This window comes from Dryobates pubescens, chromosome 3, assembly GCF_014839835.1.
Source record: "Dryobates pubescens isolate bDryPub1 chromosome 3, bDryPub1.pri, whole genome shotgun sequence".
Taxonomy (NCBI): domain Eukaryota; kingdom Metazoa; phylum Chordata; class Aves; order Piciformes; family Picidae; genus Dryobates; species Dryobates pubescens.
The window spans coordinates 49,265,300-49,543,526 of NC_071614.1; the positions used below are offsets into that span (position 1 = coordinate 49,265,300).

Consider the following 278,227-nt stretch of genomic DNA (forward strand, 5'->3'; position numbering starts at 1 on the left):
TCGCAGACTGCTCCGCGGGTACCGCTCGGGCCCGCAGCCCCCCCTAATGTTCATTCCACTAAGGACACCTGCATCGATGTGTGGCTTAAGCTGCACAGGAGAGTGCCTCAGGTATTCGTAAATCAATAAATCCCTCCAAGCTCCTTCAGGTCTCCCCGGTCCAGCCCTCCCTGTCCCCTCTCGCACCTGGGCTCTTTTCCCTCGCGGATCCGCCAAAGCCTCTCTGAGGCGCCTGCCAGGTCTCCATCAGCCGGAGCGCTGCCACAGATGCTCTCCAAGAGCGACTTTCGAAGCCCGCCAAGCTCAGCGGCGCCTCAGGCCGGGGTTGGTCCCGCCCGGGTCGGGCGCCTCCGGCCGCTCGAATTCCCGCGCCGCTTCCCTGGGAGGAGCCCGGGGCGCGTGCCGGCCCCGCGAGGCGCGGAGGAGGTGAGGCGGCCCCGCCCCGAGCCCGCCCAGAGCCTCAGGGCTCTCGGACTTCGCCGCCCGCGGTGAGACTCTCACCGAGCCTTCGGCCACCCCTGCTGCTCCCTGTATTAAATGTATCTACATCTGCAGATGTTCTGAGCTGCACAGGAGAGACCTCACGCCTAAATAAGTGAATTTAAAACGTCCCTCTCGGCCGCTCCAGGCCCCGCCTGCGCGAGCGCCCCCTGCTCCCCCTCCCGCGCCTGGCCAGGCTCCGCCTCCCGCGGCCGCGGGGCGCTCCGCGGCGCCCGCCAGAGCTCGCCGCCGGAGCTCTGCCCCGGGGCGGCCTGCAGGCTTTCCGCGGCCGCAGGCTGGGGTTCAGCTCTCGCGGCAGACCGAGCGCCTCTGCCCCCTCCGGATCTCGCGCCGAGCCCGGGCCGAGCGCTGCGGTGCGGCAGAGCTCTGGGGCGGCGCGCGGGGAGCCCCGCGGCACGCAGGGCCTGGTGCCGGCCGCGGCCCCGCTGCGGCGCTCACAGCAGCCCCGGCTCCAAGCCGCCCCCCCGCAGCCCTCTTCCCTGTCCCTCAGGACTCTCGCAGCCGCTCGGCACACCGCAGGCCGCCCCTGCCTCCCCCGCCCGGCTCTGTCCGGCACCTGCCCCCCCGCTCCGCGGCAGCCTGCCCTGCCCCCGGCTCCCTGCCGCGCCTGGGGCCGTCCTGCCTTGCAGGTCTCTTGTCCCAGCAAGCCCCTGGCCCCCTGCTGCGAAACGAGGAGGCGGGGAGGTGATAAAATATAAATTCTTCATGGATCCAAACGCCGCCGGGAAGGAGACACGAAGTGAGGGCAGCGACAGAGCCGGGGGCTCGGCGCCCGCGGCTGCCTCGGCCGGGCTCGGCCGCCTGCTCGGGCGGGGCACAGCAATTGGCCTCTGCGGTCCCGCAGCCACGGAAGCTGCATGCCGCAGCTCCGGGGCGCCGCCGCCTTCCAGCCTCTTTAGAAGAGGGCAGATAAAGGCTTTTTGCTTTCAAATCATTTTTTAGCCAATTGAAATGTTTCGTATCCATATCAGAACAAGAGAAAGCTCCTGTTCAGCTCCTCACACCAACACCTGCAAGTCTAAGTAATTTGTAAGCTGCCCCTCTCTCCTCCCCCACCCACCCCAAAGACTTCTCAGCTAGTTCAAGCATTCAGGGCACTTGGAGAGGAGGCAGCAGCACCGAGGACCGCCGTGGGACACAGGCCGCTGCACACCTGCAGTGCCGACACTGAGACACTGGGTGGCAGCACTCAGCCCTGCTGCGGCATCTGCTACTGTGCGCGGGGCGCCGCTCCCCCAGGCTCTGCGCAGGTTTTTGTCCATCTGCATTTTAGACTAAGACACACAAAGGAAAATCCACTGGCTTTTATTTGTATATGCACAACTTGTATTTCTATTTCAAACCCCCTGTGGCTCTGCTCAGGATGTGCTTTTCTGGAAGCCTTTCCAGATAACAGAGGAGATGCAGGGGGAGTCGCGTCAAAGCCTTTCTGCGTACAAATCGCTGTCCTTCTGCAATCTCTCGATAAACAGCACAGCTTCTCCTCTGCTGGAACACCTCACACTCACACTTACACTGCCCCAGGGCTTTCCCTCCCCTCCAAGAACGTTCAGGCATCTCAAGCATTCAGGTCTGCAAGCAGCCTTTGTGGGAGGCTGCCCCCACCCCTCCCTCACTGCTCCTCTGCTGCATCCTTGCCCACCCCCACATGGCATCACGGAAGGAAAGACAGAGACAGCTGAGGGGCTACCCTCCTGTTCTTTTTATCACCCCAAGCTGGGGACAGCCTTCAGGGTAAGGCTGAGCTTCGCTGCCTTTCTCTTCTCTCTTAAGAGCTGTTGCACAGCTCTGCATCGCCGAGAATGTCTCCCAGGACTGACAACCCCGAGATTACTTTGCAGTCAGTGCATTTATCACTGGCAATCACCAATTTCTTCTGTCTGTTGCTCTCATCAATTAAACCCTTTGATGGTCTCAGTGTGTTCTCCCCCTTCATCTGGTGTCTTCAGTGGAATTGCAGGATCTTAGATTTTGGGGTCTCGCAGCATTGGGGGGGGTCTCACTCTGGTGTTCATTGTCCCCCCTCTGCGTGAGGAAATGGCCTCAAGTTGTATCAGAGGATGTTCAGGTTGGCTATTAAAGAAACTTCTTCACTGAAAGCTTCTCAAACACTGGAATAGTTTCCCCAGGGAAAATAGTTTCCCCACTCCCGCAGATGCTTAGAAGAGTTGTAGTGCTGAAGGACAGGGTTTGGCATGAGACTTGGTAGAGTTTGTGAGCTGTTGGACTCCAGAATCTGAAAGGCCTTTTCCAACCCAAACGATTCTATCATTCTATAAAGCACTGACCTGCAGACAAGCTGATGAGCAACTTCCCTCTGATGAAAAGCTGCTGAACGAGTGCTCCTGCAGCCTCACCGACATTGGCACAAAACGCTATTTATAGTGTCCGGGTACACGTGAGCAAAACCACACCAGCACGACAAAGAAATAAGAACTTCTTTCCCATTCACAGCTTCCATCAGCAGGGAAGGTGCATTCCCAGGTCCCCATTAAATGCAATCAGCCTGACCAATCTTGTTAATCACGGCAGAAATGAATTATGCTGTGGTCTGGCTTCAGCTCTGAACTACTTCAGTGTTGAACAAGGACAGCTTATACTCACCGAAGTCACTTGGTGGGTTGTGTGCAAGGCACCTGTAGAGCTTAGGTCTCTGAGGTTCTTTACAGCCAAAATCAGACAGTTTCACATGACCCTAAACCAAATAAAAGAATTCAGAAGGATTGTGCTTGAAGAAAAGAAAAGGTTTAACAGCTGCACAGCCTTCTGAGCCCACAGCAGACTTGCACAGAGCTACTGTGAGCACCACTCTGCACGGCCTCAGCTGCAGACTGATTCACAGAATCAGCTAGGCTGGAAAAGACCTTCAGGATCATTGCATTCAACCTATGACCCAACACCATCTAATCAACTAACCCATGGCACTGAGTGCCTCATCCAGTCTGTTTTTAAACACTTCCAGTGACGGTGACTCCACCACCTCCCTGGGCAGCACATTCCAATGGCCAATCTTCTTTCTATGACAAACGTATTAATAGCAAGAGGAAGGGCAGGGACAACCTCCACTCCCTGGTGGACACAGAGGGGAATGTTGTAACAAAGGATGAGGAGAAGGCAGAGTTACTTAACAACTTCTTTGCCTCAATTTTTTCTAGCAGGACAGAATGTCTTCCAGACAGCTGGCCTGCAGAGCTGGCAGAAGGAGTCAGGGAGCAGCATAGTTTCCCTCTGTTCCAGAATGGGGTAGTTGGTGATCTGCTTAGCCACTTGGATCCCCACAAGTCCATGGGACCAGATGGGATCCATCCCAGGGTGCTGAGAGAGCTGGCAGATGAGCTGGCCAAGCCGCTCTCCATCATTTTTCATCAGTCCTGGCTCACTGGAGACATCTCAGAGGACTGGAAGCTGCCAACGTGGTGCCCATCCACAAGCAGGGCCGGTTGGATGAGCCAGGGAATTCCAGGCCTGTCAGCCTGACCTCAGTGCCAGGCAAGATTATGGAACAGGTCATCCTGAGTGCAGTCACACAGCACTTAGAGGATGGCCAAGGGATCAGGCCCAGCCAGCATGGGTTTAGGAAGGGCAGGTCCTGCCTGACCATCCTGATCTCCTTCTATGCCCAGGTGACTGCCTGGTGGATGTGGGGCAGGCTGTGGATGTAGTCTGCCTGGAGTTCAGCAAGGCCTTTGACACCATCCCCCACAGCAACCTCCTGGCCAAGCTGTCAGCCCCTGGCTTGGACAGCAGCTCTCTGAGCTGGGTTAGGAACTGGCTGGAGGCTGAGCCCAGAGAGTGGTGGTGAATGTAGCCACATCCAGCTGGCAGCCAGGCACCAGTGGTGTGCCCCAGGGATCAGTGCTGGGCCCCATGCTCTTTAACATCTTTATTGATGATCTGGATGAGGGCATCGAGTCCATCATCAGTAAGTTTGCAGATGACACCAAGCTGGGGGCAGGAGTTGATCTGCTGGAGGGTAGAGAGGCTCTGCAGAGGGACCTCGACAGGCTGGGCAGATGGGCAGAGGCCAAGGGCAGGAGATTGAACACATCCAAGTGCCAGGTGCTGCACATTGGCCACAACAACCCCATGCAGTGCTACAGGCTGGGGTCAGAGTGGCTGGAGAGCAGCCAGGCAGAGAGGGACCTGGGGGTACTGGTTGATGGTAGGCTGAACATGAGCCTGCAGTGTGCCCAGGCAGCCAGGAGGGCCAATGGCATCCTGGCCTGCATCAGGAACAGTGTGGCCAGCAGGAGCAGGGAGGTCATTGTGCCCCTGCACACTGCACTGGTTAGGCCGCACCTCGAGCGCTGTGTCCAGTTCTGGGCTCCTCAGTTTAGGAAGGAGGTTGACTTGCTGGAAGGTGTCCAGAGAAGGGCAACAAAGTTGGTGAGGGGTTTGGAACCCTGTGAGGAGAGGCTGAGGGAGCTGGGGTTGCTTAGCCTGGAGGAGACTCAGGGGTGACCTTATTGCTCTCTACAACTACCTTAAGGGGGGTTGTAGACAGATGGATGTTGGTCTCTACTCCCAGACAACTAGTACCAGAACAAGAGGACACAGTCTCAGGCTGCAATAGGGGAGGTTTAGGCTGGAGGTTAGGAGGAAGTTCTATACAGAGAGAGTGATTGCCCACTGGAATGGGCTGCCTGGGGAGGTGGTAGAGTCGCCATCACTGTAGGTGTTCAGGAGGAGACTTGATAGGGTGCTTGGTTGCATGGTTTAGTTGATTAGGTGGTGTTGGATGACAGGTTGGACTCGATCTTGATGGTCTCTTCCAACCTGGTTTATTCTATTCTTTTCTATGACAAATTTCTTCCTAACATCAAGCCTGAACTGCAAAATTGTTTTAGAATCATAGAATTGTTGGTGTTGGAGGGGACCTTAAGGATCATCCAGTTCCAAGCCCCCTGCCATGGGCAGGGACACCTCATACTAGATCAGGTTCCTCACAGCCAAATCCAGCCTGGCCTAAAAATCTCCCAGGGATGAGGCTTCCGCCACCTCCCTGGGCAACCTGTGCCAGAGTCTCACCACCCTCACGGGGAAGAGCTTCCTCCTGACATCCAATCTGAACCTCCCCCCTTCTGGTTTTTGTTCCATCCCCCCCAGTCCTGTCACTCCCTGACACCCTTGAAGTCCCTCACCTGCCCCATTTCCCCTCTTCTTCCCCTCAAACCCAGAGCACCTGGGCTGTGTTGGAGTCTCTTCCCACCCCAGGTGTGGCCACTTGGCCCTACCTACCCACTCCCCTTTTTAATCCCCTCCAGGAAAGGAAGAATCCCAAGCTGAGCCCATCTGGGCTAAGGATCCTCCTCTCATCCCTGGTGAGTGCCCCTGGTGCACACTGGGTGATGGTGGTGGTGACAACAAAGGCCGGGGGGCCTGGTGGCCCCAGCTGTTAGGAACAGGATTTGTGACTATTCCAACATCATCCATGGGTGCTGGCTGTGGCTCCTTGCTGGGAGCCACCACCTCTGGGTGGTGTCTTGGCTGGTTGAAGGTCTTGACTCCAGCTCCGGGCTGGGTGCCGGAATGGTGGTGGTGGAGAATAGAACAGAATAAACCAGGCTGGAAGAGACCTTCAAGATCATAGTGTCCAACCTATCATCCAGCAGGAGCTGTTTAGCCAGAGGATATTATGTTCATTACACTACTTTGACCTGGTGGCCCCTTGAGTCTGCTCTCATCATTCAAAAAACCTCTGCTTTTGTGCCCCATTTACAGACCACTTCTTCCCCCTCGCTGCTGCTTTTCAGAAATATGGAAAGAAAGGAGGGGAAAAGCAGTAAAGCAGATCTGGAAAATGCATTCACTTATCAATCAGCTCTGAACAGGAAACCCTCAGGAAGAGGGGCAGGTTCGAAAGTGAGAATTCACTTCTTATGAATCACAAGACAAATGTCAAAGAACAGACAGGACAAAACTGCATCTCCTCCCTTGTGGTTATGTTTCATGGTGGTAAATGCAAAGGGGACAAAAAAGTTCAAGCTGGCTTGTCAATCTCAGTCATGCTTCTCTACAGGAAGAATCACTGAGATGGGGACATTGTGACAAGTGAATACCCATCCTTCATACACAAATACAGAACTAACCAGGTTGGAAAAGACCTTGGAAATCATCCAGTCCAACCTATCACCCAACACCATCTCATCAACTAAACCATGGCTCCGACCACTGGTGCCCTCCTGCAATGTGCTCTTAAGGGAGGGAGAACCAACCAGCTTCTCATATTAGTTGTTTCTAGAGCTTCTGAGCTGGGGTGATAATTTTTTCATACAAAACAGGTACATACACACCCCCAAATCCCAAGGCTCTGTTGGATGCCAGCAATGTACCCAGGTTTTAAACGTGCTCGTTATCAGCATGTGCTAGTCCTCCCTTCCCTCCTACTTGTGTTTCTTCGGCCTGCAGCAGGCAGCAGCTAGGTCAATTCCTCCTCTTTAAACGCCGAGCTTGAGCCTCACAACTGTTCTTCAAATCTGGATGCCTGCATTGATTTTTCTCAGTGGCACCGCCAGCCCGCCAGCCTGTTGAGACATGTTTGCGCTCAAAAGGCAGTATAAATCTCAGGCGCCAGACAGCACAAAACGCTGGCCTGCCCTCTCCCAGGAGCCCAGAGGCCTCCAACACCCCCTAGCGCCGCGCTGCACGGAGCAGCTGAGGGTGCTCTGGCTGCGGCAGCACCCTGGGACGCTGCTAGAAGCGGGTGGAAAGTGTTTTCTGTGAGGCAGCCTACAAACAGCGATCACCAGGCGCCCCCCTGCCACCCTCCGGCCACATCCCCCCCAACCGCCCCCGGAACTTCACTCCGGTTCCGGTTCCGGCCCCGCCAAGCCTCCTCCCCGGCCCCCCCAGCACCTCCCCAGCCGCCCGAGCCCCGCAGCGCCTCACGCGGCCGGCTCCCATTGGCTACCTCAGAACGCCAGCGCCGGCGCCACCAATGGGCGGCGGCCACGGCGTGGAACACGCTGCGCGTGGGCGGGACGAGCAGCGTCCTAGCGGTGGCGGCGAAGGAGGAGGCGGCAGTCATGGGCGCGCATGCCGTGAGCCGTCTCTGGTGGGGTAGGAGCTGCGTGCCGCGGGGAGGTCCCGGGAGGGGGTCCCGGGAGGGGGTCCCTGAGCTGCCGGGTTTGCAGGGCTGGGTTTGCAGATGCCCGCTTGGGGAGGGCTAGGTCTAGCGCTCGGGAGTGTGCAGGCCGCTCTCCGGGGATGCTGGCGGCGTGGACTGGGGGGCAGTGCCTGCAGCCGCGTTTCGGCCCGTACGGTCCGAGCCGTTTCCCGTTTCCGCCTTCTCGGTGTTTACTGGAGCGCGGGTGAACGGCCTGAAGACGCCAGCAGCCACAGCAAAAGCTAACCCCGCGGTGTGTGTTCTTCCTTCTAATAAAATCCCGTCGTGCTTTCGTGAGGCGGCGACGTTTCGCTTGCCTGGCTGCCCTGGCCTGCGATCCAGTGCCGTAGGGGCATCGAGAGTAGTGACTGGAGACAAAGGAGAACCCAGGGGGAATTGTGCTCTCCCTCCCCTGCCGCCGGGGCTCGGTGCTGAATCAACCGGTGACGCCGCTGGGCAGTTGCTTCCCGACTGCTTTAGAGGAGCGCCGGCGCTGCGCGGAGCTCCGCGCATGGCCGGGACGGGAGAGCTGTGCTGCAGGAGTGGGTATTCCGAGGAGGAATTTCACAGAGCAGTCGTCATCCCGTAGACAATTTCCACCCCCCTCCCCCCCCGATTTTCCAAGTTATAACCGATTGTAACTACTGGTAGCAGCATGGGGTTGTCTTGATTGGTTTGACAGCACACCTATGTCGTTTGCTTACATTAAGAACAACTTTAGAGATTATAGGAGATTAAATTTTTTTTTTTTTTCGTTTAGCCTTTGTATCAGGACAGATTTGCATTTTCCTGGCTTAGATGCTTGTAGGAAATTAATTTGCTTAAGTTGAATTATGATCTCTAGAAGAGACTGTGATATGGTATCTAGAATAAACCAGGTTGGAAGAGATCTTCAAGATCATCAAGATCAATTAAACCCTGAATATTTCACAGTCAAAAGGATCAGGGCTGATGGAGTGCTGCTTGTGTGTAAGCATCCTGAAGGGAGAGAGCCAATGTAATAACATCAGTCTGGTACTGGGAACTAACTAGGATCACCCCCAAACCAAAGAGATTGTGTCCTAGGGCTAGAAGCAGCTATGAAGAGGGGCATGTTGGGCTGCAATCTCTGGCCTGAGAGGCGTTACTTCTGTCAGTTTCTCTTGCCTTCAGAACAGATGCAATGCAACTGGCTTTTCTTGAGTGGGACCGGTAAGGCACAGATGATTCTGTGCAGGCTGTGTGCTGTGGAGTTTCCACATCACTGATCTGTACCTTTCTCTCGTGTTCAATCTTGAGACAGAATGGGCAGCTTCCTATGCAGGTAACCACCTAGGGCAAAGCTGCCTTTTTTTTTTTTTTGCCTGTGTGTCCAAGCTCTTACTTCCCCCCCCAGTCTTTGGTGGATTAAAACAAGTCTTTTGCTGTGTGGATTTTGCTGAGAGAGATGCTTGTCAATTTTTATCAAGTAATCTCTCGATCTCTCTGTCTAGGTAGAAGCAAGGATGACAAGGTTTTGAATGCAAACTCTCAAGCAATAATTAGATCCAGAAGTGGCCACAGTCTTTCTTAAGAGAAAGCAATCTCCTTGTGTATTTTCATGATTCATTTTTGGATAAGCATTCTAAGAGTGCTTGAGCTGGTCACCAGAGAGGTTTAAGTGTTCTCCAGTCTGTTGCTAGAGAGATGAATCAATGGTGGGCTAATATCTTCTTGAGCAAGAATGAAGTTGCTCCTTATTTACACTACCAGTGCATCAAGTGCTGGTCCTAAAAGCAGTGTAACTGTACTAAAACTAGTTGTGATGGTCCTGCATGATGTGATCCAGAGAAAGATGGGTCTGAGTACCTGCTGTGCAGGTGTGGACAATAGGTTTAGGAGTTTCTATAAGAAAGAACTGAAAGGAAATGTAGCTGGTCATGGAGATCTGTGGCAGTACTGCTGCTCTGCTACTCCAGTAGTAGTTCACAGTAGCAGTGCTGATGGGATCCTCTCTGGAGAACCACAGTGGGAGTGGTATAACTCCATCTGTCTTTAGGCCCTGAGAAGGTATTACCTGATTCCGTGGAATTGTAACTTGAGTGAGGAGGGGAAGCATATATCTTGCCTCAGCTGCTTTGTTTTCCTGGTCAAAAGGAAATATCTTTCCTGTTTGGTTTCATTTTATTTTACTTTCCTTGATGATTTGCAGGGGGTTGGGAGAGGGTCTAGCCATGGCAACAGGAGAATCATGTGTTCTGCAGGGATGCTGATTGGTTTGCTGTTTGTTCTAGGTGCCGTGACCTGCACGTTGTTCCTGGCAGTTAAGGCTTTGTATTCGGCCAGCGATGATGTGATCGAGCTGACACCAACTAACTTCAACAGGGAGGTCATCCAGAGTGAGAGCCTGTGGCTGGTGGAGTTCTACGCTCCGTGGTAAGGGTTACAGCTGTGCACTTGCTTGCTCTTGTCCTGAAGGAGCTGCTGATCAGTCCAGGGTTTCATTCAGTTGTTGGCATTAGAGTTGTTGATTTGAAAGCCTCATGACAAACTGTAGTTAGGATTCCTGTTCTAAACATCCTCTTGAGGGAAAAATGAAGGAATTGGTTTCAAGTTGGCCAGTCCTTGAGTTGGCAACCACAAAACCTTCTGCGACGTTTCGCTGCTTACATTTTTCTGCTGAAGCCGCTATGAAAAATGACTGATCAAAGTGCCATAGGTAGGTGAGCAGGTCCCTGCCTTCTGTCTGTGGGTACCTGATTCTGATGTGAGAGCACAGATCTTCACAGAGTTCACAGTGGGAATTTCCAGTTTCCGTTGAAAGATACTGGCTTCGTACAGCTTAATTTAGCACGTCTGTCTCCCGTGCTGCTCATGTCCAAAGCGTGGAGTCTGTTGCATGTACATTCTGGTGATGTATATTCCATCTTTGCACAGATTCTCTGCCTTACTGCCTTCCAAAGGTCCATGTTCTGGAGAAAGGGGCCTTTCATTTCAAAAGCCTTACTCTGCCTGGATTAGGCGAAAGTTTACTGTGCCTCTCCTAGTGTTGCTGCAGCTTTCTGGGCAACAGGAAGCTTTACAGAACAATGGCAATCAAGTGTAGAACAGGGACAGTAAATTGGCAGCTCCTCTTTCCCTGCAGGCTTGTGATGCTGTCATTATACAGTAGTTGCCAGTCAGCTGTTGGTCTTTTCCCCCAGACATCTCCAGGCAATGCTGTGCTAGCAATTCTTGGTAGTCAAGAAGTTACCTCTGGAATAATTTTTTCAGACCTCATCACTGGTCTGATCTAGCTTGCCATGAGCAGACTAGTTTGCAGACGGGGATTTTGGTGCTCATTTGCCTCTTTGTGAGGAAAGACAGATAGCTGTTGAGATGTGTGCAGTGTGTGTCTGTGTGCACTTACATAATGCATGTGGACATTTCTTCACAAGCCCGAGTGGGGATGTGAAATCGTGGCACAGCCTTTTCCCCTCTTCACGAGTCGATCTGAAGTCTCCTGCGGTTTGCCATAAGTGGCTGTTCTGTATTTGCAAACCCAGAGACTGCTCTGTGTTGTGAGGTAGTTGTCAGGTCTGAGTGACGATTACTGGTTTGTTGTGTTTGCTTTTTTCCCTTCTAAAAGGTGTGGTCATTGTCAAAGGCTAACTCCTGAGTGGAAGAAGGCAGCAACAGCATTAAAAGTAAGTTTAATCTTTCAAATGTGTTTGTGGCAGTGGTTTGTCGTCTGGCATAGGAAGTTGGAGGTAGGGTTTGGTCCCCAAAGTCATACCACCTTAATGGCACTCTGCACAGCCAGAGAAGTGGTCAGCCAGAAGTGCTTAAGGCCAGGATTTTTGTGGGGTTTTCAATTGTATTTTATTTTGTTTTGTTTTTTTAAAGAAGCCATTGAATTTTAGAGGAAGGAGTTGAGTGTTGTCCATGTGAATTCCCATTGCTGTTTTCCAGGGCTGCTTTTAGTGGTACCAGAAGACATTACAATCCAGGCATCCTCCAAAATAGTGTGTTTCTCCTTTCTTCCTCACCAAACAAAAAAGAAAGCCCAGCTGAAAACCACAACAAACAAACAGCCCCCCATAAAGAAATAAACAAGGCCCAACACTACTCCCACCACCCCCAAAAAACTACAAACCCAAACTACTGGAGGTTCAGTTTGTCACAATATGAAAAGAAATGGACATTTGCTGTTGCCTTTGGGAGAATAGCATTGTTCTTGTGGTGACAGTTCTCTCAGCCTCCCAATAACTCTTTCTCCACCACACACAGAGTATGAAATGCACTAATTCGCTGTAGAAAACTTACATTTTGTTTTCTCTTCCACAGGGTGTAGTGAAAGTGGGTGCAGTTGATGCAGATAAACATCAGTCCTTGGGTGGACAGTATGGAGTCAGAGGGTTTCCGACTATCAAGATATTTGGAGCCAACAAAAACAAAGCAGAGGATTATCAAGGTGAATGTGATGCTCTTTCATGTGTTGCACAGCTAAAAGACTCTGCTCAGTAATGATGGTCGCTGTCAGTGCGGTCTTGTGTGGTAATCCCTTCCTGTCTGGTGGTTGTGGTAACTGAGACTTGTTCCACCAAATTAGTGTGGAATGGCAGGCCCACTTCCAGTCTGTAGTTGTTGGTGGCAGGCAGGCAGCTCCGAAGAATTATTCCTTCCTTCCTGTCAGACTGGGCACTCGCCAGTCTCTGGCCATCAAATAAGGTGGGTGCTTTACAAGTGGAATAGAGCAATCTGCTCATCACATTTAAGCCAGTGATGTCCCACCACTAGTATCGATCATATCTGTCATAGCCCAGTCCTGCTTTTCCTGACAAATCCTTAAGAGTGAGGGGGTGTTTCTAATGGAGTCACTAATAGCTCCTTTTGCTGCATTGCAGGTGGCAGGACCAGCGATGCCATTGTTGATGCTGCTCTGAGTGCTCTCCGGTCCCTGGTGAAAGATCGTCTTAGTGGCAGGAGTGGAGGATACAGCTCTGGGAAGCAGGTATTTGAGGAACTGTGTGCTTGTTTTCAGCTGGAGACTCTCCTTGACAAGAGATGGGAGCTTGTGCTCCTCTCTTGGTTCACAGAATAGTTGAAGTTAGAAGGCATCTCTGCAGGTTGTCTAGTTCAGCCCCCCTGCCCAGTGCAGGGCCATCTAGAGCAGACTGCTTGAGGCTGTCCCCCATCAAGTTATGAATATCTCCAAGAACTGAGACTCCAGATGAACTGTACTCTTTGGGCAAACTGTTGGAGTGTTTGATCAGCCTCACAGCAGAAAAGTGTTCTCTTTTGTTTAAATTCAATTCCTGTATTTCAGCTTATGCCCTTTTTGTCCTGACACTGGCCCTTGTAAAGAGTCTGTGTGTTCTTTATTCCCCTCCACTTGAGTATACATGGGTAAGATCCACACTGAGCCTTCTCTCTTTCCAACAGCGCAATCCCAGGTTTTCAGTTTCTCATCATATGTCAGATATTCAGAGTCCTTCATCAGCTTTGATCCCTGGCTGGACTTGCTCCATGGTGTGCCTGCTTCTTGTACTGGGGAGGCCTGAGCAAGACACAGCACCCCAGGTGTTTCTTACAGGGCTGAGCAGATGAAAGATAGCCTCTCCAGACTGTCTGGCAGCTCTCTCTAGTGCAGTTCAGGAGGCTGTTTGCTTTGACACATGGATGCAGTGCTGTCTCACATTCAATTTGTCCACCAGGACCCCCAGGTTCCTTTCTCAAAAGCTCCTTTCCATCAAGTCAAGTCCTCAGCATGTACTGGTCCATGGAGTTGTTCTTCCTCACATGCATCAGGGACCCTTTGAGGACCCCTTTAGCCCCATTCTCCATCTGGTTGAGGTACCATTGCCGGTCTAAGCTAGATGGAGGAGGTTGTTTTAATTTGGTAGTGTTCTGAAACTGGCTTGTGGGGTTTCTCCCTGAAGGTAAACTGAAAAGCTTCTGTCTTGTACTGCTGCTTCTGTGTGGGTGTGGTAGGTTGAGAGAGGGCTTAGCTCTCCCTCCTCCACAGAGTAAGAAACCACAACTAGCCCAGTCGAAGAGCAAAGCTATATATTTACAAGCATATATGGAAAGCAGGTTATATATAACACAATATGTACAGGTATTTACAATATATACACAGAAATATACAGCAAAGAGAAATAACACAACAAAAATCCCTCCCCGAGGGAGGGATCCCCTCCCTGTAACCCCCTCTCCCCCCCCCCACCTCCCTTTTTCCCCAAAAAGGGGTTAGAGAGAAAGAAAGGCAAGTTACTAAGGAAAAGAGTTGTTAGTAAGCTTCAAAAGCCCATGCAGGATTAGGTTTTGCTTATCTGAAGGCCAACTCCAGCAGCTCGCAGAGAGAGCAGGCAGGGAGAACAGGCTGAAACACCAAACTCCCCCAACTCCCAAACCAAACTAAACTGAGGAAAAAAAAAATTCCAACTGCTCCACAATCTAAAGCTGCATTTTGTCTATCCACCAATGAAATTCGTTTAGAATATCAGAATGTTTTGGTTCTAGTACCGAAAACATTTAGCCAGTGTGTTCCAGCAGTGTTTGTTCTTAAAGGCACAGTGTCAAACAATCACAGTGGGGCAAGTACACATCAGCATCTTCAGGAATGCTGAGTGGGCTGTACCCTGCAGTGTGTGCTGCACTCATGTGTTTGTTTTGCCTGTAAGTCTGGGCACACTGGAGTGAGGGGGCCTGGAGAAGGTTTTTGTTCTTGGACAGGTGAGAACATGAAGAACTGGGGAAGTTTCCCAGAGCCTCTTAGTCAGTTTAACCTTCCTGGCTGCTGCTTCAGAGTGCTGTGGTGGCAGTGTTGTGGCAGTCCTAACGTGGGAGAGTTGTATGACCTAACGCTGCCCGCTTTGCGGCTCGCTCAAACAACGGCCATTTGGCACAATGTGACGTGCTGGAGGTACCTTGTATGGGAAACCAGTTCCTGTTCCTGCTGTTAGGGTGGGTTTATGTCTTGCAGAGCCGAGAGAGCGGAGGCGGAGGTAAGAGGGATGTGATCGAGCTGACCGATGACAGCTTCGACAAGAACGTCATCAACAGCGACGATGTCTGGATGGTGGAGTTCTATGCCCCGTGGTGTGGGCACTGCAAAAAGTAAATGAGGCTTTTCTGTGACAGTTGGATTCCCATTAGTGCTCACTTGTGTGTGATACCCTTAGTCCCCTAGAAGAGATCTTGTATCTCTGGTGCAGCAGAAGTGTTCTAACAAAAGTGCCTGTGCTTCTGCTCACAGCACCCTGCTGCTGCTCTGGCTGCACTCCTCCTTAGCAGTAGAGCACCCAGTTACCAGTGGAAAAAAGATCCAGAAGTTGTATTAACCTGATTCCTTCACTTTCCTTTGGGATGACCCTCCCAGCTGGCACGCTCTGCAGAGACTTTGTGTTTTGTCCAGAGTGCTTTTTCGCCTGGAACGTGCTCTGTAATGCTGAGATGTGGTATGCTTTTGCTAGCTCTCAGAATGCTCAGAGCACTGGTGCTGTCTTTCAGCCTGGAGCCAGAATGGGCAGCTGCTGCCACTGAGGTGAAGGAACAAACAAAGGGAAAAGTGAAGCTGGCTGCAGTAGATGCAACAGTCAACCAGATGCTGACAGGCCGATACGGGGTGAGTGTGCTCTGCAGTGCTTACAGCTTGCCTTCCATCCCCGGTACGTCGGGTTTTCTTTCAGCGCTCGCTGATCCTGTTCCTTAATCTGGTGCCACTTAAATGTTTTGTGCTAAAAGTAATGTTAAGTGATGTTGCTGTTTTCCACAACTAGTTTGTTCCTGAATGTCAGTAGTAATACGGACAAGTGGAGTGAGAGGAAAGGAGCAAAATGCAGATGTTGCTGATGAAAAAGGATATTTATGTCTCTAAGATCTTTCACAGCTGCATCTGATATGTGGGGGCACTCCTTGTTTGGCTGTGCATCTCCAGAACCCCAGCAGGTACCCACATGTCCTGAAGCTGGTTACCGGCGATCACTGGCAGTGTTCGCTGTCTCGACTGGCTGTGTTCTGCACATGGAGGGAACTGATTATTCATTTTTAATGCAGTGCAGGGAACTTGCTGAGTGCTGCTTAGCTCCCCTGTGAGGTGGCAGTTGGCAGGATCCCTGAACGAGTTTTACTGGCAGCATAGCAGAGGGAGCTTAAGGGCCCCTTGCTGCTGTGTAGGGGGTACAGTGCTGTCCCTCCACAGACAAAGGGGACAACAATCTGATAGTATGGAGTCCTCATGATACTTCAGCCTGCAGTGCTTGGTGTGCCTAGACATGACACCTGAACGGTGTTTCTGTGTGCATTAAACTTGGTTTGTGTTTCTGATTGTGCGGGAAGCTACAAAATCGTTCCAGTGCAGTTAGAGCATGCTGTGAGACCTCATCCATGCAGATGCTAAATCCCCTCCCTTTCTTTCAGTCTAGAGCACATTAGAGTAGCAGGTAACCTCCACCATAAATACTTGGATTTATTTGAGCTGATGGCTTAAATCTGTCTTGCAGATCCGTGGATTTCCTACCATTAAAATCTTCCAGAAAGGAGAAGACCCTGTTGATTATGACGGTGGCAGAACTCGGTCTGATATCATTGCTCGTGCTCTGGACCTGTTCTCTGATAATGCACCACCCCCCGAGCTCCTGGAGGTACCTCTGCATCACTCTCTCAAATTGCTTTTCCATCATGCCCTTTGCAGGAGTTCTTACACACCTGTAACTGTAGATAAGACAGGCTGGGTGTGTTGCTTGTGCACTGGTGTGCCACAGAAAGTCAAGCACGGACACTTGCATCATCAGCTTTCTGTTGCTTCATTTTGTTGTGTAAACCAGTTGTTGGCTGAAAGCACGTCAGGGGTGATACAGTGAAGGCACTGACAGGATTGGACCAGGGAGTCTGAATCCTCTTTTGTAAAAGTGCAAAGCTTGGGTTCTGTGCCCCATCATTTTTTTTTGAAGGGGGCAGGGTTTTGTTGTTTGTGAGCTGTCTGTTAGGAGATGTGTGATGACCTCTCTTGTGTGCTGTCCAAAAAAGTTCACCCTCTGTATGGCAACTTCTAGTTTCAGATTGAAGCTGATAGATTCAAAATGGTCATCATTTGTCTCCAGTGGGGTACATGCAAGACAACCCATTGGTACAGAGGAAGGAAAAACAAAAAAACAAACAACCAAGCCCAACCCCCTAAAAAGCCAAACTATGCCACCCTGGTACTGTTGATCAACTTACAGAGATGTTTTTCAATGGTGTTCACTTAATCCTTGTCACCCTCTTGCCAGGTCTACTGTCAGTGTGCTTTATGATGTACATAATGGCAGCAAATGTATATCACTCATGTGCATATATTGGAGCTGTGTGCTTAGAAGTGTTTTTTTACTAGTAGGGGTGCACAGTCGAAGCCTGGAGGCAACTGCTGTAGATAAAGGGGTTGATTCCTTGGTTTTTAAGGTAGATCACACAAAACTGGTATTGCTGTTAAAAGCAGATGAAGCATCCTGCCCATCAGTAGGTGTGGCAGCCTGCTGGCTCTCCTTACCCTTGCAGTGCCGTGAGTGAAGCCTGCAGGCATGTCTGTAAGTCTGGGGGTGCCATTTCCAGCCCTGGCCCAAGGACAGTGATTTGGCGCTGACTGACCTCTTGCAGTGCTCTCTGTGAGCCCTGTTCCTTACTTTCCTGCTTCTGCAAACCTCCACAGATGGCTTTGTGGACTTTCTGTGATTAGCTTTGTGTTGGGGGACCAGTGGAATAGGAGAGGCTTGTAAGCTTTTGCGTCAAGTTGTTTCAGTGCTTCCTACCTTGTAGCGTGGAATTAAGGGGCTGCTGGAGGGAAGTGCCATCACTACTGGGTAGCCAAGCCTTGCTCTCACTGGCTTTCTGCTGTATTCTCCTAGATAATTAGTGAAGATGTTCTGAAGAGCACTTGTGATGCTCACCAGCTCTGCATCATTTCTGTCCTGCCTCATATTCTTGACACAGGTGAGCATACAAGCAAGCAGGCTTCTGTAAAGCGTGTAGCTGTGGTTCTGAACTTGTTGAAATTCTGTCTATCAAACAGGAGCTTCAGGGAGGAATTCTTACCTGGATGTCATGTTAAAAATGGCTGAAAAATACAAAAAGAAAATGTGGGGGTAAGTGTCCCTGTAGACTGGTTGTTGTGGAAAAGATGTGAGCATGTGTAGAGAGATGGGGAGGTGATTTGTGTGGCAGCAGTTTGCCTGCAGACATGAGGGATTGCCTATCTGGGTGTTTCACTGACTGCAGTGGGAGAGGGGGGTGCTGGGGCTTCAGAATAAACTGAGGGGTGTTTCTTTTAATCCACCTGTCAAATCCTGCATTTGCAAGTGACATTCAAGCACTAATGAGAGCAGCTTACGTATCTGCTGTCTTTTGCTGGTGGCTGAGTCTGCCAGTATCACTGTTGAATTCTTTTGAAAAAATAACTAAAAATTGCACTTTATTGACAAAGTTCCATGCTCTCAAAGGGGCAGGCCAGCATGCTTTGCCTTTCTCCTCCTCTCAAGTGGAGGTTAGGATCTCTGGAACTTCTCTAGGAAGTGAGACAGCTGACTGCTGTGGAAAGGGGACCCAAAGGCTTGAAAGCCTGAGGGAAAATGCTGAAGTTGGATGGTTCTGGAGGTTCCTCAAAGGGATTTGCAAAGCATTAGAGGAACTGACACCTGACCAGTGAGGAACTAATACTGAGTGAAATCCTGGTCTTGCAGTCTTCAGCCAGAAATCCTCTTCAGTGGGATTTGGGCAGGGCTTTGGCATGCTTAGATAGCTGACTTGAGCCAGTTTAAACTTTGCCTAATACAGGCTACAGTGTAGAGAATTGTTCATTTGTAACATAGTTCTGTGCCTGGACCCCTTCATGGCCATCCTGCTGCAGCTTCCTGTGGCTGTGGGCTTGAGGCTAGTCTGGAGGTGTTGTTGAGGAACTTCTCTTCTGTGACATGGTTGAAAATTGGAACCCTTTCCCTGCTGACTTCAGTAAGAGTTGACACTGTCAAGGGCAGTTCAGAGCCCATCCTGAACTCTGCAGATCTGCAAGATACAGAATGACTGTAGTGCCTATCCTAATTACTAATTTTCTGTTTTATCTTCTCCTCAAGGTGGTTGTGGACAGAGGCAGGTGCTCAGTCAGATCTTGAGAGCTCTTTGGGGATTGGAGGCTTTGGGTATCCAGCAATGGCAGCTGTTAATGCTCGGAAGATGAAATTTGCCCTTCTGAAAGGATCATTCAGTGAGCAAGGGATTAATGAATTTCTCAGGTATGAAATCTTTTAAGTGACTCACATTTTTGTGGAACTGGGGCTGTGACTCTTCAGACCAAAATCTCTTCTGGATCAGATGAGATTTACACAGTTCAAAGAATTAAGACAATAGGCATTCATTGGAATAAGGGAATGATTTCAGTGGGGATTGCAACTAATAAATAAAGCAGTCTGTTGGTTTGTGGTAGACAGAAGTAAGAAGCTGGCCTTGTAGGCTTAAATGGTTATTTTAGCACAACTTCTGAAAACAATTTGAAAACAGAAGTGAGCTTTGGTGTTGAAAAGTATTTTGGTTCTCTTAACCCAAACAAGCTGTGTGGGCACACACTGTGTGGGCACAGTGTGGGAGGTTCAGGCTGGATGTTAGGAAGAAGTTCTACACAGAGAGTGATTGCTCATTGGAATGGGCTGCCTGGGGAGGTGGTGGAGTCACCATCACTGGAGGTGTTCAGGAGGAGACTTGATAGGGTGCTTGGTTGCATGGTTTAGTTGATTAGGTGGTGGTGGATGATAGGTTGGACATGATGACCTTGAAGGTCTCTTCCAACCTGGTCTGGTCTATTCTATTCACAGCTGCTGCAGCTGGCTGTGAAATCGGTGCCCTGCGTGAGGCTTTTGTAACCTAGCAGGCAGCCTCAGCACTCCTGGCCAAAAGGAAAGGAACTGGCACCGAGAAGAGCATAAAAATTGTAGCCTCCACCTAGGGAGGAGTCTGTTTGTTCATTTTATTTGCCTCTGATACAGTGCAAGGGATTATCTTCTCAGGCTTAGTGTTGAGCTTTGTGAGCAAAGCTAGCTGACAGTGGAGTGTCACAAAGCAGAAGCTATTACCTCCTACCTCTTGTAACCCCTGGAGGCTTCCTCTCCACAGTAGTTCACTGGTGACTGGAAGTAACAGTTGCAGGGGGCCTCTGAAATTGCATTATAAACCCCCCTTGGAGTTGCTTTAACTGATAAACAGCAGTGTTAAAGGGGCTGTGTTCATCCACGACTGCTGCAGTGCTGAAGTGTCAAGTGGGGTGACTTGCACAGTTGGTCTGTTTGGATCCAGTTATGACTTTGCAGTGTTGCTTGAAGAGCCCTATCACTTTCTGCTTATCACTTGGAAAAGCTTTTGCTTCCAGAGAGTTCAGATTGCCTCAAGAAATGAGATCTCAGAGGTAGCTTCCTTTTGGCTGAAGCAGGCACTGTCCCAGGTGAATGGAGACTGGAGAAATGTCTTACATTGAACTTTTTTGTTTTGATTGGTTGGTTTGTTTCTTTTCTCAGGGAACTATCTGTTGGTCGTGGCTCTACAGCACCAGTGGCAGGTGGAGCTTTCCCTAAAATTCATTCAGTTGAACCTTGGGATGGCAAAGATGGTGAGGTAAGAGGTGCTCCATCTCTAGAAGTGCTGATGATCTGCTAGGTTCAGAAGTGACAGGACAGAATAGCTAAGAACTGTCCAGGTGAAAAGTCGTGTGGCAAGTTCCGGGCACGCTTTACCACCATCTAAATCCTGCCACTGGACCAAACACTGCTCACCTGACGTTGTAGCCAGGTACTGCCTGGCTGTTAGGATGTGATCTGAAAGCTGAATTTCTTGAGGCTGGACCTTTGCTGAGTGAGGGTGGTGGTAGTGCATGTATTCAAGAGCTGAAAGGAGGCTTTACTTCTGCAATATGCTGACCTTGCCATCTTCATGTCAGAAAGTGTGTAAGGTAAAGCCTGTGTAATAAATAACAGGGGGATTCAGACTGTTCTGAGGGTTCAGCACTGCTCTAAAAACCCAGTTACTACAATCCTTTGATCTGTTTCAGAAGGAATGAAAACATAGAATATTGGAAGTAGTTTTGTTACGTACTTGATCTGCATTTGCCTCTATATCTGCAATGTAGAAAACAACCTTCCAGTCTAAATTCTGGTCTGTTGCACTTCATACACTTTGAGTTTTTGCCAAAGAGCTGACAGGAGAGAGCTTTATTTCCAGGATCGAGTCGTCTTCTTTCCTAGTCGGTGGTGACCCCGGTGTTCAGTTGTTCCAAGCGTGTGCTTAACACCTTCCCTCTCCACAGCTTCCTGTCGAAGATGACATTGATCTCAGTGATGTGGATTTGGATGACTGGGATAAAGATGAGCTGTGATGTCTTCAGGAAACTTCTTTTCTTGGGAGAGTTTGTGCAGCAGTTTGCAGCCTGGTTCACTATCAGATGGGTATTCCAGTGGCCTTTTCCTGGAGAAATAGCAGCTGGCACACCGTGCTGTTTGATGCACTGCAGCAGTGAGAACTGTACACATCTCAAGAAAACATTGCAGAAATTCTATGAATTGTCATAACCAGTAAACTTGATTGTACTCTGTGTAACAAATACTTTGGGGACAACATGGGTATTTCTTTGGAACATCTGGGGGTTTGCTTTGTTGGTGGTGTGCCGAGTGTTACTGGGAGCTGTTAGTGTAACCAATTCTGAATACAATTTTTTTTTAATGGAGGTGGAACTTTGTCAGCATCTGTTTGAATTAAAGAATAAAACAATATTTTTGACACACACTCTTAGTCTCGTACAGAGAAACAAAGGTGAAGGTGGTAAAAGCTATCCCGGTTCGGATGACTCTTCAACTAGACTAGAGAGACTGGTGCAGAGGGAAGTCCTAACCCACTCCCTTCTGTGAGTGACCTTGGTCTGGCTTAAAGCCTGGTCAGACAATCTGAGCTGTAGTCTTCCTGTAACTGTTCCTTCTCAGGGCCTTGCTCTGCGCCAGATCGTTAATTCAATGGAAGTGGAGCTGCTGCTGCATCGGGAGGCGCTGGTGGTCTTTTCCCCAGGATTAGTTGATGAAGCTGATGCCCATTTTAGGGTGTGAGGATGTCCAGGTGCTAGCAGAAAAACACCACGGTGCTGTTTCCAGCAAATGGGGTAACATTTCTTTGCTTCCCATCTGGCATTGTCTCGACTGGAGATTGCTATTTCCTTGGAAGGGGAATCAGGATGGGGAAGGGGGATGGTTACTGCTGCTTTTTTAATAAAAGCACTCCCACGTGTTGTTCTCCGTGCCTCGTGTACCGGTGTCCAGTGACCCTCACGTGAGTGGCTTATTCGTCAGCAAGAGGTGGAAGAGCTGCAAGTTCCCCCTCCTTTCAAGGAAACGAAAACTTCATGTGGGTGTTGGTCACCTGGTGTCTGTAAGAGATGTCCCCTAGCTCACCCCTGTGAAAGGCAGCCCCAGAGCCACAGGCAGCCAGCAGTGACTTGTGGATTCGGTGCAGGAAGTGTGCTCCGACTCTGTCATCCCAGCAGATGAGACGGAACAGAGCTGTTCTGAGTGAGGTGTCGCTTACCGGCACTTGGGACTGTGCGTCAGACTGCAGCAAGTTCCACAGCAACTTTCAGGATCTTTGAGTTTTTCTTTTCTTTTAGTTGAAACTGGGTTTTGCTCTGATGCTTTCTGCTTTTGTTGTTTGCTTTTTTTAGTTACTATTTAAGTTTGCTTTGTTAGAAAGACAGGACTGTGTAGACCTAGTGGATCCATTAGCCACCACCCTTTGACAATTGTTTTATTTCAAGTCCAACAGCTATTCCATCTTTGTAACTTGCAACACACAAAAATAAACACTACCATAGTACCTCCTGCCTCTGAAAGATGTTTCTGTAAAACTATGAGCAACAGATCTTTATGTGGAAGTCGCTAAGCATTACTGCAAGTGGTAGGAAGATCTTAATGCAATTATCCTGCAACAGCATGGGCATGTTGGCTTTCAGCAGCTAAAGATTGCTTACTGTAATATTGAGGGTCTTGATAATTAGTAGTTGAAGCTTGAGCAATTTGAGGCTAGTCAAGAAGACTGAGGTCAATCTTGAAATAGACATAAGGATAGTATTCTTGATTGCCCAGTTGTAAACCAGGGATGTCCATGCCAGGCTGCAAAAGGAAACAATATGACATTAGTACCAGGCAACAAACCTGGGACAGTTCCAAGCTCCACTGAGTTGTTTTTGCATTCTTCTTCCCCTCCTCCTCCTCAGGGGCAGTGGAGTTTTGTATTTGCTGTGCTTAAGATGGGGAATTCACCACTGAGAATCTGTGTTTGCTTGGTGTTTGCAGGCTGCCTAGAGCAGTTGGCATTGAGAATTCAGGCTTGGGTGCAACTTATCAACGTGTAGCATTTTTATGTGGTTGAGCCCCAGAGCAGCTAATTTCTTTCTCCCCCCCCGACCCCCTTCATGCACTGAGAATCTTAGGCTTTCTGGCTTTGGGCTGTTTCAGTGCCTGCTGGTTTATCCTAAACTGGTTGTGCACTCGGGGTGTGGGGAGGGAGCGAGACAGCACTTTAGCCTTTCAGAGGGGATGGAAGTATGGCAGTCCTAGCATTGAGCTCTGAATTCATCGTTCTTGCTTGTGTTGATCTGAATATTTACAGAAGACCCAAAGCTTTTTACCTAGAGGAACTGCCATAACTGAGCAGATGCTTTGGTCTGGTAGCTGTGAGCATCAGATGCATCTCCAGATCAGGTAAGCAATGTCTGTGCCTCTCCATCATCACCTGAGCCTACCTGTGACCTTAACCCAATCTGTAAGCACCAAGGATAACAACAGCTGTGTCCAGGGCTCCTAGCGCTGCAAGCTGTGAGGTGTGCTTCAGCCACATGGTGTGGTGAAAGCATTCCTTTGGCTAAGCTGTGGCTAGCTGCAGCACTTGCAGTCCAAGTACTTACATCCATTATGCTTGCTGCTGCAACTTCATCCAGGTGTTTGAAGACCACGTTCAGGACATCTCTCAGGCGTTTCACAGACTTCCTATTTGGCTGCAGCAGCATTGCTTGGAAATTCACAGGGAGGCCATACCTTGAAACACATCAGCACGTGGGGTCAGCTGCTGGCAGTGCTCCTGCCCTTCTCAGTCTCCTGGCATGCTAGCTGACAGGGCACTGCAGAGACCATCTCTGGTGGGGTGCTGCCTCTTGATCTGAGACTATTTTCTTTTTGAAACCAGAAGTCAACTAAACAGCATCTGGTTTCCACTTCCCTGTCAGTGCTCCCAAAGGACTGGTTTTCATCAACTCTTGTCACCTTTTTGTGGCCCTCTGTTACCTCCCGTGATCTCACGGATGGAGGTGTCTAAGGGATGTTCCCTCCCACAAAGGAACTGCCCCAGGAAGCAAGCTGTGTGTCTACCCACTTACCTCAGCACAGATTCAACAAAGACTCTCAAGGCTTTCACGTGAATCCAAGCCACAAATGCTTCACTGAAGTTCACTTTCAGCCAGCGCAGCAGTGGGCCCTATCAGAACAAATAGCAGTGCTGTGATCCCTTGGCTGTGTGAACCAGCTCCACAGCTGACACCTCTGAAGCTGTCATGGACTGTTCAGATCGTTCTCAGGCAGCCTTGCCATGGCTCCCACTTTATCAGAAACTGAAGGGACCTTGGGCAAATTGTATCATCTGTACTGTGCCTCAGTTTTCTGGGCTGAATGGCGCTCACAGGAGTCTGCTGGAGCCATGAAGCCATTTGAGTGAGATATGCTTAGGCATGTCAGGAGCAGAGGCTGTCGTGGGCTGTCAACTGGATGTTCTACTTACATACTGTTGTTTCTTATCAGAAGCTAATTTCATCAGCTCTTCCTTTTCACATTTCAGTTCCTTCTCATCAAAATAAAATTCTCGAACGGTGAACCTGCAATGGAATGAGAGTTGCTCTCACAATATGTACCTTCGTTTCTTCTGCCTCTAGAGAAGCAGGTGGGGGATCTTTCACAGTTGCTAGCCACCCTCAGAAAGCGAGCTGCCTGCTGGCAGTAGCATGAGAGCAGGAAAGACACTTCCAGGGTCTTTACTTTGGTGCTTAAGGAACAAAATCACCATTCCTTCTCACCCTGCCTTCTCAGTGGCCTTAGGGCCAGCCAGCAGCCCCAGCAGTACAGAAGTCCTGAAAGCCAGCGATGGCTTCAGCTGTACTGCACACAGAACAAGCCTCACCTTGCCCCCATCATCTGCTTGTGAGCCTGCCCTGCCTAGCAGTCAGTGTTCTTACCTGTTCTCCCTGGCTTTGGCCTTGAAGTCATCCATCACTTTCCTAAACAGGGTCACGGTGAAGAGTCCTCCCTCTGCATCCTCAGCAATCATTCTGTGGGAGGAAAGTCCACTGCTGTGATTTGACATGGCAAATCCCTTGTGCCTCCACCTTCTCCTGCACTTCTGTTCTTCATTAATGGTACTGAGCAACACCTGGCTTTTAAGAACTGCTGTGACTGAAACAGGGAACAAAGGCTTGACTAGCACCAGCCACGCCATCTCCAGTGTAAAACTCCCAGGAGTTAACTTCCTGAGCTTATAGCAGTACACAGGTGTTCTACTCATCTGATTTGTCTGTTAACTTCTCATGCACTTGTGGTTTTGAGAGGGACAGCAGCAAACACCTTTCTTTTCTCTTCATGCTTTCTGCTTCATAGAACGGTTTGGGTTGGAAGAGACCTTAAAGAGCATCCAGTTCCAACCCCCTGCCATGGGCAGGGACACTTCTCACCAGCCCAGGTTGCTCAAGGCCTCATCCAACCTCCATTGAACACCTCCAGGAAGGAGGCAGCCACAGCCTCCCTGGGCAACCTGTGCTAGTGTCTACCCAGCCTCACTGGCAAGAATTTCTTCCTCATCTCCAGTCTCAATCTTCCCTCTTCTAGCTCAAAGCCGTTGCTCCTCCAGTTGCTCCCAGCCCTTGTCCAAAGTTCCTCCCCACCTCCCCTGGAGCCCCTTCAGGTACAGAAGGCTGCTCTAAGGTCTCCCTGGAGCCTTCTGTTCTCCAGGTTGAACAACTTCAACTCTCCCACCCTGTCCCTATAGGGAGGTTCTCCAGTCCTGTGATCATCTTCATGGCCTCCTCTGAACCCTCTCCAGCAGGTCCATGCCCTTTTTGTGCTGAGGGCTCCAGAGCTGGACATAGTGCTCCAGGTGTGATCTCATCAGAGCAGCATCACCTCCCTTGTCCTGCTGGTCAGACTTTTGATGCAGGCCAGCCCAGGGCTGGCCTGTGCCTTCTTCCATTTGGCCTTGGACCTCCTTTAATTTCAGAGAATATTCATGTCACCTCTAGCTCCCTGGGCTGGACCTCCCGGTGTACACGAGGTAAGCAGTGAAATACTGAATTCCTAGGAAGGATTTGTCACTCCAGGTGAAAGGATAAATTCTTCTGGTGTTTGCTAATGCAAATGCCTGTACAGTGAACGATCCCAATCGAAAATGCCAAGACAGTGTCTGGTCCCTGTACAAACTCCTGTCCACAAAACCGAGTGGCTGAGCTCTGGCTGCATGACGGCAGCAAACTGCTTCTCTGTTGCACACAAGAAGCAAGGGCCTTGTTTGAAAGTAGGAAGAACTAAATGACTGGCAGAGGGAATGGCAAGGGAGTTAGGAGAAAAGGAAAATGTGATGGGTGCTTTTTTCCTTTCTCCTGCACTTCCCTTCAACAGAGGAACTTCTGATTTCAGTTTAGAATGAGATTGGACAGATCTGCGTGTGAACACGGAGCCCACGCGTTAGACAAGTGACTCCCTCCAGGATCCAGCAGTCTGAGGGGCTGAAATACGGCAGAGAGCTCTAAAACAAACAGGGACTTCAACTTACTTGGTGGAGCGAGGCACTACCATGTCGGAGAGGGACTCGTACGTCTTCTGCCACTGCGCGTAGCTTGACCTTGGAGCCACACAAGAGCAAGCAGTAAATGAACACTGCACACTGGGCAGCAAGTGCTTTTGAGACATGCAGGTTGTTAAGGTAATGGCTTAGGGTAGAAGGGTGGGAGCACTGCCTGCTGGCTTATGTGAGTCAGATACATTAAAGCTGCCCCGGTCAGCAGCCTGGGAGGCGTTTCACTCACAGTATCGCAGTATCACAGAATCACCAAGGCTGGAAGAGACCTCAAGGATCATTGAGTCCAACCTGGCACCACAGACCTCACGACTAGACCATGGCACCAAGTGCCACATCCAATCTCCTCTTGAACACCTCCAGGGACGGTGACTCCACCACCTCCTTGGGCAGCACATTCCAATGATGAACAACTCGCTCGGTGAAGAACTTTCTCCTCACCTCGAGTCTAAACCTCCCCTGGTGCAGCTTGAGACTGTGTCCCCTTGTTCTGGTGCTGGTTGCCTGGGAGAAGAGACCAACCCCTTCCTGGCTACAACCACCTTTCAGGTAGTTGTAGAGGGCAATGAGGTCCCCCTCAATCCTTAACGCTGGGGCTTGGCATGAGAAAGGACCCAGAGCGGGAAGCTGATGGTGGGAAGAATGTGGTTTGCCACACAGTGTCCCATAGAATCGTTTTGGTTGGAAAAGCCCTTTCAAATCATCCAGGACAACCATTTTCTTGGTCTACCAAGGCTGGGGCTAACCCATGGCCCTCAACACCTGATCTCTGCCTCTCAGAAACACCTCCAGGGACCAGGATTCAGCCACCTCCCTGGACAGCCTGTGCCAGGCTTTGAAAACCCTTCCAGTCAAGAAGTTTCTAGTAATGTCCAACTTACCCACCCCACCACACATACCCATCCCTGCCCCCTTGCAGCTAGAGGCCATTCCCTCTGTCTTAACCAGGGACAGGGAGAAGAGGCCAAGCCCCACCTGTCTCCAACCTCCTTTCAGTGAGTTGTAGAGAACCAGAAGGTCTCCCCTCTGCCTCGTTTTCTTCAGGCTAAACACCCCCAGGTCCCTCAGCTGCTTCTCCCCAGCCCTGTTCTCCAGACCCTTCCCCAGCTTCATTGCCCTTCTCTGAACCTGCTCCATCACTTCAATGTCATTCTTAAAGTGAGGTGCCCCAAAACTGAACACAGTACTCAAGATGTGGCCTTACCAGTGCTGAGTACAAGAGGAATGTTTCAGGACCCCGGAATATTTCACTTGAACTTTAAGGAGAAACTTCTTTGTTGTGAGGCTGCTGGAGGCCTGGAGCAGGCTGCCCAGAGAGGTTGTGGAGTCTCCTGCTCTGGAGGCTTTCAAAACCTGCCTGTACACATTCCGGTGTGACCTGATCTAGGTGTAGCTGTGTTAGCAGGGAGGTTGGACAAGATGATCTCCAAGGCTCCCTTCCAGCCCCTACTGTTCTGTGATTCTGTGACCCCTGCCCAAGCTCCCCTTCCTCCACAATCAGGTGTGGTGCATCTGCCATGTGCAATTCCAGAGCTGCTCCGGTGCTGCACTGCGGATGTGACAAGTGTTGCCGCTGGGAGAAAGGGGTCAGCAGGCCAAGTATGTGAAGTCTGTCTACAGAGGGAACCTGACAGAACCTGCAGATAATCCACTCAACAAACCTACCTTGGCGAGAGAGCTTTTTGTGACATGGTTTTCACAGGCAGAACAGTGATGGTACTGTGTCTGTGTTGAGATGGAGCTATAGAGAGAAGTTTTCTGCAGACTGCTGAAAAGGACCTGGCCAGCTTCACAGCTGGTGGGACAGATGGCAGCCATCCTGGTGCAGGCACCTACAAATGCATGGCCAGCAGAGGCCTCGTGAGCCTGACAGGTTTAGCTTGGTTTATAAACTGGCTCAGCTCCAGCAAGAATCTGGTTTCCCAATATTTTAACTCACACTATTCCTACTAGGGAGCTGTGTGAGAACCCACTCTGTAACCATTAAAAACCTCCATCCTGATTCTATTCTGATCTGAGTTTGGAGCAGTCTCTGTCTCTTTATTTTGTGCCAGCACCACCCTTGGCAGGAACTGTTCTTTCCTCTCTGCTAATAGCTCCACCATGGAACTGCTGGGCTGTCCCAGTCTGACCAGCAGGGCTGGGATCTGCTCTGCGGCCTGAAGCTCAGCACCACACAGAGCGCCCACACCAGCACCTTACTTTGGCACCACCACAAGCAGCGTGATGAGATACTCAGAGTTCAGAACAAAGTCCTCTTTCTGCACAATGTCTGCCAGGGTCCGGGTCAGCAGGTTCCCCCTGCAGTGAAGACAAAGGGGAAATACCATCAGCAGGAACCCAGCACCAGCAAGCTGGAGGTGTTGTGCTGTGGGTGTACACTGGGTTAGAAAAAAGCCAGGAAGGAGAGGGCTGAAGGACATGTCTACAGTTCCAAAATGGCCATTTAGTTGTTTTTACTGCAAAAGAATTAAAAAGCAGCTCAGACCAATGGCAGAACATTGGTGGCCAGCACTATTCTATGCCCTTTGTGTGGAATCACAGAGTCTGCTGCTGTCGTTTCTACAGCAAGGATGAAGGCACTCGAGAAGTGCACATCTGAAGCTCCCACCCCACTCCCGGTCCTGGCTGCAACGCATGGGAGACGCCTGCTTTCTCAGGATGCCTGCTGAGATGCCTGTGCCCATGCTTCAGTCAGAGTAAGCAATATTAGCATGGACCTAAGCCATCAAAGCAATCCTGTGGACAAGTACACAGACAGATCTCCAGCTGAAGGACAGTGGGAGCAGCAAGCTCATGCACAGGTGGAACCTGCAGGAGCAGATCTCTTCACAGACCAAGCCTACTTGCTCACAGTAAGTCCCACGAGTGCTGCACACCTGGGAAGCACAGGTGGCTGGGGCTGGCCAGACATGGCTGGTAAGCGCTTGGTGAATATGGGCAGAGGGCACTGGGTAGGAGTGAAGAAGGACCTAAATCAGCAGGTTTTGGCTTGAGGTTTGCTGTGCCAGTCTAAACATTCATTAACTGGCCAGTAACATCTTATTAGATGTTTGTGGAACTCAAGGTAGCTGGCACTGGCAGACACCAGAGATGCCATGTTTAAAAGTGGATGGGCCTGGACCACAGGGGCAGGGACCCAGGAACGCAGCAGCTGGGGAGGGACTCTTTGTTTCCCAGAAGGTACCTTGGGAAGCAGCCCTTAAAACCCAAGGGGTCCAGGAGGGCTGCACCTGCTTCAAGAATGAGCTCTTGAAGGCTCAGAGCAGGCTGTGCCACTGTGCCACAAGATGAGCCCTGGGGCAGACAGCCTGCATGGGCAATGAGCTTCTGAGTGAATTGAGGGGAAAAAAGAGGAGGTATCTTCTTTGGAAGGAAGGAGAGGTGACCCATGGAATGTTTAAGGATGTTGCTAGATCATGCAGGAAAAAAAATTAGAGAGGCAAAAGCCTGTTTGGAGCTTAGCCTGGCACTGCTGTGAAGGACAACAGAAAATCCTTCTACAAATACATTAATGGCAAGAGGAGGGCAAGGACAACCTCCACTGCTTGGTGGATATGGAGGGGAACATAGTTACTAAAGATGAGGAAAAGGCAGAGGTACTCAACACCTTCTTTGCCTCCATTTTCAATAGCAGGATAGGTTGTCTACAGGAGAAGTGGCCTCCTGAGCTGGCAGATGGAGCCAGGGAGCAGTGTAGCTCCCCTGTGATCCAGGAGGAAGTTGTTAGAGATTTCCTTAGCTGCTGGGATCCCCACAAGTCCATGGGACCGGATGGGACCCATCCTAGGGTGCTGAGAGAGCTGGCAGATGTGCTGGCCAAGCCACTCTCCATCATTTTTCAGCAGTCCTGGCTCACTGGAGAGGTCCCAGAGGACTGGAAGCTGCCAACGTGGTGCCCATCCACAAGAAGAGACAGTTGGATGAGCCAGGGAATTCCAGGCCTGTCAGCCTGACCTCAGTGCCAGGCAAGATTATGGAACAGGTCATCCTGAGTGCAGTCACACAGCACTTAGAGGATGGCCAAGGGATCAGGCCCAGCCAGCATGGGTTTAGGAAGGGCAGGCCCTGCCTGACCAACCTGATCTCCTTCTATGATCAGGTGACTGCCTGGTGGATGCAGGGCAGGCTGTGGATGTAGTCTGCCTGGACCTCAGCAAGGCCTTTGACATCGTTCCCCACAGCAAACTCCTGGCCAAGCTGTCAGCCCCTGGCTTGGATGGGAGCACTCTGAGCTGGGTTAGGAACTGGCTGGAGGGCCAAGCCCAGAGAGTGGTGGTGAATGGTGCCACAGCCAGCTGGCAGCCAGGCACCAGTGGTGTGCCCCAGGGATCAGTGCTGGGCCCCATGCTCTTTAACATCTTTATTGATGATCTGGACGAGGGCATTGAGTCCATCATCAGTAAGTTTGCTGATGACACCAAGCTGGGGGCAGGAGTTGATCTGCTGGAGGGCAGAGAGGCTCTGCAGAGGGACCTGGACAGGCTGGGCAGATGGGCAGAGTCCAAGGGCAGGAGATTGAACACATCCAAGTGCCGGGTTCTGCACATTGGCCACAACAACCCCATGCAGAGCTACAGGCTGGGGTCAGAGTGGCTGAGAGCAGCCAGGCAGAGAGAGACCGGGGGGTGCTGGTTGATGGTAGACTGAACATGAGCCTGCAGTGTGCCCAGGCAGCTAAGAGGGCCACTGGCATCCTGGCCTACATCAGGAACAGTGTGGCCAGCAGGAGCAGGGAGGTCATTGTGCCCCTGGACACTGCACTGGTTAGGCCGCACCTCGAGTCCTGTGTCCAGTTCTGGGCCCCTCAGTTTAGGAAGGAGGTTGACTTGCTGGAACGAGTCCAGAGAAGGGCAACAAAGTTGGTGAGGGGTTTGGAACACAGCCCTGTGAGGAGAGGCTGAGGGAGCTGGGGTTGCTTAGCCTGCAGAAGAGGAGACTCAGGGGTGACCTTATTACTCTCTACAACTACCTGAAGGGAGGTTGTAGACAGACGGATGATGGTCTCTTCTCCCAGGCAGCCAGCACCAGAACAAGAGGACACAGTCTCAGGCTGTGCCAGGGGAGGTTTAGGCTGGATGTTAGGAAGCAGTTCTTCCCAGAAAGAGAGACTGGCCAATGGGATGTGCTGCCCAGGGGGGTGGTGGAGTCGCCATCCCTGGAGGTGTTTAAGAAGATCCTGGATGGGGTGCTTGGTGCCAAGGTTTAGTTGATCAGATGGTGCTGGGTGATAGGTTGGACTGGATGATCTCTGAGGTCTTTTCCAGCCTGGTTAATCCTGTTCTTTTGGGGTTTTTTTACAAAGTCATGTAGCACTAGGACAAGGGAAGAGTAGATTTAAGATGGACATTAGCAGTAAGTTCTTTACTATGAGGGTGGTGGAACATTGGAACAGGTCCCTGGAGCCATTCAAGGTCAGGCTTGATGGGTGTCTGAGCACCCTGATCTAGTTGGGGTTGTCCCTGCTGACTGCAGGAAGGGTGGGCAAGATGACCCCTGCAGGGATGCCAGGACCTGTGTCAGGGGCCTGAGTGGGGAAGAGTGGCACATGTGGGCATGTGTTGGATGAAGACTTGCACAGTGTCATCTAAATTGCTTTACTTTTACTATTTACTGGAATTTAATCTTCTCTCCAGAAATCAGCACTGACATCGAAAATCTAAGTGGGATGCTGGTAAGATGTGGGAACCAGCAAGACAGAGCTGCTTCCCATTAGGAGCTGTGGAAATGCAGTTAGAACAGAGGGAGCAGCAGAGGTTTGCCAAGGAATCCACCAGGTGACCCCAGTTCATCTAATTTCTGAATCTGAAATCTCATCAGAGCAGCACAGAGCTTGATTCTTTCAAGTCTGCTCACACTGCCAGTAATCCTCTCAGGAACTGCAGTGTCCCTGAGCCATGCTGATCACCCTGGCTCCCTTGTCCCACTCAGCCCTCCCTGGGTCGGTAAAAGCTCAGCAAGTCCCAAAGCCAGAAAGGTCTGCTCCCAGCGGCACGGAAGTCGCCCGGTGCACAGCAGCAGGTGTGAGCATGCCCTGTCCTCCACGCAGCCACGCTCCACAGCTGAGCACCAGCTGCTGTACTTACACAGTTTTTTTCTCCAGGCTTTGCAGATTTCCTTTAATGTTGTTGTATGCAGCCGATCTGGTCTTTAGGTCTGCTTCTATCTGAGTCACTTGCTGAAACAGAGCAGAACAAGTGAATCACCTCAGTGCTTGTGGCAGGGTCCTCACCCCTCCCACCAGCTCTGCACCTGAGGGCACAGACAGGCTGCCGGCCCCTCACCAAACCAGCTGCCTGAGGGGCCAGAGCTCCCTGCAGGGCTGGTCTGAGGCTCAGTGGGTTACAGCTGTGTCTCAGGAGCGAGGGTACCCTGTCATTTGGGGTCTGCATTGAACAACACCCCATGCCTCTCTGGAGGGACTGGCAGTGTCAACAACTCATCCAGCTGCAAGGCCTTTAATTGAATCTCAGGCCAACGATTCCACTCCAAAATGGAGAATAGTATGGCAGTGGAGATATGTCTATGTGTGTATAGATATGAACAAACATTAAAATGGAGGGGGCTGAAGTGTGGGAACCACAGCAGCATCCTCTAGTACCTCTCATAGAGTGCCATCACTCCCAGCCCGGATGGGTTCCAGTGCAGGCACCACTGCTGGTACAGCAGAAGTGACAGTGACAGTAGGCACTGTGTGCCCCAGAGCCCGTTCCTGTGCATACCAAGGGCAAAGCTCTCACTGACTGCCGTAAGAGGAGGGATCGAAACCTACCACAAGATATGGTTCCTCATGCTGACATCTTAAAGTCTGGAGCACAGCTTACCTTTGTGAGCGCTTCTGATATGTTCTTCAGCGGCTGCTTTATGGGATACTTGGCCATGTCCCACTCAAACCGTGTCAGGTAGCTAATTAGGTCGACTGCAAATGCAAAGAGGTGCAGGACAGTAGTTAGCTGAGCAGAGGGCAGGTCAAAGTTTGACTAGCAGTCCCAACCTATAGCCCAGATGTAACTTTGATTAACATTCAAGATGTGAGTGAATCAGAAGCCCACTTCTGAACCCTCACAGGAATCTGATCCAGAACAAGTGTCACTGCAACAGCTGTGTCAGCAGGACACAGCAATGTGCAGCCATTCTTCTTCACAGCAGAAACAGCTTCAAGCAACTCAGCCTTGGTTATTGCAGCATGCCTGGGTTTAACCCCAGCAAGGGCTATCAGAACAATACTTTGTACTCAGGACCAGCACTGGCACTCAGCACTGCTGAGTTGTAGTTGTGCAGCTGATGTCCCTTCTCTGTGATTCAGTCACTCACTAGCAAACAAACCCAGGTGTGAGGACTTTGCACACAGAGCTATGTGGTGTTTCTCCAAATGGATAGATCCAGTCACCAGATCCAACCACAGATGTGCACACTGAGGTCCTGAGCATGCAGTGCCCCCCCAGGACCAGGCACCTTAAGACCACAGGGAGCCATAGCTTCTTCCCAGAATCAAGGGGAGATGACACATATGGCACCCAGCTCCTGGGACAGGATCATGCTGCTTTTGCTTTGAAGATCAAGGCTCCTTAACATTAGAAATATTAAGGCTTGGTATGTTATGGTACCAAAGGACAAACTCTCCTCTAGCAGCTCATGACCTCAGACAGCTCTTTGCCTGAGTCCTGAGAACCCTCAGGATGCCAAACACTCCCAGGTAGTGTTCTTGGGCAACTTTAGAAATTGGGATAAAGTCACACATCCTGCCACAACCAGCAAAGGGGCTGGCACTGTCCCACAGCAGCTTGGGAAGGCCGTAGGAAGGCAGCAAGCAGGGTCTTGAGGCACTGTCACCTGCAGGGTAGTGGACTTTTTTCCAGACCAGGAGGCAAACATGGAGAATATCTGGGAAGTTGCTCTGGGCAGATGTGGTGCAAAACGAGCTCCAGGTGCCAAGTCAAAGGAGGGGCATGCTCTTTACTGCCTTGTCCAGAGAGTCCATTCAGTTCCACAGCAAGCTCCAAGCATAACCCCACCTGGACCGGACTCCCAGTGTGTGGGAAATGTTTTGAACTGAGATGCATGAGAAGGAAGGTGAAAAGCTGTGTAATTGCCATACTGCCAGGCTGAGGGTACCATCCTGTCTGCCGTGATACTGAACACCCTGGGAAGGAAAATGCTATCCTTTCCATGGGCTTCTCTCACCCCACCAGAGTCAGTTTACCATATTGGATTTCCAAAGCATGGAAAGTCTCATGCTAGGAGGAAATTTGCTCCTTGGCAAGGAATAATCTGCCTGGGAGGCAGAGGGCATCACACGACCGTGTTCTCTCCCTCTTTCTAAAACCACAGCTGTGTAAATCTCCCCCACAAGCAGGGGACAGGGGTCACAAGGCAAAGATCTAATCCTTCCTGCTGAGCTCTGCTTGGGAATCATCCAATTCTGCTCCACAGGGAGGGTGTAGAAAAGGAGTAAAACTGCAGAAGGTAGGGAGAGCTATCACAGCACCTGTGGGCACAGCTCTCTGGAAGTGCTTGCTCGTGGTCTCTGGGGAGAAGGCGGAGGTGCCAAAAATGCTTGAGCAACAAAGTTCATGGAGCCCACTTTCAGCACAGGATATGAGACACAAGGATTTCATCCTGCAGCCTCTCTTCCAACCCTTCTTGCTTAGGCTTTGCTGAATTCGAGGGGAATGAAACTTGCAGAGTGTGGCATTACTGTGCTGCGTGGAGGAAGTGTATGCACAGGTTCTTTAAAGACAAGACACTGACCTGTTTATAACTGAGAGATATGAATGCTCCCTGAAGACCCAGATGTGTGCTTTCTATCCTTGCATGCCCTGAATTTCAGCAGAACTCAAACACTAGGCAGTAAAACACAGCATGAGTTCTCAGCCTGGTTTATGGATTCATTGCTGAGCAGTGGTCTGGCACTGGTGCGGTTCAGCGGGGCAGCCTGATCTTAGGGGTGACACAAACTGCTGTGAGCACACCAGCAGAACTGAGCTTAAAACAGCAGACAGTCCAGCAGCCTGATGCTGGAGTGGCACCCCTCTCATTTATGGAACCGGTCCATTCACTTCACAAAGCTGCCCATCAAGGACAGAGGCTTCCTACCTACCCCAATGCACTCAGCCTGACTCTCTGGTCATGCTCACTTTACTCACCCAGCTCTAAGAGGGAAGGCCAAATATTTTCCCTTCAAAATGCAAAAAATTGTTATGCTTCCCATTTTACTTTGTTTGGGACTCAGTATAAAGAATGAAGCTATTCCACCACTCACCAGAGTTTGAAATTCATTTGGGTTTACTATCAGTGAAAAGGAATTTGGTCTGAATTGAAGAAAAGCTGTACTTACATTTCACATCTTTTGTTCTGTCGTAAGTCATTGCTGCTGCAATATTCTACAGTTCCCTTTGGTACACAAAGACACAATTCCCTCTTTAAGAGAGACATCTTCACGTGGCTGCTTCCAGTTGTTGCCCCCTGGAAAGCAGTGTGTGTCCTCTTGACCAAAAGTGCTGCTTTTTTCTAGCACTTTGCTTTTTTCTCCACATAAATCTAACCACACAACTGCCAGGCAGCCACCAAACTTGCCACAAGAAGCAAACTCTTACTGCATCACTCCAACCAAACTCTGAGGAGGGCTGGTCTAATGGTCTGGAACTGGACCATGCAGCAAGGACTTGGATCTTATCTTTCTGTTTCTGACCTCATGACCTCAAAGAAGTCTTCAGCTACAGAGTTTGTACTGGTTCCACTGGGGCAGAATCCCAGGCCAGCCACGGGCTGCAGGCCACAGGCGGTTCGCAGTCAGCGAGGGCAGCTGACTCAAGTTGGTTGTCCCCCAGAGCATGAGCATCACTCTCATCATAAAGGGGGGTGTTTGCTGAGTACAGGGGCTTCTCCTGCTTGGGGTCTTTCTGATCCTGCTCTTCTGCTTTCCCATTTACTGTGACTGCCCTATGCTCACTGGGCTGACTGTAATTTGTCTACCTTGTATTGGCATTGGCATTAGTTTTACTGTTTCATTAAATCCATTTCAACCTGCAGCTGTCCTCTACTTTCCTGGTTGCCCTTCCTTGTTGGAGAGGGGCCTCTGGATGATTGAGCTCCAGATATGGGCTAAACATACACTGGGTCCTTTTGCCAAGCAGAAAGGGGAGGAGGAGGAATTTGTCCAGCAAAGTTGCTGCTGCTTGTGAAGAATGACACTGGAACATACTAAAGGAATCCTAGTATGCTGAAACTGACTCAGTTTCTTAAGATGCAGTCCATAACCTCGGAAAGCTAATATCTTAGTTTAATATGACATGTTTGCATGACCAAATCTAGACAGAGGACAGAAGATAGTAGCACAAAAAGAGTAATTTCCACATCCTTCTATTACAACACATGCAGAGCTGATAGGAAAGGAGAAAGGTGTAGGAAGAGGAAAGAAAGGAAGTAAGTGAAACCTGTTGTTTCTCAAGTCATAGGGATATGGTGAGCAAGCTACGAGGTAGTTACTTGAGAAATCCATCGTAACCTGATCACTGTATCTCTGCAACCAGACCAAGACTTGTCTCTAGCTCTAACACACACAAATGCATGCTTGTAACACTGCAACCATCAATCCTCAACGTACTTTTGAGACATTTCATTTTATCCTTTAGCCCTGAAACACAACAAGTGGGATTATTGCACTTGCTAAGCACCTGTGCTCTTCAAATGTCGGTGTTATGTCATGCAAGGACACTTCTAAAAGAGATTCCTGAGACAAACACTGAAGTCAGAGGGTGATGGAGCATGCACTCAGCTCATTTAAAAGCTCACTATGCAAACCAGCCATTGCAACACAGCCCCTTTTGTTCTGCTCTTCCAGGGTGGCTGGGGAGGAATTTGCTCTGAAACACACTCAGGGTCTACCAAACACATGGAGATCACAGGATGTTAGGGGTTGGAAGGGACCCCAAAAGATCACCGAGTCCAATCCCTCTGCCAGAGCAGGACCACAGAATCTAGAGCAGGACCATTTGAAAACTGCACATAAAACCTTTCAGCTGCTCTGAAATCTGAATCGTGTGCCAAGTATCCAAATTTGGTTATATATATATATTTGGTTATACATATATGTTTGGTTATAATCCTGTTGAAGTTTCAAAGCATCACTGGAGGCAGCTGTAGCAACATCAACAGGCTGTCTACTTAGAGGCAGCCAAGGGACCTTGCAGTAAGGCAGTGGGCTCCCACTGCCCTTCCAGCACGTCGGAAGCACCCTTGCTGCCACTGCTCTGCTGCACGACTGCTGCCAGCCAGGGAAGGACACCATGGGAGGACATTTCCTTCTGACATCAGCAGCACATGCACGTCCTGTGGCCCCCAGAGTGACCCTGTGAGTGCAGTCCTGGCTCCACATTTTGGAGCTGCTGCCTCACACTTCCACCTGTGGTGTCAGAAATCCACAAGGTGACCTACCCCAGCACTTCAGGAGGGAAGGCAAAGCACTGCAGACCCCTGACAGCTGCCATGCAGCCATGCAGAGCGAGACTTAGCTGCCTGTGAGAGATCAAGCCCACAGAGGGGACAGCAAAGTGCTAGGTCATTTTTGGAGTGAAGAATGTCTCCTCACTCCTCAGCTCTAGTGTTAGAAACTAGATCATTACCAGATGCCCAACACTGTGCTGGAAGCAAAGCTGGTGCTGGACAAAGCTTTGAGAAAAATGGAAGCAGGCTAGATGTGCTCTTTAAAACTGCTGCAGGTGGCTGTCCTTTGTGATGTGTGTTTCAGTCCCAAGTGTCCACATTCTGAAGCAAACAAAAGCAGCATCAATGCATTACAAAACACATCCACTGCACCTACCTCCATTGGCCAGAAGATTTTCCTGGACTTTATCTTTTGAGTCCTCCATAACTTCTCCAATGTACTGGGCTATTTTCTTTATTACACTTGGGTGTAATGAGAGAAGTTTTGTTAGTGATGGAACACAAGGACTGCAAAACAGCTGCTGCAATGATCTGATAAATGCAGAGATGCCCAAACAAAACATTTCTGGAGCAGACCAGGTTAATTTGCAGTTCAAATAACCAGAGAATGTTTGGGGTGAGAAAAGACCTTAAAGATCATCCAGTTCTAATCCCCTGCCATAGGCAGAGACACCTTCCACCACCCCAGGCTGCTCAAGGCCTCATCCAGCCTGGCTTTGAACACTTCCAGTGTTGGAGCCCCAACAGCTTCTCTGGGCAATCTGTTGCAGTGCCTCACCACCATCACAGCGACAAATTTCTTCCTACTGTCTAACGTAAATCCAGCTCCTTCCAGTTTCAGGCCATCACCCCTCATCCTGTCACTACATGCTTTTGTCAAAAGGCCCTCCCCAGCTCTCCTCTGGCTCCCTTCTAATACTGGAAGGCTGCTCTAACGTCTTCCCAGAGCCTTCTCTTCTCCAGGGTGAACAACCCCAACTCCCTCAGCCTGTCCTCATGGCAGAGGTGCTCCAGCCCTCTTCTCTGGGCCCACTCTAACAGTTCCATGTCCTTCCAGTGTTGGGGACCCCAGAACTGGGGTCTCACCAGCGCAGAGTGGGAGAGTCTCCTCCCTTGCCCTGCTGGCCATGCTTCCTTGAATGCAGCCCAGGGCATGGCTGGCTTTCTGGGCTACAAATGCATGTTGCTGGGTCATGCTGAGCTTCTCATCAACCAGCACTCCTCAGGCCTTCTCCTCAGGACAGCTCTCTACCTATTCTCCACCAAGCTTGGATTTGTGCTTGGGATTGCCCTCACCCCAGGATCTTGTGCTTAGCTTTGTTGAACTTCATGAGTTTGGCACTGGCCCACTTCTCAAGCCTGTCAAGGTCCCTCTGACAATGGCAAACACTCTATGGCATATTGCAGAAGTAAAAACCTAATTCCCAAATACAGTGATCTCTGCAAACCCACAGGGGAGGGGAGGGGCTTTCAATGACTCTGTGTATTACAAGTGCTACCAGCCAGGCTTCCAAAATACTGCAGGGAGGAGAACCTCTGCAGTCTGAGGCCACTGAACAATGTTCCACCAAACAAGAAACCTGGAGAGCTCTCAGGTAAGAGTGACTGAGGGACTGTCAGCTTGAGCAAGCTCCATGCTGGCACAGTGATACGGAAAACCCTTCTGCTTCCCTGTGTAAATAAGTAATAAAAGTATGTGGAAACAAGAGATCCTGCAAATGCTTGCCCCTTCTCTGCTGTCCTGGCAGCAGGCAACGCTGACAGGTTTGTACTGCCTGGCTTTGCTGGCGGCTGTGTTTATCCAGCAACACTTCAGCAGGCAGCTGTGTCAGAGGAGCAAGAACATAAAGGCTCAGGTCATTTAAACAGGCTTGTAACCCTCTGGATGCCATTTACTTCAACCAAGTGCAAGTGCGTGGCATTTTAACCCTGGAATCACAATTTAGATACCAAACCTTTGGCATTTATTTAACATCCAATTATAGAATCACAGAATGGTTTGGGTTGGTAGGGACCTTAAAGATCATCTAGTTCCAACTCCCCTGCCACAGGCACACCTCCCCCCAGCCCAGGTTGCTCAAGGCCTCATCTAACCTGGCCTTGAACGTTTCAGGGAGGGGGCATCCACAGCTTCTCTGAGCAACCTGTTCCAGAGTCTCACCACCCTCTCAGGAATCCTACAGAAGAATGTCTTCCAGCAGGCTTACTTCTACCCAAACTGCCTAGCACAGCACAGCTAGCACACAAACATTTCCTATGGGTGTTTCTGTACATGTTTGCAGCTGCCAGACAGAATCTATGAACTATCAAGAACATTTAGACAAGCAAATCCTCACCAGTCCTGGCTGGGTGACAAAAGGCAAAAAAGTTCCAGAGCTAACACATGCCTCAGTAACCAAGATTCTATGGGAGGCATGTCTCTGAAGCTGATACTACCACTGCCTCAGCAACAAAAGTCTACCTTGTGCCATGGAGAGTCTTACACTCCTTACAACCTGGCATTTTCTCTTGCTGTACTGTAAGATTCTTTGTGCACCCAGGTCAGCCTGGCCCAAAAGGCAAACTGGGCAATGATCAGCGAGGAAATCGTGTGAGTGGTTGCCCAAGTAGGTTTGATACAATGCCAGTCAATATTCTGGTTTCCAAGGAGTTTAGAAGCCTGAGAACTCCAGATTTCCTTCTAAAGGACTCATTCTTTAGAACTCCTGGATCTGCTGCAAAGGAGCAGAAGGCTCCACAGAAATATTCTGGGAATATAAGATCAGGGAGGGCTTCATATCCTCTACATGTTGTTTTGTGAATAGAGGTCTCTGACTGGGGTGGGAGGATGCTCTTTAAAAAAAAAGACTCAAATCATATCTTTTAAATCAGTTTCCTTTCAGGAGAAACAGCTTTCCTAGCACTGCCACTAAAACGGATTGCTGTGCAGACAAAAGTACCATGGACTCAATTCAGTTGACTCCGTGACAATCAACACAAGGCTTAAAGGCAGCCTATCCACTTTAGGCCAGTCTGGGCTGAACCAGGTCAGAGCAAGGTAAGCACCAGGACATACAGTCCCATAAAAACAATGTCTGTTTCTCATTTGTAGGTAGTAAATAAAACCTATTTTACCTTTCAGCAAAGCTATCAAGTTTTCCCAACTCATCTGACAGGCCAACAAGAGCATCCAGTGTCCCCACCTGTGCAAAAGATGAGAAGTAGGTGAAAGATGCCCAAGTCTAAAGCTTCTGCTGGCAGAGCCTTATGGACACTGGCCTGTGTTTAGCACTTGTGAGATCAACAGTCTGGCAGAACTTTATTTACTTGGTGGAAAATAGTAGCAATTCCTTGACCCAAGACCTAGGGTATGAAAAGCCTTTTCCAACAAGGGGAAGAAGTATGCATAGTCTGAAGATTACAAATGAGTGTCTTCCTTCCTGTTTTCATTCCCCTGTCATCAAGCTGCAGACTGGTCGTCAGCCCAATCAACAATGACCAGAAATGCACACAGCACACACACAAACACACAATGCACTCCAGGCACACGCACACAAGCCGGCCCCTCAGCAAGCCAGGGCAAGCAGCGCTTGTTCCACTGGCGGTCTCTGCTCTTTGCTAGTACCAAAGACTAAGCCTCCCACAAAGCCACTTCCTCCAGGACCAACATCTGCTTTTTGTATCACTGTCACAGTCACCATCACATCTTTATGGTGTTGCAAGGGATTTCTGAACCTTTTCTCATAATATTGCCAGCTCACGACTACGAAGGGCCAAGCTCAAGAAGAAAAAATAAATGTCACATAGAACAATCAGCAGAACATTAATGGGCTGGTTGCATCCTCAGATATTGTGAATGGTTTATTTCCTCTAGCACTGGCAGACTCACAGCAAAACCACTTGGGTAAGGCCCATGGGTGATATAAATCACATCAATCTCAGGTGCACATGTGAAAAGCATCATTTCCATTCTGAAATACTTGTGTGACAATTCAGGAAGTGATTATCTGAGCACAGGCCACAGTTCCTTTTTACCTGCAGCCTTCTGTCATTGGAATAGCTCATGTTGTAACTGTTAAGAACTCTTTTTGACTAAAGCCAGATCCTGGATGCACTAAGTGTAGCTTTGTTAAGTGATGGTAGCTCCTCAAGGAACCAAGTTCTGCACCTCTGACAGCTCCATTGACTTTGATGCAACACATACAAATTAAGTGTAGATTTCATAAAATAAGCATTAAATGATACAAATATATATTTCTAAATCATGGATTAATACTGTTCCCATTTACATGATGACATGAAGCTGAGCAATGTAGCTGAAGACACACACCTTCATTTCCCAAGGAGTCATGCTGTGTTTTCTCTGCCATCAGTCTTACTGACATGGTTCTAGATCCTCAGCTACTCTCTGCCTTGCTGCTCCAAGATGTACAACACTGTGTGTCTTTCATGACTGGGAGCAACTGCATTGAATGCAATAGATTGGTTGACCCATTTGTGCACCTTCACTCACCTGTATCATCTACATCATCCACGTCATCTATACCTATCTCCTTCCAGCATGAAGGTCAGCTTCAAGCACAATAACTTCTTCTTGGTCTGAACAAATTTCAGTTGACTGAACATGACTCATCCCACAACCACAGTGTTCTCCTACTCTCCACATATGATCCAAAAAGATATACCCCATGTTTATCCCAAAAGTCTTTAGCCCTGGCTAATGCTGCTATATCACCCAAACACAAATGCTTCCTCATTTACCTTCAAGTCTGGAATATGGAATTTGCTGTTGCTGGACAGGTTGGATTTAGATGTCACTGTGTTCATTCTCTCCCATGCCTGCAGATTTGTTTTATCTCCTGGGGCAGAAATCAGCCAGAACTCTGACATGGTTTAATTTCCCTTCAGTCCTGGTCACTGTAGAAACAAAGCAGGTAAGCTGGTAAAAGAGCACCACACAAAACGTGTTCTTCCCTAAGAACAAAAAGAATTAGATGGAGCACTGATGCTTTGTTTCCGAGAAACGCTGGAGAGTGAGTCAGTCCTGTGTCTCTGGCTGAAATGGAACATGACCTTCTCCAGAATGTCACAGAGTGTGCCTGCTCCTCCCTCCTCAGGGTTGTTCCATCCAGTTTCTGAATGAGGAACTGAAGCTTCCTCTCATTTTACCTCCCAACCTGTTCCATATTCCTTGCACTTTAAATCCACTCTCCACTACAGAGCGTGGAGACTTCACTATGCCATGCAAACATCTCTAAGGACTTCTTTGATAAACACCATCTCACATTTTTGGACACCTGTAGGCAGAAGTGAAAGTGAGATGTAAAACCAGCTCTGCTGAACATAGAGGCTGCCAAAGATGCCATTGGCGAGGTGGAATATAGCTTTCACTGAATTGCCTAGATTGGAAAAGACCTCTAAGATCATAGACTCCAATAATTAACCTAACACTGGCAAGTCCTTGACTAAACCATGTGCCTAAGCACTATACCTTAAATACTTCCAGGGACCAGAACACCACCACTGCCCTGAGCAGCCTGTTCCAATGCCTGAGAACCCTTTCAGCAAGAAATTGCTCCTAATATCCAACCTAAACCTCCCTTGGTGCAACCTGAGACCATTTCCTCTATAGAACAGATCGACCCCCACCTCTACAACCCTGTGCTTTTCTTCCCAGGCTGGACAGGAAGGGACTGAGCAAGCCGCGTCAGGGGACGATATCAGCAGGACCACCAGGTAAACAGTGCCGAGAACCCACGAGGACACCCACACGGGTGTGAGCTGTACAGAGCGGGGCGGTACGGCCAGGAGCAGGAACCGCAGAGTTCCTGGAGATCCCTCCAGAGGCTGTCCGCGGCGCCTCGGGGACATGGCACAGGGCAGATGTGACCCCCTGCCTCTCACGCACCCCACCACCGCTGCTCCGTGCCCGCTGCCTTAGCCGCGCTTCTCCATGCCCTCTGCCTTACCCGTGCCCGCTGACCCGTGCCCCTTTCCTTACCCGCTCCCCTCTGCCTTAGCCGAACCCGCACCCGCTGCTCCGTGCCCGGTGCCTTAGCCGCGGCCGCTGCGCGCTGCTCCGACCCAGCGGCTCCCCGCGGGGCGGGCACGGACACGCTGGCTGAGGTGGCCGGGGCGGGGCAGACTTTCCCAACGCTTGTTTGGGGACCCCTCCGGGTGCTTCTTTTGACAAACGCCCGTGTGAGTCTTCGAGGCAGCAGCGCTTCCTCCCCTGGCAGAACACAGACTCAGAAACGCTCAGATTGGAAAAGACCCCCAGGACCACCAAGTCCAACCATTAACCCTACTCGACAAGGTTCACCCCTAAACCATAGCCTCAGGCACTACATCCAAACCACCTTTAAACACATCCAGGATTGGTGACTCCACCACCTCCCTGGGCAGCACATTCCAATGCCTGACCACTCTTGCCCTGAAAATGTTTTTCCTAATGTACAGTCTAAACCTGAGAGTCACAGCACACTTCATGACCTGGAGGAGACAGCTCTGTCCCAGCTCAAACCAAGCAGTTCTCACTGGATCCTTGCTGCAGTCTCAAGTAATGGAAATACTTCACACGATGGTTTTGGAAATGTTATGGTCTTGTAAGCTTCTTAAATTTAGAATTGTGTCAGCTGGCAAGGAATGCTGCTTGCTGCAGCAGCACTGGCTGATAGGGATGCTCCTGTGTGCGTGGATCTTGTGGAAAGCAAGGTAAAAGCCAGGCTGAAGGGCTGTCCCTGTACGACAGTGTACACCGTTTCCTTCCTAAACGTTTGCACTGCAGCAAGGTGACTTTCATTATTTCTTACAGGCACTTGCTACCTTATGCATTGTTTAATAGAACTGTATCGAGGAAACGGAATGTTAATGCCTAAGCAGTGTCTTATTGGATGTTCCCTAGCATCACATTTTCTGGTTTTACTGTGAATTCTAAATATTTTTAACCCCCATTATACTTCTTTTCAGGCTGTATGAAGCAGCAGTGAAGGGGGAGGAGGGGAGGAGGGAAGGAGGGATGCAGCTCCTAATGCAAAGGGACGTGAACAACATGCTGCATGCTGGTGGCAACACAGCTGTGACAGTCTGCCCCGCCAGTTCCACAGCTCTCTGCGTGGGTGCCATGTGATCCTAAAGCAAACTCCCTCATGACCATCATGTGTTCTGCTCCCTTTGATCCACAAGGCAGTGAGCTTCTCTGTGACTTTGCCTCCCGCTAGGAGTACTTCTTCAGATGCCACACTAAGCAGCAAAACCCTGCCTCGGGTCATTAGGTGCTGAAATAGCCTTCTTGGAGTATCTCTCAAGGAAAATTTCCCTAACAGATCATCAAAATGAACTACCTAGGCAATTATTACAGTGACACTAATGGGCAATCCTATGTTTTAAGGTTGCAAAACAGCAACCACAGAGCTGTAGTTCTCTGTAAAACAATGCATACATCTGTTATGTGCATTACCTGTTTAGTATTTGGAGGGGGTGGGAGGGAGGAGACATGACTCTGCTTAGAACAGATCTTTCAAATCTGATTTCATAGTCTTGTGTGTTTTACTCTGAAGAACCTCCTAAACAACCTGATAATGGATAACAAAATACTACTTAAACAGAAATAGTTTTCTGTGTATTTTCAAGATTACTGCACAACTTCTCTATCATAATTCCTTAGCTGTATATCCATTTCTTTGGTTTAAAAATATGAGGGTATTTACTCTCTCTGTACCGTGAAGTGCAGCAGAACCTTCCTGAGGAGTTGCTTTTATCCACTGAATGCCAGGTTCTGTTTCAATGTGAATGTAGCTGACAGCTGGTACTCAACACAATCACAGGTAAGTACCTGCTGAGGGGAGCACTGTCCAGTCGGCATTAACATCAGAGAAGGCAACACTCTGCACCACCATGTCTGCCACCAGGTAATACACACAGCAAATTCTGACACTAGAAAAGAAAGAAAAAGCAAGCAAAATGGTTTGCTGTTGCCCTAAAGAATCCCACAGCACAGCTGCTGGCAGCACACCTGCCTGCTCCTCACAGCTCCAGTAGTGTGTCACTGCTCAGCACTGCACACAACATTTATTGCTTTGTGCTCAGTATACACAGCAAGCAAAATGCTTTGTCAGGGCTTCTCCTGCATCATTCAGATCCTGACATTTTTATCTCTGTAGTAGCTGGAACAAGCAGGTGTGGCTGTTCTGAAGCTATCTGGATTGAAATTTTAATAGTCCACATTCCAGCAAATCTTTACCCTTCTGTTTTATAACAAGTCTTAAATGTGTGGCTGGCCAGGCTCAGATTTATCAGCTTTGCCTGGAAACTAAATTTGATGAAGAAAATGAAAACTTTATTTCAAGCAACTTGAAATAAAACAATGTTTTCTGCTGTGCAGCCAGGACCTCTGGGTTCTCCCCCTCTTTATTTGCACTGTGGTCAGTTATCATAGAATCATAAAATGGGTTTGAAGGGACCTCTGAAGATCGGGTCCAACCCCCCTGCTTACACAGGCTCACCCAGATTGGGTTGCACAGGAGTGTGTCCAGATAGGTTTTGAAAGTCTCCAGAGAAGAAGACTCCACAACCTCTCTGGGCAGCCTCTAGGAATTCTTTGTAGGTTCAGCCTTCCTGATCCTGTCTAATGCTTTTTGAGGAGCAACCTGCTGGGCCTTCATATGCCATTCCAGGGTGACAGTGGTGTTCTGCACAGCTTGTGTAACGCCAACCAATTGCTTGCAGATGTCTGGGATTTCTTAGGGCGTCTCGAACAGCACAAGACCTCTGTGTGCTGACAAGTGAAATCAGGGGGGTTTTGGTGTTGTTTGATAGTTGTAAATATTTGTATGCTATTGTAAACACTGCATATTTTGCACATATTCATTGCATTCCGTTGTACAGAGTACTTTTTGCTTGTAAATACAGCTTCATTTGTTTCTAACTGAGTTGGTCTGGCTAAAAGTTAATTCTGGGGGGAACTTCAACCCACCACAGACTTGAAACACCTATTAAGGGCCAGTGGCTAAATAATTAAGAGAGTGGGACCTAGAAATGGCTGCACTCACCGTGAAGACACCTGGCGGCTACTGTGTACATTGCTCCCAGGCTTCATTAACTGCTTTTACTAGGGATGAGATTCAGCTGTCTGAACTTCTAGCGCCACTTGAGATGCCCTTGAACATCTTGCTCATGCTGCAGAGGCCATGGGTTTTCCACAGGTCTTCTGTCAGCCCCATTCTAGGTGTCCTGGATACCATATGGCATCTCAAATGGCACCAGGCAACCTACATTCAAGCAGCTGAAGCCTTACCTCTGTGAAACAGGAGCTCAGACATCTAGCACCCATGCAGGCACCTATATTCAGGTTTATTATCACCATGAATCTCAGCCGTAATGCCCTCTTGTACTGAGTAGAGGAGAGTCCTGTCTCATTGTGACACTGGTGTCACCATTGGGGAGACACATCATCCATGGAATGTCCTACATGACACTTACTTGAAACAGCTTCACTTTGAATCTCATACCAATTATGGTTTGTGATAAGAATTCAGTGGTGACTTTTGCTGAGTCTTGAAGGTGTCTGTAGGTTGGACATACATTATGTTAACGCCTTGTCTGTACTCTTGTACATTAGCAAAGGAATGGTCACAATTTTGCATGTCCTTTCTTTTCTAAATGTTGCTGCTACAAAGAAACGAAAAGGGTTTTGCTGCTAAGGTTCTGCTCAACCCAGTCCTGGGTTCATTGTTTTCCAGGGACAACAGATGTGGTCTGCCATGACACAATAGAATTACAGCCCCCCACCTAGCCTGCAAAAGCGACTTCTGCCTTCATGATTTATCCTTCAGGCCCCACAGAACGGCACTGCAGCCTTCCTCATGGGCAGACAGCAGACATTATGCTTGAATGCTACACGGTACAGCGTTGCCTAGCAAGAAGGAGAGCCACAGGCTGTTCAGCACACTCCAGCTGCCCCTGTTGCCTGTCGTCCCCCAGCAGTGACTTGTGCGAGGGCTTTTTCAATGTTAGACAAGAACGCCTGGGGAAACAGGCAGCAGCTCAGTTGTTTTGCTGTGAACAGTGGTGCTAGCAAAGCTTGCTGGACACAGAACCATGGAATGCTTTGGGTTGGAAGGCACCTCTAAAAGTCATGCGGTCCAACCCTCCTGCAGTCAGCAGGGACATCTGCAACTAGAGCAGGTTGTCTGTCCAGCCTGACCTTGAATGTTTCCAGGGTTGGAGCTTCCACCACCTGTTGAGGAAACTTGTGCCAGTGTTTCACCACCCTCATTGTAAAATAAGACTTCCTTTTATCTAGTCTAAATCTATCCGTCTTCAGTTTAGAACCATCAGCCCTTATCCTGTTGCAACAGACCTTGTCAGAAATGTTGTCTCCATCTTTCTGCAAGGCCCCTGTAAGTTTTTAAAGGCTGCTCTATGGTCTCCCTGCAGCCTTCTCTTCTCCAGGCTGAACAAGCCCAACTCTCTCAGCTTGGCCTCACAGTGGAGGGCTTCCAGCCCTCCTACTATTGCTGTGGCCTCGTCTGGCTCCTCTCTAACAGGTCCACATCTGCGCTGAGGACTCCAGAACTGGACCTAGCACTGCAGGTGGGGTCTCAGCAGAGTAGAGGGACAGAATCACCTCTTTTGACTTGCTGGACATGCTTCTTTTGATGCAGCCCAGGACACTGCCAGTTCATGTCCCACTCCTCACCCACCAGCACCTCCAGGTCCTTCTCCATAGGGCTGCTTTCCTGACCCCACTGCAGGACCTTGCACTTGGCCTTCTTGAACCCCAAGCCTTTGGCACCATCTCCCACAACATTCTCATCAAGGACGTTGCAGCCCATAGCCAGGTGGACTCTTGGCTAGATTAAAAACTGTCTTGGTGGCCAGGCCCAATGAGTTGTGACAAATGGAGATAAACCCATCTGGCGACAAGCAGTGTCCCCCAGGGCTTAGTACTGGGGCCAGTTCTGTTTAGTATCATCATTAATGATTTGGATGAGGGGATTAAGGGCAAGGAAGGCCATCAGCATCCTGGCCTGGATCACGAGCCTGCAGTGTGCCCAGGCAGCCAAGAGGGACAATGGCATCCTGGCCTGCATCAAGAACAGTGTGGCCAGCAGGAGCAGGGAGGTCATTGTGCCCTGTGCTCAGCACTGGTTAGGCCACACCTTGAGTCCTGTGTCCAGTTCTGGGCCCCTCAGTTTAGGAAGGATGTTGACTTGCTGGAACGAGTCCAGAGAAGGGCAACAAAGTTGGTGAGGGGCTTGGAACACAGCCCTGTGAGGAGAGGCTGAGGGAGCTGGGGTTGTTTAGCCTGGAGAAGAGGAGGCTCAGGGGAGACCTTCTTGCTCTCTCCAACTCCCTGAAGGGAGGCTGTAGACAGGCGGATGTTGGTCTCTCCTCCAGGCCAGCCAGCACCAGAACAAGAGGACACAGTCTCAGGCTGTGCCAGGGGAGAGTTAGGCTGAATGTGAGGAAGAAGTTCTATACAGAGAGAGTGATTGCCCATTGGAATGGGCTGCCTGGGGAGGTGGTGGAGTCACCATCACTGGAGGTGTTCAGGAGGAGACTTGATGGGGTGCTTGGTGCCATGGTTTAATTGATTAGGTGGTGTTGGATTGGTTGATGGGTTGGATGCAATGATCTTGAAGGTCTCTTCCAACCTGGTCTATTCTATTCTATCCTATTCTATTCTAAAACTAGTGTGTCCAGCAGGAGTAGGGAAGAGATGCCTCTGTATTTGACCCCGGTGAGGCCGCAGCCTGAGTACTGTGTTCAGTTCTGGGTGCCACAGCATAGGAAAGACATCGAAGCCCTGAAGCGTGTCCAGAGAAGAGCAATAAGGCTGGTGTGGGATTTGGAGGAGATGAGGGAGCTGGGGTTGTTCAGCCTGGAGGAGGCTAAGGGGAGACCTCATTGCTCTCCAGAGTTCCCTGAAAGGAGGTTGGAGCTAGGTGGGGGTTGGTCTCTTCTCCCTGTATCAGATGATAGAAGGAGAGGAAATGGCCTGAAAATGTGCCAGGGGAGGGCTAGGTTGGAGAGGAGGAAAAACGTCTTTGGCGCAAGAGTGGTCAGGCACTGGCACAGGCTGCCCAGGGAGGTGGTGGAGTCCCCATGCCTGGAGGTGTTCCAGATGCTGTAGATGGTTTAGTGGCCGTGGTAGTCTGGTTACGGTTGGACTGAGTAATCCTAAAGGCCATTCTGTGATTCCATGACAAGATTTGCTTCCTCCGGAACGGAAAGGTCCCAAAGCAGCTGCCGCCACCGGACTCAAAAGGCAGAGGACCGGGAGCGAGTCGCTTTCCGCTTCCCTCTGCCCCGGAAGCAGTGGTGCGGCCGTGGCCATGCAGGTCTCCAGCCTCAACGAGGTGAAGATCTACAGCCTGAGTGCCGGCAGGAGCCTCCCGGAGGTGAGGGAGTGGAGCGAGAGGGCGGCCGGTGGGGCCTCGGGCCGCCGCCGGTCCCTGCGATCGAAACCGCTCCAAGCATGCTGCGTGCTCGGGGCCGGGGCCGGGGCCGCCGCCGGTCCCTGCGATCGAAACCGCTCCAGGCATGCTGGGGGCCGGGGGGCTGCCGCTGGTCGCTGCCGGAGCCGTTCGCAGCGTGCTGGGGGCCGGGGCGCTGCCGCTGGTCGCTGCCGGAGCCGTTCGCAGCGTGCTGGGGGCCGGGGCGCTGCCGCTGGTCGCTGCCGCTGGTCGCTGCCGGAGCCGTTCGCAGCGTGCTGGGGGCCGGGGCGCTGCCGCTGGTCGCTGCCGGAGCCGTTCGCAGCGTGCTGGGGGCCGGGGGGCTGCCGCTGGTCGCTGCCGGAGCCGTTCGCAGCGTGCTGGGGGCCGGGGGGCTGCCGCTGGTCGCTGCCGGGGCCGCCGCAGCGTGCTGGGGGCCGGGGGGCTGCCGCTGGTCGCTGCCGGGGCCGCCGCAGCGTGCTGAGCTGCCTCTTCCCCGTGTGCGCCGGTGCCGAGGCTGGGGCCATGGGCTCAAACGGGCTCTGGGTACTTGTTAAACTTGAATGCGTGCGGCTGTATACCTCTAGGTGTGTTATTCTACAGACCCGTAAAGCACACGACTTGGTAAGTTTTCCTGGTGTGAGTTGTTAAAATAATCAATAAAAAAGAAAACGTTAACGCCCTTGGTGTGATGTACTTCCAACCTTTAAGTGATTCTCTGGTTCCTTTGTGGATGAAAAACTCGACTCTGGTTTGTATCTTTCCTTACAGTGGCTCTCGGATAGGAAGAAAAGGGCTTTGCAGAAGAAAGATGTGGGTGAGTGTTCCCCTCAGAGGGCCCTCAGTAATGCTCAGCTGCACACTCACCACATGCAGGTTCAGAGGGAGATGCTTCATTGTCTGATGCAGGGAAGAACATTAGAGTGTTGGTTTGCATTTCAAATATTAAATATTGGGGTTGCAGATACAATGGATTAATTCCATGTGTAACTTTTGAGGAAGTCCAGTTGTAATCTTCTCCTTATGCAAGTCTGAAGAGCACAGGAACTTCATCAATTTCACTTAAGCTTGTTACACAAAATAAAAATGGCTGATCATACCAAAAATGGCCACAAAAATGCTGGGTAAGAAATTCAACCAAACAAAAAATGCACAGAATTAACAGGAGGGTGGAGTCCATTCTACAAAGGCTTAGTTGTGTAAAAGGGGTGAGGGTGTTTGTTACTGTGCTATGTAATAACTTGTTACACCGTCGGCTCAACACGGACAGTGGTTTTGCGGGGAGGTGGCCTGCTTCTTGGGGTTAACAGACCACGTTAGTCCGCTCGTGATGTGTTAATCATACTTAGAAGATCTTTGTACCTTGAGAGATCTGGAAAGGTATTCCTTATGTTCAGTTAACTTGACATGCTTCTGTAAGAAACTGACACAGTTTTTGGGGCTGATGCAACTGTGCTACCTTTACAAAAATACTTGGTGGTGTGTGTTTTTGTTTTTGTTTCTCATAGATATCCGTAGGAGAATTGAACTCATTCAAGACTTTGAAATGCCAACAGTTAGCACAAAGATTAAGGTGTCAAGAGATGGACAGTATATTATGGCAGTCGGTGAGTTAACAAAGTGTCTCTCTCTAGAAGAGGCCAAAAGTGTGAGAAAATCTTGGTTGCAGCATGACTTAGTGTTTCAAGCACAATTGGTAACATAGCACTGAACAGAGTTTTGGAAGTGTAGCCTTCAGGTGTGATAGAGCAGCAGTATTGCTGGTGGCATTGTGGAACACATGCAGATGTTCTTTGAATCTAGAATCGCAGGAAGGTTTGGAAGGGACCTTTGAAGGCCATGTAGTTTGACACCCCCCCCCCCCACCCCCGCCACCATGATTTCATAGCACAAAACCTAAACTGTTTATCATACAGTTAGAAAATAAGTTCTTAATTGTTATATATGTTGTTATATACAGTATTGTTATATATGTTAATTTGCTCTGAAGAACTTTCAGGCGTGGTTTGGGGGGTGTTTTGGAGGAGGGTCATGCTGCCTGCTGTGACGGTCTGTATTGGTGAGCTCTTGGATGCGGGGTGAAATAGCTAGGTACAGCACAGGTGCCAGCAGGCACGTCTTCATTCATCACGAAGGCGGGCGAGGCTGTGGCGGAGCGCTGCGAGCCACAACCCTGCAGGCTGCTCAGGAAACACAGAAGAAGAGCTCGGTCCCACGTAAAGCACAACTCACCCTGAACACTCCATGAGCAGCACGGTGGTACCCAAGAGGCCAGATGGTGGAGCTGACCGTCTGCCATCCGGTCAGGCGACCCCCAGACCAAGTCTTGTTTTGCTTGGAGCAGAGAGGCAGCAGGACCTTGCCAGTGGCGATCTTCAGGTCTTTTTTAAGGGTCCTGTGCCGTGGGGCCAGGACATCACAGGAGGCTGGTCTGGGTCTTGGGGCCAAAGCCCCTCCCATATTTTGCAATCGTGTTGAGTAACTTCTCACCCTACTGCTCATGTGTGCAGCCTACTCAGGGGGTCACACACACCCTGCCCAGCAATAGCCTTCCTCATCTTTATCTTCCTCAGGTCCATTAGCAGTCAAACAAGGGCTTGAAGGTCTTTTGTGGTTAGCTCAGGATGCGAACACGTTCAGTACATTCCCACCATCCCTTCTTAGTTTTGCAAACAGAGGAACCCACAGATACGTCTTACCCGTTACTGTTATGCACGTGGGATCAAACACCAAGCATTCCCAGGCATCTGGGTACAAACACCAATTATTCCCAGGCAGCCCTCAACAGCTTCTAGTCAAGCTCCAGTTAACTCTTTCCTACTACATGGTCACAGCAGGATCCAAATGTGAATGCTTTCATAGCTTAAGGAGCCTTGGATCTACTGGAAGGTGTTGGATTCTGCAGGATGTGTCTGGTAATCAGAAGAACCTGCAAACATGCAGGGTCCTTTCAGGCACTGAAGACAAAAATCAGGCCACAGGTCATGCCAACGAGAGGCATGTTCTTCCAGTCACAGAGACTTTGAGGTCAGGACACTTAGAGCTGAAATGCAGTAAGGCCTGTATGTGTAAGATGTTATGTTTAAACAATGCTTCAGTGTACTTCTGGCTTACATTTTTACTAAAGATCAAATTTTTCTTTCAGGAACTTACAAGCCAAGGATCCGCTGTTTTGATACCTATCAGTTATCCCAGAAGTTTGAAAGATGCTTAGATTCTGAAGGTTAGTACGAGCTGTGACTGATAGTTCATGATGTTGCTCATGGATAGTTCCAGTTGGACTCGAGGAGGGATTTCCCAACCTGTGCTGAGGAGACAAAATGTGCTTTGCAGGAGCACAAGAATCGCCTAGCTTTTATCCTTGTCCTCCTCCTAATGTATTTCTTCTCTTGGAGTGGTGTGAGGAATGCGAGGTTCACCTTGTGCCAGTAAGTGCAGGGTTTGGTGAGTGGATTTGGCTGAGGTCTGTGCTCTGTATGGGGAATGCAGAGAGGATACCATGGCTGAGGGGTGGCCAGATGTCCCCTCTTTCCCCTTGGGTGAAGCAGGAGAAGGCACTCTGCATGCACTGTGCTTTCACTATCCCACTGGAGCCCAAGGTAAGTCACAGGACAGAGAAAATTCCCTGATGTGGGTTGGTTTAATGTTGTGTTTATTTACTAGGAAACAAGGTAGTGGATGATAGATGGTAGCATGGCTAAGCCTTAATGTACACCACTGCTACTAATTTGGAGGGACAGCAGCTGTGGTAAGGAAAGTAGGGGTACATCTGTACAGTGGAAAGGGAGACTTTTCTGGCAGCTAGACTAGGGGAGGAAGTCAGATCTGCTGTGGCTCTTGAGTTTTAGGGTGCATAGATTAGGCAAATGGTGCTTGCATGAGTTTGGATTGGCTAAAAACTGGGGTACAGAGGTGAGCAAAGCAATGAGGAGATGAGCATAGCGTGGTAGAAGTCCTAAATTGTTAGGGAAGAACGAAGCTGTTCTAGCAGTGATGTATGAAAGTGATATGAGTAGCAGAAATGGAGACCTACTGAATTAGGTGAAGAGGAGGGGAGTAGAGCATGATGGTGTTTCTTCACATGGAGTAAAGAGTGCACAACATAGTAAGAAGGGAAGTGGTAGGGGCAGGGGTTCAGAAAGGAAGGTATGGCAAGAGTGGCACTCCCTGTAGTGGAGCAGGAGTCATTGTAGTAGTATATGCTTACTGGTGATTAGAGCTCAAAGTAAAACTCTTGGAACTAGCATCTTCCTAGACTGCAGAAGTATGTTTAATTTGAAGTGTGAAGAGTCACTTCAGGTAACCGTGAAGTGAACTGCCTCACTGAAATGGAACCAGCTTAGCTGAAGCAGCTACTCCTTAGTGTTCCCAACCCAGCTGATTTAAAACTAGGCGAAGTTCAGAAGGTTGCAGTGCTCACCACGGAAGCTGTCAGTTTGTGGTGTGCTTGGGCTTTGTTTGGTGGGGTTTTTTGAACCTTAAAACCTTTTCTGTGGAAGCAGTGCCCCCTTAGAAGGGTTTCATCTGCAGGTTTGTGTGTAGTGTGTCTGAACTATTTTTTTTACTCGCGTCTGATGGCTCGCCAAAGGTCCATGGACCACACACTTACTGAAAACCATTTGGTTGGAGGCTCTCTGTGCCAGTAAAGACCTTGCTGAGCGTTGTGTTGAGGAACATGTGTCGAGTACACCAGAACGATAAAAAGATTACAAGGTGCTTCAAATGTGCCTAAAGTTTTAGAACACTGCTTGCTATTTTGCAAATAAAAGTTTATAATTAAAGATGTTATCACAATGCCTGCATTCTGCATTGACAGCTGTGGGGAATGCTAGCATGACTAAAGGTTAGTGTGAGTGTTTGCAGGATCTATGCCAATGCTTGCAAATCAGCTTGCTTAAGTTGACTTAAAATTCTCTTGCTCTCTCTTCTAGTGGTTACATTTGAGATTTTATCAGATGATTACTCAAAGGTATGTTTACTGTTTTCAGTGTATACATGAAAAGTTGTTTAATATGTGTATTAAAATGCATTTTCATATATAGTAAGAGCAGTCAATCAACACAACTTCTGGAACAGAAAAGCATGTTTTAAAAGCATCAGGGCAAACATTTCTTGTACCTTCAGAATGTTGTTTGTTTCTGTTGTCTCCTCCTATTGTACTTTGCCTTACCACTTCCAAAGTTTTTTGTCTGTAGTAGATAAACACTTTAAATACTGGTCTAGCCTACAAACAAAATAACGAGGGAAATGGGATTAGTCAATTCTTTCATGACAACATTCAGTTGCCATCCCTTGTGACGAGTGTTACACAGATACTCCTTTTCAGAGAGGTGGGCTGGGTGATTTGTTAGCATTGCCTTTGAAGGAGGTGAAGATTGTGGCGAGAAGTACTGTCTGAAGGAAACAGTTCTTCATCAGACCCTCAGCCCTTTTTCAGGCCCAGTAGAACTGCTGCTTCTAACTCTGTATCGCACTTGGCTGAAAGCAGCCAAGTTCAGCTTCAGCAGTTGATGCAATAAAATGTTACCTCTTTCTGTAAACCTTGCTTTACTGATCCACCAGGGTGTGGTGTTCCTAGTTAAGCGTGCAACTGAAGCGTCTCATTTTGCAGTGTTCGCTCGGAGCAGCCTCCTTTTCTTAAGCGTAAATCTTAATAGTGAGATCTTGGCATTTCCGGTACAGGCTTGTTCGCTACGTGTTGTCCTCTAGCCTTCTAGCTGTAGTCTTTGCAAAATCTTTTCCCTATGAGAGATCTGAGAATGTGTGAAGTAGCAAAAGAAGTCGGCTGAGACTGTTCAGGAGCCTCCCACTTGTCTGTGGGAGAATGTTTCTGGCTGCGCAGCCCAAACAGGTAAAGGAGACTGAGACAAACACATTGCATTGACTGCTGAGGAACAGCAGGATTTGTGTGTGCCTCCAGCTGAAACTGCTGCTGTATCCCATACCGAAGCTCTACTTTCACAGCTTAATACAGACTAAATTTTCAATTTAATTTTCTTACAACTTACTAAATCATCACAAAGAAAACTATTTCAGGTAGCTGCCAGTGTTTGGAACATGTTAGAGGCAAGAGTATTTGAGAAATTAGTCTTGAAATGCTTAGAATCCTCTAAATATTGGTGGGAAGAGACCTTTCAGATGTCAAAAATGGCAGGCATGCACTGATTCACTGAATCTGCTGAAATGCTGCGTTACCTCACTGTAGGAAATGTTTACTTCCTGTCTAACCTGCCCAGGAGAGTCTGAAATTGTCGCTGTTGCTAGTGCAAAGGGTTTGGTTCTTTTCTTTTTCTAGCTGCACATCAGTTGCTGCCTGCTATTAGGTTGCCCTGGGGGGTGTTACTTGCCTGGCTGAGATTCTTCCAACCTTTCTTTGTATGTTTTGTGTTCTGCCTCTTGTCTGCCTTGGTAGCCCTCTGGATGCTCTCAACATCCCTTTTGTCTTGAGGGGACCCCGTTAGGGAGGACTTGCTGGTCAATAAGCATGAAGTGCTAGCCTGGATCAGTGCCTTCTCCACATTTTGTAAGGGAGGAATGTACAGAGATGAATAAGGAGTACAGATGAAAATGAAATTCTATACTTGGCCTTTCCCAAGCTTCTCATCCTTATTGGTGTTGCCAGCAATGCAGGCCAGCGACAGGAAGTGTAAAATCTCTCTGCTGCTTCAGAAGATGCATGTCTGTACATACCCTCAGCCAAACTGTCACTTTTCTAGTCAAAGCTAAATAGGGGTGAGGCTCAGAGTCAAGAGCTGGCGTGTGGTTATCCAGCTCACTTCACTGTTTGCATTCCAAATGGAGGAGTTTGGGCCAGAGCAGCTGTCTCTCCCTCACACTGTGCTGGGGACACGGTGTGAGGTACAGCATGAATGTAACATGGTGTGGGTGATGCTGTTTGTGTTTGGAGTGGGAAGAATTCCATGGTGTGGGTATGAGTTGTGCCGTGTGAAATTGCCATCAGGACTGCAGGGGCAGGTTCCTGCTTTATTTACTAGTATAGATAAAGACATCTAGTAATGCCTCCCTCTGGGCTCTCCCAGGGCTGAGAGGTTTAAATATCAGAGAGAAGCAATGTGCTTATGTGGTGGGCAAACAATGAGGGAATGCACAAAGGTCCTTGCTGTCATTGACTGGGACCCTGCTGTGTATTGGGGTGTACTCATCTGCATGCTGCTGTCTGCCTGGCATTGTTCCTGGAGGAAATGAACCACTCCAGTGGCTGAGAGAAGTGCAGGTGTGGATTTGTGTGTGGCATAACACTGAGACGCCTGAAGTGCTTCTGGCTGCACCGTCACTTCCAAAGTGTCACATGCACTCCTGATTATTCATTTACTGTTTGTTCATAAAGATCTTTGCTGTGGCTAGTGAGAATGTTGAGTGCTAGTTGATTCTGTCATTTTGCTATGAATTATTTAAATGAGCTATGATGAAGCTGTGTGAACTTGAGAAGAAATCTCTGGAGTTTGTGATGTAAGACAAGGAGATTGTATTCTGCTTCTGTATGTTTCAGGGCTCTCTGTTTTCGTTTCAGATTGTCTTCTTGCAGTGTGGCAGGTTTGTGGAGTTCCATTCACAGCATGGCCATTACTACAGGACAAGAATACCAAAATTTGGTAGAGATTTCTCTTACCACTACCCATCGTGTGACCTGTTTTTTGTAGGAGCAAGGTATTGATGAAGTGCAGTGTTTTGTTTCTCTTTGGTTAGCAATGTTTTCCAAGAATAAAATGAACATTAAAATACCAGGAAGGTTAAAAATTTGGCCTAGTAATTCCTTACAAGTTAGTGATGGAGAACTGCTTGGGAAGAGGACGAAGAGGAGTTCAGTTTCCTGCACTGAGACTTGTGGTTTTTTAACCAGGTACATCATAATTGCAAGCTTGTTACAAAACTTGTGATCCAGGGTACTGTTTTAAAAAGCCACTAGCATCTCAGCAAGGAAAATTAAATGATCAGTGCTGGGCCCCCATGCTCTTTAATATCTTTATCGATGACCTGGACGAGAGGATTGAGTCCATCATCAGTAAGTTTGCAGATGACACCAAGCTGGGGGCAGGTGTTGATCAGTTAGAGGGTAGGAGAGCTCTGCAGAGGGACCTTGCCAGGCTGGGCAGGTGGGCAGAGTCCAAGGGCATGAGATTGAACATATCTGAATGCCAGGTTCTGCACATTGTAGCACTGCATGGGGTTATTGTGGCCAGGATGGGGTCAGAGTGGCTAGGAGCAGCCAGGCAGAAAGGGGCCTGGGGGTACTGGTTGACAGCAGCTGAAGATGAGCCAGCAGTGTGCCCAGGTAGCCAAGAAGGCAAATGGCATCCTGGCCTGCATCAGGAACAGTGTGGTGAGCAGGGAAGTCATTGTGCCCAGTGCTCAGCACTGGTTAGGCCACCCCTTGAGTCCTGTGTTTAGGAAAGTTTCCTCAGTTGAGGAAAGATGTTGAGATGCTGGAAGGTGTCCAGAGAAGGGCAACAAAGCTGGGGAGGGGTCTGGAGGAGAGGCTGAGGGAGCTGGGGTTGCTTAGCCTGGAGAAGAGGAGGCTCAGGGGAGACCTTCTTGCTCTCTCCAACTCCCTGCAGGGAGGTTGCAGCCAGGTAGGGGTTGGTCTCTTCTCCCAGGCAAACAGCACCAGAACAAGAGGACACAGTCTCCAGCTGGGCCAGGGGAGGTTTAGGCTGGATGTTAGGAAGAAGTTGTTCATAGAAAGAGAGATTGGCCTTTGGAATGTGCTGCCCAGGGAGGTGGTGGAGTCACCATCTCTGGAGGTGTTTAAGAGGAGACTGGATGAGGCACTCAGTGCCAAGGTTTAGTTGATCAGGTGGTGTTGGGTGATAGGTTGGACTCGATCTCAAAGGTCTCTTCCAACCTGGTTAATTTTATTCTATTCTATCCTGGTTGGTGTTTTGTTGTTGAAGTGTGGGTCAAGTCACGAAAATAGAGTTTGAGAAGACATAGTAAAACCAAAGTGAAGTCTTGAGGGTGTTGAACAGATTAATCAGCAATTCAAAGTACGATGTAAATCATGGGAAATCAGAAGGTTTTAAGAAATGCAGTAATATATCTTTTCCCTGGAAAAAGAAGAGTTGGCAGAACATGGCATTGCAGTAAATACCTTTGAAGGCAGACATTTCCCTGCGGTTTTAACACTGAAGGATATTTGTGCCTGAGGTTTAGCGATGGGAGCTCTGAAGATGGTGTGTTGGGCAAATCAAGGCTGTCAGCAAGACTGCATAACCTCTGACGTACATCAGTGCTTCTCAGGACTGGTCAGGATAAGAAGTAATTTGGAATTTTCCCTTTCTAGCTCCGAAGTGTACAGGCTAAACCTGGAGCAAGGACGCTTCCTCAACTCCCTGCAGACGGAGGCTGCGTAAGTGATCTGTGCTGCAGGACATCTGCCTCACTTCCACCAGGTGGAAGCACACCACCACAGCTGGATGCTGCCCTCACCACCAGCGTGCTCAGCACTGCTGCCACAGCTGGATGCTGCCCACACCCCGTGGAGTTGAAAGGGAACATATGCAGAGTCTTTATGTTCTGTAACTCTTAGTTCTAGTTCTTAGGGTTTGAGGGTTCTTGTGGGGATGTTTTAAAGGTCTGTAGTATAGACTGGCTGTGGGCACTGTATAACTGCAGGGCACTACATCAATACTTGGCCATTATTGCTCAATTTGGCCATCATACAGAGCTCTACCCACGGGGTATGTGCTTTCCCAGACATGTCTTTGTCCTTCTGTTATTGGAGTAGCCCAGAGAGACTTTTTGTATCTCTGGCATTTGCCTGAGTGTTTGAAAACCCCACTGGAGAAGGAGCTGGGTTTCTTTTATGTGGGGTAAGCAGATGAGGAAAGACTGAAGTGGCTACTGGGTAGGCAGCAGCTTGGTGGGTAAGATGGTTTCATGGGCAAAGAAATGTTTAGGATGTCTCAGTACCGAAACTGAGCAGCAGAAGCAAAAAGGAGGAAAATCTTGCAATGGAAGAGGTAGGGGTGTAGTGTCAAATCTGAGTTAGGTGAGCTTGACCTTGTGAGGTGAAGGGGATATGTGAGTTACAGAATTGGAGGTGAAGGGCTTTGAACACAGCTTGGGAAGTTCTGGGATGAGTGGTGTAGAGAGAAACACTTGCTTGAGTGCCCTGTTAAGAAACAGGATACTTGCTGGGGGAATGGAAGGCAGGCCACCCATCAGAACTTGCTGGAGATGTAGGGTTCAGAACTGAACTAATAGGGAAGCCCTCCTGACACAATTGAGCTGTTTAACAATGTAATGATGTACTAATGTGGCAAGGACAGGTGCTAGACAGTGGTACAGGCAGAGAAAGGCAGAATTCCTGAGTTCAGAGAGAGCCTCAGAGCCTAGGCTCCTACTCAAGATCACACTGAATTCAGGTGCATTTTCCCAGGGGAAAATGAGGAGAGGCTGAGGGAGCTGGGGTTGTTTAGCATGGAGAAGAGGGGGCTCAGGGGAGACCTCATTGCTCCCTACAACTACCTGAAAGGTGGCTGTAGCCAAGAGGGAGTTGGTCTCTTCTCTCAAGCAACCAGCACCAGAACAAGAGGACACAGTCTCAAGCTGCACCAGGGGAAGTTTAGGCTGGAGGTGAGGAGAAAGTTCTTCCCAGAGAGAGTCGTTAGCCATTGGAATGTGCTGCCCAGGGAGGTGGTGGAGTCACCATCCCTGGAGGTGTTCCAGATGGGACTGGCCATGGCACTTGGTGCCATGGTTTAGTCATGAGGTCTGTGGTGACAGGTTGGACTTAATGATCTTTGAGGTCTCTTCCAACCTTGGTGATTCTGTGGGATCTTAAACTCAGATGACAAACTCCACATCATCCAGGGGCAACCCATTCCAGTACTTAATATTTTTACTCTGTGGATAATTGTCTTATCAGTTGGAGGATCACCTCTGTCAAGTCATCAGCACTGTCTGATGGCTCCAAATCCATGATAAGCTCCTCTTAAGCCTAGGAAGCTGCTCTTGGGTGGCCACCCATCCCTTTCCTCCAGCTGTTGCTTTTCCAGGATGAGCAGAAATCTTTCTAGCTGTTCATGTGTGTAATTATTCTGAGGTCGTTATACTTGACCCTTTTCTGTTTCAGAGAGAGCAATGTCTGTGACATAAACCCTGTACACTTCCTGTTTGCTCTGGGGACGGCTGAGGTAAATGTTTGCATTTCTTTGACGAAGGGGCAGTGAAGTTTATTTCTTCCTTACAGTAGTTTGCATGAGGATAAGAAGTGATCATGCAAGTGTGATTACTCGATTTGATCTCATGGGCTGTCTTAGGCATGTAACAGTTAAACAGGATGATTTTGCAGAGCACAGTGCAGGTAGGATTTCTCAGCTACCTTTTTTCCTGAGATGCTTGAGATTTTGCAGATAGGGCAGAAAATGATGTGGTTTTACTTCAGAGTAAATCTGCTGGGATTAGCTGGCATGAGCGCCCTGCTCGTTTTTGGAAATGCAGTGCTAAGGATTTTGACTTTTGGATCGGGTTAAAGGGAAGTTAGATGTGTAGAGCTGGTGTGTCGCCATTGAAATATCTGCTGTCAGCCTGAGAAATCCGATGAATTGCTCACAGATAACTCACCACTGTATGTGAGCACTGTCAGAACACCAGGCGCCTGCTGCATCAGCTTGAAACGTTTTCTGAACTCTTCAGGGTAAAGTGGAATGCTGGGATCCCAGAACAAGGACTCGAGTTGGGCTGCTGGACTGTGCGTTGAGCAGTGTGACAGCAGACACCGAGTGAGTAAAGGCTGCCTCCTGGAAGCAGCTGCTTCTGTTTCCTCTGAAGTGTTGCTTTAGTAACAAGCCCTACTTTGTGTGCAGATGACCTGCCCCTGGTCCTCTCTGCTTAGTGCTAGTGTGAATAAAGGGCTTTCTTAGGCACAAAGGAGTCTCTTAATTATTGATCTGAGGAGCAGTGCTTAATCTTTTACACAACTACCTTTTGAACTAGTGTTTGAGTGCTGTGAATTAATTGACCTTCCTTATCTGCACTGTGTTTAATATGTAAATGATTCTTCCAGTAAAGGAGAATGTCTAATTATAAGCATTGTGCTTTGCAGGATAGAAGGTTTGCCGTCCATTTCAGCACTGAAATTTGATGGAGCTTTGAATATGGCTGTTGGAACATCCACTGGGCAGGTAGGCTTAACAACGCCTACAGCAGGTCTTAGAAGATCCTGTTCCTGCAGTTTCCAATCCAAGTTGCTGTGTGCTGAGTGCATTTACTGTAAATATATAGGTGTATGTTAACACAAGCGTTTAGAAGAGCATAAATTACATGAGTAGAGTAGTATAGAAGCACACAATCGATAAGGTTGGTTCTTCAAAGTGCCCTTTGCTGCAAGGACCGCTTACAGTCATCACATCCTCCGTGGCTTCAAATTCTTCAGTTTGCTTGTGACTGAAGGTGAAGAAGTCAGGTTCTTCACCTGGTGGGGAGTCAGGTGGGGAGGCTGCTGCCTTTTGAGGCCGTCAAGATCATCTCAGTACTTGTGTAAAGCTCTCCCTTGCCTTGGTAGTGGCTCAGAAAACAGAAGTGAGTGATGTCATCTTGGCTTTGCAGGGGCTGTGACAAATTATGAGACTCTTTAAAAAATCAAGCCCCTTCCCAGTGCAAGCAAGAGTGATGAGTAAGTTGGAAAGGAGGAGTTTCAAATCCAGCATGCTGGCTTTTACCAAAGATTCTTTTGTAACTGCAGTCTGCTGTGCAATGGGCAGGGCTTGGCACAGGATCTCAGTGGGGTGTAGATGCGGTGCTTGGGGATATGATTTAGTGGTGGATGGGGTAGTGTTGGGTTCAAGGTCTTTGCCAAGCTAAGTGATTTTGTGATTCTTTCAATAATTGTTCTTACTGTCTAATCTTTCTGTGAGGGGTGATTTAATTTACAGATATGATGGCAGCAGTTAATAAAGTGGAGGAGGGATTTTTTTTCTGCCTTCAGCAGTCTCTTAGTGCATTTAGAAAGCCCTGGCTTGTTCAATAGTAGGTACAGATGTGTACAGCTCTTAAGCTGTACTTGCCATGATGCTAGTGTATGTCAGGCAAGGTTTATTGCACACTAGTATCACTTTGATGAAAATATATTGATAAAAATATAATTGGAGTTAGTATTCACACATTACATGTGAAAGAGTTCAGGTCTTTCTCGAGTTCCACAGGAGACTTTGCAGATGAAAATGCATGTTGGACACGATGATCCTTGAGGTCTCTTCCAACCTTAGTGATACTGTGATACTGTGGAAGGCAAGGCCTGTAGTCTCTACTTGAAATGTACATTGTGGTGTTGTGCTGAGTGAAAGTGGCACTCACTGAATGCCAAAGGGAGTCGAAAACTAAATCCTGTTAGAAAAGCAGAAGAAACTTAAAGGGAAATATGGATAATTGAGAAATCCTGAAAGCCTTGAAAACAGTTCATTTTTCCAATAGAAATTGAAAAGGAAGATAGTGAGCTCTTAAATTTGCTCTTGAATTTTTTCTAGACTGAAGCATGCTGTGGTCAAACCCCACTGCCAGCATAGCTGGGCTCCCATCATAAGCCCTTTTCAGAGAGCAGAATTACATCTTCTATGCAAATCCTATCCATGTATTCAAGTAAAGCCTCAAGTTTAGCTAAATCTTTAGTGAAGATCTGGTGTGTGTTTTCCTCTTGACCTTGCAGTGTTGCAGGTTTCATCTGTCTCTTGCTCTTGAAGGTTTTGCTGTACGATCTCCGGTCTAGCAACCCACTGATAGTCAAAGATCACCGCTATGGGCTGCCCATCAGGTCGGTTCAGTTTCAGCCTCAGCTGGATTTGATTCTCTCTGCAGACTCTCGAATCATAAAGATGTGGAACAAAGACACAGTAAGTTCGTCTTGCTGCTTGCAGATTTCTGAATTTTCATTTCTTTTCATGCAGCTTAAATAATTAAGCTGAAATTCAGAGCAGGAAGTTGGATTTTTCACCTGTTCCAGTTTGCACAGCTTTTTGGTCTGTCAGACTAAATAAACCAGCATCTGGGAGGTTAATCAGCAGCCTGTCAGGTATCAAGATATGTAGTCCTGGGAATTTTTTAACTGTTCATATATGTCTGCCTAAGGTGCTTCTATCAGCAGGAAGGTTTGAACATAAAAAGCGCTATCCTAGCCACTGCCTTGGTTTGTGTATTGACCATCCCTGGTTAGGATGTTACGTGAGAGAGAACCTGATCATTGCAGCTCTCTGCTAGAGAGGGGCTGGCGTCACCTCATCACCTGTTAAAGCCAGATGCTGCTTATTTGCACTGTACCTGGGTGCAGAGCAATGTGTGCTGTGCTGTGGGATCCTAATCCCTGCCTTTTGTACCGCTAAGTGGAATGGAAACATCTCTTCCATTGCATCATGCTGTTCTTTAATCTTCCTGCCAGTGACACTTGCCCCAGAGATTTCCAGGAGCACTGCAGTGCCTTGCTCAGTTTGAGGGACTGTTCAGTGCTCTGCTCTTCTGGCTTTGCAGTGAAGTGTATCGGGAGCAGTTGCAGTTCAGAGGCACTTTTTTGCTGACTGTTCCAGGCAGTTGTTTCAGTGCTTCTACATAAACTTTCAACATCCTCTTATTTTTCTATGTGCTTGCAAGCAGGTTTTTGTAAGCTCCTCTGCAGTTATTTTTAATTGTTTAAAAGTGGGAATAAATTATTGTTTAAAGGAGCAAATTATTATTTGAAACATCTGCAGTGGCCTCTTCCCATTTTTCCCAGGTAGATGCATTTCCCTCATTGAGAACGAAACACTGTGAGGCTTGTCAGATGGCCTCTGTAGTGGGAAGGCAAAGATAGCTTTGGACTCCTTCCTAGAGTGTGTTCCAGCTGGCTCCACCTCTCCCAGATGTTGGTTCCTGACTATCTCTGGCTGGGAACCAACTGCAGAGGCAGTCTGCGGGGTGGAGAGCATCTGGCTTTGATACCAGAATAGCCCCATGCTGAGACGTGCCTTGGGGTGGGGAGGAGGCTTTTGTCTGCTAAGACCAGGGTGATTAATCACCGGGGAGAGACCGGGGTGGGTGGGGTAACAGCATGTAACTGGGAGGGAAAGGAAGGGCCCAGAAAGGTAGGTGGGATTGCTGCAGGGAAAGAAAAAAGGAGAAATGGGATCAAAATTTGCTCTGTTCCTGTCCCTCATTTAGAACTGGGTAGGCATGTACTCTCATGCTTCAGATTCTGTGGCCCCGCTCTTGGAGACTCTTCCTCTGCTGTCTGTCTTGTGTGTTGGCTTCTAAAAGCACCTGTATTTTGTCTGGCTTTTCCAGACTCTTCCAATTATTTTTGGTTTTGTTTTGTTGTTTGTTTTTTTTTGGGGGGTGGGGGGGTGGGTAATATTGTTGCCTGCTTTTACTTTTCTCAAGTATCTTCAATTCTAATCTAAGCTACATAGACAAAAGTAGTAAAAGCAGTGGTATATGTTGACCTCTTTAATACTGAGTCTATAAATAAAGTGCTGAGCTGTATTTCCTTTTATGTTGACATGAGCAGGGTGGAAGAACCAAGCTCCAGAATCCAATTCTTTCAGTCCGTGGTTTCATGCAAGGAAACTTGCCAAAACAAAATCTAAACCTACCACGTTCACAGCTAACAAAATGAGGGTTACAGTGACCAGAAGTTTATGGTCCTCACCGTCCCTTTAGAATAAAAGATGAAAATAAACGTGTCAGATGAGCACAGAAGTGTGAGCTGTACCTGGCTGTGCCCTCAGCAGCCAGTGGGCCACACTTCCTGAAGAGAGGAGAGCAGGGACAAAACACAGCATTGAGTTCCCTGTGTTACGTTCAGACACTTGGACAATATTTTATTGTTCTGCAAAATCTGTTCCATCTTTGTTCCATCATTTTTTCTTGGCTTCCATAATGGCTGTTCCTAATGTGTAGATGTACTGAATCTAATGATATTATTTGCAGTTCTTGAATGTCTTTTCTTCCTGCAACTCCAGGGGAAGATCTTTACTTCGATGGAGCCAGAGCATGATATCAATGATGTCTGCCTGTACCCAAACTCAGGTATGTTAGACACGTTACTGTCTTTGGTTTGAAAGGGAAAGCTTGTGTTAGCTTGGTCTTTTTTTCTGTTTAGGTGATGGGAATTAGATCTGCTTTGTTCTTTAACAGAGCTGGGAAAAAAGTGTCAGTAGTGTTGTTCCCTCTGCATCTGTGTTAAATCAGAGCCCCTGCAGTTAACTGGTGGCACGGTAGCTTCCGAGTGATTGACCTCTCTTGCTCTTTCAAATAGCTGAAGTATTTCACTTCATAAAAGTATGAATTTTGGCCTTTTGTTGCTGCCAAGTCCCAGATGAGTGAGGGTTTGCTTTCTAGAGCTGGGAAAAATCTCTTCACAGCAAGTGACAAATGTTTGCAAGTGTTTCCCTCTATCTGATCTTTCTGGTTTCAAATACAGCACTTGCTGTGCCCTCCCTTAGGTTTGCTATTTTGGGCTGAAGTGTAGATTCCCAAGTGCACACACTGGGATAGTTTCACACAGTATCACAGTAACTAAGGTTGGAAGAGACCCCAAGGATCATCAAGTCCAACCTGTCCCAACAGACCTCACAACTAGACCATGGCACCAAGTGCCACGTCCAATCTCCCCTTGAACACCTCCAGGGACGGCGACTCCACCACCTCCCTGGGCAGCACATCCCAATGACGAATGACTCGCTCAGTGAAGAACTTTCTCCTCACCTCGAGTCTAAACCTCCCCTGGCACAGCTTGAGACTGTGTCCCCTTGTTCTGGTGCTGGTTGCCTGGGAGAAGAGACCAACCCCCTCCTGTCTACAGCCACCTTTCAGGTAGTTGTAGAGGGCAATGAGGTCACCCCTGAGCCTTCTCTTCTCCAGGCTAAACAACCCCAGCTCCCTCAGCCTCTCCTCACAGGGCTGTGCTCAAGGCCTCTCCCCAGCCTTGTTGCCCTTCTCTGGACACGCTCAAGTGTCTCGATGTCCTTCCTAAACTGAGGGGCCCAGAACTGGACACAGGACTCAAGGTGTGGCCTAACCAATGCAGAGTCCAGGGGCACAATGACCTCCCTGCTCCTGCTGGCCACACTATTCCTAATACAGGCCAGGATGCCATTGGCCCTCTTGGCCACCTGGGCACACTGCTGGCTCATGTTTAGGCGGCTGTCAATCAGCACCCCCAGGTCCCTCTTTGTTTGGCAGCTCTCCAGGAGTGCTTTTGAATTTGCTGCATCTCAGTGCTGTTTTTAGAGGTCAGACCTGAGGGTTACTCTTAACTAAGGTTTCCACTTCCCACCTTTAGGAGTAAAAATGTTTAACAGTGGTGGTTGTCTATGCACACATGCTTTTGCTGTACCTCAGAATTCCCTGCTTGAGCTGAGTTGCTTAGTTCTTTCCTACGTGATGCTTACTTCCTTTTTAGAAAGCACTACTGAAAAAATGAAGTAATAAAATTTAGGGCCACTGGGATGGCACAGGGCCAAACTTGATTCAGGGAATACCTGTGCTGCAAACTCAGCTATGATCTTAATTTTAGAGAAGGGTAGCAATGAAGACAGAGTGACTTGGCCTTTAATTTGTACTAGGAGCTCAGATTCAAGATTGTGTAGATAAGTGAGTTTGAGATTTCTAATGAGTTAAAACTTAAATGTGTGTGTTTTGCCAACTTCAATTAAGAATGGATAGGGTTGTTTGTTTTCTTTTGGTTTGTTTGGGTTTGGTGAGATGAGCACTTCCATGCTGGTCCCTGCTGAGATGGTGAGCATTTCTGACCCTGTGCAGCAGCAAAACTGTAATGGTCTGCAGGACCTCTCTTATGAAAATCACAGAATCACCAAGGTTGGAAGAGACCTCAAAGATCATCAAGTCCATCCTGTCACCACAGACCTCATGACTAGACCATGGCACCAAGTGCCACGGCCAGTCTCCTCTTCAACTCCTCCAGGGATGGGGACTCCACCACCTCCCTGGGCAGCACATTCCAATGACGAACGACTCGCTCGGTGAAGAACTTTCTCCTCACCTCCAGCCTAAACTTCCCCTGGCACAGCTTGAGACTGTGTCCTCTTGTTTCTGGTGCTGGTTGCTAGAGAGAAGAGACCAACCCCTTCCTGGCTACAACCACCTTTCAGGTAGTTGTAGGGAGCAATGAGGTCTCACTCCCAGGATGCTCAGATCTGGCCCCCTCTGGAGCAGAATGTTTTTTCACATTGAGCTAAGATTTCCTTGGTGACCTGGACAAGGGCACAGAGAGCACTGTCAGCAAGTTTGCTGATGATGCCAAGCTGGGTGGAGTGTCTGACACACCAGAAGGCTGTGCTGCCATTCAGCCAGACTTGGACAGGCTGAGAGCTGGGCAGGGGGAAATTTGAAGTTCAACAAGGGCAAGTGTAGAGTCTTACACCTGGGGAGGAACAACTCCAGGCACCAGTGTAGGCTGGGGACTGGCCTGTTGGAGAGCAGTGAAGCTGAAAGGGTCCTGGGGGCAGAAGGATGACCATGAGCCAGCAGTGTGCTCTTGTGGCCAGGAAGGCCAATGCCATTTTGGGGTGGGTTAGAAGGGGTGTGACCAGTAGGTTGAGTGAGGTTCTCCTCCCGCTCTGCTCTGCACTGGTGAGGCCACATCTGAAATACTGTGTCCAGTTCTGGGCCCCTTAGTTCAAGAGAGACAGTATGCTGCTACTTGAGAGTCCGGTGCAGAGCCACAAGGGTGATGAAGGGAATGGAACATCTTCCATATGAGGAGAGACTGAGTGATCTTAGAGAAGAGGAGACTGAGAGGTGACCTCATCAGTGTTTACAAATATAGAATAGAATAAACCAGGTTGGAAGAGACCTTCGAGATCGAGTCCAACCTATCATCTGACACTATCCAATCAACTAAGCCATGCAACCAAGCACCCTATCAAGTCTCCTCCTGAACACCTCCAGTGATGGCGACTCCACCACCTCCCCAGGCAGCACATTCCAATGGGCAATCACTCTCTCTGTGTAGAATTTCTTCCTAACCTCCAGCCTAAACCTCCCCTGTCGCAGCTAGAGACTGTGTCCTCTTGTTCTGGTTCTGGTTGCCTGGGAGAAGAGATCAGCCCCTGCCTGTCTACACCCTCCCTTCAGGGAGTTGTAGAGAGCAATAAGGTCTCCCCTGAGCCTCCTCTTCTCCAGGCTAAGCAACCTCACCTCCCTCAGCCTTTCCTCACAGGGCTTGCATTCCAAACCCATCACCAACTTTGTTGCCCTTCTCTGGACACCTTCCAGCATCTCAACATCCTTCCTAAACTGAGGGGCCCAGAAATGGACACAGGACTCAAGGTGCAGCCTAACCAGTGCTGAGCACAGGGCAGAATGACCTCCCTGCTCCTGCTGGCCACACTGTTCCTGACACAGGCCAGGATGCCATTGGCCCTCTTGGCTGCCTGGGCACACTACAGGCTCATCTTCAGCCTACCATCGACCAGTACCCCCAGGTCCCTCTGCCTGGCTGCTCTCCAGCCACTCTGTAAAGGGTGAGTGCCCAGAGGCTGGAGCCAGGCTCTGCTGGGTGGTGCTCAATGCCAGCACAAGGGGCAGTGGTGGAAGCTGAGGCAGAGGAAGTTTCATGTAACTATGAGGAAAAAATTTTTCCCTGTGACGGTGACAGAGCCCTGGAGCAGGCTGCCCAGGGGGGTTGTGGAGTCTCCCTCTCTGGAGATATTCAAGACCTGCCTGGATGTGTTCCTGTGTGATCTGGTGTAGGTGATCCTGCTCTGGCAGGGGGGTTGGACTGGATGAGCTTTTGAGGTCCCTTCTGGCCCTTGAAATTGAGAGTCTGAAGGTTTTTTTCCTGAGACCACTCAGACATTGACACCATTTTTGTTTCTGGCACTTTGACACAGAAAAAAATGTTACAGGAACACAAATAATGTAAGCAAACAACAGAAGCCTGCCAAAACAAGGACTGCATGGTGTGATGCCGAGGGTCCGTCTTGGGTGTTTGAGACTATTGGTGTGCTAAGTGCGGACTGTGCCGCGTGGAGCTAGCCAAACCTCATGTCTCACTTGCAGTGGCTAGGGAGAGGTGGAGTGACTTATCTCCAGCATTTCATCTAGGTTCCACTTTTGAGCTTAGTGCTTTGATCCAAAAGAGAGCCCAGGAGTGAAGAAACACCCATGCAGCACTGATAAGGAAGGGCTCATGACAGGGAGTGAACCAAAAGTAAGTTATGTAAGAGTGTAGAATCTTAGCATAACTGAGGTTGGAAGGGACCTCTGGAAGTTCTGTATTTCCTGCTCAAAGCTGGGCCAAATTTGGGGTTAGATCTGGCTTCAAAGTCTGGTCAGATTGCTCAGGTCATAATCACTCAACTTTGGAGGCTCTCTAACCCCTGTGGGGTGTGGACATGCTGCCTCAAGTGTTTTGGCAGACATTATTTTCATGAGGCTCCCCAGGAAGAGCCTTGCAGTGCACAGAATGATGATCTAGGTTGTGCCCTGCAGTTCTGCCCCTGTGTCCTCCTTCAGTTCTGCATTGCTTCTCATTCTTTTTTCAGCTGTCTGTAGGGGGGCAGGTTGATGTCTTCTGCTAAAAATTGTTGTGGGATGAAAACTAGGATGTATTTTATAATCCAAAAATAGAGTGAAGGGATTTGAGATAGGAGGTGGTGCACTGCATGTTTGTCATAAACAGTTACTCCAAAATTTAAGATGCCTGGCACCACCTCATGCCTATTCAGGTGTTATATTGTTATTATTCTTAACATTCTGAAAATAAGGAAATAGAATAGAATAAACCAGGTTCAAGATCATCCACTCCAACCCATCATCCAACACCATCTAATCAACTATCACAGTATCACAGTAACCAAGGTTGGAAGAGACCCCAAGGATCATCAAGTCCAACCTGTCCCAACAGACCTCACGACTAGACCATGGCACCAAGTGCCACGTCCAATCTCCCCTTGAACACCTCCAGGGACGGTGACTCCACCACCTCCCTGGGCAGCACATTCCAATGACGAACGACTCGCTCAGTGAAGAACTTTCTCCTCACCTCGAGTCTAAACCTCCCCTGGCACAGCTTGAGACTGTGTCCCCTTGTTCTGGTGCTGGTTGCCTGGGAGAAGAGACCAACCCCTTCCTGTCTACAGCCACCTTTCAGGTAGTTGTAGAGGGCAATGAGGTCACCCCTGAGCCTCCTCTTCTCCAGGCTAAACAACCCCAGCTCCCTCAGCCTCTCCTCACAGGGCTGTGCTCAAGGCCTCTCCCCAGCCTTGTTGCCCTTCTCTGGACACGTTCAAGTGTCTCGATGTCCTTCTTAAACTGAGGGGCCCAGAACTGGACACAGTACTCAAGGTGTGGCCTAACCAATGCAGAGTCCAGGGGCACAATGACCTCCCTGCTCCTGCTGGCCACACTATTCCTAATACAGGCCAGGATGCCATTGGCCCTCTTGGCCACCTGGGCACACTGCTGGCTCATGTTTAAGCGGCTGTCAATCATCACCCCCAGGTCCCTCTCTGTTTGGCAGCTCTAAACCATGGCACCAAGCACCCCATCCAGTCTCTTCCTAAGCACCTCCAGTGATGGTGACTCCACCACCTCCCTGGGCAGCACATTCCAGAGGCCAATCTCTCTTTCAACCTGGTCTATTCTATGAAGAACTTCTTCCTAACAGCCAACCAAAACCTCCCCTGGCACAGCTTGAGACTGTGTCCTCTTGTGCTGGTTGCCCTGGAGAAGAGACCAGCCCCCACCTGACTACAACCTCCCTTCAGGGAGTTGTAGAGAGCAAGAAGGTCTCCCTTGAGCCTCCTCTTCTCCAGGCTAAGCAACCCCAGCTCCCTCAGCCTTTCCTCCCAGGGCTGTGCTCCAGACCCCTCCCCAGCTTTGTTGCCCTTCTCTGGACACTTTCCAGCAGCTCAACATCCTTGGCACATTTTCAGTAACTGGAGCCTGAAGTTGTGGAAAGCTGTAAATACAATATCATTGGAGTCCCACTATGGCTGTGGCTCAGCCCTCTCACTGAGACCCCAGCATTCTCAGTCTTCCCTTGGATGCTTGCCAGGCCAGCATGGCACAGGAAATGTGAGAGACCTCTGCCTGGCTTGGTGTGAAACTGCTGTTCAGCCCATGCCCTCTCCTCACCCTTAGGAAATTATTTTAACACTGCATCGTCACATGAGACAACGGAGTGCTCAATTTGCACTCGAGCTAAGAGGGGCAGCAACAAAACCTCCACTCTGGACTGCTGGAGGGCAGACTTGAGGTTACTCAAGGAACTAAGTCAGAAGGTACCTTGGGAAGCAGCCCTTAAAACCCAAGGGGTCCAGGAGGGCTGCACCTGCTTCAAGAATGAGCTCTTGAAGGCTCAGAGCAGGCTGTGCCACTGTGCTGCAAGATGAGCCCCGGGGCAGACAGCCTGCATGGGCAATGAGCTTCTGAGTGAATTGAGGGGAAAAAAGAGGAGGTATCTTCTTTGGAAGGAAGGAGAGGTGACCCATGGAATGTTTAAGGATGTTGCTAGATCATGCAGGGAAAAAAATTAGAGAGGCAAAAGCCTATTTGGAGCTTAGCCTGGCATTGCTGTGAAGGACAACAGAAAATCCTTCTACAAATACATTAATGGCAAGAGGAGGGCAAGGACAACCTCCACTGCTTGGTGGATATGGAGGGGAACATAGTTACTAAAGATGAGGAAAAGGCAGAGGTACTCAACACCTTCTTTGCCTCCATTTTCAATAGTAGGATAGGTTGTCTACAGGAGAAGTGGCCTCCTGAGCTGGCAGATGGAGCCAGGGAGCAGTGTAGCTCCCCTGTGATCCAGGAGGAAGTAGTTAGAGACTTCCTTAGCTGCTGGGATCCCCACAAGTCCATGGGACCGGATGAGACCCATCCTAGGGTGCTGAGAGCTGGCAGATGAGCTGGCCAAGCTGCTCTCCATCATTTTTCAGCAGTCCTGGCTCACTGGAGAGGTCCCAGAGGACTGGAAGCTGCCAACGTGGTGCCCATCCACAAGCAGGGCCAGTTGGATGAGCCAGGGAATTCCAGGCCTGTCAGCCTGACCTCAGTGCCAGGCAAGATTATGGAACAGGTCATCTTGAGTGCAGTCACACAGCACTTAGAGGATGGCCAAGGGATCAGGCCCAGCCAGCATGGATTCAGGAAGGGCAGGTCCTGCCTGACCAACCTGATCTCCTTCTATGCCCAGAAGACTGCCTGGTGGATGTCATCTGCTGGGACTTCTGTAAGGCCTTTGGCCTGCTTCCTCATAACACTCTTCTTTCTAAATCAGAGATGGAGATTTGATTGGTGCAGTGTGGTGCATGAGCAATCGGTGTGATGGCTGTATCCAGAGGGTAGCTTGGTGCAGACACCACCAAGCCCAGTGGTGCAACTGAGGGACAAGATGCCAGCCTGGGCACGCTCTAGAAGTAGGCTTGTGTGAACCTCAGGAGGTCCAAGAAGGCGAGGTGCGAGGGTCCTGCACCAGCATCAGGGCAATCCCTCGTATCAATACGGGCTGGGGGATGAGGGTATTGAAAGTAGCCCTGCAGAGAAGAACTTGGAGGGTGTACTGGTGGATGAAAAGCTGGATGTGAGCTGGCAGCGTGCAGCAGCTGGTGTCCTGGTCTGCATCAAAACAAGTGTATCCAGCAGGCTGAGAGAGGTGAGACCTTGCCTAGAGTCCTGTGTCTAGCTCTGGAGTCCTTGGCAAAAGAAGGACATGGACCTGTTAGACCTCTTCTGTGAAAAAGAGGCCTTTCCATTTTAAGTTCTCAAACTAGACTGCTGTGTAGCTTCTGCAAGTGTGGTCTCTCCTCCCATAAAAATTGGTTAAAAGTAACAAGCTGAAGCTATGAAAATGCCTCGAATAGGCTTCTCCTTCCAAAGCCCTTCCTGCTTCACACCCTCAGATCTCCCCCGCAGTGCAAGCCTGCCCAGGTACTCTTTTGATGTCTAGTTTCCCTCCTGCAGTTATTGGTGGAAGACTCTCAAAGAGGAGGTTTTTTCTTTACTGCTGTCTCAGAAGCACCTGCAGAACTGATTGCTGTCCTCTGTAGTGATTCAGTCAGTGAGCAGTGCTTTGTCTCCTGCAGTAACAGTGGCGTGCTGATGTCCTAAGGGAGCCTGAAAAGTGTCTGCTGCGGTGTGGTGTCCCTTACAGTGCCAGCAAACTGTTCCAGGGATGGTTTTTAGCCTCAGTTTGCTGACTAAGCTTTCACAAGTTTCTTGCCTTGCCAGGAAAGCAAGCCCCCTGTTCTCTGACATTCAAAGTCCAACTGCATTTTGTATTTTTAATAAAAGGATTAGGGAGGAAGGATTACTCCACCCATGTTAATTGCGTTCCTCTAGTTGGGTGTAAATTATATTTCTGCCCTCCAGGTATGTAGTAATTGACCCAATTATTCATAGTCTCAGTGGCATAAGTTACAGTGCTTTTAGATCAGAATGTTATCTAACCTGATTGCTCTTCTCTTTGTACACCACCTCTGCTGTGATCTGGTGATCAGTTATGCTGGAAAGACAAAGCTGAGCTCAACACCTGCCTGATGTCCTTGCTACTCTCCTCTAGAAGGGAATAGAGCTTACATGAAGTCTTGTGGCAGCTGGAAATTTTCCACAGGCTTAAATATTTCTCCACTAGTTTCTTTGTATTCAGATTATTTAAAGTGTTCATGGGGTTTCCTAGGTATACTCAGAGATGTTTCAAATCTGACACCTGGCTCAGTTGGCTGTATGTCCCTTTTCCTGCCTTTGAAGCCATCATATCCTGACTCTGAGAAGCTGCTGCTGTGCTGATTTCCTGAGATGAAACACAAAAAAGGTGTAAACTATGCTAGGGTTTGTGACTTTTGTTTAGACTGCACTTCTGTGATTAGAAGCAAAACAAAAAGCTGAACTCTCTTGTGTTAATGACACAAGTTTATGTCCAAGGTAGGTGTTGGGTGCCATACTAACTGGATTTGTTCTAACAGTACTATGGGGTGAGCTCTTTAAATCTGCTATGAAAAGGGGCAGGCTGCAGTTGTCTTGATTGTTGGTTGAAGTGGTGCTGAATAGTTAGGTTGGAGAACAAAACAGGATCGTAGAATCCTTTGGGTTGGGAGAGACCTCTCGAGGTCACCTAGTCCAACTCCCTTGCAGTCAGCAGGACATCTGCAGCTGGAGTGGGCTGCTAAAAACCACCGACAACCTGACCTGGAATGGTTCCAGGGATGGGACATCTCCCACCTCTCTGGGAAACCTGTGCCAATAATTTCACCACACACAGTGTAAAAAAAAAAAAGCCAGAGTGTTTCCCTTACCTAGTTTAAATCTACCCACTTTTAGTTTGAAACCATCACTCCTTGTCCTGTTGCAACAGGCCCTGATAAAAGGGCTGTCCCCATCTGCCTTACAAGGCCCCTTAAGTATTGAAAGGCTGCTCCTTGAAGCCTTCTCTTCTCCAAGCTGAGCAATCCCAAGTCCCTCTGCTTTTCCTCATAGGAGAGGTGTTCCAGCACTGATCCATTTTGTGGTCCACCTCTGGACCTGCTCCAACAGGTCTGTTCTTTGGCTGAGGGTGCCAGAGCTGGCCACAAGACCCCAGGTGAGGTCTGAACAGAGGGAGTCTCCTCTCTCAGCCTGCTAGACTCACTCCTTTTGATGCAGCCCAGTATACAGCTGGCCTTGCGGGCTGCAAGGGCACATTGCCTGTTCATGTCCAGCTTTACATCCACCAGCACCCCATCCCAGGCTGTCCTGCACAGGGCTGCTCCCAATCCCTTCATCCCCTAGCCTGTATTGATACAAGGGATTGCCCTGATGCTGGTGCAGGACCTTGCCTGTGGCCTTCTTGAACCTTCCAGGGTTCACGCAGGCCTGTTTCTTGAACTTGTCCAGGTCCCCCTGGCTGGCATTGTGTCCCTCAGGATGCTCTTGATCCTACTATGTCATTGATAAAGGTATTAAAGTGTACTGGTCCCAGTACAGGCTCCTGAGGGGCACCACTTGTCACCAGCCTCCATCTGGATATCAGGCCATTGACCACTACCCTCTGGATATGACCATCTTAGTAATTGCTCATCCACCAAATAGTCCAACATCCCAACAGGGATGATTGTGCAGGGAAGGAAGCTCTGTGAGGTGTGCTGCTGCCAGACTTGTCTCTGCTTAGTGTTTGATGCAACCCTTTGTTGTGGGTCCCACTGCAGGCCAAGAACATGGAATATGAGCTCCAGGCACTGGGATTTCACTCCTCCTCACCTAGCCCCTAGAGGTTTCTTTCTCTACAGATACTCAGGCTGACATTCCTTTATGTGTTTGTTTTCCTTTGGTGCCAGCAAATTTTCTACTTTCTCCACTTTTCCTGGAAGGTATTTGAAGTCCTATGAACAGATTGACTTCTATGAATGAAGTGCCTCAGGTAGATGCATTTGTCTCAAAAAAGCAGTGTTACCCCCTTGAGACCAGTGTTTCTAAATGTGTGCCTCTCTTTTTAGGAATGCTGATGACTGCCAATGAAGCCCCTAAAATGAATATCTATTATATACCAGTAAGTAAGACTCTTTCAAACCTTGCTTATTTGTGCTGTTAAGGTGTTCACACTGGAAAATTGCTTCTGCAAATTCATGGCTCCATTCCCTGACTCTTCTTGATAAAGCCAAGTTAAGCCAGCCATCATTTAGTAATTCAATAAGATACATCAGTGACAGAAACAACCTGCCTGGAATTGGCCTTTTTCTACCAGTTCCAAACCAGCAGCAGTAGGAAATAAAAGTGGGCTTTTGATAGCTGTGTTCTCCCCCAGCCCTCCCCAAATGATCTTGACAGCACTGAAGATGGAGATTTGTCAGTGTATGGTTTCCTTTGTGGGATTCAGCAAGGCTTACCTTTTACATAGAATATACATAGAATATACATAGAATAAACCAGGTTGGAAGAGACCTTCAAGATCATCGCGTCCAACCCATCAACCAATCCAACACCACCCAAACAACTAACCCATGGCACCAAGCACCCCATCAAGTCTCCTCCTGAACACCTCCAATGATGGCGACTCCACCACCTCCCCAGGCAGCCCATTCCAATGGGCAATCACTCTTTCTGTATAGAACTTTTTCGTAACATTTAGCCTGAACCTCCCCTGGCGCAGCCTGAGACTGTGTCCTCTTGTTCTGGTGCTGGCTGCCTGGGAGAAGAGACCAACATCCATCTGTCTACAACCTCCCTTCAGGTAGTTGTAGAGAGTAATAAGTTCACCCCTGAGCCTCCTCCAGGCTAAGCAACCCCAGCTCCCTCAGCCTCTCCTCACAGGGCTGTGTTCCAAACCCCTCACCAACTTTGTTGCCCTTCTCTGGACTCGTTCCAGCAAGTCAACCTCCTTCCTAAACTGAGGGGCCCAGAACTGGACACAGGACTCGAGGTGCAGCCTAACCAGTGCAGTGTACAGGGGCAGAATGACCTCCCTGCTCCTGCTGGCCACACTGTTCCTGATGTAGGCCAGGATGCCATTGGCCCTCTTAGCTGCCTGGGCACACTGCAGGCTCATGTTCAGTCTACCATCAACCAGCACCCCCCGGTCCCTCTCTGCCTGGCTGCTCTCAGCCACTCTGACCCCAGCCTGTAGCTCTGCATGGGGTTGTTGTGGCCAATGTGCAGAACCCGGCACTTGGATGTGTTCAATCTCCTGCCCTTGGCCTCTGCCCATCTGTCCAGCCTGTCCAGGTCCCTCTGCAGAGCCTCTCTACCCTCCAGCAGATCAACTCCTGCCCCCAGCTTGGTGTCATCTGCAAACTTACTGATGATGGACTTGATGCCCTTGTCCAGATCATCAATGAAGATGTTAAAGAGCATGGGGCCCAGCACTGATCCCTGGGGCACACCACTAGTGCCTGGCTGCCAGCTGGATGTGGCACCATTCACCACCACTCTCTGGGCTCAGCCCTCCAGCCAGTTCCTAACCCATTGCAGTGTGCTCCCATCCAAGCCAGGGGCTGACAGCTTGGCCAGGAGTTTGCTGTGGGGAACGATGTCAAAGGCCTTGCTGAGGTCCAGGCAGACTACATCCACAGCCTGCCCCACATCCACCAGGCAGTCACCTGATCATAGAAGGAGATCAGGATGGTCAGGCAGGGCCTGCCCTTCCTTTTCATTCAGCTAGGCTTTTGATACCATCTCTCGTAACTTCCTCGTGGGTAACTCAAGAGCAGTGGGTTAGATCATGTGAGGTGGGTTGGTAACTGGCTCAGCAGCAGAGTTGAGAGGGTTGTGGTCAGTGCCACAGAGTCCAGTTGGAGGCCTGTGGCCAGTGATGTTCCCCAGGGGATCAGTGCTGGGTCCAATTCTGTTCAATGATCTTCACTGGTGGGTGAGGAGATTGAGTGGACCCTCAGCAAGTTTGCTGATGATACTGAGCTGGAGGATTGGCTGACACCCCACAGACTGTGCTGCCATCCATCCAGATCTGCTCAGGCTGCACAGCTGGGGGAGGAGCCTCATCGAGTTCAAAAAGGACAAGTGCAGAGTCCCGCATCTGGGTGGGAATGGTACCAGTACAGACTAGGGGTTGTCCTGCTGGGAGGCAGCTCCATGGAGAAAGGTCTTGGAGCGTCCTGGGGTACATCAAGAAGAGTGTGGCCAGCAGGTCTAGGGAGGTTTCCTTGCCCCTCTACTCTGCCCTTGTGACACCACACCTGGAATGCTGTGTCCAGTTTTGGGCTCTCCATTTCAAGGGAAAAGGATCTGCTGGAGAGGGTCCCATGGAGAGCTACAGGGATGATTGGGGGACCTCCACATCTCTGCTATCAAGAATGACTAGAAGACCTGGAGCTGTTTAGTCTGGAGAGGAGAAGGCTGAGAGGGAATCTGATAAATGTCTATCAATATCTGAGGGGTGGGGGTCAAGATGAAGGTGCCAGGCTGGTGGTGCCGAGTCACAGGACAAGGAACAGTGGGTACAAGCTGGAGCATAGGAGGGTCCACCTCAACATGAGCAGACACTTTGTTGCTGTGAGGCTGCCCAGAGAGGTTGTGGAGTCTCCTTCAGTGGAGACTTCCAAAATTCTCTTGGATGGATTCCTGTGTGCCCTGCCCTAAATGGTGCTGCTTTGGCAGAGGGTGCACTCAGTGGTCTGGAGAGGTCCCTTCCAACCCCACCATTCTGTATGTACCTGTCGAAACACAGCAGTGCATCCCTCTGCACAGTTCTGCAGTCTGTTTGCTGCTGTTACTAGGTGTCTGCAGGAAAGAAAGGTAAATGTTTATAGGTGAGTTCTGTGTGTGCCCTGTAGGTTCCTCTAACTCAAATCTATCTTAGATTTTGTTGACTGGAGCTGTTCTGTCCTTTGGATAACAAAGACGGGGGAGAGCAAAGGTATTGTGTACTTAAGACACAGTACTAGCTGAAGCACTTTGTTCCTGTTTGCCATGTCCTTTGTAAGGTTTAGAGAGTAGATCTCCCAGCATTTTTTAAAGACTACTGCCTAATTGTTGGATTGGAGAAGACAAACTCCATATTTTCAAAACCTGAGTTTTAAAAACTGACTAGTTAGTCAATTTGGGGCAGAAACAACCCTTCACTCTGTCACTGTTCAGAGAAAATGTTCAGCTTCCCCTGGCAAACTCTGCATTCAGACTTTTTTTGTATGCAGGTGTGCAGGATCTGACCTTTACAGCTTAGCACATTGGAGGTGCACCGAGCCGAGAGTTATTTCTTTTGATTGTCACCAGCAATGAATCTTTGTTAGAACTTGTTCTAGTCAGTGTTCTTCTGACTATTCCTGCACATACTGTAAACCAAAATGAAAAAGACTTGCTCTGTACTCTTTCAAAAATCTCACTCTTGTAGAATCCTCTGAATGCTGAATTCAGCTTTCTGAAGTCAGGGACGTAATGCTGTGCTAAGAACTACAAGCGCCCTGTGTTAGATCTCAGACCGCACTTGACAGACCAAGTATTGCCTGGTGCTCCCTGTGCAGTGTGGAGGCTGTTCCCATAAAACCCAGCAGAAAATTCTGTGTAAACAATCTTCCTTTGTCACCCTCCTGATTATTGCTACCTGAGTCTGCCTGAGTTGTTGGATCACACCTTGTTGAGTTCCACAGTGACAAATGAGTCTACAAATGAACCCAAATGTGAGAGCATACATTCAAATGTTAATTTTATTTTGAAATACTGTTGTGTGTAGGAAAAGCTAAAATTTGATTCAGAGGATTAAATCAGCTTTGAGAATAAGCTATACTTGTGCACTTTGTGTCCGTGGCTGTGGCTTTGAAGGCTGCTGAAGGTAACTTAAATACTGGCCTGACTTTTGTTTTGATCATTAGTCTGTTGTTAATTTCAAATCATGGAAGGCTTCAGACAAGAGGTAGTGAGAAGTTAATTGTGAAGCAGACAGAAGTCTCACACTCTAGAAACTGGATTAGGCTTTTTGACCCTGTTTGCCTTTACTGGGGCAAGACTGAGGGGGCTGGCGCTGGAAGTTGTGTGTAACTGAAGGGTTTCTCACTGCATTTCCTAAAAACCCACTTAGAGCTCACTAAATCTGGTTTGGTTTTTTAATCTCCTTTTTAAATGAAGGAAATATAAAATGGAGAAGTTGTGTCAGCCTTAAGCTGCTCCAGGGCATCTGTTAAGGAAAACTCAGTGTTAGGAACAGTTCATGTTAAGAGTTCTGTTCCTTGATCTTCTGGGGCAGTTACTTGAGCTCAGAGGTGCACACCTGTCCTTTGAGTCCTGTGTCAGGAGGTTAAGACCTGGCTTTTCTTGCATCCTGCATGGAGTTACTGCATGGAGTAACTTCCTTGCACATGCAAAGTTGAGTTTGGTTGCCTGTGTCTGTGGAGCACAACTGCAAAGAAGCAGTGATCTGCTGCATTCCCTGGCCACTCTTCATAGTCTCATTTCCTGCCTTTTTTCTCCCAAGAGCTCGGATTCACTGCTCTTCCAGTGGATAGCTGAATTTTCTGTTTGTTTACTTTGAGATAACCTGTCCTGTGTTTTTGAGGTGTTGATAAGAAGGGAGTTAGAATTCCTCAGTTCCACCACAGAATAAATGCCTGAGGGAAGTGCTGTGCCTCTAAAGGACAGTTGTAAATAGCCCCTCTTGCTCTGTAGTGCCAGCAGTTGTTCTCTAAGTCTTCATCAAACAGCTATAAGGAATTTCCATGGCTGTGGTCAGGGAGGATACCTGGAATCCCAAATGTGGCTACTAGTTTACAACATAAGAAAGAGACTCCTCAGAGGAAGAGCTGCAGAGGAGTTGGAGTCTCCCAGAGCAGGAGCGTGGATGTTCACAGCTGGGTGCAGCCAGCCCCAGCATCCTCTGTGGTTGATTGAAGTTGGCCAGACAGTGTAGGACAGTGCCCAGCCTAATACACCCTGCCTCTCAGCAGGCTTTGAGTATGGGCACAGTGCTGTGTTAACACAGCTACAGGATTTTGCTAGAAAGGACAGAACAGTTTGCTTTTAGGTGGCAGGAAGGTGCCTTATGCAGGTGCAGAGAGGGAGTAAAAGCTGTTCAAATGAGATGCTTGTTTTGTGAGTAGCTTTGCTCAGAGACTTTGTTTTTGTTTTATTTTGTTGGGTTTTAATGGGGGCAAGTGCCTCTGACTGCAGCTGGGCTGTTTGCCAGGAGTTCGTAGTTAACTTGCAGTTTATGCATACACTTGGAACCTGCTTCCTGCCAGCTGGCTTCCCAGTGTATCACTTTGATGTGTGCCCGGGGAAGGTTGAAATGAAAGTTGTGTGTGCCTTGGGATACTTCTCAGTCTCCTGACTCTGAAACGTCAGTTGAGTCCATAGTGCAACCAGGTCCTTGCCAAAGAAGCGGAGAGACAAAGAAGCTTTGCCAGCACATGATTGTCCGCTGAGCCAGATTCTCTTCGTTTGATTGAGTCTGTCAGCTTCCATAACCTTCTGTTTTCAGGTGGCACAGCCCCCGACGTGTTAGCTCCTGGATGCTCTAGGTGGAAAGCAAGGGACAGGGGCGTTAGTGATTGTGAGGGTTTGCTGCTGGTCCCACAAACGTGTCTGGTCTTGGCACAGGCGTTTCAAATGAGTCCTGTCTCCTGTCTTGGACTTGAAACTTTAGGCTACAGCTACTGAAACTGAAAGCTGCTCTATTCATTAGGCTGTTAGAGAAGAGAGCAATTAAGCATGTAATTAATTGTGTGTAATATTCTGTGTTCTGAATTTTTTTACCTTCCTGCAGTCTTGGCAGAAAGCTGCCTGTTGAGGCTAGAAGCAATGTACTTTTGGTGTGCAGAAGATATTAAGCTCTTTAAGCAAAAATGAATCCTGGAGCATCTCTGGCTTCTTTTCAGGTGGTTTTGGAAAGTTATTTGATATCTTAGTACCCTCTTAGTTCAGGGTTGTTTGAGCTATAAACTAGAAATGTTTCATGGGCAGTGTTTCTTGCCTACCCTGTGATTCAGTTTCTCCAAGAGTATCTGGATAATAGGTCTGGTTTCTCACATAATACCTGCTCTGGGTATGTGAATCTCTTCATGGCTAGAAACACTTGACTCGTTGTCCTCTTCAAACTGGGTGGCTTGTCAGCTAGGGCAGCCTTTCTTGGTACTTTCCTTTCATGCATGTTGCTTTTGATTATTTGATTTGCTTTTTCTAGGTCCTGCACTTGCCTAGTTTAATGCCTCCACCACCATCTTTTTTATGTACCTCAGAAATGCCTCCTTTGTAAAATGGCTTTTTCCTTGGGTTTGGGGGGAAAAAAAGTTTTTTCTAAAACTGTAGAGGAAAAAAAAGAAAAAGTAGTTTCTCCTCAGTAGTTAAGCCTGAGTTCAGCCTCCTGTTTCCACTTAATGCACTGGGTATTGTATGAAACCGTGGTCATAGACTTCCAGAAACATTTGGTCACACGAAGACTTTTGCCAACTCGTCCCTTCCTTATTTTGGGACCTACCAGTTGTCTCTCTCCTTCAGCTTTTCATTTGATGGGGATACAGTTAGAGGAAAGGAGCCATCCACAGCCTGTACTTCCTGCCCTTGAGACCAATGTCCTTTACAGCCAGCTGTTGCTCAGATGGGTTGTGATGCTGTTAGCAAGATCTTCTGCGCTTACTTTTGGCTTCTGCAAAGATAGGAAGCAAATGATGCAATTCTTGTTATATTTGTAGCTGGCATTTTGACCCTAATAGAGCAGATTAGGACTCAAATGTGTCTTCTAGTTGGCAGTATCCAGTCTTTCTGGATTAATGCTGCCCCAGCTGTCTTCCTGATGAGGCTGTGTTTTTCAGAAGGCAGTTGTTCATCCCCTTCAATACAGCCCTTGCCCAAGAAGCTTTGGACTGAATTGCACTGAGGTTTGTTTGTTTGTTTATTAACTTATTTATCATGTTGGTCTTAACCTTAGTTTGCTCATTTTGAGAACTGTGGCAACTAGGAAGCAGAGTGGTTGTGGAGCAGCAGATGACAGTTGTGCTTTGGAGTGGCCAAGTGCTAAAAGGAAAAAAAAATCCATTCATGAAAAGGTACTTGAGTGCATCTTTGGCCTTAAGTCAGTTCTGAGTTTTGGTGTCTGTCTGCTTGAACTCGGCTTTCCATCGAGAACAGTCTCATCCTTTACACAGGAAGTGGTGCCAACAGCATAAAGAGTGTGTGTGGAATGATACACTACCTGTCTCGCAGTATTTACAAGCATAGGAGAAAAGTTGTTTATCTTCACAAGCAGAAATGTGAGCTTCCTATTTTTAACCTAAACACTTTCAAACTGAAAAGTAACAGAGGGGGCTTATTCCCAACAAAGGATTTCCTCTGTTTCCCATGCACTGGCTGAGCGACACTGTGCCACTTACCACACGTGGATGGAAGGCAACAGCCACTTGTGATAACCAGGAAACCATTTCTGATCTTCCTGTGAAACTTGGTGGGGGTGGGAGGAGTTGGTGCTGCTGATGGAGTAGTTCAACATGATGTGTAGATCAGAAGGGTGTGTGACTCCTGCTTGCTGCTGCTCTGGATGACAGTATGGTAGGCAGGACTTCAGCTGGGTTTTAACAGGTGCATTGCATGCTGACAGAAGTCCGTATTTCCTTGTGGTTTACATCACACCCTTTACAGAGCAAAGGGGCAAACCCTTAGGCATGAGATGTGATGGCTCTGCATTTAGACTCTTGTTTGTTTGGTGTTGTGGCTGCTTTTGATGTGCTTGGTAGTATGGGAGACTCTGCTCTTGAATTTCCATTTTAAGGGTCCAGAGATGGTGGCCTCACCAGGAAGACACAGTACAAGCAGACCTGTGAGTTAAGTGACCGTAAGGCCTGTCAGGTCAGAGAAGAGATGAGAAAAACTTCAAACAGTGACAACCAAAAAGCACTCTAAATCCAAACCTGTTAGGGTTAGAGAAAGTACTTGCTCTCTGATGGCTACCACTGCAGACAGGTTTGGTTTTTCCTTCCTAGATGATGTGTGCAGGTTCCTGCAGCAGTTATTTAATGCTGGGCAGATCTTAAAGGCAGCGTTTCCTTTAACATGCTCTCTAAGGAGTGAAACCTGCAAACTGTTGATTTGGCAGCTTCCATGGCATAGTGAAAGGTAGAAAAACCAACCTCTGGTTAATGAATCTGCCAAAAATGTCTGGATGTGCTGGAGTTAGGATGAGGAAGAGCCAATTCATTGTATGGTTCAGTGAAATTTATGAGCCTGTGGGCTCAAAACCAAAGGTAAAGCTGTTGTCAGAGCATGCTGCAAACTGACAGCCTGCTGCTCGGTCTCTTGGTCACAGCTGTGCTGCAGTGAGCTGCTCCATGGCTGTAAAAGCATCAAATCCACATCATGCAGTGTGGGGTGAATGGCAGCATGCAGTTATGGAAAGGAAATGTATGGGAGATTTGTTTGGGGTTGATTCCTAGTCAGAGACTTGAAGTATTTTATTCAGTACACGAAACAGCATTGCCTGTGACATGAACAGTGCACAGCTGGAGGAGTTGTAGAGCATTCACAGGGAGAGAGTAGATTAGGAAGGAATGGTGAAATAAAATTCCACACCAAAACTACTGGGAGCACATTGGTTGCTCAAGGAATCACTCTGTGGAAGTGTAGTAGACAGAAACAGAGCAAGGTGCCGTAATCTTTAGGCTTCTTTCTAGTGCAAGCTGATCTGCAGAAGCTCTTGGGCTGAGTGTGATGGAAGCCCAAATGCATAGCGACAACAGCAGAGAGCCACAGCTCTTCATGCCTGCAAACCAGAAAGGATCCATCTGATTTCTGAGAGCCTTGGCTCTTCACGGGCACAGCAGGGTGCTCCTTCTCTTGCCTGTTCAATGCCTGTCGAAAGTTATTACAAACTGAGATCCAAGTCTGAAAATTAGGGAATGAAACACTGAAAACAGTAGTCTTAAAATGAATAGTAATTAATTACTCATGTAATTGCATTAATTAATCTTGGCTATGCAATTAGGGAGCTAATTATGTTTAAACTCAGTTGCGCATTTCAATCACTGCCCACACCCTGGGGATCACCCTTTTGGGGTTTCGTTTGCTTTTTGGTTTTGTGTGCTTTTTGTGTTGGTTTTTTTTTCCCCCCCTCCTCCTTCCTCATTAGACCTTCTGTAATCTCCTTCTCTTAAATGGTGTGACTGAGATGGAGAACGTGTGCATGGATGTGGCTTTGCTTTCTCCTGCAAGCGTCTTAAAAGTTTAAAATGCTTTTTGGTGTGCCGTGTTGTGCCAAAAAACCAACAACAAAAGGAAGATTTTGTCCTTTGTCTCGTGCAGGTGTGTATGTACATGAGGTCACTGGGTTATGTATAAAATACATATAAAGAAATTGTAATGTAGGAAAGAACCTTTCTTCAAGTATTTTAGGTTTGGGATGTTTTTTTGTTGGTGGTTTGGTTTTGTTTTAAATGGGAACAGGGGAATGGAGGAGCTTCCTCAGATCATGGGGTCCAGTCCTGTCTTGCCACAGGCAAGCAGACTTGAATGAATATGGCAGCTTTCCTCTGAAAATTAGTTGTTTCTTCCTCATGACCTCTGTTTAAAAGCTGTTCAGGAGTCATATCCCTCTGATGCTTGGCTAAGCTCTCTAATTGCCACTGGCACTGTGATCACTTTGCATGTATTTGCTCTTGGGCAAGCACGGCTGCTTCAGGAACCATCCTGGCAGCCTTCCGCTGGCCATGCTGCAATTTGCATCCACATCTCTCAGACACTGCTGCCTGGAGTTCTGCAAGGTACCTGCTCCCAGCCACTGTTTCTATCCTGTACTGATACAGTGTCCCTGTGCCTTTTTTTTCTTCTCAATTGTTTCCTGATCAATTGGCACCTAATTTCTGGCAGCTTAGTTCCCAAGGTGGCTTTTGCCCCTTCTTGTGTGGCAGTTTGTCATCAGCAGAAGTTCTTGACCTGGCCATCATTGCTGAAAATATTTAACAGGACAGAGCTGTTATCTTAGTAATGCTGCACACTGCATGGTACCCAGAGCTCTCTTGAAGCCCTTAAACATCAGCTGCTTGTGTCGCCATCAACAACCATTCAGTGTGACAGTAAATGGTCTGACTAGCCCTTTTTGCTACCTACTGAAGGTCCAACTTGAAATCCATCAAAGATACCACAACAAACAATTCAAATCTTTTGAGAGAAGGTTTTATTTCCAGAATGCATGATGGAGGAACAGTGACAGGATGTATTTTTGTGTTTCTTTGTTGCTAACTAACTGTTGTTGTGCTGGGCCCCGGTCTGCCGCTGCCGCCTTGCCTCTCTGGATCTGTGTGGTGCTGCCCTGTGCCACCAGCCAGTCCTGCTGCTTCCCCGAGCCTCTGGAAGCATTTTGTTGAATGCCCACGTGGGTTGAGTTATACTTATGGAGGGAATTCAGACAGTGTAAACTTGCAGATCCTAGTTAATTATCTGAAAGGCTGATTTATGCTGTCTCTGAATGTTTTGCATGTTTTAGACTGCTCAGATACAGCAGTGAAGGCTGAGAGGAGGTTCTGCTGGTTGAATCTTACTACATTTTCACACCACCTTTACAGCTGAAGAGTTTATCACTGCCTTGGATGAAATCTTCATAGGACTTGGTATTTAACCTCCAGGAAAATAGATTTTGGAACCTGTTTTGAGTCCTTGAAAAGAGGAACTGTTCAGTTAATTTATCTGGCCCCTGAAACCTACAAAGAGAAAACTAACAACACTTGTGTGCAGTCAAAGTTGTTTAAATCTTGTGACACCAGGCTCTGGAGGCTTCTGCACATCCTGGGCTGTTTTTCAGGTGTTAGTTTAACACTAATTCGGATTAGACTCGGTTGTTCTGTGGCACTAAGGCTTGTGCAGGGCTGGCTGCCAAGTTGCTGAGTGGCAACAAGTGCTATCTGATGTTCTAGATAGGGAACATCTGTTGTGGGTTGGAAGAGCAGGGAGCAGCCTGCCCTGCTTTCTGACAGCAGGGCCCAGCCTGCAGAGGAGGCTGTCAGCAGCAGTTGGCAGAAATTGTCTCAAGAAGGTTATCTTACTGAGAAGAGAATAATCATAGAATCAACAAGGTTGGAAAAGACCTCAAAGATCATCAAGTCCAACCTGTCACTAACACTCCTGCTCCCAAATTGGTATCACAGGGTTAGGGTTAGTACGTTAGGGTTAGTACCATCAAGATAGATATAGTAAACAAGAGAGAACCTAGGCTGAATGTGAGGAAGAAATTCTTCCCAGAAAGAGAGACCAGCCACTGGAATGTGCTGCCCAGGGAGGTGAAGGAGTCATGATGAGGGCAGCAGGAGCACTGCTTCAGTCAGTGCTGGGGATGTGCCTGGCCTCCAGTCCTAAGGAACGCTGGCCTGAAAGCCGCGTGCTCATCCCCTTTTAGCTGTGTGCAGCCTGAAAGCTTGCAGAGCAACCTGCTTGGTCTGTCATAAATACTGTAAAAAGGAGATGCTGGTTTAGCTGCACAGTTACCAACCTCTAACCTTTTGTTTCTCTTGTGGTGAATTCCAGTGCATCTTTCCTCCCTTAGGTATGGGGAATTGTGCGTGCCCAGTCCGAGCTGGCGAGCACGGTGTTAGCCACTCCCGTCCGCAGCCGCTGGGTTGGGTTTGTCCGGTAGCCGATTCACAGAGCGGAAGAACGGCCCCAGAGCCGCTGAGCGTGGCTGCGTGCGTCAGGAGAGAGAGGAATTTCAGTCAGAGCAGCCGGAGGGAGAAGCGAAGGGAGCTAATTGTTATCTTCAAAAGAGTCCTCAATTTCTGCTCATGCACTCTGGGTTTGTCATTGAGTAAAAAGAGAGGAAATATCCCTGTGGTGTTTTACTTAAAACAAATAGAGCAGGCTGTAGCGTGGTTGCGTAGTGAGCCTGATGAGCTCAAGGTCCGGCAGATTAGCTAGTGCCATTACTAAAGAACTGTCTGTAATGCTTGGCTCTGAGCTTTTCATATATTAATCAGACTGGGGCCACTTGGAGCAGTTAAACTTGAAATCTCTAGATTGCTGTCTCAAACAAATGACCCAAGTTGCAGTGCTCCTTACTGGTAATGCAATCAATAGGCTTAATTGTGTTCTCTGGCTGCTGCTGCTCTGAAGGGCTGTTTGATTTCAGAGGGATTCCTTAGTTAGTTCCTTGCAGCTCAGCAGCCAAGAGCCTAGCTGTTGGGTTGGTTTTTTTCCTGTAAGAATATACAGTGTTGTAACTTTCTGTAATATCCACAGGTTTTAGGACCTGCCCCAAAGTGGTGTTCATTCTTGGACAACTTGACTGAAGAACTGGAAGAGAATCCGGAGAGCACAGTTTATGATGATTACAAATTTGTTACCAGAAAAGACCTCGAAAATCTAGGTAAAGCAGTTGAACATCCTCTTCAGCTGACTTCTTTGAGTGTTTGGTTGTTTGCAGCTGCAGTGTTGTAATTCTGATGTGATGTATGAGGGCTGCTGGAAATTCACTGGCAGTAGATTCTTGGCTACTAATATACCACTCTGATGGCTTTATGCTCTTTGGTCCCCAACCAGTGCAGCACCAGGTGTTTGTGTTTCTCAGATGCAAACATCTTGGGAGCATTTTGTTATTCCAAGAAGATGATTGATATTTACTGATGTAATGTGTCTGGGAATCTGAGGTGCCCAAGGTAGTTAGACATGTTTCATTAGCGATGTTTTGCACCAGTTTGCTTTACCTCTGAACATGGAGGCTATGCAGGAGGAGCAGCACCCCCATCTTCAGCTTAGAGTTCTAGAACCTGGGTGCATCCTGCAGACCCCTGTCCCACCTGTACGGCAGGAAGACAGTGTAGTGCTGTCTGCACAGAGACTGGCCTGGGAATGCTGATGCTGCTTTAAATTCACTGTGCCTGAGGCAAATTCAGGTCCCTGTAAATGCAAGCTTTCAAGTGAGGAGCCAGCCTATGCCTAGCTTGCACTTCATGGTTTTGTGTCATTACTGGCCATTAGCTGGAGTGCTTGAACTGTGCAACAGGCAGGAAGATTGTGTTCTGGAAATAGCTAAAAGTTTCTAGATACCACATTGCTTCCTGAGATGCACAGAGCTTTCTCACCTGGTGGTGTTTTGTTTATTTTGGGTTTTTCCTGTGGGTTTTTTGTGTGAGTTTGTTTGTTTGGGGTTTTTGGTCATTTCATTACAGAACTTTAATTCTTAGTTTCTAAAGATTTGGGGTCTGTAGAGGATACTTTGTCAGAGAGAATGTTTTCTCAGTCTTGGAATGTTGTGAGGAAGGAAAATCAGAACTCCTAAGTATTTTCATTCTTACTAAGGTTGGAGACTAGACTGACAGTTCTGTGATGTGATATAGTGGTTTTCTTCAACACCTTGACTCTTTGAGGATAGTGACCTATGGAAAGACCCTGATTTAAACCATCTGTATACCACACTAAAACGTGGCTGTCAAACAGCTATGGACTCTAAACCAAAATCCCTGGCTGGCTTTTCTGTGTACGCTTCTGTGGAGCACAGTGCTTGCAGGCACTTTCAAAAGTGCACAGTGATGTGTTACAGCAAGAAGAATCTATTTGTTGCTCTGAAGAAGCTCAAATTTCCTGCTGGACAAACCAATACTGGTTTCTGGGCGGTTTTAGTCTTGATGTAGTGGATGTGACTGCTAGATTGCTGCATTGCACTGGCAGTTCTTGTTTGTCTGGATTGAGGTAAGTGGAGTGGCTTGCTTGGAACAAGTGTTCTTGGTCTATGACAGCTCCTTGAAACCCTCTCCAACTTTTTCCCCAGGCCTGGCTCATCTCATCGGTTCCTCTTTGCTCAGAGCATACATGCATGGCTTTTTCATGGACATAAGGCTTTATCATAAGGTAAATAAGGCAACTGCCAGTTCTCACTCTTAACAATAAATTGTGTGTTGGCTTTTGTCAAGGTGTGTTTTTGTGAGTTGTTTTTGTGGTGGTGGTCTTTTTTTCCCGAACAGCTGACAGTGTCCTGCATCAATGCTGTTTTCTTTTTGCTTCCTTCTGTTTCTTAAAGGCAAAAATGATGGCCAACCCCTTTGCCTATGAAGAATACAGAAGAGAGAAAATCAGGCAGAAGATTGAAGAAACACGTGCACAGAGAGTTCAGCTAAAGGTAAACCTTTTGAGCAAGGAACATGCTTCTGGGAGAGCTGTTACTGGAGTAACATTCTGAAGTGTATCTCAGATATAACACTTGGGATTTGACACTGTTTATTGTCAGAGTTGCAAAGCAATTGATAGACCTCTTTGAATGGAACTGCAAGAGACCCATGTGTGTGATTCCCACATCTGAGAGGCACTGATGCCAAGCTGTGGAAGAGCAGCTTTAGTCACGTCTGCCCCTTCAGTAGATGACCTACTGGTAACACTTGCAGTTTCTGCTTCTGTCATTCAAGTTAATAATTTCAGCTGTTAATCCTTTGGGAAGAGATATATAAACATAGTATTGTGTTTACTACTGGGAGCTTTCTAGGTGGAATTTACTCTACATACATGGAGAACCAATTGCTTTTGAAGTGCTGAAGTTGATGTGTTACGAGGGATAAAAAAAAAACCTATACAGCAATTCTGCTTGCATTTTTTAAAGTGCTTTACCAGCACCTAGGAATGCTTGCAACCAGTGAGGGAACTTTTCAGCACTACTTTCAGGAATGAATAAAACCCTCTTCCCCACACTCACAGATGTGAAGCCTGTATGGTTTTGCATGTGTAAGAATAACTTACCAATCAATTGTTCTCCTGTCCCTAGAAACTTCCAAAAGTCAATAAAGAGCTTGCACTCAAACTGATTGAAGAAGAGACTGAAGAGCAGCAGGCTACTAGAAAAAGGAAGCAGAAGGTGAGTCTTACAGTAGTACTAATGCTTACAGTATTGATTTTGGTTTTATAGCATTTTTGTGATCTGGCTGAATGTTCAGAATTCCTTTGTTTCTGCTTCTCATAAATAACTTGTTCTAGTAAGTGGCTTTAAGGTGGACTTTGCTGTAGCTGCAGCACCAAAAAGGCCTTGTAGCAACCGAAAGCTTTAAGTGAGTAGTTACTCACTGTAGAGAAGTATGATGCAGACTTTTTAGGGGGCTAAATGCAGCATCCACACCAAAGTTGTTCAAAGAAGACCTGGAGCTTGCTGTAGTTTGTTTTGGTGCAGTTGTGAGAGGATGGACTTACCTGTCAAACTGAAGTAATTTGCTTTCCTTGTGAATACAATTAACTGCATTTTATAAAACAGTCAAAATGGCTTGCTCTTATGCCACAGCAATATCTTCCTGACAGTGAAAATAATCCAGTTTTATCCTAAATGAAGTTTAAAGGGGAAAAAGAAAAACAAGCTAATGTTTGATATCTAGTGGGAGGGGAGGGCGCTCCACAGGGGCTCGTTCTCAAAGAAATGGAGCATTCATGAAAGGCTTTCACAGGATGGGTTTGAGTTTGGTTTAATCAGAAAGATGTTACTTCACCAATGCCTGCTTTGGAATTTCATAATTAACTCATGCTTTGCTTCTTTTTCAGAACCTGCCCAGTCTTCTCAAGGATGATCGTTTTAAGGTCATGTTTGAGAACCCAGATTTCCAGGTGGATGAGCAGAGCGAAGAATTTAGGCTACTTAACCCCCTGGTTTCTAAAATCAGTGAGAAAAGAAAGAGGAAACTAAAGATCCTAGAGGAACTGGAAGCACAAGAACAGGTAAAAATTTCACATTGGGATTAGGAAAAATCCATCCAGGAAAGCTGGAGGCAGTGGAAGGATGGCTGATCACCCACAGTAATTGAGTGTTTCCGTGTCTCTTGCTGCTTTTGTTCAGGTGTTGGTTCTCTTCAGCTGGACGTGTGTAAAAGTTGTCACGTACTCTAATTGCAGGAATGGTGTGAAAAGAAAATCAGTTCATGATTTCTTGCTTCATATACTATTTTTGTCTGCAGGAAGAGGAGGAAGAAGCAGAAGGAAAAGCAAGTGATGCAGAAAGTTCTGAGAGTTCAGATGATGAAAAAGGCTGGGTTGAAGAGGTCAGGAAACAGCGCAAGCTTCTGCGCCAAGAAGAAAAAGTAAAGCGGAAGGAAAAGTTCAAGGAGGATCAGCAAACAGTACTGAAACCTCAGTTTTTTGAGATTAAAGAAGGAGAAGAATTTAGAAGCTTCAAAGACTCTGCCAAAAAACAGAAGTTAATGAAGTAAGACTAGTGCTCCTGCTTTAATATCTTGGGGGGGGACAATTCTGAAATGCTGCTCTGCAGTGCAGGCCAGTGGCACTTTGCTTTGGATCACTTCCTAGTAAAGCCACATCTGGCAACTCAGGGATATTGTGTAAAGTGACAGCTGTCGACAGCTTCCTTTTGCAGGTAAACAAATAGGATATTTGAAGTATGGCAGAGAGCATAAAGGAGATGAGTGAGAGATTAATGTTCGGGGAAGGATTTTGGAGATCCATTACTGGTGAAATGCTGCTCTCCACTGACAATGGTCTCTGTGAGACTGATTATTTTTCTCCACCACTGTCAGTCTGAGGCTGACAGCCTGCATGTTGTTCTTCTGACCCCCTAGGAAGGTGCAGGATTTGCCACTGTTTTGGGGGTAGAATCAAGGTGGTTTTTATTGGCAGAAGCTGTTGTGACACTGCGCTGCCCTTGTATTGCCACGGCTGATGGTTCCGTGTTTTGTTTTTTGGTTCTTTTGTTTGTTTGGCCTTTTTCCAAGACAAAAAAAAAAAATCTTTCAAAGTTTGAATGTCCTTAAATTGATGATCAACTGAAATAATTTGGTACTGTACAAAGAGCACCAAAGGACTTGGCTACTTGGCTTTGAGGTGGTTAGCACCTGCCCATCTCGCTGATTTTTGTTTTGTTTTTTTTAAGGTCAGATTGAATAGCCTTTTATTATTCACAGTCATACACAAACACCTTGGAATAAGTAGTTTCAGAGTTCTTGCAGCGTGCTGGATGCAGAGCAGAATTGTGACTAATGTTGGAAACGAGTTGATGTCTAAATGGGTCTTGTAATAGTCATGGTAGTTTTGATATAGACTGAACTGACAGAGTCACAGAAAATGAGCTGAATGATACAGGTGATGGGACTGCTGCTCTATAGCAGTAGTGACTGACTGCATCCTAGTTTGTTGGGTTTTTGCCCCTTGGAGATATGCAAAGAAACATCTGATAGAAATTCAGCCTCCCCTTAAATGTGTGAATCTTTAACCAAAATGGTCATGTCAAGTGTTCTTCAGGTATCACTAGGACAGTTTCTACAGTATTGTCGAGTAGCCTGTGATTTCCATCTTGTGCCTGTAAGACCTCTTCAAGCAGAAGCAATAGTTTGTATAAGTTGGGGTTTATAGCAGTTTCGCAGAACTGGTTCCTGTGTTTCCCTGAGCTGTTTTTCATCAGTGTTTTCCACACAGGGATTTTTCTTTGTTCTTTATATTGACTATTCCCACTCTTCCTGGACTCAAAACTGTCTCAGATTTCTCATCAACTTTCTCCTGATTGTTTTTCTTCCTTCCAAAAGGTGAAGCAACTTGTAACTTCTGTTAGCTTTTCTCCTTTGCCAGGAGAAAATCCACTCTAGACACTGACACAGTATTGGAGGCTAAGGATGGTTTTTTTCCATTGTACTTTAAATTTTAGTCATGCTAGCAAGTGACTTGAAAGGAGTCCGAGACACTGGTCAAATGGCACCCTATGGTCACTTCCCTGCAAGCCAGCATGCCTGCAGCCTGCTCACATACTGTTCTTCAGCACAAATGCAGGTGCTAGCCTCGAACTGAGTGTCCTTGAGAAGTTCCTTCAGAAGTACTGAGATTTCATTTTGTTCCAAACGTGGAAGGCTTACATTCTAGCAAGGATACTGAAAATTAAGCAAGTAAGCCAAGACAGTACGGGGTGACATGGGACAAAGCAGATTCTTTCTTCTGTTGTATAGAGGAAGAAAAGCTGCTTCCTCAGCTCAGAAAAATCACAAGCTGTGGTAGGTTGAGAGAGGGCTTAGCTCTCCCTCCTCCACAGAGTAAGAAACCACAACTAGCCCAGTCGAAAGAGCAAAGCTATGTATTTACAAGCATATATGGAAAGCAGGTTATATATAACACAATATGTGCAGGTATTTACAATATATACACAGAAATACACAGCAAAGAGAAATAACACAACAAAAATCCCTCCCCGAGGGAGGGATCCCCTCCTTGGAACCCCCTCTCTCCCCCCCCTACCTCCCTTTTTCCCCAAAAAGGGGTTAGAGAGAGAGAAAGGCAAGTTACTAGGGAAGAGTTGTTAGTAAGCTTCAAAAGCCCATGCAGGATTAGTGTTTGCTTATCTGAAGGCCAACTCCAGCAGTTCGCAGAGAAGCAGGCAGGGAGAACAGGCTGAAACTCCAACTCCCCCAACTCCCAAACCGAACTGAACTGAGGAAAAAAAAATTCCAACTGCTTCCCAATTTTGTCTATCCACCAATGTGAAATTCGTTTAGAGTATCAGAATGTTTTGGTTCTAGTACCGAAAACATTTAGCCAGTGCCTCAGCACTGTTTGTCCTTAAAGGCACAGTGTCAAACGGTCACACAAGCAAATCCCTTGGATCTGTCCAGTGGGTGGAAGAATATAAACCGTGGAAACCCTTGTAAAACAGGGGGTTTATGGAAGAGAGAATGTCTTGAAATTTACTGCTCATTCCCTGCAGGATATTGTGCAAGGTGGTGCACAGTTAGAGTGGCTGATCTGCCCTCTGTGGCATCAGTGCACAGGTGGGATCCAAAGGAGAGAAAATTTAGTGTAGCATAAGATGACAAAGTGGCTGTGACAGCATCACATCCTTTGTTGTTCTGAGTTGTTGTCATTGAATTGTCTTTCTATGATTTTTTTCCACTTTGGTCTAATCAATTGACTCCGTCATCAGTGACCCATTCGTGCTCAGCCAAGCACTGCTCTTCCTGTGGAGCTGCTGCGTTTTCAGAAGTTGTTTAATAGCTGTTATCTGTTCCCTATAATGCATGGCTAATAGAATCTTCTGTGTCACGGTTTAGTCAGTGCCATGAGTTGACTTGTGTGGTTAGTAAGCATTTGTCCATAGTAGAATTTCATGAAGCACATACGTACGTTTTCTGCTGGCCTTATTCAGTGATTAGTAGTCAGCATAAAAATAATTAATTCAATTAATGTACTGAAAATTTGAGAGACTGTAGTGGCATGTACAATCTGGTGAGGCTGGCATATTTGTCTCTGATTTGATTTATCCAAGCTATGGAATGATGGTCTGTGACCAATGTAATTAAGTGCCTTAATACCTTCACTATGCATTTAATGGTTAGGTGTTCTTTTTTTCTCTAATCATATAATGTTCTACCTGAGGAAATAGTTTATGACTTATATAAAACTGGGTGTTTCTTTTGACATGTTCCTGACTCAGCACAGCTCCCAGCCCAGCTTCTAAAGCAGTGATACATACTATAAACTTCTTCACAGACAGCAGTCTACGCAGTTCTTTGCACAGGAAAGCTGCAGAATTTATTCGTGGTTGTAAAAAAAGCCTTGACTCAAGTCTGCCTGCGTTTCATTTCCCCTGTTTGCACTCAGGCTTAAACACAAAACATGCAAAACGTTGCTTTGTTTACTCACTACATTAGTTCCTTGCTTAGTAATTTGAAAGGCATCCATAAAAGAAAAGAGGCTTTTTGGCATGCTGAAAGCTCTTCTGGGTTTCATGTTGTCAAAGTTAGCGTGTGTCGAAGTGAAAAACTGCAGCAGCATGACAGGCAAGGGCTAGGTCTTCAGAGGTAGCCCACGAAAGTCAGTGACAGCGTAGCTGACATTCCTAGGTATTGCTAAAGCAAAACATCAGGAAAAGTCCTGAAAAACTCTTCTTTATAATGAGAGCAGGAATGCCTGGGCTGCTTTTGGGGAGTTGTGTTTTTCACTCTAGGGCAGGGGAGGTTGCTTTTAATAATGCTGTTTATGTATCCTTTGAATCAATTTGTTGAGGATTAAAAAGCAAGCCAGCCCCAAAGCACTCAGCTATTGTTTGTGTATCAGTGTGTGGAATTCACTCTCACACTTTCAGATAAACAGAGCCATACCTGCAGCTGCTCAGTCAAGTTGCCACCACGCAGCATTTTCCTAACCTCTCCTCACTGGAATTTTTCTCCTGACTGAAGCAGTACCTAGGCAGTCATGCTAAATAATCGCTGGGTAGCAGCCATATTTCTCCAGTTCACTTTCAAAGGGGAAAGAAGTGGGACCTCACTTGATGGTAGCAATCCCACTACCATGTCAGTGACTGATCTGCTGCCATAGTTGGCTCTGAGGCTTAGCTTTGTCTTCTTGATGCGCGCGGATGGAGCAAGTTCTTACATGCGCATGAGAAATATACTACAGGGAGAAATACAATCAAAGTACCTAGTCATGAGAAATAAAGTAATTCTTCACAGTGATTTTTCATTGTTACATAAAACGGCTCACTAGCCAAAATCCAGTGGGCTCCAGAGCCTTTGTGCCTGGGCCGCAGTCTGTGAGCCCTTCATACGTATTAAATGCCATCCATGTTTGCAGCTAATCTACATTTTCGTGGTGCCTCATTCATCACTTCAGAACTTGTGTAAAAAGTATTCTTAGCCCTCCCCAGAGGGATCCCATAAGGCACTAACAGCATCACCTCAAAGCTGCAGGAACTAACTGGACACAGAGGACACAGTCTCAGGCTGCGCCAGGGGAGGTTTAGGTTGGATGTGAGGAAGAAGTTCTATACAGAGAGAGTGATTGCCCATTGGAATGGGCTGCCGGGGAAGGTGGTGGAGTCACCATCACTGGAGGTTTTCAGGAGGAGACTTGCTGGGGTGCTTGGTGCCATGGGTTAGTTGTTTGGGTGGTGTTGGACTGGTTGATGGGTTGGACGCGGTGATCTTGAAGGTCTCTTCCAACCTGGTTTATTCTATGTATTGTAACTGTGTTTGCAGGCAGGCAGATGTTTTCCCTGTGCGTGTACCGGGCGTGCTGTGGTCTCGGGTGGCACTGCCTGCTTGTAGGACCTGTGCTGTGGAAGGAGCACAGGCCCCGCTGGGACTCGCAGGTGGCTGGGGGAAGCTGGCTGGAGCCAGCCACATCCCTGCCTGCCTCACCCCTATGCTGCAGGCTGTCTTGGAACAAGGTGCATTTCCACTCCTCAGCTATTCCAGTTTACTGCCCAGCTTAACTGCAGTCAGCAAGGGGGACATGAGCCCAGGCTGTGCCCATGCCCTGCCTGTAGTGGAGGGGAGCTGGGAGCAGGGTCAGCTTGGGCCACAGCTGCTGCCTGCTCTCCATAGACATGCTACAGCTCAGTGCCCGAGGCAGAGGCTTTACCCCTGCTTACTTACACAAACTAGCTGATGAGTACCTGGTGCCTGAGGTCCTTTCTGGGGTCAGGCTCTGTCTCTGTGATCACTTTGCACTGCTCTTTTGTTTAGAACACTGTGTCGGACTATTGCGAGCGCAGTGTCCGAGCAGCCATTCTGTGTTTGGACAAAGTAGTTTGTCACTATCAGAGAGGTGATTCATCTGAATTCCCTCTGCTGGATAACAGAGATCATTTCCTTCCCTCAAAATGCTTCCCATTCAGAACTGGTAAGATCTCAAGGACGTGGTACACATCTAGCATTCGTGTGTGCTGGGATTTTTGTTGTCTAGGTATCTGTTAACTGCAGCTGAATATTCCTGCCTTGTGGTGACATTTCATAGGGAACTGCAGCAATGGAGGGTGTAGCTTTTCTCAGCTAGAGTCCTGCTTTGTTAGCAGAAAAAAAGTGAACATTACAGAGATGTGGAGTGTTCCTACTGAGAGCCCTATCTGCAGGGAATGATTTTAACATCTTTTTTTGTTTAGTGGATGCTTGCTTTTTCTTAGACTTAGAGCATTTCAGGGTTTCAGAGAAAGGGAGATTGGTTTTGACTGCATTACCAGCCTTTATTATAGTAAAAAGGTGGCAAGAGTATGGACTAATCTTAATTATTCTCTGCAGGAAAACTCTTGGAGATCGTTTAAAGCTTGAAGAAAAGCTTGGCACACTCAACGTGTCTGATACCACAGTAGGCAGCAAACAAGCAACATTCAAATTAAAGAAGGTGAGCTATATATATAATTTTTTAAGATAATGCACAGGTAACTTTAGGTTTTGCATGAAAGAACAGGAACTTTAAAACCGTCAAACAAATGTCCCTCTGTGTTTCTTTATAAGCTGCCAGCTCCTCTGCTGCTTGCCAAGAGAAGAGAGCCTCCGGTAGTGCTTTGTGTTTACAGCCTTCACTCAGGCAGTGCTCGTAAAGTCTTGTGTGCTGCTGGAGAATGCTGGTTTCCAGCTTTTAATAGTTTATTTGCAGACCTAGCATCAGAAGCTTGTGATCTTCCCTAACTTGTGTGCGAGGACTGATCAGATCTTGGTCTGCAGGTCCAAATGCGGTCAGAATGCTGTAGGGGAGAGGGTCTCTCATTAATGTGGCTAGATCTCTCTCAGTACGATAAAAACAGAGCTTCTGCCCACCTCTGTCACTGAACTCCTGTAACACAGTGCATGAGAAAGAGCTCTGGGCCTGTTCCACTTCCCAAGTTCCATTTGAAGTGTGTAGCTGGCTGCTGCCTTTCGATGTATCCCAAAGGGTTTTGGTTTCCCATGCTCAGGGATTCTGTAGGTTGCAGACAGGTGGCTCGTTTGTGGCGTGGGTATGGTTAAATGCTTGGGAGCATCTGCTGCTGCAGTAGAAAACTTAGGGACTTTCTGGTAGAAAGTTGCTTTAAAACTGAGGAAAGGACACACTATATAAGCTGAAAACTGGTACTAAAGTGATTCTTGAGCTTGTAAGATGTGCTTCTGCTCAGACTGGCTTTCCTCAGGTAAGCCACACATCTCTTCTGACCAGTGGTCAAATGTTCTCACCAGCAGGACTGCTGATGCAGGAATGGCCAAGTGGTCCTTTGACTGTCACATTGGGTATGCTCAAAAAATTAGAAAGAGCTGCATTTAATAGATGATGCCTCCCTTACTTTTTTGACCTGATTGTCTGCTTGCAGATGTCCTTTTTCATCTGTTGTTGATTCCTGTACTGCTGGACTTTAAAAAGTGACTGTGGAATAAACCACAGACTGCTCTGTAGGTGCTGTGTAGGATTACCAATGTGGGGACGGGGCAGACTGCTACAACTGAGCTGGAAGCACCTTGCAGCTTGTCAAATGGGCTTTGTGAGACTTCAAAACCACAGTCTGGTTTACAGCAGCTTTACATTTAGCTCAAAGCTACAAGGCTGCTTGTGATTGGTGGTGAGCAATCCACGTTAGCACCTTTTGCTAACGGGTTTGTGAAAGCTCGAGAACAGGGTGGAAGAAGACAGGTATGGCAGGGGTTCAGGATGCCATTGTTGGCTCCATCAGATATGCTGTATGGAGTTCTGACTTTATCTAGACATTGAGCAATGAGGTGATATGTAAGTTTACAAGAACCTGAGGCTATTTTTTTGTTCTAATATTCCAGTCGGAGCAGCAGCGGAAACAACAGGAGGCTGAGAAGCAGCATCGGCAGGAGAGGAAGAGTCTGCGGCGCTCCGCCAGCCATCTCAGGAGCAAGCGTGGAAGGGGACGCCTCTTCCATTGATGGGTTCTTTTTGGTGGCTGGCTTTTGCCAGGAACTCTTCATGTGGAAGCGAATCTTCTTCAAATTGGGACACAGTGCCAATGTATTTGTCTTTTCTGATTCACTGATGAACACAAACCAGACCCTACTGAGCTCGGTTCAATAATGAGAAGTTCATGCCAGTAAAAGTATTGACCAAAGGACACCGGGAATGTGCTGTGTCAGAGTCCAGTGTGAGCTGCATTTGTGCAGGAGTCACCAGCACCTGGTTATTGTGTAAACCTCTGAATTTTTATGTAAGAATTTAGCTTTTCCACAAACTGCCTGTCATTTTTATTGAACTTCAGAGCGGCGGAGTTTTCCTTTCTGAAGTCTTTATTCGTGCGTGCTTAGCTCAGGGGTAAGTTACTTCCTCTAACACTTTATCTGGACAAGAGCCCCATGGATTTTTCTCTTATGGTTCTTGAAGGATGACACACAATAGTGCTTTATAAAAACTGACTCTTTTTATTTTCTTGGTTTGCCTTGGAAGCCAGGAGACGTTGGGAATGCCTGATTTAGATTCCTCTAAGTCCCTCTATAAGGCAGCTCTCTTGCCATGGTGATGTGCAAAGGGGAATCTCAGGAGGAGAGTCTTGCCAAGTTAAATTTTGAGCCTTGCCTTCGTTTGGAATCCTTAGGAACGGGTTTAATGTTTTGGTGAGGCAGCTATGGTTTAACATGTCTGTGTTCACAGAACAAGCACATGAAGGCCGTGCCCGAGGCTGCCTCTTGTTGGTTTAGTTAGATAATGCAGGTTCTAGTTGAAGCTACTTCAGTGCAAACCTTGGTTTCTCATAGGCTGCTGTTGTTGTTTGTCATGTGCTCATATTTATTTTCTTCTCCCTGATTTAATTTTACCTGCTTTAATTCCTTCCTTCTGTTTTCAATGATATTCTGCACTTGGATTTTTCCTCTTTAAAATGTAGTTTGTAGTCATCACCTCTCTGTCCTTGCATTCTGCTAAAGGATGTCTCTCAACAGCTGTGTTTTACCTCTAGCTGCCTAATTTCTGCGTTGTCCATAAGCTTCTTAGGCTTGCAGTGTGACACAGAACTATCCATTGTTCCAGTGTCAATCCCCCTTCTAGCCACTGAGAAAATGTCATGCATTTGTGGTTGCTTCAGGGTACGTCCCTCTCTTTTGAGTTGTCTTTTGCTTACATTCAAGCCTTTGAAATCCAAGTGCAGTGAGAAGTAAAAGTTTGTACTAGACTAACATCCTAGCCCTGGAACGCTGTGTTATCTCTTAGTGGTCCTCTCCAAGCACTCCAGGTGTGTTCTCTTTATGTACGTGGCCAAGCTGAACATGGAAGGATTTATGGTGGAAGCTTGCCACTGTTCTGGCTGATACAGGGAGAACTGAGAATTAGGTGGACAGAACTGGCACCCTGAGAGCAGACATTCAGAGGCGTTTGCTCCTTCTCATGGTAGATGTTTGATCAAGAGCTGAGGTGCATTTATGGCTGGAGGCATCCTTCTTTCAGCAGAGAGTTTTGTAGAATGTCAAGAGCAGTAAGAAGAATGTGATTTATCTGCAGCATAGCCATGAACTGGTGTCTTGGTCCGGAGAGGGACAGAGACTCAGTTCTTTTGAACATTCCCCTGTTGTGAAATGAGAGGCACAAACGAGGCCAAAATATCAACAGCTCGACTATTTATTGCATAAATAAAGTGGATGGATCAGAAGGGGAGAGAGAGAAAATAGAGAGGGAGAGAGAGAAGAGGAAAGGAATTATATTACCACACCCCTCACCCCCCCAAGACAGTTTGAGTCTGTGGAGGAAAGGTGCTGCAGGAGATACTGGGTCTGTAGAGAAAGGGTGCTGAGGCTTTGGCTGGAGAAGAGAGGTGGTCCTCTGGGCAGCCTCTTCAGCTCCATGAGTTGCAGCAGGCAGAACTTAGGACATGGAGAGAAGGTTCACTCTGCTTCTTCCAGGCTCCATGGCCTCTTTTCTTCACAGCAGCATTGTCCAGGCTCTTCCTTCTCTCATGCTTTCCTTCGCAGCGGCGTGGTCCTTCTCCTGTGTCTTTCTTCATCTGTGTTTTTTGGTTCTGCGTTTTTCTTCTTCTGAGCCAGTAGTTGCTCAAGTCTTTTACACAGTTTTTTTTTAGTCCTTAGCTATGTGTCCCAAGTATTGTCCCTCAGGAAATTGGGCCAGGCGGTGAATCCATTGTCTCACCATCCTCCCTTTCCTGGGTACTTGATGGGTGGAGATTATCTTGTCTTATGCATGGCATGGCATTTAACAAGTCACAGTCTCACAGTAGGTTGGAAGAGACCCCAAGGATCATCAAGTCCAACCTGTCCCAACAGACCTCACGACTAGACCATGGCACCAAGTGCCACATCCAATCTCCCCTTGAACACCTCCAGGGACGGGGACTCCACCACCTCCCTGGGCAGCACATCCCAATGACGAACGACTCGCTCAGTGAAGAACTTTCTCCTCACCTCGAGTCTAAACCTCCCCTGGCACAGCTTGAGACTGTGTCCCCTTGTTCTGGTGCTGGTTGCCAGGGAGAAGAGACCAACCCCTTCCTGTCTACAACCACCTTTCAGGTAGTTGTAGAGGGCAATGAGGTCACCCCTGAGCCTTCTCTTCTCCAGGCTAAACAACCTCAGCTCCCTCAGCCTCTCCTCACAGGGCTGTGCTCAAGGCCTCTCCCCAGCCTTGTTGCCCTTCTCTGGACACGTTCAAGTGTCTCGATGTCCTTCTTAAACTGAGGGGCCCAGAACTGGACACAGGACTCAAGGTGTGGCCTAACCAATGCAGAGTCCAGGGGCACAATGACCTCCCTGCTCCTGCTGGCCACACTATTCCTAATGCAGGCCAGGATGCCACTGGCCCTCTTGGCCACCTGGGCACACTGCTGGCTCATGTTTAGGTGGGTGTCAATCAGCACCCCCAGGTCCCTCTCTGTTTGGCAGCTCTCCAGCCACTCTGACCCCAGCCTGTAGCTCTGCATGGGGTTGCCGTGGCCAAAGTGCAGCCCCTGGCACTTGGACTTGTTAAATGCCATCCTGTTGGCCTCTGCCCATCTGTCCAGTCGGTCGAGGTCCCTCTGCAGAGCCTTTCCACCCTCTAACTGACCAACATCTGTTCCCAACTTGGTGTCATCTGCAAACTTGCTGATGACTGACTCAACCCCCTCATCCAGATCATCAATGAAGATGTTAAAGAGGATGGGGCCCAGCACTGATCCCTGGGGGACGCCACTGGTGCCTGGCCGCCAGCTGGATGTGGCACCATTCACCACCACTCTCTGGGCTCAGCCTCCAGCCAGTTCCTAACCCAGCTCAGAGTGTTGCTGTCCAAGCCATGAGCTGACAGCTTAGCCAGCAGTTTACTGTGGGGGACGGTGTCAAAGGCCTTGCTGAAGTCCAGGTAGACCACATCCACAGCCTGCCCCACAGCCACCAGACGGGTCACCTGATCATAGAAGGAGATCAGGTTGGAGAGGCAGGACCTGCCCTTCCTAAACCCATGCTGGCTGGACCTGAGCCCTTGGCCATCCTTCAGGTGCGCAGTTATTGCTGCCAGGATAATCTGCTCCATCACTTTCCCTGGCACTGAGGTCAGGCTGCCAGGCCTGGAGTTTCCAGGTTCCTCCATCCGTCCCTTCTTGTGGATGGTGACCACACTGGCCAGTTTCCAGTCATCTGGGACCTCTCCAGTGAGCCAGAACTGGAGGAAAATGATGGAGAGCGGCTTGGCAGCTCACCTGCCAGCTCTCTCAGCAGTCCAAGTGCCGGGTGCTGCACTTTGGCCACGGCAACCCCATGCAGGGCTACAGGCTGGGGTCAGAGTGGCTGAGAGCTGCCAAACAGAGAGGGACCTGGGGGTGCTGATTGACACCCACCTAAACATGAGCCAGCAGTGTGCCCAGGTGGCCAAGAGGGCCAGTGGCATCCTGGCCTGTATTAGGAACAATGTGGCCAGCAGGAGCAGGGAGGTCATTGTGCCCCTGGACTCTGCATTGGTTAGGCCACACCTTGAGTCCTGTGTCCAGTTCTGGGCCCCTCAGTTTAAGAAGGACATCGAGACACTTGAGTGTGTCCAGAGAAGGGCAACAAGGCTGGGGAGAGGCCTTGAGCACAGCCCTGTGAGGAGAGGCTGAGGGAGCTGAGGTTGTTTAGCCTGGAGAAGAGGAGGCTCAGGGGTGACCTCATTGCCCTCTACAGCTACCTGAAAGGTAATTGAAGACAGGAGGGGGTTGGTCTCTTCTCCCAAGCACCCAGCACCAGAACAAGGGGACACAGTCTCAAGCTGTGCCAGGGGAGGTTTAGACTCGAGGTGAGGAAAAAGTTCTTCACTGAGTGAGTCGTTCGTCATTGGGATGTGCTGCCCAGGGAGGTGGTGGAGTCACCGTCCCTGGAGGTGTTCAAGGGGAGATTGGACGTGGCACTTGGTGCCATGGTCTAGTCGTGAGGTCTGTTGGGACAGGTTGGACTTGATGATCCTTGGGGTCTCTTCCAACCTTAGTGATACTGTGAGACTGTGATATTCTCGAAGGTGGCCTCGGTCGTTGGTTTTATCTTTGTTGAGTCACATCAGGAGAGACAAGCTTTAGTCTCTCACAGCTGGGTTTGAAATGGTGAACTTTCAGAAGAAATACCCATTTTAGGCTGTTTTGGACTCTTGTGACTGACACTGATTTGGGTCAGTGTATGCTTTGATCTTCGTGCACTTCCATGTACCTTGTTGTGATAATACTGACCGTGTATTTAGGCTGGAGCCTGCGTGGTTAGAGGAATCAGTATTGAACCACCACTGCCCCGCTCAGAAGCTGAGCTGCTGCTGGATCCTTTTTGATAGTTAAGGTTCATGCTGCGAGGTAAGAGTGGTCAGATGTTGTGGCCTCGTGGCAACTGCTTGTTTCACGTGTGTGAGAATTCAGTGATGAGGATCAGTTTAAAAATCCCTGTAATTAAACTTACAGATAAGGCTTAAATGTGAGTAAAACGCTAGCAAGATACAGAAAAGGCCAAGATCTGAGGCACAGCCTATACTTAATGCTTTCTTACTCCACATTAGTTTCCTTCAGACAGCCTACTAGTCACTGAGCAAACAGCCTGTGCCACTTGCTTTCTAAAGTGCTGTTCCCAAGCCAAGCAGCATGCTGTGCTCCTGTGGCTAGTGTAATTGTCTGAAATGGAGAACATCCACCAGTTTGTACAAAGCAAGGGAAAGGTTTTCTGTACCACACTGCTGGGATTTACTAGCCGAACAAAACAGTGCAATGTGATGGCAAATACTGCCCTGAGTAGCAGGGGAAGTGTGTCCACATTTTTATACTGCAGTTTGTCTGTGTGTGGAGCTTAAAGCAGATGTGGCCTGAGACTGCCAGCTTCAGGAGTTGTTGAAGGAGGCATAGCAGTTATTTTTCAAATGAGTTCAAATGACCTCAGTGCCAGGGAAAGTGATGGAGCAGATTATCCTGGCGGCAATAACTGCACACCTGAAGGATGGCCAAGGGCTCAGGTCCAGCCAGCATGGATTTAGGAAGGGCAGGTCCTGCCTCTCCAACCTCATGGTCTAATCGTGAGGTCTGTTGGAACAGGTTGGACTTGATGATCCTTGGGGTCTCTTCCAACCTTAGTTACTGTGATACTGTGAGTTGTTGGTGTCTTGCACTGGCCTTTTGTGTTCCACATGCTTCTGTGGGGGGAGTGAGTGATGCACTTGAACTCTAGGGAGGAAGGGCCAGCTTGCAGATGCAGGACAGTGAAGCAGTACAAATCTTACCAGGGAAGGCTGTGCAATGTCTGATTAACGTCTGCGGAAACCCCACAGGTGTAGTGGAGTCTGCCTTGAGGAGAAATGGATTAGTGCACTTTAGAGGACCTCTCCAGTCTGATGAGTCTTGGTTGTGGGTGTAAGGAAGAGGCGTGCAGCATTAATTGGCTGAAGGCACTTTCCTGCTCTGTGCCATCCTTCAGCTGAGTCACTCACTAGTTGGCTTTTTTTAATCTCTTTCATAAAGATTAAATACTTTTTTTGCTTGCTCCCATAGCTAATATATTTTGTCTGATCTTGGGAAGTATGGGGTTTTTAAGCTGAGTGGAAGCACATAAATCTATTCATAAACTTCAGTTCTTGATCGTTATCTCTGTTTCAAAGCCTGTTTTACTCAACAAGTAACTTTGAACATAAAGATGTAGGCTTATTCTAGCACCAAAGTGAACAATTTATAGTACAGCCTGCAGAAAATAGTAGGTTGTAACAGAGGTTGTAGTTCACACAGAGGAAAAAAAACCTCCTGCCTTTTAAAGACTCTGTAGATGGATAACTAACCTTGAGACACAGCTCATAAGCCATTCTGTCCTTAAAACTGCTTATTGACTGCTTTCCACACTCATAGATTTGAGGAGTGGCTTGGGTTGGAAGGGACCTTAAAGCTCAGCCAGCTCCAACCCCCCCACCATGGGCAGGGACACCTCCCACCAGCCCAGGCTGCTCAGGGCCTCATCCAGCCTGGTCTTGAACCCCTCCAGGGAGGGGACATCCACAGCCTCCCTGGGCAGCCTGTGCCAGTCTCCCCACCCTCACTGTCAGCAATTTCTTCCTCATCTCCAGTCTCAATCTGCTCTCCAAGCTTCAATCCATTCCCTCTCATCCTGTCACTACAAGCCCTTGTCAAAAGTCCCTTCTTGGCTTTCTTGTAGGCCCCTTTCAGGTGCTCCTTGCCCTACCTGTAATTTAAGCATTCTCTGCTCCATTCCTCTCTCTGATGACTCTGTTTTTAACTGCATTTTAGTATCCCTTCCTCCTTTGTTTCTTAATTTGGCCCAGATCCTAGATCCCCCTGAGGCATAGTGGCACATTCCGAGTTGCAATGCTACGTTGTCCTGCAGCATTGCTGTGTGAAACGCTGCTGAGCATCCCATGGCACAGACTGGTTTGCACACATGCAGCAGAAGCGGAGTAAGCTGATTTCTGCCCAAGTGAATGAAAGCTGCAGTGGCTGTAAATCATCCATGCTGCTGTCAATTCAGAAATGCATCTGTCTGCAGACCATGCTGCCAGAATCTCATCTGCTGGTGTTTGTCTGCATAGTGTTTCAGAGCAGTGTATGTGCAAGGAGCGAAGATCAATCCTGAGCATGTTTCAGTCATTTTTCTCTTACTGTTTGAAAGAGATAACTGCAGAAGTAAGTGCTGCATTCCTTTGTCAGCCACATTCAGTTAGAGTACAAGTGTGGTAATGTTACAGCAGGATCATGACTGAGTTTAAAACCCTGTGGTTCCCAGTGTGGTCATGCTTCACATGGGGGTCAGCTTACCTATGGAGGCACCTCCTTGTTCCCATTGGATTCTTCACTGAATGGGGCAAAAGTGAAAGTCCCATTTCCTCATTAAAGAGACAACTAGGCAGTTGAAGTGGGAAATACCAGCCCAGCCCTAATCAGAATTTATACTCCCAATTCCTGAAACCACCCTTCCCTTCCCTACAGCAGTTTCTGCCAAAGCTGCTCTGTCTCTCCTACTCATTATCTCTTGTTTTAACATCTGACTGTTTCTTGTGGGGTGCCTCACTGCACTCCATTTACTCTGTTAAATGCAGAAGCTTTAGCACAAATTAGTGCAGATAAGGCACAGATCTGAAAATAAGTACTAAAGTGGTAGTGGCAGAGGGGCTGTGTATAGGCACATCTCGACCAGAATGGATTTCTGCCCAGTGGGAGTGCGCATCAAAGTGCGCAGTGGGGCTTCAGAGAGCTGGCACGCTCCTTTTTCGTCACTGGTCACAGGCAGGGAGGAATACTGCTTTAACTCCCCAAAATTCCCCTCTTCCTGCTCTGTGTGTATCTGTGCTGCTGTGCCAGCTCTACTGTGGTCAGAGCCTGGGTGTTTGGTGTGGGGTTGTGGTTTACAATTTTCTCAAGAGCCTTCCTGCTGCGTTAGCGAAATTGCGATGTCCAAAGACGCTTATGCACAGTTCCATTATGTGCAATTGCACAAGAGTCAGCATTCACAAGCACTCCAGCTGTACACCAGGAGTCTTACAGACATCCCATTTGTCACTGTTTCTTCTGCAAATATATTTTCTTATGTATTTTAACCTTTGCAATGCTGCAACTTCGTATCACGAGTGGAGTGCATAAAGTAGTGGGCTCCAAAGGCCACATGCTTCCTGGTAAAATGCTTAATCATCTTATGCAGATGAGAATGCCATGAAAAAGTGGTTATCTTGTCTTTTAGGATTTTACTGATATTCCCATAGAGTGCATCCAAAGGGAAGTTTGCAGCCCTCCCACCACAGCTGCTGTGTGTTTCTCCTAACAGAGGTAACTGGGAGATTGCCCAACAGGACGATGACACCGCTGCACTGAAAGTGTGAGGCAATGTTTTACACAGATCTCCACAGCAAATAAATATTCTCCATCTGAGATACCTCAAACAGGTTACAACAAATCACTTTTGCACAATGCCATGGTAACTGCACTGCTGCCATTTAAATACTTCTATGAGCAGAGATGATCACGCTCCGGTGCTTGGGACGGGGCCTGCCGCTGCTCAGTTTGCAAGCAGAGGCATGGGGAGGGCAGCACGGGTGTTGTCTGGCCTCTGCACGTGGCTGGGGACTGGTGTCACTGCAGTAACCTCTGTGTGAGGGAAGACAGAAGTGTTGATAAACTCAGGGAAAGTTATTTGAGGAGAATGTGAAGGAGATAATCCTTTATTTCTGTGCTTGGTCTCTCAAACTGCCAGAGCTTACAGTCAAAACTGGCAGAAGATGGAAACTTCTCCAGAGCAGAGATGAGGCATGAGGCTATTTCAGGTGTTCAAGAAGTGCTTGACTTCCCTGGAGTGGTGGAATGAAAGCTGACTTCAGTGGTGGCACTTTGGGTAGATGTGTGGAGGGCAGGGCTGCCAGGTTATGGAGAATGTTGAATGTGAGCGGTGCAAGGGAGACTTCACACCCAGGTGAAGAGAGTGCTGAAGGAGGACATAACCAAGAAAGCAAGGCAGCACTTTCCCAGATGATCTCTTTCTATTTTAACTTCTTATGTACATTGCATCTCCTGGAGCAATGCCTAGAGAGTTAATGACCAGTGGTGGGATTCTGTCTTGGCCTTTAGTGATACTTACAGGGTTCCTCTTAATCACAGAATAGCAAGGGACCTCTCATGTCGGTTAAGAGGTTGCCCCTGAAGACTGGGGGAAGCAAAGCCCCTTCCTTCAAAGAGGGCCCAGTACCTGACATTAGAGGAATTGTTCATAGGTACTCTTTTTGCAAAGTATCTCTGTCTAGTAAGGCAGTCAGCAAAACAGTTGGGAAGGAGGGGGGATAGGAGAGAAGGAAAACCATTTGACATCTGGCCAAATGCTTCTCTTGGAACACTTTCCACAAGAGCCTATTAATACAGATGTGGTGCTTTCAAGAGCTGAAATGAAGCTGTCGTGGTTCAGGGTTTTCAGTGAAGGCTGCTGAGCTTTTTGTGTTGCCACCATTATCTCCTGGAGGGTGAGGTCCTGTCCTGATCTGCTTTGGTTTCTTACACCTCAGTGTCTTTTTAAAAACTGGATTCCTCCAGCCAGCATCACAAAGTTACTAGAGCTGCCCAAGTAGAAGTAGTAATGCAAACTATTTCATACTTTTTTTTTGCTTCCCCACCTCCTCCAGCATCTGGAGTTCCTGGGGGTTGGATAATTGGGCACTATAGTCACGAGGCCTGAGTCAGTCAGTGCCAGTGTGGAGCCCCAGTCTGAGCTGGCTGAATTGTTAGCTAATAAGTCCTAACAGCAAAGCACTTTCTGCACTGAGTAGAAACAGTGAGGAGGAAAACTACTATTGGTGCTGATGATTTTTTAAGTAGTGTAGTTGGGATTTGGGGACAACTAACTGAGAGGAGCTAAGTGAAATTAGCTTTGGAGCTCCTGACTGAGCTCCACTACTGGCTTCCTTCATGCATCTGTTCTCTATCACCTCACCGAGTAGCACATCTTGGGGGTGTCTAAAACATGCATCAGCATATAGAGCGAACTGAAAGCTGGCTGGGCTGAAGAGTCTGTCACTAAGTAAGGTGCTCGTACAGCCAGCAAACCTCTGCCACGCTAGGTTGTGTCATTCCATAGGGAGAATTTCTGCCCCTTGGCTAGGGCAGGAATTTGGACTGGCCTTGAGTCCTGCTCAGAGTTCAGAGGGGCCTGAGTCTAAGGCAGCTCAGAAATTGTCAGTGCAAGGCTGTCCTGAGAGCTTAGTAACAGCTGTGCTGCTGTTCTCTCTACCATGAGTTCTCTGAGCAGCCTTCCTGGTCTTCCTTGAAAGCCTGGAGTTTGTCCGTGCATTTTGAGGCCAGTGTGTCCAGGAATATCTTCGGTGCTTCAGGAGGGTGTCTGGGGGTCCTCACCACCAAGTTAATTATAAATAAGACAACAGATTATGTTTTTTTTTCTTTTTCTGTTTTACTTCTGATGGGTTAAGAAATCAGCAGTGTTTCCTTTTGTGTGGTTTGTGCCTTGAAACCCTGGATCCTGCTCACAGAGATGTCTGTAGCCAGTCAGGATCAGTTCATGTCTTAAATGCCATTTTTGGTTGGATTGTATATGTAGAAGGCTTTGAAGTTTACTCTGAAGAACAGGTTGAGTATCTGTAGGTGACTGCACAAGTTACAGGATTAGAATACATAGAATACATAGAATAAACCAGGTTGGAAGAGACCTTCAAGATCATCGCGTCCAACCCATCAACCAATCCAACACCACCCAAACAACTAACCCACGGCACCAAGCACCCCATCAAGTCTCCTCCTGAAAACCTCCAGTGATGGCGACTCCACCACCTCCCCAGGCAGCCCATTCCAATGGGCAATCACTCTCTCTGTGTAGAATTTCTTCCTAACCTCCAGTGGTACCCTGGAGCGCTGCACTGTGATGGTGTAGCCCACGTCCACGTGGTGCTGTGGCACTTGTTTCTACCGAACAGTCACACAGCTATCAGCACTATTTGGTGACAGCCTTAGCTGGATATGGCCTCTGTGTCCTTTGTACCTCAGCTGTGTGTGCTCCTCCAGCTTCTTGAAGCCTGCAGATTCCAGCACCCACATCTGCTGCTGCTCAAGGAGACGCTTCTCAGTGCTAGTGCTGTGCCTGGCTTTGTGGCTTTGCCTGAGCTTTGCTCCAGTCCCTGACTTTGAGGAGACAGCGAGACAGCTGCTCCCTTTTTGTCATCTTTGTAACAACTCTTTGTGCTGAAGACTTCTTTCAAGGCCCTTTTAAGACGTCTCTTTTCCAGACTGAAGCCCTGAACTACTCAGTTGTGCCTTGTACAGAAGCTGCCCCATGGTTGGGATATCTGCTAACATACAAGCAACTCAGTGCTCTTCAGTTTCTGAGTTCCTGATATGAATTTGCCTTTTGCTTGGGAACTTGGTTTCTGTCAGCCACGGTGGGGTAAGAGGGGTGGTCCTGTGCGTTGAGTTGTCATACACAGGAAGGAAAAGGTGACAGTAAATGGACAGCTTCCCTAACAGAAGAGTAGTGGTGGAGCCCTGTGCTCTTCCCTGTAGTTTTAAGCAATTTGAAAAGACAAATCATCACCCAGGGGAAAAAGAAGAATAGGCTGAAAAGAGCTGTAGAAAAATTCGGTAAACCTGGGTAGAAAGCAAAGTGACAGCTGTCACTGTGGCATGCTCGAGAGTGGCACATCAGCTGTGCAGAGTCAGACAGGCAGGGAGACCCAGTCAGCTGCAGGGGCAGGCCGGGGAGCGCTCAGCTCGTGGCTGGCATTCAGGCAAGATCTTATCACTGGAGAAGGTTCTCTGAAAACACTGATTCAGTGTCAAATGTTACTGGAGATGAGAGGGGAGGAAGAGAAGAATAACTTAGCAGATATCTGTGCTGGTGTGCTGTGGGTGTTCAGCTCTGCTCCCCTCACTGTAAGGAAGGGTGTGGTGTAACCATTAACTGAAAAACATGACATGAAGACATGAAGAGCTTCCTTGTACAGAATGATTAAACACTGTGGCACTTTGGAGCTTAGAGACAAAGGCAGCTGAGCAGCTGTATGGTAGAAGCCTATAAAACAGCTGGAAGGAGGGAAGCAGGTTACAAACCCACTGTAGAATGTTCTTCATAGTGGAAGGTCCAGGTGCCACCAAATGAAACCATCAGGCAGCAGGGCTGGGACACACACCTGGAGTATTTCTGTGTGCCATGTGCAGATACATTGGAAAGCTCCTATGAAAGCCAGGCACAGGTACCAGTTCGAGAAGGCGTGAGATGTGCTCGCAAGCAGCAGCTCTACTGAGAACCTGAATGCCATTCCCAGCTCAAGAAATCCTTAAATCAGTGATTGCCTGAACCTGGCAGCAGGTTTTGAGACAAAGGTCACTTTGTACCTGTCCTGTTCCTTACACCCTCCCTTCCATACCCACAATGGAGCAGGGAACTTTGGTCAGCCTGTTTGTGTTGCTGTGGGCGTGCTTGAGGCTTTGCAGCTGCCATCGCAGGAGCTTAAGAGTGGCTTAGCTGAACATCTCTGTGCTGTGGAAGTAGGTAGAGCTCATCCTGCTTCAGAAGGGAAGCCAAATTTAGGGACCTCCAAATGTCACTGATCCTCTTCACTGCAGTTCTGTGGAAATGGTGAGTGGAAGTGCCTGCCCCAGCCTCACCTCTGGGCTGTGGCTGGGATGTGACAGAGAGGGGTCCTGGCTGCTGAAGGGCAAGAAAGGCTGCAGCTAGGGCACAGCCTGCAGCTGGGATGTCATCTTTTCACCATTGCAATCACCATGGAGGCTGAGGGTGAGTTTCCTCTGGAGTGCACTAGAGCAAGCATGCCAGGATGTGACTCAAGGGTCAGCCTAAGCCTTAGGTCAGGTCTGTGGGAGCCAGAGCCAACATCATGTGGGTTTACCTTGCCACTGACAGTCTGCCTGTGGAGGAGGGCAAGTGGCACAATGAGGTTGCCTCAAGCCCTGAGTCCGTAGGGATGATCATATTGCTCTCCAAGGGCTGCAGGGACTCAGCCCAATCTCACCCTGAACTGAAGGGAAATGGCTGCTCCACCATGCCTCCCTCCATCCTTCCTCATTGACATCTGTTGCCATGGTTATCTCTACCACATCCCACTCCTCTCCAGCACAAAACAATTTGTCCAACAGGTTTTGTTCTCTTAATTACATTATCAAAGGAGTGCAGATTGGCTCGGGCTTGGCCAGAGGTGGGTCTGACTTGGAGCTGGAGGAACTTCTCGAAGCTTACAGGATCCATGCCAGTAGTTGCCTCCCCTGATACCAAGGTGCCCTAAGCACAAATCCTACACAGAAAGCTACAGCCTTTTTTCCCAGAGACTGACTTCAAGGTCTTCTGTTATTAACAGACAGAAGGTAACTGAACCTCTCACTTTCAGTCGAGCCCATCAGCCCTTAGTCCTGAGGACTAGAGCAGAGTCTAACCACAAATACCCAAGCCTGGAAATCCTTCCTCAGAGGCAAAACAGCTTCTGGTTCTGACCAGCTCTTGTGAAGAAGCTGAAGGTTCCTTCCATGGCCCTATCAGGCTTGTTACGAGGCCAAGCTCTCAACGTGTTTGATGGCTCCTGCCCAACTCAGCCTCATAGTGTACCACACAAAATAGGAGTAACACCCAGTCAGAACCACAAGCAAACCACTTCAGTGTGACTCTCATGTTCTACAAGCAGTAACTGCTAACGGCTCCCTCCAGTCCAGAAGGTGTTCCACCTCAAGCCCAAATCCTTACCTGTGGGGTGAGACCTTTCCCTGAGGCTGCTGAAATAAGAATTGAAGTAAGTCAAAATGTTGTCAGCTTGTTTTCAGCTGCTCCTGACAAGCTCTGCAGTGATCAGAGCATGCTTGTTTGTTTTTGTTGCATTCATTAAGTGCCCAAAACGTTAAAGCAGAAAAGGATGTGTTTGTGGAATAAAAGCTGGCTGGAAGAGAGCCAACGTGACGGCTGGTAGTCTTGAAGATAGAGTCTGACAGGACATAAGCTCTGCTGTTCTGAAAGTACTTCTGTGTTCAACACAAAGCAAAGGAATTGCAGCTCCTTGAGCCAGGCACACTGCAGCCCTCGCATGAGAGCTGCAGGAGGGAGCTGCTGTGGTATCAGCCCATCCTTGTCTGTGCGTCCTCATTAGCTCCCAGCATTAGGGAAATCAAAGATTGCATTGCAACATCCTAGCCAGGAGCCTAATGAGTGTTTGCAGGGAGCAACTTTTTGTGCAGTTCTGGCTGTTTAACCTCTGATGGGAATTCCTCTGATGTTTTAAGCAGCATTCTTGAAGGATTTGGGCACCACTGACAACAGGGGCAAGAAGACTGGGGTCTGTTACAGGAGCTGCCTTCATCTCTTTACATCTCAGAAGCAAGGCAATTTGGGGTAGGGCTCCCCTTGCACAGCAAGCTAGACAGCTGTCCTGTACACACAATGTTAGCTTGGACTCAGAAACAAGCATTTGATAGCCTGTGGTTCCAAGGTTGCTCTAGGAAGCATCACTCATTGCACCCAAACCAACAGTCACATCTTCACAGGTTGGACTTGATGATCCTTGGGGTCTCTTCCAACCTTAGTGATACTGTGATCTTTTGCAGATTCTGGGACAGCTTCCTCAGGTGAGGTTGGGATAACCCCACTCAGAGTGGTGTAGAAGTAACTGACCCTGCTCACAGGGAGGTTTCTGTCCACATGCCTCCCACTCTCTGTACTAACCGTGACAAAATTTTGGGGTAAGTTTGTTGTCTGCAGCTGTGAACTCAGCCACTGGCTTCCCACTGAGTTTTCCACTTCCTTGAAAGTAATTAAACCCAAGCAGTCTCCGTTTCTAGCTCACCTAAAATAATTTGTATTCATTTTTCTGTGCAGCAATGCAAGCACTCCCTCTGTTCCCTTCCACAGCAAAAGCTGCACGTCCCTAATCCTGGGATTTACTCAAGCAACTACAGAGGATCCTGAAATGGCTTCTCCTCAAACTGCTTTGTCTCCAGATGGAGACAATGACCAATTTGTCCAATTCTCACCACATATATTAAGATCAAAGGCAGACCTCAAAACATTAGCAACTAATTTCAGTATTATAGTTCTAGTAAAATAAAAGCATGCCACTATTAGGCAACATCTCTTTTGTATATGGTAACTTCATTGAATTCTGAGGGCTTGCTTTCTTCTCAGATAGAATTAATCATAGCTCCAAATTTGCAGCAGGGTGGCAGATGGCAGCAGTTTGGGTATGGCCCCAGCAGGAGCAGGGAGAGAGGCAGAACAGTGTTAATAATAATTTATTTTTTCTCCTTATTCTAATAAAATTCTTCAGTGTTAGAAACGCACTGTGCGGGGTCTCATTTTCACCAGGCTTGGTAGCAGATGTTGGTTTGGTCTGTGTCTGTGCAAGCAAAAGTGGAACAGGGCAGTCTTCTGGGCAGCCTATTTGGATAAGCCCAGGGAGGAGCTGCCAGCCTTGAGATCTGAGGAGTGCTGATCATGAACAGGGAAAGAATTCAGGTGCTAAGGAATAACATCTCGGTAGTCTGGGAGGCAAAGGCAAGCATCAGTCGCTTGCCCTCGCTGAACCAGAGGATAGCCCCTTCCATTGGAAGCGCTGCTGTGGGCAGGCCTCTGCCCTCTCAGCTCCCAGCACAGCTGATGGCCTTTGGATCTGCACCAGCAGCCCTTTGGAAGGCACAATGCTGTCACCCAGCTCTGAGGCTCTACCTCAACCCTCTAACTCAGCAGCTCTGATGAAGACAAAGGTCTGAAGCAGAGCCTGCCAACTCAGTCTTACATCAGCTTACGCCAGGAGCTCAGGAGAACAGGGAGCTACCAGCACGTGGCCCATGGATCCCTTGTCCTACCAGCCTGCCTTGGGATACTCACGTCCTGTTTATATCCCTTCCAAATGGAAGCAAGTGTGAAAGGAGGCAGAAGCTGGATTTAATGTGGGGCTCTCCTGTGGGGACACAGAAGTCCAAAGTATGAGCTGCAGAAAGGGTCTGGAGAGGAAAAGGTGCAGGTCACCTAAGCTTGGTATTTGCCACCAGTTAGTGTGAGCAGGCAAATCAAAGATGATGAGAGGACTGTGTCTGAAACCACCACCTCTGAGTCATATCCTGGTGCTCACCTGATGGCTGAAATAGGGCTGCTCTTGCCAGCAAGATTCATGGCCTAGGTGGAGCCTGTCCCTGCAGCTGCTGGACAGGACTGCCCAGAGGTGAGAGGTGTTCAAGATAAGACACAAGTGCGGGAGTAAACTTGGAGGCTGTGACAACCTGAGGTCCATCTTCCCATCTCTTCTGAGGCATGAACTAGTCTCTGGACTGCTGCACTGAGAATGCTCTTTGCAATTTCCTTTGGATACATCTCTCCTGTAATGAATGTGGCAGCTGCTGCTTGGACTGTCAGTGACCCCCACTGTAGGTGACCTCTCCCCAGTGGGACTTCAAGGAGCCATGGGTGCTACAAATGCTGTGCGAAGTTTGCTGACATGGTGAGAGGGGGACGCCAGAGCTCTTGGCTAAGGTGATATTTGTTTTCAATGAATCCCTTTAGGGTGCTGTCCTTCCTGTCACCATCCCCTGAGTTGCCATGCTGGCACAGGCAATGGGTAAGGTGGGATGGTGGCAGTGGTGTGGATGCCTTTATCTAATTCCCCATGCCGTCAGCTGAGGAACCAGGGTTCAGTTTTGAGCCCTGCCTGCCTGAAGCACTGCAAGATAAAGGGGATGCCTGAAACCACTGCAGCAAAACTTGTTAGAGCTGCTATGCCAGAGCCTGGAGTTAAAAAGAGTTTTTTTCCCATGTGGTCATGCCAGAAGAGATGACCACAACTCACTCCTTGCTCTGGAGTCCTGGCTTTTGCAATACCCTGATTTAAACACTTCCACACCTCAGTGGCTCCAAGGTTACCAATGGGGCCAAGTGTCCTGCTTCCAGGGAAAGCTTTGCAAGAGGGACTTGGGTCTCAGAGCTACAGCTGCTCTGTCAGGGCAGCTCAGAACAATGCAGTCACTGCTGAAGCCTCTGCTCTGGCTCCCTGCACCCTCATTGCCTGGCGTGGCCCTTCTGTCCCTGTGCGATCAGCAGCGATGCGAGTCCATCTCTTGTTTCATTTGGAGATGACCTGTGACATCACCCTCACACAGCCCTTAATTCTCAAACATTTATATGTATTTCGAGCTGAAACAATGCATGGACTGATGATCTTGTGGGCATTTTGTGTCTGCTCCTGCTCCAGCCAGCAGCCCTGCTGTGACCTGCCGCAGGCACCTTGTGTGCGCTGCCTAATCCTCACCGCAGCTCCACAGAGCCTCTTAAAGGCTCAGCTGCAAGCTCATTTATGGCAACCCAGAGCAGCCATCAGCTCACTTCTGACTTTCCAAGGCTTCCTGACCCTCTGCCCAGCTCATTCCAGCAGCAGGAGGGCAAGAGGGGAGTTTTGTTGGGTGCAGGTCAGCTCTTCAGCCAATCACTGCAGCTCTGACAGTTCTTGCCAGGTGGGAACTGGACACTGGCTTCATCAGATGAAATGATTTCCTAGCCAAGATTTAGTGGCATCTGGATAGATGTCCTTTGCTTTCTTAAGAGATTTTTCTATTATTCATCCCAGATTCTGTGGCCCTGGGTCTTGTATTATCTGACTGTAGCTTTTCATCCAGCTACTTGCAGTGGGGCATTTCTGTGCACACAATCACAGCAGATAAATCTCTTCTGAAAAGATAATCCTCATCTCTGTAATCAGCATGCTCTAGTAATCCCCACAAACAAATGGGCTGTGGAAAGCCTTTTACTAGGTCAGTGTCACCACAGATGTGCTTGTTTTGGTCTCTGTTTTTGGTCTGGTGTCATCTGTGTAGCAGGAGGTGTTTCGGGGAGATCAAGAAGTTAGGTGACGGTGTGCACACGCAGGAGCTGCTAATGTGCATCGTGCATGCATCTGCTGCTTGGTGGTCAAGGGATCAGGCCCAGCCAGCATGGCTTTAGGAAGGGCAGGCCCTGCCTCACCAACCTCATCTCCTTCTATGCCCAGGTGACTGCCTGGTGGATATGGGGCAGGCTGTGGATGTAGTCTACCTGGACTTCAGCAAGGCCTTTGACACCGTCCCCCACAGCAAACTCCTGGCCAAGCTGTCAGCCCATGGCTTGGACAGCAGCTCTCTGAGCGGGCTGAGGAGCTGGCTGGAAGCTGAACCCAGTGAGTGGTGGTGAATGGTGCCACAGCCAGCTGGCAGCCAGGCACCAGTGGTGTGCCCCAAGGATCAGTACTGGGCCCCATGCTCTTTAACATCTTTATTGATGATCTGGATGAGGGCATTGAGTCCATCATCAGTAAAGTTGCAGATGACACCAAGCTGGGGGCAGGAGTTGATCTGCTGGAGGGCAGAGAGGCTCTGCAGAGGGACCTCGACAGGCTGGGCAGATGGGCAGAGGCCAAGGGCAGGAGATTGAACACATCCAAGTGCCAGGTGCTGCACATTGGCCACAACAACCCCATGCAGAGCTACAGGCTGGGGTCAGAGTGGCTGAAGAGCAGCCAGGTGGAAAGGGACCTGGGGGCACTGGTCGATGGTAGGCTGAACATGAGCCTGCAGGGTGCCCAGGCAGCCAAGAGGGCCAATGGCATCCTGGCCTGCATCAGGAACAGTGTGGCCAGCAGGAGCAGGGAGGTCTTCTGCCCCTGTACACTGCACTGGTTAGGCCACACCTTGAGTCCTGTGTCCAGTTCTGGGCCCCTCAGGTTAGGAAAGATATTGAGCTGCTGGAAGGTGTCCAGAGAAGGGCAACAAAGCTGGGGAGGGGTCTGGAGCACAGCCCTGGGAGGAGAGGCTGAGGGAGCTGGGGTTGCTTAGCCTGGAGAAGAGGAGACTCAGGGGAGATCTTCTTGCTCTCTCCAACTCCCTGAAGGGAGGTTGCAGCCAGGTGGGGATTGGTCTCTACTCCCAGACAACCAGCACCAGAACAAGAGGACACAGTCTCAAGCTGTGCCAGGGGAGGTTTAGGCTGGAGGTTAGGAAGAAATTCTACACAGAGAGAGTGATTGGCCAATGGGATGTGCTGCCCAGGGAGGTGGTGGAGTCACCATCATTGGAGGTGTTCAGGGCAAGGCTTGACAGGATGCTTGGTTGCATGGTTTAGTTGATTAGGTGGTGTTGGATGATAGGTTGGACACTATGATCTCAAAGGTCTCTTCCAACCAGGTCTGGTCTGGTCTATTCTATTCTATTTCAGCTGAGGAAGGTGATAATGGAGGCAGTGTTCCTGTTCTGGTGATGTGTTGCAAAAAGCGTTCCTCTGTGTCTCTCTTTTTCTCCACACAAGCTCCAATGTTGCCACTCTCAACTGCAGAGCAGCCAGAGCCAGGCAAGGGGGCACCAGGCAGCTGAAGACTGTAGAAATCTGCTCTGGAATCGGTCCAGGTGCAGAGCCCCCCCAGCCCTGGTGTCACAAACATCCTGGACATCTGTTCCAATGTGGCATCTTCATTAGCAGTGTCCTTGGCTGTGGCTGCTGATAGTGGCTGTGTTTGTGCTGCAGAGATGGATGTGTGGGGATTGCTTGGCTCAGAATAACAATGGTGCTTCCTGCCCTGCAGAGCAGCCAGGCTGGGGCACAGCAGCCGTGGAAACCTCTTTTGGCTTCCTCATGAAGCTGAGTGTCTGGAAGGGAGGATGGTCCTCCAGCTGGGACACTGGGCTGGTAGGGCTGCACTGCAGTTGTAGCTTTTATCTGTGCTTTCCCGTGTGATTTCGAGAGTCACTTGGACTCTGCGTTGTGCTGCGAGGAGGAGCGGTGAGTGCCTGTTGCAGTCATGGAATTTCTGTCTTCGTCGTAGGACGTGGTCACGAGAGCCTCACAAGTGAAGAGTATGAGAGAAGAAGAAAAGCCAGCAGGCTGCAGCACTCTGGGATCCTGCCTGGTGACGGTGAAGCTGTCAGTGACAGGAATCCTTGGAGTTTGGTAGGGTTTCTTGGTGTCCCTACAGACATCTGGATTTCATCTCTTTGTAGTTAGGGAGGTCTCTGAAGTGTGCAGCCTGAACCCGTGGAGAAACTTTACCCTGCTCTGTGTAACTTTCAGATTTGCCCACGAGGGAAAGTTGGTGTGAGGTTGCCATGGCTGTGTTCCTGCAGCACTGCCATCACTGACAGATGGGCCCAGCCCTTGCTAATCTGTTTTAAAATATCTGTTTCGGGTGGAACTGCTCTCAGGAGCAGGCCCTCGGATCTGCAGCATGATCAAGCTGGAGACCACTATGTTTGTTTGTCTCTGCTGTATTCACTGAGAATCTGGTGAGAAGCCCACACACCTTGGAGAGCTGTCTGGCAGCCCTGGATAGCATCTGGATTTCATGGCTAGTGACTCTTCCCTGGCCTTTTCTCACGTGCTTGTCACTCAGCAGAAGGTGTCTTTACGAGGGGACCTGACCAGAGTGAGATGGGGAAGGGCTTTGCTGTAGAGACAGGGCTGGACCTCAGAGCAAGGAACCAGGAGGGGAGGGTGTAAGTCACTGGCTGGGGGTTCACAAGACCCTTGGGACTAGCAGTAGGCTGCTACAAAGCCATGTTCTTGGCTGGTCAAAGCTGTTGGTGCTCTTTTCGAGTTGGATGTCCCACAGACTGTGAATGTCTCCCTTCAAAGAGAAGGATCCAACAGCAACAGCTTAGAAACTTTATTTATTTATTTGTGTGAAGCTTGCTAAGAATTGATAAGCTGAATTGTTTCTCACTCTTCCCCCCCCCCCCCCCCCCCCCCCAAGATGGCTCCTTGAGTGCAAGTACTAATAACAAAGAAGTTAGGCTTGAGGCCACTACAGTGCAATTTATGACTGAGTCGGTGGCCATATTCCAGTGAATCTTGACTGAGAAATTCAAGACCCTTTTGCTTCCCATGTAGCTACATCCTTAGCTGCTCCAGCAGACAGTTTAATGCCCCAGCTGGAGCTCCCTCTGCAAGCAGCCCCCTCTGTGCTCTGAGCAACAGGAAGGTGCTCCTTTTGCCAGCATGGCTGGTGCCAGAGCAGGGACCTCTTGCAGAGGGCTGGCCAGCCACTTCTGACGCTGCTGCTCCTGTTTCCGAGGGGAGCACAGGTTTTTGCAGCTACAGTTAAATCAGGTAGCTGCTGTTTCAGTTGTTGACAGCTAGCTTTGGCGTACTTAAACCCACGGCTTCAGGGCACTCTGCCAGCGTGAGCCGCAGCAGCCTGCTGGTGCACCAGGGGGAACCTGCAGTGGAAGCTCTGAGGCTGGAGCAGTTTAGCAGGGATTGAACAGCTACAGTCTGAAGCCTGTTGTTTAATATTGCCATTAGTCAGGCTGCTGAGAGCAGTTTGAACATGGCTTTGCTTAAGCCATTTCCTAAACCAGTCTTTAAAGCGTGTCCCTACCCTGGTGCAGAACTCTGAGCACAGAGTTTTTTGTTCCCCTGCAGTGCCCTGGACCAGCTCTTACTTGTGCAACTTACTCAAATCAGAACACAAAATACTACTTTGATACTTGGAAAGAGAGTCTGGTAAAGTCTCAGATCTTATCCTTTCTGTTTAAGAATGTGCCAATTAAAACTGCTGAAGACAAGCTTTAAAAAAGACAGGAAGTCAAACCAAAAAATATCCACCCTTCATGTGCTACAAAGCTGCAGAAAAGCTTAAGGAGTTAAAAATACTCCCGCAGAACCACTGGAGCTCAAAATACTTTCACAGCACCATTCAATCTTTTTATCTTTCCAAGGTCCAATGTGTCTTTCTTGTCAGTGTGCTTTGGTTATGCTCCTTTATGATATCTCTCCCTCTCCACTTCCAGCCCACAAGGCTAAATATGCTTTATTTTCCTCATGGTACATTTACCCCTTCCTGTCCTTGCCTCCTCAAACTCTTCCCGGAGGTCTGGGATTGTCTGAAAACATCACAGAGCTAATGCTGTGTCTAAAGATGTGTTCTGTGCTCGGTGGGTGATGCCAGGCACAGCCTTTCACTGTCTGGGCTGCTAATGTGGCTGAACTGGGTTGGTCATGACTGAAACCAGCCCTTCTCCAGCAGCTTTCTAGTGGTCTGTTTGATGTGATTTATTTCCCTTCACACCAATCCAGTCCCATCTGTCACAAATCACCACCACAACTGAGCTAAACCTTCTTTCAACCTGCTCTCCAGCACGATGGTGTGAGCCTTTGGATGCATTTGTCTTGGCTAGATTTTCTCCTCCTGTATCTGAAATGGTTCTTTTTATGGAAAAATTGACCCAGTGCTCTTCAGCAACTGGAAAAGATGAGCCAGGGCCCCCGCACTAAGGGCACAAACAAATCCTCCCTTTGCTGCCAGCTCTGCCATTTGAAGGTGTTATTGCCTCTTCAGGCTGCTGCTGACTGTCCTCTTGCTGGAGGTGACCATTCCCAGAACTGAACAACCTCTGATCATCTTCAGGCAGCCACCTGGGTCTGAACAGTCAGCACTGCTGTGGAAAATCATCTGGCTGACTTTGCCGGCTGCTGGCTGAGCGTCCTGCTGTAGAGGATCTGTCCTGCACAAGCATGATCCCAGGGGCAGCCACTCTGAGCAAGAAGGTACTGTTGTGCTCCTGGACGTACAGATGCCCTTTTCTGGCATCTGTCTGCTCACAGCCTGTGTGTGCACTGTGCTGCACTGGGCACCCTTTCCAAAGACAGAGGAAGTTTGCTGCTGCAGCTCTTGCGGTGTCTGTAGAGTCCCATTGGCCTGGCATGGTTTGGACCTGAACAGCTTGGACTGCCAGGCAATGGCTTGAGGCTCAGCTTGGACCTAGTTTCACTAAGCTGTTTGGATGTGGCTCCTCTGCTACAGAAAGCTAAGATGGACAGATGTGATCTGGTGACCTCAGGATAAGAGATGGTGCTCCTGTGCTCAGCACTGGTTAGGCCACACCTTGAGTCCTGTGTCCAGCTTTGGGCTCCTCAGGTTAGGTAAGATGTTGAGATGCTGGAAGGTGTCCAGAGAAAGGCAACAAAGCTGGGGAGGGGTCTGGAGCACAGCCCTGGGAGGAGAGGCTGAGGGAGCTGGGGTTGCTTAGCCTGGAGAAGAGGAGACTCAGGGGAGACCTTCTTGCTCTCTCCAACTCCCTGAAGGGAGGTTGTAGCCAGGTGGGGGTTGGTCTCTTCCCCGAGGCAAGCAGCACCACAACAAGAGGACACAGTCTCAAGCTGTCCCAGGAGAGGTTTAGGCTGGATGTTAGGACAAAGTTCTTCATAAAAAGAGAGATTGGCCATTGGGATGTGCTGCCCAGGGAGGTGGTGGAGTCACCATCACTAGAGGTGTTCAAGAGGGGATTGTATGTGGTACTTGGTGCTATGGTTTAGTTAGTCATGAAGTCTTGGGTGACAGGTTGGACTTGATGATCTTTGAGGTCTTTTCCAACCTTATTGATTCTATGATTGCTGGAATTGCTGTCCTCTGTGTGTGCTCTTCCTAAATCCTAGAGCTGTATTGTGATAGCAAGGCACCACCTGAAACGAGTGGGCATTTCATGTCCCCAGGGATTTCATCACTGAATTCAGTGCTCATAGTTTTTAATGCTTCTTGGGGTTTCTGTACCCTGGAGTTCACCCTGCCATTCCAGTGCTCCCCAGGGAGATGGACTGGATGAGACAGGCAGGACTGGAGCCATATTTACAAGTGTCATCACTGGAGTCCCTGCTCTCAGTGCACCAAGAGGCAGTAAGGGCAGGGATGCAGCGCTGACGGGAGCTGAAAGTCTGGGGCTCTTTTCTGGTGTGATGGATTTGCTGCCTGGTTTTTGCCACATTTCTCTAAGCCTCAGTCTTTTGGCACTGAAATGAAGAAAACACTTCGCTGCCACAGTGGCTGTAAAACTCATTGAGGAGCCATCAGCAGAGTTCTTCAGCTCAGCAGGGGGGAGGACCTGTGTGGTATTCATTATCTGCACCACAGGCCTCCCTTTTTGTCGTATCAGGAGGCGCTTTGCCTGCGTGTCTTGTTGGAGCTGCCACCGGCATCCTAGTTGTGGGCACGCGCTGCGCGTTTCAGCTGCTCTCTGAACGCTGATCAAAGCTGCTGGGAGGAGAAGCCAGCAACATACTCAATACATGTTCAGTTGTCTTCACACGCAGAGCTTTGCTTAGCCTGCTGGAGCTCATTGTCTCCAAGCCAACTCGCTGAAGGATCTAAGGCCCTGTTTAACCTTTTGGGAAGAGCTGATGCTTTGACATCCACAAAGAAGTTCTTTGTTAGAGGAGCTATAGGATCTTTGCAAGGTTGGGCTCAGGTATTGCAGCCCAGCACATGGCCAGTAGCTATAATGAGTAAAGGAGGTAGCTGGGGCTCAGATGTGGGAGGCTTTGGGCTTAGCTGATTTCTCTGCCCAAGAGAATCTGAAACTGCACCTCCCAACTGTGAGGACATTGCTCCAGCCACCATGTGTGAAGGAGCCCACTCTTGGGGGAGCTGGAACAGGGTATCACAAGCACCCTCAGCCCCTTATGCTTTCTGCCAGGTAACTTCAATAATGGCTAATCTGCAGGAGAAAACATCTTCTAGTCCTTGAACAACTACTTTCAGGCACTGCTTCCTGTTCCTATGAACAGAAGGGACTGTAGGTTATCCACACTAAGGCACCTCAGAGCTTGCTCTGTGTTGGCAGACCCTCAGTTTGAAGCCTTGTACTGAATGAGACAAAGAGCAGATTTGAACCAGGAATGCCCTAAGCCCTGGTTTAAACAGCAGCAGTGGTCTTCCTCAGTTTTTGAACCTGGGCTGCCTGTTGGATGTGGTGACAAACTGAGGGTACAGCAAACCAACTATTCCCAGGAAAGGTTCTGCCCAAGACCCAAGCCAGCATCCCATGGAGTCTGCTGCGCCAGGCGAGCTCCTTCCCAGATTTCAAGGCAAAGTGAATTCCAGCCCGTGGCTGTCCAGCACTCAGCTCTTGACTCAGAGGTGCTGCACTCTGCCACAAGAACATCATACCCCTGGGAGGCCTGGCTTTGTCATGCAGACTGCATTCATGCAGCAGGCATATCATCTCAATTGTCACAGGTCCCCTTCTCTGTGCTTCTGCTTGCCTTGCAGGTGACTTTGGACAAGCACAGAACTGTGGTTCCTTTTCTAGTACCAGACAGAGTCTGCTGCTCAAAGTGGTGTAGCCAGTGGAAGGACAATTTAGTTTCATAATCTTTATTTATTTATTTTCTTTCCCCCCATTGTGATTATTACCTTGGCATATGAGGTAGCAGACTTGTCTTCTTTTGGCTGAACCTCTAATTGGTCACCATCAGCCTGCACTCTGGAAACCCAGGGGCCTGCCTTGCTGCCAGCTGGAGCTGGCACCACGTGAGGCGTTTGTCTGGTGTCATGCCTGGTATTAGCAAGCTGCTTTGGCATCTTCACCCCTGAACATTCATCCAGTGTAATGAGGCTTGTGGGTTATTTGAGGTGCAGGGCTCTCGGCTGGAGTGCTGAAGACCTGTCTGCCATCCACCTCTGTCTGTAAGCAGTTCCACCTTTGCTGTCCATATGGACATGGCAAGAGCAAAGACATCTTGCAAAAGCTCTTACCTTACACCATGGTCAGAAATCCATTTGTAAGTTTGCCATAATCGTGTTTTGTAGTTGATTTGAAATGAACAGCAGCCAGGTCCCAGTGTGACAAGTACATCAGCGGTAGTTAATTAATCACATCTCCTTTTTGTTCCAGAGCATGGCCAGAAAGCCAAGTGCATCATTAGCATCTCCTGAGGAGTGATGAGGAGTTAGTTGGGTGTGCTGGTGGTGCCCACACGTGTTTGAGTTTTCCTGTCCCCAGCCAAGCCTGATCTTAACTACAAGTCAGGTCCCTGCAGTTAACAGTGTGCTTGAACTTTCTGAAGCTGCATAACCCTGGCTGCACCTGGCTTGCTTTGGCCCTGCTCAGTGGGAACAGAGGTCACTGGTGTCTGTGGTGAGCCCCACATGTTTTCTGCCTTCAAACTGAGCCAACAGCACTGATAAGAGGAGAGTCCAGAAATGCACTCATGTCCTGAAAGGCCCAGGTGACAGAACCTGTGAAGGATGGGAGCAACCTTTTCCAGACCACTGAACAAACCACTTTGCAGGGAGTGGTACACCTGCAAAGAACAAGCTTTTAGCTCTTGTGCAGCATTATCCCACATCTGATCCTTCCTCAGCAAGCTGCAGTCTTTCACACAATGCCATCTGGCTGTGACCTGGCAGGGGAGGCAAGACCATTGTGGCTCCAGACAGCACTAAACCTGCAAACTATCAGTAAGTTCAACTTTGAGTGTCCTCCTTCACTATGCCTGGCAGCTTGCCTCTGGTGCAGATGATGTAGCCTGCAAAACATGCCCTGCCACATCATGCCTGGGTGAGCAGTGCAACCTGTGGCAACAAGGTGATAATGCCTTATGAAGGAGCAAAAGCAGAGAGGAAATGCTCATTTCCAGCAAATGGCTTTCAAAGCAAACAGCCAGGACAGTACAGCTTGAGAAGCCTTTCACTTAATCAGTTTTACTTCTGCTCTTCAGTGCCTCCTGACTGCTAAGCTTTTTATTGTTTTGCATTTCTGTGCCAGCTGGGTTGGTAGCCCAGCAGCCTACATCAGGCTCCAGGAGCAGCAGAATCTGTTGTGCCAGAAGCAACTGACAGCTTCTGAAAGTCACCTTAGGTTTTGCAAAGCAAACATGCAGTAACGTCTGACAAAGGATGGCCAGGAACAATGCCATTTCTTGTCTTGTGCTTCACTTCCACCTGACACTGAGAGAGGTAAGCTCCTCTTGAGAAAACAGCTCTAGAGCAACTCTGCTGAAGTTCTGCTACTGCAGGCAGCTGGCAGAAATGAAATGGATTAGGAAGACTTTTGCCTTGGGTGTGGGTGGTGTTGGGGTAAGAGGGAGGCAAATACTTTGAGAGTGGAATGCAGTGCCCTGGAGACCACATCAGGCAAAAGAGAGTTCCCTGAGAGCAGGCACAGCAGTGAGGGAACGGTTGATGATGACTTACCTGAAATGGCTCTGCTGAGCTGATCCTGTGTTGCTCATGGGAATGACCTCACACAGGCTCACAGGATGTTAGGGGTTGGAAGGGACCTCCAGAGATCATTGAGTCCAACCCCCCTGCCAGAGCAGGACCATAGCATCTAGCACCTTGTTCTGTTCTGCTGTGCAAGCTAAGGAGAGGCCACTTCACATGCTGTCTTTTGACTCCTAGGGCTCCTGTTCTGGTGCTGCCATGGCCAAGAGCCTACCTTGGCTCTGCACAGTGCCCTGAGCTGGCACAGGCTGCTCATGGCCTGCCTCAGCTGAGCAGTTTGGGGTTGGATTATTTCCTCCTGCTGTCAGAAAACTGGAGCAAGTCCAGAAGAGAGCGGGGATGAATCAGATATGTGGACCATGTTCCTCTGCTGCCACAGCCTTGCAGAGGCAGCCTGGTGCAGGTACCCAGCCCCACACATGGGCCAGAGCACAGGGTGAGTACTGCTCAGAGCTGCAGAAAGACACTGGTCCCTGCTGGAGGCTTTCCAGAGCCAGCCAGAGTGGCAGACTGGGCATGGGGCTGGCTGAGCTGCTGTCTCTCTCCAGAGCGTGGGAATTTACCCAAGGGTGCTACTTGGGACTGGGTGCCAGCATTTATCACCTTGTGTTGGTGGAATATGGGCCTGGAAAAGCTCTTCTGTGTAGATGGTTTTGGAGCCCTTAGATTTGCTGTGCCTGCCTTCTCTGCTGTTCCCCTTGCTCTGATGAGGCTGTGAGAAAATATTTTTCTTCAGCCCCTTTAGCACTGGGAATGAACACTGGATTTCCTTCTCTCTACAACCCTGTCCTAGAAAAGCGCCCAGCTGCCTTAGGCCAGTGAAAGCTCCAGCCCTGGGCTTGGACTGTCCATGTTCTGGAATGCATGAAAGCATCACAGCAGGCATTGTAAAGTCTGTGGCAGCCATCACTGTGTGCTGGGCTGCCATGGAACACGCAGGATCATGCAGCACACAGACACGGGGGGGTGCATGGCCATGGCTGGTTCCATCTTTAGCTGCCCCCTGGGTGTTCACTGAGCTAAGGACAGTGGCCCCTGACTTGTGAAATCTTTTTTTCTGAGAGAGACTGCAGTGCTGTGGCTGGTCCCCTGGTATGGTATTGTACCCTTCCCCTGCTGGCACGTGTGGCTGCTTCTGAGCTCTCCCAGAGCTGCTGGAGAGCTCTGGTTTGCAAGAAGCTGAACTGATCCTGTTGCTTTGTTCTTCTGTGTGGGGATTACTTGCAAGCCCCACTCTTCTGTAGCACCACTGGGAAAAGAGAACAGCTGAACTACTGTGTAGAATCATTTGAGACCGAAGGGGAGGCTTTAACTTTCAAAGATCACCTTTGGCGCAGGGGCCACGGGCGACACCGGCTGGGCAGTGCCCTGGATTTTGGGGCGCTGCAATCCAATCAGCTGCGCATGGGGAGGTTGCCTGGGTCACCGGAGGGGATCTTTCCATCAGGCCAAAGCTTGCCATGTTGGACCTGTTCAGAGGTGTGCTCTCAGACACCTGTGTGCTGCTCTTCTGTCCAAAGCCTACATTCAGTTCAGTGACCTCTCATAAAAATGTTTACAGAAGCCAAAATATTCTGCACAGAAATCTGCTGAGCAGGAGGAATCTTCAGCTGGAAAGTACCCTTCCTGCAGTCTCACCCAACCCAAAACACTGGCTTACAAGTTTGAAATTGTATCACTTTTTAATTAAGTCCTGACTGCTGTTCCCTTCAGAATCAGGGCTGGAGACACAAGATGCTTAATGATTAAATATCTTGATCTCTATCCCATAGTCCTAATGTTCTGCCAGTTGGCTATCAAAGTATGTCCGGAGCAGAGCAAGCACTTGGCAGCTTGGCAGCCTTCAGCGATTGAAGAAAAACCCCAAATGACTCTTCAGTTTATGTCCTATTTTAGTCTATAAGCAGTAGCTCCAGCTGCTGAAGAGAGAGGTGGTTCAGCAGCTCTGGGGCCTCGCAAGCTTGGAGGAGCAGTCACACTCAGCTCTTGATGCTGACTACAAAGCTCTTGCTGGTTCAGTAACAGCCTTTGGGCAGCAAGACCAAACACTGCTGCAGGCAGCGACAGCAGGACCCGATGCAATCAGAAAGCCTTGGTCATGGCTGTGTCTACACGGCTGCAAAGCACTGCTGTGGAGGGAGCTCGTGTGGTGGACGCAGCTGGGACCTCCTTTACCCTGCTCTGTCTCCTGCAGTGATACACTGCTTACAGTTTTGTCCTGAACTGTGTCAAGTGTTCTCAGCATGTTTGTGTGCATGGTGTTTGAACCCCCTTCAGAAGCCATTCCAGAGTATCTGGGTTAAAAACTGAGCTGTGTTGCCCACAGATGCTGACCTGGTGCTGACCCAGTGCCCAGCAGATGACCTGAGGACAGCCCCTTCTCTGGATCATGTTCAGCAAAACGGGCAGGAGCAGGGACTCCTTCCCAGCTGGAGCTCACCCATCTGTGGCCCGGCATGCTGGGAGCTGGGGTGGACTGGAGATGGAGATCTGTCTGCAGGAGTGGCTTTGGCTGCTGTGCTGAACCCCTCTTCTGTAGCTTTTGCAGAGATGGGAAACTCCTCCGTTTGCTCCGATGGTGTTCCCACCCCTCTCTTCCTTTTGGCTTGGTGTGCTGCAGCTAGTCTCATTCTCTGTTTTGGTTTAACCACAGATCACTTGCTGTAAGCATTGTTCCCACCACCCAGGGGCTGCTGGACATGACAGGCTTGGACATCCTGCACATCCTATCCTTCATTAATTGCCCAGATGTAGCTCACTTTTCCAGATGGCAATCCAAAGGGAGCCTCTTGAGGTGCCACAAATGGTATACAAGAAACAGAGGCTGCTCCAGGTCTGGGAGGCTTGCCCTAGGTCCCTGTGCCACGTGTTCATTTCATTCCTGCCTGCACCCCTGATTTCCCTGGGGCTGTTTCACAGTATCACAGTCTCACAGTATAACTAAGGTTGGAAGAGACCCCAAGGATCATCAAGTCCAACCTGTCCCAACAGACCTCACGACTAGACCATGGCACCAAGTGCCACGTCCAATCTCCCCTTGAACACCTCCAGGGACGGTGACTCCACCACCTCCCTGGGCAGCACATCCCAATGACGAACGACTCGCTCAGTGAAGAACTTTTTCCTCACCTCGAGTCTAAACCTCCCCTGGCACAGCTTGAGACTGTGTCCTCTTGTTCTGGTGCTGGTTGCCTGGGAGAAGAGACCAACCCCCTCCTGTCTACAACCACCTTTCAGGTAGTTGTAGAGGGCAATGAGGTCACCCCTGAGCCTTCTCTTCTCCAGGCTAAGCAACCCCAGCTCCCTCAGCCTCTCCTCACAGGGCTGTGCTCAAGGCCTCTCCCCAGCCTTGTTGCCCTTCTCTGGACACCTTCAAGTGTCTCGATGTCCTTCTTAAACTGAGGGGCCCAGAACTGGACACAGTACTCAAGGTGTGGCCTAACCAATGCAGAGTCCAGGGGCACAATGACCTCCCTGCTCCTGCTGGCCACACTATTCCTAATGCAGGCCAGGATGCCATTGGCCCTCTTGGCCACCTGGGCACACTGCTGGCTCATGTTTAGGTGGGTGTTCCTCCTGGACACTTCTGAGCTGAGGGCAAAGTCCAAGTGTGAGACATCTCTGCTGGGGCAGTTTCCATCTGGTGCTTAAAGGGAATCTCTGGCAGTGTCACCATGTTCTTGCCTCCTCTTCCTTGCTCTGGTTTTCACAGCCCTTTGGGGTCTCCTCAATCTCTTGGGAGGGTGGAGAAAGCTGAATGATGCTGAGGAGTGCAGCTCAGTGATTGCCACCAAGCCAAAAAACAGATTGATTATTTTTTTCCCCCCACACAAATTATTTCAACCATTTTCCAAAACAGGAGGAGAAAACATCCTTTTCACCTTGGAGCTCCACATGTCTTGCTGCTGTTAGCACTCTGAGGCTGCTGCTGGGATTCATATCCCAGCTGTTGACGAAATACTGAAGGGCCCTTCGCCTGCATTTCACTACTGAGCTGATCGCTGCTGTGGCTGCGCTGCCGTTCCTCGTTGGCCGGGAGTTTGATCACCACAGGGTTACTCTTGTGTGGGTAGTTAACAGGGTAGATCAGGAGTCTCTGCTGCATTCAGTTTTTAACTTCAGGGCTTATCTAAGACCACTCCAACAAGGTCCTGTAGCAGTGATTTCGTGTGCCAGCGCTGGGGGTGGCTGAGGTGGTGATGGTCGCGGTCTGGGAGGTGCTTTGAGAGGCCAACCTTTCCGGAACAAGTATTGATACAAGTTTGAATTTAAGGTGCCTGTCTGCAGACATCTGCAAGGAAACAGCACAAGGCAGCAGCTGCAGGGACCAGCAAGAGCAAGGCTCTTTGCACTTCATCACTGGCCTGTGTAGGCACAAGGGGTTTCCTGCTCTCCTTCCTTCGCTCATTTCTCCTTCACAGAAGTCACTACTTCGGGAGGATGGTCCCAGTGGTGCTTCCTCTGTGGCCTGGCAGCTAGGAGGGCCTGGGGAAACAGAAGCACAGAATGTTGGGGTGGGAAGGGGTTTGTCCTGGCAGGGAGGTGCCAGACCTTTTCCCAACATGGCACTGGGCCACAGCCATGCCTCAGGAGCAGGAGGAAACTGAGAGCTTTCAGAGGAGTTTTCCAAGCCTAATTCCCCAAGTGCATGGGATAGAAAGTGAGATGGGGAGGGTGAGCTTGGCTGCCCTGCTCACACAGCAGGGATGCATCGTGGAGCTGTGGTCCATGCAGCCCATGCCAGGCTGTGTCACTCCTCTGCTGAAGACTTCCCTGTGCAGGCTGTGGCTGGCTGATGTTTCTCTCCTGAAAAGGCTGAAGCTGAAGCATGGATTGTGTTTGCATTCCCAGCAGACATGCAGTGTGGATGAAATAGGAAACAGTGTCCTGGCTGAATGAGCAAAAGGTATGAGATTAAAAAGTCTCTCTCCTAGTTTCCAAGTGAGTTGCCAAATGCTTCCTTTCTGCACTTGATTTGCACATCCTGCAGATGTGTCTGCCCAAAGGCCCCTTCTGCTGTTATGCTTGCAGGGTGTGTCAGGCACAGCTGCACATGCACCTGGCTGAAGAGTGACCCAGCTGACGAGCAGTGAAGTGCCAGCTGCCCGGGGGAGCAGGAGGAAGGGGCTGTGCATGGGCGCTGGTGCCTGTGGATGGCTGGGCAGCAGAGGAGCAGGCTGTGGGTCTCACCAGGTTCTGCCAGTGAAACCCAGCACGTGCCCTCTCCCGAGTGCTGCTGGGTGTCCCCGGGGGTAAGGGCCACTTCTGTTAGTGCACAGAGGTACATTTGTGCCATACCTCACAGCATGGCCTGCAGGAAATTTTGGAGCTGCTTTGCTGGTCTGATTTCAATGGAAGCCTCCCTGCCTCCCTGTCTCTCAGAGAGTATCAGCTGCACCTTTAGTTGTAGGTACTGCTGGGAAGTGTTGCAAGAGAGCTGAGACAGGCTGGCTAGGCAACGAGTTTGCATGAATCTAGACTGGGTTTGATATTATGGTTCTGATTAATACATTTTTCTCCCCTTTTTTTTTTCTAATCTAGGCCCAGAAGACCTGCTTGTGAGGTTCCATGTCATCAGATTCTATAAACCACTTCTACCTCCCACCAGGCCAGGCTCTGATCCTCTCGTTAATCTAGGTTGAGGTCAGAGCAGGGGAGAGCTCTTGTCACCTAGAGTGGCAGCTCTCACAAGACTCTGACCTCTTTTTGATACAGAGTCATCTGCTCAAGCAAAAGTGATCTGTCAATAATGTTGAGAGCACAGGACCTTGACCCGGGGCAACCAGATGTCATATGCCCCTTGCAAGCAAAATATCCCTTAATCAGGCAGAGGACACCAGATGATCAGAGCTCCCAGAACCCTGCTTCTTGCAGGGTCTTGTTTTTTACCTCCCTGCACTGTGTTTTATATGGAGGAGCAACAATGCTGTGAGGAGCTGCAAAGGTACCAGCTGAAGGCTGGGCTGGAGTGGGGAGATCCCTGGTTGCAGGAGAGGGTGAGGAGCTGGCTGACATGAGCAGATTTAAGGGAAAAGGGAAACTAACACCATCCTTGCCTGGCACAGCACCATACCACGTGAACTGGATTGTCATGAAGGATGGAGCTGCCCAACATGGCAGATCTGAGCCATGCAGACATCACCAGCAGCAAGCGGGCGGTGCTGGGCTGGCACTGCAGCAGCTGTGACTGTAACAGACCTGGTGACAGGATGGGGTTCCCTTCTGCACAAGTGGTTGCAAGGCCTGTCGGGGTGGGCGATGCATCCTGACAGCCCTGTGGTGTGCTGTGGTATTCTGGACCCCATCATGCCTGCTGCAGCAGAAGCAGGGGGAGCAAAGCTCTGTGGTTACCATGATGAAGACGTTGGCAGGAGGCAGGGGGAAGGGTGCACCAAGTGAAGTGGCCAAAGTGAGGAGGTGCACTCTGAGTGCTACATTGGAGTCTCATGGGCTGGAAATGTCAGAACCAATATTGCCTCGGGGAGCTGGAGCACAAGGCCAACATCAGCCACAAGTGGAAATGAATTCCTGGGGTAGCTGTGCCTGTCCCAGGGAAGCTGCACACATCACTGGGATTAGTGCTCTGGGCTGTGGAGCGGCCCAGGCCAGGAGGAGCAGCAAGGAGAGATGAAGTGGAGAGATTACAGTCTTGTCTCTACAGGAAAAGTTGTATCAGTTCATCTAGGTGGATCTGATGTACTTAAACTGAAGAAAACCCCAAATGCAGGGGCACCGAAGCTCTGGCTGCAGCCAGTTTAACTCACTGCAGCACAGCGTTCATTGCCCTGGCACCTCTGAAGCCCTGGAGCCAGGTGCCCACGTAGAGGTTGGGGTACTCCTCAAAATGCCCTGCCCTCAGTGCTGTGAAATGGGACAATGGCCCTCAGAGGTGGGGTGAGGACAGATGTACTGGAGACTGAGACACAGAGGTGCTGAGGTAGCTAAGCCAGGGCTCAGCACCACTGTCCTCTGCATGCTGCAGCTGCTGGGGATGAGGACCTGTGAGGTGCTGCAGGGCATGTCCTGCCCTCCCATGCAGGCAGCAGGACTGTGGGGCAGGTGGTGAAGCACAGCATGGGCTGCTGTAATGGTGCAAGGGGAATTTCCAGGGCAAGTGCTTTCATGCCATCTGGCTCAGCTGCTAGAGGGCTTTTTCCCTTCTGTGTCCACAGAGGAAGAAGCTGTCAGAGCAGCAGAGGATCAGGCCTGCTGTGGGATGTTGTCTGAGCTGCCATTGCCCTCTTTGGTGCAGTTCCTTACACTGGCGCAGGCCTCCTAGCTATCCACTGAAGGGGATTAGGACTTTGCTTTGCTTGTCAGGCTACCTAATGAATGAGTTATCCTCTGGAATCCTGCCAAAAAAGGGCACTGCTTTTCCCTTCAACAATCATGGCCCAGCCATCAGTTCCCAGCAGCTGTGCCCTGAGTGTTGTTCCCTTCTCTAAAGGCAGTGTACGATGCGCAGCAGGCAGAGGGGACAGTCCGACTTGCCCAGCCCTTGCCGGCGCTGCCTCACGCTGAGGAGACAGACTGCTGTTGCTGGGAAAGAAAGAAAGACAGGCTACTTCTGATGGGCTTGATCCTCTCCATGCTGAGCACACGTTTGTGAGCACAGTGGTGAGTTCCTGCACCTCTGCTGACAGCGACATGAAACTCTTACCGAGGAGGACGTTGGCTTGCTGGTGAATCATGGAGCGGTGCTCGGCTCTGCGTGAGCCCAGCACCCTCTCCTCTTGCACACATTCTGAGCTTGCATAACTTCTTCCCAGTGCAAGCAAGTGCTATTATTAGTTTATAAAGCAGTTCTGTTGGCCTTGGCAGATGCTCTGCATGTGTAAATTCCCCTAAATTAATTAAAACGTTTAGAGCGATGGAGGAGATAGCAGCACTGCTCATCTAAAAGGTAGTTTTAACAGGTTCACAAATGCTTTCATGTAATTAATTACTGCTTGGCTACCTCAGGTGAAATGATCTGGGCATGCATGTTCCCTTCAAGCAGAGCAAAGGCAGAGGGGCGAACTCACACTGTGTTTAAGCAGCTTCCACTGCAGTTGGGCTGAAGCCCATTGTGGGCTCTGATTTATCTCTGAAAGACAAAACGTGATCTGAACTCATTTGTATGAGTAGAAGAGAAGAAAACCTGCCTAAAATAATAAACAAAGCCTTGTGCTTGCCAGGACTATGTGCCAGAATTCTCTTCTTACCTGGTTTAGCTCCTCTCCTCTTGTAGTCACAGGACTCAGACCTGGCAAGTGGCCTCGTGCCGACCCTGTTGCCGGCGCAGTGGCCCTGCAGGGATGCTCTGCACAGTGAGACACAGCTGCTCAGCGTCAGTGGCTTCCTGCAGGGGAGAGCCTGGGATGCTTTGGTGCGTGAGCAATCCATTTGCTGAGCAAACCACCTACATTTAAGAGAAGATACCAAAAGTGCTGCAGCCAGACAAGGACAGTTAATCATGTTCATGTGAAGTGCACAGAGAGGATGAGTAGCTGTAGGTGCTGTGGCTCAAACGTAGCCTGCTACCCAGACTCCTGAGGTCAGGACTTTAGATCTGGGCTCTGTCCTTCCTCTGCTTTGTGCACGGGGACAGAGGCACACACAAAGCTGGGAATGCTGCAAGGAGCCAGCAAAGACTCCTCAGAGGAGAAACCTCACAGCTTAGTTTGCAGAAGGTTTTCTGGAATGACTGTAGAGCTCTGGTGTGCCCACGAACGCAGCTGAGGAGATTAACCTCTTTTTCTTCACCAGCTCTCCTAAACGTTGAGAGTGCTCTCTGCTGATCACCCTCCTGCCCTAACAGGGACAAAGCTGTACTTCAGTTCTTTACTGCATCATCAGAACAACGCTTGGGTAAATGGCTGGCTGGCTTCTCTGGGCAAAATCAGGCAGAATTTGTGACCAGAGTATAAACCAACTAGCCTGGCTTCCAGGTGAAGGTGAGTGGAGGCCCTTCCCCTCCTTTTCCTCTTCAGGTAGGGCATATCTGCTCTGAATCACTGAGGGGCCTGCCATCCATTTGTCACCTCTTGCTTTCCAGAACAGCATCACACTTCAAAAATCTTCCTTACCTAAAGCCCATCCAAGGACCTAAAATACAAAGCTCTGCTGCTTCCAGACAAGAGGTGGGTGAAGCAGGGTTAGATGTGCTCTGAACTGAGTTAATGCTCTCGTTATGGGCAGGCTTCTCTTGAGCACCCCTCCCAAATCAGAGCCATTACAATTTTTAGGGGCTTCCAGTGCCTAAACCTGAGGCCATATCCAAACTTTTCTGCATCTCTGTCCAGATCAGGACCTTTTCAAGCATGGGAATTTCAGTATGATGGAGGAATAAAGGTCCCTCAGGCCCCATGGCTGCAAGAAGCCATAATACCCCTGCTAGACCTGCAGAGCAGGCCAATTGAGTTGTGGTGGTTGGGTACCACTTGCACCACAGTTACCAGCTGAAGCTTGATGGCCAGGCCTGGGACGTTTGCCAGGCAGAGCCCACCTGAATAGCACGTGTGGAGGGGTACAAACTGCACCTTCTCTCTGCAGAGATGTTGGCACTAAGGAGGCTGTTTTAAAAAATGCATCCTCCTCAACCATAATCTTCAAGTCTGACATAGAAGTCACTCTCAGAATGGCTGTGCTGTCTTAATGGGTTAAGAGCAGAGTCTGTGCTATTTTTGGCTTCTCTTCTCTGTGGCAGCAATAGAATTGTCCCAAAATTATGGTAGTCTGCAATTAGTGGAGGAAGCAGATCTTCAGGTTTCTTTTTCTTGGCTTTATAAATGGGCCTGAACAGTGCCATTAGATAGCAACACCATCCATGGGCAGGGCAGGCTCTGCACCAAAGGCTGTGGTTTAGCCTTATGGGCACTTCCTTTCTTCCCCACCCTCCCTCCCCCCCAGCATCACTGCCAAAGAACTTTGTACATGAGCTGGTTTTCTGCAACCTCCCCCCAAAACTGAGCCCAGCTTTGCTTTTTCTTAGGACAGAAAGATTTCCTGTCCAGAGGTGTTTGCCCCTCTGCCTTACATGTAGAGGGAATGTTTGCAACTAGCTGAGACAGAACCGATGGTTTTGGAAGGCTGCAATGAGCTGTCCCTGCCTGTCTCTCTTTGTTGTCTGTCACTGAGTGCTGCTGCCTCATAAGTGGCATCAGGAAGCCACAGTCACCATTTCTGCTGGAATGAAGTACCTCTGATGGGGACACACTCTGCAGGCAGATTTCCCACACCTCTGATTTTCCACAGGCTAGTAGGTCTCCTCCTTTTTAGCCTGAAACCTTTGTGCAAGGAGCCTAGAAACCTGTCAGACAAGGCTGAGGGCTGGCTCTGAGCTGTGTCCTGGCAGCTCTGGGTCGAAGCATCCCCAGATGCCGCTTTATCAGCTGTGTCAGGGCTGTTGTTTTGTATCTAACCTTGTTATGCTTTGGGACAAAGATACAGTGGCGCCTCCTGGACCATTAGTTTGGTGCTATTAAAAACAGAACTCCTTTTTTCTTCCCTAAAATCCAGCTTCAGTTGAAGTCTCTTTAAAAGTAGATGACTTGCTCTCTACTTCTGCTTAATGCTTGATTTACACTGTTGTTACTGGGCCTTGTCAAAAAGGGCTGCTCCTATCACAACATTTCTAGACACATAAGCAGTCAAGAGCAGTCATTTGAAAGTCCTCTGCTTGTAACCCAATATTATTTAGCTTTTGCTTTGATCTGGTGCCTGGAAAAAAAATCTTTTCCTTGAAACCCTGAAAGTTTTCACAATTCTAATACTGCATCAAAGCCAAGGGAGGCTGCAGTGTGGCCAACCTCCAGCACCAGCTCCCTTGATGAGCCCAGAGAAATCTCTTTGCCCCTCTCCTTTCAGCTCTGGCTCGGTGTTTTCTTTGTGGTGACTCTGGGGAGCAGTGCTGCTGCTGCTCGGGGCGCAGGGTACCGCCAGGCACCGTGCAGGCAGAGGCCTCCTCCCGGGGCACTGCCAATGCCCTGGGCACCTCTAGACGTCTCATGAGCACAGACTGCTGCTGCTGCCAGGCTGCCAGGTGGTTTTAGGGATGGAGACGAATATCCATGGAGTGTTTACCTGATGCTATCAAACTCATTTGTCTCGTAACCAAAGTCAGAGTCCCTAGAGGTGAAATTCAGTGCATCAATCCCCTGCTCCATCTCCCTGACTTTGAAAGGAACATCATTAACGTGCCTTGCACATGAACAAATGTGGCCTTGTTCCATCTGACTTCATTAGTGCATTATTTAGGCTGATAGATTTGAAAGCCAGAAGGCAACTGTATGATCACCTAGTCTGATCTCATGAGTACCACAATCTAAGCAGTAACCTGTGGTTGATCTCTATCATGTATTTTAGAAAAATAGCCAGTTTCCCATGGCAGTTTGGACTGAGCTCCCTGGATGTGCTGACTTCCAGCAAGTCCTTTGCCAAAGGCAGAGCAGAGAACACAAGGGCAAAGCTGCTCTTTGCTGTACAGATCTGGAAGAAGAGTTTCACCCTAGGAAGCCAGACAGGCCCAAATACAAACAAAGATGGAAACAGCACTGTTCTGTAGATCTGAATTTAGATCTAGCCTTTGGCTGAGTGCCTATTTCCCCCTTCAAGACAAAGTCTACTAAAGGAAGAGAATTTGCTGTGTGGGTATCCTGGCTGAGCTTTGAAAAAGTACAACCTTATCACCTGGGTATGGGGAGAAAGCTCTGCTGCTCTGGAGTGGAAGAAAGGCCACCAGACACATTTGTCATTTTGGGTTCCTTTTCAGCTGAGAAGTCTCTGTGGGTCTGGTGCTTAGGCACAGGGGTTAGTGGTGACTTTGCAGTGCTGGATTGAAGGTTGGACTGGATGATCTTGAAGGTGTCTTCCAACCAAAGATGTTCTGAGATTCCTGGTGTCAAGTGTGTGGTCAGAAAGGACTGAGCTATGGCAACAACTTTGTTTCAGTGGGGGGGGCCAATGAAAGTCCATCAGCCTGCATAAGTTGTTTTTGCCTGCTCACCTTGTGGGCTTCTGGGAGTACAGAAATGTTTGAAAAGCACTTGGGAAAACTGAAGGTGCTAGTGAGCATCCCTGGAAACTGCCCTGTCCCTGCTGTCTGGTTCTGCAAACAGCTCACTTGGACGCAGGCCTGCCCGTGTCGGTGCAGCCTCCCCCTGCCCGTGTCGGTGCAGCCATCCCCCTGCCCTGTCGGTGCAGCCTCCCCCTGCCCTGTCGGTGCAGCCTCCCCCTGCCCGTGTCGGTGCAGCCATCCCCCTGCCCTGTCGGTGCAGCCATCCCCCTGCCCGTGTCGGTGCAGCCATCCCCCTGCCCGTGTCGGTGCAGCCTCCCCCTGCCCTGTCGGTGCAGCCTCCCCCTGCCCGTGTCGGTGCAGCCTCCCCCTGCCCGTGTCGGTGCAGCCTCCCCCTGCCCGTGTCGGTGCAGCCTCCCCCTGCCCGTGTCGGTGCAGCCATCCCCCTGCCCTGTCGGTGCAGCCTCCCCCTGCCCGTGTCGGTGCAGCCTCCCCCTGCCCGTGTCGGTGCAGCCATCCCCCTCCCCGTGTCAGTGCAGCCATCCCTCTGCCTGTGTGCACTGGTGAAGGCACCACAGCAGCCAGAGCTGGCACAGGCAGCTCCTGCTGGCTCCAGAGCAAAGCTGTGTGCTTTAATTTTGTTTTCCACTGTGCAAAGTTGCCCCAGTGAGGCTGAGCTGAGCATGGAGCAGTCTTCCCACAGGTCCCTGGTGAAAGACAAGGAGGAGGGGAGCTCTTGGGAAAGCTTTCCTTGTAGTGCTTTTTACCAGCACTAGTGAAGCCTGTGTTAAAATTCTGCTGTGTTGAGAGTAAAGTGCCTGATAGGGCTGTAAGGACTGCATTTGGCTGCCAGAGCGCCAAAGGGCAGTGCTGAGGTGAAGCTTTAGGGCCCACAGCACCTGCCAAGGGACATCTCAGTCGTGAGCAGTTGGTGATCTGGGGACTGGCTGCTGGGGAGCTTGAGACAGCTGACCCGAAAGGATGAGTGGATCCACCTTTGTGGGTTTGTTTCTCAGACACTTAGGACTGCAAACTTTAACCCCCCCATGCTGAACCCCACCTTGGCTTTGCAGAAGCCTACGGTAATGAATTCCACCACACAATTAGGCAGTGAGTAATAATGAACTTTCGTTTGGTCTGAACCTGCTGTGCTGCCATTTCTCCAGGTTAGTTCTTCCCCTATGGCTCAGTCCTTGCCCTGGACCCACCTCCTCTGCAGGATCATTCTTTCAGAAATCCCACTCCTTTCCAAGACCATTGACACTTTCCTGCTGGGGAAGCTGTTCTGTGTTTGTGTCTGCTCTCCTCCTGGGAAAGCTGCCCAGTCCCACGCAGTCCTTTCACCATGGGTGACTGTGCCTGCATGCATCAGACCCGTTCCTGTTTCCAGAGAGCCTGCAGCAGTGACTCCAGGTTATGTTTTCTTGTGGTAATGGGGAGCCTCTTGCTGCACATCTGCAGTCAGAGCTGATGTTTCTGTGTGTGCCACTTGCCATCAGCTGGAACTGAATTGTGCTAGCCAAGCTGTTGTCCATTCTCTTGACACTGGGGAGTTCTTTGGCTTTTCTTCAACAGCACCTTTATGTTGACCAGACTTGGTTCTTCCCTCTGAAGGCTTTATCCTGGTGCTGTCCAAAACACCTCACTCAAGTTATCTTGAGTTTCAGGATTTTTCACTAAATCTCAGGCCAGTCCTTGAGGAGAAACTGCCTGAGACCTCCTGGGGCTGGTCCAGGGCTGGGGCAGGTGGGAGCACCAGGATCCTTAGTGGGAGTCTATTCATCACCTGGAGCTGCTGCAGCTGCCCCAGAGAAGTTGTCCTTGTACTTGCCAGTGAGGACAGAGTGAGCTGCACAGCTTGGAGGTGCTGTTTGGAGAATGAGGTAGGGCTCTCCCCTGTGTCTGTGGTGCTGAGCATCAGCCTCTGGTCTCCCTGCAGTGACAGCACAGCTGATGTGGCTGCCCAGCTTGACAATGTGCCTCTCATGGTGGGGGGACACAGGGTGACAGAGGTCGTGACACTGCTTTGCTGAGGAGCGAATCAGGAGCCTGGACAAGCAGGGCAGAGGCTTGGGAGCCAAGCATGTGTTTGTCCCTCAGTGTGAGGAGTGTGCACAATCTGCTCCTCTAGCTCTGAGTAGTTGTCAGTAGCTGGAGTTGCTTTTTCGTCTGTAAGGTTTTCCCAATGTTTCTGTGTGGATAGCAGTACTGGGAAAGTACAGAAAGGACCACAGGGCTGATCAAAGGTAAGGAGTGGCTCCTGTCCAGGGGTGGAACAGACTGGGGAGGGACATGACTGAAGGAGGATATGGTACAAGACCACAAAATTAATGAGTAGCAGGAAAAAAGCACCTAGGGGATCACTGAGCCTTCCAGTAAGAGAAGTGGGGGATGCCAAATGGAACTCCCAGGTGGCAAGGTCAGTGCAACGGAGAGGAGATGGCTGTGCTCCCAGGGAGGAGGTGAAGGTGTGAAACCCAGTGCTGCCAGGGCTGGTAGGTGCTCAGTGTTTACACCAGCTCAGAGTCGTGGAAGAAATATCCATTGATAATTATTCAACACAAAACAGCAGCCTCTGCTCCAGGATATCCATGGAGGCTGGAAGGACATCCTGGAGCAGCAGCATTATGAGCCTGTCCTTTTGTACTCTTCCTCGGCAGCTCGTTTTTGCTAGGAAGGAAAAAGATCCTAAGATAGATGGGTGCTTGGCCTGGCACAGATGGGCATTCTTGGGAATGCAGGTGTGTTCGTCACGGGAAGGGAGAGGTCTCTTTTGGCCCTTTGGGCAGTCTGATCCTGCTGATCTCATGAACTTGGTGAGACAGCTGCTCAGGACGCCCGGGCACGAGCGGCAGGTCCCCTCTGCGCAGCTGGGCTCAGCATGGCTGGTGACCTGCCCAGGCAGCGCTCAGAGCCCGCAGAGAGGAGCGACAGTTCTGTCTAAAGGCAGGTAAATGGGTAGGGTTTGTCTGAGACAGCCTGATGGTGCTGGAGGTTGGTGTCCCTTGCTCAAGGCTCAGGCTGCTGGAGCTGTGTGAGCTCATGGAGCTCAGCAAACGCTGTGTGCTGCGTGGTGCCCGCAGTGAAACCGCAGCCTTGCACTCAGAATCTTTCCAAACCTGAGCACGTGAGAGGTGCAGCGGTGAGCTGTGTGCTGAGCCATGCTGCATGTGGCAGTGCTCTCTTCAGCATGGGGGTTATCTGGAAAGCAGCACTGCAGATGACGTCGTTGGGACTGCTGAGAGGCTCCAGGAGGTGCAACAGGCACAGCAATCAAGGTCACCCAGAGATGTAGGCCACCCAGCCTGAGCTTGGCGGAGCCATGCAGGAGTCATTTCCTCAGCCTGCCAAAGCGTGAAGCAGAGGTTAGCAGCTGCTCGTGTATGCCATCGTGTTCATCTGATAACACTGCCTGATGATTAATCTCCTAATTAATTGCACGTTCACGTAGTTCACTGCAGCATATTGAAACAGCAGTGGAGATGTCCTCCTCAGCAAAGCAAGGGAGTCTGTGGCTCAGAGCAGGCAAGGAAAGGAACCTTGCTTTAAACTCATGTGATGCAACCCAGCAAGCCCTGGTGTCACCTGCACTCTGACAGCTGTCTCTCCTCTGCCTTCCCTTTTGCCACCTCATGTGCAGGGCTTGCACATCACCACTCTGGCAACCACAGCCTCTTCTGCCACCCCGGGCAGGAACACCACATTTCTGCTGGCAGAGCCCTATCACGGAGCTGCCCGGGGCTGGGTCCTGCCCTGGCTCCCTGCAGATAAGGGAGCAGCTGAGCTCTCTGAGGGAGCTGGGAGGCTGCTCTGAGGGGTGTCTCTCTCCCCTCCTATGGCTCTCTGAGGTTCTGTGGGAGAGTGAAGCCACAATTTAGTCATTTCTTCCTCTTGAGCTTTCAAGGTGCCAGTCAGATCTTCACTCTGGGGTGTGATAGGACTGCCTCTGGTCCGGGGGAAGGCAAAAACCTTCCCAGGCTGCACCTATTTAATACACAAATGAAACTCTGAAGGTCAGGCCAGGAGTAAGTGGAGTCCTGTTCCGCAGGTGCCCAGCCTGCACTATGGATGTACTATGTCCAGCACTCCTGGACCAACGTGTCCTTGATCAAAGGAGCTGGAAATGCAGGAAAGAGGAAATCTAAAGCACATCTCCAGAAGTAGAAAAAAGCTAACCCCTACTTGTTTGCACATAGCCAAGCCATGGGTGCCAGAGGAGAGCAGGGAAAGACCCAGTCACATTTCTGCCAATGACTGCTGCAGCAGCACTGGCTTTGGGCTTGAAGGACATCATCAATGATTCTCATCTGACAGAACTAGTGTGAGAAAATAGGGCAAAAAGAGGAGACCTGAGAACTTAGGGTGGGCCTGAGGTGATGGCTTCTTGCCTGGCTGTCAGAATCACTGCCATGCTGTGCTCATCCCCAGGGAACTGGCTGACACCTGGGACTGGTGCTGCACCCGTGCCTTGCTCCTGGCTCAGGTGGAACTGGCCCTGGCTGCCAGGTCTGCTCTGACAGACTCCCATGGGCAGTCCCCATGGTGTCAGCCCTGTGGAGCCACTGGGCACACTGTACCCTGATGCTGGAGTGGGACAGAGGCACTGAATCTCCCTAAAGCTAATGTGAAAGAAGTAGGAGGCACAAGATCTCCTTCTGGGACTCCTCAAACAAACCTCTAATGAAACAGACAGATTTTGCTAAGCAGAAGTCACCACCACTGCAGGTGAGAGTGTGAACAGGCTGCTGACACACAGGACCCCAGGTGCTGCAAGGGAATGCAGTTGCAGCTGGTAGCTCTGCAGCTCTGTTGTGAATTCAATGGGAGGGTCTCAAGGCTGGGTGACATCCTACTGAAAGGCACCAAGATGGAGAGCCCTTAAGCCATTGTGAAAGATGCAAAAAACAAGTATGAACACCAGGTGAGGACAGGAAAGGCCTCAGATGTTTTACCTTAACTCCAAAAGAAAAGCAAATGGAAGTGTTGAGGAGCTCCCACTGCCAAAGGCACAGAAGAGCTGAATCATAGAATCATAGAATGAACAAGGTGGGAAAAGACCTCAAAGATCATCAAGTCCAACCTGTCACCCAACACCTCATGATTACTAAACCATGGCACCAAGTACCACATCCAATCCCCTCTTGAACACCTCCAGGGATGGGGACTCCACCACCTCCCTGGGCAGCACATCCCAATGGCCAATGACTCTGGGAAGAACTTTCTCCTCACCTCCAGCCTAAACTTCCCTTGGCACAGCTTGAGACTGTGTCCTCTTGTTCTGGTGCTGCTTGCCTGGGAGAAGAGACCAACCCCCAGCTGGCTGCAACCTCCGTTCAGGGAGTTGGAGAGAGCAAGAAGGTCTCCCCTGAGCCTCCTCTTCTGCAGGCTAAGCAACCCCAGCTCCCTCAGCCTCTCCTCACAGGGCTGTGCTCAAGGCCTCTCCCCAGCCTTGTTGCCCTTCTCTGGACACCTTCAAGTGTCTCAATGTCCTTCTTAAACTGAGGGGCCCAGAACTGGACACAGGACTCAAGGTGTGGCCTAACCAATGCAGAGACCAGGGGCACAATGACCTCCCTGCTCCTGCTGGCCACATTATTCTTGATGAAGGGGCCCTTGTTAGAGATGCAAGAAGCTGGAGTCCCTGAAACAAAGCAGTGCTAGAAACCTTTGTCCTTTAATTAAAGAAGTTCTGCCTTAACCAGGCTCTCCTGAATGTCAAAGCTGGGTTTGGTAGGTGCCATCTGCTGTTGAAGCATGTTGCTGTGAATTGAAATACAGGCTTTGACATGAAGCCACCCAGGAAAGTTATCCCAGTCCAACAAGCTGGTGGAAAACCTATCAGACTCCCAGGAAACAGCTGTAGCAAGACAAGGAGAGGTGATGTGAAGACACTCAAGTGAAGGATAAACACGGGGATGCTCAGGAGGGAATGGAAGTTGTCATTTTGGAAGGAAACAGGAGTGTGCCATGAGCTAAACTGTCTGAAAGAGCCTTCACCCCAAGGTGAAAGGGATGGAGAGCTGACAGGAACAGAGAGATTCATTTGTGTGGAAACAGGGTTTGTGTTTTAGATGTGTATTGAGTGTAGGTCTGGGAATTTGAGTCAGTGACACCTTCATCTTGCAGGGACAAGTGCAGGAAGCTGCTCTCTGAACATCTCTTTCTGGTTTGTGATGAGTAGCAGGGTGTGATTTATCTTCACTGTTTCTCCTAGGGAAGGACCTTCCTTCTGCTCCCATCTCCTGATGTTGTGCACAACTACATCTGGGAACAAGGGTGCCTGGCTTGCCAGAAGCCAAGAGCAAGGTCACTGCACAGAGAGCCAAGGCCAAAGAAGCTCCAGGAGAGCTGGGGGCTGTGGGACTGCTGCTGCTCTGTGGGAAAGATGCTGCCTGCTCGGGTGGCACAAAACAATTGCCACAAGCAGCAGTGGGGGTCCTTGGCTGGGTGAGGTTATCCCAGAGGAGACATGGGAAATAGGCAGCATCTCCTCCAAAGCCAGAACAGAGAGCTGAGCTGGCTGCTTTGCACAAGAAAGCATCAGAGGAGAGCCAGCCACAGTGGGCTGAGACAGCAGAGCCCCAGGGCATGGCACGGCCAGAAGGAGAGGCACAGAGGGTGTTTCGTGACGGCGGCACTGGTGCCTGGCTGCAGACTGGCAGCCTGGCTGCACTGGCAGCTGGGTGCATGTACAGAGGACACAGGCAAGCAGTCCCTGGAGGCCCTGGTGTGGGCACAGCAGCCTCTGACACGAGCTGCTGCCAGCCCTGCTCCAGCAAATGCTGCAGAAGATGGCACTTTGCAAAGCAGGGCTGCTGCAGGCAGGGGCCTCTCAGAGCTCAGTCGCCAGACGAAAGGAAGAGGCTCAGAGCTCTTCTGGTTTACATGTTGAGTCTCTCTAGAACAGGCCATAATTCATGGAGCCCTTCTGCCCCTGCTCTCCTGCTGTTGAATACAGACAGGGAGTTCTCCATGCCAGGAGAGCTCCAGAAGAGTGTGGATTGTTTATTGCTGCCACAAATGCCCTGGCAGTGCTACCCATGGCTGTGCGATGGCTTCCTCCCAGTGTGAGCACCAGCCCTGACTGATGTCTCTGAGATTTCCCCAAGCCCCTGAGTTCAGGTGGGACCAGGGTAACAGGAATGGTAACTCTAGAACCATCAGCAGCTTGGCTGGGCAGAGCACTGACCTCCTCTTCTTCAGTTTCTCCATTTGGGAGCTGGGATGTCTCTTTCTTTTACAGTCGTAGTGAGGATTGATTTATTGTTTAATGTGTGTAAAGAATTAAATAAGTGCTAGGTAGTATTATTATCAAGCCAGAAGGGTGAGTCAATGACCCATTTCCTATCTGAGCTTGCCTTGGAGGTGTTGATGTTTCTGGCAGCTTACAGGAATTGAATATCTGCCACAGGCTGTGTTCATGTAGCGGTGCACAGAAAGCACTTTTTGTGGGCATTGTGCTGCTTCAGGCCTTATGATTAGAGAAGAAAGATCCACAGATAAAAACATCTTTTAGACGCACAGCATCTCCACAGGCTATGCCAATTAGCCTCTCTGGTAATCACAGCAGGAGGTTCCTAGATCCACATGACAAGATGGGTCCATGGGGCACACAGGTTTGATTCATCTCTCTGCTGCAGATTTCCTGTAAGTCTTCTGCAGGCCAGCTGGGAAAATCCTCACAGACACACCTTAGAGAAGCTCAGATGTCATCCATCTGCTGTGGCTGCAAGACCAGGGACGGAGCTTACCCACATGAAAGCCAGGCAGTACAGAGCTGCTGACTTACTCCTTGACCATGGCATCCAGCAGGGAGCTCAGCTGCCTTTGCCATTTAGTCTCTGGGGACAGTGGTGGTGCCAGGGCTGTGCCTGTGAATTATTCCTTCTTCCCTGAGGAGCATCCCTGTTCTGATGTCTGTCACTACATCGGCTGGAGCTGATGGGATGTTGTGTTGAAGCAGACCGACTCACCTGCCCTTCTGCCTGCAGCCCAAAGAGCTCGCCAGTCAAAGCTGGCATCGCTCAGCTGCTCCCTGGCCTGTTGCCCCTTGTCCCCTGTGGGCATGTCTGTCCTGGTGGAAGTGCTGCTGAGGGTCCAGTCTTGGCCTGGCTAAAATCAACGGGACCTTTGCTACCAACTCAGAAGTGAGTGTCCTCAAGGTCATACTGCAGAGGGAGTTGTTCTAGATGAAGGCAGATTGTGACATTCACAGCAAAGCAGTCTCTTTCCAGAAGGAAGGCTCCTGCCTGGATACTTTTCTTCCAGGGGCAGCTGGGAAAGTGTTTAATTTAGTTCTACTGTTCAGCCCTGCAGAAGCTTCTCAGCAGACATTGAGCAGACACCCAGAACCTCCTCATTTGTCAGTGAAATAAATCTTAAGGATTTCTGCCTTATCCCCCCCCCCCCCCAATTTGTTTGTGTCCAATATGAAGTCCTGAAGCCATTTTCTAGTTACTTAGGTAGCTAAAGAAATAGATTGCTAAATACTGTCCTTTCCCAACAGCCTGCTGAAGATTAGATGCTGCTGTGGAAACTCTCCTTAACTGCAGCTCTTGGCAGTACCTGTGCACAGCTGGCCCACAGTTGCCAGCAGCTTTGGTAAGACCTCTCCAGGCACCCTTGGTGCCATGAGCTCCTTGTCAGCACAACAAGGTTCTAGTGACAAGAATATGAATCCAAGTGCTTCAGGACTGACTTCTCTTCTGTTTCTTTGCAAGGCTGTCACTCCCATGCCAAAATGTGAGGCAGCTGTCAGCCCTTGTCACTGGCAGTCTCACTTGACCCTGTTTCCTCACACCCACCTGATGCCTGGGTTGCTTCTAATCACTCCCTTGGCTTTGTCTTGCTGCTCTCCTGGCACCATCGCTGACACCTTTTTTCCCTAGAGCAGCCTCCCCAGCTGTACTGCCAAGTGCCACCATCCTTCATCAAGCCACCCTTGTCCCAGTGAAGCTGCTGCTTTACACTCTCCCCTCAGCCTCCTGAGGTGGTGTCCGAGCTGTGCTTTCCAGCTGGCAGGAGCTGCTCTTTGCTCACGTCAGTCACAAGTGGGTCTGCACTCACCTTGCACCCCTAGGCCTGCTGCTGGCAGTCTGTAATTCAAAGCAACTCTTTGCCATAATGCTCTGGGATTCCTTCCATGTCTTTGTTCTGCTGCTGGGCAAGAACTGCTGCATTCTGGTGTCCTCTCTTTCCTGCTAGGAAGCTCTCCACAGCTTTCCTGCTAGGAAGCAGAATGCTTCCACCATTATGCAGAAAACACATTTATAGCCCACAAGTGCTTTTTGTATAGCATAATGGAGCTTTAATACCCTTTTATTTGTGTTGAACATGTCAAAATCATTACCATTAGTATGGTAGCCACAAAAAAAATAAGAGGGAGAGCCATGCCATGTGGGAGAAATTGATGGCAGCCACTGAGGCAGGCTTAGAAATGTTCCTAGAGAGACAGAGACCGGCAGGAACTGTTCAGATACTAATGCTGCCTGACAAAGCCAGTGGAAGAAAAGACCTAAGGATCTTTTGGGTCAGTGGAGACTTGGAAACAAGGGCAGAACTGGGATGAGAATCTTAGGATGTGATTTTCAACATCATCTTACTTCCTTGGCTGATTTCTAAATCTTCAGCAGTTGTTCATTCTAACCAGATCTCTGACATAGGACAGATCTTTCCATGTGGTGCTGGAGCTGCACCTATCCTTCCTGACCAGGTCCATCTGTTTGGCCTGTGCCTGTAAATAACAAAGGCAAGGAAGAGAAAGACACCAAGCAGTGAAAGAGGAAAAGCATTAACAGCAGCAAAACTGACTGAAGGAGAGGATGGCCACAGTGGGTGAGCTGCAGGTAGAAGAAGGGGAAGAAGGTCTCAGAACCCTAGGAGAGCCAAGAAGAAGGTGTGTGCAGGTGGCACTGCTGGCCAGGAAGAGTTGCCATTCTGGCTGTCCTCATGTCCTCAGAGAGCAGCAGAGCCTGCTGGCTTGCACAGAAATCGTCCTGGGACTCATTCTTGTCGTGAGCCAGCAGTGTGCCCAGGTGGCCAAGAGGGCCAAGGGCATCCTGGCCTGCGTCAGGAACAGTGTGGCCAGCAGGAGCAGGGAGGTCATTCTGCCCTGTGCTCTGCATTGGTTAGGCCACACCTTGAGTCCCATGTCCAGTTCTGGGCTCCTCAGTTTAAGAAGGACATCGAGACACTTGAACATGTCCAGAGAAGGGCAACGAGGCTGGGGAGAGGTCTGGAGCACAGCCCTGTGAGGAGAGACTGAGGGAGCTGGGGTTGCTTAGCCTGGAGGAGGCTCAGGGGAGACCTTCTTGCTCTCTTCAACTCCCTGAAGGAGGTTGTAGCCAGGTAGGGGTTGGTCGCTTCTCCCAGGCAAGCAGCACCAGAACAAGAGGACACAGTCTCAAGGTGTGCCAGGAGAGGTTTAGGCTGGAGGTGAGGAAGCAATTCTTCCCAGAAAGAGAGATTGGCCATTGGAATGTGCTGCCCAGGGAGGTGGTGGAGTCACCATCCCTGGAGGTGTTTAAGAGGAGCCTGGATGAGGCACTTGGTGCCATGGTTTAGTTAGTCAGAAGGTGTTGGGTGATAGTTTGGACTTGATGATCTCTGAGGTCTTTTCCCACCTTGTTGATTCTATGAGTCTATGATTGACAGCCAAGTGGCTGGAGTAAGCCACAGACCTTCTAAGCATAATGCCAGACCAGACAAGAGCCACAGTGTCAGGAGTTAGCAGTAAGCCCATGGAAGAAGGCAAGGATCAGCCAGGAAAGTGGGAACTGATTGAAACAAATGCCAGGCTGCTTTGCACTGTAACTAAGGGGAGGAGGAAGACTAAGTGGTTCTGCTTTGCAGTGAAAAGCAGTAGAGATGAAAGATAACAGAGATTTGGCTCCAAATCCAAATGAGTGTCTTGCTTGGGTTTCTTATTAGGACAACAACATAAAACCTGTGGGCCAAGGCAACTTACCCAACAAGAGTCTCTATGTCAACAGAAAATACAGCAGTCCTGGTGACAGCAAAATCCAAAGGGATTGCTGAGCACAAATGAAAAGAAGCTGACAGCATTTTTCTGGCAGTCCTAAAGAACTGGTGGCCTTAGGGACCTGCAGCAGATCTAAGCCTGTTTGCACCTCAGTAAGGTCTCTGTTCTTGTACCAAACTGGGTAACATTAACTATAGAAGGGAAGAAAAGAACTGGGCACAAAGAGGATGGCAGCCAGGTAAGTCAAATGTGAAGCTGAAGGGCTGGAGGGAGAAGTCCCTCCGTGGAGGATGAGAATTAGAATGGGAAACATTTAACATCCCAATGAATGACTACAGCAGAAATGGCCAAGATCCAGAGCACATCAGTGGGATGCAGTGGTGGCCACGGGCAGTGCAGGCAGGGACTCCCCAGCACCAAGCTAATGTTGTAGGATTGCCAGCACAGAAAAAAAAGCATTTTCCTTGAGCCATTCCTGCAAACTGGGCAGAGCACTCCCCAGTTTCTGAAGGGTCTCCCTGTCTCTGGTGACCAGGAAATAAGTGATTATGCATGAGGCATACACCAGGAGGTAATTCAGATCACCCTGGGTTGCTGCTTTGCCACGTTACCCAAAGGGAAAGGGAGGCAAATGTTTATTTTGGCCTATGCATGGCACTTGTAGAGCAGATGGGAGGAACAGGATGATGTCACCTTTTGGTTTCTGATCTCATTCTGCTTGTAAAGGTAAGAGCTAAGCAGCTCTTGGGCAGGTCTGGCGCTCTCTGCAGCCAGATGATGAAAACAAAGGGAAGCAGAAAGAAATGGAGAAGCAGCCTGCAGTGTGACCACCACAGAGACTTGCTCCACCATGGGAACCACCACTGCGGGGTGGCTGAAAGTGGAGTCTAAGAACAGGCTGCCCCTGGGAAGGCAGCAAGGGCTACAGCAGACTTCAGGGAAGACTTCAGGTCCTTGGAAACTGAGCCAGCAGGGTGAGCCCTGTGGCTTTCTTTGGCCTGGACCATCACTGTGCCTTCCTGTGCCATGACCAGAGCAGCCAGATCTGGAGATTTCATCCACAGGGACACAGAGGTCAGTTTTGCCTTGACTAATGGAGAGCCTCAGATGAGCTCCAGCACAGAAAAATCTGCACTGAAGGTGCTGCTGCATCCATCAATGTCACAGTGAGGGCTGCTTGCAGGCTCAGACCTGCCCAACACCACGGCCACTGCTAAGCAGACTGCTTTAAGGACAGGGCCAAGGAGCTGCTGAAGCACAGCACAGAACATACTGAATCGATAGAAGGCACTACCCCCAGCACCAGCCCACATGGCAGTGCCCAGGCAGAGCCCAGCCAGCAAGGTTGGCAAGAGCCATAGCTGGGAGAAGGCAGCAGCCACAGGTGCTACAGGATGCCCAGAGGTGGACAGCAAGGGCTTGCAGAGACAGAAGCAGAGCCTCTTGCACCACAGGGCTTGGTGGGTGCAGCACTCATTGTCTTTCTCTCTGCTGTGCTCTATGAAGCTGGTGAGAATTGCACGAGGCACCCCTTGGAGCTGCTGGGATCCCTACCATGTGAGCACTGCAGCAATTGCTGCTGCCTCTTGAAGCCACCTTGCAGCACCCAGAGGTAACATTTCCTAACCTCTCCTGGCACTGTGCACAGGGAAACTGAGCAGTAGCAGAGGCTGGCAGGCAGGGTGCTGAGCAGCTCCCTAAAGGCAAGTCCAGGAATGAGTCATTGTCAGGCCCGGAGAGACAAAAAGATTGATTACAGAGGAGCTGGGAAATAGGTTGTGCTGGTGACTCACCACATCCCACCCTTTCTGCACCCACAGCCCTGCCAGCTGATTCATAGCTTGTGTTCTGCCCTGCTCCCCCCTCTGCCAAAGGATCAATCAAACAAGAGCCCATCAATGAAACTTTCACCTCAGAAGAGGGGGGTTGTGTGGAGCACCCATCCATTTCTGCATCCACACCTGCTGAGCCCCTTCCACCCTTTGTCCTGATGCAGAGCTCTCCATCTGGGGGGAAGCAGGTGGAGTGGAGCCAGCACAGAGGAAATCATGAAAACCAAGGGCTGGAGGAAGGGATGAGGTCTCCTTGCTGAGTGCCTCTTGTTTTATCAAGGGAGATTTATCACATTCCAGCTGTGTTTCCAGCACATCTGGCTTAGCTTTCTGAGACTCAGCTGGGTTCTCACTGCCAGGCAGATCATCACCAGTGGCACCAAGTCTAAGGGGCAGGTTCTGACACCCAGTACCCTGACTTGGTCCTGGCACATTGGGTTTTTTCACCATTTAATTGAACAAGAGAAGGAAGGGAAAGCCAAGAGAGAATGTGAGTCGGGCCACAAACAAGGGGAAGTGTTCAGGTGCTGCTTTTCTGCAGTGCCAGGCTCCCTGGGAAATGCAGCAGACAGGAGCTGGCTGCAGAGGCTGCTGCTGGTGTGGAACAGGCTGGCTGGGAGAGGGCTGCTTTTCTGGTCGCTGCACAGCACCGTTCCTGCACCATGGCCCCCTGAAGGGGCTCCATTTGTGTGACTGCTCCAGAGGCCCAGAGCCCCTTCATTCCCCAGAGCTGTAAGCTCCATCTGTTCATGAATGCCAGGAGCTCTGCTGCTGGTCCTTTCAGAGCACTAAGGCTGGAGGAGAGCAGAGCACTGTAAGCTCACTGCTTCTGCCCAGGACAATGATTTGCTGGGACTGACAAAGCGAACTCACAGAAGCCTCTTTCCTTATGCACTTCAGTGAACAAGAAGCTGAATGAAATCCTTTCAGCACCGAATTTGCTGTTGCATTCCCCTCAAAGGCCTGGGCACAGAGAGAAGCAAGGCAGCAGCCATCTGCCAGGGCTGATTCCTACCTCTGCAGACAGGAGAGCCCTTGGAACTGCTGACTCCTGCACAACAGCAGCGCAGCAGCATGAGCTCACCCCGAGACTTCCCCTTGGTGAGCGCTCAGCTCCAACAGTAGGTGCAGCTGGAGCTGGGCACAGGCCCCCGAGCGATACCACACAGAGCCAGTCCTAATCTACCCTGTGCTTGAAGGGCCCTGACCCTGCAGATGTTGGAGCAGGAAAAAACAGAATTCCACAGCAGCGAGGTTCCTGCAGCAGAGCACTGCTGCGTGCAGCCCCAGCTCTGCACCTGGCTGCATGCCTGGGTATGGCACGCTCCCAGAGATCCCCTGCATGGGTGAAGAGGCTTGCACAGAGGCAGCACCTCCCCTGCATGGGTGAAGAGGCTTGCACAGAGGCAGCACCTCCCCTGCATGGGTGAAGAGGCTTGCACAGAGGCAGCATGTCCCCTCCACTGCTGGCTGCAAGGCTGTGAGGAATTTGAGCTCTCCTGTGCAGCCAAGGGAAGAGGTGGAAGGAAGGCAGTGTTGGTGTTCATCCAGAGATCCACCTCAGGCAGCCCCATGGCATGTGCTGACTCCAGCTCCTCTGAATTATCCTCTCTGAGCAGTTTGATTCCTCCTTCCAGGAGAGCAGGCATGAAGGTTTTCCAAGCTCAGTGCAGTCATTGTGGAGGTGACTGTCTCTGCCAGCCTTAAGGCTAGAGCCAGAGGCCCCAGTTCAAACCAATGCTCAGAAGTGTGCTGCACCGCTGTGTCTCACAGGACTGGAACTCAAGGCTGGGCACACACCTGCTGAGGAGCTCCTCTGCAGCATGGCTGCAGCTCCACAGATGAGTGTCCAAACACTTAGGCAGAACAAAAGGCTTCCCCTGTGTGTCTCTGAGCTCACCTACCCCTAACCCTGTGTGTCTCTGAGCTCACCTAACCCTGTGTGTCTCTGTGCTCACCTACCCCTAACCCTGTGTATCTCTGAGCTCACCTAACCCTAACCCTGTGTGTCTCTGAGCTCACCTAACCCTGTGTGTCTCTGAGCTCACCTACCCCTAACCCTGTGTGTCTCTGAGCTCACCTAACCCTTACCCTGTGTGTCTCTGAGCTCACCTACCCTAACCCTGTGTGTCTCTGAGCTCACCTAACCCTGTCTCTGTGCTCACCTACCCCTAACCCTGTGTGTCTCTGAGCTCACCTACCCCTAACCCTGTGTGTCTCTGAGCTCACCTAACCCTGTGTGTCTCTGTGCTCACCTACCCCTAACCCTGTGTATCTCTGAGCTCACCTAACCCTAACCCTGTGTGTCTCTGAGCTCACCTAACCCTGTGTGTCTCTGAGCTCACCTACCCCTAACCCTGTGTGTCTCTGAGCTCACCTACCCCTAACCCTGTGTGTCTCTGAGCTCACCTACCCCTAACCCTGTGTGTCTCTGAGCTCACCTACCCCTAACCCTGTGTGTCTCTGAGCTCACCTAACCCTTACCCTGTGTGTCTCTGAGCTCACCTACCCTAACCCTGTGTGTCTCTGAGCTCACCTAACCCTGTCTCTGTGCTCACCTACCCCTAACCCTGTGTGTCTCTGAGCTCACCTACCCCTAACCCTGTGTGTCTCTGAGCTCACCTAACCCTGTCTCTGTGCTCACCTACCCCTAACCCTGTGTGTCTCTGAGCTCACCTACCCCTAACCCTGTGTGTCTCTGTGCTCACCTACCCCTAACCCTGTGTATCTCTGAGCTCACCTAACCCTAACCCTGTGTGTCTCTGAGCTCACCTAACCCTGTGTGTCTCTGAGCTCACCTACCCCTAACCCTGTGTGTCTCTGAGCTCACCTAACCCTTACCCTGTGTGTCTCTGAGCTCACCTACCCCTAACCCTGTGTGTCTCTGAGCTCACCTAACCCTTACCCTGTGTGTCTCTGAGCTCACCTACCCTAACCCTGTGTGTCTCTGAGCTCACCTAACCCTGTCTCTGTGCTCACCTACCCCTAACCCTGTGTGTCTCTGAGCTCACCTAACCCTGTGTGTCTCTGAGCTCACCTACCCCTAACCCTGTGTGTCTCTGAGCTCACACCAGGTAGGGCAGTACATGGGGGCACTGCCAGTGGCTGCTCAGGCTCTTGGAGGGAAACTTTCAGATGTAGGTGAGACCTGAGGTCTGGGGCTCAGAGGACATTAAAGACATCTCTCTGCCTCCTGCACTGCTCAGACATCGACCTGCTTCTCCTGCCACCCAGGCTGGAGGTGCAGCTCCTCACTTCTCCCTGCCGCTGGTACTCCTGTGCCCTGCTGGTTTGCCTGCACTAATCCCTGTCCTCTCCTCACAACACATCTGGTCAGGCAAGGGAAGAGAGAGAGGAAGAGATAATGAAGCAGATCTGGTCAGAATGACTGGAGCCCAGCAGGAACATACCTTTGGTAACGCTTGCTCTGCGGGCACATTGCCCAGGGACAGGTGAGACTGAAGCAGATGGGAGAATGAGTTCAGTTCCACACCATTCTGCAGGGGTTTGTGTCTTTATCTTGCTGCTTCCTCAGGGATGCTTGGCCTGAATCACCCTGGGTCACACTTTCCTTTCTCACAGCCACCACCAGCTCCCTACTTGCCTGGCTCTGACATGTTAGGAGCTTCCAGGGCAGTGCCTGGCGCAGATGCTGACCTGTGGCACAGGTGCTGTCCTGTGGTCAGCATGGTTGTCCCCAAGACACAAGGCTGACAAGGACACCCAGGTTTGGTGGGGAACTGGGAGAATGAGCAAACTCATGCACAAAGGGTCCCAGTGACTTGAAGACAGTCCCTGATGACCTATTTTCAGCCTCATACTTGTCTCTTCCCCTTACCAGCTTCCATGTGGTGAGGTCCCTGCCCACCTTGCAGCTCAGGTGCTAATCTAACAGCAGCTCTTCAGCTTCTCTCAGAGAGTGTGGTAGCTCCAAACCTGACAGTCATGGGGGGATTCAGGAGGCTGCCTGCCTTTACAGCCAGACCTGAGCAGTGCTGACATGAACTGCCCTCGGATGAGCTACCAGCCACTGGCACCACACCAGGGGCACTCTGTGGGGACACAATAAAACTGAAAGATTAAATGATTTATTAGATCATCTCTAGGAACAGAAGATTAGTTTGTTTACAGGGGGCTACGCACTGTGATCTGCAGACAGGCAGAGAAAATGAAGGGTTGTTCTGCCCTGCTCCCTCTTGCTCTCCAAAGGAAGGTTGCTTTCTTTCTTTCGATCCATATGGATCACCTCTGGGTGTTTCAGGTGGCTCAGCTGAGAAGGCAGCACGCAGCAGTGCTGGGGAGCAGTGGAGCCCCAGGTCCTGGAGCAGAAGGATGTTTCCCAGAGCAGCTCTGAGGTCAGGAATGCTGTGCCTTGGAGCAGCTCCTACAGACCCCAGCCACCTGCAGCAGCTGCTGCCCTGTGTGGACCTGCATTGGTGCCCTTCATTCCTGTGGCACTGAGCATCTGCAGGCAGGTTTCTGTCAGCTGAGGTTCCAGCCCAGCAGGCAGAGTTGAAGAAGAAACCCAAGTGCCAAGTGTTCCTCCTTTTCCCACGAGCAGCCAGACACTGAGAGGTGAGGGTCAAACATCTCTCTTGAGTCACAGCTGTGAGCCACAGCTGTCCCATTCCAGCCATCCCTCATGGCAGGGAAGAAATGGTTCCATGAGGTGGGACCCCAGGAGAGTGAGCAAGAGCAGGAAACAGGCCTGGGCTTCTGCACTAGTGCCCATGCAGTTGGCACCGTCCCCAGACTGGTACCAGTGGAGTCTCAGGTATTGTCCTGGCAGTGTCCATGGCCAGCACAAGGGTCAGGATGGGCCAGGAACTGCTAACAGCGCAGTGCTTAGTGCAGGCTCCCTGCTCCAGAGGCTTGAGTTGCTCTGTCCTCAGCTGGCCAAATGTATTCTTCAGTGCAGATGCTGCTGCTGCCTCTGCAGAGGAAATGTTCATTCCTGCTCTCTCCTCATTCTAGCTTTTGCTCCTCTCCAGCTCCCTGGGCAGAGGGGGTGATGGCAGCCTTTGTAGCCTTGTTTTCAGACAGCCTGGTAGTGAAATTCTTGCCTGCAGGTCCTTGGGAAGTTTCATTCCAGAGAGCAGCAGGCTTCTGCTTTCAGAGTATTGCTGTGATGGGAGTGGGTCATGTATGTTAGCCTAAGGCTGGGTCTAGGCTAGGACTCAGTGATTAGGCCAGAGGATAAGTCAAAGGTTTGATCTTAGATTTGAAGGCTGCTGCTTTCAGGAGAGCTTTCCTTGCAAGAGGTAACCTCAAAATCCCTTCAGATACCTTCTGGCAATGATATATTAAAGATCACTGAACATTAATGAGCTTGTTAGAGGCACATTAAACCTCACACTTAGCTCCTCTGTCTCCTAAAATGTTTCTGCCAAACAGCCTTGGAGAAGGAGAGATGTTTTCATCCCATCCACGTGCTGGAGTGCTTCTCTCCAGCACAAGATCAGTGGCCAGGGGCAACATCTAGCCCCGTTAGTGGAGTCAGCTGCCCTGTAAGTGTCTCAAGAGTCTCAAGATCTGGTTACATGATGGTTCACTTCATGATCTAGTCCAGCTTAGCTAAACCTATGCTGCAGAGGGAGGGAGTGAAGCAGGGAGGGAAGTTATAGATTGCCATGGAGCAGTAATGGACATGGGTTCACTTCTACAGGGGCTGGAGAGGAAGGCAGTGCCCATGGGGTCAGAGAGGGTTTGATGAACTCCTGAGAGTTAGCCTGGAGAAGAGAAGGATCAGAGGCGACCTCATTGCCCTCTACAACTACCTGAAAGGTGGTTGTAGACAGGAGGGGGTTGGTCTCTTCTCCCAGGCAACCAGCACCAGAACAAGGGGACACAATCTCAAGTTGTGCCAGGGGAGGTTTAGACTCGAGGTGAGGAAAAAGTTCTTCACTGAGCGAGTCGTTCGTCATTGGGATGTGCTGCCCAGGGAGGTGGTGGAGTCGCCGTCCCTGGAGGTGTTCAAGGGGAGATTGGACGTGGCACTTGGTGCCATGGTCTAGTTGTGAGGTCTGTTGGAACAGGTTGGACTTGGTGTTCCTTGGGGTCTCTTCCAACCTTAGTTACTGTGATACTGTGATACTGTGATACTGAGGACAGCTCCAGATGGATGGGGTTGCAGGCCTGGCTGTGGCAGTGGAACACAGAGGGCAGCACTCTCATGCTCCCCCAAATAGCATCTCCTGCTGCAGTCCTCAGGCCTGGGTGCACAACTGCTGTGAGGTTTCATGTCCTCCGCTACTTCCTTGTGCAGCTTCTCTCGGTGTGTGCTTGGTGTAAGGTCCCTGTGTGCACGGAAAGGTGACACAGCACAAAGCCGAGCCAGCCCCAGGCCACTGAAAGGCAGCTGGTGGAACATGGAGGTGGAGTCAACGAGAGCACCCTGCCCTGCTGGGCTGCTGCTGCCCCGCTCCTGCTGCAGGGCAGCTCCCTCACCACTGCAGTCACGGTGCCCTCCATTTGCAGGCACCTCACCCAGCCGAAGCTGGGCCTGGCAAAGTCCTGCATCCACTTGGTCCAGCAGAGTTTAGATGGCAGCAGGATGTGCAGGAGGTGGCTGCTGGTCTTTGTTCTTTTCTTTTGCATTTTTTCATTTCTGTAGGAAACAGAGGGAGAAGCACTCAGCCAACTCACCACTGCCAAATCCCACAGCTAAGCAGGCTCTGCTGATCATCCATGTCATTATCTTCATTATGGCAGCATTTCATGTGGATTAGAGAGTGTCAGAGAAACGTCATCGCTGCCTCTCTCCAAAGATATATAACAATAATAATAGCCTCTTACAAGTTGATTTTTTTCATCTGTGGATGTCAGAAGCTCTTTTAAAAGGTCAGCATCATTATCCTCCCTTTACAGCAGGGAAACAAGACAAAGGCCAAGCTGTTCCTTCTAGCTTTAGGCGCCTAGGATCCTTCTACCATCAGCAAAGGCAGAGTGAGAAAGGTGGGTGTGAGGGGATCTGCATCACTGTCTGGAAGGGACATGTCCTTGCTGGGGCTGACCCAGAGGCCTTGTGCCCGGCAGACGTCAGCTGCCTCGCTGGGGCCGCGGTCAGGTGCAAGCGGTCTGGAGGTGGTCCCCGGTGCCAGGCTTCTCCCTTCCGGTGACAGACACGGCGCAGAGCCCAGCTGCTGAGTCTCACCTCGTTCTCTCCAAGGTGGTGGTGCTGGCGTGCTCCCCACACTGCCCTCGCTGCAGGACCGCATTTAACGCCTGCTTTGCGGCAGAGCCACTGGTGCTTGCCTGTGCAGCAGATGAATCAGTGACACAAACTGAATGTGGTCTGCACTCCTGCTTCCCTAAACACCCAAACACTGCACTCTGCACGAGGGACCCCAGCTTCCCCCTGCTGTGCTCTGGCTGGCCACAGTTCTGCTCTGGCATGTGCCAGGGGAAGGTAAAGTGGGGCATAGCCCCCAGCTGTGACATGGAGTTCAGCCATACAGTCACCAACCCTGCTCCACCAAGGACACTGCAAACCAGCTGCTGATCATGAATGGTACAGAGCATGATCATTTCAAACCATGAAAACAGCCTTGGAGCCATCTCCTCCCTTGTGAGACTAATCCTGACATCAGCAGTGTTTCCCTGATTGCTTTTCTCTGCCAGGGTTGGGGGTGGCAGCTCTGTTGCAGGCTCTGGCACAGGTCAGCCTGGCACAGTGACTTTCCCCAGGTGCATTTTCCTTCTTGCACTTTCATCACACTTGAGTTCTCCTGGGAAAAAGCTCTCACAAGTATGTTTTAAACTCTGTGGCCTCCACGAGGGGAATGTTTAAGAAGTTTGATACTCATGTAACAGGGAAACCAAAGGGTCCCTCTAATTCTACAGTGAAACAGGAGTGCTGGTGTGGGCTGGTGCAAAACTCACCCAGACAGCTGCCAGGAGCTCCTGCCTGCACACTGAGCACCCCCCCCTACCAGGAGATGCCCTCAAACCTGGGGCTGGTGCTATGGAACCCACTTGTCTGGCAGACAGAGATCCTGCCTTCTGGAATGGCTCAGTCTCTGTACAGCTGAATCCATGCCCTTCCAGACCATGCCTGGCCTGACAGCTCCCTGGATGCCCATGCTCAGTCTGGAGGTCTGTCCCTTACCAGCTCTGTAAAAGTCCTGATGGGTGTTCTTGTTAGAATGATGGTGCAGCATCCTCCTCCTGTGCTGGTGGATGCCCCTTGCTTCCACTGTTGGCACCCACAGACCAGAGCTCCTTGTCCCTCCCTGTGCCACCCTGCTGTATTCAGAGCACTCTTGGCCCCTGCCAGCAGTGAAGGTGCTGCCCAGGGTGGTCCCTGCAGGTTCCTTCCAGGCACATGCAGCTTTGCAGAGCATTGCAGTGCTGGCCAGAAGGACTACCAGAGAGTGAGGCCCTCTCTCACCTTCCTTGTGGTCGTGTCTGCTTTTGTACCAAGGAGTGCATGCACGGGAGGAGGGAAGCAGCTGTTGAAGGATGTGTTTGAAGCTCATGAAGACCCAGCAGCAGTGTCTTACTCAGACTGTTGTCGCTGCTCCAAGGGTAGGCTACGGTATGCCCTGGGTAAGAGCAGAAGAATTAAGGGTTCCATTCCTCAGAAGCCTGCAAAATACTTTGGTCTTGCAGCACACTTCTGCTCCCTCCTGATAACAGCAGAGTGACGAGGCTGACAGCAAAGGGCCGCATCCTGTACCTGTGCCTAGCCGTGAGTGCAGTGAAAACAAAAGCCAAGCGTTGCTTACCCAGGGAAGGACGAGGGCTCTGATCTCAATTAGCAGGGGAAAGCAGAGCTAACTGCATGGCATGATTAGAGCCATGCCCTGGCACTGGGCTTAGTACTGCTGCAGAGCCAGCACCATCCACCCACTGTGCTTGGTCACAATTCTTAACCAAGCACCTCCGGAGCTCTTTTCAACATCAATCACCTGCTCTGTCCAACCTTCCCGTGGCCAAAGCAGGGCAGTGCTGATTCAGGGTGCCCTGGGCTGACCCTAGCTTGGTGCCCAGGCTATGCTCTGGCAGTGGGCACTGCTGCTGGACTGGCTGCAGGTTGCCTGCATGGCCAGAGGCTGGCCTGAGCCACTGGGACCCAGCTGCCTGCAAAAGGCAGGCCAGGCTTTGATTTCCACCTCTCTCTCTGCTTCTAGAGTGCTTCTGAAGGGGTTTCTTCCTTTTGTTTATATATGGACTCTGCTGGGAGCAGTCTCCCTGGCCCTGCATTTTGGGTAAAATCTCCCTTTTTTAACAGCCCCTTCCCACTGGATCTCCCCATTGGCTCTGCACTCAATGTTTTCCATGCTGCAGACATGTTCTGCTGCATGTACTGCCCACGTGGGCTTGAAACATGCTCCAGCAACCAGCTTAGAACACAGCTCACAAAACCTTTCCCAGCCAGCTTTGGACTTGGCTTTGTGTTTGTGAAGCACAGTTTAAGAGGCACCAAGAGGCTGAGCCAGGCACCAAGAGGCTGAGCCAGGCACCAAAAGGCTGAGCCAGGCACCGTGCTGCACCAGTTGCCTCCATGGGGTCTAGGCGCTGAGCGGGACCCTGGGGCGGCATGGGGCATGGGCTGCCCTGGCTGAGACAGCATCCCTGGTACAGCCTGTACCACCCTAAAAACACCTGAGTCATAATCCTCTGTCCTCCTCCTTCCTTCCTCCTGGGAGTGGCAGCAATTTACTCTCCGTGTGAGCCTGCTGGAGCAAACTGCTAACCCCAGCCCACGGCCAGGGGACAAGCCTCCACCCCGCTGTCCACCTACACCTTGCCCTCCTGCTTCGGGAGAAAGGGAACAGGAAAGCCTCCTGCTTTCTCCTCCACGCCCAGGCCCCAGGTCTGAGCGGCTCTGAGGAGTCAGAGGTGGTTTTTCCCAAGCTGTTTTTCCTCCTCCTGTTTCCCTGACGGTGTGCAGAGGAGGGTTCTGCTCTTGCTCTCCGTCCCCGGTGTGGGTGCACTGCCCGGTGCTGGCCCTTGGGCTGTCTCTGGCAGCTTCTCCTCACAGGTGGTCTCCACCCTCAGCAGCAGACCATCACGAGGCTGCTCAGCCAGCCCTCTCCCGAAGGCTGTGGAGAGTCACGCTCCAGAGCAGGCCACATGTGGCTTTCAGCCACTACCTCTTCACAGCCAGGGCCAAGTGCTGCTCCTGGAGCAGGACCCTTCCATTCAGGCTCTCGTCTGGCTCCCTGATTTCATAACTAACCACTTACCACCTTGGAATCTCCTTGCTGGCAGGTTATGCAGGAGCAAGTGTCTATCCCAAATGCTGCATTTCCCTGCCCTCTGGACTAATGGAGTGTGTGCATTAGTTCATTCAGGGATATATTCCTGGTCTCCCCATTTAACCTGCTTATCTCAGACCATCTTATCCTATTTGCCCCACGATTTCTAAAGAGATCCTCCCCAAGGACAAGATCGTGCCTGTGAAATTTTTGTGTGTATTGGTTTAGTTTTGGCAAAGTGAGGAGGTAGTTAAAATGAGACTTCTAATGGAAAGCTAGCTGCTAGCATCTCTCCATAATACATGCCTACCTTGCAGGAGAGTTGTGAGGATTAATTAATTTGTGTTTGTTAAGCACTTTGAGATCCTAAGATCAAAGGTTCTATAGAAATGCAAATTGTTATTCTAATGATAAATTCTTTACATGAGCTCATGTGTTTTGCCTCAGAGGCACAGTCTCACCCTGCCTTGCGTCGTTACACGTAAATCTTCAAGCCTTGTGATGAAAAGGTACCTCCGAGGGCCTGATCCTTCCCCCTGCTCTGCTGCTTCACTTCAGGGAGATCCTGTCCAGGGGACAGCCGAGGGATTGTGTGTGTGGGAAATGAAAAGGCTGTTTCATGCCCTTACACTGAGACACAGAAGTCCCATAACACCAGCAGTGCTGCCAGTGTCATGCCCATCCTTGTCACAGGAGGACGGAGCAGATGGCAACATCTGGGTCTGAATTTTGACCCTCCCAAAGCTCAGGCGTTCAGAGGTTTGTTTAACCTGCTAGGGAAGGAGGGAGGCAAAAGCTCAGCTCAGCTGTGCCTGGCTGCTGTCTCTGATGGACACAGGATCTCATGGCCCAGACGAATGCCACTCTGGCACGCAGGAGGTGCCAGCTTGGCTCTGCCCCTGTCTGCTTTGGCAAGCAAGTGAGGAATGCAGCTCCCCAGGCACTCACTGCACAGGCTGCCACAAGCAGTCACCTGTCTTCCACCATGGCATCCCCCCTTGCTTTTCCTGTCCCTCTGGCCACACCTTCACCGAATGGGGTCAGCAAGCTGTCCTGAGCCATGTGCTTACCTAATGCAGAACACAGAGCCAGGAGCACCAGCTGGAAGGGAGGCCTTCTGCCCAGCCCACATTCAAAGCAGAATGATCCCCATGCTTATTCCTGCCCGAAGCTTGATAATCCCCGGGGGTGGCCACCTCACCTCTGTCTCGGGCTGCACTGCTTTCCTGGAGAAGAATTTTCTCCTGCTGTCCAACCTGAACCCCCAGCACCACAGCTTGTGGCCATTGCTCCTTGCCATAGTATCTGGCAATACCAACAAGACTCTTGCTCCGTCTTGGTAGCTACCCTTCAGTTACTCACCTGTTAAACTTCTCTTAACCAAATCAAACTAATCCTGAAGTGAACTGCAACCATAACCCACAGTGTGAGGCTTTCAGCTGTGAGGTGCTGCTCTGTGGCTGTTTGCAGTGGGTATGGTGCAGATGAGACTGCAGCTGAATCCCTGAAGGGGATTTGAAAGTATAGAACCAAGACTCTGCCTCTTCAAAGCCTTCTACCATTTGTTGTGTAGTCCCAAAAGATTTCTGCTGCATGAAAGCCTCTGCAGAAGGAAGTTCTTCCCCATGAGGGTCGTGAGACACTGGCACAGGTTGCCCAGGGAGGTGGTGGAAGCCTCATCTCTGGAGGTTTTCAAGGCCAGGCTGGATGTGGCTCTGAGCAACCTGCTGTAGTGTGAGGTGTCCCTGCCCGTGGCAGAGGGGGTGGGACTGGGTGGTACTTGAGGTCCCTTCCAACCCTGACAATTCTGTGATTCTAAGGTATGATCCAGGCAAGGTATTGTTACCTTCCTCCAACATGGAAACTTTCAGTTCTCAGTTAGTCTGAGCAGTCACCTGCTGCATGATCCACACCTAGAATTATCACAGGAGAGAATGAGCAGGTGTCATGTTCAGCATGACCTGAATGCACCATCTTCTACACATGGTACTTGTGTCTTTTTTCCCTCCAGATGTCCTGGGTCCTGGCACAGATTATGTCCTATCCCATATCTGCATTTCTATCCTTCACACCATCACTTCCTCCTACTGAGGATAACTGAAGCCCACAAGCTCCAGGAAACTGTTGACTTCCAATGAGTTTCTTAAATTAGTGTAAGAGAGAAATATGTCCCAGAGGTTCTTGTTACCTGTCTGAGGACAGCAGAAGTCAGAGGAAGGCCATGGTGGAAACCAAGCCCACAGCCTTCCAGCTGACCTCACTCTGGCGTGTCAGTGTGTGCCCTGAGCTCTGCGTGGGTCATGCCCGAAGGAGAAGGCAAACCTCTGCAAGCCAGCATTGGGGTGTGCCATGTGCACACACCAAGCACTGCAGGCCTGGGCCCTGCCTACCTCCATGTGCCATAGGCTGCTGTGCTCCCCTGCCTCTCAGCTCCCCACCGGGAGCTGCGAGTCTGCCGCCGCCATCTGTGACCTCCCTGTGTTTGCACAGTACCTGGAGGTCTGATGCATGGCAGAGATCTTAGGATGTCAGTCTCTGAAGCCTTCAGTTCTGCAGACTGTGGCATAGTTCAGGTCCTGCTGCCACTCTTCTGGCTCAGTGTTCTCCTCCCTCATGTGCTGGGCAAGGTGCACCCAGGGGTCAGAGCCAGCTCTGACATCATCAGTGGCCATCATCTGCTGTGAGAATCACACACAAGCACTGAGTCCTGCCTCACAACCTGAAACCTGCTCAAACTCTCAGGCTGCTTCCAGAGTAAACCCAGGACCTCCCCATGGCAGGCTCAGGCAGTGGCTGTGCATTGTGTGTGCCAGCAGTGGCCCTTGGCACCAGTGATGACTTGACCATGGCAGGAGACAGTCCTGCACCAGCCAGAGGTGCAGCCTGTAGGCTGAGGACGTAGTGCTAGGCTATGGGGCAGCCAGGCAGCCCTCCCTGTGTCCCAGGGCAGCAAGGGCCCTGCCTGGAGGCAAATCGAGGAGGGGAAACAGCAGGAAGATGTGGCCACAGTCTTCTGCCAACAAATGCTTTTCCAGTGCCCTCTTCTGGAAAACATTCTCGGCCCATGCAGCTGCGTTTGATGAGGGAACTTGAGACTGGTGGCGACTTGCAAGGAGCTGCAGGAGCATCTCCCAGCTCTTCAGACTCAGGATCTACTCTGCCCCTGTCACCCATGGGCCTGTGCAGCTCCTCATGCCCTTGAACGCAGCTGGGGCAGACCCTCAGGGCACTGGCCAGAAAGCAGGCAGTGAAGGATGTGCTTCCTTGCTCCCCTGATCTGCCTGAAGGCTGTACCTGGTTGATCCCTGGCACCGAGACTCAAATCCAGATACCTTCCCTCCCTGTTCTGGGTCACATCCTGAAACCTCATGCTCCTCACACCCAGCCCTTGCCACCAAAAGCTCTCAAAGAGCCTCCAGAGACAAAAACTGGCAGCAGGGTAAAACGTTTTGGTTGATGGCTGATGGCACATTGCTGTTAATCACCACAGGCAGCTAAGGAATACAGCAGCTGCTTGGAGAATTGTGCCCCACGGCTGCTCCTGCTGCCCCTTTCCCCTGGAGCAGCCCAGCCTTTGTTCCCAGGCTCAGGTACCAGTCCCTGTTGTCTCACATCTGTACCCAAGAGGTGCTCCCATCCTGCCCCAGGTGAGGTCGGCCAGCCCAGACTCTAGTGGAGCCGGAGCTGCAGGCTCTCCTCCAGCCTCAGCCTGGGGGTGAAAAGGGAAGGGGGAACAACAGCTGGCAGCAGGGACGTGGTGAGCACTGGGGCTGGGGGATGTCATCATCCCTAACCTTTTCTGCCAGCTGGCGGGCAGCTGGCTCCTGTCATGGTGGCACAGCCCTTCACTTCCCTTCTCTGCTCACTGTTCCAGCACCTAACTTGCCTCTGTTGCCAACAGACCCAAATCCAGAGGCTTGCAAGCCCCACAATTTGCCCTGTTAACAGGCAGGGGAGGAGGTGTGGAAATCCTGCCTGATGTTGGTGAGTTAGCTCAGCACAGGCACCGCTCACACAGTGCCAGGGACAGCTGTGGAGGGGAGTGCCCTGGCAGCCTGCTGCTGTGGGTGCCACCGGCTGGCACAGGTCCCATTGCCTGCCTGCTGTTATTTAGAAAACCTTCCCTGGTCGGTGCCTGCCTGTGGCTACCTACACAGGTGCCAAATGTCTATTTCTTAACCTTTCAGGAGCTTCTGCTCCTTTTTTGATGATTCTAACCGAAGGCAGCTTGTCCCCAGCCATTTCTCCTGGCCATGGCCCAACCTCCCTTTTGTTTCGTATCTGCTTGATCTTGCTGCTTCCCTTCATTCAAACCCTTCATGCCTCAGCCATGCTCCCTCCCCGTAACCAGCTGAGGCAGCCAGGGCCTGGGCATGGGACACAGACATGCCCTTGATGGTTCTCCAGCTGGAGACCCGAGAGCTCAGTGGGCACAGAGCTCACCAGAGGATCCCGCAGCAGCTGGCACTGCTCAGCAGCTCTCCATCATATGCAGGCATTCCCTGCAGCACCATGCCCACCTGCCAGCTCTGAGGAGGGGCAGGAGCCAGCCACCTGTCTCTGCCTTCAGGAAGCCACCAGGGACTCAGAGGTGAGGAGCAGGAGCCCTCTGAGCTCCATCCTGCAGCTTGGGCTGCAGGAAGGTTTCCTGCCCGTCTTATCAATGCCCCAGAGCCACAGGGTGTGAAAACCAGCCCAATCCTTCAGAGCGCCACATGCAGTGCCAGGACAGGGGCCCAATTCCCAGGGCATCTCTGCTGTGGGAGAGGAGTTCTAAAGAGAGGGGCAGAAGGTGCCTGTCTCAGAGTGGTCAGCAAGTGCAGGCCTGGCAGGGCTGGAGCAAGAGGCAGGCTAAAGGAAGCAGGGCACGCATCCCTGTTTGTGCCCACATTGGTGCCTGCTTGTGCCCACATTGGTGCCCGCTCACCACCTCACCCAGAGCTCATTTTGTAAGTGCACGGGGACAGAGTGACCTGAACAGGTGTCCGTGTTGGAACAAATCCAAGGGACAAAACTGGTGCCATGGGAAGTGTCCGGATAGCAGGGGGTATGGATGGTACAGGAGCAGCAGCCAGTGCCAACAAGGGACATGCAGCAGCTGCAGGAATGGCTTTGGGGGGACCAGCGTGTCCAGAGCATCACCGTACTGACCCTGTGGGCATGACACTTCGGGTCCCTGGCACCGTGTGGCACTTCGGGTCCCTGGCACTGCGCTTCCTCTCCCCGCACCTGCCGGGGTGCCGCTCACAGCCGGAGCCCCGCGGCCGGGCAGGAGGTGCCGGGGCGCCGGAGCGGCTGCTGCGCTGGCGGCGCCAGGGCCGAGCACCTGCCCGCGGCCGGCGGCGCCGGGGGCGCGCACAGCGCTGCGCGGGGCCGCGCTCGCAGTCTGGGGCGGGCCGTGCGCGTGTCGCCGCCGACGTCACAATAGCGGCCGGGCCGAGTCCCCACCCGGTCGCAGCCGATCGGGGCTGGTTTGAGCTGGTGGTTGCCATAGCGACCGGCTGCCCTATATATGGCAGCGCCGCGCCGGTGGCGGAGCTTTGTCAGCCGCCGCGCTCCCGTCCCTGCCGGCCCCGCTCCTCCGCAGCGGCCAGGGCGCCTCCCGCCCGGCTCCGCGCACCGCGCCCGGCTCGCAGGAGGAGGAGGCGGCTCGGAGCGACGGGACCGGCTGCCGAGGCCTGGCAGCCGCTTGCACCGAGGCGAGGTGAGGCGGGCGGCGGCGCCGTTCCGGAGCGGGGCCGAGCCACGTGTACGCGGGGGCGCTGCCAAGCTCCGCGGCGCGGCCCGGCCGCTGCCACCGGGCAAGGGGTCTCCATCTTCGCCCGGGAAATGTGCGGCCCCGCGGGCTCCGGGGCGGCTGCGGGCGGCTCGGGCCGGCTTGCCGGGGCAGGTGCTGGCGGCGCGGCCCGGGACCGGGGGAGGCGGCGGCCCCGCTGGGGCCATCTCCCGGGCGGGGAGCGGCAGGTGCTTGGCCTGCGGGCCCGGGGCCGAGCGGCAGGGCCGTGCGGGCTCTGTCGGGGCCGTGCCGGCGCCGGGAGCTCCTGGGGAGCCGCCGTGCCCCCGGTCAGCTCGGGGCTGCGCGGGTTTGGAGAGAGGAGGCCGCCAGCCGCGGCGGGCGGGCGGGCAGCCCCGGGGCCGGCAGCGGCGTTGGGGCAGCGCCGCGGGCGTGACTCAGCGGCTCCGGACACCGCTGCGGAGACAGGGAATGTTCTGGAGGGCGGCTTCCAGAGGAGCAGGGATTGTCTCTCTGGGGAGCCGCAGGCGCTTTGCCCGCGGCCCAAGCAGAAGTACACACCGGAGGCTGCCGGTTGCCTCGCCGGGAGCGTTCTGTCTCTGTTCTGTGTAGAGTTGTGCCGCGGGGTGGAGATGGAAGGGCTTGCTGGAACTTTTTGGCAGAGTCTGCCGTGCCCGGCACCAGCGCTTCCCCGTAGCGGGCTCAGAGGAGCTCTCGCTGTGCAGGGGAGGACAAGCCAAGCCCTCCCTGGTGCTGCTCACGCAGCCACAGCTAGAAGCCCCTCAGCTGTCTGCGGAGCTGCAGCGTCCTGCTGAAGTCGTCCCGCCATAGGATGCAGCTTCTCCTTAATCATAATTTCCCGAAAAGTACTTAATTTGCTTTTTCTTAAGGTCCTTTCAAAGCAGCTTTTAACAGAGGACTTTAATCTAGCTTGTGTGGAATTAAGGCTGCATGTGAGTGAGAGCAGGGGGAGGATGAGGCTGTGTGGATTGCTGGGGTTTACTTCATTAGAGCTAAAGCTTAGTCCGGTTTGAATCTCAAATCTGGTTTGGTAAGTGATCAGCTCAAGATGTGAAGTAGTTCTAGACAGTGACAGTTCAGGTGCCATATGCTTCTGAGGGCTGCAGTGGTACTGAGGTGTCCCTGACTTAAGTCCTCCAGTAGTAAAGTTTTGTGACTTTTACTCCCCACAGTGTGTGGGACGGAGTCTGCTGGTCTTGGAGCCTCCTGAACCTCCAGCAGCAGTAGCATGCCTGAGTTTACATATGCTTGTGCAAACAGACTTGATGAGGATGGAGCAGTGGTCTGACCAGCAGTGAATAGTTTTGAGTTTACACGATCTGCAGGCGCATCTGTGCCCAGATGGGTGCAAAAACGCTGAGAGAAGCAGGGGGCTGGACCTGGTTGATGAAACCAGATCCTCCAATGAGTCACTTGCAGTGCTGAGGTCTTTAAAAGGTAGCACGCTTCAGCTGGAGCTCACAGCTCCATGGAGACTGTCCTCTGGCCTGCCCAAGGAAAGGGTCACCCACGTGCTGTGCCATGGGCTTCCCGGGCCTGGGTGGCACAAGAATGTGCTTTTGCCCTTTAGTTCTGGTCCTCAAGGAGCTTTGTGAAGGCTTTATGAAGTGTTAGCTGGGATCACTGCTGTCTGCATACCACAGGTAAGAGCCTGTGGCACTGCCTGTACGCTCTGGCAGAGTGTCTCTGACACTCCTGACAGCTGAGGCTCTCCTCCCATGTATCCTGGAGGTCTTGGGTAGTGCAGGGAAGCTCTGGCTACCAGCAGAGCAACCTCAAGGAAAGCCCTGATCCCATGGCTGGCATTGTCTGACCTGTGGTGGGAATGCTCAGCTGGCTGTGAGCTGGGGAGAGTTAGCTGTAGTGTCTCTGTGCTGATCCATGCAGGAGTGCCCAGGAGCCGTGGTGAGCGTGCTGGCATTGGCACTGGCTGTGGCAGTAGTGCCCAGGAGCCGTGGTGAGTGTGCTGGCATTGGCACTGGCTGTGGCACTGCCTGGTGAAGGTGGTGACAGTGGCACCTGCCAGGGACTTAGCCCAGTAAGCTTGGGCACCACTGCTGTGGTTTGGGTTAGTGCATCATGCAGTTGGTGGGCAGAGGAGAACGTGGCCTCGGGCTGGCAGGGTTCTGTGGCTCCCTGGTCCTGATGAGCTCTGACCTGCCCTTGTGTACACTCCTGGTGTGTGATGCTGCTGGTGGTCCCTGTAGGGGCTGTGCAGTTGTGGAAGAGAGAAGCCCCATGGAGCAGTGAGCCGTGAGTGGGAGCTGTGGGTTTCGGTGACACGTGTTTGCTGGTGTTTGTGTCCACAGGTTGTGCTTGAGCCATTCCACCTGAAACTGATCCTTGGGAATCATGAGCAGCTGCAGCAATGAGGAGTTTGAATTCACCTTCCTTGATGAAGGCTTCACTGCCAAGGACATCCTTGACCAGAAAATCAATGAAGTGTCATCTTCGGTAAGTGTGGCAGGAGGCTCCCTGCCTGCTGTGGCGCTGCCAGGGTCGGAAAGGGTGGAACCAGCTGTCTGCAGACCTCCTGCCAGGCAGCCTCCTCAGCACTGGCCTCTAGGCTCATCCTGTTGGCCACTGCTGGGAGCTGCAAGCTGTGCATTTGCTCTAGGATGACAAAGATGCCTTCTACGTGGCTGACCTCGGGGACATAGTGAAGAAGCACCTGCGGTGGCACAAGGCCCTGCCTCGGGTGACTCCCTTCTACGCCGTGAAGTGCAACGACAGCAGAGCTGTGGTGAAGACCCTGGCTACCCTTGGGGCAGGCTTTGACTGTGCCAGCAAGGTGAGGTGGTCTGTGCTCTGCAGCAGCTGTTGGCATGCAGTGAAGGAAGTGCTGTCGGCTCTGCTGGGCTAGGAGTTTGCCCACCTGTCATCAGTCCCTCACCAGTGGGCTCTGCTCTGTCTGCAGACAGAGATCCAGCTGGTGCAGAGCCTTGGGGTGCCTCCAGAGCGAATCATCTATGCAAATCCCTGCAAGCAAGTCTCCCAGATCAAACATGCTGCCAGCAGTGGTGTGCAGATGATGACCTTTGATAGTGAAGTAGAGCTAATGAAAGTTGCAAGGGCCCACCCAAAAGCCAAGTAAGTTCTTCCAGTTGTTCTGTAATTCCCCCTTGGGTTTGCCAGGGATGGGAGCATCTCCTGCTACCTGACACTTGGCCTTCACTGGCTGAGATGGGCTGCAGAGCTACAAGGACATAAACCTGCTGTCAGCCAGTGTAAACCTTGTAGTATGAAGAAATTCTGTAGAGTGAGGGTAGTGAGACAGGTGGGATGAGGCCTTGAGCAGCCTGGGCTGGTGGGAGGTGTCCCTGCCCATGGCAGGGGGTTGGGACTGGAGGATCTCTGAGGCCCCATCCAACCCAACCCATTCTGTGAACATGAGTTGTCTGCCCTACTGGCACGTTAGGGAAAGGCAGGGAGCTCAGTCTCATTCTAAGGTCATAGCTGCCTGCTAGTGATGTCTTCTGTGGTAGAGCTGAGGCCCTTCTGTTTCCCACCTCAGGCTGGTCCTGCGCATCACCACCGATGACTCCAAGGCAGTTTGCCGCCTGAGCGTCAAGTTCGGAGCCACGCTCAAGGCCAGCAGGCTGCTGCTGGAGCGTGCCAGGGAGCTGCACCTGGCCATCGTGGGAGTCAGGTGAGTTGGTGCCCAGGGATGAGGGATTGCAGTCATCTGCCTGAAGAAGCCTTTTGTGGTGGCTTGAGTTTTCTGTCAGCACCTTGACTAACACAGTGTGGGACGGGGGGCAGGGGCGGGGGGCAGGAGCAGGGGGCGCACGCAGGAGCAGGCAGCTCTGATTTTGTCTCTCTTTGCAGTTTCCATGTTGGCAGTGGATGCACAGACCCAGAGACCTTTGTCCAAGCAATCTCTGATGCCCGCTGTGTGTTTGATATGGGGGTAAGTCTGGTCCTGCTTTCTCTGGAGCTGCTGCTCAGGGCTGGTGGCAAGACTGAGTCACTCGCAGAGCCCTGCGGGGCGGCCGGAGGGGGCTGCTTCCCCCTGGCTGGTGTGCTTGGGGTCACGGAGGGTTGGCTTGGCTGGTGCTGCAGAACTGGCTTACGGGTGTGCTGAAACTGGCAGCTGAGACTCAAGTGCTGCTGCTGGAAGAGGAGTTTGCTCTGCTCTGGGCATTAATTCCATGGTGGGTGGTGGCCTTTGAAGCTAAAATAACTGAGCGTTGCTTTCTTAACAGTATTGCTCTTAATTTCACTTCAGGCTGAGCTGGGCTTCAGTATGCACCTGCTGGATATCGGCGGCGGCTTCCCTGGTTCTGAGGACGTCAAGCTGAAATTTGAAGAGGTACAGCTTTGCTGAATTCTCCTCAGCTTGCAGAGTCCTGCTGAGTGTTAGCTGGGGGAAGCACAGTCTTGCTTCTGTACTGGTGTGCAGACAGGCTTGCAGGAACCTGCCTGCTTTGAGAAGTGGAACCCAGGGAAAAAGCGGGGAATGGGTCTCAAGCCTGACAATGAGCTGCTGGGTGTTCTTGCCACAGCTCCTGCCAGGCTGGAGCTGCATTACGGGATGCCATGTTTGCACAGGGAGACAGCAAATCAGTTACAGTGACTTTGCTGCTACTAATGATGGGGGCAGGCATGGCCCGGCCCGGGGCGCCGCCCGGCTCGGGGCAGTCTTTGCTCCATGGCATGCCACCAGCAAATACGGTGGGCTGTGGTGTGATGGAGTCCTGCTGCAGTTGGAGGCAGCTTCAGAGCTTGGGACATCAGTGTTGGTGGAGGCAGCTGGATGTGAGAGCTAATGGCAGAACACTGCTGTTGAAGCCTTGGGGAACAGTGAGCTGGGGGTACTGCCATGGTCAGCAGAAGAGCTGAAGTGTGGGGCCTTGGGGGGCATCAGTGCTGGTTTAATGAGGCTAGGACAGGCATTTCTCTGAACTCCAACTGAGCTGTTTGACATCACTTGAACTTAAGTGACCATTGTTGCTGTGTGCAGGCTTAATCCCAGACAGAACTTGGGTTAGGAAAATAAAGATGTGAAGAGGGGTTACAATAGCACAGACTGGTTCAGGGTGGGAGGGACTTCAGAGCTCCTCTGCTCCAACCTCCCCACCATGCCCAGGGACACCTCTCAGCTAGATTCAGCTGTTCAAGGCCTCATCCAGCCTGGCCTGCAGCACCCCTGGGCAGCCTGTGCCAGAGGCTCACCACCCTCCTGCTGAACTTCTTCCTCAGCTCCCTGCTCTGTCTCAGCTCCAAACCATTCCCCCTTGGCCTGTCTCTAGACACCCTCAGAAGTTGTCTCTCTGCAGCCTTCCTGCAGGCTTCAGGTATTGGAAGGGTTAGGGCAGGCAGCTCTAAGGTCCCCTGGAGCCTTTCCCAAGCTGAACACGTGCACAGTCACTGCAGCCTGGCCAGTTTGTCACCGTGGGTTGCAGTTCCAGGTGCTGCTGTAGAACATCAGTACCGTGGCAGTGTGAGAGAGCACACTGAAGCAGTGGTGCTGCCACCTGCTTCCTCCCTAGATCACGAGTGTCATCAACCCAGCCCTGGATAAGTACTTCCCCGTGGATTCCGGCGTGAGGATCATCGCGGAGCCGGGCCGGTACTACGTCGCCTCAGCCTTCACGCTGGCAGTCAACATCATTGCCAAAAAGATGGTGCTGAAGGAGCAAGCAGGTTCTGATGGTGTGTGAGCCCAGCCCTAGCCCTGCTGCTAGCCCCCTCTCCTGTTTCCTCCCAGCATTCTCTTACTGCTGTCTTGCCTGCCTGCAGATGAGGAGGAGGCAGCTGACAAAACCCTGATGTACTACGTGAACGATGGAGTCTATGGCTCCTTCAACTGCATCTTGTACGACCACGCCCACGTGAAGCCAGTGCTGCAGAAGGTGCGTCCCTGCAGAGGGGCACGGGCTTGCCATGTGTCATGGGGTAGAAGAGTCCCTGTCTCAGCAGTCCCCTCTCAGTTCACTGCTCCCTTCATGCTGCCAGAGTGTGGCATTTGCCCCACAAAGCCTGTAGTGGAAGGAGGTTAATGCCAGGGTGCAGCAGGACCTGGGAGCAGCTCTTCCTCCTGGCTGGGAGGGGCAGTGTTGCACTGATGAGGATGCTCCTTCTGGAGCCCTGCCCTGCTGGTCTCACTGCCCTCCCCTCTCCCCCACAGCGGCCCAAGCCAGAGGAGAGCTGCTACTGCTGCAGCATCTGGGGCCCGACGTGCGACGGGCTGGACCGCATCGTGGAGCGCTGTGCCCTGCCCGAGCTGCAGGTGGGCGACTGGGTGCTGTTTGAGAACATGGGAGCCTACACTGTGGCAGCAGCCTCCACCTTCAACGGCTTCCAGAGGCCAGCAATACACTATGTCATCTCCAGGCCAGCCTGGTGAGTAGCAGTGCTCGTGCCACAGCTTCCTGCCCCTCGGACAGGGCCAGAGTCTTGGTGGTGTTGCCCTTGGAAAACCTCCTGTGGTGTGGAGAAGGCAGTGCCTGAAGGCTTCTGCTATGTGCCTAGGACAGCCCTAGCCCTACCAATTGCCTTCTCCTTTCTCTCATGGACTCTGCAGGAGAGCTGCTTTTAAAGGGGTAATGTTAGGAGTCTTGCTCTTTAACCTGGGCTGCTTCAGTCTTGCACAGCGTACAGAATCCTTACAGGCTCTTCACATTTAGCTTCTGCAACCAGTGACTAGCCCAGTCAGTCCCAGTTCTACCAGCATACTGCCCTCTGGATTGATAGCTTGCTGAATCCTGACTGCAGGAGCCAGGAGCACTCAGCAGTACTGCTTCATGATGGGATCTGTTTATCTGGGAGCTCTTCTGTGGTTTAGATTCAGCTCTGGCTCACTGCTCAGTGCAGGGTGCTAGAGCTCCAAGGGAGTTACTTAAACAGCAAACAAAGAGAGCAGAACTGCCTCTGGAATTGGAGGGTGCTGTGAAACTGCACCTTAAGCAGTAGCTTAAAGTAACCTGGCTGCTGTTCTGTGCAAGGCTAACACTGCATCTGCGCCAGGATCGGGGGTGCAAGAGTCCATCTGCCTGCTGAAGTGGCAGAGCACCTTGGGGCAGCAGGGTTATCCTAAAGCAGGATTCACTTTGCTCTTGGGCTCTTCTCAGTGCCACTGAACTGGCAATTCCTGCTGTAAAAGTAAGAGGAAGCTTCCTCCATTCCTTTGCCAGCCTTGCATTTGTAAGGCTCGGCTTATCTCTAGTGAAACCTCTGACTGAAGCATTCCTCAGACCAAAGGAAGCTTTTGGATTTCCCACAAGGCTCCAGACTGGTGTCTAATTGAACTGGAAGTGTCTCTGCAGGAGAAGAATTAGCTTTGCACTGCAGTACTTGGTGTGTGGTGAGCTTTAGGCAGAGCCATCAGCTAGCTGCAGCCCTCTGCCAGCCCTGCAGGGCTGCCTGCTTGTCATGCAGCTGGGGAGGAAGCAGCAAAGTGGTGGTGCAGAGCTTTGTAGAACAAGCAAAGGCTTTTTGAAATGCAGTCAGAGAGAGGTGTACAAATAAACCTGTGGGCAGATAGCTGTGAAGGGACAAGGTGACTGCAGCTCTCGGTGGTCCCTGGGGAGCTTCCTGCCTTGGATGTCTTGTAGGCTGCTGTAGTGTGAGGTAAGAGTCCCAAATACTCAGCTGAAGTTCTGAGCTTGTCTCTCAGCACAGTTCCTGCCTGAGCATGGGAGGGCTTGGGTGCTCCTCACTGGTCATCTCCTTTGCATTCCCAGTCTGTCACCTGTGCTTTGACTTGAGTCAGGAGCCCCAGGAACATGATGGTGTGGGGTAAGGGACAGCCAGTGGCGTGGCTCTGAAGTTCTGAACTAATGCCTGAGCCATTAACTCTGTGGCACATGGCACACAGGTGTGGCTCCAGGTGTGTGGGTGCAGCTTTGCAGGTCTAGATCCTACCCAGCAACCAGCTTGGTGTTGGCTGCCTCAGCAGCCAGAGTGGGCTGCCCTGGTTCCTTGGGTTTGGGTTTGTTCCCTGAACTGCAGGTGATGAGCAAAGAGCTGATCTGAAGCTTCCTGGCACTTAGATGCCTTGCCCAGCTGTTGGGGCACCTGGAGGTTGCTCCTTTAACAGTTGCTCTTGTTCTTTCTAGGCAACTAATGCAGCAGCTGAAGGAGCAAGGGTTCCTGGCTGAAGTGGAGGAGCAGGATGTTGCCAGTCTGCCACTCTCCTGCGCCTGGGAAAGTGGAATTGAATACCCAGCGCCCTGTGCTTCAGCTAGTATTAATGTATAGGTAATCAGCTAGTACTAAGGTATAGGTAACCACCAGTAACTCACTGCAAGGTCAGTCGTGGGATTTAGGGCATTTGGGGGACCATTAACTTAATTCTTGCTAAAATTCTCAAGTGGGGTTGTTTGGGTTTTTTAAAGCTTAGGTTTGGCACAAATGAAACAAAGGACTAGGAGCTGGGTCACAATTATCTGTTCCTATGGAAACTATTTGAATATTGTTTTATATGGATTTTTATTCACTTTTCATCTATGCTACTAAAGACTGATCCTCAACTGTCAGCCAAGTATTTGTAGCTTGGGTATGACAGACTGGGCTGAGCTTAGTGTTTTGTGACCTCCCTGTTTTAAAATAAAGTATATTGAAGTAACTGGTCCTGTGTTTGCCTCCTCTGTAGGGAATGAGCCTGTCCTGGCTGGCTCTTGCAGCACTTCTAGAGGCAGCCCCAGGTGCTGTGAGCTCGCTAACCAGCGAATTACAGAGTTGCCATCTCCTCCCCTCCCCTTGCTGGAGTGAAGGAGCCCCTTGGTGGGCAGGGAAGCTCCTCTGTGTCTCTTGCTGGGCTCTGCAGCAGCCTGGGTGCTGTGGGGGACGTGCTCAGCTGTGACACAGGGCAAGTGCAGTGCTGGCCTGGCTCCTGCCTGTCCCTGCTGCTGGCTGTTCAGACAGCCCCCTGGCTGCCACTGACAAGCTGCTTGTTCTGTGTCTGAGGGTTCAGTTACGTCCTGGGGAGAGTTAAGAAGCTGAAGGTGTAGGTGATGGCTGCTCTAAGCCTTATTGCTTTAGTATAAACTGGGTAAGAGCTGGGACTCAGCATCCTTTGTGTATGCAGTGGGGTTAGAAGCTCTTGCTGAGGGTCATGACACTGCTTGCTGGCTGTGGTAGGTGACAGTAAACTGCAGGAGCAGGGGGAGCTGCTGGCAAACCCAGTGGGTTCTGCCTGGAGCAGAGCTTTCTGGCTCCTTCACACCATGCTGGGTTACTGCCAGCTGCTGCACTAAAACTGCAAAGTTTCTGCCAGACTAACTGGTGCCAGGCCTGGATCCCTCCAGTTGTCAGAAGGTCCTGGGCTGCAGGCATCCCTGAGCAAATGCCTGGTGTGTAGAGAGGAAAACCTTCAGGTGTTCAAGTGTATAAAGCCTAAGGTAGTGTGGTGCTTACAGGCTCACCCCTCAGGCTGAGAGGTTCTCATCAGTGCTTACAAGTACCTAGGGGCTGGGTGTCAGGAGGATGGGGCCAGACTCGGTGCTGCCCAGTGACAGGACAAGGGGTAATGGGCATAAGCTTTGAAGGTCAGAAGTTCCATCTAGACATGAGGAACTTCTTCAAGGGTGCCAGAGCCCTGGAGCAGGCTGTCTGGAGAGGTGGTGGAGTCTCCATCTCTGGAGACATTCCAAACCCACCTGGATGTGTTCCTGTGTGACCAGGTTCCCCTGCCTTGGCAGGGGCTTGGACTGGATGATCTCCAGAGGTCCCTTCCAACCCTGCCATTGGGTGTGATCCAAAAGGCAGCACTGTTGGTGGGAGCAGTGGCTCCAGCAGGGTGAGAAATGAAGCTGAAGGAATCAGCCTCCCTTCTGTGCTTTCAGCTGAGGCCACTCCTCACTAGGGAGTAGTGCAGGGCAAGGAGGTGCTGGTGCCTCCTGCCTGAGCCTCCTGAAGCATCCCAAGGGATTTATTTTCTTTCTCTGCTCTATTCCTAGCTTCAGGCTTGGCCCTGGGCTGGCACTTGCCTTTGTTCTCATGCATGAAGGAGTTGGGGTTTTGCCCTGGGTGGGAGGAGGGCTGGCAAGGAGCTGTCTGCTGGAGGCCAGGGCTGGCAGTGTGCTAATAATTAGCATTTTGATTAACTTCTGCTCCCTGAAAGAGCTGTAGCTGACCTTCATTCTTTGCCTTCCTCTTCCAGGGCAGGTGTGTCATAACCTGAACTGGTGCTCTGTAAGCTGTGTCCATGGAGAGTACCCAGGGCTGCAGGAGCTGTTAACTCCTCTTGGACATCATCTGTGTGCAAGCAAATAAAGAGCACCCCAAACACCAAACCCAGTGGCCTTTGCTAGCTGACTTAGTGCTTGGAGGAGCAAATCCTGGGCAGGGGGTGGTGATTCTCACTATGCTGAGCAGATGTTCTGGGCTTTGGACACTGAGTGGCCTGCTCTTGACTTCCAGGGATCTGTAGTGGTCCAGTTCCACTCTCAAAACACCCAAGTGGCAGGAGCTGGTTGGATGTCTGCAGGGGTTTGCTCCCACCCAAACTAGGGAAAGTGGTTTCCTAGTGCAAGCTGGAGCACTGTGTAGGCCAGCAAAGGTGGAGCAAGGCATGCACTGAACCCAGGGTTTAGTTTGACCTCTTCTCCCTGAGGCTTGGACCACTAAAACTTTTGCCCAGTTCTGCCATGGTCATTGGCTGAATCCAGTTGTTCTAACTGCAACTCTTCATTATTCCTCCCTGGAGCAAGCCTGCCTGGGGGAGGGAGGAGCTGCCTGTCTCCTGGTTAGCTCAGCAAACAGCAGTGAGAGCCAGGAGCAGCTCAGCTCACTTCTTGCAGCACCATGCTTGATGCATGGTTAGGCTCTGCCTTGCTGTGGCCATCTCTGTGCAGAGACTCTGGCATTCCTGCTCCTCACTTCAGCCCTGCTCACTCCTCTCTGGCACCTGTTCTCTTGGGCTCACTTCTGGAAAAAGGGAGGGACAGCTAAGGCCAATAGTGGGCTAAGGGCACGGCTTCTCTTCACCCCACTCTGAGGCCTCAGGAGTGCTCCTGTGGCTGTACCTGGCCTGCCCTGGGCTCCAGCTGCTGTTCTTTGGGGCAGATGTAGTTTCACACACCAAAGGTGGTGAAGCAGGGGTCCTCTGAGACTGCCTCAGGGGGAAAGGCAAAGGGGGATGTGTGAAGTAGAGGGAGAATACTCAGCTGTGAGCAGACAGGGACAGGGTGGGGAGCTGCTGTGGCAGTGTGTAGGGGGCAGCCTGCTCCTAGCTTGCTGCAGGAGTATTTAATGGAACTTGCAGGCTGCAGCATGGGGCTGGCAGGCAAACAGTGCCTGAAGCCCCCCTGCAAGAGCCAAGTCTGTGGCCCCCTTTGCACCGCCAAACCAGAGGAAGAGCAACAGGAGCAGGGACCCCACAGCTCCACCTGCAGGAATGAGGCTTCCTCTGGGACCAGGCCTGGAGCTGGAGAGGGCTCCCCTCACAAGCAGGGGACATGGTTTGGACTCAGAGGGAATTAGACTGGAGAGAAGGAAGATGAATGTTTGCAGAGTGATGGTGGTTGAAAGCCTGGCCCAGGGTGCCCAGAGAGCTGGGAGCTGCCCCACCCCAGGAGCTGGTCTGGGTCAGGTTGCTTGGGGCTCTGAGCAGCCTCCTCTGGTTGGGGATGTCCCTGCTGGCTGCAGGGGCTTGGAATGGATGAGCTTGGAAGATCCTTTCCAATACAAACCCTTCTCTGACACTTGCTGTTCCTGCTGTCTCCTGGCCAAAGGCAGCCCCAGGCTGCAGTAACACTGACCTGGGAGTTTGCTCTCCAGCATCAGGCCAAACCTCTTTGGTTGCTGGCCACAGCTACTGCAGGAAGAGCTGAGAACAGCTGGGGCTTGACTGTCAGAAGGTGAAATACCATCAATGGCTGCAGCAGTAATAATTGTTGTCTGTTTTCACTTGCAGTAAGCTCTGGGCAGTGCCAGGGGAAGTGAGAGTAACCTGATGCAGGGCAGTGTCCCTGGGTTGGGCATGCAGCACCTGCCAGTCCCTATGGCTCTGAGGACAGTTGAGACCTCTTGCTGTGGTCTGCTTTCAGTGGCCACCTTCTGAAGGTCTCCAGTTCATCTCTAGGTACTTAGAACACTGCTCTGGACTGCCCTGAGAATGCACAGACAGGTATGGGCCTGGCACTTGTGTTTGGGCAAGATGAGCTTGTGGTCCTCTGTGTGTGGGAGTGTTCAGAGCAGCTAAAGCACAGCAGTGCTGCTTTTGGGGAGCTGATGCTGAGCACTCAGAGCACTGCAGCCACCAAGACATTGCCCTTTGCAGGGTGAGAAGGTGGAATCTTGGGCATGAGCAACAGTGCCCTTTGCATCCCTGTTTTGGTAAGGAGAGGCTGCCCAAGTTGCAGGCAAGTGCTGGAGCCCTGGCAGAGGAAGGGAGGTCCCTCGGGAGCACACTGCAGGCCTGTGTGCCCTTACCTTGCAAGCCTCACTGCAGGCCAGCTCATGCTAGACCCTTACTCACCTGTGTTTCTTGACACATCCACTACAGCAGCAGTGTGCCTTGGCACACTGAAACCTGCCCTCATTCCAGGGAGCTGGCTCCAGCCTTGTCCACGCTCGTCCCCAGAACAGAAGTGGCTTCATGCTCCTGAATTCCTGCTCTGGTCTCAGCCTGCCCTTGCGCTACTGCCCTGCTGCAGGCCAGCAAGTGGTCAAGCAGCAGCAAAGCTGAGCAGGGAAGGAAGCCAGGGCAGAAATGTTCCAGAGCAGTGCTGCCAGCTGATGCTCCACCATCCTGCTCCTCCAGCCACTTGCTGCCTGCTACACCCAGCAGCAGCATTTCACCACTGGGCTGCTTCTCTGCAGCCAAGCCAGCACAGCAGCTGACCAAAGGGAAAAGCAAACCCCCAATCCGGCTTGCCACGGGGGGGCAGTCCTCCTCCACTCGCCAGACTGGGTGGCCAGGCTCCTTGGATGGGTGCTGCAGGGCTCCTCTGCTTGTGCCCTGAGGATGTCATCCCCCGATGGGTGCCTTTGCCTGCAACCCGGCATGAGCCAGGGCGCTCCTCTGGGCGCGGCCAGCGCAGGTCCCCAGATGAGCCACAAGGCGGCGCTCGGCTCAAAGGAAAGCATCGAGAACGCCTCTGCCAGCCAGGGACAGCTTCCCGGCCGACCCCACACCGAGTGCTCCGGGCTGCAAAGGACCCCCCAAGAGCATCTCCTCCAAGCCCCCTGCAGTCAGCAGGGACAGCTGCAGCTGGAGCAGGCTGCCCAGGGCCACGTCCAGGCTGAGCTGATGTCAGCCTGCGGCATGAGCCAGCTGTGGTCAGAGAAAGTGCAGAGAAGGCAGGCCAAGGAAAAAAAATGAGACCAAAGCCATAAAGGATTGCACAGCTCAAACCCCACAGCTCCTGCCCCAGCTGTCCACTGGAACGGGAAACAGAGGGTTTGAGGGGTTTCATACACAGAAAACATCAACATCAGTGACTTCCACTAGGGCATTACCTCAAGTGTCTCATCAGCTTCCAGCCTGCTGCCTAAAGCCCAGCCTAAGGCTTGGCTCTTCAGTCACTGAGTGCCACTTTTTATTCTGCCCCTTGACTGCTGTGGGTGAGTGCAGGTCAGCCTTGTCAGGGGCGTGGGGAAGTCCAAGCAGCTGATTCTGTGCTGTCTTTCATGGAGCTGCTTGGCAGGGGGCCCTGATGTTATGTGACAGTGGACACAAGCTGGAGCCAAGGGGTCAGGCTGGGTGCAAGGAGAAACCAGGAGAAGACCAGGCTCCAGCTCTGGAAGCTTTTGAGACCTGATGGGCTGAAGTCTTGGGCAACCACTATATTGCAGCTCATCCTGCTTGGAGTAGGAGCTTTTGATAGAGACCTCCTGAAGTCCCTTCCAGTGGCAGCATAATTGTCCCCACCCTGCTCCTCAATGGGGCTGGCAGTGCCATGGGGCTGAGCCTCTCAGTGGCTTTGCCAATGCCACCTCCTTGGCTGCCTTCCCACTGGTGGGACTCTGCTTGGTGAGGTTTCTGTTGCCCCAGTGCTGAAATGGCTCTAAGCTGGACAAGTGCCTTAGAGGAGCTCTGAGGAAGGGGGACCCACTGCTGCCTCAAAGAAGTCAAGTTGGGTAGGGCAGAACTGGCAGTGGCTGCTGAACCAAAGCCCAGTGTGGCTGTTGGGGAAAAGGAAGGGACCACAGCCTGGGCCATGGCCTGAAGCAGGCTCCTCACTGGAGAGCCCTGACCCTTGTAAGGTGGCATCTTGCCTCACTGAAGCAGTTTCCCCGTGCCCCCAGCTGCATGTGCTGCCCACCAGGCCGGGGCTGCTCCTCCTGGCTCAGCCAACAGCTCCAAAGGGCTCCCAGAGAGAGCTGCTGCCAGCCCCAGGACAGATCTGCTGGGACCAATGTGCACACCAGCACCAGGGCATGGCAGGTGTCTGCCCCCAGGGGAGGAGACTCTCACTGTGGGGCAGGATGCAACCCAGCAAGCACTGGAGCAGGGGAGAGCAGCCACCGTGTGCCATCCTGGTGTGGCCTCCCAGCTGCTGCCTGGCCTGGCCCTGCCTAACACAGCAGCTCTGCCAGCAGCCTCAGGAGGGGTGGGCTCAGCAAGGAGGCCTTGGGAGATCTCTTCTCTTTGATGGCTCAGAAGGGGAAGGAGACAGTACCCCAGTGACTGCACAGACAGCACCCTGAGCAGGGCATGTGGGCGAGGGCTGTGCCCAGTGCCAGGCATGGCTAGATGGCAGCAGCAGCCTGTGCTGCAGCCTCACTGCTCCCTGCTGCATCCCGAAGCTGGCAGCTGAGGTTTGAGCCCTTCCACTCTGGGCCCTTCCCGGGGCTCTGGGTACTGCCTGTGCAACTCACTTCGGGGCAGAGAGGAGAGCTCGTCACTACCAGCAGACAAAGTGACCTGCCCCGAGGGAAGCAGGGGGGAACAGAACTTGCAGGACAAACTCATTTGGCCTTTGAGTTGAGGGAGAGCAGGGGGGAGAAGGTCAGAGCAGGCAGCACCAGTGTGCCCTGCCCAGGATGCAGCCCCCCAGAAGGGTTCCCAGCAGCTTCAGGCATCCTTCTGCCCAGGGCCACCAAGTCCAGAGGCTTGTGGGGCACAGGGAGGGCAGGCTGTGGAGCAAGGGCTCCCATGCAGCCCTTGCTGGCAGCCTGCACTCCGTGGGCAGTGCAGCTGCTTGGGCATGAGCCTGGCTGACAGCAGACAGCAGCACATTTGGGGGCAGGGAGCTTCAGACCCCTGGCTCCCCACCATGGAGTGCCACCCACAGCCAGCAGGGCAGGGCTTCCAGGAGCCATGGATGTTCATGCCACTGGAAATGCCAATTGCTGGCAACTGGGTATGTCTGAGAGCGCCACGGGCCATCAGAGAGCAAGCAAGCAGCAGATCCTCACCCTGGCAGGAGGCACAGCTGTCCCATGGCCACCTGCCACGGGCAGGCTCAGCTGCAGAGACTTGTGGCACACCCAGGCCAAGCAGGTGTGGGCTGGGGGGGGAACCACTCTCAATTGGTGCTGGCTGAGGCGTGAAGAGGAAGGTGACAAACCACCCAGATGAAGGCACCAAAGCTTGTGGCTGGCACAGAAGCAACTACAGAAATGTTGGTAGCACTGCAAAGGGCAGCAGGAACCTCCCCAGCTGCTGGAGGAGTGGTGTCAGCTTTGAGAACCAGCTACCAGCATATGGCAACTCATCAGAACTGTCCTCCAGCGACTCCTCCATCGCCTGCCCTGGGCCCTGGATGGTGCCAAACCCCACCCTGAGCCTCAGCCCCTAAGCCCCAGCAGCAGCTCAGGCAGAAGGGTGCTGCAGTGCAGCAGACAAGCAGAGGGCCCTGGTCTCCTCTTGCAGCCTCACTGGATCATGCCAGGCACGGGCACACAGCTGCTGCTTGGCAGAGGCTTTCTGGCCCAGCCTGGATGTGTTCCCTCTGCGGAGCAGTGGGGCATGGGGGGCTGCACATCACCCACGAGCACCTGAGGGGTTTCTGCAGGAAGTTGCTTTGCCTTGGGAGGGGAAAATACCATCCAACTCCTGGCTGCTATTTGGGTGTTGCCAGAGCAATGGAGCTGACCCTGGCCTCTGCTGCCTGGAAAGCAGATCCCAGGCTGCAGGCAGTGGGCACAAGAGCTACATGGAGGTGTGGGCAGCGGGGGCAGCACGGGCAGCTGGTCCCTGCACAAGCACTATGGGACAGCATCACACTCAAGGGGGTAAAAGAAACTCCCTTTGTCCTGTTTCTGGCTCCCAGCAGCAGCTGCACTGGCAGGGACCAAGAGGGCTGGTCACAGAGTGGGGTGGAGATCACCCAGTGCAAGCCCCCTGCCAAGGGAGGGTGATCCACAGAAGGTCACACAGGATCACACCCAGGTGGGTTTGGAATGACTCCAGAGATGGAGACTCCACCACGCCTCTGGGCAGCCTGCTGCAGGGCTCCAGCACCCCCACATTAAAGCAGCTCCTCTCATGCTTACCAGCCCCACCAGTCCTGGCAGCACTGAACACCAGGTGTGGAGAGGTGTGCAGAGAGGAGCAAGGAGGGGACCTTGCTTCTCAGCTTCAGGTGAGGCACAGTTCCCTCTGGTGACAGCCCAGGCAGCTAGGATATTGTTTGGGGAGGGCTGTGCTCCTGGTACACAACCTGCCCAGCCTCTGGTCATGGCCTTCCTCTTGTGCCTCTGAAGACAGCATGCAGCTTTTTGTCTCCTTCTTCTGCCCACTGGCTTCTGACTTATGTGCACTGGCCACCAGCCTGGGATTCAGGTGACCCTCTGGGGCTGCCCTGGCTACCCTTTAGCCACAGTGCCCAGGAGGGAGGACCAGTGGGTAGGGTCTGCTTGCAGGCTCACTGCTCCCAGCAGTGCAGGCACGTCTCCCAGGCTTCCACACAGGGATGCTCTGCTCTCCTTCTCACCTCCTCTTCCCTCCCAAAAGAGGCAACAGCAATCCTTGGGTTCAGCAGCAGCAGCTCTGCCATCACAGCTCAGGGAGCTCCAAATGCCAGCCTGCCCACGGGGCCATGGAAGCCAACGACTGTTCCTAACCTTTAAATATTAATAGAGGGTGCCCTGCACCAGGGCCTATCCATGGAGACCATCTGCCTGCTGGCTGCAGAAATGCTCAGCCTGTTCTTTGCAGGAGTTTATTACTCAGAGGCTCATGCTAAAAATATGTTGCAAGGGCTTTACTTAAAACAAAGCCAATGGAAACCTGGTGGCAGGGAAACACAAGACCAAATCCAAGCCCCTCTGCACCCCAGCTGCAGCTGAGGTGCAGCCAGACAGGTCCTGATGCAGTGTGAAAGGCAAGGGCAGGATCCTGAACAAGCTTAGCAGGGCCTGCAGCTCACACAGAAAATTCAGGTAGCAATTAGCCAGAGATCTCCATGGTGAGACAACAATGACACAGCTCATTAAGGGAGGTAAAAAGGGGCCCCCTGATGGGGTTTGGTGCCAGACTCAGCTGTCACCAGTCCCACTTCATTTTTTGTTAACCATACAGTTCACCAAGACACCAAAGTCCCTTAACAAGTTGGAGCTTTCCACTGCTCACTTGGACATCACTGCACAAGTGATGAAGCCCCAGCACGTCGGTGCCTGCCTGGACAGTGACCCTGGCAAAGCTTTTCCTTGACTTCTCCGTCGGTTTGACCGCTGCCTGGACCAGCTCTCCAATGACACATCCTGGAGCAGCAGTCTGGAAACTGCTCTCCCCTCCTTGTCCTGATTACCAGCCAGGGAAGCAGCCATGTCCTCAGAGGAGCTCTTCAAAGCACAGCTGGGATGTTCCAAGTCACAGCTTCAGCCTCTGCAGCAGCTCTGATTTTCTCAGGAGAGCTGCTTGGCAGCAGCAGGTGAAGCCTTCCCCAGCACTGAGCTGGCCTCTGAGCAAAAGGTTCCCAGTATCAGAAGCCACCTTTGGAAAGCTCATCCTGGTGGGTCCTAAGAGCATCTTCCTGACCTGGCCAGCATCCCATGTGTGCCCACCTCTCCTGGGAATCCTCCCCACTGGTTTCCTGAAGGCCAGCTGGCAGTGCCTTGCCCTATGCCAGCCCATGTCCAGCTGACCTGCTCGAATGAGAAGAGCTTGGGCTTTGTTACGCTGCTCCTCAAACCTGCTGCTCACTGCAGACTGAAGCGGAACCAGGAGAGGGGTGATGCCAGGAGAAGGCGGCAAAGCTGCCAAAACCCTCACTTCCAGGAGCAGCTCAAGGATGCCAGAGAGCTGCTGCACTTCTGAAGGCCACAGCCAAGCAGCTTTCATGGCCTTGGGTACCCAAGAACAGGACCTCATGCCTGGCACAAACCGGACTGCAGTGCTGTGGCCCTCGCAGAGGCACCATCCTGCCACAAGGTCAGAGATGCTTTCCCAGGGTGCCCCTGCAAGGAGCTGCCAGAGCCCATGGTGCCCACCAACACCTAAGTCTTGTGCACCTCAGCGAGCACTGCCCAGCTAGGGCAGAAAGCCAGCAGTGTAGGAGCATCTGCAGCACCTTCACCAGCAGCACATCTGCGGGCAGCCAGCCAGGCTGCACCAACACAAAGGGCTGCAGACAGACTTCAAGCACCCATTAATTGCTTTTTTTAATTAGCTTTTCTTGCTGGGTCCTCCTGGGAAAGGCAGGCAGGCAGGCTCCTGACTGCCCTCCCTGCCTCTCAGGGCTGCAGCCCCCAGTTCAAGGTTCTGTAGCTCAGCTACAGATTGCCAGGAAAAAATGAGCACGGTTCTCTGCCCAGCAGTGCCACACGACCCTGAGCTGCAGACCATGGCTGACCCAGCAGGGCCTTCCCTTCGGACCTGGCAACCACCTCTCTCCTGAGAGCAGTGGCAGCTGCCCACTGCCAGGACACTGCACAAAGGACTTAGCTGTGTGCCAAACACTTCCCCAGGCCACAGCCTCTGACACCAAGCCCTGCACCAGGGGCAGGCTGGAGCCTGCAGACTTGAAGCTGGGAGCTGCTCTCCAGGCTGCCAACGGCTGCTCCAGCAGCACATCCCTGGTACCTGACAGGGCAGAGATGCCATTGCTCCATAAATCCGTGGTCACAGCAGCCCACACATGGGCCAGCAGCTTCCCCTGCATGGCCTTGAGCTGCCCTGCATCCAGCACACCCTGAGCTGTAACCTTGCCATCCTCACCATGGAACTGCCCAGCTGGCATGGAGCAGGGATGGTGCGGCCAGGAGGAGCAGGGAAGTGACCATGGCTGTGATGGGCACTGGGGAGGCCAGAGCTTGAGTGCTGGGTTCAGTTTTGGGAGCCTCACTCCCAGAAGGACATTGAGGAGCTGGGGCAGGTCCAGAGAAGCTGGGGAAGGGTCTGGAGAACAGGGCTGTGGAGAGGGCCTTGGGGGTGTTCAGTATGGAGCAGAGGAGGCTGAGGGAGACCTCATTGCTCTCTGCAGCTCCCTGAGAGGAGGCTGCAGGGAGCTGGGCTTGGGCTCTGCTCCCCAGGCTCAGGGGACAGCAGGAGAGGCAATGGCCTGGAGTGTGCCAGGGGAGGGCTGGGCTGGAGAGGAGGCAAAATGTCTTTGGTGCAGGAGAGGTCAGGGCCTGGCAGAGGCTGCCCAGGGAGGTGGTGGAGTCCCCATGCCTGGAGGTGTTCCAGAGCCCTGTGGCCATGGCCCCTTGGTTTAGTGGCCCACGGTGGTGTTGGGCTGCTGGTTGGACTGGATGCTCTCAGAGGGCTCTTCCAACCCAAACCATTCCCTGGTGCTGTGGAGCAGGATCCCACAGCACCAACACTGCTGCCCTACCCCAGCCACAGCCGCCGCTGTGCGCCGTGGCCAGGCTGGGAGGCCGGGGCAGGCAGGCCGGTCCTGCTCCCAGGCACACGACACTGGGAGCTTGTGGGTTAGGCAAGAGAGGCAGTGACAAGAAAAGTAGCCTTTTATTTGAATGAGTATCTCTTGGCAGTAGGCAGATATTAAATAACACTGGAATGCACGAGACTACCACGGACCGAGAGCAGGGGAGGAGGTGCAGCCAGGTGCAGCACAGCAGTGCCAGCCACGACACCTCGGGGCACCCAGAAGCCACTGAGCCACCAGCGAGTTGGGCTCCAGTGAGGAAGAGAGCGCGAGCGGGGGCTCCCGCCAGGCCTTGCTCAATGCAGAGGTGCTGGAGCGCCGGCAGCAGAGAGGAACGAAGGTTTGCATTCAGGAGTGAACGGGAGCCAGGGACCGCTAGGCATGCACCGCCGCAACAGCCACTCGCTAAAGCGTCAGCACCACACACGAAGCCCAGAGCTGGGCCAGCCACAGACAGCTAGAGGAAACAAAGCTCAGGGTCTAATTTGTGCCTTAAATAGATGCCCTAAATATTTAAAATTGGACTTCACCATATATATATAATTTATATATATTAAAAGAAACAGAAGACCATTAGGTGAGTGCAAGCAGTCTCCCTCAGAAGGACCCTTGGAACCATGCCCAGAAAAGCTGCTTTTTTTTTTTTGCCTTTTTTGCCTGTTTTTTTGGCCTCCCTCCTCCACTCAGTCCATTTTCATTGAACACAGGAACTCCTCAAGCAAAATAAATTAGCTGCGTCGGTCAAGGCCCTGCCTGGCATCCAGACCACCTGCAAGGGCCCTTCCAACCCCAACCGCTCTACGAACCTCCTGGGCCACCACCTGCCCGAGGGCCGCGGTGCGGTGTCCCAGCGGCGCCTCGCGCGCCTCCCCGCTGCACGGAAACACCTGACGAGCGCTGGGCACGCCTGGAGCCGCAGCATTGCGTGGAGCTGCGGCGCCGCACGCAGCCACGACACCGCATAGAGCTGTGACACCGCATGGAGCTGCGCCGCCACACGGAGCCACGACACCACATGGAGCTGCGGTGCTGCACGGAGCCACGACACCGCACGGAGCCACGACACCGCACGGAGCTGCGGCGCCGCACGCAGCCACGACACCGCATGGAGCTGTGACACCGCATGGAGCTGCGGCGCCACACGGAGCCACGACACCGCATGGAGCTGCAGCACTGCACGGAGCCACGACACCACATGGAGCTGCGGTGCTGCACGGAGCCACGACACCGCACGGAGCCACAACACCGCACGGAGCTGCGGCGCCGCACGCAGCCACGACACCGCATGGAGCTGCGGTGCTGCACGGAGCCACGACACCGCATAGAGCTGTGACACCGCATGGAGCTGCGCCGCCACACGGAGCCACGACACCACATGGAGCTGCGGTGCTGCACGGAGCCACGACACCGCACGGAGCCACGACACCGCACGGAGCTGCGGCGCCGCACGCAGCCACGACACCGCATGGAGCTGCAGCACTGCACGGAGCCACGACACCACATGGAGCTGCGGTGCTGCATGGAGCCACGACACCGCACGGAGCTGCGGCGCCACACGGAGCCACGACACCGCATGGAGCTGCAGCACTGCACGGAGCCACGACACCACATGGAGCTGCGGTGCTGCATGGAGCCACGACACCGCATGGAGCTGCGGCGCCGCACAGAGCCACGACACCACATGGAGCTGCGGCGCCGCACAGAGCCACGACACCACATGGAGCTGCAGTGCTGCACGGAGCCATGACACCGCATGGAGCTGCAGCGCCGCACAGAGCCGCGGCACCGCACGGAGCCCGGGGGAGCTGCCGACAGGGAGCTGCACTGGTGTCACTGGGGACGCACACGGAGGGTCTGCCAGTGGGGAGGTGGGGGAGAAGGCATCCATTTGCGAGCAAAGCCTGGGGCAGGCCAGCTGGGGGCAGGCCAGCCGGGGCCAGGCCAGCCCGGGGAAGGCCAGCCCGGGGGGAGGCCGGCCCAGGGGGAGGCCGGCCCGGGGCGCTGGGCGCAATGTCCGCTGCAGTCAGAACTGGCTGGCGCTGCTGGGGTCGCACTGTAGCAACCGCACGATGGAGGGGTCGCTCTTGGCACCTTTGATGAACTCTTCCAGGGACAGCTTACCTGAAAGGCAGGAAGGACAAAGCTGTCTCTTTTCTAAGGTCACTTGATGCCACCAACCAACATTTAAACTGCCAGACGAAGCCAAGGCTCAACAAGGCCAAGTGCAGAGTCCTGCACCCAGGCTGGGTCTGCCGTGGGCATGGGGGAAGGACTGAGCTTGGTGGCCAGCACCCAAGCCTGGTCAGACAGGGAGGGATGAGCCAAGCTCCTTGCAGCAGGCACAGAAACTCCAAACCTTGTGGCACACTTCTGTCCTCAGGTCTGGCTTTCAGGCTGTGCTCCCAGACTATTTCCCACAGTTTTTATCAGCTTGGAAAGGAATCCTCAGAGCCATCAGGGCATCTATCAGCTTCGCCCTCTCCTCGCAACACTGCAAAGCACCAATCAAAACCTGTCTGCGATGTGCCACAGCCAGATGGGGCAGCAGAAACGTTTCCAGCCAGCAGGAGCACTTTCCCACGCTTGGCACTGCAGGGCTGGCACCTTCTGGGGAGCAGGAGGGATTTCTCTCAGCAGCAAAGCGCAGCAGATGGAGGCTGCCTACAGCCCGTTCTGCGGCCACCGCTCTGCTGCACCTCTGCCGGTGCCGCAGCTTTCTGCAGAGCAGGAACGCTGCAATGGTCTTGTTTTAGGGCCCTCCACGTGTGGAGCCAGGGGGTGAAATGCTCCTTTGGATGAAGTCAAAGATCAAATACTTGAGGACTACAGCAAGGAATCTGCCCCAGGGGCCGCAGCAGCAGATGCAAAACGTAGCCATCAAATTACCTTGGTGGGCAGCAAGTTCTGCATGGGACAGCAATGTGCCCTGGTGGCCAAGAAGGCCAATGGGCTCCTGGGGTGCATTCAGGGAGAGCAATGTGCCCTGGTGGCCAAGAAGGCCAATGGGCTCCTGGGGTGCATTCAGAGAGTGTGTCCAGCAGATCCAGGGAGGTTCTCCTCCCCCTCTACTCTGCCCTGATGAGACTTCACCTGGAATACTGCATCCAGTGCTGGGCTCCCCAGTTCAAGAGGGACAGGGATCTGCTGGAGACAAGGGTGGTGAAGGGACTGGAGCACTGCCTGGTAAGGAAAGGCTCAGACCTGGGGCTTTTTAGTCTGGAGAAGACTTGAGAGGGGATCTAATAAATCTCCAGAGGTCCCTTCCAGTCCCTAACATCCAGTGATCCTGTGAGTCAAACCCTTTCTCTGACAAGCTCACATCTTTCCAGTTCAGCGCTGGGACCAAATCTTTGCTCCTGCTGAGCTCAGCAGTGGGACACAGCTCCATGATTTGGACATGGGCAGCTGCTGCCACCTCTGCCACTGCCACTTCACCTTGGCTGGGATGAGAGGAAACACAACAGCAGGGCAGAGGGAATGGCTCCATTTTCCCTGGTGTTTCTGAGCCTAAGGCAATAAACCAGCTCAGGTGGAGGGGCTGTGGGGGGCAGGCTGTCACATCACTGCTCAGGTGGCTCCCTCACTGGCTCAGGAGCTGCTGTGATCCTCTGCTGTGCACACTGCAATGGAGTGAACACTGCAGGAGCATGTGGCCATGGGGACCGGCACACATGTCACACACATGCACAGGAAGCATCAAGGAGCCAGAGGATTTTTGTCATTCAGGCACCCAAGCACACCCCCAGCCTGCATCACTGAGAGCCAGCCCCGCAGAGCAACCCTACCGAGGGCATCAGGAGCAAAACCTGCCTGGGTCATGCTGCCCCCAGAGAAAACAACCTAAGGCCCTGGACTCAGAAGAGTTTCAGAGGAGCCTTTGCAAAGGGTATTAACCATGAAATGCTGGGGGACTGCCTCCCCAACACCCCTTCCCCTGCTGCCCACTTCCTCACCCTGTCTGTTATGGACTGGAGGTGCTCACCGAGGCCAGGCAGAGACCAAAGGCACTGGCAGGGACACCGCTGCCCTCTACCCCCTGTCCCCAGATACCCTCCCTCTGCCTCTACTAATGCTGGACCTCTATTTCCAGAGCCTCCCAAGGGGTGCTGGTGGAGACCCTACCATCATTGTTTGTGTCCATCTGTCTGAAGATCTTGTCTGTTCGCTTCTCGGGAGTGGATTCGTCCTCTGGCATTTTCATTACTGATGAAACCATTTTGTAGATTGCCTGAGTGTTAAAAAAAGGGAAACCCAGAAGACACAGAGTCAGGACTCGACCAGCAAAGCATCAGGGCTGAGACACAGGGCTAAAGAATGCAAGCCTGTGAGCAACACAAGAGGCAGCTGACCCCGGCAGGCAGCGGCAGGGCTTCACAAACCCCAACGGGCAGCACCTTCTGACTGCAGCTTTTGTGGCGTTCAGCCTGCTCCAGCAGGAGCTCCCACGCTGCTGGGGCAGCTGAACTGAGAGTCAGGGCCCAGACGAGAGCTGAAGCACAGGAGGCAACGGTCTGTGGCTGAGCTGGCTGCAGCTGGGCTGAGCCCTTGCCCCTCTGGTGGCTCTGGGGCGGACGTGTGGGGCCAGCAGCAAGCAGAGTGAGGAGCGCCAGCTGCACAGGGCCCTGTTTGTCTCCTGGGCCCCTTCCTCATCTGCACCCTGGAGGTCCCACCATAGACCCCTGCCCAGCGTCCCTCTGGGGACCATGTGCCCAGCAGCCTCCCCAGGGTGGGAGGAGCAGAGGCTACAGCAGAGCCCATCAGAGCCATCCTGTGAGCCAGCCCAGCTCAGTGCTGAGCTGAGGCTACAGCAGAGCCCATCAGAGCCATCCTGTGAGCCAGCCCAGCTCAATGCTGAGCTGAGGCTACAGCAGAGCCATCCTGTGAGCCAGCCCAGCTCAGTGCTGAGCTGAGGCTACAGCAGAGCCCATCAGAGCCATCCTGCGAGCCAGCCCAGCTCAGTGCTGAGCTGAGGCTACAGCAGAGCCCAGCAGAGCCATCCTGTGAGCCAGCCCAGCTCAGTGCTGAGCTGAGGCTACCGCAGAGCCCATCAGAGCCATCCTGTGAGCCAGCCCAGCTCAGTGCTGAGCTGAGGCTACAGCAGAGCCCAGCAGAGCCATCCTGTGAGCCAGCCCAGCTCAGTGCTGAGCTGAGGCTACCGCAGAGCCCATCAGAGCCATCCTGTGAGCCAGCCCAGCTCAGTGCTGAGCTGAGGCTACCGCAGAGCCCAGCAGAGCCATCCTGTGAGCCAGCCCAGCTCAGTGCTGAGCTGAGGCTACAGCAGAGCCCATCAGAGCCATCCTGTGAGCCAGCCCAGCTCAGTGCTGAGGCTACAGCAGAGCCCATCAGAGCCATCCTGCGAGCCAGCCCAGCTCAGTGCTGAGCTGAGGCTACCGCAGAGCCCATCAGAGCCATCCTGTGAGCCAGCCCAGCTCAGTGCTGAGCTGAGGCTACAGCAGAGCCCATCAGAGCCATCCTGTGAGCCAGCCCAGCTCAGTGCTGAGGCTACAGCAGAGCCCATCAGAGCCATCCTGCGAGCCAGCCCAGCTCAGTGCTGAGCTGAGGCTACCGCAGAGCCCATCAGAGCCATCCTGCGAGCCAGCCCAGCTCAGTGCTGAGCTGAGGCTACAGCAGAGCCCATCAGAGCCATCCTGTGAGCCAGCCCAGCTCAGTGCTGCGCTGAGGCTACAGCAGAGCCCATCAGAGCCATCCTGTGAGCCAGCCCAGCTCAGTGCTGAGGCTACAGCAGAGCCCATCAGAGCCATCCTGTGAGCCAGCCCAGCTCAGTGCTGAGCTGAGGCTACAGCAGAGCCCATCAGAGCCATCCTGTGAGCCAGCCCAGCTCAGTGCTGAGGCTACAGCAGAGCCCATCAGAGCCATCCTGTGAGCCAGCCCAGCTCAGTGCTGAGCTGAGGCTACAGCAGAGCCCATCAGAGCCATCCTGTGAGCCAGCCCAGCTCAGTGCTGCGCTGAGGCTACCGCAGAGCCCATCAGAGCCATCCTGTGAGCCAGCCCAGCTCAGTGCTGAGCTGAGGCTACAGCAGAGCCCATCAGAGCCATCCTGTGAGCCAGCCCAGCTCAGTGCTGCGCTGAGGCTACAGCAGAGCCCATCAGAGCCATCCTGTGAGCCAGCCCAGCTCAGTGCTGAGCTGAGGCTACAGCAGAGCCATCCTGTGAGCCAGCCCAGCTCAGTGCTGCGCTGAGGCTACCGCAGAGCCCATCAGAGCCATCCTGCGAGCCAGCCCAGCTCAGTGCTGCGCTGAGGCTACCGCAGAGCCCAGCCGCGGGGGCCGGGGCCGCGCTGCACCGCGGGGGCCGGGGCCGGGGCCGCGGGGGCCGGGGCCTCACCTGCACGATCTCCAGCATCTCGCCGCGGCTGATGTAGCCGTTGCCGTCCAGGTCGTACATGCTGAACGCCCACTTGAGCTTCTGCTCCAGCTTGCCGCGGGAGGTGACGCTGAGCGCGATGATGAACTCCCTGAAGTCGATGGTGCCGTCGCCGTTGGTGTCGAAGGTGCGGAAGACGTGCTCGGCGAACTTGGAGGCGTCGCCGTAGGGGAAGAAGTTGGCGTAGATCTTCTTGAACTCCTCCACGGTCAAGTGGCCTGTGGGGCAGTCCTTCAGGAAGCCCTTGTACCACTCCTGCAGCTCGTGGTCCGTGAACTCGGTGTTCTCACGCAGGTCCTGCAGCACCTCGGGGCGCAGTTTGCTGTTCTGCTTCCCCATCCTCTGCCGGGCGCGGGGGCAGCGCTGCAGGGCGGAACAGCGGCAGCCTGAGCCCCGGCCCCGCGGAGCCGACCGGCGAGGGGCCGGGCAGCCCGGCGAGCACGCAGACCCTGCCTAGCCAGGCCGGGGAGGAGCAGAGAAAGGCTGGCACAAGCCACCCCGAGAACACCTCCCCTCCTCTGGTCTCCTCTAGGCTCTCAGCTACCAGCAAAGACGAGGGCAGGCGGTTTGGGAGGGACCGCCTGGGACATACTGACCCTCGTCATCGATCGCTGGGATTCGGGAAATAATCACACTCAGCATCTGATCTCTCTGCTAGGGTCTTGCTCCTCTGTCGTGGGTCCCAAAGCCTGGCCCAGCCCAAAGGGTGCCCTGCTGCCATGATGGAGCAGGAGGGGACAGCAGTGGCCATACAGAGTCAAACCTGTCTGCTCCCAAGTGAAAGCAGGGAGGCATGAAGGGGCAGGGAGGGCAGGTGGCTCTGTGCCAGCTGCATGTGCATCAGCCTGATGCTCTCCAAACTCCCTGGCTTAGGGAGCATCTCCTCCCTCCTGCAGGGACAGCAGCACAAGGGGCTTCATCCTTCCCAGAGTGAGACCCTCTGCCCCCAGATAAGCACAGCAAAGGCTTTTGAAGGCAGGTTTGGCACAGCAGCCCTCTCCAGGCCTGTGGGGTGACACTTTTAGAGCAGCTTCTTCAGTAAGCTCAGGATGCCAGATGAGGGCAGAGGGCAGTTCAGCTGCAGGATTTTATGGGGATCCTGGGAGGGGGCTGGGTTTGTGCCCTCCTCTGGCAGTGCCTGTGGTGCCTGAGTGACGGTGCAGGGGACACTGCCCAGCCACAGGACAGTTCCCTCAGCACGATGAGACATGGTCAGTCTGCACTCATCAAACAACAGCAAAGAAGGCAACCATGAGGTACTTTTGGCTTTCATCCCTTCCAGCCTTTCATGGCTTCCCAGCAACACCAACTGGAGCTGCCAGGCCAGCACAGACCTGGTGCACAGCCTGGTGCAAAGGCAGGTAAGCAACACTGCAAGAGCTGAGCAATAAAGCAGGCAGAGACCATGGAAAGTGCAGCAGGGGCTGAGCACTTCCCAGAGAGCAAAAATCCCAGGCATGCACAAGAACCTAAAAAAAAAGTTAAAGGTCAGCCAAAACGAAGCTGCTCTGCAGCAGAGAGGCTTTCCACGGCTGAAGTGAAGCTGCTCTGCTAGGTCTGTGTCCCCTCAGCAATGAGGACACTCCACATCCTGCTCTGTGCTCAGAGACGGCTGCAGCTGCTCCAGCCCAGCAGCTGCCTGCCCATCACCAGCCCTTCCCTTTGCTAGCAGAGCTGCCCACAGATCGGCTCCAAAACTGCCTTCTTGCTCTTTGCCAAGCCTTCCCCAACATCCCTCTGCTTGCTCCCAACAGGCAGGGATGCCACAGCTCCCAGTTCCTGCCAGCACCACTCCTGGGGCAGCGCTGGGCTGCCCCCCACCCCGGTTCCACCAGTAACTCCCAGCTGCTCCCACTCCCTCTGACTGTTCCCTTCTGCAGCCACTGTCCCCACAGTGCCCAGGGCAGGAAGCACAATGCTCTGCTCTGCTGCTGCCAAGCTGCAGGCACAGTAGCTTGGAGCAGGTGACAGAGGTTGTGTTCTGCTTTTGAAGAGCAGCAACTCTGCTACCACATTCCTGTCCTTGGGCAAGCAGGTACCGCCGGTGCCCTCCCTCAGCGAGCTCCTTTGGCTTGGGGATGCCTGGTGCCACAGCAGCTCCTGCCTCGCTGGCACCAGCTCAAGCTCCCTGGGAGAGGGGCAGGGGCAGCAGCACTGGCTCAGCACAGGAGCTGCATGTGAAGCAGAAATAAGCTCGGCTTTAATCACTCACAGGGCTGGGCAATGCACGGTGAAGCTGCCAGCTGGCAGTGGAGAGCCCCAAAGCCTGTTCTGCCTGTTCTGGAATGCCTTTAGCACCCCTGTGCCCTCCAGAACACAGCCCCCAGGCAGCAGAGTGCCACTGACTGGATGTCACTCCTCTGCTGGCTGCAAGATTCATAGATCCATGGAATGGGTTGGGTTGGAAGGGGCCTCAGAGATCCTCCAGCTCCAACCCCCTGCCATGGGCAGGGACACCTCCCACCAGCCCAGGCTGCTCAGGGCCTCATCCAGCCTGGCCTGGAACACCTCCAGGCAGGAGGCAGCCACAGCCTCCCTGGGCAGCCTGTGCCAGAGTCTCCCCAGCCTCACTCTCAAGACTTTCTTCCTCCTCTCCACCCTCAGTCTCCTCTCTCCCAGCTCAAAGCCATTGTCCCTCGTCCTGGCACTCCCAGCCCTTGTCACAAGTCCCTCCCCAGCTCTCCTGGAGCCCCTGCAGGTACTGAAGGCTGCTCTGAGGTCTCCCTGGAGCCTTCTCTTCTCCAGGCTGAACAGCCCCAGTGGATGCTCATTTAATACCAGCCTCAAAAGCTCTATGCTGAACAAACTGCAGGTGGTTTCAGCCCTTCCTCCCCTTACAGCAGAGCAGCACTGTGCAGTGCTCTAACTCAAGCCCTTGGTGCTTGTGAGGCTTCTGAATGGCTTTGGAGGAGCTGAACCCAAACATGTCCCTGCAGCTGTTGTCACAATTTGTTACCAGTAATTAAATATCCAAGGCTAATTTATCAGAGCCCATCTCAAACCTGCTGCCATGTGAATGGTGTTGCAGGTAGCTCCTCCAAAGTGAGCTGCCTGAAGATCTCATTAGTGCTGGCAGCAGCCCTGCTGCTGGCACCCAGCTGGCTCCATTGCTATCAAAGGCTTCCATCAAGCCCCTTCCCAGCAGCACTGCAGCTGATTCAGCCCCAAGACCACCTGGAGGAGAGCTGCTAATGGAGATCATGGGGAGCTGGGGGCAGTCCTGTGAGCAGGGCTGGGGGTTTAACCAGCCAAGCCACTCACTGCAGTGGGTGTGGGAGGCAAGGGAGAGACAATCCTGCACCCAGCACTGCAGAGACCCAGCTCCAGCTCAGCTGCCTGCCTCTCCCTTCCCACCCTGCCAGGGCTACAGCCAGGGAAGCCCAGACTCAGCTTGGTGTCATCTGCAGGCTTGCTGAGGGTGCACTCAATCCCACTGCCTACATCACTGAGACATCCCAGCAGGGACCCCTGAGGGACACCACTTGTCACCTGTCTCCATCTGGACATCGAGCCACTGCCCACCACCCTCTGGCTGTCACCACCCAGCCAATTCCTTACCTACTGAACATCCACCCAGCAAACCCACCTCCCTCCAGTTTAGGGAGCAGGATGCTGTGGGTGACCACATCCAGTGCCTTGCTGATGTCCAGCCAGATGACATCCATTGCCCTTCCCTTGCACACTCCATTGAAGAAAGCCACCAGGTTGGTCAGGCAGGACTCACCTTGGTGAAGCCATGCTGGCTGTCCCCAGTCACCTCCCTGCTCTCTGTGGGCCCTATCAGAGCTCCATGATCTTCTCAGGCAAGTAACAAAAACCATCTAAAGGATGCCCTTGAGGTGATGAGACAAGGAAAAGCCTGGGTTCAGGACTGCAGACCAGCAGTGCCTCACTCCCCACTGGCACGAGCTGCCACACTTCAGGAGCACCATCACTCATCTCAGCCATGGCACACAGGCCCTGAGGACCCCAGCTGCAGCAGGGAGATGGCTCCTCGGGCACCCCAGGTACCCACACATGACTGGTGGTGGGAAAAGGTCACACAGAACACAGGCTGATAACAATGTCCTCTGGCCACATTGTAGCTGGGGTCAGCCAGCAGCCCTGGTCTGAACTGGGAGGGGAAGGTGCAGCTCCCTGAGCCTGGCACAGCCAATGGCCCCTGGAGAGCAGTCTGGTGCCCGCTCCAAAGCCAGCACCCAAAGTGCTGAGTGCTGCAGCAGAGAGAGCCCAGGATGCAGACAGGGGCCTGTGGACACCTGGTCCTGCCCAGGGCAAGCAGTGCCCAGCTCACACACCACCAGTGCCTGCTCAGAGCCAAAGGGGCACCTTGTGACACAGCCTGAAGTGCAGGGAGGAGTGCCCTCACCTCCTGGGGACAGGGGAAGCAGTGAGACAAAAGAGAAACCTCCACCAAGAACGCCACCAAAGCCCCAGCCTGGGGCTGGAGGTGCACAGGGCTGGTGCCAGAGAGGCTGCAGGTCCAGCCCCTGACCTCCATGGAGCAGGAACCAAAGCTGCCCAGTGAAGCAGCAGCCACACTGAACACACCAAGGATCTTCACAACCCTCTCCCTCTGGGCGACTTCACCACACTGCTGAAGCAATCAGCTCACTTTGGAGCTGCATCCTTTCCAGCAGCTTTACTGAGAGCAGGGGGTGCAGGGGAAGGACCATCCCCCCTCTGCCAGCCACACCTTCAGCTCCAGCAAGGTCAGGAGCAACTCAGGTGTGTCACTGAAAGTCCTTCTGGTGACAGACCTCACCCAGCTCCCTGACTGAGTTTATGCATAAACAGGGACCCTGGGACTGTGTGGTCCCAAGAACCTGATGCCCTGTCTGGGCTAAACCCCACTGCAGAGCAGCAGCTCCTCCCTGGCTTGCCCAAGAAAGGTGACGACAGAGGTCCCACATGGCTCTGCAGAAGGAACCTTCCCAGGCCGGCAGTCATGGAGTCAGCTGCAGAGGCTGAAACCTGAGAGCCACTGGCAGGTCCCTGGACTGCTCCTGTCTGCTCAAGGCACTTTACTCAGGATCACATTGCTGACTTACAGGGAAAAGTCATTTAGCCTCTGACACTGAGGATCAGTGCCTGAACCTGAGGACCATCTGATGCTTGCCCCATGCACAGGCACCTGCAGGTGAGAGTGGCAGTGTCTGCCCAGCTGCTGCAGCCACTGCACGAGGCAGGGCATGCTGGCACTGCTGTGCCTGCCAGTGCTGCCCCTCACTGGGAGAGGACCTTGTCAGAGAATCACAGAATGGTGGTGGTTGGAGGGGGCCTTGGGAGACCATTGAGTGCAACCCCCCTGCCAAGGCAGGGTCACCTAGACCAGGCTGCACAGGAACACACCCAGGCGGGTTTGGAATCTCACTAGAGGAGGAGATTCCACGACCCCTCTAGGCAGCCTGCTCCAGGGCTCCAGCACCCTCACACCAAAGCAGCTCCTCCTGCATGGCTACAAATTCACTACAAAGCCACAGAAGAACCACGAAACTCCCCAAAACATTCCTGAATTGCTGCTGGTGAGGAAAAGATGAGCTCTGAGCTGGGCCCAGGAAAGCAGCAGCTCCTCAGGGAGCTCTCCATAACGGTCTCCTGTAACTGTAAAGGGCAAATATTCCCCAGGCAATGAGAAAAGCACAGAAACATTTCAAGTAAATTAGGAAACTGGGTTAATTTGGGTGGGAGCAGATTGGGCAGCCTGTGCCTGCAGCCAGCAGCAGAAAGCATGAGTGGGATTTTCCTCATCTCCCTCTGCCCATTCCTTTTTGGTTTGTTTTCCCTACCGAAACCAAGGGAGAAGCAGCCAGCCCCATTTCATCTGCAGATGCTGTGCAAAGCTGGCAGGGCTTAAAAAGCAATCACTGGAGTTTGTTTACACAACACGGGAGCGCAAGGAAGCCGTCTGCACACCGCCTCAGCGGCCAGCGGCCAGCTCCCTCCCTGCGCGCTGGGCTGCAGCAGGCAGAGCCCGGCGCCGGCCTCACCCCGCAGGGCTGCCGCCTGCAGGCTGCGCCGGGCTCGGGGGGCGCAGCACAGGGCAGGCAGAGGGAGCTGCAACCTTCCGGAGAGGGGACACGGCCCAGCACCCAGCGCCCCGCTGCTGGTGTGAGCCCAGGCTGGGCTGCTCCGCCTGGGACAGGAGAGCTCTGCTCCATGCACTCATCTGCTGTGCAAGGGCCAGCCACGGCACCGCCCTCTGCAGAACCAGCAGCCCTGGGTTACACTGCGGGAGAATTAGCCATGGCAGCACCCAGAGCCAGCCCCAGAGCACCACAGCCATGGCTGGGAAGACGGAGAGCCTGGGGACAACGACACTTGTTGAGACACGGGCAGGGTGCAAGCAGCCCTCAGAGGCTGCTCTGGGAGACCACCCTCACTGCTAGGGATGCCTGAAGGACACCCAGGTGAGAGCTCTGACATCCCTCCCTTCTCCAGCTGTGCTGAGGAACCCAGGGCACCTCTGGGGAGCTGAGGCTCACAGAACACAGAATTAACCAGTTTGGAAAAGGCCTCTGAAATCGCCAAGTCCAACTGAGTGCCTCATCCAGGCTCTTCCTGAGCACCTCCAGGGCTGGGGACTCCACCACCTCCCTGGGCAGCACATCCCCATGGCCAGTCTCTCTTGCTGGGAAGAATTGCTTCCTAACATCCAGCCTAAACCTCCCCTGGCACAGTTTGAGACTGTGTCCTCTTGTTCTGGGGCTGGGTGCCTGGGAGAAGAGACCAACCCCCAGCTGGCACCTGCTCCCCAAGCACAGTGTGAGGATTTGCCCAAGGCAGTGCCTCAGGGGTGCCCTCCAGAGCCGGTGGTGGCAGGGAGGGACACTGCTGCTCCTGGCAGGTGGATCCTGCACACAGGGCGACAGAAAACACTGCCAAACCTAACACCTTCCCCAGCTTCTGCATCTTCCACAAACCAAGATCCAGGCTGCCCCCAGGCTGCCCCCCAGGCTGCCCCCCAGGCTGCCCTGGCTCTCCAGTCTCCAGAGATGCTGTAGCTCTTTTCCTGGCAATTCTCAGCCACCCTTCTGCGTGCGGTGCAGGTCTCCTGTGTGAGAAACCACAGCAGCAGGACCTTGCCCCCCATGCACCCTCTGCCTAACATCAACACAGTCATTTATCATTTATTTCTTCCTCTTGAGAGGAACAGGAAAGGTTGTTCAAAGGCTGTGGCCTCGGTTCAAAGGAGGGCAGTGATGGTGGGGGATGGTGCAGGACTGGAGGCTTCTGAGGGCTGTGTGGACATCCCTGTCAGCACAGCATGGCAGGGCTGCTTCCCTTCACCTTGAAGCCTGCCAACAGCTTCTGGGTGGCTGCACCTTTGTTGAAAAGGGAAGGCCAATGAGTGCTGCACCTTCGTGGTTAGGAGACTCAGCTCCAAAACTGGTCTGGCACTGGGGAAGAGGATCCTGACAGAGGAAGGAGCAGCGGAAGGCCGTCTGGACCTTGGAGGCACCAGGCAGCTCCCAGCTAAGCCTCCTGTTCTGTCTCTTCTCTGCAGACACAGGCAGGACCCCAGCGGGGCAGAAGTCTCACACTTCCCCTGCACACTGAGTTTCACGACCAAACCACAGCAGCAAGCATCAATCAGGCTGCCAGAGGAAGGGCAGCTCCTGGATTTCCACTGCAGCTTCTGTTGCTGCAGGAGGGGTGGTGGGGCAGAGGGGTCAGATTAGCGTTTCTGCCTGATGGTGCAGGCCAGGGCAAGGCTCTCAGGCACTGAGGTGCTGACAGCCTCTCTTCTGGAGCAGGAGAGGCAGCCGAGGAGCACCCTGCGTGGCCCCGGCGCGGCTCCAGGCAGGGTGGGACTGTCCGGAAGCAGACAAAGCTCTGGGCAGAGAGCTGCGGGGAGGAAGCACTTCCTACTTCCCATGGCCACGGAGAGGACCAGGGCTGTAAATAGCCTCCTCCCAAGCCCTGCTGGAGACCAAAAGAGCTGCTGCTGGAAGAAAGGCCTGGCACCCAGCTGGCACCCGGCTGAAGGTCTCCCATGGGATGCAACTGCCCCACTGTGGTCCCCACTGCCTTGGTGGGAAGGGGAAGGTTGGGCTGTGACCAGCCTGGGACAGGGCTCTCAGCTTCCCCACCCAAAGTGCAGAGCCAGCCCTGCCCCCCCAGGAAAACCCAGAAGCTCCATTTGCACCCTGTGATGCCAGCTCAACACCCATGCTCTCCCCACCCATACCCTTTAGCCCTTCCTCACATGGCCCAGAGGGATGCAGCAGCCCCTTCGCTGCTGGGCAGAGACTCTTGAGCTGCACCTTCCACCCCTCCCAGCTGCTGTCCTCCCTCCCACCTCTGCAGCCACACAGGACCTTCCCCCCCCCAGCCTCCTTCCTGCCTTTTGCATGGTCCCAGGTGTAGACCACGATCCCTGGGGCTAGGAAGAGCTGCAGGCTGGGAGCGGTCCTGGTAAGCAAAGAAATGGCACTGGCCAGAAATGCCCCACTCCAAGTGAGCACCAGGGGGCTGCTTGCTTTCCATGGATGCTGCACAACCAGACCCTGAACACAGCAGCAGCACATCCCTGCAGCCCACTCACAGCTCCTCTGCACGCTGTGCTTATCCTACCTGTGCCCTTCCCTGGACACCTTCAGCTGTCACCTCTCCCCTGCCGTGCTCCCGGAGCACTGGCCCACTTTGGCCCCCTGCCCACTGACCTTCCATGAGGCAAGACTTCTGCTCAACCAAAGCTGCTCCAATCTACATCTCAAATGTTTTCAATGGCCTGGAAGATTTCATAATGGAAAATAAGGGAGAAGGAGGGAAAGTAGTGGTTTGGAAAATCCCTGGCTCGACAGACGAAGCAGCAGTGTGCAAAGACCTCGCTCCAGCCTCTGTCCTCAAACCCAGCCAAGCATCCGGGCAGGTGGGGAAGGACCAAGCTGTGCAGGCACTTCTGCTGTGGCCTCTGGCAGGAGACAGCACTGAAAGAACCAACCTCAGCCTCCTGGAGGCCAAAACTGGCTGGTGAAGTGCTGTGCACAGGCAGCCACTCACCGGCCTGGAGCTGTGGTTGTGACCTGCTGAGAGCCACCAGGCTGTGCTGGGGCCAGAGCCAGGAGGGGAGAAGCCACAGCACCCCCTCAGCTTTGCAAGGGAGCAAGAGGCAAAGCTGCTTCCCCCTGCAGTTATCTGCCAGGTGCTGGGCACAGCCACCTGTGCTCAGTGAAGGAGCTGCTGCGAGGCTCCTGTGTTCTCTCTGGTTCCTGCTGTGGCACTGCTGGGCTGAAGGCAGGCAACATGCAGCCAGGAACAGCCCGCGGGGGGCTGCCTGCACAGCCAGGGGGCGAGGGCAGAGCTGCCCTGCTGCTAGCCTGGCATGGGCTGACTGCATCCAAGGCACTGAGTGCCACCATTCCTGCAAGTCCCATTTGGCTACCAGAGCTTTCTGCTCTTTTTCACCCTTGTTGCTTCCAAGCTGCCTCAGTGTCCTCTCATCTCCTGCTACTCGGCTCTGTCCTAATGGCTTCTACACCCAGCCCTGCCAGGGTGGCTGCATCTCAGGACACCTGCACTTGAGTGCAGTCCCTCCTCTAGAGCCAGGATTTCTGAAGGCTCCTCTTGGAAATGCCACATTCAGGCCCTGAGGTGGCTGATGCAGTGTCACTGCCTGGCTTTCTCCCTGAGCTCTGTCCCAAGAGCCACCCAAGCTCTGCTCCCACCACTCCCTCTTAGGACTTTCGCCCTGGGGGGTGAATGAATCAAGAGAGACTTGGGGACACTGGTGGGAGAAATGCTGGGCATGAGCTGGCAAGGTGGTCCCAGCCCAGAAACCCAGTGGTGTCCTGGGCTGCAGAAGCAGCAGCATGCCAGCAGCTCAAGAGAGATGACTTTGGGGAGACCTCACCTGGAGTGCTGTGCCCAGCTCAGGAGTCATGGACTTGCTGGAGTGGGTCCAGAGGAGGCCACAGCAACGATGGGAGGGCTGGAAGCCCTCTGCTGAGAGAGGTTCAGCTGTTCAGCCTGGAGAAGAGAAGGCTCCAGGGAGGCCTTAGAGCAGCCTTCAATATACAAAGAGAGCTTTAAAATGACAGCCAGGGGCAATGGTTTTAGACTGCAAGAGTCTTAGATGAGACATGAGGAAGACCTTTCCACAGTGAGGGTGGTGAGGCACTGGCACCCAGAGAGGCCAGTCTGGATGGGGCTCTGAGCAACCTGCTCTAGTAGAAAACCTCCCTGCCCATGGCAGGAGGACTGACCTGGGTGAGTCTCAAGATCCATCCCAAGCCATTCTGTGGCTCCAGGAGTATGGCTGGGAGCTCTGGTGCCAGTTCTGCATTTGCCTCCTGGCAAGGGCTGGTACTGGACTGGAAAAAACACTGGCACTGCTGCTTGAGGAAGGGAAGCAGAAGTCCTGAGTCTGAGTGGAAAAATGAGGGGAGAGGGAGAGGGAGAGGGAGAGGGAGAGGGAGAGGGAGAGGGAGAGGGAGAGGGAGAGGGAGAGGGAGAGGGAGAGGGAGAGGGAGAGGGAGAGGGAGAGGGAGAGGGAGAGGGAGAGGGAGAGGGAGAGGGAGAGGGAGAGGGAGAGGGAGAGGGAGAGGGAGAGGGAGAGGGAGAGGGAGAGGGAGAGGGAGAGGGAGAGGGAGAGGACATCCAATGCTCAGCTGCATTGTTGTGCATCAGGGTGGCTGAAGCAGCAAAGGGCAAGCTCCTGCCCAGGTCAGAAAGACCAGCAGCCCTTGGCAGTGCCACAGCCCTGCCTGCCAGCACCACAGCCCGGCTTGAGCCCTTCTGTGCAGATCCTGAGCCCCCCGGGGCTGCAAGGAGGCTCCCTCCTGCTCAAAGCACTCAGGGGTGCCTTCAGGCACCTTGCTCCCTGGGACGGTGAGGAGGGGACTGGTTTGCAGAGCAAAGTGCCCTGCAGCCTTCCTCCTCGTTAGAGCTCTTCCTCTGAGGAGCCAGCCCCGGGGCTGCCCCTTCAGGAGCTACGACCCCCAGCTGCTGTGGCCAAAGCACCAGCAGCTGCGGGCGGCAGCGCTCCGGCGGCACCGGCAGGCTGCAGCGCGGCTGAGGCCGGGGGCTGTGCAAGCCCAGGAAGCTACCCTGCTGCCTTGTCTGCAGGACAGGTCCCTGCCAGCCTCTGCTCTCACGGGGCACGAGCAGCTCCTGGAGATGGAGAAGGAGCTGGGAAGCCCTGGTGTGAGCCGCACCACCGGGCTGTACGTGTGGGGACGCCCCAGGACCGCGCTGCGGCACTGACTGCTTTGTGCTGCTTTTCACATCTCTGCCATCAGACCTGCTCACAGGTGCATTCTGCAGCTTGGGAGGGCACAGAGCAGGTGCCTGCTGCTGTGACACTGCCAACTGTCGTTTAAAAAGATCAGGAGGTGGTTCTGAGAGCAGGGTAACCCTGGGGGTGGAGCCCCAGCACAGGCAAGGAAGGCAGGAGGAGTCCAGAGCCTGGGCAGAGCTGAGCACAGATTGACCCAAGGCAGAGAGGTGAAGAGACAAATCCCTGTCTTGGAGCAGTTCCCAGGGCAGATAAGGAGGCTTGGTGCTGAGGTGAGACCTTGCCCAAGGTGCTGTGTGCGGCCCTGGAGCCAACAGCCAGGCACCTGCAGGGGTCTGTGATGTGGGGAAAGGGAAATCTCTGTCTGACAGGGGCAGGAGCAGCCGGGTCAGGCAGCCAGGAGAGCCAGGGCTGGCATGGGCATGATGGCTCTGCCATGGTGTGCAGCAGGGGACAGCTTCTGGGCAGGACAGTGTGGGACCAGAGCAAGTGTGGCCCCAGCACTGAATGGAAGACAGAAGATGGCTTTGAGCTGGCAGAGGAATGAGCCCTGTGAGGGGGGTGGTGGGAGGAGGGCTGGGGCTCCCTGAGGGCCCCCACACCATGAACAGCTCCCAGTGAATGAGCAGCAGCAGCCCCCCCGGCTGCAGTGCCAGCAAGGATGAGGGTGGCAGCCCCTGGTAACCACCCAGCCCCTGTGCCACCACTCCAGGGCGCAGGAGCACCTCCTCCCTGGGGTACCAACCCCACAGGGCCAGGTGGCACAGACAGAGCCACCAGAGCTTGGCCTTCCAGCAGGTTGTGCCTCTCACCTTGCACCTTTCTCTTTCCCCTGACCTCTTCATCCTGCTTACTCAGCAGCTTCAGCCCTGCTCAGACAGCCCCAGGGACAGCCAAGTGCCCCTTGCTCCAGGTGCTGTGCCAGGGAGATGGGCAGCACAGCCCCTGGGCACTTCACTCACAGCACCCTTGCACACGGGTGTAAGAGCCACTCTCCATGGATGCTTTCCAGATGCTGGATGCTTCTCCTCAGCTGCCACAGCCTGGCAACCCTGCACCTTCCCAGGGCCATTCTGCCAGCCTGCTGCTGCCCCTGCAAGTGCCACCTCCTCTGGGCTGGGGAGAGCTGTGGCTGCAGGTCAGAAACCTGAGCTCATGGAGTCATGGAATGGGTTGGGTTGGAAGCGGCCTCGAGTCCAACCACCAACCCAGCACCACCACGGACACCAAACCATGGTTTCTGGAACACCTCCAGGGATGGGGACTCCACCACCTGCCTGGGCAGCCTCTGCCAGTCCCTGACCACTCCTGCACCAAAGAAACTGTTCCTCATATTCACCCTAATCTTCCTAGCTCCCCCATTCCACCCTGAGCAGCAGCCAGACCTCACCACCACCACTCCTGACCTCCAACCAAGCACTCCCCACCTCCACACCAAGCCACCCTCTGGGATGCAGGTCCAAAGCCAACCACCACCTCCTTCACCACCAGAGCACAGGCTCAGGACCAGGGTTGGTTCACACCAAGCCAGGCACCTGCAGCCATTCAGGGACTTCATGGAGCCCCTCCACAGGGCACAGCCTGGCAGGGCGTTAAGTGAGGGCAGCGACCGCCCTGCTGCCCAGAGAGGTGCCAGCTGCCCCAGGCTCAGGCAGGGGCACGTTCCCTGGGCCCAGGCCACCCACAGCCCTGCGTGGAACAGCAGTGGAGGCCTTGGGGGTTAATCTCAGAAGAGCTTTTGCCCTGAACACAAAGCACAAACACAGGCAGGAACCAGGCAAACAGCCTCGTGTGCCCAGCCACGGGATCCACATCCAGCACCCTCCGACACAGAGCCCTGGGTGATGGTGGAGAGCAGACAGCCCCAGATGCACCCCCCCAGCATCATTACCCTCCCCAGCAGCCCCAGATCCCCCACACAGCCCCAGGTCACCCCACACAGCCTCATTACCCTCCCCAGCAGCCCCAGATCCCCCACACAGCCCCAGATGCCCCCCCCCAGCATCATTACCCTCCCCAGCAGCCCCAGATCCCCCACACAGCCCCAGGTCACCCCCCCCAGCCTCATTACCCTCCCCAGCAGCCCCAGATCCCCCACACAGCCCCAGGTCACCCCCCCCAGCCTCATTACCCTCCCCAGCAGCCCCAGATCCCCCACACAGCCCCAGGTCACCCCACACAGCCTCATTACCCTCCCCAGCAGCCCCAGATCCCCCACACAGCCCCAGGTCACCCCACACAGCCTCATTACCCTCCCCAGCACCCCACTCATGCTCATGCAAAACAAGAGCCTCTCAAACACCAAATGAAGTCTCCCCAGCAGGCAGGCAAAGCCTGAAGAGCTCAGAGGGGGAACTCGCCCTCAGAACAGCTACAGCACAGATGTGGGCAGGGGGCTCCACCCCCAGCCTCTCTTCCACAAAGCACCCAGGCTCAGGACGTGCAGCAGCGCTGGCAGGAGGTGCAGCTCACCCCTCCCAGGCTCTGCTGCAGACACTTCAGGGACAGAAGAGCCAGCACAGGATGATTTGTCACTTCCCACCAGCCCAACCACAGCTCTGAATCCCTGCTAGCCAGGAGCTGCCTGCTGCAGCTGTCCTGCAGCTCTCAGAGCTCTGCTTGACCAAGCTAAGGGATCTCCAGAGGTGCCCCCGGCGCCCTGCCGGGGTGCAGGCAGGGCTGAAGGCTCCCTCAGCTGTTGATGGTTTCTCAGTCTGTCGGTGCCCAGGGGGGGATTTTTGGAGCTGGGAGCCCAGCTGGCTGCTCAAACACCACCGTGGCAATGCCTGGCACAGCACCTGGCTTCTCTCCAAGGTAAAACAAAGACAGAAGCCTGACAGTTCCCCTGGCTTTCCCAACTGTCTGCTGGAAATGCCCAGAGGGCACCAGGCCAGCACCCACACCAGCAGCAAGGCTTTGGCAGCACAGAGCAGAAAACCTTCCAGGAGCAAAGGAATCTACAGGAGGCTCAGTTTGTGCCCACAGCCTGATGTGGCTCAGCCTCCAGGCTCTAATGGCAAAATCACCTGCATCAGTCTCTGCTGAAAGGGCAGCCCTGGCCCAGCTATCAGCACTGAAGTGCCTGCTGCAGAGCCCTGGAGCCTCCTCACCACAGAAGCCTTCACAGGGTTGGTCATCTGCAAGTGCCAGCTCCACAGCAGCCTGGCCTCACCCCAGCAGGAAAAGGCCTGCAGAGCAGCTCAGCATGGACTGCACAGCTCCAAGCACTGCCAGGCTTGCAGACACCAGGCTTGCAGACACCAGGCTTGCTCCCCCTCAGCAGCAGGGACGCTCTCATGAGTGCACACAGCTGGAGCACTCCAAACACTAAGAGGTCCTCCAGGCCAGGACACAGAGCAGGTTCAGTGCAGCCTTGCAGAGACCTCAATGAATCAAAGCGTCCTGGGGGAAGGCTGGGAGATGCTCCTGCTGTGCTTGAGGCAGCAGAGCTGACTGGAGCCTCTTTTCCCAGCCCAAAGCACAGCCAGGTGGGAAGGCACAGGCTGGCTGCAGGACTGCAGATGCCATCAGCTGACCACCCCCAGCCCTCGTGAGGGTCCCACCCAGCCCGAGTGGGGGCAGTGCGTGGGGGCAGGCTGACCCCCAGGGCCACCCTGGCCAGGCAGATGGTCTCATCCTGTCCCAACAGCACTACAGATGTCCCTTTATCCTGCCTGGGGGGGGGGGCTGGCCGTTTCCTACGCTGCCAACAACAATCAAAACCTTCTTTGCAAGCAGTCAGAAGGGAGAGAGGTTGCTGAGGAGCTGTGGCTGCACTGGGAATGTTCCACAGGACCATGGCTGCAGGTGCCGTTGCCCCAGTGCCACCTCTGGGTGCCCCTTGCCTACAAACTGACTTTGTCTGGAGAGATGGAGAGGGGCTGGGTGAAGGGGAAGCCTCATGCTGTGCCCTGGACCCTGAAGGAGACTTGGATTTAGGCCTAGTGAGTGCAATCTGCAAGCAGCAGCATCCTTACCCCAGGAGCAGCCCAGCCAGCTGCAAGTCCCCACTCCTGTCTCAGCAGCAGCAGCAGCCTCCCTTTTCCCACGGTGCCAGGCTCTGCTGCGTGGCTTTGCAGTGGCACCAGCCTCCTGCTGCCTTCCTGCATGACACCACCTGTGACAGGGCAGCTGCTTCTCAGCTCCCCACCCGGGCACAGAGACTACCAACACTCAGCCCCAGCCCTGCAGAGCAGCACCAGGGCCTGGAAGGGGCTGACAGCCCCCACGAGGGATGCTGGCACAGACCCTCCATGCCAAACGTGGGGGACTCCCATGGGAAAGGCACTTCAGTATCCAGACCTCTCCTTTCCAGCCTCCACAGAGGCCTCCAGACTCCCCCAGCAGGCTAATGGCCAATGCTTGCTGCAGCTTTCCCTTCCCAGGGCAGCACACCCCAGAGCTGGCAGTGCTCAGGCAGGGCTCTGCAGACTGGCAAAGGGCTGCCACCCCCCCCAGACCAACCACCTACAGCCCCCTGGCACCCTGCCTAGTGGCCATGGAGGTGCTGGGGAGAAGGTTGGACTGGATGATCTTAGGGGTAGAGGTAACCTGATGATTCTAAAGCCAGGGCCATGGCAGCTCCTTGGCAGACCATCAGAGCTCCTCCTGAGGCCAGGCTGTGCAGAGCTGCTCCCTGAGGAGCTGCTGGGCTACCCCAGGGTGGGAACCCCTGGCAGCTGAGCCCAGACCCTAAGGCCAGGGGCTGGCACAAGCTGCCCAGGCCCCTGGTCAGCCTGAGGGCACAGCCCTGCACACCATGCTCCTGCTGCAGCTGTCAGTCCCCTGGGCAGAGCTGGATGAGGGGAGGACACTCCACACTTCATGGCATTTGCCAGGTCACCCCAAGCAGATGCAGGAAACCCTTGGGATCCATCCCCTTCATCACTGCCTCATACCAACAACCCTGGGGAAGGACTTGAGCAGCAGAGCTCTGTGTGGTGCACTGCCTGCTGACCCTGGCACCCTGGGGAGCATTCCCTGCTGACCCTGGCTCCCTGAGATGCTGCATGAGCAGCAGCAGCAGAGGAAGCAGGCAGGACAGCTGCAGAGGGCCAGGCCTGCAGGGGAGCGAGCCGCTCGGGAGCTCTGGGCACGCTGTGCCTCTGGGGCTGCAGTCTGTCTGTGCAGCACTCCTGGGTTTTGCTGGGGTGAGGAGTGGCTGCTGGGAGCACTGGGAATTGCTGACAGGAGATGACAAAGCTGACCACAAGCTGGCTCAACACATTCACTGTGAAACTGCAGTAGCTAGAACGTGCTGCGTGGCTTCTTCCTACCACAGTCTTAGCTGTTGTGCAAAGTGCAGTAACCAGGAGAGGAGGCAGCTGGAGAGCTGACCTGAGCTGCCTGCAGCCCAGCTGCTCCTCTGGCATGTGCTGCACACCCTGCAAGAGCATGCCCAGCCTGATCTATGACTATCCAGGGACCTGGGCAGGAAGGACTGCAAGAAGACACTGAAAGGCCACCCCAGACAGGGCTGTGATGCAGCCACAGCTCGCTCAGCACCCTGCAGGCTGGATGTTGCTAGGGAAATCATCACCCTGCAAATGTCCTCACCTGCCCACAGCACAGGAAGAGACAGAGGGTTAACAGCAGCTTTCTGCAGCACAGCTACCAGACCAGAGCAAGCTGATCACTGAAGGGGCTTACAACAGAGGCCAGAAAAAGGTAGGAAGCCTCAACAAGCCAAGTGAGGCAGGAATGAGGCTCCACCAGCTATGCCTTGCCTCTAGACCCCTCCTAGGAACCCTTCTGTAGGAGCTGGAAGGACATTCTGCTCACCAAGAGCTTCCTCCCAGAGGGATGCTGGCAGCTGGCTGCTGCAGAAGTCATTTTCTTTGTCCTGCACGAGTGGCAGCTCAGCTCAGGGGAGACAAGAAGGGGAATGCAGGAGGGGCAGTGAGGAGAGCTCTTGGCTGTTGGAAGAGGCCAACTGCTGGGCTGGAGCACCAGCACCAGTCAGCCTTCCTGCAAACCTGCCACAGGGAAGCAAGCAGCTCCCCTCAGGAAAGCCAGCAAGGGAGCTTGTGTGCAAGGGCAGAAGGCAGCAGCAGGGCTGGCTCCCAGGAATGCAGAAGGTTAGAGCCTTTGCAATCCAAGCACAGGCTGGAAGCACACAGCCCCCTGGGGGGGATCTGTGGCTGCCCTAATGGGGAATGAAACCCTCACAGCAGCCTGGATCCTTAGTCCTGGGGGAGAGGTGTTCTGAGAGCCTCTGCATGATGAAAGCTTTCCAGCTGCTGCTGCTGGAGACCTCGTGCTCAGGTCTTGGGGTATGACTTTTCCCTGCCATACTCTGCATCTCCATCTCCTCTTCTGCCCCCAGCTGCCCCACGGTGCTGTCCTCAGCTGCTCTCTTACACCACTCTTCTGGTCCCTATTGCTAAGAGTATTCTGGCTCCTTGCTGCCCAGGAGGTTTGTCTTTGGTCTTCCAGTAAGAGATGAAGGGCTCCTGTTGTCAGCATGCAGATGGAGAACTCAGCCACAAGCATGAACAAGGCTCAGGGCTAAATTTAGCCCAAAGAGGACAGTCTCAGTCACAGGGAGTACATGAGGAGGCAATTCAGAGCTGAGCCTGTTTCAGATGCTCCCTGGTGGTGCCCATCTGCCTCTAGGCGACAGAGAGAGCCTGGGGAGACCAGGCTTAGCCTCTGAGCATCACCCCACAGGCTTGCTTTCAAAGGAAGGAGAAGCCACCCCCAGGTCCTGGCATGCTCATGGCTCAGACACTGACACCACAAGGGACGTTCCAGGCTGTCCCACCACCCCAAGGCATTCGTGGAGAGGGGACTGAAGTGGTGTTCTGTGATCACAGCAGGCACAGCTGAGAGCTCTGAAGGAGAGCCGCGAGAATCAGAGCCATCAGTCAGTTCCCACACCTGGCTTTGACAAACTGCCAGGGGGATGCTGGGGAAGGTGGACAAGGAAAGCAGAGGAACAAAGAGCACACTGAGTGCAGCAGGCAGGGGGCAGGTAACAGCCAGAGACCCCTAAGTGATTACAAAAGAAGCCAAAGCAGTAACAGTGGCACCGGGGCCAGGGCCATGCCAAAGGGCAGGAGGAGAAGAAAGGCAGGAGGGCAGCATCTGAGCCACAGCTGCCGCCGGCTCCAGGCTGCCTGGGAGGAGAGCAACCAGGGCTGTCCTGCCCCTGGAGAGTCTGCATGGGACAGAAGTGCTCTCAGGGTTCATCTCCCTGTGGGGCTGCAGCTTCCCGAAGGGCTCAGGCGAAGAACCTGCTCTTGACGTGAAGAGCTGACCGCAGGCAGCAGGCAGAGCCCTGGGGCTGCTGACCCGGGGAAGGGCAACACTCACTGAGCCTCCCTGAGAGCTCACAGAAAGCAGCTCTGGAGGCAGCTGCAGGCACGGAGGGGTGGCTCAGGTAGAGGAATACTCCAAAGGGAAACACAGAAAGTCACGTTTTCAATTTCCCACGGGACCCTGGGGTGGTCCCCTGGGGTGGTCCCCCGGGGTGGTGTGCTCAACCACACAGGTCAGAAGCTGGGAGCATCCTCATGGCAAAGAGCAGAAAGAAAGAGCTGTGGTGCTTGGAACTCTAAGCAAAGTGGGGGAGAGATGCAGGGAATGATCACTCTAACTGGAGGAACAGCCACAAGAAAAGGGACTGCTAGGACTAAGCAGAGTGCCTGCAAGGAAGGGCTGCTCAGCAAAGCTGTGTCACAGAGGTCAGGAAGCAAAAGGGCAAAGAGAAATTGCCAAAGCCAAGCAGATGCAAATAAACAAAGCAAAACGTTCTTGAATGACACAAACTAAAAAGAAGAAGAGGAAGCCCAAGGGAAGTGGCAGCCCAGCAGCCCTTGCCGAGGCCTTCAAGGGAAGCCTAAGAGGGGAGAGGGGCTGCTGCTGCAACCACGTCAGGGTGCTGAGCAGCAGACGTCAAAACCAGCCCCAGAGCACTCGCCAGAACCTGGCCTGTGAGAGAGCCCTGAGGAGCTAAAACTGCAAGTGGGGCAGGTTCTGATCTGGGAGGGAGAAGAGGCATCCCCACACTCCCCTGCCCCCAGCACCCCATCGCTCCTGCCTGCCCTCCCTGGGCAGCAGCTGCAGCACAGGGGGGCTGGAGGGTGACCTTTAGGCAGTGGCCATCAGCTCCCCTCGGCACAGGCACCAAAGCTGCCTCTAAACAGCCACATCTGCTCTCAAGGGGAGCAACCTGTGCCACCTCTGCTTAGGAGGCTTTGGTAGCAGAGGCCTTAAGGGCAGGACTTGGCTGCAAACCCCCTTAGCAAGGCACAGGTACTGCCTGGACTTCAGGGACACTTCCTGCTCCAGGGTCCTGAGCACACTGCACCAGCCGCAGGCGCTGCCGTGGCTGCTTCTCCCGCCACAGGGAGCTAAGGAAAGGGAATTCATTTACCTGCAAAGCTGGGATGGAACCTGTGCAGGATCAGCCCAGCTCTTCCCCTTCTCCTTCTCCAGCAGTGCCACTCTCAGGGCACACAGGGTTGCCCTTGGGAGACAAGGCAGTATTTCCCAGTGCAGGCAAAATACTCCCTAGGAGATGCAGCTCCTTCCTACACCAGTGGAACCCTCCCTACCTCTTCAGGCAGCAGAGCTCTGTAGCTCCACCAAGCCCCATAGCCTGCTCTGTGGCTTCACCAACCCAGTGCCAGCCATACCTGGCAGCAGCTGGCTCTGTGCCCGCGGTGCACTGAGTCAGAGCCCTGCCCCTGCCCAGGGCTGCTCCACTGCTGCCAACCAGAACAGCTCCAGGGAAGGGTCAGAAGCTCTCTGAGCAGCTGCATGACTTGGGTTCAGCTCCACTGCTGCTGACCAGCTCTGAGCCAGCCCAGCTGGGCACAGCCCCAGAGGGTCCATGGCTATGGACTCCTGAGGCAGCTCAAGGCCATCCTGAGCAGGCCCTGGGGGGCCGGGGCAGAGGTTCTCACGGCGTCACTGCTTGCATGCAGAGGACACAAACCACCCTGCAGCTGGCCTGTGCTGAGCAGCCCCCAGCCTGACCCCAGCAGCCACATTCCAGCTCCAGCTGCACAGCAGCAGCAGACACCAGGGAAAGCCAACCCCAGGGACAGGCTGCACCAGCACAGATTTAGTCTCTCCTCCACTTTCTGGGGGACCAGCATGGAACACTCCCCACAGAGACAGCTCCCAAGCACCTCACAGTTGTTCTCCATCCTTGGCATCACTCATCCCAGCACAGAACCACAGCATGGAGGGGCTGGAAGGGACCCCCAGAGCTCACCCAGCCAACCCCTGCCAGGGCAGGGCAGCCAGGGCAGGGCACACAGAACACATCCAGGGGGGGCTGGAAAGGCCCCAGGGCAGGCTCCACAACCTCTCTGGGCAGCCTGCTCCAGGCTCCAGCAGCCTCACACCAAGGAAGTTTCTCCTCCTGCTGAGGTGGAGCCTCCTGGGCTCCAGTCTGTGTCCCTTGCTCCTTGTCCTGTCTCAGGACAGCTCTGAGCCCCTGGCCCCTTCTTGCCCCCCACCCCTCAGACCTGTACAGACACTGCTCAGATCCCCTCTCAGCCTTACCAAGACTAAACCACCCCAGGTCTCTCAGGCTTTCTGCATAGCAGAGATGCCCAAGCAGGCATCCAGAACAGTGCCAAGCACTTGGTGTGTGGCCACCATGCAGATGCTGCTCTTCCAGAGCAGCAGGCAGGGGCCTGAAGCACAGCCCCTGGGAATGTGCTGTGATCTCACCAAGAGTGTGCACCTGAGTCCTCATCCCTGGGGGTGTTCAAGAGGGGACTGGACATGGCACTTGGTGCCAGGGTTTAGTAGTCATGAGGTCTGGGGTGACAGCTTGGACTTGATGACCTTTGAGGTCAATTCCAACCTCATTGATTCTATGATTCTATGAACTCTTCTGGTCCAGGATCTCCTGACTCCAAGAACTTCTGCAGCCAGCCACCACCCACCCAGCCTGCACCAGCTCTGCTCTCAGGAGATTCACCCTGATTCAGATTGCATTGGGTTGGAAGGGACCCTCCAAGGGCATCTTGTCCAAGCCCCTGCAGGCACAGGAACAGCTCCAGCTGGAGCAGGCTGCCCAGGGGCACATCCAGGATGAGTTTAACTGTCTGCAGGGATGGAGCCTCAAGCACCTCCCTGGGCAGCCTGTGCCAGTGCCTCCCCAGCCTCACTGTGCAGAACTTCCTCATAATCCTGACCTAAAAGCCTCCTGAGGATGGACAGCCCAGCACAGGCTGATGCCCTGCTGCATGGGCACAGGGTGCAGGGGCTGCAGGCAGGAGGGGGCTGCTGGAGCTGAGCACCTTGTGCCCTGCTGGTGCCATTTATAGCTCAGCTCTCACTTGTGTGTCTCCTTGCTAGATTAGGAGCCTGGCTCAGGCAGGCCAGGGGAGAGCCTTAAGAGGGTTAAGTGATTTGGGGCAGGATCAGCTCTGTCTCCGCCCTGCCCACCGTTAACCCTTCCATGGCACTGCCCACGCTGGGCAGCAGGAGCTCAGCTCCTTCCAGCATGGCCAAGAGCAGCAACCTCCTCCTCCTCCTCCTCCACCAGCTTCCAGGCATTTAAAGAAACTTGGCACAAAGGGAGCTGATGCCATCGAGGAAGAGGCAGCTCCAGGCAGACCTCAGAGCAGCCTTCCAGTACCTGAGGGGCTCCAGGAGAGCTGGGGAGGGACTTGTGACAGGGGCTGGGAGTGCCAGGACGAGGGACAATGGCTTTGAGCTGGCACAGGGGAGACTGAGAGTGGAGAGGAGGAAGAAATCCTTGGCAGTGAGGCTGGGGAGAGCCTGGCACAGGCTGCCCAGGGAGGCTGTGGCTGCCTCCTGCCTGGAGGTGTTCCAGGCCAGGCTGGATGAGACCTTGAGCAGCCTGGGCTGGGGGGGAGGGGTCCCTGCCCGTGGCAGGGGGCTGGAGCTGGAGGATCTTTGAGGTCCCTCCCAACCCAACCATTCCATGACTCAGTGAATCCTGCTCACCCCAGCCACAGCTCAAGGGTCAAAGAGCAGGGGAAGGAAGCAACAGAGCTCTGCATAACCCAGCAAGTGGTGCTGTGAATCCAGCCTCAGATGGCTGTGAAGAGCACAGACTCCAAAGATTCTGCACATACCTCAGGTCAAAGGGTCCTTGGCCTGGAGACATCTGCTCAGCTCCTCATGTCATAAGGAACCTCTCTTTCTCCTCTCTGCTCTCCTGGCTCATACACAGTGCCCAGACATCACCCCTGCAGCCAGCTCTGCCCTCCCACACAGCCCCAGAACAACTGTGCTGAGGACAGCCCAGGGAAGCAAAGGGTAGAGCCAAGCTGTGGGGAGCAGCAGCTGTGGCCCAGGTGCCACAAGAGAGCCTGCAGAGAGCTGGGAATGCAGGGGACAGTCAGAGACGAAGCCATCAGCTTCTCCAGCACATCCTTCCCAACCTCTGCTCAGTCCTGCAGGGCTCCTAAGGGAACACTGCAACAGCCAACTGTACCTGGTACCTCATGGAGGGCTTCAGAGGGAACCATGACTGCTGGCTAAGGATTCACCTCCACCTCCTAAGGAAATGTTTGCTTTAAGAGAACAGTAACTCAAGAAGTGTGATGATTAAACCCAGTCTGGAGGCACTCAGCAAGCGAGGTCAGACCCAGGCTGAAGCTGGGACAGGAAGAGAAGTGGCTCTGAGCTGTGTGGGGCACCAGGAGAGACAACACAAGGCAGCTGTACTCTGCTGTCCAGCATCCCTCCACACCTGGGCTCTGTCCTCTCCTCTGCTCCTTGCAACAAAGGAGGGAGAAAAAGGGGAAGAAAAGTGATGATGAGCTCAGATGGAGCTGAAGAATAAGGGAGAGAGGAGAGAGAGCTGAAATGAGCTATTCACAGGAAGCAACCAAGTCTGGGCAGGGGAAGGTAGAAGCTGAAAAGCTGGGAAAGCAGATGGCTGGGGATGGGTTTGGCTTCTGCCCCTGCCAAACCTTCTTGAAATGCCCTGCTGAGGGAGCTGGCACTCAGGCCATGGGTAGCCCCTGCCCACCAGGTCTTCTTTGGAAGGCCAGGACAATGCCAGCCCCAGGCTGGGACCTCTGGCTTCAGAGGGGACCACACTGCTTTGTTGTGCAGCACTGCAAAGCAGCAGGAGCTGCAGCAGGCTCTGGTGGAGGTGTTTGGGTCCAGCTCTGTAACAGAGGCTGCAGAGAACTCCCTGCTGGGTTAAGCACAGCTGAGCCTGCAAGCAGGAAAGCCCTCCCCTGGCAATGCATCCAATGCAGCTGTGCATCCTTGGTGTTGCAGAGGCTTCCTTCAGGGAGCAGCCCAGCCCCAGCAGCAGCCTGAGCCCTGGGATGGAGGCAGCAGTGCCACAGGCCCTGGCTCTGTAGAGCCACCAGGCCCTGTGCTACCTGCAGAAGGGCAGCCCGAGGGGATGTGCTGCACTGCACAGCTCTCAGGCAGCTGCCACCGGCTCACAAGTCCCTTCCTGTCCCACGGCTGCAGCTCCACGCTGCCCCAGTGCCATGCATCAGAACTGGCATCCCCAAGCCTCAGGGTGACGACAGCATCCAGCAGCAGCATGGCACTCAGGGGGCTGCTGGCATCCCCAGGACTAAAGCTCAATAGCTCCTGGGTTGTGCCCCTGTGGGCATGTGGCTCCACTCCCGGGGTGCCTGAGACAGGCAGAGCCACCACCACCCCCCTGACCAGGGCACCTCAGGGCACAGGAGGCTGAAGTGAGAAGTAGACCAAACTTTGACGTTTGTTGAGCTAGAAGCAGAGCAGCTGCTGGCCCTGGCGGGGTGAGCATGGTAGAGCTCCTACCAAGTCACACTGCCCAGGGGGCTGCTACCCCCTGGAAACAGATGACTGCAAAAGCAGGCCCAGGCTGCTGCCTCTGGAGGCACACTGACCCCAGAGGACAACCTGCAGCCACTTCCCAGGCACTCCACCGAGCAGCTCCTTGCTGTGCGCCGGCTGCCGCCTCCCAGCCCGGCGTTTTGCAGGGCAGTTCACCTCCCACTGCAGTGGGGGACGTGGACCACCCAACCCTCCTTCCTGAGCCCTTCTGGGGAGCAGCCTCTCTCGGTTTGGTGACACTCAAACAAAGCCCAAGAGGACAAAGCTCTTCTCCCGACCCGGAGCTCAGGGCGGCTGCGGGGGAGGCACTTCCAGCACCTTCTGAAAGCAGTCCCCAGGCTCCTGCTTCCTGCTCTCACACCAACAGACCTCTGGTGCTCCTCACTACGGCACTGCAGCGCTCCAGAGGCTCAGGGACTGTCACCTGGAAGCAGCTCCCTGGTGGCTGCAGTGGAAGGGATCAGAGCCTGAGAACTGCACTGCTGTGAGGTGCGGGCAGGGCCAGCAGCTGGCAAGCCATGGAGCTGCCCCCTGCCCTCACACCCACCCCACACAGAGCCCTGCAGGGACCTTTGCTGCTCACATCACAAAGTTAACCCTTTCACTGCATGGCTTCTTTTTCTTCCACCTCCCTGAAGAAAATGCCAAACTGTGCCCCTGGAAATGCCACCCAGGCCAAGCATTTTGTGCTGTGGAGTGAGAGCTCTGCCCTGCAACCCTCTCCCTTTTCACTGCAGTGGCTTCTGCCTGATTAAATCAACAGGCAGGCAATTAATTGTCAGCCTTCATGGTGTAAGCCAGCAGCCAGCAGAGGAAATCTCTCCCACCCCTCCTGCACCAAAGCAGGGACAGAGAGCAGCATCTCCAGCCCAGGCCTCTCCCAGCTCTCCAGCCCTGCCTGCACTTGAAGAGAATGGCTCAGCTGGAAGGGACCTGCCCTGCTGAGCCGGTCCAGCTGCAGCCCCTGGTGCTTCACCTCAGCCACAGCACCACTGGACAAGGGGCTGGTGGCCACACCAGCTGCCCCCAGCAGCACAGGGCAGCCCCTGGGACACTGAGAAGGTTTTCTGGCAACCCAGGGGCAGTAAAGCACCAAATGCTTAGGGAGAGGGAAGCAAAGCTGTGTGGCTGAGCTCGCAGGAAGGCCAGCCTGCACCTAACCCCGCTGCTGCCCTGCTGGGACTTGCCTGCACCCTGCCCTGGACACCAGAGCAGGTGGAGATGCAGCACCTGCTGGGGTTGGGGTAAAAACCTTCACACCACCCCCAAAGCCCTGAGTCAAGCCCCCAAACACAAGAGGGAACAAAGCCAAGGCAAGCCCCAGGCACTGGCTGCAGCAGATGCTGAGCTGCCCTGGGAGGGGGAAATGCTTCCCTTGGCTGCCAGGCACAACCCTGCAGCTGGAGCACCTTGAGCACGCCAGGGGTGCAGGAAACAAGGTCCTGTGTAGCTAACACCTCAGACAGGTCTGCTCTCAGCACATCTGTTCTGGAGAGCTTCCAACCCCACCTGGCCACTGTGATCCTGGGCAAGCTGCTGCAGGTGACCCTGTGCTCCAGGGGGCTGGACTGGGTGACCCCACCCCCCCAGGCCCCTGCCACCCCCACCCTGGCATTGTGTGAAAGCAGGATGGGGCTTTCAGCCTTCACTTCAAAACTACCATCCAGGAACCTCTGCCTGCCTCCAAGCCCAGCCACTCCCAGAGTCAGCATCACCCCACAGCAGAACTGCTCCCATGCTGTGTATGACAGCACTGCCAGCTGCTGCTCCTCCAGCCTGCCTGGCACCAGAGATCAGCCCTTGCCAGCCAGCTCCCGTGCCCAGCTGGACAGCTTGTGCTCAGCAGGGAGCAGCACTGAAAGCCTCTGCAGGAACTCAGCCCTGGTGCTGCTGATGGCAGCCCTACAGCATCTTCTCTCCTCTGCAGTGGTGCCCACCCCAGCCTGGGCAGCACCCAGCCACCACCACTGCCTGTTGTTCTGAGCAGCTACTGAGAGTTCTGCACTGCTGGAAAGTGAGGACAAAGCTGCAGAGCTTCCCTGCATCATCTCCAAGGCAGGCTTGGAGGGCTGCAGGTGCTCACTGAGACCCCCCCCTGCCCTGGGTGTGTTTGTGCTCACAGGACTGCCAGCCGTACCTGGCACACCCAGGACTGCCCACTGCAGCCTTCCCACCAGCACCCCAGAGCCCTTGAGTGCCACAGGCCAGTGACAGCAACTAAGCTGCTGACCAGCCAGGCTGTCCCAGGGTGCAGCCAGGAGGATGCCCACACTGCACCACTCCATCCTCCCTCCTCCACCACCTCTCCTGCCAAGTGCCAACGAAGCCAAAGGGTGCCCAGAAACACTCCAAGGGCACTGTGCTGTGGAGCAGCCTCCACCCTAGCAAACTCGAGGTGGGAAGCTTAGGGGTGGGCAATGTCCTTCCTGCTGCACTCCCCAGGAAGGGTTGCAGCCAAACCACCTGCAGGAAACCATCTCTGGCCAGGTGACTCTCCTGCAGGTGACTCCTCCAGCCCCCAGGCACGGTTCAAAGCCACTAGACTCTGGCACCCACTGCAGGGCACAAGCCACACTGCCCTGCAGTGCTGGCTCCTGAGGACACTCATCCTGACCAGCCTCCTGTCTGCCCACACTGAGGGGAACCAGGTCCCACTCCTCCCTTCCCAGAGAAGGCCATGGCTTGCCCTCCCCCTCTGCAGAGGGGCTGGCAGCCTGCCTGACCCCAGGGATCCTGCAGCCAGATGCTGCCCATGGCCACCTCTGCCTGCTGCCCCCAGCCCACCTCACTGCTGGGATGGATGCTTGCTGGGGCTCTGCCAGGGGAGGAGAGCAGAGAGCCAAGGTTCCACACTCAATTCATTGACTTTTCATCAAGAGGGGTGCAGCGTCTGCTGAGGGACAGGAGTGCTGGGGTGGTCTCCACAGGAGGTCTCTCCTTCCATCAGACAACCCTGGCAGGGTTCAGGTGGATGACTCCACAATGCTCCCTTGGTGGCTGCCCAGGAGCCCCAGGAAGAGCCCCAAACCCTCTGCCCCCAGCCCCTACTTACACCAAAGCTCCTCCCAGCGAGTCCCCAGCCCCCAGCCTCAGGCCAAGGCTCCCTCTCCTCCTCTTCCCAGCCTGGCCACCATGATGGAGAGGCCACAAGCAACTGCAGAGCAGAGCTGACTGCGGGGCAAGGGAGCAGCAGCAGCGTTGAGCTGCTGACTAATCTGAGCAGGCCTGGCCGTGCCCAGGCCCTGTGCCCATGCCCAGGGCCCTGTGCCCACGCTGGGGTGCCACAGAAATAGCAAAGCGCCTTAGCGCCGCTGCCAGCCCCGGGACTCGCAGCCATACCTTAATGCAGCTTAGCCAGGAATAGCCCCACCTGAGTCCATCCCAGCAAGTAATGCTTGGTAATCCCACAGTGACAGGAGGAGCAGAGCTGTGCCAGGGAGCCCACAGGCCAGGCCTGACCTCCTGCACGCCGCACAGCACCACGGCAGGGCAGGGACAGCCCCGAGTCCGGCGGGCCAGGGGCGACAGCGACCGGCAGAGGTGTGAGGAGCAAGCACCCAGCACCCCCACGCTCTGCAGGAGTGCAGCAGCAGCCCAGGTCTCCCCAGAAGGCCACAGGACCTTCAGGGATCTGCAAGTGTCACCCAGAGGAGGTGCCCAGGAGAAAGAACAGCAGCCTGGCACGCAGGGCCTGGAGGCCCCGATCGCTCCCCCCCTGCGCAGGTGCCAGCAGCAAACCCAGGGGCAAGCACAAATGCAGCTGGCAGCTGGGCATTGCCTGGCTCTGCACACAGAGCCCCACAGCCCCTGCCCTCAGGGCAGCAGCTTGATGCACCTTGCAGCACCTCGAAGCCCAGCTGGTGGTCCAGATCCCAGAACAGAACCACCACCAGGCTGGGCTGGGCTGTGACCCTGAGCCCACCCTGGGGCTGGGGACAGATCTCCAGAGGCCCCTTCCAAGCCCTAGCACCCTGTGACCCGGGGAGAGGGGGCTCAGGAGCTGTGACACACAGCAGTGCTCTGGCAGCAGGTCCATCAGGAGGCTTTTGGGTCACGTTTCAGGGCTATGAGCCTCAGTCAGAAGCAGCTGGGGGTCAGCCAGCACAGCAGCGATGCTCTGCCTGAGGAGGGCTGTGACTGACAACCAATACAAGTGAGGGGCACTAGACAAGCCCCCTGTAAATGCCAACCAAGCAACTCCTGGCCAGAATGAGCATGCACTTGGGTGGACACAAGCACAGCACACCACCAAACCACAGCTTCCTCCCCTGCCCCAACAAGGAAGCCTGGAGGGCTGCACTCCATCCGTGCAGGCACTTCGGATCAACCTGGGACCACTGCCCATGGAAAACTGATCTGGAAGCTGGAGAGGTCCATTAGAGGTTTGGGACATTCAGCTGTCAGCCATTAGTGTGTCTGAACACCCAAGAGCTCTAATAGCCGTGCTGCAGGGAAATGCAGCTGGAGAGTGAACTTCCTGAGCAATTAAGGGGCAGAGCTACCACTGGTTAATTGCACTGGAATGAAATCCAGGACTGAAAGGGGAAAGGAGAGCCCACATTGCTCTAGAACCAACACAAACACCAGCAGAGGCTGCTGCAGGGCACAGACCTGCCCTGGGACCTCCTGGATGGCATCAAGATCCAGTTCAGTGGGCATGGGAGTGGGTGAGGTTGGACTGGATAACCTCTAAGGTCTTTTCCAACCTTAATGATGCTGTGAAACTGCGCTGAGCTTCTCCAGCTGCAGCAGCCCAGCAGCAGCACTGCTCAGCGAGCTCAGGCTCCTGAAGCCCTTCAGCGACCTCAGGTCACACACAGGTGACAGGAAGGAGCCAGTGAAGGGCACACAAAGGAGGTACAGGGAGGGCTTGGGTGCAGGAGGACAGAATGAGTCCCAGGAAGGCACATTCTGTGATTCCTTTAGAGTGGCACAGAGGCAGGAGGGAACAAGGTCCCTGCCAGGGTCCCACTGGGCAGTGTGAGCTCTCAGTACAGCACAGCGCAGTTTGCAGCCTCTCCCCAGCCCAGCAGCTCTGAAGCTGTGACACTGATGCCACTGATCAAGGCTCAGGAAATTAATGTTGGTGCAAAGGCGAAGTTCAGCCCTCTGCTGCCAAACCTCCACAGCCCTGCCAGCTGCAACATGGTGCCAGGAGCTCGGCAAACGCTAACCTCTGCACCCAGCCTGGAAGAGAAGACAGCAGCTGCAAATGCTGGGACCGAGTCCCCCTCCTGCTGACCCCAAGGGCGCCCCGAGGGACTGGGCAGTACTCACCACCTATCTTGGAGCCTCTTCAGACAGAGCGCACAGGGCTCGACCGCCTGGGGGAGGAGACACAAAGCAAAGATCAGGAGCAGCACAGCCTTCCCCTCCCCGCCTGCCGGCCCCCTGCAGCGAGCTCCGTCGCCAGCCACAGGGGAGCTCAGGCTCGCCCTGAACGGCCACCCCTGCTCCGGGCCCCCTGCCCTGCACAGCGACTGCTGCCCGCAGCCCTGCCTCGGCCTCCGGCCCGAGGCACAGCAAAGCAGCTCCCAGGTGGGAGCACCCAGCTCCCTCTCAGGCTGTTCCAGCGTTTGAAGTCCTGCACAAAGCATCCCTCTGCTTTCAGTCTTCCCTCTGACGCTCATCCTTCACAGTAAGCATCGAGCCTGAGCTCCAAAGGGCTGCTCAGCCATACACTGCCAAGTGCCACTGCCAGGGCCGTGAGCTAAAGCCAGGAGAAACAGAGCCAAGCCAGAAGCCCAGCCTCAGGCTTCCTGGAGCCACCAGGCACTGCTCTGAGGGCTGGCAGCCACTTCTCCTTCCCTGCAGCAGGGAGTGGGACAGTTTGCATCCCTTCAGCATCTCCCAGGTGTGAGTCCTGATGGCCAGCAGTGCCTGAGGAGTCAGGAGAGCACCAGCAGGGAGCCCACCTGCTCCACCCTCCTCTCAGAGGCTTAGCAGATCACAGCCAAGAGCCGGGCTGTGACTCCCACCCTCCCACAGAGCTGACCAGGACTTCTCCACTACCAAGGCCAGGGAAGCATCACCCTCTCCAGCCCTTCCACACCAGCCTCCCTGCTGCCAGACCCCTGTCTGGCACACTGACCCCACACCTTCAGCAGACAAAACCCCAGGTGCCTGCAGCCCACCCCAACAGCCACCTTCGGTCTGCCCATTGCAAAACCCCAGCCATGAAACCAAAGCCTCCCAACAGCCTCCTTCAGCGCCTGGCCACCCCTACAGGGGAGCTCCTTCCCTTTCCCAGCCCACCCACAGACATGGGGCAGGGGGTTCAGAACCACTCCCCTTGCAGCAGCCTTCCAGACACTGCAGCCAGACAGCCCCCTCCTCACAATACCTCTTGGGTGGTGTCCCTCAGATCCTCAGGGCCCCCCCAGTTTCTCCAGGTGCCTCCCCGGATGCAGTGCTCCACGCTGGCTCCAGTGATGCCAAAGCACCAGGAGATGCAGCCCAGGGCACAGCAAGTCCATCCTCCTGTTGATGGAAGCTGCTGCTGGGGCAGGGTGGTGCTGGCAAAGCAGGATGTGATCCCCCAGGAGCACAAGATGTGTTTCAGGGAGGCCTCTCCAACCACCCTGGAGACGTCTGCAGGGCCAGCAGTGAGGGCAAGTCCTCAGGAGCACCTCTGGTGCGAGTGATGCACCCCCCAGGATGGTCTCCTGGCTCTGCCCAGAGCCATCCCTCCTCACAAGTGCTTCCAACCTCCCCCAGTTCAGTGCTGCCTGCTGAACCTCAACCAACACTTTCAACTGCAAGGACCAAAGCCACAGGGTGCCCCCCGGCAGCCCCCACCCAACATTCTCCCCTTGCTGCCACACTGGAGTGGAGCCTGGGGCGGGGGGGCACAGCCACCCTGCACCAGCCAGAAGGCAAAAGCTTCACCCAAGCTTCTCTTCCCTCCTTTCCCTCTGAGGACACCAACCCAGAGGCAAGGCCCTGAGCAGGGCTGAAGTGCTGCTGCCAGCTGCCCTCCCAGGCACAGGGGCACGAGGCCTGCAGACAGGGTTTGTCCCAGGCTCCTCCATGCTGCCCGCCTGGGCATCTTCAGGAGGAGCCTGCAGTGCCAGGGCTGCCCTGCAGCTCTGTGCCCTCCTTGCCCAGTGCCCAGCACTGCCTTCTCTGCTGCTCCACAACCTGGAGACCTCTCCCCAGCTGCTCAGAAATGGTCACCCAAAAGCAGCTGAACAGAACCAAAGCCAAGCTCCAGCTCCCCTACAACCACGAGAGCCTGGCAGGTGCCATGGAGGTGCCATCTCACCCTGCCATGGGGTCACCAGCCACCCCTGCAGATGTCCCCTGCTCCAAGCACTACTGGTGCTGACCAAAGAGCTTTTCCTGGAGGCCAAGCCCACCACAGGTGTGTCCCCCACACCTGGAAGGGTGCTGGAAGCAGCCCTCCCCAAGGCCCAGAGAACCTGGCACACAGACAAAGCAAGAGAGGAAAACTCTTCAGTGAGTGCTGCCCAAGAGGCTCTGCTCTTTGTCCTGGCACCTGCCCTCCCTGCAGCTGCTGTCTGCAGCAGTCCTCTGCTCATGCTTAGGAAGACCCAAGGCTGCCCTGCTGCTCTCAAGGCCCTGGGGCAGGCATCATGGGAGTCACTCCTGGCAGCAGTAGCAGCACTGAAACAAATCCTTTTAGCTCCACCAGCTTTTTAGGAAGACAACCTAAGCCCCTCCCTTACACCAGCTCTGCAGGCTGCCAGCCCCAGGGGCAGGAGCTGAGCCTGGGCACTGGCAGAGCAGGGAGCAGCTCGGAGGCTCTCCTGATCTCTCTGCTGCACGGCTGGCACCAAACCGCCAGCTTCTCCGTTCAGCAGCCCCTGTGGAACACTGCAGGATCCTCTGGCCATGCCTGCACAGCCCACAGAACAGCACTGCCCAGCCCTTGGCCAGGCTCTGCCATCCCAACAGACTTTTTGGGGCTAAAAAGGCTAAATTCTGATCCTGTCAGAAAGCCTCAGGTCCAGCCACAGGGAGCAGAGGGCAAGCGGCCGCCCACGGTGCTGTCCATGGAGCGGCTCAGCCCAGGGCCAATTAGCAGCCAGGGGTAATTGAGTTAGCAGCAGCAGCTCAGGGCAGAACTGGAATTCCTGAGCAGAATCAGAGGAAGAGGAGTCAGTGAGTTCTGCAGGCAGGGCAGGAAGAGCAGCCAGCTGCTGCCTTCGGGGCTGCCAGCAAACAGCCTGAGGAGGAGCCTGCTCCAGACTCGTCTGCTCCAGGTCCTCCGTACAGGCAGAGCTCCACTGCTGGGCTGGAGGGACCAAGGTGACAGCTGGGCTGTGTCAGACCATGCCTTGACCTACCTGGCAGGGATGAAACTCCAGTGGTCACCTCCCCCACAGGCACTGCAGCTCTGCCACATCCTGCAGCACCCTCAGGCCTGCTCAGCTTGCTCCAGAGCCCCTGCAGACTCCTTTGCTCTTCTGTTCAGGAGGGGGCTGGACCTCCCCCCCCACCTTGAGTCAGGTGGGAGACATTCATCTGATTTCCTTCCATGTGGTGAAGAAACCTCAGGTGCTGCGAGCACCTCTCCTCCTTTGATGGCCACCATGGCAGCCACCCTGTCCCAGCCCCCACAGGTTTCCCTCTGGTGATGCCACACTTGGCCAATGCCACCCAGCAACCACAGCCTGCCACAGCTCCAAGGCCTCCACAACGGCACAAGGACCAATCCCTGCTGTGGGAGTGCCCTGCCCGTGGTGAGGACCTGCCTGCAAACACCCTGAGCAGCACTGCAGACAGCCCCCAGCTCCACGGGAAGCCTCTGCCCCCCCGTGCTGGCCAGTTCCCCAACCAGACTCTGCTGGGGGGCAGACCGTGGGGGAGGCTCTCATTGTCCTCTTCACCTTGCAGCCCAAAGTGCCTCAGCAGCAGCCCATGGACAGCCAGCGAAGGAACTGGCCCTGCCCTCACCTGCTGTGCAGCTGGGCTGGACTCAGATGCACAGAATGGATTGGGTGGGAAGGGACCCCAAATACCATCCAGTCCCAACCCCCTGCCTGGGCAGGGACACCTCCCACTGGAGCAGGCTGCTCACGACCCCATCCAGCATGGTTCCCGCTGCTGGCACCTCACCATTGGCTGCTGCACTTCTGCACATGCAGCTTGGGGGTGCAGCCAGACTGCACATGCAGCTGTGCCTGTGCTGGCTGACAACCGCCCTGGAGCACCTCCACCTCCCCAGGTTTGCTTTCTGTAAGGCTCCTACATCCCAGGAGAGGAGTCTCTCACTCTGCCCACCCAAGGGTGTCTCTGCCCATGTCCAACCTGCCCATCTCCTGGGGATGGCTTGCCCTGCTTGGCATGACTCAGGGAGCCCAGATGCCACCACAGCCCAGCACTGCCTGGTTCCTGGGCAGGTTCTCCAGCCCATGCAGCTCTTCTGGCAGTGGGGACTGGGGCCAGGCAGCTGCAGAGCACAAGGGAAGCATCAAGCACCAACAGCATCAGGAAACGCAGCAGGGAGGGGCTCCCAACGTGCCTCAGAGGCTGTTTGCTTCTCTGGAGAGCCTCCTGCCTGCACCTACTGGCTGAGCCCAAACAGGCTCCCAGGCTACTCTGCCTCCTCATGCAGCACTTCAGGCATCCAGCTCCTGCCAGCTCTCTGCCTGCAGGCTTTCTGTCTCTGCTCTTTATTTGGACAGCTTTCCAATACAATTTCCTGCAAGCTGCAGCCTGTTGCAGCACCAGCAGCAGCTACACCTCAGCTACACCTGCTCACCAAGCTGCCCTGGCACTGCTTCAGCCAGGGGAAACGCAAGGCCAGGTCCACCTCAGCAGGCAGCACAAGGAACAGTGAGTTCTGTGCCATTAAAAACCAACAGACCCCGGGGGCTGGGGCTGCTGGCTAGGGGGGGCAGGGCAGGCTGGGGGGGGCAGGGCTGGGGCTGCAAGCTCTGCCCCCACAGCAGGTTGCTCTCCCTTGGCACCCAGTCCATCAGGTAAGTCAACAAGGGCTCAGGACAAGATGTTTACCTAGGTGCTGGAGTGTAAACTCCTCAGGGGCGGGAGGACTATGAGCTGTGCTGCCACCCGAGCAGCAGCGTCACCACCATGCCTCTGCTATGACACAGAGCCACAGAGGAGGCACCAAAAGGGCAGCTCTGCCCCTCTGCTCTGACCGTGGGCTCCACAAGAGCCTGGGTGCTGCCCACACACCTGCCCTGCGCGGCTGCCTCTGCGGCTCTCTCCGTGGCACAAAGGCACTGGGAGGCCAAGCCGAGCAGCCCACGCCCCAGTGAGGTCAGGTCTGCAGCCCTCCCTGACCACCAGACCACGTCCCACGTTGCCACAGCTGCTCCTCTTCTGAGCACCTCCAGGGAGGGAGGTGGACACCTGCACTCCACCCCTCGCCGAATCGCAGCCTCGCCCTGCCTGGCGGCTTGGGGTTGGGGTCTTCCCCCAAAAGACAACTGCTCAATGCCCCACGCTGCCCAGCCTGCCTGGCACAGCAGGGCACAGGCAGCTGGGGACAGAACCCTGCCCGTTATTCCCTTCATTTCTCCGTGGAAAGCTTTTCCCCAGGACAGTTCCCTGGGCTGCCACCGCACGCTCCCTGCCCAGGAAGTTTCCCTCTGCCCCCTTGCAGCTCCTCTCCCAGCTGCACGTCCCCGCTCCACAGGATGCTCCAAGCTAAACATCTCGTCTGTGCGACACAATGAAGGTTTGGGAGGGCTGGAGCGAGCAGGGGAGGTCATGGGAAGGGGGCTCTGCTAAAATAAGATCTGCCAGGACCCAGGCAGCAGAGGGTCAGCTGCCTCTCCTCCAAGGAGGCTCCGGAGCCCGGCGCAGGAGCTGGAAGAGTTCAGAACCTCTCCAGGGGCTGAGTTCAATCAACCCCCAAACTAGAGAGGCAGGAGCTGTGGTGGCACAGCCGAGGTGCCTCACGCAGCCCCAACCCTCTCTGCACACGGAGGCTCTTCCTCACCACGCAGACTCAGACTGGGAGGGAGCTGACCACACACTGCTGCTCCTGGGCACTTCCCCTGGCCACAAACTCACTCGCTCGACTCTGCCGTGCCAGGGGAAAGCCACCCCGCGAGCAAAGCACACCCCAGAGGCACCGGTGCCCTGCCAGCCCCCAGGCAGCTGCAGGAGCAACACCAAGGGCAACATCTCCTGCAGGCATCCCCTGCAGTTTGGAGCTCAAGCGACAGAGCCCTCTGCGGCCAGTGGCTCCCCCCTGCTCTGCCAGGGCTGGGAGTGCCTCCCCCACGGGCAGCCCTCCCACAGCTCACCCTGGCACAGCCCCGGGGCGTGGAGCTGGGGGCTGTGATACACAGCTGAAGGAGCCCCTCCTCAGGAGCTGGCAGGCTGGGAGCCCCCTCCCCTCTGCACCCTGGAGGAGGCTGATTGGTGACCACCTTGAAGTCAAACTTGAGGATCTGTCACCACTGCTATGCCAGGGAGGGACCTCTCCTCCCACCCCTGACTGACACTGAGGAATGGGTTTCAATGGAGGCTGACAACAGAGCCTGGCACCTGCATGGCTTGCCGTGGGCATCAGGGTGAGCTGGGGGTGGAGGACACAAGCGATGGCAAATGGGTACCCTGCAAACCCCACACCAGCCACAGCCTCCAGCCAGAGCTGCAGAACCTGGCACTGGGCTGTCACAGACACTGTCACAGAGCTGGCAGTGGTGGCCAGCCCTGAGGAGCTCAGCCTGAGGCTCTGCTGTGCCCCAGCACCCAGACATCTTCCCTGGGCCAGGGTCTGCCCGAGCAGTGGGCAGGAGCCAGCCAGTGTGCTGGCACAGAAAGCAGGGGGCAGGTATTTGAAAGCCACCAAGGGCTCATCTTTCTGCCTGATGACTGCACCAGGAGGCAGCTGCCTGCAGCCCCCTCAGCAGCCATCAATATTCCACAGCCAGCCTTGGCCTCTCGCATCTCTACAGCTCCAGAATATTAAAGTGTCCCCAAAATGTCCCTGCAATGCTTCCATGACTGAGCAATGTGGAGCACTCCTGCTGGAGACAAAATGTGCCCCCACCAAGCACAGCCAGCCAGCAAGCAAGGCACACCAGACCCCAGCACCTGCCACAGGCACCAGCACCTTGAAACAAAGCTTGGCACCAGGATGCAGCTGAGAACACCCCAGCACAAATGGCACCAGCCAGTGCCTGCCTCCCGGTCCCCAGAGGACACCACCTGAGCCAGCTGCCAAGGAAGAGGGTCCCTGAGTGTGTCCTGCACCGAGGCAGAGCTCTGGAGAGCAAGGGCCCTTTCCCCTCCAAACCATGGCTGCTGAGCCACCAGCACCAGCAGCAGCACTCAGAACTCCCTTGCGTTGGTGCTCCTGCTGCGTGGCAGCCTGGCACACCTAAGGGACAGGTCTGGCAAGCTGCAGCAGACACCTCAACAGCCTGCTGATGGTCCCTGGCAGGGCCATGCAAGACACTGGCAAGCAGCAGGAGATCCCAGAGGAGATGTCGTGGTCAGGGTGGCTGGGCAGCTCAGGTCTGGCCAAATCCAGGCGCTGGAAGCCGTTGTCAGAAGAGATCCTCTCCTGCCACAGGCACAGCAGCAGCTTCAGGTCTCCACTGGAGGATCCAGCAGCACCTTGGCAAGTGCTGGCAATGGGATTTCCCTCCTGCAAAGACTCCTCTCCTCCTTCCAGCTGGCAAGGAGACATTAGTGTAGTCACAGGCTCCCTCTTCTGCAGCCACCAGCCACTTTGGAGGGCTGCTCATGACCTCAACAGGGCAGGATGGGCTCTGTGCTCCTTGGCAAGGTGCTACCAGGGTCAGGAGGCTTCTCTTCCATGGCTGGACAAGCCAGGCTCCAGGGTTCAGGACATCCTCAGGGAGATGGGGGAGAAGGGCTAGGGAATGAACTAGAGATGCAGGTTGTCCTCCCTCACCATGTGCATCTCCTGGGAGAAATACTCCTGGGAGCAGAGCTTTGGAACAGCCTCAGTCAGAGTGCCCAAGCACAACACAAAGTTGTGGCTGCAGCCCAGAGTTTTTTCTCCTTGGCTCTCAGTCCACTGCCACAGCTCCAACCACCCTCAGCTGGAAGGAAATAAAATCTCCCCTTGAAAGAACCAACAAAAACTACTGATGGACCTTCTGACAAGCCTCAAAGAGGCCCTGCCCAAGCCAGGCAGAGCTGCTGCTCCTGAGACAAGCCTGGCGTGGGGTCCCAACAACCTGAGGTGGGGCCACAGCCACCCCTGAGAGTACAGCACCCAGTGGCCCCCAGCTGATGAACTGCCAGCAGCCAAGAGTCAGTGGCAATGCACAGGTCTCCCACAGCTGATCTCGGTGAGCTGGCTCCACCTAAGCCAAGGGGAATCGTTTGCCATGGGATCTGGGGGATCCTTACAGCAGGGCCAGGCTGGGCACACCACCCTCCTGGACCCTCCGGGCTGCACCGCACAGAGCCAAGAGAAGGGCTGGGCACAGGCTCCTTCCCACTCACAGGGCTCTGGCTTTCAGAGACTGGTCACAAGAAGGTGAAAGTCAAATACCTGCACCTCCAACCCCTCTCCTCAAGTGCCTCCTTCAGTTAGCCCTCAGCACAGCAGTGCTCACTGTCTGGAAAGGCTCTGGAGCAGAGCTGACAGGAGCTTAAGAGCCATAACCCAGCCCAGCAGCTAACCATGGAGAGCCCTCTGAGCTGAGCCCTCTCCCATTCAGCATCTCCAGCTCCCTGTACAGGAGCTGGAGGAGGACACCAGGGAGAGGAGAGGCAGTGCAGGACAGAAGGGTATCCAACGTTGAAGAAACTCAAACTGGAGGGACCAACAGAAGCCCTGGGCCTGTTCCAGGTGGTGCTTTGACACCTGCTGGGCAGGCATTCCTGAGCCCATCTCAAGCTGCTGCCTTCCCTTCAGCTCAGGTGAAGGACACCCAGGGGGTTCTACCCTGTTTAACAGATGTGGCTCCATGCCCTCCCCTGTGCCCTGCAGGGCAGGAGTGCTGTCCTCTGAGCACAGCTTTCACCTCTCCAGCCATGCTGTGGTTGTGCCCCTACCATGTCCTCCCCTGTGGGCCCCCAAACCCCTGCAAAGGAAGCCTGCTTTTCCCCAGGGCAGTGCTAAGACAGACCCAGCAGTGTCCCTGGACAAACTCCATCCACCTGCTGAATAAGCTTCCCTGAAGAGCCAGGGAAGGCTGTCCCTGTCACGAGCTGTGCCACTCGCCACTCTGCCACGGGCAGAGCATCCTGGACACGGTGCCCTGCAGTAAGGAGAAAAGGATCCTGACCAGCTCCTGCTGGCTGCCAGCAAGGAGCAGCATCCCCTCTGCACACCTCCAGCCTGGGCACAGCAGAGGTGGATGGAAGCTGGCAAGGAAAGCTTGCAGCAGGCTTGCAGCCCCGAGGCATTGCTTTGCCTCCCTCCTCCCACCACCACCCCCAGCTCTTCCAGAGTGATTCTGCAGGAGCCATGTGCCAACCCTCAGGCATGAGCACGATGTGCTTCCTCCCCCCATCCCGAGGCTGTGCCACCCATCACATGCCAGCCTTTGCAAGAACTTGCACGGATTTGGGGGTTGCCCACGGGAGCAGACACGGGGGCACACGGTGTGGAACGCTCCTGGCACCTCCACCGGTGGGAAGCACCTTCCCCAGGCTGGTGCCCTGCACAAACACCCGCCCCGTGCCACCCTGACCAGTCTGGCAGCTAACTCGCTACAATAACCTCTTTGTCCCAGAGGGAAACAACCCGATGGCTAAAGCAGCTGCCCGAGCCGTGCCAGGGCTGCCGGCAGGCACCGCTGGAGCCCGGCGCAGGGCCCCGGCATGGCGGCAGGGCCCCGGGCACGGCACCTCGGCCCCGGGCACGGCGGCTCTCCAGCCACTCCCGGACACCCACCAACGCCTTCCCCCCTGCAAGCCTCCAGGTCTCCCTGTCGCCCACATCCAAAGCTGGGGACACCACCAGCTCCCCTCTCGGGACACAGGAAGCCTGCAGCAAGAGCACCACCAGCAAGCAGCCTTTCCCCTGCCGTTAAAGAGGCATTGCTCCAGCTGCAGCCCTTCCCGTACAGCCTGAGCCCCCTCGTCGAGAGCCAGGAGGACACAAGGTGAAAACCCTTGCAGAAGTCACCAGAAGAGCTGGCAGGAGAGCTCCAAGGCTGGTGTGTGACCTGTGTGTAACTGCAGCCACCTCTCAGTGTCGCTCCTGGGCTTGTTATTCCCGGCCAGACCCCACAGCGATGGTGCCACCTGATCCAGTCAGCTCCACCACAGAGTGCCAGGGAAGAGGGAAGCAGCCCAGGCTGTGGCTGGCATCTCCTGCATGCCAGGCTGCCAGCATGGGTTTCCACAGTATCTGAACCAACACAGATCACCATGGAGAATCCCTTACACCACTTGCTGCTCGCTTTGCCTTTAAAGAGACACATGCCCACAGGACATGGGATGCTGAAGCAAAGTGCTGCTGCCAGCTCACCCACCCTGGTTGCCAGGGGTACCTCCAAAGCTGCACTGTGCGTTACAAGCAGCATTCCTTAACAGCAACAAAGGCACACTGCATGCATGGCAACCCACAACGCTCCTTAGATGACGAGATAGATCTTCTCCCCCCAGCTCCTGTCTTCCAATTGCAGTGCAATCAATGCAGGACTCATCCCAGGGGTCTTCCACTCACTAATCAGCTGAGCTTCCAGACAGGTCACGCTCCCGGGAGGCTCAGCTGAAGGATGTTCCTCCCTGCCCATGGCCAGGCTCAGGGAGGAGAGGAGCTCCTTCACGGAGCATTCGTCCCCATTGCTTAAGGGCTCACAATTACTTTGCCACCAGAGCGTGACAAGAGGCAGGAGACCTCCATCTGGGGGAGGCACACAATGCAGCAATCAATGGGTTAATTAGCAGGTTAGCAAAACACCAGCGACCCGTGAAAGCTTTCACACAGCAAAGGGCTGCTGAAGTGCAGATAATGGTTTGTGTTTGTTGCCCTCCCGGGATTACAGAGGATTGCTGCAACCACGGGAACCTCGGGCATCGATTTTAAACATTTTCTGCTTATTAAGGCTGAAACTCAACCATTTTGCAAGAGCAAAGCCCTCCACAGGCAGGATCCCGCACGGTGCAGATCGACACTCAGCAGCAGCTAAGGCAAATCTCTCTTTCTTAAATGGGACTTCAGTCCAAGCCGAGCTCCATGCAGCTGCTGAAGTCGGGCACAAACTATTCCCCGACACGGAAGCTGATCCCACACGATGGGAGGTGTCCCGGGGACGTGAGGAGAACGCATTTCAAAGAATTAAGCCTGGGTTTCCTCCGTGCCTCGGAGAACGCTGCGGTTGTTACTGATGGCACCCCGAGCCGTGCCCGAGGGCAAGCCCAGCAGCCCCCTCCCTGCCAGGGGACTGGGGACACCCTGCACACGCAGGCAGCGCAGCCCCCTTCCTCACAGCACCAAGAGCCGGGACCAAACCACCCAGCAGTGGAGAATTTGAACGCAGATTGCCCCCCTCGGCCCAGCAGCGCTCTTGGCTGCTCACACAGCACTCGGCACTGCACAGAGCATCGCCTAGCTCGGTGCAATCCCTGCAGCTCGCGTTGCTAATCACAGCCATCTCCAACCACCTCCAACCGACTCCAGCCACCCGCATGTGCCTGCTGCCTGCCTTTGCCTTTTTGCCTCCCCAGAGCCATAATCCAAGTTGAACGTTGCTTAGGCTACGGGGGAAATCTCTGCCATCAGCTTCCAAAGACCAGCCCAGGTTATCGCCATGCCCACGGCTCGGGTGGCAGAGAAGGCAGCAGGGTGCCGGCTACGATGCGGCGAGCCGAGCAGTGCCCGCGCCGACCTATGCCCGCTGCCTGCCAGGGTCTGCCCGAGCCTAGACGAGTTCAGCATCCGGATGGCAGAGCACCCCCCGCCGCCGCTGGCAGCGCTCCGCTCGCCGCCGCAGTCCTGGGCGGGCTGCTCCGTGCCAACAAAAGCCCCGTCCGTGCCAGCGCGCCGGTTGCTCGGCAGGGCTGCTGCCAGCCTTGCGACGGCCACACGCTTCTCCCCCGCCCGGTTTCCTGCACTTCCACCTCCACACTGAGAGATCCAAACCCGAAGGCAAAAGCCACAGAGCAGCGGAAAATCGGCGTGAGGAAGCAGCAGCAGCACACGCTCCGCTGGCTGGGCAGCACCTCCCTGCCCAGCCTAAGCGGGGGGAGATGCAGCTTTGCCATCTGCCTTTGCCCAGCCTTGCCACGCTGGGTGCAATCACACACAGCAGCTTAAGGATCCTCTTGCCTGAGTCCAAGCAGCTGGGCAGAGCTGGGACAGCTGCAGCAAGGTGGATACTTGGCCCCAGAGCTGGCAGGGCCCACGCGGGGGCTGCGATCTCCAACCCAGCGATGCCAGCAGGACCCCGGAGCAAGGCAGTGGTACCGTGCCAGGAGGCTGCTGGCACAGCCCCTGCTTAGCTGCAGTTTCACCTCAGGGGAGCTGTTGAACCCCAGGCCATGACAGATGGCTCCTGCTGCTTCCCCCACAGAAAGTCATCTCCCCACCAGCCCCTCGCCTGTGGCTGGCACTGCTGGGCAGTGCTCCTGCAGGTGTTCCCCTGAAGGAGCTCAGGGGCTTGTCCCAAAGGTATCAATCACCCAGCTGCAAAGAGGAGACAGAGTCCGGCTGAGCACCAGCTGCTCTCCTCAGCCACCCTCCCGCTCCAGAGGATGCATCCTGACCTCTTCCCAAACCCAGCACAAACTTATCCACATGGAACCCGGCTCGCAAACGCCCTCGCCTTGCCGTATTCCCTAGCTCTTGCCACCCCGGGTATTCCGGCAGCTGCTGCAGCCGGTACCCCCCGCTCCCGCCGCTGCCCGAGCAGCTCGATGCAGACCACAGCTGGCAGCTGTCACCACCTCCTGCAGCCGACTGTCCCCGCAGGGCCAGGGGACACCGCGGCACCTCAAAACCCCCGCAGGCTAGGGGCAAACGCCGGCGTCTCCTGGAGGTGGCACGCAGGGAGCGCGGGTCCCGGGGAGCCGGCTCCAGGCAGCGCCCATGCGGCGGGAGCTGGACCGGGGGCACCGTCAGCCGCCGACGGGCGGGAGCGCGGATCCCCCACCCTGGGCCGGGCTCCTCCCGGGGGGGCTGCATATGTCCGGGCACAGGTACGGACACAGCCGTAGGAGCGGTGCGGGCAGCACTCGCGGTTCCGCTCCGGGGCAGGGCCACCGCCGCTGTCCCTACTCGGGGCTCCCGGCGGCTCCACGTCCCCACGGGCCAAGGGCGCTGCTGCCCCGCCTGCTCCGCGCCCCGCGGACTCCATCGAGAGCTCCGCACTGTCATCCGCCGAGATCTTCCCACCCCTGGCTCCCAAACGGCCCTCTCCGAAGGGGGGGAAAGCCTCCCCGCCGCCCGCTGGCCCCGCTCTTCCGCAGCCCCTGCGGCGGAGGGCGCAGCACGGCCGCCGAAGTTCCCGCGGGCGGCGGCGGGGCGGCCCTGGTCCTTACCCGCCTGGCGAAGCGAGGTCCGGCGGCGGCCTGGGAGCGGCGGCGGCTGCGCGAGGGCTTCCCGGGGGCTTCACGGCAGCTTCACGGCGGCTTCCCGGCAGCTCGGAGCCCGCGGTGGCGGCGGGGCGAGCCGCACGCCTGCAGAGCGGCGGCGAGCGGGGCGGGGGAGAGGAAATGGGCGGGAGGCGCACGGAGGGAGGAGGGGAGGACGGAGCCGCCGCCGGGGACCGGGGGCAGCGGGGGCCACGACTCCACTTCCCCGGCGGGGCGCGGGCGGGCCGGGGGCGGAGCGCAGCGCGCAGCCGCTCCGCGTTGTGCGCAGCCCTGGGCCCCGCGCCGGAGCCGCCCTGCCGCCTCCGCTCCCGCCCCGCCGGGGCACTTGGTACGGCCCTGCCCGCCCCCTGCGCTGCCGCCGGGCAGGAAGTGCGGGGCCGGGGGGCAGCGCGGGGAGGCAGCTCCGGGGCTGCTCGGCCGCGCCCGCTCCCGCCGCCGCCCGCATGGGCGCGGGGCGGGGAAAAAGTTTGGGGGTTTCGGGGCATTTCCTTCCCCTTTTTTTGATACCAAAGTAACCGAGGAAGGATGGAGCGGGACTCCCGCGGCAGGGACGCCTCCGGGCCCTGCGCGCATGGCCAGCGCGGCGGGGACGGTGGCACCGCAGCCTGGCAGCGCACTGCCCCTGGCGAGTACAGGGGCGCGGACGTGTCCCTCTGCCACCCGGAGTGCCCCGCTCCGTGCCAGCAGTGCCCTCACCGAGGCTGGCCGCGGTGCGAGTGGGCTTGGCGCGGGTGAATGCGGTGCCGTCGCCCGGGCCTGTGGGTGGCTGCGGCCCCCGCCGGCTGCGGCCCCGGGCTGGCGGTGCGGTGCCAGGCAGGGACTGGCACTGCCTGCCCGCGGCCCCATCACAAAATGGAGGGATTTAGGGATTGATGCTAATCTGCTTCCCGAGGGGGCAGCTGGGACAGCAGCTCAGAATCGCGTCCTGCAGCAGCACAGAGAGGGGAAGCTTCCCCTTGGGGTTTTCTGTTCTGCCAGGTCCTGCCTGCCACATTTTCAGGTCAAAACCGGAGAATTCCCTGTAGCTGCCACCGTGCCTTATCTCGCTGCTTTCACCCTGCCTCCTCTTGCAGGAGGCTGAGGACGTTCAGCGCAGTCTCCAGATAAGAGCTGAATGGACCTGAAATCAAGGCCACAACAGCATAAAAAGATTCTTAAAAGCTTTTAGCGACCAACCCTGGGAGGTGAGGGGGGGCGGGAACGAACGAACCCCCACCCCCCATCCCCACCGCAGCAGCTTTTCACAGCTTATCTCCGCACCAAGCCAACAGATTTCTGTAAGGAAAGCAACAGCAAACACCCCCACCACAAAAGCAGCCAACCAAGCCCCAAACCTTTCGTGTGTGCTGCAGAGCCTGAACGCATTGAACCTGCACACAGTGATGCGAGGAGATTAAAATGTTCCTCAGCAACCACCGCTGTCCCCAAGGCCACTCAGAAATGGCTCAACCTGAAAAAAGAGAGCAATAAAAACATCAGCCCAGGGCAAGGGACCAGCCTGGAAGCTGAGGGACCTGAGCAGTTACACTGCAAGCAGCTCCACCAGGAACACGTGAGGGAAACCTCTCTGTGCCACCGCTGCTGCCAGCCTCCTGTGCTGCAGGCTGGGCTCTAGCAGGAGATGATGGCAGGGCAGCAACTCCCTTGATGCCCACACAAACCCTCCCTGCACAGTATTGTCCAGGCATGGGTGGTCATGGGGCTGTGGCTTCACTGTGCCTCTCTGGCTGCCCTGCCAGATGGCATCACTAGGAATAGGTGGCAAAGGAGCAGGTACCTGCTTGAGGCCTCCTGGCAGAGTCAGTCTGTGGCACTCAGTGCCACTCTCATGCGTGACACGGCTGTGGCACTTGGTCTTGCTTCCATTTTTAACATGGCTGCCACCCAGCTGCTCATGCTGGGAGACTTGGGGGCACCTTCTGGGCAGTGGGAACTTGCTGCAGAAGCAGCCCTGCTGCCCCCTCCTTGAGCACCCTGCTGCCCCATGGATCAGCTCACAAGGCACTACATAAATGCTGAAAGGAGTTCTGGATTCAGCAGGGCCCCACACAAGAGGGACCAAATGGGACCCTGGCATCAGTCCTACCCATGCTGCACCCTCCCAGCTGGGACCAGGTGCAGGATGGTGCAGGCCAGACAAAGCAGCACAGCCAAGCCTGCAGGCAGCTTCGAGTCCTGATGCTTGGTGAGCAGCAATTCCTGAGCTACAGAAAGCCTTGGGAAGCAAGAAAGGGTGACACTGGAAAGTCACCAGCTGCTCACCAACAGCCTGAGATGAAAAGAAGCTGCAGGTCCATCCCTGCAGTGAGTTTGTGAGGGCTGCTGCTCCTGCCCTGCAACCTTCCAGCTCTGCTCTCTGGAGAGTGCCACATGGAGACAGCCAACCCTGCACCTGCTAGGTCAGAGCCACACCGAGGCAGCTGCTTTCCCAGGGCATCCCTGAGCATCCTGCTGCAGGAGCTGCATGGCCTGGGAAATGCTGTGGGCAGGGGCAGGTGGATGGTCAGAGAGCTTAGCTCCACCACAACGCTTACTGTGGCCTCTGCTTGTGCCTTCATCTGCAGCCTGCCTGCTGTGCCAGCAAGCCAGGCAGATGTGACAGAGACAGTGGCACCAGGACATCTGGACACCAGCCCCTGTGTGGGGCTGCTCTTATTCCTCTTAGCAGGGCATGGTCTCATGTGCCCCCCTGCCAAGGAAGAGGAATAGTGAGAGCTGTGATGATTGGCACTGAGCCTGAGAAGAGCAGATGTGAGCCTGCACAGCTGGACAAAAGGCAAAACCACTCTCTGGTACCTGCCTTTGTATGGAGGCTGCCGCAGGGGTACCCCAGTGCCCTTAGGAGGACTTGGCACCAGAGCAGCCAGGCCACCAGGCACATTGCCACCTGTTAGAGCACTTGGGGTCCTTCCAGAGCCAGGGAGAGAGGGCTGGAAGCAGCACAAAGGAGACCTGGCTGCCTGCTTTCCCTCGCCAGGAATAGAATGGCTGAGGGAGGAGAGACTAAAGGCAAGGAGAGGAGTCTGACAGATGAGATGCATCAACTGCAGCAGCACATTGCCAGGGGTTTGCTGCTGCCTGCTCACCTGCAAGAGACTTGGCTTTGCCTGCCAGGCTGCAGTGCTGTGCCAGCCACTGAACTCAGGTGGTTTAGATTTAATATGGAAGCTTCTTGGGCAAGAAGGGGAAACCCTTGCAGACAGGGAAAACCAGAAGCCTCCAGGGCACCCTGGGGCTTACCACAGCGTTTGCTGGGACTGAGCATCAAAGAGTGTGGGGCAGGAAGTGTCAACAAACGCTGTGAAAACCCTGGCAGGTCCTCGGCAGCGCAGCCTGCACTCCTGAGCTGCTCCTAGCAGAGCTCAGCCCTCCCTGGGTTCTGTCCTTGCTCTGAGCTGCTCCTACCAGAGCTCAGCCTTCCCTGGCTCTGTCCTTGATCTGAGTTGCTCCTAAAGGAGCTCAGCCTTCCCTGGGCTCTGTCCTTGATCTGAGCTGATCCTACCAGAGCTCAGCCTTCCCTGGGCTCTGTTCTTGATCTGAGCTGCTCCTACCAGAGCTCAGCCTTCCCTGGGCTCTGTCCTTGATCTGAGTTGCTCCTAAAGGAGCTCAGCCTTCCCTGGGCTCTGTCCTTGCTCTGAGCTGCTCCTACCAGAGCTCAGCCTTCCCTGGGCTCTGTCCTTGATCTGAGTTGCTCCTAAAGGAGCTCAGCCTTCCCTGGGCTCTGTCCTTGATCTGAGCTGATCCTACCAGAGCTCAGCCTTCCCTGGGCTCTGTTCTTGATCTGAGCTGCTCCTACCAGAGCTCAGCCTTCCCTGGGCTCTGTCCTTGATCTGAGCTGCTCCTAAAGGAGCTCAGCCTTCCCTGGGCTCTGTCCTTGATCTGAGCTGCTCCTAAAGGAGCTCAGCCTTCCCTGGGCTCTGTCCTTGATCTGAGCTGCTCCTAAAGGAGCTCAGCCTTCCCTGGGCTCTGTTCTTGATCTGAGCTGCTCCTACCAGAGCTCAGCCTTCCCTGGGCTCTGTCCTTGATCTGAGCTGCTCCTAAAGCAGCTCAGCCCTCCCTGGGCTCTATGCACCAGGACAGCCACTGCCAGCACACAGCAGCAGGGCTTTGGGTGGCCACCTGTGGTCCCAGGGCACACAGAGAGCCTCAGCACCTTTGATCTTGATGTTCCCAGCTGGGCCTCTAACCCACACCAGGAGCTGGCTGATCTTTAAGGTCCCTTCCAGCCCCAGCAGCCCTTAGCTCTATTCCATCAGTAAGACATGCAGTTAGTCCCTGCTGGGGGACCCAGCGACAGCAGTTGTGCCTGGCAGATCCTGGAGACACTGCTTCTGCTGGCAGAGGTGAGAGGTGGTGAAGTGCTGCCAGTGAGCTCCTAAACCAGATGCACTCCCAGAACATGCTGGGCTGGGGCAGCGTTTCCAGAAGGCCTCCAGAGTGCAGAGCTGGTGAGCAGTTTGGCTGCAGCCAGGCAAAGGGCTGCCGAGAGGGCCAGCACTGCTGCCCTGGCTCCTGCTGGCAGCGACCAGGCTTCAGTGCCAGACAGAACTCCGTTCTTTGGAACAAAAAAGGGGGTACAGAACTTACAGCAGCAGGGGCAGGCATGAGGAGGTCAGGGCTCTGCAGCCTTTGGGGTCTTCCAGTGCCTTCCTCTCCCAGCTCTCCTCTTTGTGTTTTCCTTTCACATTGGGAATGTTTTTGCCCCGCTGGGAGCAAGGTTCTGAGCCTCTTCTGCAGGAGCTCTGCTGCTCTGGAGAGGTCTTCTCCACCAGGCAGCAATGGGGCTGGCAGCTGCCAGCTTCCCCACAGCAGGTCCCCTCCCTTGGTGGTGGTGTTGAGGTCAAAATGCATCCAACCTCTGCAGTCCAGCTGTGGGCAACTCCAGCTGTGGAGCCTGTGTGCGGGGCTGGCAGCCCCGGGCAGGCCAGGCCTGCAGCAGTGGAGCTGGGCTGCATTTCTGACTCATTGGCTTTTCAGAGAGGTTTGCAGCTAAATGTCCTCAGCAGCTGCTGTGCTGCTGCCTGACTCACCCTGGAACACCAACCCCATGGTACTGGAGAGGAGCTGCAGCCAGGGGGTGTGAGGGGTTGGCATCTACCAGCTTCAGGTGCATCAGGAGCCGCAGGCTCTCTCCAGCGCCTCAGCGCTCTGCTGTTGGCATCTCTCACCGGGGCACAGGGGAAGCCAGGCCCTCCAGGACACCACCTGGGGAGGGGGAGGCTGAGCTCTGCTCCAGGGAGCCTTCATTTCTCCTCCTGACAGGTGCAATGTTTGTGTGCAGCCTCCCAGGCACTCAGTCCCAACTCCCTGCCCATGCCAGCGGGGAAGGGATGCTCAGGGTGCCCCAGGGATGGGCAGCAGCTCAGGGCTCACAGCTGTGAGTGGCACTGCCCTAGCACAGGAGCAGAGGTGGGTGCAAGGTGGGGGCAGAGATCACCCACAGCCCCCCAGCAGTGCCATGTGATGGGAGAGGAGCCAGGCTGGTGGGCAGGTGAAGCTCTGTCCCTGAGGGAAGCTCCAGCCCCACTGTGCTTTGCTTCTGCTGGGAGTGGCTTGCTGCAGGGCCTGCTGCCACCCAGCCCCCTCCCCATGGGTGAGCAGCAGCCCTTTGCCTGCCCAGAGCTGTGCCTAGAGGGTACCTGGCCCCTGCTGCAGGGTGGGTGCCCAGCTGCCCCTCCCTAGGCTGTGCAGTGCCAGGAAGCCCAAGGGCTTGGGCAGGGAGAGTGCCAGGGTGGTGAATTTGGGGAAGAATGCTGCAAGGATGATTTCTACCCCCCAGAGATGTGCCCCCTGCAGCCTGCCCACCTCTGCTTGCTCTCTGCCAGCACAGTGAGGCTGGTGACTGCTGAATTCTCCCCAGCTTCTGGCTCCAGGCTGGAAGTCTGGGCTCTCCTTCAGCCTCCCCACTGCACCCCTGCTCCACCTCGCTCCTATCCCAGCCAAAACCTGAGGGGTTTTGGAGGTGCCCAGCTGTGCAGCCCCTCCTGCCCCACCACCTGCAGATGCCATCAGCCTGTGATGGGCAAAGGGAGACTCCAAAGCCTGTGAGTGCCAGGGAGGGAACACAGACACTGTGGGGCTCAGAGGCTGTCTGTGCCTCCACAGGGTGGAGGGGTTGGTGGCAGAGGAGGAGGCATTGAATGCAGCGTGCCCAACATCTGCCAAAGTCCTGCCCTTGTCCCCCCCTCTGCCCGAGCCAAAGGCAGCTCCAGCAGAGCTGGGGAGAGCTGCTGAGACCTTCCAAGCTCTGAATAATTAATTCCCAGAGCTATAAAAAGCTACAAGGGAATCAAAGTTAGAGAAATCTAGTTTGAGGGTAATTATAGCACAAGGCAGGAGAGCATTAGTAGGACAGCAGAGCGTAGTGGGTCAGGCTCCTGCCCCTGCCAGCCTCCTGCAGAGGTGCCCCCAGGATGGAGTCAGCCCAGAGCCAGCAGAGCCTGCACTGGGCCTGACCAAGGGGCAGTCTGAGAGAGCAGCTCTGGATACAGAGAGCAGGAAAGAGGGGGTTCAGGCCAGCATCCATGCCCCAGCTACTGCCAGGGAGCGATGCTTGCAGCTGCTCTCCTGCCAGCCTAACCTGCTGCCCCCCACCCTGCCCCCACTACCACCTCTGCTGGGCTCCAGCTGGCCCTACCCAGGCCCAGCTTGTTTGCAGACCTTATCAAACTCCAGCTGCTGGAATTCACCTGCTGCCTGCCAGTGCAGACCTTTAGTCTCCTCATCCCTGTTCTTGATGGCATGTTTGAACCAGGAGCCCTGAGTCAGCAGCCAGCAAACACAGAGTTTCCAGGGAGCCGTTGTGGTGCTCACTCCGGGGTGCTGAGCCTTGGGCACTGCTCTCAGGCAGGAGGCTGTGGCATTTCCACACCAGCACACATGGGCAGGCTGTCCACAAGCTGTCCATGGCAGTGGAGGTGTCTCCAGCCTGGAATTCCCAGACTCAGTGGGATGAGGACTTGGACAGCCTCACTGAGTGCTGAGGTTGGCTGCACTGCGGGCAGAGGAGGGACTGTGACCCCAGAGGGCTCCTCTGGGATGCCAGCAGAGGTAAAGCAGAGGGCTCCTGGCTGTGTCCTGCTAGCAGTATTCCCCACACTGCCCCATGCCCACAGCACACTGCCCCTCTGTTTCAGCTGACCACAGCTGGCAAGGGTGCCCAGGCTGCCTCAGCCCTCCCCAGTGCCACCAAGCACTGTGCCAGGACTTGCTGCTGGGCCTGCCCACATCACAGCCCAGCCCTCAGCCCTCCCTGGCTCTGGCTGGCAGGGACAAACCTCTCACTCTCCTGCTTTGGTTCATCACAGCAGGACACAAACAAGGCCCCCACACCAAAAGGCTCTTTACTAAAGCAACCCCAAAGGGCTCCATGTTCACCCCCTCTCTCATTGCTGTGCCACCACAGCCTGCCAGAGCATGCTGTATGCCAACTCCTCTCCCCTTCTCGTGGGGTTTTGGGCCTTAGAGTATCACCAAGTGCCAGTCAGAGAAGCCACAGCCTGGCAGTGATGGCTGTGGGCAACACAGCCCCAAAACCCTCACGGGTTCACAGGCTGCATCAGGTTGGAAGGGACCTTCCAAGGGCATCAAGCACCTCCCAGGGCAGCCTGTGCCAGTGCCTCCCCAGCCTCCCTGTGCAGAGCTTCCTCCTGATGCCCAACCTGACCCTGCCCTGCTCCACTTCCAAACCCTTGCCTCTGGTCCTATCCCCATAGCCCCTTCTGAACAGTCCCTCCCCAGCCTGCCTGTAGCCCCCTTCAGATCTTGAACTGCAGCTCTGAGGTCTCCCTGGAGCCTTCTCCTCCCCAGGCTGAGCAGCCCCAACTGCAGAGCCTTCTCCCTCCAAAGCAGCGAGGGCCACCAAGCCTGGTGTGTTCCCCAGCTCACAGTGAGCACCTTGGAGCCCCGAGGGCAGCTGAGCCCCCAAGGCTCACAGGGGGCTCCCCCCAGGCTCTGCTCACTGCTGCACCATGCAGCCTTTGCCTCTGCTGCCCCTGCCCACGGCTGCCCACCAGCAGGCAGGGCTGGAGCCACTCTGGCTTGCAGAGCCAGGGTGAGTTGGCAGAGCAGGGCTGTTAGGAGATGGCAGCCAAGCCAGCTCAGCAGAGCTGCTGCAGGGCACTGTCCTGCTCCCACACAGCTGCTTCTCAGGGGCTTGGTGCTTCCATGCCAAGGCAGTGCCCACAAACAGCAGAGACTCCTCAGCTAAGCCAGCAGGAATCTGACCATACCTTGGCAGCCACCATCACAGAGGGCTGTGCAGGGCCTCCAGCAGCTCCAGGGCTGTGCTCCCCTGGGGGCAGAGCCCTGGCCATAGGTGGTGCCTCAGGAGCCTTGGGTGCTGGTGCAGGGGGGAGGGAGGAGGCAATGATCTGCTTATAAAGGCAGAGCTGGGAGCAGCCACTGCCTACTAGCTGGGCAGGGCTGGGGGCTGCCCTCCTGGGCTCACAGCTGTGTCCTGTTCTGGGGCAGCTAACTGGGCTTAGGAGGAACCATTTGATTGCTCTGCCTGCCTTGGCTTAGCACAGCTGAGGAGCTCCCAGAGATTCCCATGGGGACTGCAGCAGCTTTCCATGGCAGGGTGCTGGCAGTGGGCATTGCCATGCTGATGGCATCTGCTGCATGGGAAGCATCACAGTGGTGGGGCTGGAAGGCACCTCTGGAGGTCATCCAGTTCAACCCCCTGCCAGAGCTGGGGCACCTAGGGAAGGGCACCCAGGAACATATCCAGGCAGATGCTGAATGCCTCCAGAGATGGAGACTGCACAAGCTCTCTGGGCAGCCTGAACTGGTTTGTTTTAGCTCAGCAGGAGCAAAGCACAGGTGTGTGGCTTGTGGACCACCTTTGCACTACCAGCTGCCCCCACAGATGCTCAGAGGTGTTCAGGATCTCATTCTCACTCCCAGCCTCCCACCCACAGTCTGCTGGTCCAGGCCTGGCTCACTGCTTTCTATCTGAAAAGGAGGTGGAAGCCCCCAACCTTTGCAGGGGACACCCCGGAGCTGGAATAGCCTTTGAAGGAAGTGCCTGCAGGGAAGGGGATGCTGTGGCAGCTCCCAGCTGTGCCTTTTGCAGGCAACAGGAAGAACTTCAGGATCACAGCAGGCAGCTTCAGGGCTGCAGGGGCGCAGGCAGCAGCTCTGATCCAGCAGCACAGACACTGCCCAGCGCCTGCCTGGGGGCAGGAGAAGCACCTGGGCCAGCTCCTGCTCTGGCTGCTGCCAGCTGCCTTCAGCAGCAGTTCTGCAGCCACATTCCCAGGCTGGATTGACAGCTCTGGCACCCAGCTGCATTTAAAGCTCAGGCACAATTAGGCACAAAGCAAGCAGAGCAGGGAGCAGAACGACTCAGGCTTGGAACAGGCTCCCAGGGTTCATCCCTCACCGCCTGAGCTCTGCAGAAGTGCCTGGCTCTCACCTGGGAAGAGACAGACTGATTTTTTAAGTTCATATTTACAGAGCACTTGAAGCACAGCTGCAGACTCCTGGGGAACTCTCCTTCCTCCCCTTCTTCCCGGGGAAGAGGAGGAGGCAAAATTCCCAGTGGGAGCTCCTGAGGAGTGACCACAAGATTAAAGGAGAAATACAAACCCAGAAGCCTAACAGAGGGAGAATTCCATTTCAGTTCCATGCTGATGCTCTTCCTTCTGCTGCTGGAGACTGAGTGCTGCTGCCTCTGAAACCAGCAGGGAATGGCTTTGAGCTGGGAGAGGGGAGCTGGAGACCAGAGAGGAGGGAGAAATTGTTGGCAGTGAGGCTGGGGAGACTCTGGCACAGGCTGCCCAGGGAGGCTGTGGCTGCCTCCTGCCTGGGGGGTTCCAGGCCAGGCTGGATGAGGCCCTGAGCAGCCTGGGCTGGTGGGAGGGGTCCCTGCCCATGGCAGGGGGTTGGAGCTGGAGGACCTTTGAGGTCCTTTCCAACCCAAGCATCCCATTCTGTGCATCTGTGCACCCTGCCTCTCCTGTCCGAGACAGGCAGCTCCCTAGCCCAGGTGGCAGAGGAGTGCCAGGGTTCAGCAGACAGGGCTGGGTGGTTGGCTTCAGGCCTGGCACACAGAGCCTGAGCCCTGCCCTGCCTGCAGCTGCTGTTCATGCAGGAGGTGTTCAGTGCCTGCTGCCCTTGTCTGCCCTGCAGCCCCCTGAGCCATGCTCAGCCCTGCCAGCCTGCCTCAGCCCCTGGCTGGTGTGCTCTGAGATGCCTGCCAGCACACTGAGGGCAGCACCCAAACGCTGCCACCACAGCCCAGGCTGCTTAGTGCTGCAGCCTCGGCCCACAGCAGGCACTGGGGGGCTCCCTCCTGGGGGGGCTCCCTCCTGGGGGGGCTCCCTGCTCTTCTGCTCCCCTCTGCTGCCCTGGCCTGGTTTATCCTGTGTGCATGGAGCACTGTAAGTGCCTCTGGGCTCTGCCTCAGAGCAGTCCCTACCTGCACTGTGTTCCCTTCCAGCCAGCAAGCCCTTGCCCTGCGCAGGAGGAGGCTCACATCTCACCTGGCATCACTCCTGCTCCCTGTCCTGGACAGGGTGCTCAGGAATCTCACTCGTCCTGGAGCCAGTCCTGGGAGCTGCTGTGAGCCACTGCTCAGAGACCTACCTGTGCTGAAGCCTTGGGGCTGGAGAAATCACCTCCTGCTCCACCACTGCTCCAAGCTGCCCGGCACACCCTGGGGGTGTCAGAGGTCTGTGTCCTGGCTGGGTTGGGGTGAGAGGGAAGGCTGAACACTGACCCAGCCACACATCACAGCTCCCTGGCAAGCTTCAGTCCCTGCTCAGTAGGAGCCACTTGAGCTAGAGAGCTCCAGGAGTTCTGCCTGAAGGAATTAAAGTGGTTGGTGTCAGGTTCTGCCCAAATTTGCTGGATTAGGGCTGCTGAAGCCTGCAAAGCCACCAGGCTCTGGGATAAGCAGCACAATGTGTAATCCTCTTGGCTTCAAGCTGCTTTGACAAGGCTGAGGGCTTGAGAATGGGAAGGCTTCAATGATTCTGAGTCTGCACAGCTGTGCCACTTGAAAGAGTCTTCTCCTGCAGGAGCCTGGGGCACAGGTGAGCCCTGATGGCATACAAGTCACTGTGACACTCTTCCTGTTGAGCATCACAAAACAGAGAGGCTGAAAGCACTTTGATCTCATCAAGGGCCAGGGAAATGTCAGGTCTGTGCCAGCAGCCCCCTGGAGCCCCTCCTCAGTACTTCAAGCTGCTGAAGGGCAGAAAAGGCAAGCTGGAGCTACAGGCTGTGGGAGGGCACCCGGGCCATGCCCTGCAGCTCAGGACTCCTTTGCTCAGGTCTCTGCTACCCTGCACCACGCTGCAGACACTGCCAGGTCCCTGGGGCCTGCCATGGGCTTTGCCCTTGGGCAGAAAGGGCACCTCAGCTGGCACAAGCCTGACCTTTGCTCTCATCTGCTGGTGGCAGTGCTGATTCCCTAGCAGAGCCCCAGGTTTGCCCTTTGGGAGGCACAGCCGTGGCAGGCAGCAGTGTCACCTCCCTCTCACCAGCACAGCTTTGCCCCAGCTCCCTCTCTCCACCCTCACAGACTGGGGAGCCATTGCTCTTGCTCCAGTGGCAGCCCCTGGCTCCTGCCCCATCCCCTCCCCAGGGCTGAGCCGTTCCTGTGCCAGCCTCTCTCACACTGCAGCCCTAGGAATGTGTCCCGAAGCAGGGCTGGGAGCTCTGCTCCCCACGTGGGAGCTGCAGCTGCCTTTGGAGCAGCCTGGCACACCAGCTTAGGGTCTGCTGTGCCAAAGGAGAAACTCCAATGCCCTTGGCTTAGGCAGCTGCTGGGCTTTGCCTCAGCTCTTCACACAAACCTTCCTCCTTGGAGGCCATGCCCAGACACAGGCACCCAGCCTGGCTCTGAGCCTCTCTGCACAGCACAGCCCCTAGGCAAGGTGGCTTCATCCCAGCACCCTCATCCTTAGCTCTCTGTCTCTTGGAGCCTTAGCAGAGGACTCCACCTTCATGGGTTCATCTTCACTGCTGCTGTCAGCCTTGATGTCACTGCCCCTCAGAACCAACCCCTGCAATGCTCTGGTGGTAGGGCAGGAGGCAATGGCTTTGAGCTGGCAGAGGGCAGAACAAGGCTGGAGGTGAGGAAGGAATTCTTGCCAGTGAGGCTGGGGAGACTCTGGCACAGGCTGCCCAGGGAGGCTGTGGCTGCCTCCTGCCTGGAGGGGTTCAAAGCCAGGCTGGATGAGGCCTTGAGCAGCCTGTGCTGGTGGGAGGTGTCCCTGCCCATGGCAGGGGGTTGGAACTGGATGACCTTGAAGGTCCCTTCCAACCCAACCCATTCCATGCATCTATGTGTGATAGGTTGGACTGGATGATCTTGGAGGTCTCTTCCAACCTGATTGATTCTATGATCTGTGCAATCCCCTTCAGAGAGCCTAGCAGCAGCTCCAGCTGACCTCCTGCAGACCAGCATGGGGCTGCAGACCTGCAGAGCAGGACTGTAGGAGCCACACACATCAGGCAGAGCTTCCACTGCAGGCAGTTCTGACACAGAGCCAGGGAGCATCCCCAGCCACTTAGCACAGAGAAGGACACAACCTTCAGGAGCAAAATAGAGCTGCTGGTGTCCATCAGGCAGCAGGAAATGTGCTCCCTCAAGGCTCCCTGGATCCATCTTCCCCCATTTATGCAGAATCCACTTCTGTGCCAGAGCAGGCTGAGGAGCTCTGAAGAGGAAAGGTCACTCCATAGGCTCTGTGTTGCTGACCCCATCAGCTCCTGCTCACAGCTTCACAGCAGCCAGTGCCAGCTAGGAGTGTCCATATTTCATCCCTGGGGAAATCTAATACCTGCCAGGAGCAGCCTGCAGGGCCAGGCCTGCTTGGAAGGCAAAAGGCAATTCTGAGAAATTGAATTTGAGCAATAAAAGACAGAAAATGGTGAAAGCTGGCTGAGAAGTTGCATATGCACATGGGGGGGAGAAGAAACCCAATTGGAGTGATGAATAGGGAGAAGACCTTACCAATGGCACAGATGCCAGCACGAAACAGTCCTTGTCTGTGGAGCTGGCAAGGGGAGGCAGAACACTGCTGCACTGCAGGGAGAGGAGAAGGCTGAGAGGGGATCTGGGCAATGCTCACCAAGAGAAGGTGGGGGGCAAGGGGATGGGGCCAGACTCTCCCCACTGTTGCCCAGGGACAGGGCAGGGGGCAGTGGACACAGACAGGACCCTAGGAGGTTCCACCTCAGCATGAGGAGAAACTTCTCTGGTGTGAGGCTGCTGAGCCCTGGAGCAGGCTGCCCAGAGAGGTTGAGTCTCCTCTGGAGAGCTTCCAGTCACACCTGGATGTGTTCCTGGGTGCCATGCCCTGGCAGGGGTTGGACTGGCTGAGCTCTGGGGGTCCCATCCAGCCCTCCATGCTGTGGTTTCACCTCTGCCCCAAAGGAATGTGGTCACTGTCGGTGCTGCCTCCCTGCCCCAGCGCCTGCTCCCAGGCACAGGTGAGCTTCCTTGCTCCTCCCTGATGAGCTGAGCAGGGTGGGCTCAGGATTCAATTAGCATGCAGATATCAGAGCTGCCACCTCTGCCTAGCCCTTGGTGAACTTAATTCATAAAGCAATTGCAAGCCAAATAATTGCTCCTGCTCTGAGGCTGTAATGGCTGAGGACGTTCTTGGTGCTGAGGGAGAGATGATCTCTGTGCCATCAGACACAGAAGCAGCAGCTAATGGGAAATGCACAACTTCCTGCCAGGGAAACACCAAACAAGGGCTGTAACTCCTGCAGGTAGTGCTGATCATCCTACAAGAGCAGCAGACTCAGCCCCTCAGCAGGAGCTGCTCAGCAGCTCAGCCCAGCAGCAGGCTCCCAGAAAGAGCAGTCCTGAGCAGCACTGCTGGCCACACCTGCCCTAGGAATCGCTGCTCCCTCGTCTCAGGTGGTGGAAGGAGAGGAAATGGCCTGAAATGGGCCAGGGGAGGCTTAGGTTGGAGAGGAGGAACAATTTCTCTGCTGCAAGAGTGGCCAGGGGCTGGCGCAGGCTGCCCAGGGAGGTGGTGGAGTCCCCATGCCTGGAGGGGTTCCAGAATCACAGCATGTTGGAGGTTGAAAGAGACCTCCAGAGATGATGGAGTCCAAGCCCCCTGCCCAAAGCAGGATCACCTGGAGCAGGAGAGAAGCAAAGACAGAACAGAAGTTGTCCTGGTGGGACTGGGAGCCGGCAGGGAACATCTCCAAGCAGTACCTGCTGTCCTCTCCACCCAGCAGCACTGGCTGGGGCTGGCAGAGGTGCTGATGGAGGCTCAGCACAGCAGGTGACCTCTGGGTCATCTTCAGGCCAGTAGAGACGAGGATCCAAGACACCACAGACAGACACAAAGCCCAGGAGGGCCGGGGAGGGGGAAGGGCACGGCCAGCTCTGAAGCTGGCTGCTACCAGGTTTGTTTAAGGCTTTCCAAGTGAACAGGATAGGGAACATGCAGAAGATACCTGATTATGAAACATCCCTGGAGCTCCTTGCCACAGGCTACAGAAAGCTCGTGGGTGCCAGGGGAGAGGAGTCAGGGGCAGGCTGGAGCCCAGTGCGGAGCGGCCACCCGGAGGAACGGCAGCTGCAGCTGGGAGAGGAGCTGTGAACGCTGCCACAGGCTCCCTGTCCCTTCACTCTGGCTCTGACAGGCTCTGTGTGTCTGGCAGGGGCTGGAGCAGCACCCGGGCAGGGCCAGGCATTGAGCAGTCCCTGTGCCCAAACCTGTAACCAAAAGGTGCTGCCAGGTCAAACCAGTGCCGAGCAGCACCCCGCAGACGCTGGCAGCTGAGCAGGAGGCTCTGCTCCTGGGGCAGCAGCAGGGCTGCCCCTCACTCCTATGTGACAGGGCTGGCCCTGGGGCTGCAGGCACCGAAGGCTGTGACAAGCACTGGAATCACTCAGCGTGGAGAAGACCCTGGGGATCATCAGGGCCAGCCATTAACCCTGCTCTGCCAAGCCCTCCTCTAAGCCCTGCTGCTAAGTGCCACGTCTCAACCACCTTTGCACAGCCCCAGGGGTGGTGACTCAAGCACCCTGGGATGGCTGAAGGGTATGGGAAAGCCACCAGAGAGCTCAGCCTGCTCTCCTGATTGCTGCAGTGGCAATAACAGAGTCACTTATCAAGCCAGTCATAAAAGATTCAAGCAGCCTCCAGCTGCACCAGGGGAGGGCTGGGTTGGAGAGGAGGAAAAATGTCTCTGCTGCCAGAGTGGTCAGGGCCTGGCAGAGGCTGCCCAGGGAGGTGGTGGAGTCCCCATGCCTGGAGGGGTTCCAGAACCCTGTGGCCATGGCTCCTGGGGCTGTGGTGGGGTTGGGACTCGATGATCTTCGAGACCTTCCCCAACCTTAATGTTTCCATGATGCTGTACTTGCCTGGAGCAAAGTCCCTGGCAAAGGAAGGAGCTGATGCCTCTGATTTCAGTCCCAGGCCTTAAGCAGAAGCTCACAGTGCAAGACTTGCTCCCACTGAGATCATTCTTGTACCCCAAGCCCAGCCTGAAGTGAAGCCCTCCCAGCTCGCAGGGAGCAAACAGTGAGGGCAGGAGGGCAAGCCTGGAGGAGCTGAGCAGACAGCAGAGGCACCTGGGGAGGCACAGAGCAGGGCAGCTTGGGGAAGGCCATGGAGGGGTTTCATAGCTATGGAGTATCACAGGAGCACCACTGAAGGGCTGCTGCAGGACGTGGGGAAAGCCACTGGAGCTGCTGCCATGAGCAGCAGTGCCCTGGTGGGAGCTGTGCCCAGCACTGAATTGCCTTGGGAAGAGCTGAGGCAGGCTCTGGGCAGCTGTCCCCAGCCGCAGGCCCTTGCAGCTGTCCTTACAAAGTGCTCACAGCATCAAACCTTTCACCGTGAACCACCCGAAGGGAAAGCAAAGCTCCCTGCAGCTCCCCACCCTCTGCTGCTTGCTTTGTGACCAGGCTTTGTCTGGCAAGTGCTGAGCCCAGGCCAAGCTGATGTGGAAGCCACAACCAGCTCAGCCTCCCTGTAGCCTGGGGCTGGCTGTGCAGCACTGGGGCTGCATTCAGAGGCTGCTGTCAGATCCTGCCCCTCCACGTCGTTAAGGCTCTTGTGTCAGCTGCTGCCTTTGGAACTGCTTTCCCCTTCCTCAGATGAGCCATGCTGCATAGTTACAGCATCCCTGGCTGCATCCACAGCCTGCCTGGAAACAGTCCCTGCTGCCAGCTGAAGAGGGGTGAGGGCAGGAATGCTGTGAGAGGGACCCTGGCCGTGCCCAGGCAGAGCACAGAGCTCACACTGCACCTTTGCCCTTACAGCAAAGCAATTTCAAGCCGCCAAAGGATGCACCTCTCGGATCTGACATTGCCCTCAGCCCTGCTGAGCTGCCACCATGCCCAGAGGCACAGCAGGACTCAGCCAACCACTTGTTCTGCAGCTGCCATCAGTCAGCTCCAGCTGGGAACAGGGCTGAGTTGAGTGGGACCCTGCAGAGCCCAGCGCCGGCCGCAGCTCTGCAGCTGCCTGATAGCACAGCCACAAGTGACTCACTTCAGCTCCTCCTGCAAGAGTTTCCACTCCAGCATTTGCCTCACAGCTCCCTGCAGCAGGAAACCGAAGCCAGCAGATTATCTTCTGAGCAGCAGGAGCAAAGTGTTTGGCCCCAGCGACAGCTGAGCCCCCCAGCAGCTGAGCCCCCCCCAGCAGTGCTTCCCAGGTGGCACTGGTGACTAACACTAACCCAGCACCAAGCACACCACTGCTGGACTCAGACCAGCTGCCCACCCCTGGACAGCAGGACAGAAGAGGTCCTGGACAGGGAGGGTGGGAGGAACTGGCACAGGCTGCCCAGGGAGGCTGTGGTCTGCCCCCCCCCCCCCCCCCGCCCCGGGAGGTGTTCCAGGCCAGGCTGGATGAGGCCCTGAGCAGCCCGGGCTGGTGGGAGGTGTCCCTGCCCGTGGGAGGGGTCCCTGCCCATGGCAGGGGGCTAGAGCTGGCTGAGCTTTGAGTTCCCTTCCAGCTCAAACCATTCTCTGAGGGGTTTTGCCTCTCCAGTTTCTTCCCAGAGCCTCTGCACTCAGACTGCTCTGCAGTTCCTGCTGTTACAAGGAGGAGGAGGAGGACACGACTCCCCCTGCTCTGTAGGTCACTGGCAGGAGGCAGAAGGGGTCACTGCTCCTGCCAGCCCCAGCTGCAGCAATCCCAGTGCATGCCACCAGTGCTTGGCCTTCACCTGCTGCTGGGGCTTCTGCTCCACCTCCTCCCATCGCTCCCCACCAGCTGCTCACACCACAGGCCACGGAAGATTTACCTGCCGCTGAAAAAAGAGAGCTACAGGTAGAGAAAAGGTGAAAAGGCACAGAAAATCCAGTGAAAACAGGGGGGAGATGCGAGTTCAGTGAGAGAGCGTGTGCCTGGCTGCCCTGTGTCCATCAGCAGGGAGGGGACACCTTTGCATCACAGCTTTCCTCTTGTTTCTATCACCTGGCAAACCTTGAAATGCAAATCCTGCTCCCTCCAGCCCTCTGCCCTCCCTTGCATCCCCCGCTGAGCATTGCCATCACCCAAAGCCTCAGCCAGGCCTTTGCTGTGCCCCAGGGCACAGCTGCTTCTAGATGAACAGCAGTGTGTGTACCTGCAGATAAAACCCTTCCCTTCACACCTCTGCTGCTTGTCACCATTCCCCAGCCTCTCCTCTTGCCTGCTGCAACGGCCAAAGATTTGTTTCACACGAGGAACAGAAGGCAGATGAGGATGCAATGACACCTCCCTAATCACCAGAGATTAATTATCTGGGACTCAGATTCCTCTTCCTAACAGATGATCATGCTAAGAGCTCCACAGAAAGGGTGGGAGAGCTCAGGTCCTCGGTGGTCTGGGATGCTGGCAGCTCCACTGCTTAGAGAGAGCCTGGTGATGAGTGATCACCTTGCAGATAAGAAGCAGAGCTCCTGACACAGCAACCTGCCAGCCCCGGGGGCACGGAGCTCAGCCAGCCCCGGGGGGACGGAGCTCAGCCAGCCCCGGGGGAACGGGGCTCAGCCAGCCCCGGGGGGACGGAGCTCAGCCAGCCCCGGGGGCACGGGGCTCAGCCAGCCCCGGGGGGACGGGGCTCAGCCAGCCCCGGGGGCACGGAGCTCAGCCAGCCCCGGGGGGACGGGGCTCAGCCAGCCTCGGGGGGACGGGGCTCAGCCAGCCCCGGGGGGACGGAGCTCAGCCAGCCTCGGGGGCACGGAGCTCAGCCAGCCCCGGGGGAAGGGGGCTCATCCAGCCCCGGGGGCACGGAGCTCAGCCAGCCCCGGGGGGAAGGGGGCTCAGCCAGCCCCGGGGGGACGGAGCTCATCCAGCCCCGGGGGGACGGGGCTCAGCCAGCCCCGGGGGGACGGAGCTCATCCAGCCCCAGGGGGACGGGGCTCAGCCAGCCCCGGGGGGACGGGGCTCATCCAGCCCCGGGGGCACGGAGCTCAGCCAGCCCCAGGGGGACGGGGCTCAGCCAGCCCCGGGGGAAGGGGGCTCAGCCAGCCCCGGGGGCACGGAGCTCAGGCAGCCCCGGGGGGACGGGGCTCATCCAGCCCCGGGGGGACGGGGCTCAGCCAGCCCCGGGGGCACGGGGCTCAGCCAGCCCCGGGGGGACGGGGCTCATCCAGCCCCGGGGGGACGGAGCTCAGCCAGCCCCGGGGGGACGGAGCTCAGCCAGCCCCGGGGGGACGGGGCTCATCCAGCCCCGGGGGCACGGAGCTCAGGCAGCCCCGGGGGGACGGGGCTCATCCAGCCCCGGGGGGACGGGGCTCAGCCAGCCCCGGGGGAAGGGGGCTCATCCAGCCCCGGGGGGACGGGGCTCAGCCAGCCCCGGCCCCTGCAGCAGGTTCAGCCTCCACGCTCTTTCTTCTCCTCTCTTCCCCCCTCAGCTTGTTGCAGGCTGTAGAACTCCGAGGCTGTGCCCAGTGTCTCTCAGTCCGAGCTAACGGCAGGGGGGAAGCAGGCAGCCAGCCCCGGGGGGTGCGGGGCTGTGCCTGGGGAGCAGGAGCCAACTGCTGCTTTTGCTTTGGTTTGGGTTGGTTGTTCTTGGCAAACTCGTCTGCCGGAGGGGTGCAGGCCCCCCACCCCCCCCGCTCCTTTCTGGGGCACCCCTGCCCGAGCTGCTTTCTGAACCCCTCTGCAGGGAGCAGCTACTGGGGCAGCTGAGCCTTGCTGTTCTCACCCTTCCCCCTGCACAGAGCCGCCGAGTCCAGCACCGACAGCTCCGGGGAGAGCTCCCATTACCAACAAAGCAAGGCAGGAACCCAGCAAAGCAGCAGGGCAGAGAGCCCAGCTGGGCCTCGCCTGGGGAAGCTCTCACAGCAGCCTGCGTGGCGGCAGGAGCTGCCCGTGCTGCAGGCACCGTCTGCAGTGCGGTGATGGGAGAGGGGAGCTGGCTCCCCCCAGCCTGGCAGCTACACCCACAAGCAACCCTTGGGTGAAAAACAGCCTTGGGCTCGGCCAATGCCACTCTGGAGGCTTCCACCCCAGAGCCTCAGAGGGGTTGACAGAGGCAAAAGGAGCCTAGAAAAGCAGCAGCACTTTGGGGGCCACAATGCCTGCCTCAGCCCTGCTCTAAAGCAGATTTAGATTGGTTCTCTTCATCAGTTCCTCCAGTTCAGGAACTTGCTCCAAGCTTACCAAGAATCTCCAGGTTTCAGGGACCAAAAGAGGCTACAAGACCCTCAGTGTGAGGAGGATCCAGCTGGTCCCACCCAGAGACTGTCAGAGGCCGGTGCCAGGAGGGGCAGGAGAGATCAGTGCTGAAAACCAAAGCAATTTTCCATCGGCCCCCAAGAGCTGGGGGAGAAAACCAGCAGAAAGCTCTTCTCAGCCTGCAGCTGCTGAGTCAGAGCCTAAGTGCCCTGAGTCAACTTTAACAGGCTCAGCACCATCAGGCCTTCAGCAGAGTGCTCCTGCACACACACATTCAGAGTGCCTGCAGCCAAGGAGAGAGGGCACAGCTGGAACCTCAGCCCTGCCAGCCCAGAGCATCGCCAGGCTGCAGCCGTGTGCCAGGGAGGAGCCAAGGGCCGTTCCCAGCAGTCACACTGCCAGAGCTGGGGCAGGAGCCTCCTCCAGCCACGGCCCGGGCTGGCCTGATGCCTGGTACAAAGGGAATTGCTCTGCGCTCCCGGGGCTTGTGTTGCTCTGTCCCCCAAGAGCCATGAGTGGGCTCAGCAGGAGCCCAAGCTCAGACGTCAGCCCCTGCTCTGTGAAGCTCTCCACGAGGTCCCTGAGCCCCCTGGGTGAAGCCTTTCCCGGGGCAGCGCTGCAGGGGCAGTGCTGCAGGGGCAGCGCTGCAGGGGCAGTGCCCTGGCACTCCGGCCCCGCCAGGCCCTGCGCACTCCCTTGCTGCTGCTTTCCTCTCCTTCAGCACCAGGAGCGTAAACAGCTCTGGAAGTCCTGGGGACGAAGGATCAGCCTTGATTGCCTCCAGTCACTGCTGGTGGACTGGGCCTGGCTGCTTTTAACCCTTTCTTCTCCCTCAAGATTTGTAGCTGAGCTTCGGAATTCTGCTTCCTCTCCACATTAACTCTCAGCAGCAAGCCTGCAGCCATTCCCTGCTCGAGGGTTGTGCCCAGGCTGTACAGCTGGAAACATCTGGATGAGGCTCTGCTGCTCCTGCCTCTGTGCTGCAATCCTGGCTCCAGCTGAGCTGGGAGCTCTGCCCTGAGCTGCAGCGGGGTCAGGACTGCAGGCTCCCACCCTGGCAATTGCACAGCTCGGTCCCCAGTCAGGTCAGGGCAATGGCAGCCTGCTGCAGGAAGCAGCTCAGCCTCACACACAGCTCTGACTGTGCAGCAGGGAAGATCTCCTCTCGGGTGAGGGACCACAAGGGCAGGAAGCAATGCCGAGGGCTTTGAAGCTGCATTGTTCACCTGAGGATGCTATGGAGCACAGGGAGGGGCTGGGGGGCCTCAGTAAGTGGTGTTTGCCCCCAGGCAAGCTCTCAGCTGAGGCAGCAGCTGGAGCACAGCTGAACACAGGCATCAGGGCAGCTCCAGGAGCAGAGGATGCTCTGCCTCCCGCAGCTCGCTGTGAACCCCTCCCGCAGCAGCGAAGGCTCTTTGCCAGCCCCCAGGCAACCAGAGGCTGATGCTTGACGCTGGTGTGGGCTCCTCGTGGGATGGCCAAAGGGAGCCTCCAGAACAGCAGACCCCAGAGGTTCTCAGAGCCACAGCCCCTGCAGCAGGAGCTGCCTGCAGCCTCTCCATGGCCTTCTGCTGCTGAGAGCCCAGAGTGATGGCTTCCAGGCTGACAGAGTGCACCAGGGTGGAAGGGATCCTTGTCCTGGCTGGCTGTGAGAGCTCAGCTGGGACACACACCCTGCACAGCACCAGCACAGCCCCCAGCTGTGCCCTGCACCCAGTCCCAGGGAACAACCCCAGAGTTCCCTCAGCAGTGCTGCCAGGAGATGATGCCCTGGATGCCAAGCCCCAGTCTGGCACTTCCCCTCCTGCACAGCTGAGACTGGGATGATTCACTGAGGCTGTAGGAACTCAGCCCAACGTGAAGCAGGGGATGGGAAATGCCTTTTCCCCCCAGGATTTACTCATTTCTCAACACTGCCAGGGAGGGAGGTCCCAGAGCACTCCCAGAGCTGTGTTTCTTTACCAGCTGGTTTCAGCTGTCTCTGGGGTACCCTGACCTGCTTCCTGAGGCCAGCAGCTCCCTGCCCTTGAGCCCCTTGCTCTGCAGAGCTGGGGATCTGACCCATCCCTGTACAGATCTGAGGGGTGGGGGCAAGAAGGGGCCAGGCTCTGCTCAGAGCTGTCCTGAGACAGGACAAGGAGCAAGGGACACAGATTGGAGCCCAGGAGGAGGAGAAACTTGGGGAGAAAAGTGAGGAGAAGCTTCTTTGGTGTGAGGCTGCTGGAGCCTGGAGCAGGTTGTGGAGCCTCCTGCTCTGGAGCCTTTCCAGCCCCCCCTGGCTGTGTTCTGTGTGCTCTGCCCTGGCAGGGGTTGGACTGGATGACCTCTGGGGGTCCCTCTTCCCCCATGCTGTGCTGCTCTCTCACTTCAGCTCCCCTGGGATCCCCTCTGACCTTTGCATCCAGCAGCTACCTGAGCAAGAGGCCTCTGTGGCTCCTTTGCTGTCAGCTGCAGAGAGGTCTCACTTCACCCCTGCCAGCCAGAGGAGCCAGGACAGGGCTCAAAACCAGGCACCAAGGAGAGCAAAGCAGGGCTGCCTCAGAGGGCAGGTGGCAAGAAGGGGCAAGAGCTCCTGCACTGCAGGGAGGGCAACCCCAGGAGGAGCAGCAGGCTCCCCAGGGATGGCTGCTGGGCAGCAGGGCAGTGCAAGCCATGCCCTGTGTATGGCCTGGGCCAGGGAGGGTTCACAGGTCTGCCAAGCACCCTCCCAGCTCTCAGGGGTGGCTCCTTCTCAGCACAAAGGCAGACAAGTGTGGGAGCTGGTGGCTGGCACACAGGGCTGACACTGGGCACCCCCAGTGCCTGTGGCTCAGGTTCATCTGCTGCCTGAAGCTCTTTGCTTGCTTCTGGGGTCTCTGCAGCCTGCCCCAGCAGGGGCAGGGCTGGGCACTCTCTCCTTGCCAGTGGCCAGCAAAATCCTTTCCCTCCTGCTGTAAGTCCCAGCTTGACCTCTACCACTGACTGGAAACTGACTCTGAACCAAGTGCAGAAACCAGATGGAGCTCCTGAGAGCAGCCCAGGCCCTCCCTGCCCTCCAGTGGGGACTTCATCAAAGCATGGTTTGCATTTCCCAGGGAAGGAGCCCCTGAAGCACTTCCACTTAGCCTGCTGGAGCTCGAGGAGCAAGCTAATTAATTAGTGGCCCGTGGAAGGACTCGAGGACCCACAGCAAATTCTTAAAGACCTTTTAAAACGATTTAAATGCTGCCAAAAGTGGCAAGGCAGCAGCCCTGGGGGCTGGAGCTGCTGCTCCCCCACAGGGGCTCAAGCTGCCAGCTGCTTCTCAGCACCACTCGAGCAGCAGCACCGTGGGCAGCCAGCCTGGGGGGGCAGTCAGCTGCTCCCCCTGCCCTCCTCCACCAGCAAGCACTCACAGCCTGCCCCCAGGCTCAGCAGGGTCAGCACAGCACTGCTGACAGCTCTGGGCAGGGCTCCTCCGTGAGCTGAGCAGGGCAAACGCTCTCCTCTGAGCAGCTGCCGTGGTCACACTTTAGAGGAGCTGTAACTTAACCACCTCGGGTGTCACAGACTGCAGCGGGCTGGGAGGGACCCCCCAGGGCATCCTGGCCAAGCCCTGCAGCCCCAGGGACAGCTCCAGCTGGAGCAGGCTGCCCAGGGACACAGCCAGGCTGAGCTTGGATGGCTGCAGGGATGGAGCCTCAAGCACCTCCCAGGGCAGCCTGTGCCAGTGCCTCCCCAGCCTCCCTGTGCAGAACTTCCTCCTGGTGTCCAACCTGACCCTGCCCTGCTCCACTTCCAAACCATTGCCCCTGGTCCTATCCCCACAGCCCCTTCTGAACAATCCCTCCCCAGCCTCTGAAATGCAGCTCTGAGGTCTCCCTGGAGCCTTCTCCTCTCCAGGCTGAACACTGAGGCACCAGGCTCCGTCAAGACTGCTCTCTGCTTGCTCCTTCTTCATTCCAAGCCAGGAGGTCCTGCAGAGGGTCCCCTGTACAGCCAGCACCTAGGCTGTGGCACAAGACCACCCCCAGCCCTCCCGTGGCCATCTGGCCCCACAGGCAGGTGGCTCAGCCTGCACCAAGCTTCCAGCTGCCCCTTCTGCCTCTGGCAGCCGCCCCAGGAGCTCCTGCAGAGGGGATTGCAGATGCCCTGCGTGAAGCCCAGCTCCTGCTGAAGGAAGCCAGGCAGCCACCACAGCAGGAGAGAGTCTTTCCCCTCCCAGGGATGCAGCAGCTGCTCCCTGAGCCTCACCTGGCTCTCATCCTGTTCCTGGTGGAGCTTTGCCAGGCTCTCCTCCTCGCTGTGCCCTCAGCAGTGTGTGGCACAGCTTTGCTTCTGAGCCCCCAGCCTGGCTCTGCTGCCTCTGTGCCTCCTCCTGCACCAAAGCCTCTCAAGGAACCTCAGACAAGTTGTTGGCCTCACCTGGAGGCTTCTTTTGAAGTCCTGTGTGCCCAGCTCCCAGCCACCTGAGCTGAGCCTGCAGGTGTGATAATGCAGGGGTGGCCTCTGGGTTGGGGTGTGAGGGGTCAGTGCCACTGCCAGCTCAGCAGCCAGGGGTGGTGGGCACAGCCCTGGCAGGGAGGTGGCTGTAGCCCCTTGCCCTGCTCCCAGGGAGGAGTGTTCCTGGGGATAAAGGGAGACCCACCAGAGCTGGGGCAGGGAAAGAGGCTGAAGATGAGGAAGGGAGAGGTCCCTAAGCACTACCACATCACCCTTTGCATCTCAGGGGCTGCTTCCCACCTCCCACAGCCCTGCTGAGGCACAGCAGCATCTGGGCTGGGAGCAGGGCCCTGAGGCTGCTGAGCCCCTCGGTGCCCCAGAGCAGTGCCCCTGGGCAGGGCTGCAGGCCTGAGCCCATGCAAGAGGCAGCAGCACTGCTCCTGCAGCCTTCAGCTTGTTTCAGCTTGACCAGACTCAGACACTCACAAAGGGCTTTGGCTTGCAAGGGACCTCAAAGCTCACCCAGCTCCAGCCCCCTGCCATGGGCAGGGACCTCTCCCACCAGGCCAGGGTGCTCAGGGCCTCATCCAGCCTGGCCTGGGACACCTCCAGGCAGGAGGCAGCCACAGCCTCCCTGGGCAGCCTGTGCCAGGCTCTCCCCACTCTCACTGGCAAGAATTTCTTCCTCCTCTCCAGCCTCAGTCTCCCCTCCTGAAGCTCCAGTCCCTCCCCTGCCATTTTCCCCATCACCTGCAGAACCACAATCAACCCTGTGACAAATGCACAGCAAGAAGTGCACAGAAGTGTCCAACCTCCCTCCCCTGGAAGACAGAGCCAGGAGAGCACTTCAAGAGCTGAGATCCTTTCAAGCAAGACTTTGGGGCATGCATCTGCACCACGTCTCAGCGGCTGGGTCCCAAAGAGCATTCCAAGGGTCCTGATCCTGAGCTCATCCAGGGGCAGCCTCTGCAGAGCTCAGGATGCCAGGCTGCCACGCCAGGGGCTTCAACCCACAGCTCTGACACAGCCGCTGCAGGGGCTCTCCACAGCTTTGGTCCTCACAGCTGGGGGGTTTGACCTGGTGCCTGGTAAGAGAAGAGGCTTCCCTGTGCTTGCATTGCTCACTGCAGGAGGCCTGCAGCAGGCTGCTGCCCTTCCCTCCTCACCGCTGTGTCTGTGCCCCAGGACTGGAGCCCTGCCAGCACTCAGCACTGGCTACTGCCTGCCTCAGAGGGGAAACATCACAGTCTCACAGTCTCACAGTATCACTAAGGTTGGAAGAGACCCCAAGGATCATCAAGTCCAACCTGTCTCCAACAGACCTCACGACTAGACCATGGCACCAAGTGCCACGTCCAGTCTCCCCTTGAACACCTCCAGGGACGGTGACTCCACCACCTCCCTGGGCAGCACATCCCAATGACGAACGACTCGCTCAGTGAAGAACTTTCTCCTCACCTCGAGTCTAAACCTCCCCTGGCACAGCTTGAGACTGTGTCCCCTTGTTCTGGTGCTGGTTGCCTGGGAGAAGAGACCAACCCCTTCCTGGCTACAAGCACCTTTCAGGTAGTTGTAGAGGGCAATGAGGTCACCTCTGATCCTTCTCTTCTCCAGGCTAAACAACCCCAGCTCCCTCAGCCTCTCCTCACAGGGCTGTGCTCAAGGCCTCTCCCCAGCCTTGTTGCCCTTCTCTGGACACTGTTCAAGTGTCTCAATGTCCTTCCTAAACTGAGGGGCCCAGAACTGGACACAGGACTCAAGGTGTGGCCTAACCAATGCAGAGTCCAGGGGCACAATGACCTCCCTGCTCCTGCTGGCCACACTATCCCTAATGCAGGCCAGGATGCCATTGGCCCTCTTGGCCACCTGGGCACACTGCTGGCTCATGTTTAGGTGGCTATCAATCAGCACCCCCAGGTCTCTCTCTGTTTGGGAGCTCTCAGCCACTCTGACCCCAGCCTGTAGCTCTGCATGGGGTTGCCGTGGCCAAAGTGCAGCCCCTGGCACTTGGACTTGTTGAATGCCATCCTGTTGGCCTCTGCCCATCTGTCCAGTCGGTCGAGGTCCCTCTGCATAGCCCTGGGGCTGGGAAATGTCCTCCTGCTACAGCAGCACCACAGCCCTGGGGGCTGGAATCCAGCCCCAGACATCCCTTCCAGTGCCACCATGCAGCTCCTGCAGCCAAGGGGAAACTGCAGGCTCACAACACGGAAGGGGCTGGAGGGGTCCCTTGCAGCTGGGTCCCCTCTGGAGACCATCTTGCCCAACCTCACCTCTCCAGAGCAGGCTGCTCAGGACCACATCCAGTCAGGGTCTGAATGCCTCCACTAATGGAAACCCCCCAGCTTCCCTGGGCAGCCTGTGCCAGTGCCTGACCACTCTCACAAGACAGAAAGCTGCTTTCTTCTCTTCAGAGAGAATCTGCTGGGCACTGCAGAGAAACTTCTGCCTCCCTCTTCCTCACTGCCCCCTTCTCCTTCCTCCCCTGCAGCTGTTCACACACATGGGCATCTGATGGACATGGACAACTTTACCTCCCAGATGAAGGATCAGGCCACTGCTTCCTCCTCTGAGGGACCTGAGTGCATGGAAGGGTCAAGGAGAGCTCCACAGGAGAGGCAGCAGCAGGGACTGTGCTGGAAGCCTGGGAAGGTTTCCCTCCTCTGGATCCTGACAGCCTACAGCCTGGCAGAGGCATGCAGCTGGACCTCAGCCTGGCAGGGTTCCTTTGGGAGCACCTGGAAAGGACATTTCTGAAGATGAATTTGACTCTGGCTTCCCACCTGTGCTCTGCCCCAGTGAGGTGTGGGAGTGATGCTGATGAAGCTCGAGAGAGAAGCTGAAGCATGGCATTTATCCTCAGCCCTCCAACCCCCCTGATGACTGACTCCTGGCAGCCACTGCTGTGGAGACCAGGCAGGGCTCTGGGCATGCCCACAAGTGGGCTGTGAAACCCCCTCCAGTGCTGCAGGACAGGAAGGTGGCTGGAACCTCCGAGGTGAGCTCAGAGGGTGGCCTCTGCTGGGCTCCTTCCAGCCAGACCACACCAGTGGCTGTGCAGCAGCTACTGCCAGAGCACAGTGAGGAGTCCTCAAGCAAGAGACAGTCCTGTGTGAGGTGATGCAGTGCAGCAGCCCACAGCAGTGCAGAGCAAGGCAGAGCCTCAAGAGCTGGGCTCAGGCCCCACAGGCACCAGCAGCACTGCCCCTGGAAGTGGGGGGGGCTGGATGGCATTTGGTGGGGGAGAAGGGAGCAGCCTTGCAGACCTTCCACCACCCCCCAGCTGCACAGGGCAGATCCACAGAAGCACCAGAAGATGTCTGTGGGAAGCTGCCCCTCCAGGCAGGTTCACAACTCTGCTGGAGCTGTCTGCAGTCAGGCAAAGGCTCCAGGGCACTGCTCCAGCCTGCCCTTAGCCACTGGCACCCAAAGCCTGGGCACCTGGAGCACCACCCCTCCATCCTTTCAGCCTTTGAGGTTTCCCCATCACTGCCTCCCCCCCTCCCTCCCCTGCATGCTTTTGCAGCTTCCCAAAAGCAGATTACCAGAAAATAATTGGCTGAGGAGAGCCTCTCCACTCCTGACCTCACCTGCAGTACCATTCCCAGGTTTCCCTCCCTCTCCCATGCCCCTTCCCAGAGCTCCTGGCCCCTGCCTTCTGATGGCTCAGGTGTCTGAGAGCAGCCAGCAAGTGCAGCTAATGAGGCTGTGCCGACAGCAGTGTCTGGGAGCCAAGGGCAGGGCTGGCTGCTGCGGGAGCAGCAATCAGGGATCGCTGAAGCACGAAGCTTTCTTTGCCTCTGCTGCCAGACTCTCGCTGCAGCCACCTGCAGTCAGGTGCCAAAGCCACTGCAGAGGGCAGCCAGGAGTGGTGCAAACTCTGGCCAGGATGTGAGCTGGAGCCCAGCAGGCAGGGGCATAGCCTGGGGGAGTTTGCATCATGCCTCTGGGGAAGAGAAAGGGAAAGAAAGAGGAAAACACCCTCAGCATTTCAGCCCAGGTAATGTAAGAGAACCATGGAAGGGTTTGGGTTGGAAAAGACCTCTGAGAGCATCCATCCAACCCCAGCCCAGCCCCCCATGGCCACCCAGCCCTGGCCACAGCTGCCATGGCCACAGGGCTCTGGAACCCCTCCAGGCATGGGGACTCCACCACCTCCCTGGGCAGCCTCTGCCAGGCCCTGACCTCTCCTGCACCAAAGACATTTTGCCTCCTCTCCAACCCAGCCCTCCCCTGGCACACTCCAGGCCATTGCCTCTCCTGCTGTCCCCTGAGCCTGGGGAGCAGAGCCCAAGCCCAGCTCCCTGCAGCCTCCTCTCAGGGAGCAGCAGAGAGCAGTGAGGTCTCCCCCAGCCTCCCTCATCTTCCTCTCCCTCCTCTGCCTCCCTGGGAAAGCAGGCAAGGGGCACAGGCCGAGGTGGGGTCCCTGCTGGAGCGCAGCAGGCTGCTTGTCCACGCTGCAGCTTGTGCCAAGGGCTGGAGGCTGCAGCTGCCTCTGGGCTCTGCCTGCAGCAGTGCCTGGCTGTGCCTGGGGCTTTCCCCTTGTTGCTGACTTCTCCTTTAGAGCTCTGCTGTAGACTTTTGTGACTGTGAAGAAGGCTTTCCCTGGAGGAGCTATCAATAACATGAACTCATCCAGACTCAGGCTTTCTCTCCTCCCCCTTCTTCTGAATTCCTTTGCATCCATTTCCCTCTGCATGTGAGCTGTGCTGTGCCCCCCTGCACCGCTCTGTCCTGAGCCCCCGGCCCTGCCCAGGGCTCTTGCTCAGCTCTTTCCGGTTTGTCACCGGCAGCCTTCCCCCTTTCCTCACCCTCTGCCTCTCACCACACTTTCCCCTCCACCCCTAACCGTCTCCTGTGCCTCTCCATCACTTCCTCAGCTCCCTTGGGCTGCCCTCTACATGGGGAAGGGCTGCCCAGCCCTGCCAGGGGGCCAGGAGCAGGCAGGCAGAGGCAGAAGGAGGCAGAGGCAGGCAGGGAGGAGCAGGCAGCAGCAGGCAGGGGGGAGAAGTTCTGCTGCTCACAAGGTGCTTTGCCTTACCCCATGGCTGCTCCCTGCCTGTCGTCTGCTCCTGGGGGGCAGCTGCAGCCTGAGCGTGGCACAGCCTCAGGTGTGCTACCCAAAGGCAGAGGCAAGGGCAAGGCTGAGGGCAGCCCCAGCAGGGCCTGGGCCCCCAGGCTGCAGGCTCAGGGCAAGGCTGAGGGCAGCCCCAGCAGGGCCTGGGCCCCCAGGCTGCAGGCTCAGGGCAAGGCTGAGGGCAGCCCCAGCAGGGCCGGGGCCCCCAGGCTGCAGGCTCACAGCAGAGAGCTGCAGAAAGTGATCGGAGCTATCCTCAGCAGCTTAGACCCCCACAAGTCCATGGGACCGGATGGGATCCATCCCAGGGTGCTGAGAGAGCTGGCAGATGAGCTGGCCAAGCCGCTCTCCATCATTTTTCATCAGTCCTGGCTCACTGGAGACATCCCAGAGGACTGGAAGCTGCCAACGTGGTGCCCATCCACAAGAAGGGCCGGTTGGAAGAGCCAGGGAATTCCAGGCCTGTCAGCTTGACCTCAGTGCCAGGCAAGATTATGGAACAGGTCATCCTGAGTGCAATCACACAGAACTTGGAGGATGGCCAAGGGCTCAGGCCCAGCCAGCATGGGTTTAGGAAGGGCAGGTCCTGCCTGACCAACCTGATCTCCTTCTATGCCCAGGTGACTGCCTGGTGGATGTGGGGCAGGCTGTGGATGTAGTCTGCCTGGACCTCAGCAAGGCCTTTGACACTGTTCCCCATAGCAAACTCCTGGCCAAGCTGTCAGCCCATGGCTTGGACAGCAGCTCTCTGAGCTGGGTTAGGAACTGGCTGGAGGCTGAGCCCAGAGAGTGGTGGTGAATGGTGCCACAGCCAGCTGGCAGCCAGGCACCAGTGGTGTGCCCCAGGGATCAGTGCTGGGCCCCATGCTCTTTAACATCTTTATTGATGATCTGGATGAGGGCATTGAGTCCATCATCAGTAAGTTTGCAGATGACACCAAGCTGGGGGCAGGAGTTGATCTGCTGGAGGGCAGAGAGGCTCTGCAGAGGGACCTGGACAGGCTGGGCAGATGGGCAGAGTCCAAGGGCAGGAGATTGAACACATCCAAGTGCCAGGTGCTGCACATTGGCCACAGCAACCCCATGCAGAGCTACAGGCTGGGGTCAGAGTGGCTGAGAGCAGTCAGGCTGAGAGGGACCTGGGGGTGCTGATTGATGGTAGGCTGAACATGAGCCTGCAGTGTGCCCAGGCAGCCAGGAGGGCCAGTGGCATCCTGGCCTGCATGAGGAACAGTGTGGCCAGCAGGAGCAGGGAGGTCATTCTGCCCCTGTACACTGCACTGGTTAGGCCACACCTTGAGCCCTGTGTCCAGTTCTGGGCTCCTCAAGTTTAGGAAGGAGGTTGACTTGCTGGAGTGTGTCCAGAAAAGGGCAACAAAGTTGGTGAGGGGTTTGGAACATAAGCCCTACGAGGAGAGGCTGAGGGAGCTGGGGTTGCTTAGCCTGGAGAAGAGGAGACTCAGGGGTGACCTTATTGCTCTCTACAACTACCTGAAGGGAGGTTGTAGACAGACGGATGTTGGTCTCTTCTCCCAGGCAGCCAGCACCAGAACAAGAGGACACAGTCTCAGGCTGTGCCAGGGGAGGTTTAGGCTGGATGTTAGGAAGAAGTTCTATACAGAAAGAGTGATTGCCCATTGGAATGGGCTGCCTGGGGAGGTGGTGGAGTCACCATCACTGGAGGTTTTCAGGAGGAGACTTGCTGGGGTGCTTGGTGCCGTGGGTTAGTTGTTTGGGTGGTGTTGGATTGGTTGATGGGTTGGATGCGATGATCTTGAAGGTCTCTTCCAACCTGGTTTATTCTATGTATGTATTCTGTGTATGTAAAGCAGGCAGCTGGGGAGCCCAGGCTGCCCTGGCTCAGAACCACACAGGGAGAGGAGGAAACCCAGTGCTGAGCGGCAGCTGCAGGGAGGCAGGACCAAGGCTGAAACTCCACGATGCTGCCTTCAGCCCGGGAAGCTCCAGCAGGAGAGCCAATGGTGCTTGCTCTGCCCCTCCATGGCCAGGGGCAGCACAGAGACCTCCAGGCTCTCAGGCCCCACCGCAGGACACATCCTGGGGGACACATCCTGGGGCACACACCAGGCCAGACACCAGGCTTTTGGACCCCTGGTGGTAGAGAAGATGTCCTCTCACTACGAAGATGAAGCCACTGAGGGGACTCCTCTTCCCTCCACTGAGTGTAGAACCTCCCCTGGAGCTCTCCAAGTCCTTCTCACTTGCAGGAAGAGGAGGCAAGAGCCCTGACCTGCAGCCTCCCTGACCTGCAGCCTCCCTGACCTGCAGCCTCCCTGACCTGCAGCCATGGCATCTGCAACTGTGAACATGTGCACAGTGCTCCAGACCTCCCAGCTGCCCTCCCAGAGCCCTCTCTCCTCTCCAGCAGCTCCAGGTGACTGCAGATCCTTGTGTCCCACAGGGCTCAGCCCTGCACACCGAGGCTGTGCCACTAACAAGCAGATGGCCTTGCAAGGCAGCTCCAGCAGCTCTGCCCAGCTGGCCTCATGCTCCTCCTTGTTGTTCTTCCTTCTGCTGGGATAGCTGAAATCTCCACTGCAGTGCCAGGCATGGGATGAGGCCAAGGCCCCCTCAGGGACCCAGGACCATTAACCAGCACCATACCTGAGTGCATCCAAGTCTCTCACGGAGCCAAGGAAGTATCTGCCCTGCTGCCTTCTTGAAAGGGGCAGAGGTGAGCTGCATCCATCTCCCCTGGAGCACTTCTGGTTCTCACCACAGAATGGCTTTCCCCCAGGAAGCTTCTCCTGTAGAGCAACATCTCCAGGCAGCAGGCACAGAGCCTTTGTGCCCCCTGGCTCCATGCTGGCATTCTCTGAGGGTTCTCCACTGCTCTCTTCTCCTTGATTAATGTTGTGGTGCTGGCTGCTCCTTCTCTCTGCCAGCTGCCCAGTTTCACTGAGAAGCAATTAAACAAACAAATTAAAGATCCTTGCACTCAGCACCCAGCCCTGGGGCCAGCACCCAGCCCTGGGGCCAGCACCCAGCCCTGAGCAGAGTCCCTGTGCTGAAGGTGGGGAGCAGGTGGTCTGAGTGGTGAGCTGGTGGCAGCTACCCCCTGCCTAAGGAGGAGGAGTGGGAGACCTGTGGTCTTGGAGGGGGAGAGGGAGGGAGGGAACCCTGCAGTTCTGCTCAGGAGTGGTCCTTTAGCTGCTGTTAGAGAGATGGCAAAGCCTCTGCAATGGCAAGGCCAAGGCCAGGGCCACGTCAGACAGCTGAGACCCAGAGGCACTGCAAGGAGCACTGCACTGGAGCAGGTCAGGAGCACACTTGGCCTCAGGAGCCCAGTCCTAGGCTGTGGTCTGCTCCTGTGGGACCGGTGGGCACAGACCCAGCACCACAAAGCGGTGCCAAGAGCAGGGCTTGGCAGCCTGCCCCAGCTCGCTCAGTGCCACCTGCAGAAGGCAGCAGGGATGGCCTTGCCCTCACAGAGTCCCATCCCCAACTCTCCAGAAGGAGCTGGACCCAACAGGAAGGAAATCTGATGCTGCTTCTGGGCTGTTTGTCCCCTGTGTGACCCACAGGAAGCAAATGCTGCAAGCCATGGGTCCACACCGCAGGCAATGCCCTGACAGAGAGAAGCCCTGGAGACAGGAGAAAGGTGGAAGAGACCTGGAGTGACTCAGTTGAAGCAGCCAAGACAGAGCTCTGAGGAAGGGTGGCTGAGAAGAAGGCACCGTGGGACAGCTGTAGAGCCATGGGAGGTGACAGAGCAAGCCCAGGGCAGGAGCACCAGGAACAGGAATGCATAGAATCCCTGAGTCATGGAATGGTTGGGTTGGAAAGGACCTCAAAGATCATCCAGTGCCAGCCCCCTGCCATGGGCAGGGACCCCTCCCACCAGCCCAGGCTGCTCAGGGCCTCATCCAGCCTGGCCCTGGGCACCTCCAGGGAGGGGGCAGCCACAGCCTCCCTGGGCAGCCTGTGCCAGAGTCTCCCCAGCCTCACTGCCAAGAATTTCTTCCTCCTCTCCAGCCTCAGTCTCCCCTCTCCCAGCTGCAATCCATCCCCTTCCCAATTCAAGGTCTGAAAAGCAGAAGACCTAGAAATAAGGCTCAGAGCTGGAGAGGAGCTGGAGCAGGAGATGGATGCTCTGCAGGGGAGTTTGGAGGCAGGAGGCCAGAGGAGCCTGGGAGTGTGAGGCAGGGAGCAGGCAGAGTTCTCCTAATGAGATCCCAGCCAGGTCTTGTTCTCAGTGACAGGACACAGGGGTCCAGGCAAGCTTCTCCTCTTTGCACTGCTATCAGCAGGATCAACAGCCAGACCCAGGAGAAGGCAGGACAGAAAACAATCAGCCCTTTGAAGCTGGGGGAACAAAAGGCAGCCTGATGGCAAAGCTGAGGAGGAGCACTGCAGCTGCCTTGCCAGACCCAGGTCAGCAGTGGCTGGGAACAGACACATCCAGCCCTGGAGAAGCTCCTGAGGAGCCCTGGGAGGGAGAAGCTCCCGAGGAGCCCTGCTTGGCTGAGCAGGAGCAAGGGAGATGAAGTCAGAGGCACAGGTGGGAAGGGATCCTTGGAGCCCTCTGCCTGGTTTGGGGTATTTCTGGTTGTGTCTCCTGCCAGAAAGCAGCAGCAGGCTTCAGGGGATTTCAGATGCAGGCACAGCAAGGAACCCATCCCCAGGCACACAGCAGGGAGCGGAGCACTTGCTGGAATCTCTCTGCCTGTGTAACTCAGCCTCAGAAAGCAGCAGAGCAGAGGGAAGAGTTTGCACAGAGCAATTAGCATCGCCTGTGAACAGCAGAGATTAGTGGGCAGCAAGCAGAACAAGCTAAAGAGGGGAGAAGTGTTGACACCAGCTTCAGAGAGTAAAAATAGAGCTAGCATTTGGAATCCATCCTGCACCAGCCTGGGGAAGCAGGCAGAGGAACAACAAGCAGGAGAGCTTCGTTCAGCCCCTGCCCCAAGCACCATCCTGCCCAGCAAGGGAAGGGAGGAGTGCCTCCTGCCTCCCCAGGAACAGCTGCCCATCCACTCCATGCCTGCTGCAGGAGCTCCCTGCCAGGGCCTTGGCTCACAGCCTCTGGGCCAGCTGGGAGACACTGAGTGCTGCAGCAGCTCTCCACAGCCTCACACATAGCCACGAACAGCAGCTCCTGGCAAGGAGTGAGGGAGGTGCCAGCAAGAGCTGGCATGGGGAGGGAAATGAGATGCTGCACTTGGCAAGAAGGCTCTGGACAGGCTGCAAGGGCTCAGCTGCTTCAGTGGGCATCTGCTCAAAAGCCTTTGCCCCTCTGCTCTGCTGCAGCCCTCTGGGGCTGGGAGTTGGTTCATTCCAAACTTCATCAGCACGGTGCTGCTGTCCTGGAGACAGCTCTGGGTGGCCTTCAAGGCACAGCCTCCCTGCTCCCAGAGAGAGGACAGCAGCTTGCGAGGCCTCCTCGCTGGGTAGGACACTTGGAGACCAGGGCAGGGAGAACAAGGAACAGGGGAAGGCAGTTTGGGCAGTGAGTGCCATGAGAACCTGAGGGACACAGCGGCAGCCGCAGACCCTGCACGGCAGCGCTGCTCCTGTGGCTGGTGTGAGGATGCCACTGAAGCCCCTGTCTGCAGCAGAAGAGACCAAACCCAAGGGCCCCATCCCTGCTCCTCTGGAGGGGCTTTTGCCCACCTCCAGATGTGAAAGGTGGATTGCAGAGGACTTGAGAATGCTGCACAGCAACTTCTGTGCCTGGTCCTTAGCAAGCAGGACTCTGACCCTCGGCTCCCACCACTGCTCTCTGCTGATCAATCAACAGGACTCCTGCCCAAGCTTCTGGAAGGATAGAATAGAAGGATAGAATAGAATAGAATAGAATAGACCAGGTTGGAAGAGACCTTCGAAATCATCGTGTCCAACCTATCATCCAACACTACCCAATCAACTAAACCATGCAACTAAGCATCCTGTCAAGCCTCGTCCTGAACACCCCCAGCGACGGCGACCCCACCACCTCCTCAGGCAGCCCATTCCAGTGGGCAATCACTCTCTCTGTGTAAAACTTCCTCCTAACCTCCAGCCTAAACCTCCCCTGACGCAGCCTGAGACTGTGTCCTCTTGTTCTGGTACTGGCTGCCTGGGAGAAGAGACCAGCCTCTGCCTGACTACAACCCCTCTTCAGGTAGTTGTAGAGAGTAATAAGGTCACCCCTGAGTCTCCTCTTCTCCAGGCTAAGCAACCCCAGCTCCCTCAGCCTCTCCTCACAGGGCTGTGCTCCAAGCCCCTCACCAACTTTGTTGCCCTTCTCTGGACTCATTCCAGCAAGTCAACCTCCTTCCTAAACTGAGGGGCCCAGAACTGGACACAGGACTCGAGGTGCAGCCTAACCAGTGCAGTGTACAGGGGCAGAATGACCTCCCTGCTCCTGCTGGCCACACTGTTCCTGATGCAGGCCAGGATGCCATTGGCCCTCCTTGGCTGCCTGGGCACACTGCAGCTCATGTTCAGTCTACCGTCGACCAGCACCCCCAGGATCCCTCTCATGCCTGGCTGCTCTCAGCCACTCTGACCCCAGCCTGTAGCTCTGCATGGGGTTGTTGTGGCCAATGTGCAGAACCCGGCACTTGGATGTGTTCAATCTCCTGCCCTTGGCCTCTGCCCATCTGTCCAGCCTGTCGAGGTCCCTCTGCAGAGCCTCTCTACCCTCCAGCAGCTCAACTCCTGCCCCCAGCTTGGTGTCATCTGCAAACTTACTGATGATGGACTCAATGCCCTCATCCAGATCATCAATAAAGATGTTAAAGAGCATGGGGCCCAGCACTGATCCCTGGGGCACACCACTGGTGCCTGGCTGCCAGCTGGCTGTGGCACCATTCACCACCACTCTCTCTCTCCCTCCAGCCAGTTCCTAACCCATCGCAGTGTGCTCCCATCCAAGCCATGGGCTGACAGCTTGGCCAGGAGTTTGCTGTGGGGAACGGTGTCAAAACCTCTGACTGAAGCCACCAGATCCCTGTGCTGGTACAAGCCATGGCAGTGCCAGTGAGGCTCTGGAGGCACTTCTGCCTCTGCCCCCTGGCACCATGACCCAAGTGTGTCCCTGCTCTGCTCAGTGCCATGGCACCTGGGTGAGCTGTGAGTGAAACCGTGCCACAGATGTATGGCCTCCTTCAGCCCCTGCACACTGAATGACTACATCAAGAACACCTTAGAAGCAAGAAGGCAAAACCCAGCCCAGGGCTGGGCAGCTGGCACTGTAAGCAAGCCATAAACAACCTCTTTTCTTGCTCTCAAGCTGTGCTGCTGGGTCCCCACATGCTCCATCTCCAGCCCCTGTGGTTTCAAAGATGCTGCTCGTTCCTGAAGACAGAGGCTGTTGCATAACAAGCAGCTATTCAGGTAACCAAGATCTGCCCTGTTCCTTGTGCTCTGAAGCAATTAGTCACTCCTGATTAATATTTCCAAGGAATGCCTGCCCCAGGATTCATCCTCCTGCAGCAGGGCTCCAGGGATCAGCCCAGGAGCCTGGCACCAAGGCATGGTGGATGCCTGCGGAGCAGTGGGGGACACTGAGCTGGCACAGGAGCCCAGGACAGTGTCCTCTGCCTGCCTTGGGCACCGTGGGCAGTGCAGTCCCTCACCATCACCTGGAGTGACCTTTGTGTCCCTGCAGGGGTGCCCCCAGTACACACTGCCAGCTTTGGTAGCTCATGAGGAGCTGCAGGCTCCGCGTGAAGGCTGCCAGGGACCCCAACACTCATCCACGGAACAGTTTGGGTGGTGCCAAAGGCAGTGGAGGGGCCTGGCAGAGGGGTCAGAGCCCACCCAGGCTGGGGAACACCACAGGGCAGGAGAGGATCCACCACCAGTGCTGCAGGTTCGAGGGCTTCTGGCCCTGCAGCTGAAGCCTGAACTGAAGCTCAGCTGAGCTCTGAGGGCTACCAAGAGCTCCTGCCTCTGCCTCTGTGATGCTGGAAAGGAGCTGCCTGGGCAAGGCCTAAGGCACCAGCAAAGCTGCTGCAGATTCATGGAGTCACAGAATGGGTTGGGTTGGGAGGGACCTCCAAGATGATCCAGCCCCAGCCCCCTGCCATGGGCAGGGACACCTCCCACCAGCCCAGGCTGCCCAAGGCCTCGTCACTGCTTGCTGCTGCTGCAGCAGTGGGCACTGCAGGGGGCAGATGGCACAGCAAAGGAACAGCCTCACGGTCCTGCAGCAAGGGCCCAGGGAGGCCAAGACCTCCTCTTCCTCATCCCTTTAGCACTTCCTGGGTCCTGCCTGCCCCCAGGAGCTGCTGAGCCATTTGCTCGTGGAGAATTTGCTCTCTGTGGCTGCACTTTGCCAGGAGCCAACAGCTGCTGCAGCTCCCAGGGAGAGGTCAAAGATGCTTTGAAAGAGGCTCCCTGCACATGAACCCTGGTCCAGGAGGTCAGCCAGAGGTCCCCCTGTTTGCAGGGTAAGCTGAGCCACTGTAGGGGTGACTGAACCTGCCCAGCTGATCCACAGCTCATTATGATGGCCACAGCTATCCTCCTCCAGCAGAGAAAACCTGATCTGCTGCAAACAATACCTGAGGCTTTTATAGAGTGATTATAGGCAGCCCAGAGCAGCTTTGGAAATGGAAGTGATGACAATGCCTCATGCAAGGAGCAGCCACAGAGCTGATTTGGCTTCTTTCTGCTGCTAATGAAATGTGAGCAAGTAGGAGTCTCATTATCTGCACTTCAGTGCCAGCCTCCAATTGCTCCTTCCCTGCCAGGGCTCCCAGCTCCGCTGGGTGAGTGCTGCCTTGATGGCTGTGCTTTGGGCAGGAGCAGGATTTCTGGCTCTGCACCATCCACACCCAGTGCCTGATGGTTTGCAGCTTCCCAGCAAAGCAGAGTCCAGCAGGAGCTCCTCCGGGGGGAGCAGACCCCACAGCACTGCTGGCAGCCCCTCCTGTCATGCAGGACCAGCAGGCAGTGTGCCCCTTGCAGGCTTTGGGCCCACCCGGACCTCCTGCACTCAGGTTGTGAGGGGAGGAGGGCAGAGCCAGGAGCCCCTTGGCCACACACAGCCCAAGAGCAGCAAAGACCCAGAAGGGAAATCAGCAGTGGCTGAAGCCTGGACCAGGCTCACTGCAGGCTTCCTCCTCTCCTCTGCACCAGGGGCTAGCATCTTGCTGCTCCTGCTTGTCCCTCTGAGCTCCCACCAGCTGCTACCAGCAACCAAAGCTCCCCACTCTGAAGGGGAGATGGCTTTGAGCCCCTGACCCGGCTCTGATCCACCTGGGAAGCCCCAGAGGGCATTCCAAGCAGCACAGAGCTGCTGCCCAAAGCTGCAGGCAGCCCTGCAGAGCTCCTCCAAGTGTGACAGGGCTGGACCCAACCCCAGCTCCTCCCTGGCTGCTGTGGTGCCTCATGGCTCTAGTTAGATCTGCTGGATGTCTCCCTGCCATCTGCTCCCCTCCTGGAGCCAGCACCTGGCGGCATCGGACCCCCCCCTGGCTCTCCAATAGCTCTCACAATGTTTCTCCTCCTCCTGAGAGGGCAGAAATTGTTCTTCCCTAGACCCCAGCCCCCGGGGGGGTCTCCCACTGCAGCAGACAAAGCAACCTGACCTTGCTGGCTCAGCTCCACCACCGCAGACAGGTCTGAGCAGGCAGGGAAGCGACAGGGGGGAGCCAGGACAGCTGCTGGAGGGCACAAGGAACAGGCTGGAAAGGAGCAGAGCCCAGCTCAGGGACAAGGCACAGCCCTGGGCTGAGTCAGCAGGGCTCAGCTTGCCCAGGGGCTGTGCCACACTCCAGACATGCAGAGCCAAGGGCCACCTGTGCTGCATAACCTGGTTGATTCTATTCTATGACCCTAACAGTGCCCTTGGGGGGACTCTCTTGGCCACCTCTCTGCAGGGCAAGGACTCTGACAGCAGCGCTCTGGGAGCCCCCTGCAGCGCTCTGGGAGCCCCCTGCAGCGCTCTGGGAGCCCCCTGCAGCCTGGCACTGTGGGCAGGTCACAGACCCCTGCCAAGGGCTTTTCCTACCAGGAATGCCCCCAGAGCTCCAGGGCATTTCTCCATCTACTGGCAGCCCGACCTGCTTGCTCTGACCTCCTCACACCAGAGTCCCCAGGCAGGCTTGGGGACACCTCTGCCTTCCTCTGAGCCCTCCTGGGCACAGCAGTGCCCTGCCTTCCACTGAGCCATGGCATAGTGCCCGGGCAAACCCTCCCACCCAGGCCGTGCCAGGCACACCTTCCCTCGCCCCTCCCCTCCTGCCTCCCTCTGGCTCTGGACCCTAACCTCAGATTGCTCCCTGGGTGAAATCCTGGCACTTGTACACATTCACCACACCACTCCTGGCAGGCAGCTCCTGCCCACAGAGTGCTTTACCTGCAGGACAACCAAGAGAGGTTCTGTCAGCATTTGGCCATCCTGGTGGCAGCTGCTGTGCTAATCAACCATCACCTTGGACCTGCTGTGCCAGGGGAAGTTTAGGCTGGAGGTGAGGAGGAAGTTCTTCACTAAGAGAGTTGTTGGCCATGGGGATGTGCTGCCCAGGGAGGTGGTGGAGTCCCCATCTCTGGAGGTGTTCAAGAGGGGATTGGTTGTGGCCCTTGGTGCCATGGGCTAGTCATGGGGGCTGTGGTGACAGGTTGGACTCGATGATCCTTGAGGTCTCTGCCAACCTTGGTGGTTCTGCAATTCTCCCTCACCTCCCACAGAGCCAACAGCTACCAATTGCTCAGCACCTGGTGCTCAGCTGAAGCCCTGAGCAGCACTGGAAGGGTGAAGAGCACAGCCCAGGGACTCAGCCCTGGACCATGAGCAGCTCCAGGGAGCTTTGCTGTTCTGCCACTCACCTTTGTTGCTTTGAGAGAGGCCTTGCCCCGGCACCCTCTGAGCTGCCTGCTTCTCTTGCTCCCTCCTCAAGGTTTCTCTGCCCTCAGCCTTTCTGATGCCACATCTATGGGTGTCTGCAGCAGGAGTGTGCTGCTCAGCTGCTCCAGCGCTGCTCTGAGGAGGCTCAGGAGGGGACAGTGAAACTTTCTGGCTTTGCTAAAAATGAGAGCAATGAAACAGAGCTGAGGCTTGGCTCTGGGTTTGGGCTTTGTGCCCCCAAACCTCTGCCTGCCTGGGAAAGCAGAGCCAGGCACCCAGCTCCATTTTGCTGAATGGATCTGCACCCTCAAGAGGCAGAGCTGACTGCAGGTGGTGCTGCATGGCACTGCAGCCTGGGGGGCAGCCCTGCAGCTGTGGAGGAACCAAACCAAACCTCTGAGCTCTCCAGAATGCTCACAGCCACGGCCTGGCTTGATGAGAGGCAGCAGGCACTGGGAGCAGGAGCAGTGAAGGAGTAAGTCTGCAAGCGTGCAGGTGCCCAGAGAAGCCCAGCAGAGTCTCCCAGGAGCCAGGAGCCCAGGCACCTCTGGAGCCAGCCTCAGGGAGGGACCTGGGCATCTCCTAGGAGCCACAGTGGGCACCTGAAAGCAGGCAGCACCCAGCCACTCCCGTGGGAATCCCTACCACAGCAGTATGAGCCCCAGCTGCTCCTGAGGCTTCAGGATCCCTTCTGCATCGTGGCACAGACCTTGCCTTAGTGCCAGGGCATTCCCCTCTGCTCTCTGCCCAGCAGATGCCTGCTCGTGTTCCATGGGATCAGTGCAGGCTGAGTGGTGTCCAGACACACCTCTGCTCCGTGGGCCACCCCCAAACTCAGCTGAGCTTGGGTCAGTCTCTGCTGGCCCTGGAGAGGGCCCTGCGCGGCAGGGCGCTGGAAACAGCAGAGGTTGAGAGGAAATAATCACAGCTGGCTGTGCAAACCCGGCATCTGCAGAGCAGCTGCGCCAGGGCCAAACCCCGGGAGGTGTCAGAAGCAGCCCGAGTGCGCCCAGCCGAGCACACAGCTCCCACCGCAGCCCTGTCCTGCGCTGGGAGAGAGGAGCGGCGCTCAGCCCGGCGCCGGTGGCTGCGGCACCCTGCCTGCCGCAGAAGGCAACCAACAGCCACCCCGAGAGCAACCAAGGCGAGCCAAGAGCGACCCCCGGGGCAGCAGCACAAGGAAACGCTCCCTGCTCCCCAGGCTTCCATCGCTTCAGCCTCCCTTCCTGCTGCCCTCTCTGCCGCTTCCCATCCCCTTTCTCCTCCTGCTCGCCGAGATGACTTATGCTAATGAGCTCATCCTTGCTTGATGGGCTAATTAGGGCTGGCTGAAAGCAAAGCACAGCTTCTCAAAGAGATTTGTTCCCATTCTGAGGGAACTGATTGCACAAACGCCTGCTCCTTTGATGTGCCAATTTGAGCTTTCCCTGGACACTGGCCCAGGAACCCCAAACCTGCAGACGCTGCTCTGGTTTCCCATAATGACAAAGCCAAGCTGCTGCAGCCCTGCAGAGCTCTGCCAAAGCTCTCCAGCAACGTTTGGCAGCAAAAGGAGCCACGAATAAACACGGCAGCACTGAGAAGCCAGCCCACAGCCCTTCACCCACCTGAGATGGGCAGCAACTTGGGCAGCCAGGAGATAACTCCTTGGTCACTGGTGCAGGGAACAGGCTCCTGGGGCGAGCTCAGTGCAGGTTCCCACCAGTGAGGTTCCCACCCACCGCTGTGTGAGGAGAGCTGGGAGGACAAGATCACAGGAG

The 278,227-nt window shown here is 53.8% G+C and overlaps 6 protein-coding genes across 8 annotated transcripts; 4 read left to right on the plus strand and 2 right to left on the minus strand.

The window, feature by feature from the left end:
- The first annotated feature begins 267 nt into the window (after window positions 1–267).
- On the plus strand, window positions 268–2,320 carry LOC128899914 (translation initiation factor IF-2-like). The gene is made up of 4 exons (XM_054180183.1): window positions 268–488; window positions 629–908; window positions 992–1,185; window positions 2,275–2,320. Exons 1-4 carry the CDS (start codon window positions 268–270, stop codon window positions 2,318–2,320), a joined length of 741 nt encoding a protein of 246 aa, XP_054036158.1.
- Window positions 2,321–7,484: 5,164 nt separating this feature from the next.
- PDIA6 (protein disulfide isomerase family A member 6) lies at window positions 7,485–21,519 on the plus strand. Its single transcript, XM_054180119.1, has 13 exons — window positions 7,485–7,560; window positions 9,859–10,000; window positions 11,193–11,250; window positions 11,891–12,017; window positions 12,451–12,557; window positions 14,532–14,665; window positions 15,059–15,173; window positions 16,051–16,191; window positions 17,431–17,515; window positions 17,595–17,667; window positions 18,652–18,810; window positions 20,083–20,179; window positions 20,868–21,519. The coding sequence occupies exons 1-13, from the start codon at window positions 7,527–7,529 to the stop codon at window positions 20,934–20,936; spliced, it is 1,341 nt and encodes a 446-aa protein (XP_054036094.1). The 5' UTR covers window positions 7,485–7,526; the 3' UTR covers window positions 20,937–21,519.
- A 654-nt stretch (window positions 21,520–22,173) lies between these two features.
- Window positions 22,174–42,772, minus strand: ATP6V1C2 (ATPase H+ transporting V1 subunit C2). 2 transcript variants are annotated; one of them, XM_054178759.1, is made up of 13 exons: window positions 42,620–42,772; window positions 40,994–41,061; window positions 38,256–38,341; window positions 37,041–37,070; window positions 33,259–33,353; window positions 32,521–32,612; window positions 28,637–28,735; window positions 26,411–26,479; window positions 24,825–24,917; window positions 24,374–24,467; window positions 23,976–24,073; window positions 23,508–23,637; window positions 22,174–22,713 (listed from the first exon to the last, which is right to left on the minus strand). In XM_054178759.1, the coding sequence occupies exons 1-13, from the start codon at window positions 42,746–42,748 to the stop codon at window positions 22,624–22,626; spliced, it is 1,173 nt and encodes a 390-aa protein (XP_054034734.1). In that variant the 5' UTR covers window positions 42,749–42,772; the 3' UTR covers window positions 22,174–22,623. The 2 variants fall into 2 exon arrangements, with proteins under 2 accessions (XP_054034734.1, XP_009898136.2); XM_009899834.2 differs by lacking the exon at window positions 37,041–37,070.
- Window positions 42,773–50,167: 7,395 nt separating this feature from the next.
- NOL10 (nucleolar protein 10) lies at window positions 50,168–101,678 on the plus strand. The gene is made up of 21 exons (XM_054180120.1): window positions 50,168–50,262; window positions 51,067–51,112; window positions 51,804–51,902; window positions 53,441–53,518; window positions 55,227–55,264; window positions 57,827–57,963; window positions 59,597–59,662; window positions 61,391–61,451; window positions 61,954–62,039; window positions 62,363–62,441; window positions 63,996–64,145; window positions 66,243–66,309; window positions 76,722–76,774; window positions 88,879–89,005; window positions 90,407–90,486; window positions 90,656–90,754; window positions 91,391–91,480; window positions 92,152–92,325; window positions 92,562–92,809; window positions 98,616–98,718; window positions 100,119–101,678. Exons 1-21 carry the CDS (start codon window positions 50,197–50,199, stop codon window positions 100,236–100,238), a joined length of 2,067 nt encoding a protein of 688 aa, XP_054036095.1. The 5' UTR covers window positions 50,168–50,196; the 3' UTR covers window positions 100,239–101,678.
- Window positions 101,679–167,669: 65,991 nt separating this feature from the next.
- ODC1 (ornithine decarboxylase 1) lies at window positions 167,670–176,545 on the plus strand. The gene is made up of 11 exons (XM_054180122.1): window positions 167,670–167,927; window positions 170,293–170,437; window positions 170,601–170,774; window positions 170,901–171,073; window positions 171,498–171,632; window positions 171,812–171,893; window positions 172,212–172,295; window positions 173,476–173,638; window positions 173,726–173,838; window positions 174,114–174,328; window positions 176,044–176,545. The coding sequence occupies exons 2-11, from the start codon at window positions 170,336–170,338 to the stop codon at window positions 176,183–176,185; spliced, it is 1,383 nt and encodes a 460-aa protein (XP_054036097.1). The 5' UTR covers window positions 167,670–167,927; window positions 170,293–170,335; the 3' UTR covers window positions 176,186–176,545.
- A 12,953-nt stretch (window positions 176,546–189,498) lies between these two features.
- On the minus strand, window positions 189,499–236,812 carry HPCAL1 (hippocalcin like 1). 2 transcript variants are annotated; one of them, XM_054180123.1, is made up of 5 exons: window positions 236,531–236,810; window positions 223,391–223,437; window positions 194,053–194,454; window positions 191,830–191,935; window positions 189,499–189,828 (listed from the first exon to the last, which is right to left on the minus strand). In XM_054180123.1, exons 3-5 carry the CDS (start codon window positions 194,428–194,430, stop codon window positions 189,731–189,733), a joined length of 582 nt encoding a protein of 193 aa, XP_054036098.1. In that variant the 5' UTR covers window positions 194,431–194,454; window positions 223,391–223,437; window positions 236,531–236,810; the 3' UTR covers window positions 189,499–189,730. The 2 variants fall into 2 exon arrangements, with proteins under 2 accessions (XP_054036098.1, XP_054036099.1); XM_054180124.1 differs by lacking the exon at window positions 223,391–223,437 and having other exon boundaries at window positions 236,531–236,812.
- Between the last annotated feature and the right edge of the window lie 41,415 nt (window positions 236,813–278,227).

Bases quoted from the DNA above. Each gene is read 5' to 3' on its own strand.
- LOC128899914 (XM_054180183.1), top strand. From the start codon at position 268: ATGCTCTCCAAGAGCGACTTTCGAAGCCCGCCAAGCTCAGCGGCGCCT. The intron at 489-628 runs GTGAGACTCTCA...CGGCCGCTCCAG, and splicing joins CTCGGACTTCGCCGCCCGCG to GCCCCGCCTGCGCGAGCGCC. The intron at 1,186-2,274 runs GTGATAAAATAT...TTCTCTCTTAAG, and splicing joins CGAAACGAGGAGGCGGGGAG to AGCTGTTGCACAGCTCTGCA.
- PDIA6 (XM_054180119.1), top strand. From the start codon at position 7,527: ATGGGCGCGCATGCCGTGAGCCGTCTCTGGTGGG. The intron at 14,666-15,058 runs GTAAATGAGGCT...GCTGTCTTTCAG, and splicing joins TGGTGTGGGCACTGCAAAAA to CCTGGAGCCAGAATGGGCAG. The intron at 20,180-20,867 runs GTAAGAGGTGCT...CCCTCTCCACAG, and splicing joins GGGATGGCAAAGATGGTGAG to CTTCCTGTCGAAGATGACAT.
- ATP6V1C2 (XM_054178759.1), bottom strand. From the start codon at position 42,748: ATGTCAGAGTTCTGGCTGATTTCTGCCCCAGGAGATAAAACAAATCTG. The intron at 38,342-40,993 runs GTAAAATAGGTT...ATTACACCCAAG, and splicing joins CTTGATAGCTTTGCTGAAAG to TGTAATAAAGAAAATAGCCC. The intron at 26,480-28,636 runs GTAAGGTGCTGG...TGTGGCTCCAAG, and splicing joins CTGCTTGTGGTGGTGCCAAA to GTCAAGCTACGCGCAGTGGC.
- NOL10 (XM_054180120.1), top strand. From the start codon at position 50,197: ATGCAGGTCTCCAGCCTCAACGAGGTGAAGATCTACAGCCTGAGTGCC. The intron at 51,113-51,803 runs GTGAGTGTTCCC...TGTTTCTCATAG, and splicing joins TTTGCAGAAGAAAGATGTGG to ATATCCGTAGGAGAATTGAA. The intron at 53,519-55,226 runs GTTAGTACGAGC...TCTCTCTTCTAG, and splicing joins AAGATGCTTAGATTCTGAAG to TGGTTACATTTGAGATTTTA.
- ODC1 (XM_054180122.1), top strand. From the start codon at position 170,336: ATGAGCAGCTGCAGCAATGAGGAGTTTGAATTCACCTTCCTTGATGAA. The intron at 170,775-170,900 runs GTGAGGTGGTCT...CTCTGTCTGCAG, and splicing joins GCTTTGACTGTGCCAGCAAG to ACAGAGATCCAGCTGGTGCA. The intron at 171,633-171,811 runs GTGAGTTGGTGC...CTCTCTTTGCAG, and splicing joins CTGGCCATCGTGGGAGTCAG to TTTCCATGTTGGCAGTGGAT.
- HPCAL1 (XM_054180124.1), bottom strand. From the start codon at position 194,430: ATGGGGAAGCAGAACAGCAAACTGCGCCCCGAGGTGCTGCAGGACCTG. The intron at 191,936-194,052 runs GTGAGGCCCCGG...TTTAACACTCAG, and splicing joins AGATGCTGGAGATCGTGCAG to GCAATCTACAAAATGGTTTC. The intron at 189,829-191,829 runs GTAGGGTCTCCA...CCTGCCTTTCAG, and splicing joins GATGGACACAAACAATGATG to GTAAGCTGTCCCTGGAAGAG.